The following is a 288,358-nucleotide window of genomic DNA, read 5'->3' as shown; positions in this document are numbered from 1 at the left end:
CAACGACAAGCTCGATGTTGTACCACGAAGGTCAATACTTCATTGCATATCCCAAAGACATAGCTTGAAACCAATAGGAATAACCAAACCGGAGGTAAAATAACCTATCAACCAAGGTAGCATAAATCCCAACCAAAAACGAAGTGTCCGCATCCAAATCAAGGCTCAATAGCTCTCAAATAGCATATCCGAGCATAAACCATGATGACCAAGCATCAATACATCCAACATGACACCTGTATGTCAACAAAGAGCATTATGCATAAGCCGTCCTTGATAAAACCTTGCTGTGCCCAAACAATGTACAATAGTAAATCCCTCTATAAATCGATCTATGGAAGCTGAAACCAAGTCCCAAAGCATCTCAAAACATTGAGCAAACATACCCAAAGCATCTAGGCATCAAATAGCAAGCCTCGGGAGCATCACATAAGCTAAGAGCATGGCATTTTCTTATTGTAAATCAACTCGGATCTATTGCAAAAAATGCTGCGAACAGAATTTGGCAGATCTAACATCGCCATTGCATTCGAAGCATGCCAAAACCCCAAGTTAGACTCTTACCCTGCCTAAATTGAGTTCCGGATGACCGAGATATGAGAAAAAATAGGAAATTTTAGCCAAATTTTGAAACAGACGCAACAAAAATGTGAGTTGCTATTGTGGGGCCTGCTGGTTATGTTGAGGATAAGGGGGCAAATGGGGGTATATAAGGTACCCAATGAAGCCAAGGAACACATGCAAAGAGCCTATGAGGATCGGGGAGAGGCAAGAGATGAAATCTTACATCGGGGGGAAGAAGCCATGGCTGGCATTGAAGCTCCAAGCTCTAGGTCTTCAATCCGTGCTGAAGTAATACCGGGCCAAGCTCCATGTTCAAGCTCTAATCCAAAGCTCTGATACTAGTTGAAAGGTGAGAAGGATCGAAGATTGCTTGGAAGTGAGCTATGATAGAGAGCAAGAGCAAGAGCAAGAGCAAGAAGAGAGAGAGACACAAATGGGAACTCCAACAGTCACAATGTGTGACCAGGCCTTCCTTTATTCAAATAGTCACTAAAAGAATAAAGAATGAAGTGATGGTGGTGACGGGCACCCACCACATGCAGTATGCTGTGGCGGGTATTGTCAGTGTAGTAATACATTGGAGGCTAGGCAGAGGCGCCTTTACCCCCAACAATTTCTTTAGATTTGACATGTTTAAAGACATAGACAAGTGTATATGGAAAGGGTACACTAAAGTTGTAGGGATTCAATGATTTGGACATGGCATGAGATCTTGACGTTTGAAAATCTACCAATGGGTATGTTTTTACTTTGGCTGGTGGGGCTATTTCTTGGTGTTCAAGGTTATAGAAAAGTGTAGCACTCAGTACTACAAAAGCTAAATATATTTCAACCATAGAAGCTTCTAAGGAAGCTATTTGGCTTGGTCGTTTGTTCAAGGATTTTGGTCTTTCTTCACCTACTCCAATGCTTGGTTGTGATAGCCATAGTGCAATATGTCTGGCTAAGAATGCCATATTTCATGCACGTACCAAACACATAGATGTTCCGTATCACTTCATTCACCAAGTCTTAGATGATGGTCTTGTCACATTGACTAAGGTCAAAACCCAAGATAACCCTATAGATGTTCTTACTAAAAGCCTTGCAAAGGCTCAACATGAGCATTGCATTCGACTAGTGGAATTTGGATAGCTTAAAGGTACTACTTTGGGTGTTTAAGTGGGAGGTTCTTGGGTGTAGAGTCCCTTCGGATGTAAACTCCCATTAACCCCTGTGTGTATAAACATATGAGTGTGAACACACCCTTTATTTGTACCCTTACATATAAAATACATTTTTATTATTTGTGTATCAGAACCTACTGGTACGCTCATCTTCGATTCCCTCACTCTCACTCTCAGCTCTGTCCTTGTTCATTCCTGCCTCGCACTCCATTGCACTCTGTCACAACAATGACCAAGTTCCAATCCCAACCCATCATCGAGAACTCTAAGCTCCATCAGTTTCAAGCCCTAGGTTCCACACAACAAAGACGAAGCTCTAAAGATAACTGCATTGTCTTGTCTAATCAAGCAACAATACTTGAAGGGAATTTGCACAATGAAGGAAGTGAAATGCAATCCTTTGGCAATAGAATATCAAAGATGTATGCTGAAGGTGAAGGACTTCTACTGAGGGAGCAGAACACAATCCTCTGATGCCGTCGGAGTTAACAAAGAAGGTCATCAGCTACTACAAACACATACTGTGGAGAATGAGGATCAATAAGACAGCCTCCCAAATAAGGAAATCCAACCACTAATGGAGCAAGGTCTGTAAAAACACAAGTGGATCATATGGCATGGGGTCATGTTTATACTCATAGTGACTAAAATGAGTCGTTTTAGCTCATCTATGGCTTTAAAATGATTAAAGTCCTCATAGAAAAGGGTATGCATTGTGAATTTTCATATTTCTACATGCAATTGCCTTGCATGCAAATTTTTGGCTCATTTGTATCTTAAACTTTGGCTCATGATACTATATTTTTTTCAAAGTACTTCTTACTGTCATATGTTTAAAATAAAGCTTGTATGTGAGCTGGAATAACTATTTTTTGTGCACTTTACGCACTTGTATGGGGTATCTAGGCAGGTGCTTGTGGATGTTGGAGTTAATGGCAACTCACACTATCTCACCATTTCTCCAAAGGACATAATTTTTCTTAAATGACCCAAAAATTCTAGTTCTTCTCAGATCCTTGATGCTCACATATGCGAGATCAATGTCACTTATGCTAAGACCTGCTCTCTCATAAAATAGTAATGAACCTCAATTTTATGTGCATGAAACATTGGGTTTCTCTCCAATTGCATGATGTTCAATTGTCCCAATAAATGACAAATCTCTTGTCTACATGTATCCCCAAATAATCAAAGTAGCTTTTGCAACCAAGCTACCTCACATATTTCCATAGTAGTACCCTTATACTCTACCTTTGTACTCAATAATGCAACAATATTCTAGTTCTTACCATGCCAAGTCATAACACCACTCCCAAAGGAAAACAAATCACCACTAGTAGACTTCCTATTAGACACACTAACAACTCAATTTGAATCAACATAACCAAATAGTGCAATATCAAATTAGCCTAATAGTATAATGTCCAATAACAAATATTTAAATTATGTCCCCATGCGCATACAAAATAATAAATATATATCAAGTGCTTTAATAAATAAGTGCGTCAAAATAAATATTGGTGCCACGCCTAAGATGCACACCCATCAAAAATGATAATTTTTTCTAAATAACTTGAATACACACTATCACCCAGTGCTTCCCAACGCCACCAGCACTTGCTCTACACATCAACTGAAGCATTCACAATTGTTAGAAATTAATAAAATTAAATCGACAAAAGTGAATCCCTATAGAAGTCTTCAACTACAAAATAAATAAATAGGTTAGAACTCGGTTCTAACCTTAATTTATTATGAGTGCGCACTCTAAACTCATAAATGTCCATTAATTTAAATATGTATTTTGTGAAATCACCCGCTATGAAATCACCCACTTGCACATTAAATTAATGAGATGCCCGAAAAGGATAGGCATCCCCATCGACTTTTCGCACAAAGAATCCACCTTGTGTATGAGCCCCAGAAATAAATATAATTTTACGGAATCCACGGCAAAACCTCACGGAATCCACTGTGGAATATGCCTATTGGCATCATACCCCGGGGTGGGATAGCAATTGACCTCAATTGCTATTAGTTCAATGTGGAGCAAGCAGTGAGGAGTAAGTACTTAGATCATGAGTGTGCATCCATTGGGCCTCTTTAACAGGATGATTTTTAAACTTCACCAAATATCTAGAATATCTACTGCCAGTTCTAGTGGTCATAAAGTCGGTATCTAGAATAGTCTTAGGTTCAAGGATTTCAATTTCTTCTTTACCAAAGGGGGATTTTCATAAGCGGGATAGATAGGTAATTCGCCTTTGAAAGGTCATAACAAACTAATATGAAAAGTATTGTGGATTTTCCAATTGTAACGTGCCGCTTGTCCACTTGTGGGACACGTCTTAGCAGCCGATAGGGAGGAGGGTCTAGAAGGCTCCGCCTCGTAGGGAATGACACATGGTTTGTGATCTAGGTCTTCCCGAGTCTGCCCTGAGCAGAAGTGTCTTGCTATTCCCACTTGGGATCGACCTGAGGTCAGGGTTCCTTTCCTATCAACAAAGTCTCTAGGGAGAAACTAGCATTGAGTTCTAGATGTACCACTTTGCGTAGGAACAAGAGAGTCGAAGCGCATTCATGCTGCACTTGGTTCATGGAGAATGGGAAACGAGAGGGATGCGAAGGTCAACCTCTCTGCCATATGGCATAGTCCCATTCCTTTTCCCTAAAATAGAATAAACCAGAAATTCTACATCTATTGACATAGGTCTTCATTGTCTTAATATCTCATCATTTAAGAAAAGTTCCCAACTAACCGAGACCACCCTTTCATAGGACGGACCTAAGTCATATCCACCGCACTTTCCTCAGTTTGCTTTAGTTATCTAATTACCTAACACATTACATTTTGACATGCAAAATTAGCTTCCTTAATTAAACAAATTAATCACGGGTTCCTTCACGTAACTTAGGCACTGACATAAAAATAATGCTAAGTAAGTTCATTTTTCTCCAGTAACTACTCTTTATTTATAAAAAACTTGGAGTACATCTAATATCACGGCCGAAGGCTATCCCAGCAATCTACAGGATTGCTGCTCCAAGTTGGAGGAGAGAGAGAAAGAGTAGGAGGATAAGAGGAGAGACGAGGACGAGAGAGAGAGAGAGAGAGAGAGAGAGAGAGAGAGAGAGAGAGAGAGAGAGAGAGAGAGAGAGAGAGAGAGAGAGAGAGAGAGAGAGAGAGAGAGAGAGAGAGAGAGAGAGAGAGAGAGAGAGAGAGAGAGAGAGAGAGAGAAAGAAGGAGAGGGAGTGAGAGTGGTGAGTAGCTGTAAGGAGCCACACCCAAACCACCCTCTTGGCAAAGGACCCTATCCAGTGGTCTTTCCTACGGAACTTGTCAACCCAAAACCCGTTAAGGTCCAGACTGCCCAATCTCCACGAGGCGAATGGCTCCCAAGAAGAAAGTCGCGGGAATCGTAGGCGTCCAAGCTATCGGTAATGCTGGAGGTGCGAGTAGAGCGACCAACGCAACACACACGAATCAAGCCCAGGTTCTAAGCTTTAAAAAATTAATTAGGTATTATTTCTCGTGGAAGAGATGAAAGGATTGGTGACGTGCATGGAATAAGAACAAGTCTTAGGGTTCTATTTACTCTAAGTACTAAGTTGCATGCACGAAACGGTAGAGTTTGGAATTCGCATAAGATTTTATGCATGAAATGATAGCTTTTACTCACATAAAATGATAAGTTTATCGCCTTACTTCACATAAAATGATAGCTTTTTAACTAGTTCAGTGCATGAATAGTCATTTAGAATTCACATTCGTAATCATGGTTAAAAGAAACACATAAAATGTCAATTTCTGTTCATGAGATACACTTGCATTGTTAGACAAAACCCTAGACTTTCATAGACGCAAATCACATGTGATCTGGTGCATTAGAAATAAATACTTACTGCCAGGAATAAAGAGAGATAAAAGTCGTTTAGGAGATACAACTATACTAAATGCACAATGTGCATGATAGTTAAGGTTGATTGGGAAATCCTACATAGAACCGCGCTAAGAGAATTGGAAGGATTGCATGCATCTAGACTGCATCTTGAAAGTCTAAATGAAGAATCATGTGTTGCCATGTGTGTTAACTGAGCTTGGTTGGAATTAGAGATTAAAGTACCCTTGGTTGGGTTGCGAATAAGGCATGTCTGTTGCCTTGACTGACTAGCTAATGGTTGAGTTAGGGACTAAGATACCCTAAGGTAAAACCCAAGGGAAAAGGGTAAGCATAAGTCAACGTACCAAGACCATTTTCTTCCTATCTTGTTTGAAATTATTGGGATCTCACCAAGTCGCAAAAATACCCAAGATCGGATGCTGGGAGCATCCGAGAGTCACATCTTAGCAGTCGGTCATACAAACGACCTCCGAAATGTTTGTGCTTGTACTTATGTACATTATTTGATCTCTTTGCTCAAGGAACTAATTCAAGGAAAACACTTAATGCTTCAAGTTGAAAGCCTGGAGGGAGAGGAAGGAACAGTCACCTCCGACCGTCTGCCTAGCCCTATCCAAGGGGATTGTTAGCCGCGCCGGGTATATGGACCTAACCCACCACGAGAGGTCTCTCTATGGGTGCTACTTGGAGCGGGAAGACGCTTGGGTGCCAGGGGAGGATCTGGCTGTAAATCCCTTGCCTCCGGATCCCGCACAAGAGGCCGACGTGACTCGAGATAGGATCTCGAGGCCTAGGTACTACTTCTTCTTCCTTTCTCTTATTCTCCTACTCTCCCTTTCTCTCTCCTTCACTTCTTCTCCTCTCCCTCTCCCACTTCCTTTCTCCTTCTTTCCCTTCCCTCTCTGTCTCTACTTCTTCGCTTCTTCTCTCCTTTTACTTCTCTCTCTCTCCTTCTCTTCCCTCATTCTCCTTCTCTCCCTCTTCTTCTCTTCTCTCTCCCACTCCTTCTCTTCTTCTCCTTCTCTCCTTCCCCTTCTCTTCTCTCTCTCCCTCCTTCTTTCTCTTCCCACTCCTCCTCCTTCTCTCTCCTCACTCCTTCTCCTTCACTCCTCCTTCTCTTCTCTCTCTCCCTCCTTCTTTCTCTTCCCACTCCTCCTTCTTCCCTCTCCTCACTCCTCCTTCTTTCTCTTCTCTCCTTCTCCTTCTCTCCCTCTTCTTCCCTTCTCTTCCCCACTCCTTCTTCTCTCTCCTCACTCCTTCTCTCCCACTAATTCCCTTCTCTCTCCCACTCCTTCTTCTTCTCTCCTTCTCCTTCTCTCTCCCTCTTCCTCCTCTTCTCTCTCTCCCTCTTTCATTCACTTCTCTCCTTCTCCTTCTCTCCTCACGGCCCAAACTGGATGGCAATCAAGGAGGTGGCAGCTTTGTTTGGAGGGCCCAAGGAGGGTCCCGCTGCGTCTAGTAAACAGGAGGGGGGTGAATACTATCTAGAGCCCCAAGGGTGGGGGGAACCCGTAGCGTACTGGCGATTAGGGGGTGGTTATGGTCAAAGCCCAGGGAGCCGTTTCAATAGGACGACCGGGGGGGGGGGGAGGGAACAAAGAAAATCCAATTTGGACGTCCCAAGGGAGGGGTATGCAGCGCCGCCAAGCGAGGAGGGGGGAGAAAGAGCCGACTGATGGTGGCTATGGTTGCGTTTGAGCAGGATGGTGGGGGGGTGGCGATGTATGGAAGGGGGGGTGTAGCCTTCTGTATCTCTTGTTGGGGGAGGGGAGAAGGCTCCCCTTATATAGGGGAGGCGAGGAGGTAGGTGGCATGGCCACCCCTCCCACCTGGAGGTTGCATGCCTCCCCCCCATCACCACCACTCCCACTCTCTCTCTCCCCCCCACATGCTATTGGCGGGGAGAGAGGGGGAGTAAAAAAATTTGTACTAAATGTAATAGATTTTTCTCTTTTTGAAATTACGGGGGGGGGGGGGTGGGTTTCCTATGGTACGTTACATTCTCTCCCTCTTAGAGGAATTGAGATGTCCTCATCTTGAGATGACCTGGGGATATTGTTGGTTGAGAGTATCTTCGAGTATCTTCATCCATCTAGGTGGCATCCTCTTTGGGATAATCTTTCCACTGGACGAGGTATTCTCTCAAGGTCCTTGACCTCAAATGCCTCTCCCTGACATCCAGGACTCTATTAGGCCATAGCTCAAGGACTCATTGGCTAGGCATTACAATTTGTTGATTATCAAGTATATGGTTTGGATTAGGTAGATACTTTTTCAATAAGCTAATGTGGAATACATTATGAACCTTTAGGGTTGCGGGCAGCTGTAATCTGTAAGCATTAGATCCTAGGCACTTAGTGATCTTATAAGCTCCACAATACCTTGGACTTAGCTTCTTGTAATCTCCCAAGGACAGTGAACTCTTTTTAGGGCATACGCGGATGAAGACCAAATCACCTTCAACGAAGGATTTGTCTTGCCGTTTCAAATCCGTGTAAGCCTTCTGTCTATCCTTGGTGGCTTGGATGTCTTGTCTTATTGATTTGATTTGGTCATCCATGTTTCTTCCAGCATCTACTTTGAAGCTTCTACACTCAAAGTTGGGTTCGAGAAGCTCAAAGGGGTACGACAATCATGCCCATACAATGCCTGAAAAGGGGTCATCTGAATACTTTGTTGGTAAGAAGCATTGTAAGCAAACTCAACGAGTGGCAAATATTGAATCCACTTTTTGGGTTCGCGACAACAGTATGCCCTAAGCATATCTTCAATGACTTGGTTGACTCATTCCATTTGACCATCAGTTTGAGGATGGTAAGTTGTACATAAACAAATTTGAGTCCCAATAGCCTCGAAGATAGCCCTCCAGAAGTGTGATGTGAAGAGAGAGTCTCAATCACTAATGATTCTTCTAGGTAACCCATGCAGTTTGAATATTTCCTTGATGAATAATCTTGTGATGTCTGAGGCTTTATAGTTTGTCTTGATAGGGATGACATGTGTAACCTTGGTGAGCATACCTACTACAACCATGATAGAGTTGTATCCTCCTTGAACTTGGGGTAGGCCAACAACAAAGTCCATACTAATAAATTTCCATTTCATTTGAGGAATGTCAAGTGGTTGCAATTTCCCCGACATTTTGACATGTTCTGCATTAATGCGTTGACAAGACAAACATTCCGTGACATATTTGAGAACGTCACCCTTGAGCCTATCCCAATAATAGCTCTTCCTGTGACCGCATTAAGGGTCTTCGCTTAGCCAGGATGTCCTGAGAAAGGGGAGTCATGGGCTTCCCAAAGTATCTTCTACTTGAGAGATTGGCTTGCGGGGATACATAATCTTGTCCTAAAGTAGACAAGTCCACTATTGACAGAGAATTCTTGATACTTTGTCTTTAGCTTCGGGTCTTGATCCTTGATGGGGATCTCCCTTAGCAATTTTTGATAGATTGGGTCATGACATGCCTCTTCTCTAGCTAGCTCAAGAATTGGGTTGTTTGGCATTGAAACCTTTGTGGCTAGCGATCTTGCTATTGATGGGTCTTGCAAAATAAGAGAATTTAGAAATGCCTTGCGAATGAGTGCATTGGCAACTACATTCTCTTTTCCAAGCTTGTATTTGATTTCAAAGTCATATTCTTCCAGCACTTCGATCCATCGATGTTGCCTTATGTTGAGCTCATTCTAGGTGAAGATCCATTTAAGACTCTTGTGGTCCGTCACTAAGGTAAATTTGTTACCCAGCAAGTAATGTCTCCAAAGTTTGAGAGTATGGATGACAACCAACAGCTCTAGATCGTGGGTAGCATAATTCCTTTCATGGCTCTTCAATTTCCTTGAAGAATATGCTACCGGATGACCTTCTTGCATAAGCACATATCCTAAGGCAAGTGTGTTAGCATTAGTTACCACTTCAAACTCCTTACTAAGATCAGGAAGTTTCAGGATGGGTGCTGATACTAAGCTTTACTTTAGTTTGTCAAAGCTGGTCTGTTCGGTAGGTGACCATCCAATTGCTACTTGCTTCTTTAGTAGGTCAGTCAGAGGTGCTGCAATCAAAGCATAATCTTTGATGAAAATCTTGTACCATCTTGTCAGTCTAGGAAAGCTACGTATTTCTTTGATAGAGGTTGGTGTTGCCCATTCTAGAACGTCTCCCTGACCTTGGTTGGATCTACTGAAATCCCTTAGGCTGATACAATGAATCCAAAATATTCAATTTGTCACTTGAAAAAGGTACACTTCTTCTTCTTGGCATAAAGCTTGTGTGCTCTCATTGAAAAAGGTACACTTCTTCTTCTTGGCATAAAGCTGAGGCTCATGATTTTTTTCCTGTTTAGAGTAGGCTAGGGTATTGTCAAAAAAGATGAGTACGAAGTCATCAAGATAGGGCCTAAAGATATCCTGCATTAACCTGTTGAAGGTAGCAGGGGAATTTATCAGCCCGAATGACATCACTAGGAATTCAAAGTGTCCATACCTTGTGCTGAATGCAGTCTTCGGGATATCTTCTTCCTTGATCCTTATCTGATAATATCCCGACCTGAGATCTATCTTAGAGAAGATCTTCGCTCCTTGAAGGCGGTCAAGTAATTCATCTATTCTTGGAATGGGGTATTTATTTTTGATGGTTGACTGATTTAACCCTCTGTAGTCACTGCATAGATGAAGCGTTCCATCTTTCATCTTTTGGAATAGCACTGGAGCTTCCCATGGTGAACTACTAGGATGAATGTAGCCTTGGTCTAACAGTTGCTTGAGTTGCTCTTTCAGTTCAATAGCTTTCGGGATGGACATCCTATATGGCCTCTTTGCGAGTGACTGGTGCAGCTCCTAGCGCCAGCTTGATTTCATGGTCGACTTCCCTTTGAGGAGGAAGTTCTGTCAGCTCTTCACGAAATACATCTGCATATTCCTTTAATGATGAAGGTTCTTCCCCAGATTCTTGATTCTGATCTAGCTTATTTAGTTTAATCAGATAGACAGGTAGGCCCTTCCTAACACCTTTTATTATCCATGTTGCTTTTGCCAGTTGTATTTTTGGCTTACCAGCCTCTCCTTGAGTTGTAACTAGTTCCCCTTCAGAATTTCGGAAGGAGACTTGGCCCTTTCCACAGTGGATGTGGGCATCATTGGGTATTAGCCAATTCATTCTGAGCAAACATTCGTGGACACCTAGGTTCATTACCCTGAACCACACTAAAGTCGGCTTCCCACTCACTAGTAGGAATTTCACCTTAGCAGTTTGCCTAGTACAAGAGACCTCATGACCATTTGCCAATTCCACAAGTAAAATAGGTGTGTCTATTGTGGCTATCCCTAGCCTTTTTGCACAGATTGGTGAAATGAAGGAATGTGTACTGCCACAATCGATTAGGGTTTTGAAGCTTTTACCTTCATAATCCGATGGAGTTTGGATCACTGAGAATTGGCGATTCGGACCCTTCTTGTGAAGAGCGGCGTGAACCGTTGCCCTCTCATTGTCAGCATCCATGGATTGATCTTCTTCATCGCCTAACCCCTTGTTGGCAACACTGGAGGTTCTCCCTCTAGGCATGGCGGTGGCTCCTTGGCCATGGGCGGCTCCTTGGAATGGCCCTTGACGATGTCCTCTGCTAAGCTTGGGACACTGCCTCTTGAAGTGTCTGCGCTTGTTGCAATGGAAGCAACATAGATTGCGGTCATTACCTTGTGTAGGGACAAATTTGTTGACAGCATTGGTCCTAGATTTCTTCCTTTGTCCCTGATTTTGACCCTGCGCTCTCTTAGTCTGAGCCCTATACATTACCTTGTTCTGATCCCTGTAAGGCCAAGTCCTATTGTTTCTTGGCTTGGTATGCACCTCCTGTATTATTGGTGCAGCTCGAATGAGTGCGTATTGTAGGTCTGTTGGGTGCATTGATTCTAAGCGGGTGTTTATGGGGGGATTTAACCTAGCACAAAACTTTGATACCTGTTGTGTCATATCCATTGGAGGTGCGTACTGTAGGAGAGAAATGAGCTTTGAATAATATGCATCAAGGGATAGTCCAAGTTGCTTAAATTCATATAATTTGTTCATCTTCTGTGTGCGATAGGCAGGTGGCAGATACCTCCCTTGCACAGCTTCCTTAAGCTTCTCCCAAGTGACTGTCCCTTCCGAGATCGCTTGATCTCTGCACCACTATTTCCACCAAAGTCTTGCTTCGCCTATAAGCTTAAGTTTGGCGAGCATGGCTTGGTTAATAGGTGCAGTTCTGACTACCTCAAAATAGTCCTCCATGGACTCGATCTAGATCTGAGTGTCAACTTGAACAGTCCTTCCCTTGCCATCGAACTTAGGTGGCTTAATTTGTTTGACAAGGAACTTCTTCTCTTGAATCACAGCTGTACTTAGTGCAGGGGTCAGACTTGGAATCTGCACTTGGGGTTGCACTTGGACAATAAGATTCTTTATGTTAAAGACTTATCAAATGTTTCCCATATTACGTTAATATGACCAGCATAGCTTTTAGCCAAGTGGCCTAATCACTTAACTCCTTTGCCAATATTTACAATCATGATAGACAATAGTAAAAAGTCTTATTCATTCATGAGGGCATAGCCCTTTGAGTATATTTATTTTGAGTAAGTAGAACAAGCTTATTGGTTACCGACCGCCAACATGCAAGGTTGCGTTTGCGTGAGCTTCGACAAAGATGAACAGTTTCACGATCTTTAAATCCTCCATCCAGTTGATTATCTTCAAGTTGGTTTGAAGGTACGCAAGTCGATGGGCTGCTATGTAGTATATTCTTGAGTCTCTCGTCCATCTCCGTTCCGCATATAGGGGTGAAGGATTATAGATGTGGTCCAGAATATTCATCATGCCTAGCCTCTAACGATAATCTGAAGCACGCATTGCAGTCATGAACATGACTTGGAACACCAAAAACTTGCTCCAAGCTTCGTGACTCTGCAACCCAACATCCATAAGTGAGTAAGGAAATATTTTCAACAGGAAACACTGCTCTATTCCACTCACCTTCCCCTGGTTGTCCCCTTATTCCCCCTTTTTTTTTCCTCCATTAAGTTCCCTTGTAAATCTTAGATCCTGTTGGTTCGTTCTCATACCAACTGTAATGTGCCGCTTGTCCACTTGCAGGACACGTCTTAGTAGCCCATTGAGAGGAGGGTCTAGAAGGCTTCGCCTGACACTCACCTATGTCATTCCCTGGCACTCGCAGGGAATGACATAGGGTTTGCGATCTAGGTCTTCCCAAGTCTGCCCCGAGCGGAAGTGTCCAGCCGTTCCCACTTGGGATCAACCTGAGGTCAGGGTTCCTTTCCTATCAGCAAAGTCTTTAGGGAGAAACTAGCGTCGAGTTCCAGATGTACCACTTTGCGTAGGAACAATAGAGTCGAAGTGGATTCATACTACACTTGGTTCATGGAGAATGGGAAACAAGAGGGATGCGAGGGACAACCTCTCTGCCATACAGCATAGTCCCATTCCTTTCCCCTAAAACAGAATAAACCAAAAATTCTCCATCTATTGACACTAGGTCTTCATTTTCTTAATATCTCATCATTTGAGAAAAGTTCCCAGCCAATCGGGACCACCCTTTCGTAGGACGGACCTAAGTCATGTCCACCGCACTTTCCTTAGTTTGCTTTAGTTATCTAATTACCTAACACATTACATTTTGACATGAAAAATCAGCTTTCTTAATTAAACAAATTAATCACGGGTTCCTTCACGTAACTTAGGCATTGACACAAAAACAATGCCAAGCAAGTTTCTTTTTCTCCAATAACTACTCTTTATTTATAAAAATCCTAGAGTACATCCAACAATCTACAGGATTGTTGCTCCAAGTTCCGCCCGTTGACTAGTACCCGAGCCTTGAGATCCCATCTCGAGCCACGTCAGCCTCTTGTGTGGGGTCCGGAGGCAAGGGATTTATAGCCAGAGCCTCCCTGGCACCCAAGCATCCTCCCGCTCCAAGTAGCACCCACAGAGAGACCTCTCATGGCAGGTTAGGTCCATAAACCCGGCGCAGCTAACAACCCCCTTGGATAGGGCCAAGCAGACAATCAGAGGTAACTATTCCTTCCTCTCCCTCCAGGCTTTCAACCGAAAGCATTAAGTGTTTTCCTTGAATTAGTTCCTTGAGTAGAGAGATCAAATAATGTACCTAAGTACAAGCACAAACATTTCGGAGGTCGTTTGTACGATCGATTGCTAAGATGTGATTCCTTTTTTCCCGGATGCTCCCAGCATCTGATCTTGGGTCTTTTCACGACTTGGTGAGATCCCAATAATTTCAAACAAGATATGCAAGAAAATGGTCTTTGTAAGTTGACTTATACTTACCCTTTTCCCTTGGGTTTTACCTTAGGGTATCTTAGTCCCTAACTCAAGCATTAGTTAGTCAGTCAAGGCAACGGACATGCCTTATTCGCAACCCAACCAAGGGTCTTTTAATCTCTAATTCCAACCAAGATCAGTTAACACACATGGCAACACATGATTCTTCATTTAGACTTTCAAGATGTAGTCTAGATGCATGCGATCCTTTCAATTCTCTTAGCGCGGTTCTATGCAGGATTTCCCAATCAACCTTAACCATCATGCACATTGTGCATTTAGTATAGTTGTATCTCCTAAACGACTTTTATCTCTCTTTATTCCTGGCAACAAGTACTTATTTCTAATGCACCGGATCACATGTGACTTGCAAGTGTATCTCATGAACAGAAATTAACATTTCATGTGTTTCTTTTAACCATGATTGCGAAACGTGAATTCTAAAACTATTCATACACTGAACTAGTTAAAAAGCTATCATTTTATGTGAAGTAAGGCGATAAGCTTATCTTTTTATGTGAGTAAAAGCTATCATTTCATGCATAAAATCTTATGCGAATTCCAAACTTTACTGTTTCGCGCATGCAACTTAGTACTTAGAGTAAATAGAACCCTAAGACTCATTCTTATTCCATGCACTTCACCAATCCTTTTATCTCTTTCACGAGAAATAATACCTAATTAATTTTTTAAAGCTTACAACCTGGGCTTGATTCGTGTGTGCTGCGTTGGTCGCTCCGCTCCCCCCTCCAGCATTACCGGTAGCTTGGGCACCTACGCTTCCCCCAAATTTCTTCTTGGGAGCCATTTGCCTCGCAGAGATTGGGCAGTCTGGACCTTAATGGGTATCGGGTTGATAGGTTTGGTAGGAAAGACCCCTGGATGGGGTCCATCACCAAGAGGGTGGTTTGGGTTTGGCTCCTTGCAACTACTCACCACTCTCACTCCCTCTCCTTCTTTCTCTCTCTCTCTCTTCCTCGTCTCTCCTCTTATCCTCCTACTCTTTCTCTCTCTCTTCCACTTCTTCTTCCTTTCTCTTATTCTCCTACTCTCCCTCTCTCTCTCCTTCTCTTCTTCTCCTCTCCCTCTCCCACTTCTTTTCTCCTTCTTTCCCTTCCCTCTCTGTCTCTACTTCTTCTCTTCTTCTCTCTTTTTACTTCTCTCTCTCTCTTTCTCTTCCCTCCTTCTCTTCCCTCCTTCTCCTTCTCTCCCTCTTCTTCTCTTCTCTCTCCCACTCTTCCTTCTCTCTCCCACTCCTTCTTCTCCTTCTCTCCTTCCTCTTCTCTTCTCTCTCTTCCTCCTTCTTTCTCTTCCTACTCCTCCTTCTTCCCTCTCCTCACTCCTTCCCCTTCACTCCTTCTCCTCCTTCTCTCTCTCCCTCCTTCTTTCTCTTCCCACTCCTCCTTCTTCCCTCTCATCACTCCTTCTGCTTCACTCCTCCTTCTCTCTCCCTCTTCCTCCTCTTCTCTCTCTCCCTCCTTTCTCTTCTCTCCTTCTCCTTCTCTCCCTCTTCTTCCCTTCTCTTCCCCACTCCTTCTTCTCTCTCCTCACTCCTCTCCCACTACTTCCCTTCTCTCTCCCATCATTTTTCTCTCCTTCTCCTTCTCTCTCCCTCTCCCTCTTCTCCCTCTCCCTCCTTCTTTCTCTTCTCTCCTTCTCCTTCTCTCCTCACGGCCCGAATTGGATGGCAATCAGGGAGGTGGCGGCTTTGTTTGGAGGGCCCAGGGAGGGTCCCGTTGCATCTAGTAAATAGGAGGGGGGCGAATATTGTCGAGAGCCCCAAGGGGTGGACCCGCAGTGTACTTGCGATCAGGGGGTGGTTATGGTTGAATCCCAGGGAGTTGTTTCAACAGGATGGTGGTGGGGGGGGGGGGGGAAGAAAAACTCCAATTCGGATGTCCCAGGGGAGGGGTATGCAGCGCCGCCAAGCGAGAAGAGGGGGGAGAAAGAGCCGACTGACGGTGGCTATGGTCGCATTTTAGCAGGACGGCGGGGGGTGGCGACGTATGGAAGGGGGGGTATAGCCTCATGCGTCTCTCGTCGGGGGAGGGGAGAAGCCTCCCCTTATATAGGGGAGGGGAGGAGATAGGTGGCATGGCCACCCCTTCCACCTGGAGGTTTCATGCCTCCTCCCCTCCCCTTATATAGGGGAGGGGAGGAGGTAGGTGGCATGGCCACCCCTCCCACCTGGAGGTTGCATGCCTGCCCCCCCATCGTGACCACTCCCACTCTCTCTCCCCCCCAACGTGCTGTCGGCGGGGAGAGGGGGGGAGTAAAAAAATTTGTACTAAAGGTAATAGATTTTTCTCTTTTTGAAATTACAGGGGGGGTTCCTATGGTACGTTACACCAATGTTGGGGTAGTTCTAGTTTAAAGGCATTATCATTGATTTTGTGAATGATTTTGAAAGGTCCATAAAATCTAGGAGCTAACTTTACAACAAGGTGTTTCTCAACACTTTGTAGTTTTCACTTTTCAATTCTTAACCAGACATAATCATCAACTGTAAAATTCATAGCTTTTCTTTTCTTGTTTGCTTGTTTAGTATATGATTGCTGGGCTTTTGCAATCATATCTTGATGCCAGGAGGCATATTCCACGGTGGATTCCGTGAGGTTTTACGGTGGATTCCGTAAACTTAGATGACTGGGGCTCATACACAAAGAGGATTCTTTGTGCGAGAAGTTGTTGAATATTAGAGTAGCACCATCCATCTCCATCTCTGATTTTGATTTTTGTTGCATTAGGTTAAGATTAGGATAGGAAAAAGAAGGAAAACAGAAAGGGTTTTGTTGATGTTGGAAACAGGAAAATAGGGATACAGATTCAGATTTTTGGCTGGAAGTGTGAGAGATTAGCTTCTGAGGTTACAACAGGCTGAGATGGGGCAATAAGAGGCCCAGGGAACCAGGAAAGACCACATTTGATGTTCTTCCTTGTGAGAAGAGAGTGAGCTTGAGAGCCAGGGAGAGAGAGAGAGAGAGAGAGAGAGAGAGAGAGAGAGAGAGAGAGAGAGAGAGAGAGAGAGAGAGAGAGAGAGAGAGAGAGAGAGAGAGAGAGAGAGAGAGAGAGAGAGAGAGAGAGAGAGAGAGAGAGAGAGAGAGAGAGAGAGAGAGAGAGAGAGAGAGAGAGAGAGAGAGAGAGAGAGAGAGAGAGAGAGAGAGCTAAAGGGAGATCTTTGGAGTGCCGATTGATTCGAGCACCACAGTGATTCCAAGTATTGTCTAGCATTTCCTTGTATTGTTTTGCACATATTTGGAAGGCACAGGATGATTCCATGGAGTAGGCATTGGGCTTGAGGCATCGCGCGCAATCCGCGGGCCGTTGTACGCACAGTCGAACTAGCCTGTTCGACTCCTAGAATCAGACCACCCAATTTCTGGAGTCGGACCGTCTGACTGCTAGAACCGGACCACCCTGTCTGATTCGATTCCTAGAATCAAACCACTACGAGAATCGGACCCAGTCTCAAAATCGAACCACGTGTCCTAGTCCCAGAATCAGATCCAGTGCCAAAATTGGACCACTCGACCCATCGTAGTAGTCGGACCCCCTCCCCGATTAAGGAAATCAGACCAAAGTAAAATCTGACCACCCTGTCCGAGTCTCAAATTCGGATCAACTAGATAATAGGACCACTTTACCAGAACTTAAAATAGGGGGTTTTGAACCTTCCTAACTATCTTGGCCACCCTATTCACATCTCTGATCCCCCTGGAAACCCAATTTAGCCCTTAGAAGCTAGAGACCAGACATGATAATCGAGGATTCACCACGAACAGCTAGACACTGTGAGCAGACCAAATTCAGAATTTGACTTGACTTTCGGTGACCAACTAACCAACCCTGAAGCAAAATAGAGAATGCAACATGGACTTTCAGTAAGACCTTAGATTAGCCAGAACCTAAGCTTAGAGCCATATCAGGCTATGAACGTGAGGGGAAGAGTAGAGTTTGCATTGAGCATTGCCTGCATCAGCACCTCACTTTTGATTTTATCACCAAAGGTGCACTACAAGAAAAGAAAAAGCATGTTCTCGCACTAAGCACTAGGATGCACGAAGCACAACTTGTGAATAAGATTGACAACTGCTTTCAATAACAAGGAACTCATCAGGAGATATAATAACATCAAGGAATCCACTATTAGGAGAAGGTCCCAAAACATAGTTGGGTGTTTGAGAGCCCCATCAGTAGGACCTTAAGGGGACACGAAGATTCAGAAGGCGACAACATAGAGGATCGGACAGTGCCAGAGCTACTCAAATTGATCGACGACCTTGTGGAGCTAGAAGTGGGATCAATGTCAGGATCACGAGGCGGACAAGGAGAGGAGTGACTAGACTTGGGAGAATTCCCAGTCTTAGTGCAGGACTTAGTCAATGAGTACGACTTGTTGACTAGGATGGTAGTTCAGGGCAGACCAGTAGAGGAAGTCGTAGCAAGCCTAGAAGAGAAAAGAAAGGCGATTAGAAAGGCTCTAGAGAGCATAATTGCCTATAACCACGAGCAGAAGGCTAGGAAACTCCAACAAGATGTAGACATGTACGAGGCCTGGCGTGTGCTAGCCTTGGCTCGTGCGGCCAAAGCAGGGTCAAATGCAAAGAGAGAATGAGCAGTAGAGGTTGACTTATCGTTGAGTGAACTCGTAGTATCCAAGCGGCTCATGGACAATACGTTTGCTGAGCAGAGTGCAACAGCCTTAGCCACTGCATTACTCTCGGGATTAGGGCTCACGCAAGGGGCAATCTAGGATCCCTATTGTAGCAAAACGGCTGGACAAGTATGAACCTAGCAATGACCTATATAGCTTTGTGGAGCAATTTGAACAAGTTTGCGAAGCAAACGGTCTCATGGATCTTGCACAACGCTCTCAAGCTTTCGGTCTGTGCTTAGGTGATAAGGGGAGAATTCGGTACACTAGTCTAGATGCAGCTGAGCGCACGAAATTTGCCCATCTTAAGGACCTCTTTATTAAGAGATTCTTTGAGGCAGGGTACTCTGACAATCTCATCGTCCAATTGATGAATGTCAGTCAGAGGGAAAAGGAAGACGTAAGGAACTATGTCACTCATGTGCGTGGCCTCTTCAAGAGGATCCCTGCAAATGAGTGACCTAACGAGAAGGCGATGTCTACCATATTTATAAATGGAATTCAAAGTGAGGAACTCTACAAGGATTTGGCTAGTAACTCCACTCTACACCAAGACGTGTTAGCTAGAGTCTTTGAAGAGGCAATAAGGGTGGACAATCAGCTTAGGGAGCGAAGCATAAGGAACACCAATCGGAACAGTGCAAGTCAGAGAGCTCTAGAGCAGTCAACAGTCTCAGGGGAGAGAGAGAACTCTAGCATATGGGATAAGGGAAAGAGTGTTGACCAAGGCCAGGAGTTGGTGAGGTGAGAATGGAGATTGCACGATTGCAAAACCAAATGAGGAAGCCTGTGCGTAGTGTACACACTGCGACAGTAACCACCTCCCAGCCGAGTGCCAAGATCCTAGATCTAGGCCGTGCTCAAACTGTGGTAGATTCGATCATGACACATTACATTGTAGATTGCCAAGGAGATTCCCATATGCACAGCAATACAACCCTCCATACTTAGGTAACAGGCCACCTAACCTCTTTGGCAGGGGAGCCTAGTTGGCGCTTCCAGCACCAAATGATGCAAGACTGACCATTCCTAGGCTAGAGATGAACCCAACAGGCATACCAAGACCACCAAGGCCCTATGTAACCCATCCACTGAGTGATGCTCCTGTTCACTATGTGGAAAAACCTAGTGAAGAGGAGACCTATGTGAACCCTTACATATCCTATGATGAGGAAGGCAATCCAGTCATGATGGACTACCGACTAGTACCTGTGATGACACTAGGTAGAGGAAGAGGCAGAGGCTTTGGAGGACCAAGCCAAGATCCAATCTCATGCTGGGCTTGCGGTCATCCAGAACATATTTCATCACATTGCCTAGAAAGGGAACATGCTAACAAGGACAAAGCTGACCTTCAATGCACCGAGTGTGGAATCACACACCTATTTCCTGATTGTCCTAGATGGAAGCCATCAACTAGTTCTGCCAACGTGCCCTCAGTACCCTTGGGGCTATTCGGTGTGGAGACCTTTGATAGTGAGGATACGCCCATCCCACTACATGTCATGATGCGAGCACGGACAAAACAAGCAGACATTTCATTGCCTGGGCCAAGTAACTTGGATGCAGCCTCGTCAAGGAAGAAAATCTGGAGGAGAAGGAGAAAGAGAACAGATGCAAGGATTACCCTTAAGACTAAGGAAGCTACAACACTAGTGATAGGAAAGAGAGTCACTGATGCAAAGGCAGAGACCTCAGCTCCTAAGACAGAAAAACTAGGGAGTGCCAAGGTAGGGGAATATCCCCACTCCAAACGGCAACTCGAGGCTATAGCCAAAGTCAAGGAGTGGGTCAAGGATGCCCAGGAACACCTTAAGGACGTAGAGCCCATACTAGAAGACCAAATTGAAGACCTCTCTAGTGTGAGTACACACGTTTCACCGTCGCGACCCCAATCGGGGAATGCACCCACACCGCATGAGATGCCACAGAGGCAAGACCACGAAGAAGCATGTCAGCAAGCTAACCAAGACATATGGCCAAAGAGTGCTAACCAAGGACGGAGGCAACCACCCAGCAACCTCCTCACCACTTTAGCAACCACTCTAGTAATCGTGAGTCTAGGAGATATGCTTCGACAACACCCTTTCTTATGGCAAGAATTAAAGCACTGGGTGGAGGGAAAAGAGCATAATGCCGCTGGCTTGCAAGAGCAGGACGCAGTCAAGCAGATTCCAAGCCTAATGCTACACTCAGTTCCAAGGTCACTTCACGTCAATGTTTTCTGGGAAGGCACTGAGATGCATGCAGTCTTACCTATCTTAGCCTTGGGGAATGTAACACAAAAAGGAATCGTAGACACAAGCACTGGTGTCAGTGTCTTGAGCCACGCAGTTCTACAGGCCTGGGGAAACCCACCTGTGGAAACGGATAGGTTCAATGTCACATTGGCCAACGGAATGAAGGTCAGACCATTCGGGGTCCTGAAACTGGCTAGTGAAGGTCACAGGGGTGCAATTTTCCGTGAACTTCATTGTCATGAAGGGAGTGGACTATGACATACTGCTAGGCCAACCTTGGATGAGGAATGCGGGAGTTATTGAAGATTGGGGTAGCAATCTCATCTTCTTGGGGAATAGAACAGAAGCAGTAAGGGTTGAGATGGATAACTGGAAGACTACCCCAGCTGACCTTGATGCTATCTCAACCATGCTAAAAGGTGATGCACAGGCAAACAGACCCTGTGGGTCATTGACTAAGTACATCCCTTGCCTTGAGGACGAGCGGGATTGGATGCACGTCTTGGCAACCGTTGACCTACCATTCTCAAATGAGGAAGAGCTATATAGGCAAGCTGCTAAATCCCCAAGCATGCCAACAAGGGAGCCCATCATGCCACTCTGCATGATGGCAGGAAGCTCACGTAACCCAGGGAAAACGGTCTCGTTCCATATCCCCACCAACAAGCTCAAGCTTCAGGAAATCATAGAGTACGTGACCGATAAATTGAAGGGCAACATGGCTGCCAATCTAAAACCCCTAAGTGATCTTTTGGCTAAGCCTGAGTGGAAATGGACCAAAATTCATGATCTGAACCTATTATACAATTGGGCTTTAGTCACTAATGAAAAGGAGATTGGAGAGGAAAACCTGGGGGATGATGAGCAGTCAGAGGGGCAAGACTCTGATCATGAGGAGTAGGAGGACTACCGCTCTATTGGAGACGAGAGTAAAGAAGAGTTAGACACGATAGAATATGGCGCTGAAGGGAGAACGATTGAACAGATCAGGGTAGACTCTCGACCTAGAAGGGAAAGGGTAGGCCGAAATGAAAGAGGAGTCATGCAGATGGAGTGCGATAAGTCCTGGTTGGAGCACATGGGAGCCACGGATTACGAGCAGGCAAGAGTGGCACAACCATTGGTAGTTCCAGTGCTTAAGACGGATACACCTATTGAATTACGACCCCTTGGCAAAACTCCTTCCTCAAGCGAGGGATGTGAGTTTGACTCGGAGTCAGAAGTCAGTACGGAGATTGACCCCGAAATACCCCAACCCTCTAAGGTCAAATGCACCAAAGGGGACTTGCCAGTCCACCTAAGGCGCAGATGGCTAAAGGAGGAGGCCAGGAGAAGCGAACTAAGAACTCAGAAGTAGAAAAGCAAAAGAAATTGCAGGATCTCCCCAAACGTTTCACAAAGTTTAAGAAGGGTGATAGAGTGGTGATTCTGCTAGAAGCAAAGAGATAAGGGCAAACTAGTGAGCCAATTGAGGGACCCGCCAAGATCAAGGAAGTCAACTTGGCAGGGGAAGGCGAGAAGCCTCGACCTGTGTTTATTGCTGACGACTTGACCAAGGATGAGGAGGCTAAACTTGTTGCTCTCCTACGAGAGTATGTCGACATGTTTGCATGGTCCTTGGAGGAACTTAAAGGAGTCGATTCTAGGGTTGTGACCCATAATATCCCAATGGTTCCAGATGCAGTGCCAAAAAAGCAATGACCTTACCCTAGAAATCCCAAACACGCCTATGCAGTGAAGGAGGAGATCGATAAGCTCATGAAGGCGGGATTTATATATGAGATTGAGCACACGGATCGGGTATCACCTATAGTGATCGTTATGAAAAATAATGGTAAAATTTGAGTGTGCATGAATTACAATAAAGTTAATGCCACTATGAAGAGTGACAACTACCCCTTACCGTATACCAAGCACATGCTGGAGAGGGTAGCAGGCAAAGAAGCCTACAGCTTCTTGGATGGCTTCTCTGGCTATAATCAAGTGCAAGTGCACCCTAACGACAGGCACAAGACTGTCTTCGCCATGGATTGGGATGTATTCACCTAGATCATCATGCCCTTTGGGCTAATGAATGTGCCTGCGACCTTTCAACTATTAATGTGCACCATCTTCAAGGATATGCTTAGACGCGAGCTAGAGGTGTTCATAGATGACTTATGCGTACACTCTAGTTGGGTCGCGAACACTTAGAAAAGTTGAGAGCTATCTTTGAACAGTGTTGGTTATACAACCTCTCGCTGAACCCCTTAAAGTGCCAGTTCTGGGTGAAGCACGGATGTATCCTAGGGCATGTAGTGTCAAGGAATGGCATTGCCACTGATTTCTCAAAAGTCAGGGTCATTGTCGACCTACCACCACCCATTAACTACAAGGACGTTCAGTGTTTCTTAGGCCATACGGGATACTATCGACGCTTTGTACTGAATTATGCACTGATTGCTAGACCATTGTACAAGCTACTGATCGTATCCTAGTGGACTGAGGAATGCCAGTGTGCATATGAAGGGTTGAAGAAGGCTCTCACCACTGCATCAATCTTATGAGCCCTAGACTTGAGCATAACATTCCATGTACACATAGATGCCTCTAAGTTTGCTATTGGAGTTGTTCTATGCCAACCTACTGAGCATAACCTAGATTACCCCATGAGTTTTGCCAGTAGGCAGCTCACTGAAACGGAGATGAACTATTCCACTACAGAAAGGGAAGGGTTAGCCATGGTGTTTGCTATAAAGAAATTTAGGCATTATCTGTTGGCCACCCCCTTCATCTTTTTCGTTGACCATCAAGCCTTGCTTTATCTCGTGAACAAGCCGTGCGCTACAAGTCACATAACTAGATGGTTACTTCTCTTGTTGGAATTTGATTTTTCTATGGTTGTACGTAAGGGAAAGCAGCACTACATGGCTGATCACATGTCCCGCATACCTAGAGGAGAAGTTGCTGGACAAGGCATACTTGACAACCTACCAGACGCTCATCTCTTTGGCTTGTCTAGCAAAAGAGACTTGTTTAGAGCCGATCTGACGCCATATTGGGCCAATGATGTAGTTTAACTGGTAGAGAATAGTCTACCTGAGAGACCTGTTGAGAAAGCTAGGCTAAGGAGAATTATCTTAAAGATCCAGCCATACCAAGTGATTGTTGGCCAACTCTATAAGCTAGGACAAGACATTTGTTGCGTAGATGTGTGTGTGAGCACGAGATGCACGATGTATTGAGAGAAGCATATGGTGGAATAGCTAGAGGACACTTTAGTGGGGATACAACAGCCCGTAAGGTGCTACAATCCCAACTATGGTGGCCCACCCTATTCCTAATGCTGCTAAATTTGTAAAACACTGCGACGAGTGCCAAAGGACTAAGGTACCAGTACGCAAGGATAAGATGGAGTTGACCCCCGTAATAGCACGGCAGCCCTTCGAAAAATGGGGCATTAATGGCCGGCCATGTAAAAAGTGGGGATGACCGCCCAAAAAGTAGGGCATGTATATAAAGTTCAAAAGTGAATGAGAAGCTCATTCTTGTGTATGGCCAAAGCTTTTTCTTCTTCTTCTCTTGTTTCTTGCCTTTTTTCTTGTGCTTGAGTGAGGGATTGAGGGAGTGTGAGGGAGTGAGGGAGAGTGTGTGAGAGTAAGGGATCGTAGAGAAGAAGCTCCCCATCTTCTCTCTTCATCTTCTCTTCTTCTCTTCTCTTCTCTTCTCTTTTATCGTGCCGCTATGGAGGATGGAGCTTGAAGGAGAGGGCTTGAGCTTGCCGCAAGGATCGTGGAGCTACCAGAGTGCAAGAGAGAGGAGGGAACTCGATCGAGCATCAAGGTAAGCTCACTACACCCATAAGGTAGGCATTGCACGTCGGCTATGTGAGAGGTAGCCATGGCCGCTCGGCTTGAAACGCTTGATCAATAGGCGGTCCGTAGGTCTCGGGATAGAGCTCCGTAGCTCCCCTCCATTTTGGTTTCGTTACCGGGACAGATGGAATCGAGCCTTGAGTGCCGCGCATATCGAATTGAGCATAGAAGGAGGGTTTGTAGCCCAAACCTGTGCTCGAGATAGTTAGGAGATTTAGGAGGTTTTAATCCTTGGAGCAAGTAAGTATTTTGATTTGTTGACTTCATTGGACCTATCAGTCCTGTGGCACAGTACTCCAACTGATTACCTGACGAAGTGGGCAGAGGCAAGAGCCATTAGGAAGAACGATGCTAGAACCACTACGAAGTTCTTGTGGGAGCAGGTCCTTTCACGTTTTGGTTGTCCAATTGAACTAGTAAGTGATCATCGCACACACTTCATTAATGAAGTGATATCCCACCTGCTCTCCACCTTCCTAATCATTCATAGAAGGTCCTCGTCCTACTACCCTCAAGCAAATGGCCAAGCAGAATCCACGAATAAAATCCTGGTCAACGTGCTTACGAAAACAGTATCCACATCACGAAGTGACTAGGATAACAAATTAATGGCGGCCTTTTGGGTCTATTGTATAGCTTATAAAATGGTTGTAGGACAGACACCCTTTAGGCTAACTTATGGAATGGAGGCCATTCTACCCTTAGAGTTCTTTGTCCCTAGCTTAAGGATAGTAGCCCAGGAGCATTGGGAGGGAAGAGAGGCTTGGACCAACTGCTTAGTGGAGTTAGAGCGTCTCACAGAGACTCGGCTCTTAGCCACCCACGCTCTGATTTGTGAGAAGGCACGAAGAAAGATGTGGTTTGACAAGCATGTCATAAAGTGCAACTTTGATCAGGGGAACTTGTTCTACTATACTCTATGAAGGGTCACAAATAGAAAATGAAATTTCGAGGACTAGGACCTTTTCGAGTACGTACAATTAGTAGAACATGCAATGTTGAATTGGAGACGCTCGAAGGTGAAGGAATAGGAATCTTCAATGGCGGTCGCATGAAAAAGTACTATCCTCCTTCCCATCTGTTGCATGAGCCACCTATGCTTGAAGCCCTGTCAACGTCTGCATGGCCACTATTACCAAACTGACAGATCAAGATAAAGAAGCAGTGGCACCCGCCTACCTACGAATCACGGTCACTGTAGAACAAATGTATTCTTTTGATGCCTTGATTGACGAAGGTGCCGACTATAATATCTTGACGCATGACCATTGGATACGCATTGGTCAACCTAAATTACAGCCTACAAACACTAAACTCAGCCCATTTGGGGGCAACACTTACTCACTCTTAGGAAAATGCAAGGTGGTTGTCTCTATCGGGTCTGAAAGTATACCAGTCTTCTTTTATGTGTTGCCAAACACTAAAGGGACTGGTAATAAGTCACTACTAGGTCGCACTTTTAAAAAGCAGACAAACTGCAATGTGGACTATAACCTAGATCACATCCATCTTGCTATAGGCAATGTGCGCATAGTGACTACTTTCAGCAAGGGTTACCTTGAGCCTTCTGCAATTGCAAAGCCACCGATAGAGACTATGACCAAGCCTAGGGAGAAGGGCTGTGATATCTCACCCCACTCTCAAACTGCTAGAACCAAGCCCACCAAGACCATTCACAAGGCCAAGGAGTCCACGCTCATATGGGCACCAAAACAACAAGGGCCACCTCTTTGTAAACCGCAGAAACGTGCTTCTAAACGCAAAAACTATCAATCACAGCCTAAGAGGCAGCTCAGATGCTATCGACATAGGCGCACTACCATGCCACGATGGATCCCCAAAGATCTCTTGCGAGCACAAGGATACTATGAGGGAAACCCTTGGATATGGGTGCCTAAGAGTGGCCATTCAAGAGGCTCAACTCTAAGCAACCCCACTCCAGCTAGAGAGGCTTGCATATATGGAGCACAGGCTGCAAAGCAAGCTGGACCAGCATTGATTGTGATTAATGAATCCCAACACATTTATCATCCAAAGCTAGATGTCCCAGCATTATCCAAGTCAAAGGAGTTGCACACCCCCATGTCGGCTCAGGTAGAATGCAGAACACCTCCTATGCCACTAAAGCCCCTGAGTGCAAAGTCCCATCTGTGATGCCATCAATGGAGTCACCACTGTCCAACCCAATTGCACCATCACCACCAACAGGTCTTAGGCCTTCGTATGAAAGATGATCTTTCCTTTTAGTTGCCAAGGATCTTGCTGAGACCTCGAGAGATGACGTAGTGACATGCATGAAGGAGTTAGATAATACCTTCATCACATTCGCTAGGAGCTATGAGAGGCTTGACCTAGGACTTCTCGATGAACCCCTTGCTTTTGATGTTCGTGTGTTGCCATGCACTTGGGAAGACTACGAATTTATGACCGTCAAATTTCCCAAAATTGCCGCCGAATTAATCGCTAATGGATAAATCTCAAAGGAGCAAGCCATTCTCAGAAGACTAATTACCTCGTACCGCAAGCCTGTTTGCTCTGCACACCTGAACAAGAACTGGAAGAGCTCACACAGCTTGCCAGCTGTGATTCTTCATTCTTACAATTGTGGTACGCCTTGTGACTCCAATGGGAGAAAAAAGGCTGCCATATCATGACCAATGCCGAGCAAAGAAGGGCAATCAAAACGATTGAATGCGACCCTACTTATGTGGCACCTCTTTTGTTTAGGGTTTTGGCCGTTACATGCAACATACACTTATATGACCATGTGTTAGCCACCCTTACATTGACCAACAGGAACTGCACGTTGCTAGCCACCTCAACTCCAGGGATATCTTTCATGATGTCTTGACCTATATCACCCAAGCTTCCATACAACCATGTGAACTTGATCGTCATGCCCAGCTTGAATATAACCCTAACCTTTATACTTGGCTGTTGGCCAAGTAACTCGCTCCACCAAGTCCATGTGAGTCCTCCTTCTTCCCTTGCTAATCCTAGGAAGGATTCCTTTAAAACTTAAGGAAGGGGGGGGGGGGGAGCAAAGTGATGTAGCAAGGTGTAGTGAGGGATGAAAATGATCAACTGAATTCAAATAGGAAAGAATGCAAGGAGGAAATAGATGTTGCTTTTGAATTATTTCCAAGTTTCATACCTCTGAAGCAGCACGACAAATTGTCACACGCATTCTTTCTTGGGTTTTTGTTAGTGATAAGTCAATCCATAACGCTAATATTGGCATGGTGTAATGATAGGCACCTACCTGGGGGGTAAACTTCCATTCACTGAAGAGGAGCTGACAAAGTATGGGATCAATGTTGAGACGCGTGGATTTAGCCAGTTCATGTTCAAACATACCATGAATTTAGATGATTCCATCTTGGAAGAGCCAGTAGTGAAGGAGTTGGTGGATGAATGCAACCTTCGAAAGTACATGGAAAAGGTCAGACAGGCTGTAGATTACAGCATGTGCACTAACTTCTTAAGGAGCTTTGATGAAGGTAGGAGGTGTGGCACGGTCACAGTAAGGACTAGTGACTAGGAAAGAAGTGTGCAAGTGCCCCTTAATGCAGCTATTGTCGAGAAAGCCCTGGGGCTTGTGTCCAAGAAGGAGCACATACATGTACTTGGACTGATTTGGGCTTTGCACTCCATGAGCATACACCTCTTTGTGTTTGCTAGTGTTATGTACACTTTGCCCTATCACGCACGGGGTGTGTCGGCTAACTGAGAATTTGTTTGACATGCTTGGGTGTTTGCTAGATGTCCATATGACTATCACATATTGATTTATGCCCGCTTGATGCTAGTTCAGAGTGGTTGACTTGGTGCATTGATTTTGCTTACAGTTTGCTCTCATTGTACCTGGCTGTAATTTATTGCAGCAAGTAGTTATATATGGATTGATGTGGAATTTTCATGCTAAATCATCCTAATTTTATGTAATTTTAATGGTACTTGGTGGGCAGCATCATTAGCTATCAGTTTGTGGTCATTTTGCCTTGGTTTTGGTGGTATTTTGGCTGTTTACAGAGTAGAAAATAGCAAGCAATTTTGAACTGTCTGCACTGTTTTGGACTGCATTATGGGTTCTTCTTCTAGTAACAGTGCTATCTTCAACATCACTAAGCTTGACGGTATGAATTATACCTATTGGAAGAGGCAAGTTGGTAGGTATTGGTGCAAAAATAACAGATAAAGCCACTAAGGATGCATGGCAAGTAGCCTGAAATTATGAGTAATGACGAATGGGATGAGCTTGATGAGTTATGCAAGTCCACCCTCATATTGTCTCTCAGTGAAGAGGTGCATTACAATGTGGTTGAAAAAGCACAGAGTACTTGGCAGCTTTGGGGTAAAATTAAGAACATCTATTACAAGAAAAGTCCAACAAGCTAGATGTATTGGCTAAAGCAGCTTATGGACCTGCACATGAAGGAGAATATGACAATGTCTGCTCATTTGAGCCAGTTCCATGCTATTCTCAAGAACTTGACTTTGCAGGGTATTACCTTTAATGATGAGGTTACTCCATTGTTTTTGCTTGGGACTCTAACCAAGTCATCGGATGTATTCCGCATTGCCTTATGTGCTTGTAATATACCCCCTTAAAAAAATAAATTACTTTTAATGCATTTTTAAAAAACTCCCTCCCTCTCTCTCCCTCTCCTTCTTGTTTTTAAAACATCACATCGGGGAGAGAGAGAGGGAGTAAAGTGAGTGATAGGGGGGCATACAACCCCCCAAGTGGGAGGGGTGGCAGCCACACCACCCTCCTCCCCTTCCTATAAAGGGGAGCCCTTCAACCCTCGGATGGACACAACGTCCCCCCCTTCTCCCTAGTGATCACACCGCCCTACCCTCCCTTGAGGCCTATTGCAGCATAGCCCCCCCTCCAGCTTCATGGCAGGTAGCAGCGCCCCCCCTGGGGCTTTCGTCAGAAACCTCCCCCCCTCCTCCTCATCAGGTGGAACCCCCCTCCAGCTTCATGGCAGGCAGCAGTGCCCCCCCTGGGGCTTTCGTCAGAAACCTCCCCCCCTCCTCCTCATCAGGTGGAACCCCCCCACCCCCCCGCGTGATTAGCACTAAGGAGAGAGAGGGAGAGAGAGAGAGAGAAGAGGGAGAGAGAGAGAGAGAGGAGAAGAAGATAAGAAAAAGGAGGAGAAGAAGGAGAGGTAGAGAGAGGAGGAGAAGAAGGGAAGAAGAAGAAGAAAAAGAAGGAGAAGAAGGAGAGGGAGAGAGAGGAAAAGAAGAAGAAGAACAAGAAGAGAGAAGAGAGAGAAGAGGGAGAGAGAGAAGGAGAAGAAGAAAAGAAGAAGAAGAGGGAGAGAGAAAGAGGAGAAGAAGAGAATAAAAAGGAGGAGAAGAAGAAGAGGGGGAGAGAGAGGAGGAGGAGAAGGGAAGAAGAAGAAGAAAAAGAAGGAGAAGAAGGAGAGGGAGAGAGAGGAGGAGAAGAAGGGAAGAAAAAGAAGAGGAAGAGAGAGAAGGAGAAGAAGAGAAGAAGAAGAAGAAGAGGGAGAGAGAGAGTAGGAGAAGGAGAGAATAAAAGAAGAAGAAGAGGGAGAGAGAGAGAAGGAGAAGAGCGGAAGAAGAAGAAGAGAGAGAGAAAGAGAGTTGGCAAGTAGAGAAGGTGTCGAGGGCCGTGTTTGAGGAGCTGTGTTCGAGAAGCCGCTTTTCAAGCCACCCCCTCATCGATGAAGGTCACCTTACTCACGGCCTTTCCTTTCCCAAGCCTATCATCTTGAAGGTCTGTTAAGGTCAGGACTATTCAAATTCCGCGTGGTAAATGGCTCCCAAAAGGAAAGTAGCGGGAAGTGTAAGTGCCAGAGCTACTAATGGTACCAATAATGCGGGAGAGGTGAGAGGAGCAACCAATGCAACAAATGCCCCTACGATCACGAATCAAACCCAGGTCCTTTTGATATCCTAGGCTTTATAAGTAATTTTGGTTAAGCATATTCTGTATTATTTTCAAGAAGAAGAAATAAAGGGGTAGTTATATGCATGGAACAAGAACGAGCCTTAGGATTTTTGTTTACTCCAAGTGATAGGTTGTATGCATGAAATGGTAGAGCATGGAGTTCGCATAAGCTTATATGCATAGAATGATAGTTTTCACACACATAGAATGATAAGGTTTTCACATTATTTTACATAAAATAATAGTTTTTAAACCAGTTCAGTGCATGAATAGTCATCTAGAATTCATGCTTTGCAATCGTGATTAAAATAAACACATGAAATGTTAGTTTACGTTCATAGGATGCAATTGCACCGATGGATAGAAACCTAGACTTTCATATATGCAAGTCACATGAGATCCGGTGCATTAGGAATAAGTATTCGTTGCCAGGTATGAAGAGAGTTAAAGGTTGTTTAGGATGTACTAATATATTAAATGCACAATGTGCATGATGGGTAAGTTTGATTGGAAAATTCTGTATAGTACCGCACTAAGAGAGATGGAAGGGATGCATGCATCTAGACTGTATCTTGATGGCCTAGATGAAAAGTCTTGCGTTGCCAAGTGTGTTAACTGAACTTGGTTAGAGGGAGATGAGTAAAGAATTGGAAGAATAAAAGACCCTTGGTTGGGTTGCGAATAAGGCATGTCCGTTACCTTGGTTGACTAGTTAATGCTTTGAGTTAGGGTTAAGATACCATAAGGTAAAACCCAAGGGGAAGAGCAAGTCAAAATAAGTTAACTTACCAAAAACATTTGCTTGCATGATCTTGTTTGAGATATCGCCAAGTCGCGAAAAATCCAGGATCGGATGCCGAGAGCATCCGGGAGAAAGGAATCACACCTTAGCAATTGGTCGTACAAACGGCCTCCGAAATGATCGTGATTGTACACTTAGGTACATTGTTTGAACTTCTTTGCTCAAGGAACTAATTCAAGGCAAAACACTTAATGCTTCAGGTTAAAAGCTTGGAGGGGGAGGCAGGATTAGTTACCTCCGACTGTTTGCCTGGCCCTATCCAAGGGGGTTGTTAGCCGCGCCGGGTATATGGACCCAACCCACCGTGAGAGGTCTCTCCGTGGGTGCTTTTTGGAGCGGGAGGACACTTGGGTGCTAGGGGAGGCTCTGGCTGTAAATTCCTTGCCTCCAGATCTCGCACAAGAGGCCGACGTGACTCGAGATGGGATCTCAAGGCCCGTATACTAGTCTACGGGCAGAACTTGGAGCAGCAATCCTGTAGATTGCTGGGATAGCCTTCGGGCATGATACTTGATGTACTTGTCTATTGTTTTTTCTTCTCTTCTATCTCCTATTCTCTACTTCCTTCTCTCTCTAGTCCTCAGTGGTTATGACCTTTTGACTAAAACCCCTCCAACAGCGCTCATGGAGATGTAGTCACTAGTGTTAGTTGATGGCCACTCTCATTATGAATGCTAGCTTTGACAGCCATTTGTAGGTGAGGTTGAAGAGGAATTGGAGGTGCTAGCACTTAGAATTGGCTCTATAGATTTCTTCTCTACTGCACCAAAATGCACTCCCTAGTGCCTTTGACTCCCATCTCTTATTTTTCTATCCTTGAGTTGCTATAGATGAGGATGATTATGGTTTTTGAGTTTTCTATGGCTTTGATGATTATTGTGTGGGTAGCTTCTTAGGATTTGACTTTGATGTACTCAAAGCTAGTGTTGAGTCTAGGAGCACACCCACTGTCATAGAGAAGTAGATGATTGAGAATATTGGTAGATTCACATTTGGTTTCTCTTTTTTTGGGGAGTTTTGTTTGGGAAATGAAAAGATATTTGAGGTGTCACAACCACTATTGATGTCATGGTTTCGACTATTTTATCAACATACACTCTTGGATGTTTTGAACCCCAAATTCATATGTTATGTGCATAGTACCCTATGTGTGCAATAAGGTCTTGGGCACCCACTAAGGCTAGTACTAGGCCATCCCCTGTAATTCTGGCTTCTAAATGCTTTATGGGAGGATGAGATTCCATATTTTGAGATCTGACATTGGGGATCCATTGTTTCCAAGTGGATTATGTTTTCTCCATATTACTCATTGACTCTTGTTTGTTCTTTTGTGCTTTTCATATTTCACTAAGAAATTTTTCACCCCCTCACTAGATGTGTCACATGTTGAGGACATCAATGGTGTTGTCAGCTTTGTGGAAGTTGGTTTGCCCTTGTTAGATCTATGATTATTCTTATGTTGGTTAGAGCTAAACATATATGTTGGGTGTTATAATCGACTTCACATAATGTTTGTCATTGAATGTTCTACCCAACACTGTTTCTTTTCCAACTCTCTCTACACTTGGAAGTACATTAAAATTTATGGGGAGACTCTCAATCTTTATGATCACCACAACTTGGGATTTCCTTCATAAGGTATGGGGCATAACCCCATATGGGTTGATCTTAGCCATTGTTGGAATCAATTGTGGTTGTCCTATCATCATCCAATCTTCATAGCTAAGAATGTTGTGGTCTGCCCCTTCATGATCAATGCATTGGGGGTATGTTTTTTCTTAGTAGCAATTCTAACCTTCCGATAGGCAAATGGTATTGGCTCCTCATCTTCAGGGTTTATCTTTGTGATGCTGACAATATGCATGGCAATGCGTAGTAGTAATATCAAAAGCTCATGCAGTGCAGATGAGTGGGTGGGTAATACTTCTTGATGTGGCTTTCATTGAAGAATCTAATCCTCTCCCTCTCCAATTTTTCTAACTCCACCTTACTAATTTTGCTAATTTGGCATACTCCAAAAGGCCTAAGTCATCTGAACTTCATTTTTTGCAATGGCCATTGATGGAATAGAGCAACACAAGGTTGCCTTTCTTGAAATCCCTCCATTTAACATGTTTGTCAGACCATGCTTTCCTTCATGCCTTTTCACAAATCAGTGTATGTGTGGCTACAAGCCACATTTCTAAGAGATGTTCCACTTCCACCACATGGTTAGTCAAGGCTTTTTCCCCTTCCCAATACTCTTGAATAACAATTTGCAAGGGAACATAGAATTTGACTTGTAGGATTGATTCCATCCCACACGTCATCTTGAAGGGAGTTTGCCTCGTAGTTGTCTTGTAAGCCATTTGATATGCCCACAAGGTTGCCATCAATTTGTTGTGTAGTCACTGTGAGAGGCTAAGACTATCTATGTTAGCACATCAAGCAAGACTTTGTTCATTGGTTCAACCTAACCATTGGCCTAAGGATAATATGGTGATGATTTGCAATGAATCACCAAAAAGGTGGATGCCAATTGAGCTATCACACTTTGTTGATATGGTGATGATTTGCAATGAATCACCAAAAAATGTGGGCACCAATTGAGCTATCAAACTTTGTTAATGAAATGTGTACCTTGGTCACTCATATTTTTGATGGGATAGCCAAATCTAGAGATTACTTACTCCCAAAGGATCTTTACTATCATCCTAGCATCATTCTTCCTAGTGGCTCTCACCTCAACCGTTGTTGAGATAGTTGATTGCTACAATAATGTACCTTGCTTGCGAATGTACTAGACTGCAGAGCTAATGGGACCAATGAAGTCAATGCCACATTCCTCATATGGTTGGCATGCTATTACCGATGGTGGCAGCTTTATTTCATATTTCAAAAATGTACTTTCATTTGTTAACACACATCACAATGTTTAACAAACTTTGTTGCATCACAAAAGAGCATAGGCCACCACAACTAAGATTGAAGAATTTTTCTTGCATGTGTCTTCATTGAAGTTTCCTCCTATAATTCTCCATCATGTGATTCTGTGAGATCATTATGCATTTTTTACTCACAAACATATCTTCTCAATAGACCATCGTATCCTAATTGATATAGCCAACTAGTAATCATTTGGTTGGGTTGGACTTTAAGAATGAGCCACCTAAGTCAAACCTTCTTGATCGGCCAATTTGGAATTACTTTTTCAAGGATTTGAATAGCATGATGTCTACTAAATAAAATTCTTCTTTGCTAGAGATTTTGAATAGGTGGACATTTGGTGCAAGTCACCCATGATGCCCTTTTGTACAACGGATCCCCAATGATCTACCATATGATATTGTTTTCCCTTGTACACTACCGCTTAGAAATCAAACTCTAGCAAAAGTAACAACCACCTAGCAATGCTTCCAATCGTACATGGTTTGTTGATAAGGTACAGCATAGCTTGATGATCTACAAAGATGGTGAATGGCATTGTAAGAAGGAAATGTTGAAATTTCTTAATTGCAAGCATCATTGCCAAACCCTTGCTTTTTGTAGCAAAATAATACATCTCCACATTCGTGGCTCCATTTCCTTGCCATTTTTGGCTATCCTCCTACTACACTCTATATCGTTGGGCTACTGCCTATTTTTTCCCTCTCTTGCCTCCTTAACAACTTTCATGGGGTGATGCCATGTGTAACCATTGTGGAGGACTTCCAAGTGGCAACTAATGCAATATCAAAGTACAAAAAGACTATGTACTCCCATGTCCTTCTCCCCCCTCCCAAGTTCTTCCACGCTCAATTGAAATGAATGGGTCACACTCTAGTGCATAAACAAAGGAGAGCTCCAATACCTTCAAATTAATTCCCTAAGGGTCCCCAAGAAGTACCAATGCAAGCCCAAGAAGGATGAGACCGATCGGAAGCTGCTCGAAGGTGTGGCTATGGCTACCAAGAGTGAAGACCAAGCTATAGGTATTCAAACGAATGTTGAATGCATGCCGGAACTTGTGAAGAAGAAGGATTTGATACCAATTGAAGGGAGATAAGCCATTAAGGAAAAGCACGAGTGGGAGCAAGAGTTATGGTGGAAGGAGCAAAAGCAAGAGAGAGATGCACACACAATGTGGAAACTCTAGCAGTCACAATGTGGAACCGACCTTCCCTTTATTCAAATGTCACTGAAAGAATAAAGAATGAAGTGACAGTGATGGGTGTCCCTTCATTATCCTCTGATTTCTCTATTACTACTTAAGATTTGTTTATTGCACACTCTTTTTCTGATTCCCTTGCATCTAGATAATGTTTGTCACTCTATGCACATTGTAAATGGAGAGAAGTGTGAGCAAAAAGTGCCTTTACGAGGAGAAAGCTCATTCTCACAAGATCAATCTTACAGGGTTTTCTACCACCAATGAGGAGCTTCACCAATCTCAATGCTTTATTTGATGGAGGTTTGTAGTCCAACTTGACAAGGGGGTGGATGTCAAGGGAAACAAGTGTTACATACTGCAACTCCCTTCCTTTCTACTAAATATGAGGCTCTACACGAGGCATTGGTTGCCAAAGTTCACAACTCTAGTTAGGGACTAGACATGATAGATAATGATATTAGCACAAGACACAATACCTTTGCCACAAGCACTAGTGATTACCCTTTGTTTCAAGAAGCCACTAGCTTATCAAGTGTGGGTGCTATTGTTATGATTGAATTTCAAAGGATACCATAGAGAATAGACATTCAAGAACTTGAACTATCATAGGAGAATTATGTTATTGTAGAAGTGCTATTGACATTATGCTTGAGAGCAAAACTAGTACCATTCTCAAAGCAAAGATACAAGCAATGAAGGACAATATCATAATGTGTTTGAGATTCCTAGAATGTACAATGGGAACTAAATATGTGAGCCACTATCCACTTATAAAAGATTCTCAAGAATGAATGGGATGGGAGCAAAAGTATAATGGTCACTTTTTGCACTAAACCTGTAACATCTAACATGTCAGTTGCTTCCACCACATGAGATAGTTATTGTGTAGGTACCATAAGATTTAATAATACTCTCTTCAATTATTTATTAATAATAAAAGTAAAACTCGGGTATTTCACCAAGGATGGAAACAATGCTACGTTATGCCATTACTGTTGTAACTCAACCATTTGCATGGATACTTGTAAATGTGTGGTGTACTATGTCATGCCACATAATGCCAATATAGCAAGAGCAATGTTTCATGTTGGTCAACACATCATGCAATGCATCCTAGCATGTCAAAATTAATGATTACAAAAACAAGCAAGATGGTGCTAAAGGGTTTAAAAACAAATAGGATCATAGGGTCATGAAAGGTATAAATGATTGTATAGCAAGGGAACTTCTTATGAGGTTATTTATGGTGTAAGGGCAAGTTTCCAATGGTAATGCTATGGGGGATTGTGAGTTGATAAATTTCTTAGATGAATTGGTATCTCTCGTCAAGAATTAGATATATATACAACTTGTTATTTTAGTCACCCATTTTGGTCATTCATTACTAACTTTTGGAGTGTTTCATAAATTATGGAGTATTGTATAATAAGAGAAGAAGAGTTCAATGCCTACATGGGAGTGCTATGATGCACTATTTCTTCTAAAAAAGAGATCAATGTATACCTTCTTCCACAAAATTCACTTCCTTGGATAGGGTCTACCAGAGAGAAATGCTTTATTTTTAAGATGTCTGAAACAATCCTGCTTTAGGTGTAGACATAGTGAATTGCATGACAAGTTCTGGAAATGGAAATCTTTGTAATGCATGGATGTATTTTTATCATTCCCATCAAGTAAATGACTAGATTTAATGGCCTGACACATCTATGTGCCAAGATAAGAGCATTCATTATGCAATCTCATATGGTGCGAGGCTTGGACTCACTCTTGGTTGAAATCTACGAGAGTGTGCAAGAACTAATGTAATGATAGCCATGTGCAAGATGAAAGAGAATGAAATTCTTAGTGGTTAATTTCCATGATGTAGCAATTGGATATCCATGTGCTGATCTTCATGGGTTCATGGTAGATGAGGCATGGTGAGGAAGTCATGTTTATTTCACTAGAAGCAAAGCTTATAGTAACTCACCAAGAAGTTTGTGAAGAAAGAAAAGTAATAGGAGCACCTCTGCATCTATGAGCAATTGGAGGTTGTCCAAAAAAAAAAGATGTCATGATATAAGCAATGTTGATAAGAAAGTGGTGTCAAAGGGCAACGTGCAAGACAATGATGTTCCCTCCATGGATTCGGCCTAGCTAGTGGGACAATCAAAGTGCTCATTGGGAAAAACTCATGTGTGATGTAAACACTCTTAATACATGTGATTTTGTTCTTTATAATTTACAAGTTCCATAATACTTGATTCACTACAATCCTTGACATTTGTAGGTTTTAAGGAGTGATACGAAAGTTACCCAAACACCAAGGACAATATCCTTAGAAATCATGCATAGCTCATGGCATGCTAGGGAGGGACTCAAGGACAAGTTTTCACAATAAGGATGCATGTTTTTCAAACATGGTTGTTAACCATCAGACGAATAAGGTGGAAAAGCTGAAAAATCTAAAGCAAAAGACAAGGCCAAGGCAAAAGTGAAACAGAAGACGAAGGCACACCAAGAAAAATATGGAAGCACAAGAAGTGTAGAAAAGTCCTAAATAGAGGAAAAAGGCGCACAAGAAAAAGCGCAAGTCAATACTTTTGTAAAAGAGCGCAAGCGCATCATGATTTGATTTAAAAAGCACCGAGCTCTCACCCATGCAATTTGTAAAGGTAGATAGGTGGTAGGAAGGAAGCTAGGAAGATAGGAGGACAATGGGAAAAAGGGCCTAGGCCATGGTCGGCCATGTCCGCCCAAAAGGGATTTAGGGTTTTGTATATAAAGTTGAAAAGTGAATGAGAAGCTCATTCTTGTGTGTGGTCAAAAGTGGATCTCCTCTTCTTCTTCATCATCATCTTCTTGCTTGCTTGAGCTTGTGCTTGAGAGAGGGAGTGTGAGAGTGTGAGGGAGTGAGTGTGCGAGGGTGAGGGACCGGGGAGGAGAAGCTCTCCAGCTTCTCCTCACTTCTTCTCTTCTCTTCTCTTCTCTTCTCTTCGCTTCTCATGGCAATGGAGCTTGGAGCGTGGAGCTTGAGGATGGAGCATGCTTGAAGCTTGCACTTGGATCCTGGAGCTACCAGAGTGCGCGGGAGAGGAGGTAACTCAATTGGCATGGAGGTAAGCTCACTACACCCGTAGATATGTATGGCACATCAGCTATGTGAGAGGCAGCCATTAGTGCTCAGCTTGGAACGCTTGAAACAATAAGCAGTCCATGGGTCTTGGCGATTGAGTGAAAGATCCCACAATGGTATGCTCCAAAGTATAAGACAATATGCATATACTCTTAGCATGCACCTTGGTGATATCCGGAGCATGGAAGCACTTTTGTAGCACATTATACTAAGGAATATCCCAAGCTTTCCCCAAGTTGCATGTATGGTACATGAAGTAGCAGTAGGAACTCTCATATTTGAGAAGCCAAAAAATTTGCAAGGGAACAACAAAGTTGTACAATGCAAGACGAGAAAATCAATAGACACAATAGGAACTTGCTCTCACAAGCCTAGATTTGTCATGCAAACTAGGGAGCAATGATAAAAATGGCCACCCTCAAATATATCATTTCATGAAGTGAAAGGAAATATCACATGTTGCATGTGAAGGCTCTAAGGATGGAGAAACTCTATACCACACAATAACGCCAAACCAAGATGTGTCAATTCAATTGACAAAGTGATTCATGCTCATTGAGTGTAGTATCAATCTGGCTTTGTGAGCAATACGCAACATGCCACAAGGTTGCAGTGTATGGGACTAATTCGAGGAAATACCAAAAGTGGTAAGATACTACAAAATTGTTCTTAGGATGTCATAGCTTCGAGTTTATTCTTAAAAAAACTACAAGATACATGCCTCATACCAACATTTAAAGCCATGCAAATGTTCATAAAAAAAATTACCCCTATCATCGCTAAAAGCATCAGCATAAATGTCTCTACAACATTGTCACAAAAACCATCGCTATTTGCATTGCATTTTGTCATTATTTGCAATGCAAATAGTAATGATTGCATGTAATGTGCATAGCAATGGCAATAGTGACGAATGTAGAGAAATTAGTGACACTAATAGTGATGGTTACAAAGAAAAAAAATTGTGGCAGCACCATGTGTTGTATAATATTCTACAAAGGAATTACATATTAGGTACGCAATGATCGTCAAGACGAGTGCAAAAACTACTTGAACCCACAAGACTGATCATTCATAGAATAAATACAAGATTAGTTATGTAAACTTATGACATTACATGGAACCATGGAGAGAAAGATGAGCCAAAACAAACACGAAATTCTATTTGCAATTATCACAAAATACAATTTTATACAAAGGATGATAAGTACATCTAAGGAATAGTACATGGAAGATTCCTACACAGATCACATGACCAAAAAAGGAGAGGATGTGCGCTCCACGAATCCAAGTGCGAGCTACAGATCCTCGCCATCAGAAAGCTTGTCCCAACACAAAGGAGCATCGAATGGACTTTGCAAAATGAATAACTACACATCAGTCCACCATATATAATGCATTTTTAAAAAATAGTGACTACGGACAAGAAATATGATTGACTTGCTGGGCCACCGCATGCATATACTCTATCGATGAGTGTAATAAGATCATGTCTCTCTACATATCAAGTCTCCAAACTTGTGGGATTGCGGTTTGTGATGGAGTGCTACAAAGAAAACAGAATACAATTGTTAGAAACACAATTGTTAGTACAAGTGATATTGCAAATAAGAAAGCAAGAAGAACAAAAGAAAAACTTGCAAAGTCCTCCAAATAAGTCCTGTGGTTGCCACTCCCTAGATGATGCACGGCCCTGGCCTCCAATCATGCCCTCACTACCTCCTACTAATGTCGCCAACATCCTGGAGAATCTATATCTCCTCCTGAGTCTCTGTGAATCATCTGTATCTAGTCATTCGGGCTTTCAGACGCCACTTTTGAGTGCCTTGCATGCGTCCCAATTGTCTATTGACATGTATGCATGCATACACTCCATAATCTACCTAGTGGGAAAACCTCTCTATTGCGGTAGGTATACCAAAAACTCCTTGTGCAAGGATGCCACTATATAGTCCTTTCTCCCCTTAAGTATATTCTTCCAATGGTCCAAGACATTGTGCCTAATAACTTGTTTGCACAACTCTCTCATGCGAGACATCACGCTCCTCCCCTCATCATTCATGATCACAACACCTATCCCATCACCTATGAGGTATCCATACCCCTGTAGGGTACATCTAAGGTGTATTCTCTCCCACCTATGACCACTCTCCTAGGCATAACCAAGATACCCTTGTATATCTGGTGTACCCACGGGGATAGTATCTCTCAAAGTAGCACCCATAGGGGTGCAACCTACGGGACGACTGAGCAAAACCCGAAGTCATTGGAGTAGATGTCCCCATAGGTATGACAAATCTTGGAGGTGACAAGTATCCACCAAAACAACAAGACAAAGGCACTGCATCGGTGCCTCCACAACACCCACATGAGCCACCCTCTCTAGAAAGTGTACGAGAGAGATGAGTAGCACCCCTATCTGGAACTAATCATCGACTCACAATATCAACATCTCCATAGCACCCCCTAGAACCACTCCCTCCATTCCGGCCCAATCTAGAGCATCGACCTCGTCTACTAGAAACCAAAGTATCAGAGCATGCTGAAGTAGATCTCACGAAATGGCCCGATGGTGTCCGAGATAGCTCCTCACCATATCTCTAAATTGGGCCATCTGATCTAGAGACATACATATAAATATCTCCTACAACTCCTTGTAGCTCATCCCTCGACTCATCCTGCTCTCCAAGTATTGTCAAAGGTAACCTGCACATACAGAAAATGATATTAGCATAATCAATATAAAGATTTAAGTAAAGCACGGTAATATAACTCTTTTAAAAAAAATCTAAAGTACCCTTAAAAGTGAATCATCAATAAATTGAGTAGATGAATGGAGCAAGTATGACCCATCCTATGGTCCCATGTCAATCTCCTGGCACAACTGTGCATACACTGGAATGTCTGTAGATAGGTCACCACTGAAGAGGAGTCCACCTTGTTCTCAAAGAATTCTTAGTCTCCTATCTTTCAGTATCATTACATGTGTCTACCTCCTCTACACGCTCCAAGTCCTCTTCAACCTTCACCCTCTGCAATATCGACCCCTCCACCTGCATACTCTCCTCCTCTATGTTGGGAACATTGCTTTCATCATACACTCTCGCACTCCAAGGAGCTAATGGCACAACATACCACCATCAAGGTTGTCAAGGATTTGGATAGAAAAGTACATGTTCAATATCAAATATAAGAGTGAATCAACATTGATATTGTTTTGTGTTGTGATTTTTTTTAAAAAAATAGGTCATACATATATTCACAATGGACCGACATGACAAATGTGTCGATCATATCTATCTATCTTTTCTAGGAATCTATTTTTTGAAATCTAGATGGACCTCACCGACCGATTGTCCCAACTCCTTCCAATACCATTTTGAACCACTGTACATAGAATATGATCATGGAGAAGCTATGGTAATCCACTGAGATAACACTTTGCAAGTTTCCAAAATACTCCATCTAATCTATAATGGCGTTTGGATCCATGGCCCGTCATTGGCTCTCTTACTTGAACTTTTCCATGACACCACAATTTATTATGGAGCCCATTTCGTCGATGCGCTCAATGCAAAAATATCGCCCACGCGACCATGCTACATTGTAGATTTTGTATTGTACATTGAAACGGTTAGATTAGTTGTCACATATAAAATCTAGATATGATAGCTTATAAAACATGTGGTCACCTTTGGACTACATCCCCTCAAGAATTTCCACTCCTCAGTAGAGATCTCTACCCCTTTGCGAGAAGCTATGATCAAAGCTCCACGTAACCACCGCATAGACCTAAACTGTAGCATCTCCCCTATGCCCTCAAGATATTGAATTGGTTGATGGCACGTATTGCATCAAAATTTTGATCGTGCTTCTTCTTGATCTTTCCTAGCATGCTCGTACCTAGCGAGCCACTTCTCCATGGATGCATGATGCAACATACAAAAACGATTCAATTTCTCCTCCATTGCAGCATCCATCCTTTTTTCTACCCCATATTCAACCACCACATCTCCGATCAATCTATTATTGTCCTTCAGTGACCATAACATAATTGTCTGAATCCACCATTGGTAGCCACTGTGAAATTGATGCCAGGAGGCATATTCCACGGTGGATCCCGTGAGGTTTTACGGTGGATTCCGTAAACTTAGATGACCGGGGCTCATACGCAAAGAGGATTCTTTGTGCGAGAAGTTGATGGGGACGCCTGTCCTTTTCGGGCGTTTCATTAATTTAGTGTGTACATGGGTGATTCCATAGCGGGTGATTCCGCAAAATGCATATTAAATTAATAAACGTTTATGAGTTTAGAGTGCGCACTCGTAATAAATTAAGGTTAGGATTTATTTCTAACCAGTTGATTTATTTATGTAGCTGAAGACTGCTAGGTATTCACTTTTGTCGGTTTAATTGTGTTATTTTACTAACGATTGTGAATGCTTCAGTTGATGTGTAGAGATAGTAGCAGTGGCGGAGGAAAGCATTGGAGTCTAGCGGGTTTTCGATCTTTGGACTATATTTTGATAGGCGCCACGCCTATATTTTGTTATGTCTATAGAGACATCGATTATTTATTATTATTTTGTATGCGCTTATGCGCCTGGATATGTTATTTTTATTTGGACATTGAGATTGGGCGTGCCAGACTCTATGGGCACCGTCCATTAGCTTTATTTTCTTATTTTTGGTAGAAAGCAAACTCAAAAGCTAAAAGCTTGTATATTTTTGTAATTAGGCTATTTTTGAGCATAAAGATTGGAAATATACATTAAATACATGCTTTGTGAAGCGCTCACACAAGGCATGGGGGAGATTCAACCCAATTTGTCTCTTGTCTCATGTCGTGCTTGCTTTTACATTGGTTTTTGTGCTAAAAAGTAGAGTACTTTGTTCTTGGGGACCTTTGGGAATTCACTACGTGAGCTACCTGCGTCCGATCTGCGCACCAGTGGTATCAGAGCGGAGCAGAGATCAAGGGCTTCCAATCGCTACTAATCTCGGGCGAAGGCGGAGCTCCAGGAACAAACGGCCTCTACAGTCAATCTTGTCGCGAACCGTCGATACAGGCAGACTTCTGGCGATCAAGAACCCCTATTTCTACTGTCAGATCGCGAAGGACCACTCTCTGTCGGCGGAGGACCACTCATCAATTCTCTTCATCAAGTCGTGATAAACAGTAAGAAGCCATATCTCTATTTTCAAAAAGCTTAGTGTAAAAGCTTAATACAAAGCTTAAGAAGCTTAAAAAGCTTCAAATCGTCAAATCGTTGCCAAGAGGAGGGTCCCGAAAAATCCGCGTGAAGAAAAACGGCCCCCCCCCTCACGAACAAAAACGGCGGACTTACTTAAGCTTATTAAGCTTAAGCTTAACTAATTAAGCTTAAGTTACTTCAAACTCTGCAAGTCAGTGAAGGCAGAGAAGTCTGTAAACTCCGGGTCCTGCGCATCAGAAGTCAAGTTTCGCAAGTCGACACTAATCAAGTACTGCAAGTCCTGCAAATCGGCTAAGTTCAGCAAGTCAACAACCCTGCAAGTCTGTTAAGTCTGCAACTCTGCAAGTCAGACTAAATCAGAACTGACTAACGCTCGAAACTCCTAGAAGACTTGTTCGTTTGCAAAAACTCAGAACTGGAAAGTTGTTCGCAGCAAGCTGTTTTACCTATCTGCAAGTTCGTTGAAGTAATTTCAGCAAACGGAGACAGAAATATTTCAGAATTTCTGAAAATTGAAGAAGAAAATACCCAAAAATACATAGCCTTGTAACCCCAAATTTGAGCTACGCTCATCCCGCTAACTGATTTTGAGTGAGAAAGGTTTGTTGAATTTTACAGGATGACTACCCCACATATGGATGATCCTATGGCTGAAGACGACCTACCCGAGCCTACCATGGAACAAAAGCTGGATCTTATCATGCTACAATTGGACGAAGAGCGAAGAGCTAGGCAAGCCTTGCAAGTGCAATTGACAAAGCTACAAGGAGCGTCCACTGATAAAGAAGAACCCCAAGCTGAAGATCTGATTCGCCGTACCATCGACGCCACTCTTGAAGCACAAACCATTCGCAAGGAATCTAAGATAAGTAAACGAAGTTTCAAGTTTCGCACTTTCAATGGCATAAGAGAAGGAAAGGCTGTTTTATCATTCATTAGCCAGTTTGATGACTATTTCCATGAGGAAACTTATCCTGAGAAAGATAAAATCAAGTGTGTTACTAATCATCTGATAGATAGAGCATCACTTTGGTGGACTGTAGTCCGCAAGAGCATAGAATGTCCTGCTACATGGGAAGATTTCAAGAAGAAGTTCATGCAAAATTTTCTACCACCGCAATTTCATGAGAAGGCAATCAAGCAATGGGATTTACTTCAACAACGCGACCGTGAGCCTATTCCACAGTATACAGGGCGTTTTTGGAATGCACTCCTACAGCTACGCATGCTTGAAGACGTACCAGAGATGACCCATAAGCGGAAGTACATGTCTGGACTTCTTGGACATTACTACGCTGAGGTGAATATGTTCAAGCCTGCTACCCTTGAAGATGCCATCTCCTTAGCTCACGACACTGAAGATAAGTTACGTGGAAGAGATCGACGACCACAGCCATTCCAAGCAAACGGTAATTATGGATCTAAACAATTCAATTCCAATTTCAGAAGGTTTAATCCAGGTCGTTTTTCATCACCAACTTTTCGCAAGAATTGGCCTAAACCACCTGCATTACCATCCACTGTCAATCCAAATCCTAAGCCTATCCAACAAGCAAATCCAAATATACCCAGACTTCCAGCCATTGCAAATAATGTGACCAAAGCCAAGCCCATCGTATGCTACAAGTGTCACCAGCCAGGCCATCTCGCAGCAAATTGTCATTCAAAGAAGCCGTCAGCACATATCAACTACCTTGGAGCTATGGACGAGGACGAGCATGAGGATATGCCAGACTTCACTGAAGAAGAAGAAGATGATCCTACTACTACTTCCGACACTTTACCAGGTATGCCTACTTTACATTCATTGTTGACTATGAAATGTATGGTGCATGGAAAAGAAAGAATTATATTGCATGATGATGGTAGTACGCATGATTTTATTTCAGCAAAATTGGTAAAGGAATTGAAATTGCATACAATACCTACGCACTATCGCATAAAAGCTGCATTTTTAGGCACTAGGTACAATGGCACACAAGAAGTTCAAAATTTAGAAATTCAAATTGGTCCATATATTGAAAGAAGAAATTTCTTAGTTGTCCCATTACAGTCTAGTGACATTATTCTAGGAATGCCATGGAGACACCAACATAATCCCAATATAGATTATTCCACACACACAATGAATATTAATTTTCAAGGAAAATCTATTACATTATTTGGTATGCATGCATCTCATATGTTTCCACTGCTTTCGCATACTCAAGCAAAACGTGCACTACGCAAGAACACTAAATCATATCTCATTTGGGTGAATGAATTGCATGCAAAAGAAACTCATATGCACCCTAGACATAAGGAATTTCTTGCATATTTTAAGGATTGTTTTGCAGAAGACCTACCACCAGGTTTACCTCCATCACGTCCAGAAGACCATAAGATTGACCTAATACCTGGCACACAACCACCTTGCAAAGCCCCATATAGGCACAATCAAATAGAGCAAAAAGAAATCCAGAGTCAAGTAGAAGAATTACTAAATAGAGGTTTAATTCGACCTAGCAGTTCTCCATTCGGTGCACCTGTGCTCTTAGTCAAGAAAAAGAATAATACTTATCGGATGTGTATTGACTACCGAGCATTAAACAAGATCACTGTAAAGAATAGGTATCCTATACCTAGAGTTGATGACCTTATGGACAAACTGCAAGGATCTTCTATATTTAGTAAAATTGACCTTAAATCTGGATATCATCAGGTGAGGTTAGATAGATCCGACATATTTAAGACTGCATTCAGGACACAGTTTGGTCATTACGAATTCTTAGTTATGCCATTCGGATTAACTAATGCACCTGCCACTTTCAGTAGAATGATGAATCGTATTTTTTTAAAATATCAGTATTGTGTGATTGTTTTCTTTGATGATATTTTAGTGTTCAGTCAAAGTGAAAAAGAGCATTATGAGCATTTATCATTAGTTTTTCAATTACTGAAAGAAAATCAATTGTTTGCAAATCCTGACAAGAGTGAATTCTTTAAGACAGAAATAGAATATCTAGGTCATATTGTATCAGAAGAAGGAATAAAAGTTGATCCTAAGAAAATTGACGCAATATTGCATTGGCCTATTCCTAAAAATGTACATGAATTACGCTCATTCCTTGGTCTTGCTAGTTTCTATAGGAAGTTTGTACGTAATTTCTCATTACTTGCTTTACCACTGACCAAACTTCTTAAGAAAGGCATTGTTTATCAATGGACTGAAAACCAGCAGAAATCCTTTGACTTACTTAAACGTGCATTAACCAATGCCCCTGTCCTACAATTGCCTGACTTTAATAGACCATTCTTTTTAGTTGTGACTAATGCTAGCGGATCAGGAATAGGAGCCGTGCTAATGCAAGACAACCATCCAATAGCATATTCTAGTTCTAAACTGAAACCCTCTGAGCTTAAATATTCCACTTATGACAAGGAACTCTTAGCAGTTGTACAAGCATTGAAACAATGGAAGCATTATTTAATGGGTTCAGAATTCATGATAAAGACTGACCAGCAAAGCATTAGACATCTACTTAGCCAACCCCAAATTTCTGACCGTCATATCAAATGGGCTTCATTCATTCAAAGTTTCCATCCTATCATTCAATACCAACCTGGAAAAGAAAATGTAGTTGCCGATGCATTGAGTAGAAGACCTGCAATTCATAACATTTCTATCATATCTTTTGATTCTTTGATTGCTATGAAAGACACATATCACCAGGATATTACTTTTCATTCTGATTGGCAAAAATTAGTTCAAAATAATTTCATTCCTGTTGATTCATTGTCATATAATGATGGATTTATGTTCTTTGAAAAGAGACTGTGTGTTACTATTCCATTCCGATCTTTTGTTTTGAATGAAATTCATTGTCCCCCATATCAAGGTCATAGAGGTATCATTTCTACATTACGCATGTTAACTGAAGATTTTTATTGGCCGCATATGGATGCAGATGTGTCTAATTTTGTTTCTGAATGTCTGATTTGTCAAAGAATAAAAAGACATCATGGTAAACAGTATGGGTTATTAATGCCTTTATCTATTCCATCTAAACCTTGGGAACATATATCTATGGATTTCATTACTGGCTTACCAAATACTAAATCTAACCATGACATGATTTGGACAATTGTAGATAGATTTAGTAAGCAAGCATATTTCATTGCATGTAAGAAAACTTTAACAGCATCACAAGCAGCACAGTTATTTTTGAAAACTGTTTTTACTAACCATGGATTGCCGAAAGTGATTATTTCAGATAGAGATTCTAGATTTTGTAATAATTTCTGGATTACACTGTTTGCAAATCTAGGCACAAAGATTGATTTTTCATCTGCATTTCATCCAGAAACAAATGGACAAACAGAAGCCACAAATAGCACTATTTTAGATCTTTTACGTGCATACACTATCTCTAAACCTCAGACATGGGATACTCATTTACATTTATTACAGTTTGCATATAACAATACACCGCACACATCTACAAAGAAAGCACCTTTTGAAGTTATTTATGGACATAGATTATCTACACCTGTTGCATCTTTGTCTAATAGAATACAAAGTGCCGATGATATTGCTGTTATGCATAACACTATTTTTGATGAGGTAAAGGATATGATTGCTAAAGCCCAACAATCATATACCAAACAAGCCAACAAGAAAAGACAAGCCATGAATTTCAAAGTTGATGATTATGTTTGGCTTAGAATAGAAAAGCGTAGACTGCAAAGTGTAGATAGACATCCAGTTGTTAAATTAGCCCCTAGATTCTACGGACCATTTAGAATCATTCATAAGATTAATGACAATGCATTCAAGTTAGAACTGCCATCTCATTGGAAAATTCATAATACCTTTCATATTAGTTTATTGAGACCATTTAGAGGACAATTACCTATCCACCCTGTCTATGAAAACCCACCTTTACTAGAAGAAGAGACTGAAATACTTGAACCAGAAGCCATTATAGACACTGATTACATGACCACTAGAATTGGCCGAAGGTACTCTAGATATCTCGTGAAATTTAAGAACCATCCTGTAGAGGAAGCACAATGGATGCACGCTAGAGACCTAAATGCTTTCCCCACTCTGTTAGCTCCACATTGAGCTAATAGCAATTGAGGTCAATTGCTATCCCACCCCGGGGGTATGATGCCAGGAGGCATATTCCACGGTGGATTCCGTGAGGTTTTACGGTGGATTCCGTAAACTTAGATGACCGGGGCTCATACGCAAAGAGGATTCTTTGTGCGAGAAGTTGATGGGGACGCCTGTCCTTTTCAGGCGTTTCATTAATTTAGTGTGTACATGGGTGATTCCATAGCGGGTGATTCCGCAAAATGCATATTAAATTAATAAACGTTTATGAGTTTAGAGTGCGCACTCGTAATAAATTAAGGTTAGGATTTATTTCTAACCAGTTGATTTATTTATGTAGCTGAAGACTGCTAGGTATTCACTTTTGTCGGTTTAATTGTGTTATTTTACTAACGATTGTGAATGCTTCAGTTGATGTGTAGAGATAGTAGCAGTGGCGGAGGAAAGCATTGGAGTCTAGCGGGTTTTCGATCTTTGGACTATATTTTGATAGGCGCCACGCCTATATTTTGTTATGTCTATAGAGACATCGATTATTTATTATTATTTTGTATGCGCTTATGCGCCTGGATATGTTATTTTTATTTGGACATTGAGATTGGGCGTGCCAGACTCTATGGGCACCGTCCATTAGCTTTATTTTCTTATTTTTGGTAGAAAGCAAACTCAAAAGCTAAAAGCTTGTATATTTTTGTAATTGGGCTATTTTTGAGCATAAAGATTGGAAATATACATTAAATACATGCTTTGTGAAGCGCTCACACAAGGCATGGGGGAGATTCAACCCAATTTGTCTCTTGTCTCATGTCGTGCTTGCTTTTACATTGGTTTTTGTGCTAAAAAGTAGAGTACTTTGTTCTTGGGGACCTTTGGGAATTCACTACGTGAGCTACCTGCGTCCGATCTGCGCACCAGAAATATGCATTAACGCCTCCGACACTAGTCAACCTTCAGCCATGCTATCTTTTGTCCGAGCTCGTTGTCACACAAAGCTCTTCAGGGTTTTCATGAAGCCCTCCAAGAAGAACATCCATCGCGTATGGACCGGTCTCACAATCTCCACTTCATTTTGTCTTCGTTGGAAAAATACAGTTTGCAACTATCATAATAGAGAGGGTATTTTGGATAGTTGGATGTTTCCCATTGAGGTCCTTATGGACTGATTTGGTACTGATATTGTTGACAAATGCGACATTGGGTGAACATGCTTTATGCCTCATTTTTAGGCAAAAAAAATTAGTATATGCTGGCATTTTGGTGTTGTTTACAATGAATAGCAAATCTTGCTAGTCAATTTGCATCTCTTCTTGGTCACTTGTTTTTTGACAAATTTGGCTTGTCTTTTTGTCATTTGAGCTGCAATTATGGTTGGCAACAGTGACTGTAGTCATCTTATGCACATCAAGAAGCTTGAAGAGGCACATAACTTTGCAATTTGGCAAAAGTAGTGTTATAATGTCTTAGTACAAAAGAAACAGGTGAAGCTTATCAAGTTGAAAGGAGCATGACCAGTGGACATAGAGTAAGAGGATTGGGATGAGCTGAATGAGTTTGCTTGTTTGACCATTGAGCTTTCAATTTCCGATGCTTTGTTATTCAACATAGAAGGGCTCGATTCTACCTATGCCATTTGGAAGCAACTGGAGGAATTATATGCATAGAAGAATGCTACAAGTCTATTGGTTGAAGAAATTGATGGATTTATGCTTGAAGGAGGAGACATCCATGTCTATATACTTCAGTGAGTTCAATTCCATTTTCATCTAGTTGGTTGCCTAGGATTTCAATATGGATGATGAGTTCAAGGCTACTTTTCTGTTATGTACTCTACTTGAAAGCTAGGATACTTTCAAGATAGCCATGAGCAACTCAAATGCTATGCTACTATACTCTGATGTAGAGAGTTCTCTACTTATGGAAGAGATGAATCGACAGAACAATGGATCTAACAAGTCATCCAATGCTTTGCATACTAGAGGTAGGTCTCAGTAGAGGGCAAAATCTAAAAGCAAAGGACGCAGTAAATCTTGTGGGAAAGATGCGGAGTGCCACCATTGTGGCAAGAAATGATGCTTTAAGTAAAAATGCTTTAAGTGGAAGAAAGAGAAAGGAAAGAGTAAGAAGATTGATGATAGTAAGGATGAGAAGAAGGATAGTCAACCAGCTAAAAAGAGCAGTGTCAAGACTGAAGAAGTGAATGTAGTCAATCATGAAAGTGACAATAGTCATTATGTGCTCCTTGTCTCTTCTTCCTTCGATGCACATGCCGTGGTAGCAGATTACAGATGATGACATGCATACCTTGATCTTGGATTCAGGTGTCTCATTTTTATATCACTCCTCATAGTGAGTGGTTCTCAGACTACACTAGGGGTAGACATGGTGTTGTCCACTTAGGGGATAACTATGCATGTGACATTGTAGACATTAGCAGTGTGCAATTATAGTTTTAGCATGGATCTGTCTTTACTCTTCAGAATGTATAGAATGTGCCCTAGCTCAAGAACTGCTTGATTAGTACTGGGCAGCTAGATGATGATGGTTTTCATACCATCTTTTGTGATGGGAAATGGAAGATTTATAAGGGATCTAGGATTATTACCAGAGGCTCAAAGAGTGATACTTTGTATCCAATACATGTATCTAGTGTGCGTGGCCATGTTGTTTCCTTGTGGCATGGCCAGTTGGGACACATGAGTCAGACTAGAATGAAAGTACTTACTTGTTTGGATTATTTGCCTTGTCTTTGATATGTTGATTTTGAGCATTGTGATAATTGTGTTTGTGGTAAACATGCACAGACTTCACATAAAAATTATCTTTCATTGAAATCTTTTCCTTTAGAGTTGATACATTCAGATGTATGTCAGATGCTTGGGTTATCTCTAATAAGGGAAAATAAATACTTTGTCACGTTTTTCAATGATGCTACACGAAAAGTCTAAGTGTACCCTATTGGTAGTAAGACTAAGGTTCTTGACAAATTTAAGAGATTCCTGCAATTGGTTGAGAACACGATTGATAATACACCTAAGTGTCTTTGCTCTAATTACAATGGTGGGGAATATGTGTATAGAGCCTTTCAGGACTTTTGTAACAACAAAGGGATAAACAGGGAGCTCATTGCCCCTCATAATCCACCCTAGAATGGAGTTGCAGAGCATATGAATCTGACCATTCAAGATAAGGTCCATACTATGTTTTCGCATGTTGCATTACCCTATGCTTTTTGGGCAGAAGCTGTTATGACAGCCATTCACTTGATTAATCAGTCACGAATAGGTCTTTGGGGGGGAGAGTCCCTCATGAAGAGTGGTCAGGCAAGCCATCTTCGTATTCTCATCTAAGAGTGTTTGGCTACAAGGCCTTTGTGCATGTCCATAAAAGGAACGTAACAAACTTTAGCCAAAGTCCTGTAAATGCATTTTCCAAGGATATGGTGACAAGGGTGAAATGGAGTATAGGTTATGGGATCTCGAGAAAAGGAAAATAGTACGCAACAATGATGTAATCTTCCATGAAGATTGCATGCATAAGCAGCCTGAAAAGACAGAGGAAAGAGAAGATGGTATGTAAACTCAAGAGGAGTTTGTATGGATTGAAACGCGTACCTCGAGAATGGTATCACAAGTTTGATACATTCATACAATCTCAGGGCTTTTATAGGAGTCAAGTGGATAATTGCTTATATACCAAGAAGGCAAGAGATGGCAACTTGATTATCTTAGTCTTGTATGTGGATGTTGATGCCTTGGACTCTCTGAAGCAAAGTCTACATGATGGCAGCTTTGACATGAAGGATCTTGGTGATGCAAATCATATTCTTGGGATGCGGATACTTAGGGATAGATCAAAGGGGCTTCTCTATTTGTCCCAGTAGGATTATGTATCCAAGGTTTTGCAGTGTTTCAATATGGAGGGGGAGGGGGAAAGCGATTGGGGTTCCATTGCCTCCATATGCAAAACTTAGTGTAGAGGACAACCCTACATCTGATGATGAGAAGGATGAAATGGCTAAGATTCTATATGCTTTAGCTGTTGGTAGTTTGATGTATGCTATGGTTGCTACATATCTTGACATTGCCTTTGTAGTGGGAGTGGTTAGAAGGTACATGGCAAACCCTGGCATGAAGCACTAGGAAGCAGTGAAAGGTATTATGAGATACCTCAAAGGCACAAAGGATTTGTGCATTTGCTTTGGTAAGCAAAAGGCATTTGTCGTTGGCTTTACGGATGCAGACTATGCTAGACATGCAGACTGCAGGAAGTCCACCTCAGGGTATGTATTTACCTTCAGGAGGGGATCAGTCTCTTTTGGATATCCAGGTTGTAGAAGTGTGTTGTGCTATCTACTACTACAGAGGCAGAGTATGTGGCCGCCACTCAGGCATGCAAAGAGGCCTTATGGCTGTCACATTTGATTGTTGAGCTTGATATTACCGATGTAGCATGGAATATGCGCAGGAGTTTGTGAAAGTCGCTCGTTGTAGGGATACTTTGCGAGATGGGAGAAAAAGATGATGAAGAGTACTCAATTCAAGGTAAATACATGGAGTAAGAAGATTGGTCAGGTTTCACATTCAATCGAATACATATGTAGTCAAGGTAAGGCAAAGTGGGGAACAATGCTCTCGGGGGTTTAAACATCCTTGTTTTCTAGTCCAACACTTTTTCCTTTGTCCAATACCTGCATATCCTCCTCCTTATCCCTAGCTTCTCTCACTTAGAACTTCCAAATAGAATAGCTTAAAACCTTGAGATACAATTCCTTTGCATGTGATTGAGTTTGCATGGTCATAGTTTTACATTCTTTATAAAATCTGTCCTTTGTGTATGGGTAGGAAGACCTAGAGATAACTAGAATAATACTCGAATAATAAGAGGGAAAACATATGGTAGAGGTTGATGACAAACCTGAACCACCACTTAAATATTTTGAAATCATAAATGCTTCTGAAAGACGAGTAACAAGCACTGAGAATGACAGCAACTTAAAAGTTCTCTCTTCATAGTCTCTAAGCTAAGGCGACTCCCATCGATAGACATAAACTGAAGATACACTGAGCGAAAAGTTATCTTCAAGCGCTATTCAAGCTCTAACTGCTTCAGCTTTAAGTTGCAGCGTGAAATTTGATGTTGATGGCTATTGCTCCTGCAAGTGAGTACGTAGATATGTAACAATTCTGATAATCATGCCAATACTTATGCAGTTGAACTACTAGCTTCTTCTGCACACCACCCTATAGATTTGTTAGCTTATAGTCCCGTTGATGCTGAGTATCATCTCTAGCCGCTTCGTTTCATGGCGAGAGTCAATCCTCCTTCCTGTAGTCATTAGAGTCGACGCCCTTTCCTGTGATTAAAGCTTCTTGCCTCTTGCACTCGTATGACCGCGGTGCTAGCACGATAAAGGTGAGCTTCAGTAGCCACGAAGCAAATGTGGCCTCGTGATAGATTTCGGGAATCCTGATGGCACCCTGGTCTTTTATGGTGCTGCAGGCTGCAGGCCGAAACTTGCAGACTTCACACTCGATGTGTCCTGCATGTCCTGGGCGGTACTACTAATTACACTGTGACGTGCTTGCATCGCCGACATCTCAGAAAGCTTAGATTTCAGTAATTCGTTCTCCTGAAGGAGTAGATGCTCCTTTTTACGTCGGTGCGCGACCTGTTCCACCAGTAGTTGCGTCTGCTTGTTACACAGCCAAACGTCACTCCAACCATCTGATATTAAGTCCAAAGTTGAGACAACTCGCCTCTTCGTGTAATCGCAGTAGCGACTGCTTCTGGCCAATATGAAGATAGCCCCATGTCTCCTTCTCGAACCATCCCGAGAGTACCCCAAGAGATTGCCGCTCCGGCCCTTTGCAACTCCATGGAGTTAGTCCCCCTCCACAGCCGAAGTGCCCCTTCTTCAATATCTCCAATCTTCTCTTCAATAAAATTATGACAAATAGAGATAATTCAATTTAATTCAAGAAAAATCATGATAAAATATTTGAAGCTACTTACATAGAAAATAAATTAATTTGAGCTTATAAGAGGGTACATGATTGGGAGAAAGTCATTCAAAGGCATGCAAGGAGGTGAGAATAAGGGTGGTCGCATGTAGTTGATTGAAAAAAGTTGGGTATGCTACAAATCCCAAGTGTAGATAAACAAATAGACATGGCTCTACTTATCAGTTGTAAACAACTTAAAGTATGTATGCAAGTAAACATGCAAAATTATTGATTCTTTGTTACATAGCTATGGGCTCAATAAAAACCTTATCCAATTCTAAGCATCTACATGTACTCTTAACGAAATGAATAATGTAGCTCAACTAATCTCTATAAAAATGAATAAATGTGTCTTCTTTAACAAAAAGATCAAGTACCTAGGGTTCATTATCTCAATCGAAGGTATCTTTGTTATCTTGACCAAAGTGAAGGATGTTCAAGATTCGCCACCATCAGAGTATCCGAGAGACCAAGGATTTTTAGGACTCATAGCATGAATGCATTTTTATCAATGATTATTTTCTCATCACTACTCCATTGACCAAGCTTCTTAAGAAGTAGACCAAGACAACCACTACAAGGATTTGAGCTAGTAGCGACGCCGATTAGCAACGGCGGGTAGCGGCGTCGCTATTTGCATCGTATTTGCGACGCAAATAGCGACACTCCACAGGGAAAAAAGCGGGCCGAAACCGAGCGCGGTTTCATTTCGCGTTTGCACATTGTGTATTTTGAGAGCGAGAGCGAGGGAGAGAGCGACCGTCATGAGAGAAGGAGAGAAAGAAGACTTGCCGCCGCCGCCACCACCGCCGTTGTTCGCGAAGGAGAGGAGGAGCCTTCATCGCAAAGAGGAGCCGCCCCACACTCGCCATATCTCATCGGTGAGTCTCCCCTCTCTTTCTTTTGCTTATTTAAAGTTTAAATTACTTTCTCTTTTGCTTGTTTAGGAGAGGAAATGAGAGAGAAAGAGAGGGAGAGGGAGAGGGAGGGAGAGAAAGAGAAAGAGAAAGAGAGGGAGAGGGAGAGGGAGTGCATTCTCTCTCTCCCTCTCCCTTTTGCTTGTTTAAGGTTTAAATCACTTTCTTTTTTGCTTGTTTAGAAGAGGAAATGTGAGAGAAAGAGAGGGAGAGGGAGATAAAGAGAAAGAGAAAGAGAGGGAGAGGGAGAGGGAGAGGGAGAGGGAGGGGGAGGAAATGAGAGAGGGAGAGAAAGAGAAAGAGAGGGGGAGGGAGAGGGAGAGGGAGGGAGAGTGCATTCTCTCTCTCCCTCTCCCTTTTGCTTGTTTAATGTTTAAATCACTTTCTTTTTTGCTTGTTTAGGAGAGGAAATGAGAGAGAAAGAGAGAAAGAGAGGAAAAGGGAGAGAGAGGGAGAGAAAGAGAGGGAGAGGGAGAGGGAGGGGAAAGAAATGAGAGAGAAAGAGAAAGAGAAAGAGAAAGAGAGGGAGAGGGAGAGGGAGGGAGAATGCATTCTCTCTCTCCCTCTCCCTCTCCCTTTTGCTTATTAAAGGTTTAAATCACTTTCTTTTTTGCTTGTTTAGGAGAGGAAATGAGAGAGAAGGAGAGAAAGAGAGGGAGAGGGAGAGGGAGAGAGAGGGAGAGAAAGAGAAAGAGAGGGAGAGGGAGAGGGAGAGGGAGAGGGAGGGAGAGTGCATTCTCTCTCTCCCTCTCCCTTTTGATTTTGGAGAGTGTTAAGATATATTGTGAGAGGGAGAGGAAATGCGAGAGAAAGAGAAAGAGAGGGAGGGAGAGGGAGAGAGAGGGAGAGAAAGAGAAAGATAACATATATTGGAATGATAGCATATCCATGATTATGGTAATGGTATCCACTTTGCTTTTTTTATGGGTACCATTACATCGACTTCTTAAGAGGGCTAAAAATTAGTCATACACTTTATAAAGTCTAATTAGGAGATTTAAGATGCACGATAATAGACTTATCGATAATGGTATGCAATGTGCTTTGCCATGGGCCACGTACATTGGTGACTCTTTAAGATGGCTTAAAATTGGTCATGTCCTTCATAATGTCCAAGTAGGGGATCTAATTGTGATATGCATAATTCATTGTTTTTGTATAAAATTTATAGGCATAACAAATTAGAAATCATGCCAACTAGTCAATGGAAGGACTAAAAGAAAATGATACCCTAGCTAATGGTCATTACGGTACTTCATCAAAATGAACCCAAAAGTATTACTATAGAAGAAGAATCCCTTAAATTGAGTATAGGATATTTTCTCTCAAGTCTTAATTTTAATACGCGATCCTAGGACAAAAAAACCACATTTCTAAGATGCTTTTTGTTGAGACTGATTTATTATTAGACTAAGAGATCCTCAATGATGCTCATAAATGGATTACTTATATTCAAAGCCCTCTAGTGCAGTTTTTTACAATAACGAATAATTATCTACCGGGACAAACAAATCCTTGAGCATGATATTGGGCCGAGATATAACATCAATAAATCTCTCAACTACTATGTACAATGCAAGATTTATGGTCAACTTGCAACTTGACATACATCTCCATAAAGCTATCCATTTGAGCCTCGTTTGCTGTAATGTAGATAAGATGGAAAAAGAAGAAGGTCTTATTGTTCAAGATCACAAGACGTATCTTAATCAGCGTGTCCCATGTCCTTGCTCTCAATGCAAGTTCGCAATTAGACGAAAACGCCGATTGTCTATAGAATACGTACGACGATTTGGCGAGTTTCAATCTGAGATCATTGATTAGGCGATTGCGGATTTTCAGCAAACGGTAATTTGAAGTTAATATTAATCATGCATTGTACTCGCAAGCTAATTGAAAACCATACACAATAAGATTGGGTCTTGTTGGTAAATTTTCTATCCAGGGGGGTGATGTCTCGACTGTCAGGTTTGTGAATAGAATGGATTGTAATTAGCATGGGCATTTTACAATTTGAAAAGTGGCCATTATTCATAATGCTTTCTCATTTGTGGCAGTTTGTCCTACCGATCGTGATCGCAGGATACCTTACTCCAGAAATTCGCGGGGCCATTTACAAGTTGTGGACTTTGGTGCAATGGATCTCACAGAAAGAGATTAAGACGTCCTCTATTGAATCCGTGAGGCGGGGAGCAGTAAAGACGGTCTATCTCTTTGAGAAATACTTGCCCACTAGCATGCTCACGATACAAGTCCACCTTCTTGTGCATCTTGTGGACGAAGTGGAGATTGCTGGACCTGTCCATACGCGATGGATGTTCTTCCTGGAGCGCTTCATGAAAACCATGAAAGGCTTTGTGCGACAACGAGCTCGGCCAGAAGGTAGCATGGCCGAAGGTTGGTTGGTGTCAGAGGCGTTAGTGCATATCTCATAATGGCTACCAACGATGGAACCAGACAATGAAATGCTATGGACGCTGAAGGACGATGATAGACTGACTGGAGGTGTGGTGGTTCGAAATGAAATAGAAAAAAGAATGGATGCCTCAATGGAAGAGAAGGTGAATCGCTTTTGTATGTTGCACCATGCCTCCATGGAGACGTGGCTCGCCAAGTACCAGATTGCAAGGCAAGATCGAGAGGAAGCGCGAGCTAAATTCCAACACAGTACGCGTCATCGATCGATTCGATATCCCGAAGGCATGGAGGAGATGCTGTGGTTTATGTCAACACGATGGTTGCATGGAGCCTTGACCACAACATCCAGCGAAGGGACAGAGGTCTCAATGGAGGAGTGGGAATTCTCGAGGGGATGTAGTCCAAAGGTGATGAGGGGTTTAGAATATGTCGTATCTAAATTTTATATACGACATCTAATTTGAGTTTTTCAATATACAATACAAAATATATAGTGCAGCATGGTCGCGCGCACGGCATTTTCGCGTGGAGCGTATTGACAAAATGCGCTCCACAATGGACTGTGGTGTCATGGCAAGGTTTGAGCAAGAGAGCCGGCGACGAGCAACGGATCCGAACACAGTTGTGGATGAGATGGAGTATTTTGGGAACTTGCAAAGTATTATTATGGTGGATTACCATAGCTTCTCCATGATACTATTCGATGTGCAGTGGTTCAAACTGGTACTTGGAGGGGCTGGAGCAACCGTTCGACGAGGTCCATCTAGATTTCTCGAAATAGATTCTGAAAAAAATTGGACGAATTTGCGCGGCACCTTTGTGTTACTGGCCCATTGTGTGTTACTGGCCCATTGTGAACAGGTGCATAGAGTCATTTGCTTGCTAATTGTAATATGACATGGTTTATGTCATAATGGTTTGAACTCGCTTTGTACGTGTTTGTGAACATGTAATCTTCTATCCAAACCCCCGACAACCTCGATGGTGGTATGTTATACCTTCAACTCCTCGAAGTGCAAGAGTATATGATCAAAGCGATGTTCCGGGCATAGATGAAGATAAAATGCAAATAGAGGGGTCTATATTACAAGGGGTGGAGGCCGCCACAAGCTTGGAGCCCGCATCGGCTAACAATGATGGAAATATAGGAGTCCAAGAATTTTTTGAGAACGAGATAGACTCATTCTTTTGTGGTGACATGTCTATCGACCTACTTGCGCTGTGTATGCAGAGTTGTGTCAGGAGATTAACATGGGACCATAGGATACTTTATTCTTGGAGCATCCACTTACTCAATTCGTTGTTTAGATCTCTTATAAAGGTACATAAGATATGCATTTTAAGAGGGATTTTTTAAAAATAATTTATATTACTGTGCTTTGTATAGTTTAAATTGATTATTTTAACACCATTTTTAATCTGTACAGACCAGGAGCTGTCTCGTTCTTCGTCAGGGCGCTCTGCTAGATCTGCTTCAGCGCGATCAGATGCTTCAGCTTCAAGCAGACGATCTTGACGCTTACGACTTGGGCCAGAGGAAGGGACTGCATCGGGATCAGGGGGATGCTACTGTGGAGACACGGATGTGGTGTCTCCGTCTCGTCGTTCAGTTGGAGCTGCGTCACCTCTAGGATTTGTCACACCTATGGGGACGTCTACTCCAGTTACTCCGGCTTTTGCGCAGCCGTCAGCAGGTGGCACCCCTTTTGGTGGCACCTCTTTGAGTGCCACTCCAAGAGAGGTTATCCCCGTCGGTACATCGGATGTAGAGGGGTCTCCTGGATATGCCCAGGAGCGTGGACAAAGATGGGACAGGACCCATCTTAGGCAGACTCCTAGGAGTTATGGATATCTGGTTGATAGTAGGTCAGGAGCCATCATCATAAATGATGAGGGGAGGAGGGTGATGGCTCGCATGAGAGAGTTGTGCCAACAAGTTTTTTGGCACAACGTCCTGGATCATTGGAAGAACATACCGGAGGGGAGCAAGAACTACATAGTAGCATCCTTGCACGAGGAGTTTCCGGTGCCAGCCGCAGTAGATATATTCTCTACGGGTTGGATGATGGATTGCATGCGTGCATACATGTCACATAGACGATCTGATGCACGCAAGGCAATCAAGAGTGGGGCTGCAAAGCCCGAGTGATTAGATACAGACGACTAGCGCCGACTGAGGGAGGAGACTACAGATTCGCCAGGACGTTGGAGTCAACAGCGTGAGGCGGTGAGGGCACGACTCGAGACCGGGGTGGTCCATCATCTTGGGAGTGGCGGCCACAAGACATATTTGGAGGACTTTGTAAGTTTCTCTTTTGTTTTTCTTGTTTGTTTTTCTGAAATATTCTTTGTACTGACAATCATGTTTCTAACAGTTAGCATTTTGTTTTCTTTGCAGCACTCCATTACAAATCGCGATCCACAAGGCCTTGAGACTCGATATGCAGAGAGGCACGGTCTCAATGCATTGATCGACCGATTGTATAGATGCGGCGGCCCTGTAAGTCACTCATCTTTCTTGTCCGTAGTTACCATGAGATATTTGAATGCATTATTGTATGGTGGATTGATGTGTTGTTTCTTTTTCTGCAGAATCCGTTCGATGCTCCTTTGCGGCGGGACGAGCTTTCGGGGGACGAGGATTTGTAGCTCGCCCTTGGATCCTTGGAGCTCACACACCTTTATTTTTTAGTCGCCTGATCTATGTAGACATTTTCTATGTATTAGTGATATCCTGTCATGATTGTACCAATCACTTTTTATGCGATCATGTATTTATTTCATGTATCAGTTTTATGATTTCAGTATACGTTCTTTTTGTTTGCAAGCGCTTTGTATACAGTAGTGCAGAAACTATTTTGTATGGCTCTCATACAGCACACAATGACAAAAAAAATTTTTCCTGTTACCGTCGCTATTTGCATCGCAAATTTACTGCTTGCGTCGCTATATGCGTCGCTATGTGCATCGCAAATTTACTGGTTGCGTCGCTATTGGCGTCACTATAAATGCGACGCATATAGCGACGCCAATAGCGACGTTTCTATGGCGTCGTCAATAATGATGCTTTTTGCGACGACGGGGGCAAATTTTGTTGTTTGTATTTTCGTCGCTTTAAACATCGGTATAAGGTCTATATCTTGTAGTGAGCATGGCATTCTACAATGCAAGAGAGCTTTTGTAAGCTAAAGACGTGTCTCACCACAACTTCAGCACTAAAGCTCTTTAAATTCTCTTAAGAATTCAAAGTAATTATAGATGCCATGATTGTAACATTGACATGTGTTCTTTTGTAAGCAAGAGGTCAACCCATAGCTTTCTCTTCTCAGAAACTCAAACGATATGAGAAAATTTATGCTACACATGACTTGGGGCTACAAGCACTCATTCATACTCTCAAAATTTGGTGCCGTTATGTACTTGGTCAGAGGTTCACTCTCATTACTAATCATAAGAGCCTCAAGTGGATTTTCACTCAACCAGAACTCAACATGAGGCAAAGAAGATGGATTGATGTCCTATAAGATTTGATTTTGCGATCCAGCACTAGTAAAGAAAAATGTTGTTGTTGATGCTCTCGTCATGAAGCATTTCTAAATGCCCTAATAATGGAAGGCCCTTCAATGCACAGAAACCTTGCAAGTTGTGTTTCCATGCCCCAATAACTCCATTCTTGACACTATGGCCAACAAACCTCCTAATGATCTAGAGTACCTTGAGATCAAGTTTGACTAGAGAAGAAGGCCCCAAAAGGATGAAGCCAAATTTAGGGTTATCCCCTTTAAGATGAGCTTTTTTACTATTAGTAGAGGCTATATCTACTCAAAAATTGGGAGCTTAAAAAACAAAATTCTAATGAGAAGTACATGACAACCCAGTGGGTTGAACATCCCAACTATGAGAAGACCCTCGATACAATAAGAAAAAAATATTTTTGGTCAGGAATGAAAGATGATGCTCTTAAATATGTGACCAAATGCTTGAGCTACCAAAGGGTCAAGGTTGAAAGGGTCAAACTACCTAGGTAATTATGCACTCTTGATATTCCCCAAATGAAATGTAAGTATAACAACATGGATTTTATTATGGGTCTACCCACACAATGTAAGGAGGGTATGATTCCATCGTAATGATTATGGATATGCTAACAAAAAAAGTAGCTCGTGCTATCTCTATCAAAACAATTCATAAGGTTTTAGATATCACCAAGATATTTATCAAGGGGATAATTTGATTACGTAAGCTTCTAAAAAGAATTGTCAGTGATTGTGAGACCCTTATCATCTCCAAACTTTGGGCTAGTATATTTCAAGCCATCGCAACCCAACTATGTTTCAGTACAACCTATCATCCACAAACCAATGGGCAAACAAAAAGATCCAATGAAGTCTTGGAGGATATTTTGGGAGCCTATTATAGTAGGGAACCAAAAAGGTGGATTGAATATCTTCCATTGGTAGAATATGCTTATTATACTTCATTCTAGCAAAGCATTGAGATAACACCATTCCAAGCACTATATGGGTAAGAATGTCTATTATCTCTCAAATTATTTGATACTAATATTAAGGTTGAAGCCTTGAAAATGATAATAGATGACATGTAGGAGAAAGTCAATGCAATCTTTCAATACATAAAGATAGCCCAAGATGGCAAAAGGCCTATATGGAACCCAAGAGGACAAATCAAATCTTCAAGGAAGGAGACATAATCTTCTTAAGGGTTCATTTCAAGAAGTGTTCGTTATCTCTTGGAAAATTCAAAAAGCTCAGTTTGAGATATTGTTGACCATATAAAATCATGAAATGCCTTAGTACACATGCTTATACTTTAGCTCTACCTTCCCATCTCAAGATACTTGATGTATTTCATGTAAGCCTACTAAAATCTTATGTCTCCAACCTTGGCCATGTCCTTGACGATGACCAAATTATAATGCCAAATCAAGGAATATTTGAGGTCTAACTTGAGAAAATCTTAAAAGTCAAAGAAGTTACATTTTATAAGAATATCTAATCAAACGGAAGGATTTTCTGGAAGGAAATGTGACGTAGATAGAGGAATCCATCCTCCAAAGGGATCACCCCAAGTTTCTCTCAATGTGGACATCTCGATTTCTCCAAGGGAAAGGGAATATAACATATTCAAAAAAATTTACATAAGCTTATATAAATGTTTGAATACTCACTCCTATAATTAATTTACTTTAGTTTGCTATCAAATTTATGTATTTAATTTAAAATATTTTAGTACAACTTAATTTTAAGTTTTTTCTAACTAATTCAATTGATCTTATTTATCTCAATTTCATTTGGATTTATTCTAATTTATTTCAATTTCATCCCAATTATAATGATTTATCTTAAATTTATGTCAATGTATTTTAATTTTAAATCTATTTTCTTAATTTATTTTAGTTATTAACTAAAATGTCTAATCTATCTAACTTTATAGTTGATGTTTTAAGTGTTCTAATTTGTTATTACTTTTCTTAACATATCTTGAATTACTATCAACTTTTTAAGATCATGTTACTCTTTTGATTATTTTTATTTTAATAAATTCATTTATTTTAATGAATTTTATTATTTTAAATTAAATTAAAATTTTTACTTTATTTTATTTTTAACTTAATTTTTACTTACTTATTTATGTAATTTTTATTTATTTTTGAATAACAACAACAACAACAATAATAATATTGATCGAATGCCCCAAATAGAGTTGTGTGTAATTTCAACTAGCTAACCAATTTAGGAAAAACTACCTTGAGTTAATGTGGAATTGTATAGACTTAGAATTGGTTAATTAGGTGAAATTGGTTAGCTCGGTGGCTTTTCACAATAATTTAGGAAAAAGAACCATGAATGGTGAACATCCTAGGATCATGTCTTGGAACCGACTTAGTACTATTTTAAGAGTTTGGTGTGAGACTATGCCTTATGGATAGAGGGCTCAATGCTTAGCTCCCCTTTATTTTTCACTCTCATTGAGCTAAGTTTGGTACTTGCCCATGTGGAATTTTTAACAGATCACACAATAGTGACCATCTTAACTCGATGCTAGTATGTCACTAGAGACTGTAGATGTCTAATTAGGAACTTGTAGGTCAATCCTCATGGGATGAGATCATATGCTTTGATTGTGAGGTAGACCTGGAGAATACCTAGGTGCCTAAGTCTGCAAGCTCATCACAGTAGTATGAATGATGACGAATAGGATCAAATACCTAGAAAACCAAACTACCCTCCCTATGTTTTAGGGTCAAGTATGATTCACAACAACATCTAACAACCCTTTCCCCTCTTGCATGAGAAGTTTTTGTCAAGTGGTAACCTTCTAATAGTATTTTTCACTAACTTTTAGCTTACCTAAATCAATGTTCATACTATTAATTCTCAAAATTAATATAATTATGAACTCACTTTTAAAAAATAATGGTGTCATCCAAAAATTGAATTGGCCATGCCAATTTGTTATCCAAGTAATCCTAAGCATATATTAGCCCTTCAACTTGCATTAATTAATTAATTAATGCTTAGTCCTTAATATCACTATTAACATTAATGGCTAATAAACAATTATAAGCTAAAATCTATCACTAAGCACCACCTCATTCCTAACTAATATAGCATGTTACAACTTTTACCTTTGATATCTCGCGTTGACTTCTCGAGGTTCTTAGACAATCATTATGAAATAACTAACTTGCACATCACATGTGCACGTCACACTTACAAATTTGATTAACAATTAATCAAATGCTAAGAAAAGCATCAAAATTTAGTGTCTGCATAACAATTGACTGGGATTAACATTAGTACGACCCCCACACCACCATAAGAGAGAACCTTCCTCATGTATTTGTTGACCTCATCATATCACACTCAAGTTGATAATATCCGATCAAATGGAGAGTAGTCCTTGGGAAGACTTGAAGGGCTTTTCAATCACATCCACAACCAACCAATTGAGACACAAACATCTCTACCAAACAATAATACCATCTTAGTAACCTTCTCTCATGCCCAAGCAAGAATAACATCCAATATTTGCTAGATCCCTATTTTTCACAACAACATATCCATACACACGCAAGGTCAATATCTATAGCTGGATACCATTGTGCCATTCCTATCTTAGATGACAACCCATCCATACACACGCAAGGTCGATATCTGCAACCTGATACCATTCCATGATCCCTATCTTAGATAACATCATACATATACAAGCATGAGGTGCAATTTGAGGAAAACTTTGTACTTTAACACCTCAACCAACCTCTTTGATATTATTGCATGGTCTTATCTTCAACAAATGATGCTTTTCTACAATCAAAAGTATGGTTCAAGACACATTACTTATTTTATACATCTAACAACTTCCCCCATCATCCCGACTCTTTACTCTTCCTATCAAATATATATGCTATCCTTTTCTATCCAACATCAATATATCAAGCTAGTTGTGGTCCCCTAGAGTACGAGGTTTATGTATCTTTCATTTGTAATTATCCTATTAGAGAGTCCCTATGTGTTGCCTTATGATGAATCAAGGGAGTGGCTTCTACCTCTTATGGCATTATAACTAACCCCTGCGCATTAGCAAAGTGGCATTATAACTAACCCCTGCGCATCGACCCGGCCCTTAATTCCTTCTATTTTATTAAGGTTAAAGTCCTCATAATCAATTTACATTTGTACACGACTCTTCCATTCAACTAGTTTAATTGTTATTTCTCACTTTTCTTACTTCTTTTTCTACTCAACATCTAACCTTACATTCTCTTATCTACTCTTATATCAATATGGCTATGCAAGGCAATTACATTGTTAATTGAACTCCTCCATGAGTTATACAATTTACTAAGGTTCTTAAGATTAGTGTCTTTTAGAAATGTTATACTATATTTATTCATATGCATCATTATTTTCCTTACTCCATGTTTTAACCTATTTGTTCATGAATCTATTTTTAAAAATAAATAACCAATTTAAAATAATTGGTTAGTTTAGAGCTAGTCAAGTGCTTCTTGGGTTCCATGGAACCACAAGAATGGAAGATAGATAAAAGAAGAAAAGAAAGGGTGGGGTTGTTGTAGTCCTTCAATATATAATTGCACAAATTAACTCAAAATTGGAGGGAACACAAATCACAAGAGAGAAAATAAATAGAGAAGATAAGCATGACACAAGATTTGGGTACAAACTTGCCCGATGCATAGAACAGTACCTTCTCTTTGCATGCATTTATAAATTATATTAAGCTTTTGTGCTAAAAAGTATCCTAGAAAAGAATCCCCTTTTTGGGCCTTGCTTTATTTTCTTGAATGCCTTGCTTTTGCTCTCATATTTTCTAACTCTTCGTTTACTAAACTTATTCTAAGGTATACAAAAATAATAATAAAGCCTTCTCGTCCTTTTAAAAAAAGTATATCAATGTATGGAAATTTTTATTATTTGGAAACATCGCCCAACACCATCCCAAAGGATAGGCAAATGCCTCAAAGCAGCATGCAAGATGTCAGGAGGAATTGATCTATTGACTAGTAGAGACACATGCACCCACCTCTACCAATTGCAATGCACCTCCTTGACAACCTTCTAGTCCTTGCACGATAACTATGTCCAAATAAATAAATTGTGTCTATACACCTATAATATCCTTGCACTAAGTCTACCATCCCAAAGTGCACAATGGATGAAATTAAGCTCCACCGATTTCTTGGATCACTAGGTGTGGATTTTTGTGAATATGTGGTTTTATTTCATCATGTGGGCAAGGCCAAGGAATATTTAGTTAAGGGATGAGATGTGTTTCATGGGTCTATGGCATCATTCTCGTTGTTAGATGAAATGGATAAAACTTGGAGGTCTTCAACAAAACATGAAAACCCTTGGTAATATAATGATTGCCTCATGATATTGGTTTTGGTTGTGCAACTCCTTTTTGAGTTAGTGGATCCACATGCCATGTTTAATTAGAGACATTACTGCAATTTTAGTCTCATGAGGTGGGGTAAGGCTAAGGATATTGAGTAGGGATGAGATCTAATAGGAAAAGTTCACTCAAAACATCATGCATGAGGCATTATGTAAATTGTCCCCTTAAATAGTATTTACACACAAGAACCATCACACATGAACATTGAATTTATTACATGTGATTGTCGCATTAATTGTGCGCGTGAATCATCGCTACCGCATCCATCTATCTTCATGTATTTAAAAATAAGTTTGTAGTATTAGTTAATGGTGATTGAAGATTAGTTACTTAATAGGTAAGTATTAATTTGAAATAAATTAATTAATTTATGTGAAAAGGAGAGTTAGTATTAAGGTTAAGACAAGGGGGAGACGATCGTGATAGGCCATCGTTGTACCTCCCAAAGGTCATGTATGTCTTCTCTATTTCTTTTCACTCTTGCAATTTGTATTCTCTCCAATTTTGAGTTAATTTATGCAATTGTATATTGAAGGACTACAATCTTGGTATCAAAGCATCATTGGCTTGTTTGATCATTCGTTCTACCCCAACGTTCACATCGATTGGTTGACAACTGCCCGGATGTTGTGCAAAGAGTTGGGTGTTCCTGACTATCTTGTTCGATGTTTAGTCATTTCTAAAAGCATAAAGCTTTGAGCTTTAAAATCTCATTAAAAATCTTCTTTCAAGCGACCATACTTTATAAGAGAGGGAGGGGAGTCTCAGTTGATTTCCTTTCCTTTAGTTGTAATGATGTTTCAGTTCGCTACGTTATTTAGATTCAAAACGAAGGGGGAGGTTTTTGTTTTCACTAACCATATCCCCACCATAATCTAAACCATCCTAAAAGTTCAAAACCACAAAGCCAAAGAAACCTTATAAAGTGTGTTCTTGTGCAAATGATGGAAAAGAATGTCAAGTTTCTAGTTCGTATGTAGGAAATCAGAGGACATTAAAGAAGTATTAATTTCATCTGCAAAAATTTCACTCAGCAAAATCTCTTAAAGGCATATTCCTATGTACAAATCCTCTAATACGGACAAAGTGAATATACAATTGTCTCTTCCCCAATAAAGCTTTGCAACAATAAGTTGATATCTATGTCACTTACAACGAATTTCATTCACTCAAGATGAAGATGATCACATTGCTTGTATTTTGAAAGGCATATTTAAAGCATAACAAACCAAGAAGGACCAAGAAGTTATCCCATCTTTTTGGTTGTCTAAATTTGATGGTAAAAAGGAGGGAAAATTTTACCTTATCTTGGTCAAGCTAGTTCAATGATTATTTTGATGAGAAAGCTTTTTTGAAAAAAGATAAAACCAAGTGTGCTACAAATTATTTGACAAATAAAGCATTGCTTTGGTGAAATATTCTTCGCCGCCATAGCATTAATCAATCAAAGATGTGGGATGAATTTCAAGAAAAAGTCAAAGAATCTTTTCAATCACCTCAATTCTATCTTCATGCAAGGCGAAATTTGATAAATTTATCATGATAAGAAGGTGATGATGGGTTTACTTATATGGAAAGATTTTGCCATAGACTTTTGTTGTTGTGTATGCTTGAGGAACTTCCTGAGAGCACCTTGCAACACAAATTTCAATATGGTCTTCAATAAAGTATCCAAGCTAAGTTGAATTCTCTTAAACAACCTACTTCACTTTATGATGCTATCTCTTATGCCCATGATGGTGAGAAAGAATCCCATGCCATCATTCAAAACCTTTGTGGGCAATGATCTAATTAATTACGGTCTTTCAACAATAACCACAACCCAAAGAAAACTTTTATTCCTTATTGCCCTCATTCTTTCCTTGCCAACCCAAATTCTACCATCCAACCAAAAAGGGGCAATGAACAAAATTATACAAACAATAAACTAAAACCTCAAATGGCAAACCTTCATGCTCAATGTAAAAACTTCAAGTTTACTTGTCATCAATGCAAACAACTAGGTTAGTTTCAAGTAGAGTGTCGAGTTTAACTTACATCCAACAATGATAAGACCACCACTGAGTTGCAAAACATTAAGAAAGTACCTGATTATGCTCTTGATTAGACTATAGATAAATTACAACAAGAGATATCAAATGAAGAAAAACAAGGTACATCTATTTTGTTGCATACTTCGCTTAAAATAAAAGATTTTGTTCAAGACTATGATGTTACTATTCTACATTATGATAGTAGTTCTCATGATTTTATTTCAAGAAATTTGGCTAAGAGGTTCCAATTAGAGGCCAACCCTTCATTGGACAAGGATAAGTCTGCATTTCAAGGTATCAGATGTAATGGAATATAAAAAATTAAAGAGCTAAAATTTTCTATTGACACATATAAAGAGAAACATGATTTTCTAGTTGCACCTCTCCAATCATCCCATGTCATTCTAGGTATGTTGCTTAGATATTACTATAATCTTGACATTCACTATCATACCTATGCAATCAACATTGAATTTCAAGGCCATACTATCGCTTTGACCAGTGATCCTCAAATTGAATTGTTTTCACTAATAAGTCATACACAAGCTAAACATGTATTAAAAGAAAGGCAAAACACATGCTTGATCTTTGTGACTAAAGTAGAATCCCTTTAATCTATTGCGTTGATCCATACATATAAAAAGTTCTTAGATTCTCATGACAACTATTTTGCTGATGATTATCCACTTGAATTGCCACCATCCCAAGAGACCTAGATCACAAGATAGAACTTTTCCTTGGGATAAATCCATAGTACAAAGCGCCATATACACACAATTCTTTGCATTAAAATAAAATACAAGTAACTAGATTGTTAAATAAGACTTTGAAACTCCGTTTGGTGCACTTGTTCTTTTCGTTGAAAAGAAAAATAGAACTTATAGGATGTGTATCTATTATCAAGCATTAAACAAAGTGGTTGTGAAAAATTGGCACCCTATTACGAGAGTGGATGATTTATAAGATAGACTTAGACAAGCCAAAACTTTCAATAAGATGGATCTCAAATTAGTATATCATCAAATTTATATGGATCCAATTGATGTGTTTAAAACTGAATTTAGGATATAATTTTGGTTTGATCCCTGCACCAACTACATTTGTACCTTTAGGATATAATTCGATCACTATGAATTCATGGTGATAACTTTTGGTTTGATTGCCCCACAAACTACATTTGGATAGATAATGAATGCAGTTTTCTAAATTATCAAAACTTTGTGATTGATTTCTTTGATGATATACTTATTTTCAGTAAATCAAAAAAACATAAGAAACATCTTTGACTTCTGTTTGTTTTATTGCATAAAAATCACTTGTATGTGAATCCAAGATAATATTTTATTTTTTTCCAAATCAAATTGAGTATTTGAGACACATTATTTCTACATAAGGTATAACTATAGACCTTAAGAAAAATCGATCTATCAAAGATTAGTCTATTCCTAAGAGTGTGTATGAAGTTAGATCTTTCCTTGGATTAGCAAGTTTCTACCATAAATTTTTTCATAAAATTTTCTTCATTGCTTACCTTTAATCATAGTGTTGGGTAAAAATAAAGTATTTCTAATGGTATCCTAGAAAAAAAAACATTTTGAAACCCTAAAATATCTTTTGATCCATGTTCTTATCTTTCATTTGCCAGATTTTTCTCAACCTTTCTTTTTAGTAATCGTTGATGCTAATGGTTCAGACATATGCACAATTTTAATGTAGATGATCACCTTATGGCCTATGAAAGCCGCAAACTCAAACCATTTGAACAAAATTATAATACATACAATTAAAAAATCATGGATATAGTACATACATTAGATGAACTTATGAAATCCAAAGCACTTATCAAAACAAATCAATAAGCAATTAAATATTTATTGAATCAATCCCTTTTCTTTGACCGTCATATCAAATGAGCTTCTTTCATTCAAAACTTTCATCCAATTATTCAATACCAATCTAGTCATGTGAATGTGGTTAGAGAAGTATTAAGTTGTAGACTAAAATACAATTTTGCATCTTATCATTTTATTTGTTTTTATAAAATTAAAGATATGTATTTGAACCATATGTCTACTATTAAGGTTCAAACTCTTGATGCCATGATTTATACCTATCTATATGCTATAGATTCTAAATTTTCTATAATTTGGCGAGCATTTCAAAACACGAACTCTATACTTATATGGGACATATAAGAATTCAGTCTACTCTAGTGGCATGTAAAGAATATTTTTGTTGGCCCACAATGAAGTATGATATTTCAAATTTTTATTTGAACACATTGTATATCAATGCATTAAATGCAATCATGAAAGATTTTATGGATTACTCATGCCTTTATCCATACCTTATGAACCATGGAAACAAATCCCTATCGATTTTATTGTTTATCATCTCAACATTCGCACACCACGACATAATATAAACCATTATGGATAGATTTTCTTCCTTGTAAAAAGATTATTGTTTATAAGATCAATAGAAATACATTTAAATAAGGCATTCCTTCTCATTGGCAAATTCATAATTCTATTTATATTAGTTTATTTCAACCTATAAAGAAAATCCTACCAATTACTCTAACTGTGGAGGATCATCCATTGTTGGAGGAAGTTACGTAAATTTTGATATCCAAGGTTAATTCTTGACCATGATTAGACCACAACTAGAACCAAAAACCAATATCAAAGGTATTTGGTTTAGCATCGAAACTATTATGTTGAAGAATTCTAATGGAATCAAAAGTCAACATTAATTGCACAACTTATGGCTATCTAATAAATGCCTACTACTCAATATAACATTAATATCGTATAGGCACATATTTATTGCATAAGGTAGTGTTTGATGAAAATCCATGATTACCTAATTTTCATAGGAAATGTGTAAATTCACCACATGAGATAGCACTAGCACATGTGATTTTTCTTGTTTGATCAATTCAGGACACAAGTTTTAACCCCAAGACAATGTTATGAAATTTATCAAAATTAACCAAGAAAATAATATGATTTTTACATTATTCATTTTTGTTGATGTCTATTTATGCATGATCTCTGACTTCTTGCATATGTGCGCACACGTGACACTTTTGGCATTATGCTTGTTTAGGGTTTAGGTTTTAGGGTTTAGATAGAAAGATACTAATGTGCTTTATATTGTGGTGAGTAAATTATTAGAGAGTTATGCTGAATATAACTATTTTACGAAAGTGTATTTTAATGTGTGAGAATTAATCGTGATTGAACACTTTAGAATGTGGAATTATTGTATTTATGCAATAGCTCTAAACAATGATACTATCAACATTTGGAAGACTTCTTTTCCCATAGCTCCAACAAATGAATGAATGTATTACCATCATTAGAAGGGAGTTGCCATGTGGCTAGTCTCCTCCATGCAGGTCCTCCAAACAAATGAACGAGGATGGCAAACCACAGGGTACTATTATGAAGGTAAGCAAAAATGGAGAGGCTATGGAGCTAGACTACCTTGTTTCTACTAAAAATCATTCGATAAATATAGAAAATATTGAGGAGATACACAATGAGCTTAAGGCATCTTCAAAGAGCAAGAAGATTCTATAATAAAATGTATTAAAAATTTACATCACATTTTCTTTGTGTAAGTTTATGCAAAAATATGCAGATTTCAATACCTATGGAGTCATCTTCCTCTTGATAGAAAAGATCCGAAGAGGATGAGTTTGGTCACTAGTTTCTCTTAACCTATTCAACAAGGTCGCTAGTGTCCATATGGATCTCTTTTGTAGGTCTTCTAGACTGGATGGATGATGAAATATCTATATTGTTTGTGAGGCTCAAAGTCATGTCTTATGTGTGCTGAGTTTGGTCACTAGTTTCTCTTAACCTATTCAACAAGGTCGCTAGTGTCCATATGGATCTCTTTTGTAGGTCTTCTAGACTAGATGGATGATGAAATATCTATATCGGGTGTGAGGCTCAAAGTCATGTCTTATGTGTGCTTGTACCTTCCCACAACATTCTATGAGCTAAGAAGCACACTTGTATTCTATGTGACTGTTGCAATGGCATCCCTAGCTTCTTGGAAGTGTTTGACTCACATGAGTTTCAAATCACTATCGAAGTCAAATTTGCCTTCTTAGATGCTTCTTATCATTGTTATGAGACAAGTCATCATAACGAAGATTGCCCACAACTTTCAAAATCTAAAAAGAGCAAAGAGATATCTATTTCGATTGAAACCAAGAAACCATCTAAAGTGATGGCACATCCATGACAAGTTGAGAATAAGAAGGTTCCACCCATTGGTGAGAGAATGGAGAAACCTATAGCAAGAAGGCAACAAGAAGGTGAGTCAAAGAGGCTTCATAAGGGGAAAATAAAGCACAACCAAAAGAAAGATCTAATGATGGTTGTGGAAGACAATATATTACATCCCCTAGTAGACACAATGGTGGAGTAAATGGGAAAAAGAAGCCATCCCTCAAACAAATGGGGTATCTCCCACGGTTTTGGATGCAAATCAATGTTTTAATAATGGTGTTGATCTTTACTATGAATGCCACTATTAAGCTCTCCCTTATCTCATGGAACATAAGGGAAGTATGTTTTGTTGCCAAAAAAGCACCATGCATGCACTTCTAAAGTGTTGGAAACTAGATGCACTGGCTTTGCAAGAGATTAAATTGGATGATGGTGAGTGGTCTAAGCATATGGTCCCAAACCTACCACTGCTACAAACTATATGCAAGGCCGGGAAGGATAGAACACTACTAATTATAAAAGAAAAGTGGAGATCGGTTTTCAAAACTAAAGTTACTTAATTTGTTCCTTAATGTGCGCTAAGGAATCATTGATCTCATCACAATTTATGCACCTAACTCATCCTCCTCCAGGGCTACTAAATGGAAGGGATTATATGGTCTAATGTCTACTAGTCCAAGATTGATGTTTGGGGACTTCAACTCGATTGAAAATACCACTCACAATTCACACACTTCATGTACTATGTTGGAGAAAGAAAGCAATACTTGCCATGCACTCTACGTCACATGGATTGGTTGTCATTCATCTCACAAGCCTTAGACCATTCCATCCTCACATGGCATAATCATCAAAAGGATGGGGTTGGGAGGACTACAAGGCTCGATCTTGTGAATGCCACAATTGAGATTCTTGTGAATGCCACAATGATTGTAGACCCCACCCATTAAACTTAACACTTCTTTTTCCAAAAAGAAAGAATATATAGGTCGTGTGGTAGGATACAAACATTAAGCACAAGGACCCATTCGTAAGAATAGTGAATTGCATTGATGATGTCACCTCATCAACCAAGACATATGGTAGGAATAGAGGTAAGGCTAGGCCACTTTTCATGGCTACTATTCATCCCTATCACACTTCTAAATGTAATGCTCTTGCTAATGATCATTTTCTTATTTGGATCCTATAGGATGTTGAAGATTACACTACAATTGAAGAAATGCACAGAGTTGATGGCATTAAAAAACCACTAAAAGCTAAGTTTAAGGTGCAGGGGAAAACTAATCCTGCCAATACAAGATGCAAAGGGGGTTCTCCCTCAAGATGACCTCTCTATTTCAAAGGTTGTCATTACCTATGTGTTGACTATAGTTGGGTGACAACTAATTAATTATGATGGCTACACAAGTCTAATGGATCCACTAACATCATGTAGTCGAAATGTCACCCCTAAGGTGGATAGCTTGATATCAACTTCCTCTATGGAACAGTTGCAATTTGCCCTTCAACTATGAAGTTGGGCAAATCACCAAACCCTACAAACATTCATGTGGAACTTTTGCAAAAAACATAATATGTGAGGTTGCTAATGAGTTTTTAAAAAAAGGGTATCTTCCAACAACCATCTATCATGGTTTGATCAAACTCATCCCCAAATCAATTGATTGCCTTACCATCACCCAATGGAGGCAATTAACTATGCTTCATGTGAGGTATACAACTGTTGCAAAAGCTCTTGATTTAAGGATAAAGTTTCTATTACCAAATACCTTACATCAAGATCAATACGAAACATTCACAAATAAGATGGGACTTCATTTTACCCACACCCTACAATGGACTCCAGCCCTGCAAGATGATAGTTGGGCTATTTACAAATGCCACTAAAACTTGTATTAATGGGATTGAATCAAAACACTTTCAACTAAGGAGATTTGTACAATAGGGATACCCCATTGCTCGTCTATTATTTGCAATAATAATGAATCCTTAGCTTATGATGATTGAGCAAAAGATTCATAGTGGAGCCCTCAAAGGCCTACCTTAGCCTAATGGTCCCCAACTCTACACTCAACTTCTTACTGACAATAACTCTAATATTGTGGAAGTTAATAAGCAAAATATCAACACCTTGCTCAAGGTCCATAATGTGTTCTACCATGTTTCAAGCTCCGTGATTAGCATTCCAAAAATTGAGATGCTACCTCTCTTTCTATTAGAAGTGAAGGATTGAATGTAGTAGTATGGATTCAAGATTTTCAAACCAAGTATTTTGTTACCTTGGCTATGCAATGGAGATTGCTCTTACAAGAAAATAAAAACTTTATTGAGTGTTTGCAAATGTTGCCCAAGATTTCTCACTATCACAATTTGCCCATGAGTCTCCATGGTAAGAGAGTAATCCTCATCTCTATCATCAATCCAATTATGACATAAGTAGCCATGGCTTATTCCTTCTCCAAAGCCTATTGGAAATCACTTAAAAGGGAAGCATGTCACTTCATCTAAAGGCATGCAAACTTGATACCTTGGCATGCAATGGCTTGGCCCATGATATGTGATTTTAAGGCAAATACAAGCACAAAAGGTATGGCTGGTAAGGCAACCAAGCTTGTTTCAACCTCATACTTGATTGGAGATGGACCTTTCTTGGGTTCGCTTAATCATACATTGGATGAAGGCCATACTAGGTTCGCATAATCATACTAGGTAAAGACAAGTGGTCTAACCTCCAACAATGGGACATTCTTATTGCAAAGATGGACTATAAGCTCCAATCATCACATGTTGCTAATGCATTATTGAAGAATTGAAAACCCACCATCAAGACTCAATTGCCTAATAACACTAGGGTAGGGATAATGCTCACTTAGAGTAAAATATGTGAAGATGGTTTGATCTCTCACAACCTATGACAACTTCATGGGACTTGACTCTCCCACACTCTAGCTAGCGAAGGCCATTGCCAATAAGAGGGATAATTGGCCCACTACTCGTGTTCTAACTAGAAAACCTCTCCCAAGGACATTGGTGACAACTCAAGGCAAAGTGGCAATGACCACCAAAAACAAAAAGGATTTTAATAGAAGAAAGAATAACATCTTCCTCAAACTTCATGACATTTAGAAAGCTTAAATCCATTACAATCATTGAAAGTCCTACATGTGTGGAGTAAGAAAACTGAGGACATACACTAAGAAGCTAAACACCAAGGATCCCATTGAGAAGGTTGTGAAGGTCTCACCATGGTGCCCTTTTGTGTGAGGATCAAAGAGTTCATCACATGTGATGTGGCACTACCCAAGTTCCCAACTGCTATAGCACAAAACTAAGAGATGGGACCACTCTATAGGGTTAAATGGTACTGTCAAAATGAAGACTTCTAGTTTACCTAATTGGGATCATAATTATTAGAGACATTTGACCTAACAAGAACAAAGTAGCCAAGGTAAAACAAGCTGGAATGAATTCTAAGGTTCTTTATGCTAGTGTTGTAAGGGGTGTACTTGGCCCTTTGAGGAAAGTTAGAAAGAAAGAACACATCTTCAAGATTGGTTACGATCTGTTGAAGAAGGCTAAAGTCAAATGGACTTGCGACGGCCTTTCTATCCGGTCTGCCCCGTAGACTCTCTTACAATGTAAATATTTCCGATAGAAGCTATTTATCTACATTTGCTAGACTTTTCAAGCCTATATATGGCAAACGATTAATCGTTGGCTCTCACCAATGAACAAGATACTGTTATTACAACGTTCCCATTGCCAAGGCTATCTTACAATGTCCTATTGCTTTGAATTAGCGTGGCCAATCACGAATGTATTAGCGATGGGGACCTTTCACCTTGGTAAAGTTCTCTCTCTCTCTCTCTCTCTCTCTCACGCAGACGTGAACAATAGAAGCTGACGATCACAGGAACTACGTCAAACGTTCCGTAGAGGCTATGAAAAAGAAAAAAAAAAACAGACAATTTATTGAAAATCGTTGTCGAAAGTTAAACCACAACAAAGCTAGGTGTTATATGAGAGAGAGAGAGAGAGAGAGAGAGAGAGGCTTAATTTCTGGCCCGATACATAGCATCATCCAAGTACTTCCAGAGACAACATTGGAAACGAAAAACTATTTACCAATATCAGCCTTCGTCACCTCGAAGTAGCTTCAGATAATGATGATCCTTCTCACTGCCATCCTACCCGCAAAATTACGAATCAAGATAAAAAACATGGATGCCTGGAGTCCTCGTCAAGTATCTAATGGAGTTGGGTGAGTGTTTATCTGATTCGGAAACTTGTCCCGCCAGCAGCAGCAGAGAGGGAACGATCCTGAAGCGTTTCAAATCCATGAGTCATTATTCCAGAAAGCTATTGCTAACCACACACGTTCCTTGTCGAATGAACCATTTTATTTCCAAAAAGGACCAGCTCTTCATTGAGGATAGCTCCTCCCAATTTGTAAAGCTTGCTGTACCGAGTGTGGCCGACTCTAAGAAAAAACTCCTACCTCAAATTGAGACAGCCAAAATGCTACTCGGTTCTGATACGTTTGAAGTCTGTGTCCGGAACACTTGCATCCTCCCTGAAGCCCTCATTGGCAAGTCCTTGTATCTGGCTACCCACCTGCGAGGACAGATATTATAGAACTATAGCCACCACTCTTCAAAAAACATGAAGGTTAACTGCAATCATCTAATTACAAACACAGATCCATTGCTCTAAAAATATATTGTATATAATAAAAGCACGAGAAGATTAGGCAACAAGTAGTCATGCAAAATGACCAAGTCATCACCCAGGTTCACAAATGCTCATGCAATCTTCGTGACATTCTTAATCAATCCCTTCGATATGTAATCCAATTTGACCAACAAGATGTAGATCCTATGTTTATACAAGCCCGCTAATCTCTATGTTTATTCTGGCTTTCATGATAGGCTCTCAATTTTCTACAATCAGATCCTACCTCAAAAGGTTTGCATTCACTGGGTATTGCTCTTATTGGCTCTCCTTACTATCTAGTATGATATAATGGGATGGGTTGTGGCAGAAGCATTATTGCTATCCTTGTACAAGCATAGCAACCCATTCTGACAATTACTTAACGCCCCCCTAATTCTCACAAGAAAGCCTTTTGCATAATCTCATGAACTGGATAATTTAGTATTTATATGGTTTGGAAATCTGGAGCAACATCTTACACAGAAGTAACTCTGATCACAAGAAAGGCAGGACTTTTGAGTTGTGCTTTCTCCTGTGAAAGAAGGCATGTCTTGTCTTTACCCTGCATGCAGGGAAAAAGATGAACAGATGTTGCTGGGCCTGAGGTAGTCCCTATCAAAAAAGCACTGATGATATACTGATGGGCTTGCAAACATATGCAGCTCATGTGGATCCCGCAGATCCAGCACTGCCGCTCAAGGCATAACAACAGACCTTTAGATTAATGCGGCTAAACAAGAACAGCTTCAAGGAACTAGTAAGAAGATGCAGGAGGCTATGGTGTCTCTTCAACTGAAGACGCATCATATTGATTTCACTTCATCCATGATTTTTCATGTTTTTCATGGGTTTCATGGGTCGAGTACCAACAAAAGAGCAGTTTCTTAGATGGTTTACTAAAACATTTCAGGCCATGTCTTCTCTTAACTCGCTATAAATTGATTGGGAAAAGAGATTAACGGGAGGTCGTCGTTTCACAGGCAGAAAGGAATTGATTTTTGGGGGCCCTCTGTTGATTATAAGGATATTCTGTGTTCCATGAAGTGCAGAATTTTTGTAATATTGATGTACTCTCTCTCCTCTGTCTCTCTCTCTGTTCCACAGTACTAGTTTTCATTCTCTGCTTGACACGAAGATTAAAACTATTGCTGGTGCACTCGGCAAAGTTCTTCATGTGCCTCTCTTGCTAATCCATCCTTCAAGGTGCAAAATGCTCAGTCGAGTTCACCCCAACCATTTGAGGGCAAGTCCAGTGTCAGCACCTATGGTAATTCTAGCTCCAATAGCATATATTCAAGCTGATGCAGTTGAAAAGCTCATAGTTGGGATCTCGGGGCATACCTTAGGAAAGAAGAGAGGAGCATCCAGCGATGCTTGAACTTCAGGACACTAGGGGTCTTGAAGTGGTGTACGACTTGAGATTTGCCCGTTTTCCTAATGCACGAAGAAACTGGACATTTTGCAGGGATTGTCTCAAGGGCTTGGAGAAGATGGAAATCCAAAAAATATCTCCAAATGACAGAGCAGTTCAGTTTGCTGAGAAGCAACAGGTTGGAAGTGGTTCTATCTCATAAAGCTAAAGAATTTCATGACCACGTGTTCTCTTCACAACCATGTCATGATCATTTATGATTTGTTACTTGTGACAATAGATTGTATTTGTGAAGACCCTTTGTGTGATACCCATATTACTTAGGCATTATGTATGTTGGTGAAATCACTCAACAGGTGAATAACCTTAAGGCGATTAAAGGGATATTATTTTGATAATTAAAAGGTAAAGAGCATGCCATGAACAAGCACGTCTAACATAACTTCCATGATTGGTAAAATATGAATCAAGATCGGAGATAAAGATTGCTGACTATCTAGCTCTTTGTCCACTCTTTCTACTATTAATCTCTCAATAATTTACTAATTTATCAACATTGATGGTGTTAGATTTAATCTCATATTTCTGAGAATTCCAAATGTGCTGTTAGAGCCTTTGTTGAGCTAAAACACGCTTTACAACTGATTGTATCTTTAGACAGCCCTAAAACACACTTAATTAATGAAAAACACAAGTGTAGTGCATGGTTCAAAACAGTTTCAATGGTACCCCCCAAATCCTAGTTTTTGGGGGCACCCTTCAAAATCTATAAATAGACAGAATGTCCAGCATTCAACCTTGTACTTTTGTGTAAGTTTCTCACTCTACCGTGCAGATTTCAGCCATCAGCCACCTATCATCTCTTGTCCAGCCATCACCGATTGCGACCCATCGCTATCCAATTGTAGGCAGCTTGTCTCCAGCCATTGCCCTACTGTTTGGAGGTCTCCATCTAGTGTGTCATCATAGCACCTGATCAGCCTGCATTTTCAGCATCTGATGCCAAGCGATACGCTACTACCATCTCTCCCACTAGGTGACTGATGCAGTACCTACAGTTTTGTTGTGCAGCAGGCCCTCTACATCAGCAAACACCTCTCATGTTGTCACTTGACAATTCTTTGCCTCAGGTAACCAGTTCTCAGCCTTCTCTCCTGGTACATTACTGCATTTACCAAATTTTAGCCTCTGACTGTAGTGTTTTGGTGACCAGCCTATTGCCCTTCATTATTCAGCACTCTCTCATCTCCGACTAGTTGTTACAACACTCGAGATCCGTCTTCGGTGGATGTCAGTCTCTGATACTCCATTAATCTGCCCTTGGCCATTCTATACACTCTTACATTCATTTACAACAACACTTCAGAGTTTCTTTTCTTTGTGTTTCTCTGTATCTTTTGAGTTTTGCATTTTGCGTCTAGGATTTCAGTTCTGATTGTTACTGTTCGAGTCTTTCTGTTTCAATCTTGATCGTACATACTATGTTTCCTTGTTGCAAAACCTAGCATGTCTTCACATGGTATCAGAGCCGGTACTCTTTTAAAGACTATCCTGCAGCGATTGTGGAGGCTAGTCTTTATGCAAGACTCAATACACAACTCAATTGTAACTCATTATATCTTAGGCACTTTCTTCTATGAATCTTATGATGCCCTATCAAGCATCTTTATCATTGGAGACTCTGAGAAGGTCTTATGGTCTCGAGGAGGAGGCAAATACACCTTCACCTTTACCATCTTTTTCTCCTATTTTCACTCTTATAGATGAAGAGTTTGAGAAGTACTTGTGCATCACATACAGTCATGTCTGTACACCTTCAACAAGTGCTACTACTCCATTTGCACCAATTGGAGAGAGTGGCCACCTCTCTAATCTTGGAGGAACCATGACATTCGACAAGTCTGGGGATCCATCTCCTTCATCTCAACTAGGCCCTATGCTAGGTTCGTATAACGCTTTTGAGTCGTATGAGTCAAAAGCCTCTTCTGTTTCTCCTTTTGGTGCGCAAGATCCGGATTATTTTTAGTATGTTAACTTTAATAGAGGAGGCTCCCATCAAGTATATCTCTACAATCAGTTTCATTTGAACAAGTAAACAACACTTCTGAACTCTCTTCCATGCCACCACTATCTTCTCCACATTCTAATCTCTTTACATCTTCATTCCACAATCTTGGATTGCACTCCACCTTTGGATCCGAATGGTTTTCATTATATTAATTTTAATAAAGGAGACTCTTGAAGCAACCCTTCATCACATATATGTTTACCATCTGTTTCATTTAGCACACTTCTCAACCCCCTTCCATCCCACCACTATCTTCTCCACATTCTGATCTCCTTACATCTTCATTCCAAAATTTTGGATTACATTTCACTTCCGCTCAAAGCACACTAGGGGGTTGGATCTTCCATCTCCATTTCTACCACTTTCCCATTTCCCATCCTTTAGAGAGAATACCACCCTTTAACATTTTACCTTCCACATACCCCCACTTTACCAAACCCTTACACATTGGGACAACTATGATGAGCACCTTGATGAGCACCTCCCTCACTACCCTCAAACACTCACAAACTATAATGACCTTTCCAACACAAGATATCCATCCTCTACTTATGGCCTATCATTACACATTCCTTGGGTCACTCCTATGCAAGGATTTTCATCTTTTGTTGCACATGTTCCTATCTCTCCACCATGGGCTTCTCAATCGGTTACGTTCCCCCATGGACGCATTTGGATCCGTTGTGCACAATTCTCAAAAGCATGCTGGGCACTCTAGGGTTTGTTCCCAAGTGCACTCTCCTCCTTTTCTCTATCCCCAATATCCACCCTATCCCCGTTACACACCTCAATATCCTAGCACTACCACTCTTGTTGCAAGAGCCAAGAATACCTTTACAGATAAGACTTGTTTTAAACAAGTTGAATTGACCACTTGATGGAACCTCATGCAACAAGTGCTTGAATCCCCAGAACTTTGGAACCTCGTCATTGGTACCGAGCCTATGCTGAGACCCTTGATTAGCTCACCCTAATCACATACATCAATGGAGAGCCCGCAATGCCACGCCAATGTTGAGTTAATGCAAGGGTTGTTTCATAAGTTCCACTCTCAATTACAACATTTTCTCCTCACATTTGACTATTGGAGTCATCTCATTGACCACTATGCTGCAGGAAATCACACTCGACATATCAATCTCGATTTTGAGCTTCAGAAGTTTTTCATTAAGGGGATGATTTGAAAGTTAAGTTGGCTGAATATCAATAGTTACTTGTCGAGTTTACCAGTATTCGATTCCCTAAGTCAGATGGCGATCAAGTCAATTTCGTCTTGAACAAGTTGCTTAACAAATATTTCCATTTTATCCAGCACAATATCTCACTACCTAGATTGCTAACCTTCTACGAGCTTGAGTGCCAGTTCTTGCATTATGTGAAAACACATAATCAAGTCCACAAGAAGAGCTCCACACAAATCCATTTAGAGGAGCAAGGGCTGGTTGCCTCTTCTTCAAGAGAGAAAACCAACAATGGCAAGAACGCGCAAGATGCGAAGGCAAGCCAAAACAAGGGTGATACCCCTTTCCTTCGACGAAACCAAAGAAACACAATCCCTTTGGCAACAAATTCCTAAGAAAAATAGGTTTTGCACACACTACCAGAGGTTGGGCCATGTGGATTAGGAGTGTCATATCAACGCCCCAAGTCTTCCACCTAGAAAACCTCAGTTGTCTGCTGCAATTGTCTCTACTTCAACTGACCAATCCAGTGGGGCTACACCTCTCGCTACTGCACCATCTACTTCATCTGCCACAATGGCTACTCAACGTGGCATGCAAACAGCTTGAATAGCCTATCTCCTTCACTACTGTCAAAAGATTAGTTGATTGGTCTGCTATTGGCTCACCTATTACACGTTATGCATGCATTCCTAGGATATCCACTTCACCACCTTGTCAAGCATTTCATTGCCATAGCCCTACTAGCGAGCGTTTGCGACGGTGACCCCACACTTAGCCTTCCCTTTTTTTAGACTTGTACCGCATACTTACATATTGCATTGCACTTAGCTTGCTTTTTCTAATTTTCAGCTTTGTTCTTTGGAGCATCTCACTTCTCACCTTTGTGTTTGCAAAGTTTAACCTCTTTTGTAGGGTTTTGTATTTTAGTGTAAGGTTAACATGCAAGTTTGCACCAATCCTTCCTCGGCTCGAGATAGGAGTTGCATGTCATTTCTTTCATGGTTCCATCTACTTGCAATTTTGCTCCTTTGCTAGCATAGAGGCTTTCCGTCCCACACTTGATTATGCAGCATCTCTCTTGATGCTATCATGGCGATGACTACTATCCTTGCACTCGAGATGCTTCATCATCTTTATCCGCATGGTTCTCAACACCACACGAAGACAGACATCCTCAAGCTCCCCTTTCTCCTTAGGCATCAACATCCCGGTTCAAAGGGAATTTCTACCCTTCTTGGTATTCTACAAGTTTTAGCACTTGTCTTCGATATCCGCCTTCCCCCCTCTTACACATTCCCCTATGCATTGCATGATTTCATAATCTTTGTACTAGGATGCTTAGGCAAGTGAACAATTTTCCCACAAGGGGCACCATCCAAGTGACACATGCTACATTAGCATTCTTCACCATGTAGCATATTATGCATTTCATTGTGCAGAGCACCAATAGACAGATCTTAAGCTATTTCCACTGACAAATTATACCACCATTCTTCTTAACATGATTTTGTGGTTCCATCCCTACTCATATCCTTTTGCTCACTGCTACTTAATCGGTTGCCGCCCATAAAATTAACTTTCCACCCCAAAACAAGAAACAAGAAACAAAAAACAAAAACAAAAGTTCAATGTGGTTCCATCCCCCTTTGTAGGGCTTGGTAGGCCATTGGGCAGCCGATGAGCACCCTTTCTTCAATGTCCTATTCTCTCTAGGGTCACTACTACGACGTCCTTGGTGAGATAACTATCCCCTCTCTAGTCTTGGTAGGCCATCGACCAGCCACCATGGACCCTTTATGCGATGCATTGGTTGTTTTGAGGTGAAACACCTTGGGATAAATATTACTGGCCTTCCCTTTGTGGCTCAGTTTTGGGCCTGGAAGTGGGGTGTTGAGCTAGAACATGCCTTACAGCTTATTAGCATGTTTAAACAACCCCAACACACGCTTAGTTATTGAGTTTGAAGTGGTGCACCGTTCAAGAGAGTTTTCGTGGTTCCCCCAAAACCCTAATTTTTAGGGCACCCTTTAACCTCTATAAAAAGACAGGCTGCATACCATTCAGCCTTATCCTTTTGTGCAGGTTTCTCACTCTATCGTGTAAATTTCAGTCATCAACCACCTACCATCTAATGTCCAACCATCACTGACTGCAGCCCATCACTATCCAACCCTAGGCAGCATGTTTTCAGCCATCGCCCTACTGTTTGGAAGTATCCATTTGCTGTATCATTGTAGCACTTGATCAGCCTGCATTTTTAGCATTTGGCGTCAGGCGATAGGCTATGGCCATCTGTCCCATGAGGCAACTACTGCACTACTTGTGCTTTTGCTGTCCAACAAATGGTCTACATCAACAAACACCTCTCCTATTGTCGCTCCACAATTCTTTGCCTTGTGTGACCAGTTTTCAGCCTTCTCTAGTGGTACACTACTACATTTACCATATTTCAATTTCTGGCTGCTACATTTTGGTGACCAACCTGTTGCCCTTCATTATTCAACACTCTCTTATCTCCGACTAGTGGTTACAACACTAGAGATTTATCTCCGATCGACGTCACTCTCCGACAATCCATTGCTCTGCCCTTAGACATTTTGCACACTGTTACATTCATTCACAGCATTCATTTACTTCGAAGTTTCTTCTCTCTATGTTTGAGTTTTGCGTCTTGCGCTTCGGACTTGAGTTTTGCTTGCTATTGTCTGAGTCTTGGTGTTATACATGCTATGTTTCCTCAATGTAAACCCTAGCATATCTTCACAACCTGCATTTTTTGTGATTCTAGGAAGAGAAGGGTGTTGTGACATGAAAAGGAAGAAGAATATATCAACAAAAGAATGAAGAAGTGAATTTAGCATATGGATGTAGGCAAACCAAGGCCTTTATTGATAACATATAAAAGAATTAATTTTCGCTTTTATGAAAGGTCTTGATTTAAAGGGGGGATCCCTTTTTTACTAGAAAAGATTGTGATTGAAACAATAGATTCAATTTCACCTGGTTAACACATAAAACGGTATATTTATGGCCTAAATTTGATTATATTATCTAATAAGGCACAAACATTCAAATTTTTACCACAAAGGTTGTATCTCCTTTCATGCAAACTTTCCCTGTCGTCCTAAAACATTTTTTGAGACGATTGGAACATTTCTCGAACGTTGAAACACAACGTGCTTTCAAGATTGACGAAACTTTTTCAATCTAGAAATGCATTTCAATATATTTTGACCACTATTTAACATTTTCTCCCTTCCTGAGAGTCATTGCAAGCTATCTCACGTCACTATGCTCTACATATGGTGGTGCATGGGTATAACATTTGCTCTCAATTGCTTTAAGGCACATAAATGACTCCGCATCATACATGACCAAGCATGTAAATGACCATGCATCATAAGAAAATTATCCATTAAAATATAGTGCTCCTGATACTAATCAATTGATAATAAATCTTAGGACCTAGGAAAGTGATCACCCTATGCATATTGATCTTCATATCATCTAGCTCATGATGATAAGATATAGATATTGTTGAAACATGTGCTAGCATGCAAGAGTAGAGGTTTATAGGGTAGAAGTGTTTGCAAGACAATGAGAGAGTTGTTGGTTGTAATTCATGCTCTTTCTACTTGGAAACATCATTTGCATGGGCATAAAGATCATCAAGACTTTGTGATACTTCCTCAATGAGCTTGAGTTGCCTTAGAAGGATATGAGATGGTGCATTTCCATCTATGTTCCTCTTTTAGATAGTGCATGTCTAGGGTAGAAAGCATGTTGTGGTTTAGGCCCATGATGAACAACAAAAACTTTTTCAAGGTCTAGCAAATTCAACACTAGATCTGAAGTAAGCTTTTCTTTCAACTTATTGAATGCTGCCATTTTCTTATCAACTCATGAAAACAAAAGCCTTCCATAGTAACAACACAACCCTAGAATGCTATGCTATGAACATCATGCAAGGTTCCCAAATCAAGCCAACTATGAATTCCTTCAACTATTGCACAATCATACGCACACCGTCTTTAGATACAATGTGTCGAAAGAAGTGAAACTCTAATATAAGCATAAGCAATTGACTCTTTTTTGTATTAATGGACAATCCACATCTTTGAGGTTCTAGAAACACAATGGCCAAATCCTTCTAATACTTAGCCTCATTTGAATCTACTATCATGTCATCAAAGATGGTACCATAAAAGACCTATGCTTCCCAAAGATTTTATCCATTATTCCATCAAAAGTAGTAGGACATTGTTGTAAACGTCAATGGTGTAACCAAGAACTCATATAGACCAAAGGTAGTCCTAGTTGCTGTCTTGTGTACATCTTCAAGCCTCACATTAAAAGATCGTTCTTGCCTTTAAGGTCTATATGACCGAAATTTGCACTTCCCTCTAGCCCATCAAGGAGCAAACCATTATTTCTCTAGCATTTCCTTAGCTTGACCCTCGATTTCTTCTTGTTGCGCAGCACTCACTCTATATGCTGGCAGCATACTTATAGGCACTAAATCAATGGAATGGTCTTCTAGCCTCTCAAGTAAAAGTTCACCAAGCAAAGATTCAAAAACACCACTCATATCCTTTTAGAAATCTATCCACCCTTTACTCAAAATAGAAATGTTAGACTTGATTGCACATTAGTAACACCCTTTGCAAAAACCAAGTATGAAGAAAGATGATATCTAACTACTAAAAAGCACAAGCTAATACAACTACTAAACTAGCATTCAAAAATAATGCTTTCCTCTGCATGTAAGAGCAATTTTCCTGTTGTACATAACTACGAACCCTATAACACCGCGGAATGCCAAACATCAGTTCACAAGATGCTAACATGAAAGTCCCTTTATCCCCACATAATTGTGCAAGTGAATATGGATACGCCCTATGACACCATGCAATGCCCAACATCACAGCCCACAAGATGCTAACATGAAAGTCCTCCCTCCCCACATAATTGTGCAAGTGAATATAGAGCCTTTGAATAATAAGAGGTCACTAGCTCTATATGACCAGGACACACCATACTAGCCTCACCTATAGAACCCATCTCATAATATCTTGAACTCCCAACTTGGTTGCCAACATACACAAATGCATGCGCACATAGGGCAAGTTAGCACGGGCACTAAAATCAAAGAATACCGGTCCCATTTGATCTCTTCTTTGCCCCAAGCACATAACGTTTAAGCATCCACGTTTGGCTACTCATTGAGTCAAGTATATATCCAATTGATGGCTCAGGCCTTTTGCCCTTTGCTCCTATTTTCCATTAAAATCATCCTCAAACTTGGATTGTGAGCATTCACAGGTTCTATGCCCCCCTTGTTCACAAATGAGGCATTTCTTTGCAGCAAACAATGCCTTTGTTTTAGCAAGAGTTTTTACAATGCAAAAGGTCTTTTTCAATGTGGGGAATATTAGGGCTTCCTTCCTTTATGTGTCTTGTATCCAAAATCAGGCCTGTTGCTCTCACAATAGAAGCTCATCCTTTCAACAATGCACTTGCTGTATTTGCATTCAATACCATGTAGTCATGATTGTTTACGGGATATAGTTGGGCAGATTTAGCCTTCACTAACAGAAGTTCTAGAGATTTTGACTTGCCAGCACTTAATCTTGAAGACTCAAATTCACCACTAAAACAGAAAAATAAAATTATGGTGTTATAATGCTCCTACACCATGATACAAAGAAAGATTGATCCCAAACCATGGCACCCCATGTGGTAGTAGTTGTTTATTATTGAATTGCTGATACAAATGATTCGTCGCTAGGTCACAAACTCAACCTTCAATAGGCCAAGCCAAAACTTCTATTGCTCATTCCAAACCTCATCCTGGCTCTGTTTTCTAGAACATGGGAGAGATCTTTCACAGCAAATCATGCCAGGGGACGAAAGCCTTAAGTGCTCAAAGGTATGTGTGTGGTAGTGAAGATCTTTCTAGTTTAAGCTTTTCTACCAATGCATGGACAGAATTTGACAAGATCCACAGCTCTAGAAGATGGTCTTCTTGGGAATCACTATTTATTTGTCCATCAATGTTTCTTTCTCAACAGCAAGCTAAATATGATATTTTACAACCCCAAAAAGAAGAAAAAAGACCAAAATCCTGCAGCTATTAGTCAGAGAGAGAGAGAGAGAGAGATAGGGAGGATTGCAACCCGTACTACAACCAATCCCACTGTTCCTACGATCCCACGCTCACGACCGCCATCCTCCACCAAGCTAGCTCCTAGCTCCACATCTTCATCGACTGCCTCTCTCACCTGCCTCATCACACTCTTAGCTTCTTTTAACCATCATCCCGTCATCTCCTTCGCCGCTTTCCTTGCTCCCATCATTTATACCCAGCACCATCCTCCACCAAACTACATCAACATCACTATCCAACTTTTTCTCACTAGTGTTATCACCACCTCGCCTTCTCTTCACCATCATCTCACCATCTCCCTAGTCATTTTCACCCGCAATCACCATTTATGGCCCTATCCTTATATTCCCTTTTGTCTATCACTAATTTATTTCTAAGGTCACATGACCTTCTTACCCCCTTTACTCTCAATTTAACTTACCCCCTTTCTCTATTGACAATCTAAGCCTTAACTCAATCTAAGGTGAAATGACCTTGCATTCTCTTCACCATCATCTCGCCATCTCCCTAGTCATTTTCACCATCAATCACCATTTATGGCCCTGGCCCTATCCTTATATTCCTTTTTTTCTATCACTAATTTATTTCTCAGGTCACATTACCTTCTTACCCCCTTTACTCTCAATTCAACTTACCCCCTTTCTCTATTAACAATCTAAGCCTTAACTCAATCTAAGGTGAAATGACCTCGCATTCTCTTCACCATCATCTCGCCATCTCCCTAGTCATTTTCACCATCAGTCACCATTTATGGCCCTATCCTTATCTTCCTTTTTTTGTCTCTCACTAATTTACTTCTAAGATCACATTACCTTCTTACCCCCTTTACTCTCAATTCAACTTACCCCCTTTCTCAATCGAAGGTGAAATGACCATGAAGAGTCAAGCAAAGAGAAAAGTGAACCCCCAAAAAAACTTATATCATTGAAAAGCCCTTTAAAAATGATGCTAAGCTTAAGTATATCTGCTAGAGATTAACTTATCAAGTTTGTAAGGAAGGTTAAGGTGAGGGGGCTCTACAAAAAGTACCTTAGCAATCCTCCAAAAAACAGACAAATATTAATGTTAAGTGCAATGTTAGCTAATCTCATCTGTAATCTGTTGTGATGTGACCATCTTAGATGGGTGTTACATAGTTTTTGGGAAGACCTTAGGAGTACGGAGAACCTCAAGTCAATCCTTTTGGGTTGAGGTCTTGATGTTTCACTACAAGGGAGACTCAAAGACTATCAGACTAGCTAAGTCCATGTATCCTACAACTTCCAGATGCAGCTGCTTGAGGAGAGGTGTCCAAGGTTTACGAATTAAAAAGTTGCAGGCAAATTTACGCCATCGACTTTTGTTTGTTGTGAGATGATTCTCAGTATGGCTAATGAAGTTTGCATTGACACAAGCTAAACTCATTGAAAAAGTTTCTGCCAAAACAATAAAAAGAGCCCTAAAAGCAATATGTCTGCCCTTTCTTACCATCCTCACATGTTGAGAGATCAACATTTACTGCTAGCTTGTAAGCATGATGAGGACCAGTGGTTTCTACTACATTCAATTTAAAGCCTGCCATAAAATAGTCTTTACAGACAAAGAACTAGAGGTATGTTGCAAATCTAAGCTGAAGTTATGATTTTGACTACAAGTAACACTGCTGAGCTTTCAAAAAAGAAATTTCTCTTAAAACAAGTTAAGCCACTTGTATTCAATGGCAAAGGATCCAAGGTTGGGGTCACCACTGAGGTCTCCATTCTCTTTTGTCTGACCACATGGAAACTCAGTACCACATCACTAACCTTGCTGACACAGAAGGATGCCTGCCCTGTTTGTATATTTGTCCCTCTGACTGCATGTCTTTATATCTGCCTGTCTACTACCTGCCTGTGCAAACTTCTGTCTGTGCATCTCTGCTCTGTCTGTCTGCCTGTGTTTCTCTACCCATTCATATGGCTGTCTACGTATATATACACACATGGACACAGCACAAGAAATAATATTCAGTGCTCACTATTTTACCATCCTTCCTTCAGTATCTTCATAATTTTATTGCAACACCACGCTTAGATTGCAATGGATGGCATCATAGCAACAGAGCTTCAGTACTAAAATGATAATAGGCAAACAATACAATACGACAATTGTGAATCATACATTGGCTGTTTGGTGGAGACGACTGGCAAGCGTTCTTACAGTTTCATCTGGCACAATGGCATATCTTTCAGATGGCGCAATCCAATTTGCAGCAGCTGCAAACATAACACAGCATTTGAGTTGCCTGAAAGGAAATATTCATAAAGCTTGATGATGCATTCACAAGTTACTTTTTATAATAGATTGGCATAGGAACACTAGCCAAGATACCTGTAAACTCTACATTCATACATGCTCTGTTAGACTTTACAAAATTCAGCCAGCTGTCATGTTTCTTCCAAAGGACAAAAATACTACAGAAACATCTTATTGCACTATTACAAAATCAAGCGCTCAGGAAAAACAATGCACAAATATGCGTAGAGATGCTACAGCTGCAACACTATCCATCCCTCGCCTTCTCCTTTCAAAAGGAGTTTAATTTTAGCTTCCACACACTCAACACAGATTCTCCCTCTTTTAAAATATGCCATGAAAATAAAGGACATAACTTTATTTGCACATCATACAAGATCGCTGATACATGAATCAAGCAAAGCTACAAGGTGATTGTGAATTGAGATGATCAGATAGGGTACTGCACAGGAGTCTCATGAGGTGGGCATGACTTGTACAAGAGACCTACCGACAGACACTAAGGTCTCCTGCAGAGCATACCGAGAGATTCATCCCCCAAAAATTAAGTACTTTCCTTGCAACTTTTATGAAGGAGAAGCTGCCAAGAATACTGTAGGAATTCTACTTTTTTAAGACTTTGGTCTTTAAATTGCCTCATTGCAAAGATTCTAAAAGCCTTTGCATGTCATTCAGGTAGCCCAACACTCACTGTATTCTCACAGATAGCCTACAAAGTCCCACGGATTCAGCACCCTATGTCACTTCATGAGATTTAAGACATAGAATTTCCAATTGAAATTGTTCTTCACCTTCATGGACATCAGCTGTGGAGATTTACCACACCTATGGAGATAACTGGATTAAGCAGAGAGCACATTGTCATCTTAGAGTTAAAAACTCTTTGTAGCAAATAGACTGGTCGCAAATCATGATAGTCTACATACTATGCAGTACAATACTCCTGCTTTCTCCAGACCTTCCACAAGCTGGCTAAAAACTTTCATTACAAACTACATTAGTAAAGACAAATCAAGCCTTAGCTAGGGCCAAAGCTTGACTACCTCAGCAGTATGTAGCCTTCTTTCCAAGCAAAGCATTGCTTTGTAAAGAAGAAGTCGGGGCTAGTATCAAGCAGTGAAAGAAGATACTACTTGCACCTTCCTCCTAAGAAAGATATTAAAGAATTGTGGCCATCATCCAGTATGAAAACCTGGAATGATAGTCTGCTATCAAGTGTGGTATGGGTCCCTCCCAATGCCACACTGAACCACTACCAACGCAATCAGTGCTTGCTCCCTCAGCTATCCAATTTCCAACATTACTGCAACGGCCAGCCCCTCCATTCAGCTATCAGGGTTGCCCTCCACCTGACTCCCCTAGTAAACCAAAAAAATGCTCTCCAATCTTACGGTAGCCCATACGCCCAAATATCATGCTTACCCTCCACCAGCCTCCCTTGCCACCCAACCACTCTTCAAAACCACCCCCCCAAAAAAAGTCATTTTTCCTTTAAAGATGACCCACTAGCCTCTTCACACAACTTGCCATCCCTACACTTCCTCCCTTCACATTCTCATCATCACTCTCTACTGCCTTGCCTTCCTTCCCCATTGCCCAACCACTTAGTCTGCCCAAAAAACCGCCCTCCATTTTTATGACATGCCGCATCCCAAAAGCTCCCTTTTGTTCAAAGGCTTGAGGCATCCTCCACCCCTCTCCCCCAATGTCTGCCATCCATGCACAGGTTTACTTTCCTCGCAAGCACCAAATTCAGCCCAGTATGGATGTGTATGAAGTCCAAGACAATGAGATATACAAAACTAAAGGATCAATAATGAATCACAAAATACTAGTCACTCCTCTACCACCAAGGACTCCAATGGAGCCCTATACACATCCTCAATGGATGTTTTTCTTCTCCCTATCTACTTCACCCTAGAGTCTAGACACATAGAGCTGGCCTAGGGGACAGAGTGAGCCCTTGAGGTATCATCATTGGCCTATCAATTGTTGGAGCTTACCCTCCCTTTCACAACTTAAAACACTCATTCAGGTGGGTCTTACTAGCACTTCGATCAAGTCTCCGTTCAACAACTTAAAGCTTTCAGATTTGTAAGAGTATTCAACTCTGTAGTATGAGTGTTTTATAGAAGCTCCATTGCAGTAAAAATTGATCATCCTCACTTCTAATGAGGTGGATTTCTCATCACAGCAATCTTTCGTACATGCTCGATCAATTGTTAGGCATAGCTTCTGGAACATGAGTACTAGTGGCTCATGCATGCCGAGGCTCAACAAGATTTTGTGAATCTCCACAAAATATACCATTTTTCCAATTTTATTACAAAGGAGTCTTCTTGTCACTATTTCATGCACAAATTGAGATGTTTCATGCATGTTGAGGTTAGACCAACAAGATTTTGCAAATGTCCCCAGAATATACAATGTTTTCAATTTAATACGATTGGCTCTTCTTGTCACTGATTCATGCATAGATTTGCCTGCCCCATAAATCAACCTCTAAATGCAAAGGCATTAGGAAGCTTGGCGTATGATATGAACTCATAAGTATCTGTCTTGGCCCTGATCAAACAAAGCTCTAACATTCGCCCATCAGAAGCATGATCCTTGAGGTAAACCCTCAAATTTTTACATCAAGGATATCAGCTTATGACAAGCAGCCACTGCAAAACCTTGAAACATGATGGACATTGCTAGAACTTATCAAGCATTGTAGCAATGTACCCTAGCACATAAGAAAGATTGCATAGACTGCATTTTGGTGGTTCCTAGTATGGACATAAGCCATAATAAATGATTGCACTATTCAGATTCTAAGGGCCAAGTCAATAGCTTTTAGTACTAGATTTCAGCAACAATCAATCTGTTCATTGCTAATCATGCTGCAGCAAAATCCATCTCAGCTAAATCAAAGTGCATCAATCATAAAAATTCGTAGTTAAAAGCATTTATTTCTCAAAATTGATTTGCAGCCCAGCTGCCAATTCAAATGCAGGTAAGGCATCAAGAGTGTCATTACTAGGTATGACAAGAGACATTGTAGCCACTAAGAGCATACTAGCATCAAGTAATTGCAGCCCATCTAACAATCATGCATCTAAGAGCCTAGCCATGTACAATAGTAGCATACAAGAAAATGCTCAAGGGACAGTCCTCAAGGGGCATCCTTGCTTATAGATTCACCCAACATTTGGGACATTGACAAGTTCTTGCCATGATGCATTGAGAAGCTGCATCTGAGTACAACCAATACATCACAAACACCAATCTCTACAAGACACGTAATTTCATCATATTCTGAGAGATGAAATCCCACTGTGCTGTGTTTTGCATACTCAATAATGGTAAGGGCGTTTATTAAATTGTCCTTTTTTTTTTTGCAAATAAAGTGTGGCTAATTATATTACTTCAGAAAAAAACCCGGATACATAAAAGTGCTCATGCTCAAACAGACTAGCTAGAGCTGATGCAGAGTCACACGTCTATCAGATGTACAAGCCTCTCAAGACGGTCTAGTGGGGATGGGAGCAAGAAGCCATGGAGGGTATATCGCCATCTGGGGCTGCCTGCCTGCATCATGAAAAACAAGTCCTGGTCGCCCATTGCGTAAGAAATGACCACGGGGCTCCTGCTGAGCCTTGGATATGCCCTGCACCTGGTCCCATCTACTTTGAAAGTCTCTCTCTACGCCTTCCAAATATGCCATCCAGTATGTTTCCCTATGATCTCCCATAACTCAGAGCGGTCTGTTGTGGGCTCCAGTACCTTGCGGATGGGTAGAGCCTCCAAGCCGATCACTGCGCACGACCCTACCTCAATAATGAAAATCGTGTCCTGCATCCCGGCCTCATACAATAGGTGAAGGCACTGGCTGACTACCTGCCAGCAGAAAGCTCCGCATGAGATACATCCAACGCTGGGTGCTATACGGTGAAGGATGCGGCATGCTTCTCTCCACACTATTTGCACCGCCTTGTAGACCAAAGGCAGTGCTTCGGGGTTTTCATAGGCTGTTGTGTGCAGCGCTTACAAACTCCCTCTTGTATCTGGGCAAGCCTCTGTGTCCCACCAACCATAAAAAATATGATACCCTCCTCGGCCTCCAACTATCCCATAGGCAATGCCAGAAGGTCCATCGGAAAGGCTCCGTGATACTGTTCTCTGCCTAATGCCTCCTACGTGACGATGCCCAATCCATGTCGTCTTGCACCAGTACGTGTCTACCAATCCTGACAGTGTACTCCATGAACCTTAGTGGCTTCTTGGCAAATGGTGGCTGGCCATAGCCCCTCTCCCGGGTCCCACTCCAGCTCATCATATGGCCTGCCCTACCAGATCCAGAGGCGCCACTCCTTGAGTTCCTCCCAAAGGACATAAGGGTCCAACCACCATCTCTTCCCCTGAAGGCGAATCACCCGCACCCTTCTCCATGAAAGGCCAGTTATCCCCTCATCCTACTACCCTCTGTCAAGGGCCAGACGCCCCCCCTCCTGCATGGTGAAGAAGGTCCCAGGTGGGGCGCCGCCTACTCTACCTACCACCTATAGGGGGATACCTACCAGTGAGAACCTAGTAGCCCATACCTCCCTAGGCTTTATCGGCTCTCGAATTAGGGGGGGCTAGCCAATCCTGAGGTATTGTTGCATCTATCTCGCTTCTCCTCAACTCCACTCCTCTCTGGCAGCATGCTACTCGCTACAGCACCTCCTCGTCCACCATCTTGTACACCTCTTGCCATGTCCTAATGGTACGAGCTGGGGTAGCCTCCCAACTAGGCCACTGGATGTGGGGCCGCTCGTTGATCTGTGCCCCTTTCTGATCTCTGACTTGGGGGTTCCAGATCACTAGGTGACGATCTATTTCCTCCTGGCAGCCTGGAGGGCTCTGGATTAGGGCCTTACGGAAGCCATGCCACACATGAAGCAAGTTGCGCAGGAAGGGGGATCTTTGGGGGGGGGGGGGGGTGTTGGTGATCTGGGATGTCGTGAAGACCCATCTCAGGGACAGTCTCCACTCACTGCCAAGCCTCGCTCTACAATCCTAAAGACCCTCCTACAATAGGACCTCCCAGGTCTACCCACCTGGAGAGAGGCCTCGGACTACTAGCTTCCCCAAGAGAACCATACTCTGATACTCTAAGACTATGATCCCAAGCCCTCCCTCCGACCAATGCCAGATGATGGTTGCCCACGCCACCTTGGCCCAGGAATCCCTGGAACCATCTGACCCGGACCAAAGGAAGTTCTGCACTAGGCGACAAAGCTGTACTACACAGGATGAGAAGCACCAACATGAGGCGATGTACCAACTTGGTTAACCACCAGGGCTCGGCCTGCTAGGGATAGGCGAGCACTACTCCAATAGGTCAACTTCCTCCGAATAGAGTCGAGGACTCGAAGAAACTGTTGGGCGATCGTGATGTCAAGTCCCACTTGGAACCCTAGGTAACGGACAGTCTGCCCTTTGCTCACCCATCTAAATCCCAAGTGGACGCCCCTCTCCGTACTAGAGTCCAGGTCTGTAACTAAACCAACCAACTTTCACCAGTTGATTTTCGCTCTTGCTGCAGGACAGAACACATCAAGAGCCAGTCTCACTCTCTCCACCATCAACTCATCGTCCTCTATGTAGAGTGTTGTGTCATCTGCATACTCTGAGTCTAACAACTCCATCTCCTCTCTCACGGGAAGTCGAAGGGCGCGTAAACTGCTCACGCGTGACCTTAGAAAGTGAGACATCACCTCTGCAAAGAGTAAGAATAGGTACGAGGCCAGGGGGCAGCCGTGCCGGACGGACCTCTCCAACCGGAACTCCTCTCCTCGCGCCTGCCACCTATGAGAACCCTGTTGATAGCCAATTTGTAAAGTGCAGAGACCCCACGGATCCATCTGTGGGGAAAGCCCAACCTTACCATGGTGCCCTCTAGGAAACCCCAGTCCACCCCACGGATCCATGCTTGGCAGAAGCCCAACCTCACCATGGTGCCCTCTAGGAAATCCCAATCCACCCTGTCGTAGGCTTTCTCAACATCCAAGAGTAGTACGGCCAGTCCCTACCCACCGTGCTGAGCCCACTCTGTCGCCTCAAAGAAGGTGAATACAGTGTCTAGGATGCTCATGTCCTGAACAAAGCATGTCTATGTGTCATGAATGATGTATGGAAGCACAAGGCGTAGTCACCTACTCATCATCTTTACAAGGGCCTTATAAGCCATTGACAATAAAGTGATCAGTCCCCACTGGGAAAGCTCCAGCCGGTCTCCCCCTCTAGGGAGAAGACTGATGAGGCCTGCCAAAAGACTCCCTGGCATCTGTCCTGAAGTTAAAATCTCGTGGAAGGCCATCAATAAGGGGTCCTTCACCACCTCCCAATAGGTAGTGACGAAGGCCTTAGAAAGGCCATCATCTCCTGGGCATTTCTGCCCATCCTATGTATGGAAAGCCTCCTCTAGTTCCTTCTTTGTGAAGGGCGCTAGGAGGGAGCGTCCCATCTCCTCTAGGACAAGGGATGCGATGTGATCCCAAACCTACTGCCTGGATTGCTATCCTCTAGCTAAGGCTGTCTCCTCCTGAAAAGGACGTCTGTAGTAGTCGGTGGCAATCTTCATCATCTCGTCTGGGCTAGAACGTGTCCTCGCATACTGATCCCGAAGGCAACGTATTTGCTCTCCTGAGATACGGTGCTAGTACACCTGCAAAAACTCCTGCACATCGTGTCTCCCTTCCGCACCCAGAAGGCTGCTGAGATACGGAATGAGAACTCCAAGCGTATGTCTTGACTCCTCAAGGTCGGCGACGGCTGCTCATGCGCACACCTCCTGTGCGTGAACGGTGGGATCCCCTCGTTCCTCCTATAATAATCTTTGCGTGGCTGCAAGGTCCTGCATCTGTAGTAGTCCGTGGCAATCTCCATCACCTCATCTGGGCTAGAACGAGTGCTCCCATAGTGATCCTGAAGGCTACGTATTTCCTCTCTTGAGATGCGGCGATAGTGCACCTAAAAGAACTCCCAGCACATCGTGTCCCCCTTACGAGCCCAAAAGGCTGCTGAGATACGGAATGAGAACTCCGAGCGCCTGTCTTGACTCCTCAAGGTCGGCGATGGTTGCTCGCATGCGCACCTCCTATGCGTGAAGGGTGGGATCCCCTGGTACCTCCTGTAATAATCTATGCCTGGCTGCAAGGTCCCGCCGGAGTGCTCTCTCCTCCTCTCATCTCTGCTGCCTAGCCTAAAGGATTGCCTCCTAGCAGATACGGCTCGACTCGACTAGGACCTCTCCAACCGCCTCTATGATCGGGTCCCTCCTGTCCCACTCCATGGTCCAAATCTTCTCAATCTGACTCTTCACCTCCTCCCTCTTATAGATCACGTCAAGGATCCAACAGGATCATGTGTCTAAGGCAGATGCTAGGGGATAAAGTGTCAGGAAAACAGGGCAGCAATGATCGGACAACATGGTGCCTGCCAACTACCCAATCTGGCCTCCACGAGAGCATCCCCACTCTCCTACATAGAAACTGTCCAACCGCTCTAACACGACTTCACCTAGCCCCCTATATCCCCAAGAGAAGTCCAACGACCTCTCCCTACTGTAAAAGGCTGGGTCTCTCCAAGCATCGCGTGCTCCTACTGCTAGTAGAAAGACCTCCCATGCCTCCTACTCTTCCCCAGCCATGCCCTAGTAGTTTCTACCTCTGCCCTGCTGGTCCTCTAAAGCCTCCAGATTGTTGAAGTCTCCTCCAACAATCCAGGAGTCCACCATTGGAAGTCCGTCCGCGATCTCCACCCAAAACCTGCTACATGCCCTAACCGCAATAGGGGCATAGTCATTGAGCACTCCCAGGCACGAATCCCCAATATCCAATCTGATCCATAGAACCCTCCTTGTCACTATTGTCCTGTGGTCTCGTACACAAGCCGTGAGACTCGAGCCAATAGAGGTGCAAACACTCCCACTCCTACTATGGACACAGATGCCGTGCTCCCAGTAAGTATATGAGCTGCCCGGGAGTAGCTTCTCTACCCGTGGGGCTCGGGCAAAAGTGAGTTTGTGCTCCTGTAGAAGTAGGATGTTGATTCATTCGGCAAGGGCAGACTATATCTCCTACTGGACAATCAACTTCCTAGAACCACGTACCCCAGTGTAGTGGAGGCTATTCACATTCCAAGACACAAGGTGTAAACTCATAGGGAAACGTGTGGCTGACCGAACAAGCATCTGTTCGGTGTGGAAGCAACCGACAAAGACACGGAACTATGAGGCATGTGTATACGCTTCACTGCCGGCCTGGGAGGTGAACTCCATTCCCCCATGGTGGCCCTCGAATGGGAACCATGGGGGTGATGGATGCGCTTGGTGGAACCACCAAGGCATCTATCAACCATGCTGAGAGTCGAGACTCCATACACTGCTAGAAACGGGCCACCTATACCAAGGGCCACTCAATCACATCCATCGGCGCTCTCCACTCAATCACATCCATTGTCAATTATTCACCTTCTACGAACAAGCCTGGTTTTGGCCTGATATATGAATGAAAAACTGAAGCAAAAGCATAAGGAAATGAAGAAACCAAACATCGAAAGAAGCAAGAAAGGAGGTCGAATAAGCAGGTGAGAAGAGTAATGCCATGCATAAGCAAGATGCCACATCAGTCAAATCTGGAGCTTGCTAGAGATGTTCACTACATTATGGAGGAGGTATGGACTAAACTGGTATACAGAATCGTGAATCACTTGGAATGCATCTCGTTAAGGAAACATTCAAGCCCTGTATGGAGGCTTGTCAATGTATGAAAGAGCTGCACAAAATTTGACAAAATAGAGAAAAGGTCTTTATGCCTGTACAATTTTTGAGGACACATATATAAAACAAAAATGAGTAGGCCCCTGGAACATCAACAGAGTACATTAATGCATTAGATACTTTGTGCATGCATATAACGCACCAAGGTTATCCTACCTGTGCTTGCGACCAATTGAGAACTTCCAATATTCATTCCTGATTCCCCATCTGCACTTAAAGCATCAATCATCTTGGGTAGATTCCTGCATCAATGATTAGAGACAACCATCAACCAGCTCTTGATAAAAATATTTACTTTAGTTAATGTATGCTACACTGTCTACCTGCGAAACAATACAATGCTAATGAAAATCTAGGTTTGAGTTCAGTCCTCCTTACAGACTAGCAAGCCCAAACAACACATTTACATGTTCAAGCCTGAATGGTAAACCTTAACTAATGTTACACTCTTCAAGACAAAGATCTACGAACTAAATTTTCAGCAGACAGAGTATGCAGACTTAAGTGAGTTACCTATCCAGGACATCTCCATGTCCTAACTGGCCACTCATCCCCCTCCCCCATGAGTACACATTAAACTTTGCAGTTGTTGCCAAAGTGTGCCTCCATCCACAAGCAACTTGAACTACCTTCTGTTATTGCATAGGTGACTGTTAAATTCTCTCTCTCTCTCTCTCTCTCTCTCTCTCTCTCTCTCTCTCATATGAACATTTGTATATTAATGTTGGAAGATTTACATCAGGCCTACTGGCCAGCCATAAAAATCCTGTCAAGAACAAGTCAAAGCCAGAAGGCTACTATAAAATAGCACACGAAAATCATGACGGCTGCAGAACTCAAGTATAGAGAACAATATCCAGCCAAGGAGCAGCCACGTCAGGGAGGACCACATCTGCTGAAATCATAGAACAAATCTGCCATAACATCAATTTGCAAACATGGGCAACATGACATGAATAGCTGAGGTCGAGTCAAAAATAAAGGCACTACGAGTAAAGGCAAAGGCAAGCATAATCCAAGTGCAAAGATGACAATGATGGCATCTTGCCCAAGTCCCAAGAACGGATGGGCATCCACTGCTAATGAGTTGCCTAGGTCCGTAAATGAGAAACAAACCTCTAAATCTATCCCACCAAAGGCCAAAAGATCAAGAGATGAATTGGTGTCTCATCACAAGCAATGCAAAAGACACAATGGTCTTGTTAGATATTGCAGGCACGTAGGACATTCCTAGTACGAAGACAAGAAATAAGCAACCTCCATACAAAAATTTTCCGCTGAAAATGCATCTCAGGCATCCTCAATTGAAGAAATCTATCCTGCCACTTCTCTTTGCTATCCTGAGAACACCAGACTTTATTTGCTTTCTTAGTGACCAATCGCTTGTCCTCTACCATCTTGTGGTAGATCTGATTAGCCAACCTTTTCTGGAAATAATCCGGTTTCACAAACATTTAATCCTACCACAATGAAGCAGGCTGAAAAGCAGGCAATGGATTGTACTGCTAAACCTGGTCCTACAGGGTCGACCAAATCTGTCTATAGCCTCTAGGCACTCGAAAGTGCTTGCATATGCACCAAAAGGAACAAAGATGGGACTGCTCAAGAATGACAGCATCATGTACAGATTGCAACGCCATTCAAGCCATCCAATTGAATGTATCTCACCGCAAATCTTTATCTAGCCAATGAAGCACGCTTGGTGTAACCAGCACTTCTACCTGCAATGAATTAGCCTCCATGCAAAGATCAGAAGGATGCCGACCTGTAAAGCAACGTATCTCTTGCGGAGATGCAGTCAAATAAGTCAAAAGAAATGACTGTAACAATTTAAGAGCCCTCATAGAATTCAGCACATGCCACCAAGATGCCCAGATAACCGTGTGACCATGGGAAATACCAATATCCTTGATGAAAATTTTGACAATATGAGTCCAAGGATGGCTTTGGAGACAACAACTCCCTACCATCCCAATTCTTGCAAAATCTGACTCAATACAAGACATCAATATAAATTTTTGAGCATTAGCATGAAAGCCTAAGGCTAGACCAAACTGACTTCAAACTACCATTGCTCGATCTGTAAGATCAAGGTACCACAATGGAGCACAAAGAAATGAACATGATTGATAGAGAGGAGTGGTCACAGCATGACAGCTGTCATAATAGAATGTGAAGTACAAAGTACAACCCTTAGACTTTAGGATTGCAAACGTGACTTAAAGTCCATTCATACACATATGTGTATTGTGTGGTAAGTGACCATAACGTGTAACATAAATACACAGATGAAAATAAAAAGATTGGGGGAAAAAACCTCTGTTACGAAGAGTACAAAATGCCCCAGTGTCCTACATGCAGATCACTAACACTTCTATGTGAGCATAGGTGTGAGTAAAACCCAACAAACCCCCTTGGAGTGGTAGGTGATCAACATTCAAGGGTCATCCACCAAAGGAGATTAAATTTAAAGCATTGGACAATGCTTCAAATTTCTCGCCAAGAAGACCTTGGGTCAAGATGTCTGCACATTCTTGTTGGTAGGATAGTCAAGGCTGAAACTGCAAGCTGAATATCCAGCCTTGTGTTGCATAAATAAATGAGGCAACCAACTACAGAAGCATATGTATGGATGCCAATCATATCACTGTCATCATGCAAAGACAACTTAAGTCCAATCTCCATTGGTGTGCTTATTGGCTTGCAATCTTGGAAGCCAAATCTCTCATGGAGTTTACCAATATATCTAGACTATGACAATCCAATGCCCTTGCATCATCAATAAACTAAATGCCCAAATAGTAATGCAAAGGCTCCAAATCTGACATATCAAAAGTTTGCTGCAAACTTTTCTTAAATGCTGAAATTTGATCAGCATACGTCCTTGTGAGCAAAAGATTGCCACATAAAGATAGATGACTAGCAGGGATCCCCCCCCTCCCCCTACATACATAAAGAGTAGACTTTGATGGGTTGTTTATGAACCCTTGGTTGAGTAAGAAGACATCAATTTTTGTGTACCAGGCATTCAGATCCTTTAACTGCAAAACCAATGGCATGTTGCACATACACTTCTTCCTGTAGTTCCCTATGTAGAAATGCAGTTTTAATGTCAAGCTAGTGCACAATCTAACCATTATGGGCAACCAATGCAACCATACACTTAATAGTGGTCATACGGGATGTATGAGCAAATGTCTCCTCATAATCAATGCCTTTCCTTTGCGCATCTGCTTTTGCCACACAAGCCTAGCTTTGTACTTATCCATGGATCTATCTGCCTTTCATTTCAACTTATAAACCCATTTAGTACTAATGCCTCTTTTCACAACAGACAATGTAACTAAATCCCATAATTAATTCTTCATGATAGAATCATATTCAACTTGCATCGCTGCCATCCAATGTACACTCTGTTGTGCATCCTCAAAAGAATCAGGCTCGTCATCATCATGTGTGTTTGCTGCCATAACAAACTCCATAGCATTAGCATAATCATGCAAACGTGTTTGCCTTCGAGTACCGCCAACAAGAGGAGCATTCAAATGACTATCCTGCATAGTTTGCAAATACCATCTAGGTATGTGCCTAGCTTCCTAATTATGTATATGCTCTTGTTGAACCTGTTGCTCAACATCTTACTGAATATTTTGATTAGTCATAGACTGAATTTCTGCATTATCTAATGGAGCAGCTGGCTGAACATTTTGTTTATTTGATGAGGCTCCAACAGTATCATCAAAAGAAATGGGCAATAGCCCTTCAAACACGACTTTTGCAGCCTGATATGTGTTATAACCAGCAAGAGATAATTTTGATTTTTCATAAATAATCGCATCTCTATTGACAAAACCTTCTTGGAAACAAGATCATACAATCTCTATCCTTTTTTCTCAACGCTTTGGAAATATGAGCATATGCAAGACACCCAAAGGTACGAAAGTCACCAAATGAAGGTTCACTATTGTTCCAAGCCTTAAAAGGCATAATATTTATCAATGCTTTAGTTGAGCACCTATTCAAAACGTGACAATCACACATAATTGATTCCATCCGAAAAACACATGGCAATTTCTTAGCTTTCAACATACATATGGCTATCCCCATGGGTGACTGATTCTTCCTTTCTAAAACCCCATTCTGCCATGGAGTATATGCAATAGTAAACTAATGTACACTACCTCTTTGCTTTATAAAGGAATTCAGCAATGAAGACATATATTCTCCCTCTTAGGCTGAACGGAGTGTCTACAGTTGGTGCATTCAAATGTCTAGGGTCTCATGCATATTGTATCCTTCAGTGGTGCAAGATATTAAGTGTCATTTATTGATGCTTTCAATGGTTATACTTCGTTGTATAGCTTAAAGCACAAGGATGAAGTGCTAGATATTTTTAAGGCTTTTAATTCGAGAGGAGCGAAGAGAATGAAGGGAGAGAGAGAGGAGAGAGAAATGACGGGCGAGGTAAAGAGAGGAAGAAGAGCCAAATTGATTTTCTACAAGTACAATAAAAGCCCAAAATGCATCATACACTTCTCACATTTTAATCAATGACCAACAAAAACGTGTAAAGTCATCAATGAAGGTAACAAAGTAAAACCATCACCCAATGACTTTGTTTGTATGGGTCCACATATCTCTGAATGCACAATCTGCAACATGGCCTTAGCTCTAAAAGCAACATCAGGAGGGAAAGAAAACCGATGCATTTTTTCCAAGATGCATCCTTGACAAATGTGCATCCTTGACAAATGTGCTCAAGAGGTCTCTTCAAGAGAGGTAAGCCTTTCAGCATCCTTGACAAATGTGCTCAAGAGGTCTCTTCAAGAGAGGTAAGCCTTTCAACATCCAAGTATGCTACATAAACATCAAACAACCATAATTCACATGCCCCATACAAGCATGCCATAGCTCTCTGTGACAAAGCAAGAGTAAGAGTAAATACCAAACAAATTGACCAATTAATAGAATGAGCATCTAACTCATAAAGTACATGACATAATGTGCTTGTGAGCACCAAAAGTCAAGAATTCCTTATCCCTGACCATGCATTTGCCTTCATTAAAAGTGACATGCATTCCACACTTTGCTAAAGAAGAAATGGACAACAAATTCTTCTTTATCCTTGGCATATATAAAGCATTGTGCAAACGGAGAGTAGAACCATCAATGGCTTTCAAAACAATCTCTCCGATGCCTCTAACAAGATAAGATGCATTGCTGACATATTGTACTAATTTGCCAATAGGAACTGCAATAAAAGAACTAAACAAATCCCTGTAAGATGTAATGTGCTTAGATCCACCGCCATAGCAAAACCAAGTACTAGCATCCTTGGTAGAGCTGAATGCACAATTTTCCCAACAAGAATCATAACTGCAAGTATAAAAATAATAGTGACAAACGACACGAACTCTATGGCAGTAGAAGCAGAAAGTGCATCTGAAACTAACATCTCAAACTCCTCCTTTTTCTCCTTGGCAATGCACTTTTTGGATTTTGTGATATAATGACCTAGCTTTTTACAATAATGGTACTTGCCTTTCTTAGCTTATGCACCCCTCTACTTCTTGTTGTTCTGTGAAGTTCCAAGTTTTCCAAAATTCTAGAATGCATTATTGGGCTTATTGCCCGTACATTTCTACTTTGCCACAAAAGCTTGTTTAGAAGCTACTACATCCGTAAAACTATTCTTCTTTGTTTTTACTCTTCTTATAGCAATAAGCTAACCATCTAAAGAAAAGTAAGTGGTTGTGGAGAAATCCACATTGTAAGATTCAATGCAGTGTGAAAGGCCAAACAAGGCAGTCGCAAAGAGTTTAAAGTAGCAGAAATCATTTGAATATCAAAATAATACTCATCTACATTGATCGACTACTTGCACAAATCCTGAATTTTATTAAGGCGATCTTGCATAGCATCACCTTCTTCCATCTTCACATTTTCAAGCTCCTTTTTCAAAAAAGAAATGCATGCCTCATTTTTACCAACAAACATGTGCTCAAGTGTAAGGCATCCTACTCCTGAAGTAGTAGCAAAATGAATATGCATGATTATCGATCGCTAAACTGCCAATGAAATAAGTGATAATGTTTCGGCATCCCTAGTGTCCCAAGCCCCTACAAGCAATTGTTCATTGGGGTGGTGGCTCTGCAGCATCCTCTTGCCTTTGTCCACGTCCTGCTACTTCTTGCCTTTGTCGACTACCTCCTGCTGTGGATCACTTGCAAGAGCCAAATCACCAAGATGTACGTTTTCCCCACTAACATAATCCCAAAGACCTTTTGCAATAAGCACGTTTTCCATCACAAAGGACCACAGAGAATAACTCTTACCATCCAATCTATCCTCTTTCAAAACATAAAAGAAAACATCATTCTGTCCATGACCTGCCATGATAAATGTCACTTAATCAAATGCAGAAAGAGCAATTACAAAAGCTTGCTGACCTAGAAATCTTCAAATTCCCAGATATTACAACAAATCCCAAGCTATAATCGACCAAATTTAGTCAAAAGAACTACCAAATCATGTCACACTATACCAATACTGCCTCGATGTACTAAAATATTCCAGATTCAGCAAACAGCACACTGTCCAAGGCACTAAGAGTACTCAGCAGCACTATAAACACAGAAGTCCCAAAATTTTGATTATCCAATGTGCGTAGTTTTAATCAATCTCAGACTAATAACACATTACATGTACCAATGTCTGCCAAAAATACAAAAACCCCCTAAAATTTTTGACCCAAATATCTTGAAATTTCTTCAATTCCATCACTAAAGCACTTGCTGAAGCAAAAATTCAGCTGTTCTTGCAAAAGCCCTTTGCTTTGGCTCTGAAATTCTGATTAAAATAATAAAATATACATGTAGCAGCTGCACAGTTCTAAAAATATGCTGACATGGCAACTCAAGAGCAAGCAGAACCAGTTCTGAACGGCATGGCTGCTGACATGGCACATTGGAACAGATCTAGAGCGATTCTGGACTGCTCAGGTGCTGACATGGCAGTTTTAGACTGTGCCTACAAAATTAGCGTTTTCTGGACTGCCCTTGTAAAATTAGGGTTTTCTGGACTATGCCTGTGCTGACGTGGCAGTTCTGGACCACGCCTGTGAATTAGGCTTTCTGACTGCTCTGAACAGTCATGACAGGTTGCAGAGATCAAGGAGAACAAAGAAGGCGCATCAAAAACACAGGTTGCCAGAGGTAAGAGAAGCACGTGGGCTCAGCTGAGAGTGAAGAGAGCAGAGAGAGAGTTGACTGAGCAGCTCTGATACCAAATGTAAGATCAAAGTACAGGGACCAGAAAGAAATGTACACGACTAACAGAGAGAGGGAGTGGTCACTGCATGACAATTTTCATAATAGAATGTGAAGCACAAAGTACAAAGTACAACCCTTGAGACTTTAGAATTGCAAAAGTGGTTTGAAGTGTGTTCACACACAAATGTGTGTATTGTGCCGTAAGTGAGCAAAATGTGTAACGTAACCACACAAATGAAAATAAAAGTGAGTTGGGGGAAAAACCTATCTTACGAAGAGTAAAGGGTGCCCCAATGTCCTGCATTCCGATCACTGACACTCCTGTGTGAGCGTAGGCATGAGCAAAACCCAACACGATTGACATTAGTTCAATCAGCCTTGAGAAACATAGAGGAATCATCTGTCAAAGATTGACCCCAAAGTTGAGAACCCCTGGGAACAATCTCCCCATCCTTCGCCAACCAATCCAGCAAACAAAGGATGGCATACGAGACCAATGCAAATAATAAAGGACTAAGGGGACATCCTTGATGTAGAGAACGAAAAAAAGCAATCTCTTCTATGACTCCCCCATTAAGCGCAACATGTGCCACTGCACCCTAGTTGACTGTGTTAATAAGAGAACTCAACCAAGGACCGAAGCCCGTAGTAAACATCAATTGCCACATAAAGGACCAGCTGACATGATCAAAAGCCTTTTCAATATCGAACTAGATCATAATGACATGTTGGCCAGAAGCTTTGGCATAATCAATCCCCGCTTGAACATTCAAAATATTGCACATCATATTCTATCCCTTAATAAACCCATATTGGCAGGAATGAATCAACAGTGGAAACACTTTCTTAATCTATTGGCATACAACTCGAATTCCTGTAGTATTATACCTCAGGAGGTGTGTCAACATGGAGGAGTAGTTGAAATTTGCCTCCGGCTGCAAGCCAAAGCTTCTTTTCAGCTAAAATATGCATTACTTTGCTGATTAGCCTCTTTAACAGTCCCAAAACACACTAAAAATGCTCTTTTAGAGTAAAACCCTAAAATGGGGAGCGGCTCGAGAGAGTTAAGTGGAAACCCTAAAACCGGGAGCGGTTCGAGAGAGTTTAGTGAAAACCCTAATTCTTGGGGCGCCCTTCCATATCTATAAATAGACAGGCTGCCCCCATTCAGCTATCATCCTTGTTTGCAGGTTACACCAGCCCACACACCCTCTGCTACTTTTGGCGCCCAGTTTTCAACCTACAGCTTCGCCTCCATCTGTTCTCTAGCCATCATCGACTGCAACCACATTATCTTCAGCCTGTCCATTGCTGTAGGCGAGAACTCTCAGCTACTGGCGAATGCTCCAGACTATTCCAAACTGACACTTCAATAAGTGTTCACACCACACGAACTACATAAGACACCGCCCAAACTCTAGTTCGGTTTATGTGGTTTCTCTTGATCCAAGTTACAACATGGCTGCCCACTCCAATGCATTGCAAGGATTCCAAGATACACAACAAACAGCATGCTCCCAAAACGATCTATCTCAAACCATTGTTGGTGTCAATTTATCTATGTCTACAGTCTGCAAAAACGAGATGCGGCAAGAGGTCAACACTACGAGTCCCAACTCTGTGTGACAGCCTACACAAGAGCACTAACAAACACTCAGTGGAGCGAACCAACAAGCACGTTGTGAGGCTAGGAAAACAATGGACAATGCTCTCTCTATCTCTTTCACTGGCTCCCACAAGTCCTACCTCTCCATCATGCTAAAGCAAGGAAACATACACATGTCACAATACGCACGCGGCATGTAGCTGCTATGAGGGTAGGAAAACAATGGGCAATACTCTCTCTGTCTCTTTCACTAGCTCCCACAAGTCCTACCTCTCCATGATGCTAAAGCAAGGAAACAAACACATGTCACAATACGCATGCAGCTTGTAGGTCCACAAGATGGCAAGAAAGGTCGCATACAAAATCCTCTCTTTGTGAGGACAATTAAATTAAGTGGCAATATCTACATCTGACCATCAGGTTAGCTAAGAAAAACAGAATAGCCCCAAATCAAGGTGAAAGCCTACCAAGACTCTAACACACAAATATCACATAGAATGGACAACTGGTTTGGAGCGAACAATATCCAGCCAGGGAGCAGCAATGTCAGGAAGAACTAGATAAGCTAAAACCAAAGAGGAGATCTATCATAACATTAAACCACGAACACAGGCCACATGACCATGGATGCCCAAGGCTAAATCAAAAATAAAGGCATTCCGAGTACGCCAAATATACCATAGAGCTGTCCATCTGAGGGAATTGAAGAGACAAGAATAATGTTATTGCAAAGCAAACATAGAAATCATCCTTCCCAAAATCCAAGAACGAGCTGATATCCACTCTTGAGTCGCCGACAACCACACATGGGAAACAAAACTCCAAATCTCTTGAGCAACAAGACAAGAGACAAAGACATGAAGCAATGTCTCATCACATGTAGTGCAAAAAATACGACAACTACGGAAGATCTTGTGAGCGTGCAACACATCCCTAATTGGAAGACCCCCAAAAAGCAACGTCCACATGAACACTTTACCCTCATAAAGAACCTTAGACTCCCAAGTTGGAGAAATCTTTCCTACTACTTCTCTTTGCTATTCTGAATATGCCATCTCTCTCTTTTTTTTCATAAAGATAATTGTATTAAGAAGTAAATATTTACAATAGATCATCAGGTCACTATATAGCTCACAAACATAAACTCTCTCACCGTAAATATTTACATGAGGCGTGTAGGCTCTCAGAACAACCTATTACATGAACAGTACTAATAAATCACACAAAAGGAACAGCTGGAGTAGAGCAAAGAATCGCCGGCCAAGGAGCAACAATATCCCGAAGAACCAGGTCGGTTGATATTATCAAAAAGATTTGCCATAACACTAATCCACGCACATGGCCCACATGCCCATGGATGCCTGATGCTAAATCAAAAATAAAGGCATTACGAGTGCGCCATATATGCGATAGGGCTGTCTATCTAAGGAAATGGAATAGGCTGGAATAGTCTAAATGCAAAGAAGGCATAGAGGACATATTTCCCATAATCCACGAACGAACTGATATGTGGTGCTGAGTTACCAAGGACCACACTTGGGAGATGAAATTCCAAATCTAGCGTGCAACAGGGCAAGAGACAAAGAGGTTAAGCAATGTCTCATCACATATAGTGCAGAAAACACAATGACCTACAAAGCTCTTTCGGGCACGGAGCACTACTCCCGTTTGAAGACCCCCCAATGAGCAGTCTCCACATAAACACTTTACCCTAATACGAACCCTTAGACTTCCAAAGCTGGATAAATCTTTCCTACCACTTCTTTTTGCTATCCCTAAGATTCCATAACTTATTAACTTTCCCCGCGACCCATCTCTTAGCTTCCACCATCTAATGATATATCTATTTGGCTGACCTTTTCTCAAAATCATCAGAAAGCACAAACATCTAGTCACACCATGGATCCAGTGGCTGTAACACAAGCGCCATCTCTTTTTTTTTCATGAAAATAATTGAATTAAGTAGTAAATATTTACATCAAACCATCAGGTCATCATTCTCTCTATATCTCCTACTTTCTGTTACATCGGACCATCACGTCATCAGAGAAACTCTCTCTCTTTCTCTCATTACATTCCGTTACATCAAACCATCAGGTCCTCAAAGAAAATGACGAAAGCCTATCAAGACTTTATCACGAAGAGAGAATCACACTGCTGGTGTAGAGCAAACAATGGCCAACCAGGGGGCAGCAATATCAAGAAGAACCAGGTCTGCTGATATCATAGAAGACATCTGCCATAGCACTAAACCTCGAATACGAGCCACATGACCATGGATGCCCGAGACCGAATCAAAAATAAAGGCATTCCGAGTACGCCAAATATGCCACAAGGCAATCCATCTAAGGAACTGGAATAGGCAGGAATAATAGGAATGCAAAGAAGGCGCGGAGGGCATCTTTCCCATAATCCTTGACCGTGCTGTTATCCAGAGCTGAGTCACCGAGAGCCACATGCTAGAAATAAAACACTAGATCTGTCGCGCAACTCAACAACAGGCAAAAAGATGAAGCAATGTTTCATCACATGTAGTGCAGAATACAAAACAACCAGCATAGATCTTTTGAGTACACACCACCTCTCCAGTTGGAAAACCACCAATCAACAGTCTCCACAAGAAGACTCTTCCCTGATAGAAAACCTTAGACTTCCAAAGCTGAAGGAATCTTTCTTGCAACTTCTTTTTGCCATCCCTACTATGCCATAATTTATTCACCTTAGTAATGACCCATCTCTTGGGCTCCACCATCTGATGGTATATCTGGTTAACAGACCTCTTCTCGAAAACATCCGGAATCACAAACTTCCAATCACGCCAAGGATACAATGGTTGTAGCCCTAGTAAAGGAGAGAACCTCTGAAGTTTGACTTGTATGGATGACCAAATGTCACAATATCCACGAGGTACCCGAACGTATTGAGGAATACACCGAAAAGAGTAAAGACGGACTGCCCAGGAATAACCCCATCAAAAACTGTCCGTAGCCCCAAACAAGCCATCCGATTAAACTTGAGTCTCTACAAATCTTTGCTCAGCCAATCCAACAACCTGGAGGAGGCCAAGACCTCTCCTTGCAGTGAATTCACCTCCTTGCGAATCTCGGGAGGGCCGCCAAACTGAAAAACATAAGATCTCTTGCCAGGATGCAATCAAATGAGAAAGAAGAAAAGATTGGGTGGTCTTAATTGGCCTCCAGGAGTTGAGCACATGCCACCAAGAGGCACGAGTAACCGTATTACCATGAGAGATGCCAGTCTTTTCAATGAAAAACTTTGCAATGTCTGACCAAGGATGACTCTGTACACACAAGGCCTGCAAAAGGGCCAACCTCAAGGCTTTCATATGCAAAATTCACATCCAACAAAGCTGCTCCCCCCATTCGTTTAGGCATAGTTACATGTTGCCACAAAATCCAAACCTGACCCAACCGGTTCCCCTTCTTTTTCCACAACATAAACCTGATAGGCTGAACAAGTTCTAAAAGGGACTGCTTAGTCCAAGGAAGCAGTGGCAAAAAAAACGATATCATACCGATCATAATACTTTGAGCATCTTTCAGTCTAACATGTAAAGGCCAGCCCTGAGATTTCCAGTACCCGAGAGGCCATCCAATCTAGCAAGGCAGGGGGTGCTACCTCCACACCAATAGGATATCCCAAGTGTTTGGTTATGTTTCCCTTTGGGATCACAATTCCATGCCAGCCCAAGGCTTGTAGATCAGTCTCCATAGAGGAGAGAAGTGTAGATTTCTGCGTGTTAATATGAAGACCAGATGCCAAAGCAAAAAGTTTCCATGCCACCATTGCCGGATTAATATTAGTGCGATCAGCCTTAAGGAACATAAAAGAATCATCTTCCAAAGATTCACCCACAAGTTGAGTCCAACTCGGAAGAGTCAAGCCAACTATCTCGCCTTGATACGCCAACGTATCCAACAACGAGAGCATCCAGTGAGTGCCCAAAGCAAACAGCAAAGGGCTGAGAGGGCAGCCTTGCCTTAGAGATCGAGATAAGGCAATTTCTTCCGTGATCCCTCCATTAAGAGGGATATGAGCCATAGCTCTCTGACCTATAGTGTCAATAAGAGAAACCATGCGAGAGCCAAATCCCATTGTAGACAATAATTGTTGCAAGAAAGGCCAACTAACATGATCAAATGCCTTCTCAATATCGAGCTGAAGCATAACTACTTGTTGTGCTAAAGCTTTAGTATAGTCAATTTCCAATTCAGCATTCAGGATGTTATGCATGATATTCCAACCTTTAATGAAACCATATTGATGTGGATGAACGAGGTGCGTCGTTTGGACCTGCGGGAGTCACTATCATCACCTGGACCTGCGCATCCCTGCCGGCGTCTGGACCTATACACGCCTTGTCTCGAAACTAACTTGCGACTCCTTGAGACAGTCTCCTACCTCGTTGCTTTGGGCCATGCAACAAACGCCCACTGAGTTCGAACACCCTGCTAGCCTGCGGTTTTCGTGATTGTCCTCGTTCTGATCTACACAGGTGCCACGCTAAAAGAAACTCTAATCTTGACTATCATCGTCAACGAAAGGAAGAGTCATGTCAAGTATTTTGCATCTGCTGCTCCGCTAGACACCAGCCCTGAGTCTTGCTGCTCCTGGGCGCCATGCTATGTACGCTGATGTGCCGAGAAGTGAGAGAGAAACGTCATTTCGCAGAGCGGGGCTGCGTCTCTGCTCAGATTAGAGTGCTCACTGCCTGCACAGAGAAAGAGAGAAAGAGTAAGAGAGAGACACTTGTGGTCTTCAAGTCTGCAACAAGGAAGACAAAGCAGTTCTTGTTCAGCATCTAGTTTAGTGATGGAAAATCTACAGGAGACAAATGGTATCGATGTGGCCTTGCTTGACCAGCATTTAGGGACTCCGAATGACCAACTTCTACCAGATTCCGACAGTGATTCATTGGCAGAGGATTCCGGGCAGTTGATAGAAGGGGATGAGACAGGTAAACATCAGAAGATGTCGGTTGAAGATCCGCTATTATGCCCCCCAAATTTGCCTCAGCCAGAGGTCCAAGCTTTTGGTCCACAACCTAATGGGTCTCTTGAATTCATGTTGGCCACTGCCAATCATCTTATGTCTAATTATGTCCATGTTAATGAGAGTAAAGCTAACTCTTTTCTGGAAGGGGGTCAGGTAGATGCAATCATGGAATGGAACTGGTACTACAGCAGATTGCTGCCCTCCATGAGAGGGCAGCCATCTTTTACTTTATAGAAAGGACTCCCCTGATCACAAGGATACGTACCTGGCTGCAATCTATGCTAGTAAATGTTCAACAGTGCCAAGAAGATGCTCCAGGGCATGTGCAGGCCCCTCTTGTTGAAGAGATTTATGATGGTCCCAAGGGGTTTTTTGAGGTGCTTTTTCGCTCCTCAGAAGTGCGGTCTTTCATCATACAGCGCATCCCTTTGTTTTTGGATGGGCAGCTGGTTCACATGGTCCATTGAAGGCCCATGGCCGAGTTTTAGGAGGTCTTGAGGTAGGCATGCCCTATTTGGGTACACGTGGTTGATTTTCCTACGCATCTTTGGAAACTCCTCCCTTTCATCTTGAGAACCTTAGGCGACATGTTGGTGGAGCCTCGGCTGCCTTCCCACAACCGGAACAGGGCATGCATGCTATGGGACACAGGAAAACCTCATCTGACCTTCAGGTTCCAAGACTGCAAACCTTGGTTTATGAGTTGAAATGGGGTATTTTTGCAGGACACTGTTTCCGATGCAGCCAATTGGGCCATTTTATTTCAGAATGTGACAAAAATCTGAAGGTATTGCAGCAACCTATGGTTTCAGACATGGATATGCAAGACCACCATCCTCCCCACATACATCAGTAGCCTCAAGCTGATTCTGAGATGCCCACCCAACATGGTCGTGATGAAGGTAAGAAGGAGTTTCCTCAAGTGGGTCCTGAGCGTACTTCCATTCCGATTGATTGGAATCAGTCTTCCCGAGAAGATTCTTGGGTATTAGTGTTTAGACATAATGCAAGACAAGCTTCTCGTTCAGCTCCTGCCCACCCATCTTCACACCCCATCACTCAGACCTTTCAACGCAAAGGTAGGGGGTTTTACATGAACCCTCAATCTTCACGTCCTCCGGCTGGGGATGATAAAATAAATTCGAATTCTACTTTGCACTTCAATGTGCAAGGAAGGCTTCTACCTCCTAGGGATGTTTTTCGTTCACAGCAGCAACAGTTTCCTTCACGGGCTTCGATTACTAGTTTGCAAAGGGCAGACCTTGTAGATGTAATCCGAAGCGAGATTGAAAGATTCCATGCAGCGAAAGCTATAAATGTAAAAGGGAAAGGAAAAGCGGTGGTTCAGTAGTTTTCTCATTTCCGATTTTGGGGTTATGTTGGCTGTCAAATCCTGCCTGCAACAATCGCTAGTTTCTCAAGACCCTTCAGGTTGATTTGTGATTCTAGAGATACTTTATAAGGGAGAGGTTTTGTGGTTGGTAGGCGTGTATGCTCCTTTCACCGCTAGGGAATGTTATCTACTTTGGAATCACTTGCACGGCCTGTCCATGGCCCGTCAAGGTTTTGTCATGGGAGATTTTAATGCATGTCTATCTGGGGATCAAGCTACTTCTCTGCACTCAGTTATGGATGGTCCTGAGAGATAACCTTGAGATGCCCTTGCAGCTGGATCTTTGAAGCAAGACATGTGGTCCTGGATGTATCCATCACAATCTGGTTATACCTATCAATCTCTGCAACATCTTAACACCTGGACCAGATTGGATCTGAAATATATTTGTCAGAGTGATTCCTTTCTTCTAGCAGTTATTGACACGAGGGTGGAACGACAACATGTGTTATCAGATCATTACCCTTTGGTCTTGGAAATGACCCATAGACCTATTCATGTATTTAAGGCTCTTCTTACTCGGTTGCTACTTCATTTTAATCAATCTTTTCTACAGCATGATCACTTTTTGGAATATGTTTAGCAACTGATCATCAGTATGGTATTCAGCATGGTTCCTCTTTACGAGCTGAATTGCAGAATGCCCAATCTTTATTGGCCCACTCCCTATCTCTAAGTCAATCAGGAGATTCTAATGATAACTTGATCACATGCATTGAATGGTTGAAAGGCAGGGTTCATTCTCTTCAAGAACAGGAATATGCAAAATACAAACTGCTGGCCACAGTTGAGCTTTACATGATAATAACTATCAATCCCATCAATTCTTTGCTTGCCTGCACCAGCAATATGCTTGAGAACATATTGTGTGCCTAAGGGATGAACAGAGTGTTATGGTGACTAATCCGACCTCCATCATTTGTATGTGTGTGGATTTTTATAATTCCTTGCTAGGTCCGCAAGGGAATTTCTCCGATGTTGTCCTCTCTGCTCGTCGATATATTTGTGACTTGGCAAGCAACTAGATCAAACCAGAATGGGTGGACTTAATGGAGGCGGATATTTTTGAAGATGAAGTGGAAGAAGTGCTATCCCATCTACCCCGAAGGAAAAGCCCTAGCTGGGATGGGCTTCCTTATGAGCTATTTTCAGCTAATGTGCAGCAACTTAAAGACCCATTGACTCGCCTATGTAAGCAAGTGTGCAACTCTGGTATCATGTCATTCGATTGGATGATTGTTATCATTCGGTTGTTGCCCAAGGTTCCCTCTCCAACCTCTTTGAAACAATGGAGACCTATTTCGGTTATGGGTTCATTATATAAAATTTTCTCCAAAATCATCGCCAACAAATTGCAGAAAGCTCTCTCTCTCTCTCTCTCTCTCTCTCTCTCTCTCTCTCTCTCTCTCTCTCTCTCTCTCTCTGTGCAAATCCAGCTCTGATACCATGTCAAAAGATGACGTACTAGCAAGACAATAGGGTTTGTGGGGAGGAACACGGAGTGAACTCAGAAAACATGGAGAAGAGAAGAGAAGAGAGAAAAAACTTTGATGAATGGAATGATGAAGTTCTGAATCATGGAGTGAATGTGATACAAGGGAACAAGGGTGTCGTAGCACAAGGAAGATGATGAAGACAGCGACGAACCACAAACCGCAATGTCCTCCTAAAGGGGTGTGAAGGTAATGGAGAGGTTGGAGAGAAGAGGTGATGAACACAATGAATCATCCGTGAGGAATGAATGAGAGAGTTGCCTATAAATAGGCACAGTCGGTCTAGGATGGCGCCCCTTTTTAGGGCTGCAAACCCTAAACACAAAACGCAAAAACCCAAACTGTGGGTGAAGGGTGAAGGGTTTCTCAACACCCCTGTATACGGAGCTTGCATTTAAGACATTAGAATATTGCAAAGTTCACAATTTTTTTTCCAATTTTTCTTGTCAAGTGCGGATCAAAGTGAAGAAACTCGCATGTGTCTAGAGCTCATTATTCAATCATTGTAACCCTCCTAGGCAAAGATGGAAAAAAACCTTTTGGTACTTGCTTATTACTGTTAGCAGTCATGTTTGTCATGCCTTGTCATCTCCTGCCTGTGAGCCTCAATCTGAGTCAGACGAGGACTTTAGGAGCTCTGACTTGTCTATCACTTGTTTTGACGGAGGAGGTAGCTCATTCTAGAGCACTCAATTTATTGCATTTCAGTGCATTTTCTCCTCCAGTCGGGATTTTATGTGCATTTCCCGGGGCAGTTTCTGCATTCTTCAGCCTGCCTCACCTGCCGGACATTGTCCACCCTTTCCAGGATTTTTCTGAGCATTCCTGGCATTTTTACCAGCATTAAATGCTGGTCGGACATATTTATGGCCTCAAATTTCAGGTCGGCCAGTTTTTGGGTTTTTTGGCTATTTATAGCCATTTCCCACTTGGCAGTCAGTTGTATTATCATCTTCCCTCCTTCTTTGGCAAGTGCACACTCCGACTCCGTCATCTTCCTCCATCTTCGGTGCTGCCATCATCATCAGCCTGATCTGGTGCCCTCACTGACGCTTCGGGCTGCGTGCAGGGACTGATTAGTCCACAGTTTTGTATTCAACATTCATTTTCAGTCATTGCAGATTTTCTTCCTTCATTTTCTGCTCTCTCTCTCTCCTCCTCTGTGTTCGTGTTCTTCTTCCGTTGCGCACTCTCACATGGTATCAGAGCCTGACTGAGAGCACGGAGGACCTAACCTTGTGGAGAGATACCTCACCCCTCTTCTGCTGCTGTCGCCTCATCTCCAACTGCCCAGGCGGCCCCTCCAGGTGGCCATTCTTCTTGCGTTTGCTGCAAACGACTACTCTCGAGGCTGCCACGTCATCAAACGACTTCTCCTGCTTGCGTTTTCTATCAGGCGGCCCCTCTTTTAGCTGGGCGACACATCATCAGGCTGCGTTTTGCAGATCTGGTGGTCGTTTCCACTCCTGGTGGCTCATCTCCTGCTCGCGACCCACTCCCTGGCTGCATTTTGGTGCTGGTGGCTTCTGTTCTCGTGATCTTCATCAGATGTCCTTGCGTTTTGCAGCTCCAGGTGTTTGTAGGCTATCACAACCTGTGTTTTGGTGGTTGTTGACCAGACTGCTGGTCCTACTTCGGCTTCGGCACAGTTTTCTTTGGTGTTTGGTGTTTTGCAGATTGGAAGATGTCTTCTCATCAGTTTACGGGCTTTGATAACTCAGATGACGAACTTTTGTCTCGACGCTCATCTGAACGGAAGCGTGATTTCTATCACGAGGACCGTCGTCCGGAGTCTATTCCTCTTTCCCGTCCCCCTTCTATTCATGTATCTCGACGAGCCCCTTCCAGTGGGCCGAAGATGCAGCCTTTGGTACCCCCTGTACAGGTACCCGTACTTCCTCAGCTGCCCAAAGAGGACCGGTTGGATGGCTCCAACTTTTCTCTATGGTCCTACAAGGTGGAGTGTATCTTCGACTCCTTCGATCTTTGGGAGCTTGTTTCTGTTCCTATTCCCCGGCCTAAGGTGGATCCCACAGATGGGACATCTATGGATCGTGCAGCCTTATGGGATCGGCTTAATTCTAGAGCCAGATCTTTCCTCTTTCTGAGTTTGCAGGATTCTGTCCTTGTTCATGTTCACAGGTTGGAGACTGCAGCAGATGCGTGGAGAAAGCTTGCGTCTCTCTATCAACAAAAGACGTTTGCCCACCGGATATCTCTTGAAAAGAAGTTGCGGATGCTCGCTATTGATGATAGCCCTTCCATGAAGGACCAAATTAACAAATTGCATCCCTCGGTCGGACGATATCTTCTGAAGACATGGCTATGATTCTTTTGACTCAGCTGCCATCGCCTCGATTTGATGTCTTCTACACCAGCCTTCTTACATCCAGGACCCGTGAGAAGCTTCTATGGGAGGAGCTATCCCCACTTGTCTTGGAGCATGACGAGCGACTCAGAGAGCTCAGTGCTAGTGGATCCGACTCCACTCAAGCCTTTGTTGCAGGTTCGGGAGGACAGAAGCAGAAGAAGACAAAGTCAAAGGCTAAGACGAAGGACAGTTCTTCAGGCTCTGACTCAGATTCAGAGAGACCGAAGTGCCCACACTGTGGGAAAGGGACACATCCAGAGGAGAAATGCTGGAAGAAGTACCCTCACCTTCGTCCGGGAGCAAAGGGTAGATCTACATCGGAACCTTCTTCTACCTCTACACCAGCTGTTACCCATGAGTCAATGTTCCTTCATATCCATGCTTTGGAGGAGGATCCTTCTTCCGTGGCTGCAGTGTCTTCTGCGCAGCCTTGGTTAGTGGACAATGGTGCTTCGAGTCATATGACTCCCCGAGGTGATTTGTTACAAGATCTCCGTCCATCAGACGGTTCAGTCACTGTTGGTGACATTTTATCGATGCCTATTAGTGGTGTTGGCACATTGCCTTTGTTTACCAACCGACCTTCGAGCTCCTTTTCCCAGGGCCCTACATGTTCCGGATTTGGGCCTTCCCCTCCTCTCAGTTTATGGCCTTACGAGGCTTGGCACACGAGTGATCTTCACCGAGCATGCCGTTTTTATTGAGGATTCTTTTACAAGAGTTGTCTTATCTACATGTTGGCAGGAGAGCGGGCTTTACAGGCTCCATTCCCCTTCTTTGATGCAGAGTCCTCCGAGGCAGTCTATTGCTACACCCGTTCCCGCTTGTGCACCTTCTATTCCACAGGTTCCTTCCCATCCCCCACCCTCTCCTCCGGTGGTTCCCTCGTACCTCCCATCCCTTTCAGAGGGGGACGATCTCGGTGATGCGGCTGTGGATTTCCTGGCCCCTACTGTTTTAGGGGAGGCTTCCCAGGATCGCGAGGAGTTTCTTCAGTAGCAGTCTACATCGACGGACTTTATCGACCTTGGCATTCCTCTTGCCACCCCAGGATCCGTTTCTCCCTTGGCCTTCTACCACATCCAGGATCTGAGAGGGGGTGTTAGCAGTCATGTTTGTCATGCCTTGTCATCTCCTGCCTGTGAGCCTCAATCTGAGTCAGACGAGGACTTTAGGAGCTCTGACTTGTCTATCACTTGTTTTGACGGAGGAGGTAGCTCATTCTAGAGCACTCAGTTTATTGCATTTCAGTGCATTTTCTCCTCCGGTCGGGATTTTATGTGCATTTCCCAAGGCAGTTTCTGCATTCTTCAGCCTGCCTCGCCTGCCGGACATTGTCCACCCTTTCCAAGATTTTTCTGAGCATTCCTGGCATTTTTACCAGCATTAAATGCTGGTCGGACATATTTATGGCCTCAAATTTCAGATCGGCCAGTTTTTGGGTTTTTTGGCTATTTATAGCCATTTCCCACTTAGCAGTCAGTTGTATTATCATCTTCCCTCCTTCTTTGGCAGGTGCACACTCCGACTCCGTCAACTTCCTCCGTCTTCGGTGCTGCCATCATCATCAGCCTCATCTGGTGCCCTCACTGACGCTTCGGGCTGCGTGCAAGGACTGATTAGTCAACAGTTTTGTATTCAGCATTCATTTTCAGTCAGTGCAGATTTTCTTCCTTCATTTTCTGCTCTCTCTCTCTCCTCTGTGTTCGTGTTCTTCTTCCGTTGCGCATTCTCACAATTACGTGCACTATAGGCCATCCCAATGCACCTTTTGGGACTTCTTGAGGGAGAATCATCTTCCTCTAGGTAGATCCTCAGAAGACTTGTGTCCCAGATAAAGGAGTAGACCAAGGACCACATCGCCCTGATGGGAAACTAGGTACTATAGGAATTTCACCCACAAAAAATCCCCTCCTGATAGATTTCCACCGAGGGAATGCCATATATATCTTGGGTATCAGCTCCCAAGTGGTGTCCGTCCCTGCAAGTTACCCACTAGATCCCTGGCTACGGGTAACTCATTTGGTAAACCTAACCCGTGAGTGGTATCACAAGGCCTTAGTTGTTTGGCACACATTGATCATGCCTTAGGGGCAATTTCGCCCTTTCTAGAGGCAACGAAAATTATGAGCTATGTAGGTTTCGCAAATATCGCGGAACAGCGTCACCAAGGAATGCAACCACTAGAACATATCCAGCCGTTACATTCCTCAAGTGCGGTTTCAAGGCTACCCAATCAGTTTCAAGTGCGGTTATTGTCGCTTCCTCATCGAACCCTTGCGATGGCGATGATCTCCTGGCTTTAGGAGGTCCACAACGAGTGGCCATTCATAATGGCCTCACCAGATGGCCAACATTGCATGTCACCACATGCTTTCCACATAAGCATGTGTCTAGATAGCCAAGAGCAAGCCCCTCTACAAGACCTATACAAAAGCTTAGAGTAACCACAAAGGTTCCGTGCTTGCTAGGACCCTCACTTCTCATATCAAGTATCAAGATCATCTCTTACCTTTAGGAGATGCACAACAATTGGCCATTCTTAATGGCCAAGATAGTATGTTTCTACATACTTTCCACATAAGCATGCATCTAGATAGTTCAATATTTGCTTAGAACCCTTACCTCTCATATCAAATATACAAGCATTTACCATCTCCCCCTGCCCCATTAATATTTCTACATATTATGTCTACCTCTCCTTTAGCATCTGTGATAACATAATAGAAAAAAATAATATATCTTTTCTATTATTTTGTATATTTAATTGTTTTTCAAATTTGTCTCCTTTGCACTTACCAGATAAAAAGAAAAGTACATTCGAGCTGGCCATTGATGAGGGGTCACAAGTTATGGTGGACCCAAGCATGGGATTAAAGAAAATATAGTACACACTTCTGTCTATATGACCCAACTGGACGCCTCTAACCGAAATCCTAGCATATCAAGGTCAAGCTTACACACAAAAAGAATTCATGCAAAGAAGTGTGGGCATGTAAAGAAATACCGTAATGCAAAAACACAATACAATCATACAACAAAGCACACATTGAATAGAACATGCTTAGGGTTAGGGTTATGGTAACTCAAAGACAATAGACATAGTAAAGATCATAAATAAATGAATCTCACTAATACAGTGTTCATACAACAAACACACTATGCATTGTGCGCAGTGAATGAAAACTATACCCTGAACTCTTGTGTCTCGAGGACTGAGGCAAAGGTAATGAGCTAGAGAGTGTATCGTACTCCTAACGGATCCCAAAGCATAGCAAGGCAGTCACCTAGATGTTTGGCAACAGCAAATGCAACAATAGATGTTGGTTCTGAGAACGTAGCCTACAAATGATGGTGACAACATGGACTGCAGCTAGAAGGACCAAATGCAACAAACTATAAGATGTGGAGTGCAAGGCAACACCTGGAGTGGCCAAACGCAGCAATGGAAACGGTTGCTAGGCTGTACCAACAGCAAACATAGCCTGCAGACTAGTCGCCAAGCTGAATGCAACCTTCTAGGAGGAGATAAGAGCTACTGGCAGCAAACTAGGGTAGAAAACTGTGTGGGAAGGCCGGAAACACGTGCCCGACAGATGAAGACAATATTAGGCAGCCTCAACTCAGATGTTCTCCACGAATGGGGTGTGAGCAACAAAGCTAAATCACCTAAAACCTGCAAAAACGAGATTTTCTAAATGGCAAGGCAATCTATCTATTATAGAAAGTTTGGGACCTCCAAATTAGGGTTTACATGTGGGACACTAAAACTCTCTCAAACCAATCCAAGTTTCAAAGAATGGCTAAAATTTATTAATTAAGTTGACTTTTGAGATTGTTTAATGACGGCTAATGGTAACCTAGCTCAACACATCTAGATCCTCGCGCTCAAGTCAAAAGTAAGGGAGCACTTCCTTACAAACTTGCATTTAGCAAAAATACATTCCTTCAGTGGAAGAGGGGTGTTGGTGGGATTAGTTAACCATCTTTAATCCTCAATCTCATCTCCATTACATTTACCTTTCCATGGCTGTAATTTTCTGAGTAATTGTCATATTCAACTTTAAGTATTTGTTTTCTTTATTTCTTCAAATATTAGGTTTCAAAAGTAAACAAATATTATAATTGTTAAGCATAATGCGTTGTTCAAGGAGTTTACAGCATCACTTGTCCTTAGAACTTGAATCCACCATGCAGATGGCTGCAATGACATCCTACATAACTTTTTGCCAAAGAGACTGCATCTGCTTATTCGAACCACTTAGATGGTTCCCAACAAGATATGGTCCCATACATACCCTTGAGGGAGCTCAAACGACAAAGTTTGCCTCCACACTCTATACCTCAACGACCATGTATTTCCCTCACACCTAACCTCTGATCCCCTCAGCCAAAATGCCCCACAAAAGAGCTTATAAGATTATGAATGTGAAGAAACTCTTGCTCACCTCTAGTGTGAGGAGGCACCAAGGTTCCATACACATGGTGGGGCAGGCGTGATCTTTTTCCGCTTGGTGCCATGGAAGAAGAGAGCAAACTTAGCCTCATCACAATATGAGTTTTAAAAGAACATGTTACAAAAGCCTCCGTTTGAAACCCGTACTTCCCCACCTCCACCACCCTCCTCACCATGGGTATGCTTCAAGATGCCATCATCAAACCCCTAAATGGTTGAGCACATAGCCATGATGAGAAATCTATCATTTGCTCCAGGTACAATATACCACATCCCATCTTAAGCATAGGGGGGGAATAACAGTAAACTATTTACCAGGACTGCATACCTTGCTAGATTTGATTAGAACAAGTTTAAATTTTCAATCTTATTCTCATTTTATTTGGAAGATGGGGATTTTGTTGAACATTGATTTGTTTCATATGTCCAGTTTGCCAATATGAAACCGTTTCAAGGAAATTATGATTGAATTGTACCTCAATTCTTAATTATGTTACTCGTTCAGCTGCCAACAGCCTCTGCCCAAAACTGCATAACCTGATGATGTCCATTTGGCCAATATGAAGCCTTTTGGTTACCATCATTGAACAGTACTTAGCTTCTTAGATTCATCGTTTTCTAATATGGCAATCACACGTCAAACACATACAAGCATGAAAGTATGAAAGTATGATCCAGACCTCCGAGCTAAATCATACGTTGCCCTAAATTTTACTAGAATTCATTATTCAACCATGTGAAGTCTTGTACACAAATTGACTCCAGAGTCAAGAGTCAATCATTCATTTCCCAACATAGAAAATTCACATGTCAATGGTCCAACTTTAAGACTGAAGACTCAAGAGTTTGGACTTGCAACTACAATTGACATAATCATAAACTCCCATATCCATTTCCATGAAGGCTACAAGGTAGATGATAAAGAGCAGATACTAAAAAAGACTAACCAAAGTTCAAACCACAAAGATAAAAAGGCTTGTGTGCACTTCGTTTTGTGCAAAACAGCAGTTTGGAGGAGAGAGAAAAAGTAAAAAACTTTCTTTTTTGCGCCAAATATGGTCAAGAAGGATTGCCCCAGATCAAACTTGTATGGAATCCATAAATGGAAACATATGGAATCTGAATCTTACACATTGGAATGCAACTATGGATATGTTAGTAGTTCAGCTGCCACTACCCTCTACCCAGAACCACATGACCTGATGATGTACATCCTGGATTGCAGATTTGAGCTGTAGATACCAGATCTTGAACCATAAGTGCCATGAAAATTTTGTTCTCAGTTAGCTTATGTTCTGCTTTTCTTTCTCCAGCACATACTTTTCTTTTCCATTACCTGATAACCCATATAAACATTGTATCTACTTTCATGACCTCACATGCAAACCTGCAGTAAATCTTATAAAACTCACTCCCTCCCACCAACAATAAATTGTAGCCATAGTAAACAACCCCTTCCTCATGCCCATGAAAATAATGTGTTTCTTCACATCACAATGCTTGGCTTGATTTTCAATAGAGATAACAAAGGAGGTGGAAGGTGGAAGGTGAAAGGAGGACATGTATGCTCCTGCTTAGAAAAATAGCTCAGCAAATTATGAAAATACAATTCAGCTCCATTTGACACACTATTGTATCCCCCTCATACATGCTCTGAAGCATTTACCTGATTCTTCCAGGGAAAATACCAAAATTTAAATATGGCAATTGAACATTTAAATATTACCTCCTCAGCAGGAACTTTAACCAATCGTGGACTGTTCTGGTCATCATTTGTACCATTTCCAACCTGTCCAAACTGTGGCCCACCCCCAAAAAAAACTCAAATTGATAAAGAAATATATTGACATTGAAAATAGATGACAAGGCACCTAAGTATGGATGAGAAACAAGAGCATCCAAACATTCTTAAGTTAGTACTCAATGCAACCAGCTCTTTCCTTATACATGATGACATTTGATATCTTATAAACATAAACTCCTGGCTCACCTTGTTCCACCCCCATCCATATAGTTTTCCTTCGTCATCAAGTGCCATTGTATGCCTCCAGCCCCCAGACACCTGAGCAGGACATCCACTTTTGAATAATCCTGCCGATGTTTCAATAATTAAATGCAAAAAGCTCTCACTTCAAACCAACACCTAATCACTGCATAGAAAAAGAAGAGACAACTGAACTTCTAAATATGTCCTTTAATATGAAACTGTAACTTGCTTTTCAAAGGCTAACATCAAAATAAGCATATAGACTTGAAAGTGTTGGAGCGCGCGGGTAGCGGAAGCGTGAAGATTTGCAGCAGAGGAAGTGAACAGGTGAGTGAGAGTGAGAGTAAGAGTGACGAACAGATATGGGTGTACCAACAATGTGTTGGTACACAAAGAATAAAATGTATTTATACTTAGGGCCCGTAAGGGTGCATTCACATGTACAACATAACAATACACGTGTAAAATACACGGAGGTGAATAAAGGACCATTACATCCCAACAACCTCCCACTTAAAGGTCCAGAGTGAACCTTTAACCAACTCTCACTAGTCGTATGCACTGCTCATGCAGAGCCTTGCCTAGACTTTTAGTGAGAACATCTGCAGGGTTGTCCTGTGTTTTGATCTTGGTCAATGTGATTAGACCATCCTCCAGAATCTGTCTAATAAAGTGATATCGCACATCAATATGCTTTGTGCGTGAATGATACATGGCATTTTTAGCCAGATATACAGCACTCTGGCTATCACATCCCAACACTGGAGTACTCACAGACATGCCGAGATCCTCTGCGAGTCTGCTCAACCATATACCTTCCTTAGAAGCTTCAGTAGCTGATATGTATTCAGCTTCAGTACTACTCAGTGCAACAATGTTCTGCAACCTGGAGCACCAAGAGATGGCCCCTCCAGCAACTGTAAAGACATACCCGCTAGTGGACCTGCGAGTGTCTAAGTCACCTGCCATGTCTGCATCACAATAACCCTGCAAATTAAGTGCACCCTGCCCATAGCAAATACACTTTCTTTGTGTACACTTCAGATATCTAAAAATACTCTTGACAGCCTCCCAAAGTGGTTTGCCAGGATTTGACATAAACCTGCTAACAACTCCCACTGCATGAGCAATGTCTGGAGGAGTAGCCACCATAGCATACATAAGAGAGCCACAAGCTGATGCATAAGGGACTCCCTTCATAGCATTGGCTTCCATGTCATCTTTTGGGCTGTTGGCTTTACTAAGCTTAAGGTATGGAGGTAAGGGTACTCCGAGAGGCTTAGCTTCAGCCATGTTCAATCTGTCCAGCACCTTTTCAATGTACTTTTATTGAGATAAGAATAGCAATTTCTGCGTTCTATCCCTACGAATCCTGATGCCCAATATATGCTCTACATTCCCCAAATCTTTCATGGAAAAAACTGATTTCAGCTGATCTTTGAGAGCATCCAAGCTAGTCTTTCTCTTCCCAGCTAACAACATATCATCCACATACAAAACAAGTATGATAGGGCTGCCATCTGTATCATTTTTCATATACAAACAATGATCTGCATGGCTGCGTGTAAACCCATGTGAGAGCATAAAAGTGTCAAACTTTTTGTACCACTGCTGTGGTGCTTCTTTCAGCCCATATAAGCTGCGTTTTAGTTTACACACCAACTGCTCTTTTCCAGGAACCACAAAACCCTCGGGTTGTTTCATGTAGATCTCCTCATCAATGTCACCATGCAGAAAAGCTGTTTTCACATCCATTTGGTACGGCTCTAAATCCAATACAGCAGTGAGAGTAAAAAGCACACGTAGTGTGGTCATCTTCGCGACAGGTGAGAAGACCTCCTGGAAGTCAATACCTTCCTTCTGTGCATACCCTTTGGCAACCAATCTTGCCTTGTACTTGGGTTTTCCATCAACTGTCTTTACTTTGTAAACCCATTTGTTTGGAAGAGGCTTTCTTCCTTTGGGCAACGACACAAGATCCCAAGTATCATTAGCATACAGAGATTTAATCTCTTCCTGCATAGCTAGCTCCCACTTATTGCTGAATTTGCATGACTTAGCCTCTTTATATATCAGAGGCTCACCCTCATCAGTAAGCATCACATAATGCAAAGAGGGGTCATACCTATGTGGCTGCCTTCTTAGGCGTGTAGACCTGCGTACCCAATGATCTACATTCTCAGGAATCGGATCTACATCTGGAGGCATGTTATTTTCAGCATTTCTTGGCTGTTGTAAGCCATTTTCAGCATGCTGTTCATGATGTACAGCACCTTCATTTTCATTTCCAGCACCTGCATTTTCATAATCAGCAAGTCTATCTTGCTGTCCATGACCTCCCTATGGTTCTATTTGCTGTTCATCATCATCTGGCTCAAAGATAACCAGCCGATCATCAGTTTCAGGCTGTGGTACAGCACCATGAGGCTCATCATTTGAAGTAATAGGTGGCTGTGTATTCTGAAATTTGACCTTTTTCATGTCTTCATCAGAGGCTAAAGTACTTTTCAGCAACTTTGCCTCATTAAACACAACATTACGGCTGCGAAAAATTTTATTGGATTGAGGTAGCCACACTCTATAGCCAAATTCACCCTCATCACCATAGCCCATGAAAATGCCTTTGGTGGATTTCGGGTCAAGTTTATTCCTTAGCTCATTTCTGACATGCACAAAAGCATCACAGCCAAATATTCGTAAATGGTCATGTGAGGCCGGTTTGCCAGACCAAACCTCCTCAGGAATGCCATTATTTAGGGACCTGTTTGCAGAGCGGTTGCAAATTTGAACCGCGGTTTTAAGTGCCTCTCCCCAAAATTCATGAGGGAGATTAGCAGTGGACAGCATGCACCGCACTCTCTCACATAGAGTCCTATTGTATCTTTCAGCCACACCATTTGAAGAAGGGCTGTAAGGGGCTGTAAGCTACCTCTTGATCCCATGCAAGTCACAACAGGACTTAAATTCATTAGACGTGAACTCACCCCCATTATCAGTTCTCAAGCATTTCAACTTTCTACCTGTCTGAGTGGTCACGAATGCATGAAAAGTTTTAAAAACAGCAAACACTTCACTTTTCTTTTTCAACAAATAAACCCAAATCTTCCTGGAACAATCATCAATAAAAGAGGCGAAGTATGCAGCACCACCCAAGGATTTCAAAGGCATGCTACATACATCAGAATGCACTAAGTCCAATACATTTGACTTACGGGAGACACCAGAGTAAAAGGAATTTTTCATTTGCTTTCCAAACTGACAGTCATTACAAAAATCAAGTTTAGAGCCTTTTCCATCAACCCTCTTCAAAGAGGTAAGAACATCAAGACCTTTCTGGCTCATATGGCCTAATCTCTTATGCCATAACTCCAAATGACAGCCAATTTCAGCAACTGCAAGAAACTTGCCATTCAAAGCTTTACAGTGCAAACAATACAGAGTGCCCTTCTTGGTTCCTTTAGCAATCAGCATGGAACCCCTTTTTAATTTCCACAAACCACCACCAAACAATGTGGTGTAACCATGCAAGTCAAGCTGTCCAACAGATAGTAAACTCTTCTTGATGCCAGGCACATATCTAACATCTTTCAACACAAGTTCTTGCCCATTATCCAAAGACAAGTGTATGGTGCCAATCCCATCAATGCTGCAAGCATGATTATTTCCAAGGTAAACCTTGCCATAACAGCCTGCATCAAAAGTAGCAAAACACTCCAAGCATGGAGTCACATGGAAAGAGACACATGAGTCTACAATCCAAGTCTGAGTGACACAATCATCAACTGACAAAAGTGCATCAATCACATCAGCCTTGGTGATCTACATATCCTGCATGTGACATACAAGGGCATCATAATCCATTGCACATAATACATCAGCCTTTGCATCTGAGAGCTCCTCCATGACAACACTAGAGGCCACATTGGCCTTTTCCTTGCCTTTACCTGCCTCAGATGCATCTGTCTTTTCCTCTTTCTTCTTTTTGTCTCCTGCATTCTTCTTTCTCTCTTGTTCCTTCTTGTAATACCTGCAATCAAGCTTCTTCTGGCCCTTCCGACCACACTGATAGCATGTAACATCACTCTTTTCTTTTCCTTTGCTCTTGCTCCTGCTTCTCTGTCCAGCATTTGCATTTTTCTTTTCAGCCCTGCCTCTAACATTATAAGCTGAGTTGTTACCTTCTCCACTAGACTTACGTCTAATTTCTTCATTCAAGATCGAACCCTCACACCATCATATGTGAGATTGGGTTTATTGCTGAGAGAAACAACCAAAGTCTCCCAAGAGTTAGACAATGTCATGATCAAAAAGATCGCCCTCAACTTATCATCAAAATCCAAACTTGCATCCTTGAGCTGATTTAAAATGCCAGTAAATGCACTCAAGTGCTCAGCTGCAGGCTTGGACTCATCCAGCCGCATATTCACCAACTTGCGCATTAAATGCACCTGATTAACAGGTGTGGTGATCTCATACGTAGTCTTCAACTTCCCCCATATTGCATGACCAGTGTCTAAACCCTTAATGTCTGTCAAAATGTCATCAGTGACACCCATCTTTATATAAGCCACAACCCTTTTATTGACTTTGGCCCAATCCGCCTCAGACATTTGTGCGGGTTTATCCATTTGCAAAGCATCCTCACAATCCTTTAGGAACAATATGCCCTGCATACGATCTTTCCAAATATCAAAGCCCTGACCATCAAATCGCTTGATTTCCATCAATCTTTTAATGTCAGAACTGCAAGAAGTTGCAGCCATTTTTCACAAGTACAAGTGTAAAAGCACTGAACTGCAAGAGCACAAGCTAAATCAGCAAATACACTGCTGTTCTTGCATAACCAGCAATAATCCTCTGCTGTTTTGACATAAACCAGCCACTCCACAGGCAAATAATGCAGAAATTTATCAAATTCTGCACAAAATCCCAAATTTCCAGGTCCAAATGTGCGCAAATGTCAGCCAAACTGACTCAGCTTGGCAAAATTACATCAATACATGAAAAGCCCCAATTTTTCTTGGTCCAATGCCAAGAAATTTTACTCGGATCAGCAAAATTCCAACAAATTTTGAAAAATCCCCAAATTAATTGAGGTCAATGCGCACAATGTCTGCAATTTCTGACACAGATGTCACTGTCAAGCATAAACAGCATCAAATCTAGGAAAAGCCCCAAATTTCCAAGTTCAAATTTGACCAAATCTGAGAACTATGCTTGCGCGTGCGAACTCCTGTCAGTGGCAAAGGGGTTGCTTGCAGTAAACCTTAGAAAAATTTTAAAAATTTTCTGGAAGGAAAAATGTGTCGAACTGCAGCCGTTGACCTGCGCTGCCCGTCAGATGCCACGCAGCCTTGCGTGAGCTGTCGCCTGCTCAAAAAACGTGAAGAAACTGCATCGCGTGACTGTGCAGCCTACGCTTGATGCCACGCAGCCTGTCGCTGCAGTTTTGTGACCAGCGTTGACCTGTGCAGCCTGCGCTTGGCTGCTCGTGACCTGTTTGACTGCCGCCTGATCAAAAAACGACCTGTCCCTGCCTGCCAGGTCAAAAACGACCTGTCGCATGTCTATCAGGCTGTCGCTTGCACAAAACGTGACCTGCAACACTGTCGCCTGACTGTCCAGCACATACACGTACCTGGAAACAGTGACGACCTGACCTGTATGAGTGACGACTTACTGATTTCTCGCGAGCGAAGAGCTGGTGATGTCTCACGCGGACTTCGAGGAGCGCGAGCACCTTAAACTCAGCTCTGATACCAGTTGTTGGAGCGCGCGGGTAGTGGAAGCGTGAAGATTTGCAGCAGAGCAAGTGAACAGGTGAGTGAGAGTGAGAGTAAGAGTGACGAACAGATTTGGGTGTACCAACAATGTGTTGGTACACAAAGAATAAAATGTATTTCACATGTACAACATAACAATACACGTGTAAAATACACGGAGGTGAATAAAGGACCTTTACATCCCAACAGAAAGTAAGCAATTGAGCCATCTATGCATTCTTGAGCCATGTGGAGAGCAGGAATCTATGGTAAACACGTTTCAGATACATTTTCTTCCTCTCAAACAGTAATACTCATTGCAAACCCTACTCGATAGAACGGTCAAATCATTTTCCCAAGGTTTTTGTCATGAGGATGTGAATTAACTTCCACAGATTTGGGCACGGGCACAAAGAACCGTGCATGGTAGTGTCAGATGTGGACTAGGCCATTAGCAGGACAAAAGAAACAGCTTATTTCCTAAGGAAAACGTAGTGTTAAATGTGAGACTTGAAAATGCACATTGACAATTTCAATGACTAGGGCTAAATAACACTTTTTGATTAAGGAGATTATGTCACAAGAATGTGAATTTACTCCTACAGATTTGGGCACATTGAACCATGCACAATTGCATGGGCAATGTCCAATGTGGGCTAGGCCATTAGCAGAACAAAGGAAATGATTTATTTCCTAAGATCAATGAAAATGCCAAGCATGAGACTTACAAATGCACATTGAATATTTCATCGTGTACGGTTAAGCGAAACTTTTAAATTAAGGCCAAAGTTAAGGTGATACGGCGTAATCTTTAAGAACATCAACCCATACATTCCTCTGGAGACTTCATAACACAACTCACTTCCACACTCTATACCTCAGCTCCAATGTAATTTCCTCGCAGACCTCTCACACACCCTGTTCCACACACCCTCCCTCCCCCCCCCCCCAAAAAAAGCAAGAATGTCTTACAAAATAGCCGAAATGTTCACTACCTAGTGTGAATTAAGAAGACAGCGTACTTGGGCAAGTTAGAGCATGAATATATTATCTATTACTCGGGCACAACAACAATGTGACATGCAAAGCATTCCAAGAGCCGAGAGTCCATAACCCTATTACCTTTCCAAAGGTAAGACATGGCACACGAATGATATCTCACTCTACCAAGTGTATGGAAAACCTCCTCTCCCTCAACCACTGAAAAGCAAACCCACCTCCTTCAAAACAATTTAGTTGGAGACACCATCAACTAACTAGAAAATGGTCAAGCAAAAGACCATTGTGGATGGTACCAAAGCAATTCTCACATCCCATGAACATGTTGTCGCAGCTCCTAGCCCATCCATTCAATAAAGCCCTTTGTAAAGGCTTCACTATACCGCCTGCCCCCCCGTAAGAAGTATGTATATTAGTCACAAAAGAAGTACAAAAGCCAAGATAGGGTCACTGAAGAGACTCTCCAATGCCAAGAAGCCAAATCATCTCTAGTCAAGATATCATAATGCTGAATAAGATCAAGCTGCCACTAAAGAAATCACTTAAGCTTCACAACATGACACTCGATGCTCGAAGCGGTATCAAAAATGAATGCATTATGAGTGACCCAAATATACTAACAACCCCAAAATCTGGGAAAGTGAAACAAAATCTTTATATGAGGTTGTGCTGGACCATGATATTCAACCTTGCCAAAGACCCAATCAAAAGGACGCATCCTAGTCCCCACCATAGCATACCAACTATCAAAAAGGAGGCCCCAAATCTTTTGAGCAAAAGGACACAAGATTTGTGCAATGCCCAAAGCACAATGGGTTTGTTGATCCTGAGATGATAACTAATTAAACGAAGAAGACTCAAGACTCAAATGCTCTGCAAAATCTCAATCCTACCAAGGACAATTAGAATCTAGAACAAGAAACGGTTGCCCGTCCTACAAAAGTCTAAAGACCATGCCCCAAAGATCATAATTCTATCTCTCCTTTTTCATAATGAGTTGTTATATTATGTCATGTCATAGCACAAAAGAAAAAATATTACAATACAAAAGAAAAAAACAAAGGTCAGGACAAGGTCACCAAAGAGACCACATGACACCAAGAAACAAAATCATCTCTCGTCAAGATATCAGCATGCTGCATAAGTTCAAGCTACCACTAAAGAAGCTCCTTAAGCTTCCCCACACAACATTGGATGTCCGAAGCGGTATGAAAAATGCACCCATTGCGAGTAACCCAACTATGCCTAGTAACCCCAAAATCAAAGAAAGTGAAATAGAATCTTCATATGAGATTGTGTAAACCATGATATTTAGCCTTACCAAAGACCCAATCAAAAGGATGCATCCTAGTCCCCACCACAACATGCCAAATGTCAAAAAGGAGAGCCCAAATCTTCTATCACAAGGACACTCAACTCAACAGTTATAGTGTGACAGAAGAAACAATTCCCATTGGAGATACTTACATCTCTCTCTCTCTCTCTCTCTCTCTCTCTCTCTCTCTCTCTCTCTCTCTCTCTCTCTCTCTCCACACACACACACACACACATATATATAGTAGGATAGGAATCTCAGAGTAAACCTTGGCAAAACCAAGGTTACTGTGTTTAGCACCTCCTGCCAGTGGCTTCCTTGGATGTCTTGCATGATCCGCTGTGCGGAATAATGGCTCTCTTCACGGATAAAGCAATTAGGACATGCGCTTGGGCGTCACCGCCATCCCATTGAATTTGATCTTGGGTGGAAAAGTGTTGTCAAAGAAGAAGATGATTCAACATCATGAGAGCCACCTCGCGATGTGGAAGTGGGAAGTGGTGCCGGTGTTGGAGAGGCCAGCCTTTGCTCGGTGCCATTACCAATATGCCATTGATTCTTTGCAACAAGAACATGTCGCATCATGTAAGCCCATGTTAGGTAATTAAGCAAGATGGCCCCTTTTATAGATATGGGGAAGCCCATCAGCATTATCCCAAAAGGCACACAAGTAAAGATCCACTACATGGATATAACAGAGAAGATAGCGGTAATGAAACAAACTAAATCCCTACAAGGAATCAAACAGTGAATGTTGGATGAGTTGACCCCATTTCGCCTCAAAAATCAACCAACAAAATTAGCCAACGTTAGAGAAGCACAGAGAAATGGTGAGTGGGCAGCATATCAAGGAGAAAAAGCAGTCATCAAGGAGTTCCACATCCCACTTTCCCAACAGAAGTAAATATACCTTCTAGTGAAATTCAGCTCCCCTCTATATTGTAATTAAAGCTCTTATGAGCCATAAGAGCTCGAACTTTATACCATTCAATTATTTTTACTTACTTTCTTTCATTTTATGTGCCTTCTAGCACTGATACCCAAAGTGGAATGTAATGAATTATCTGATTTGTCCTATAGGTCAATTTTCGCCTGCAAAGGACGTTAATACATCTTTCTTTCTGCATGTGTGTATGTGTGCATGAGAGTAGTGTGTGTCTTTGTTTGTTTGTGTAAAGAGTCAAAGAAGGGGGGAAAAAGGGAAAACATAATGCTGACCAAACCTGGGAAATAAAAGTGCCTTTCAGATCCAAAACTTGGTGAGGCACCAGATGGTCCTCATGATCACCATGCCCAAGCTGTCCATATTTACTCCACCCATAAGTGTATAAAGAACCTTTTTCTGAAACAGCTATTGTGTGTCGCCAACCACAGGCCACCAAGTTCATTTTTTCACACTGTAAACACATATCATCACAAACATAAAGTTCAAAATCATCAAAACCTCTCCAGACCATTTGAAAGGAGAACACTGTCATAGTATAAGGCTGGGTTAACAAGGTTAGAAGGATCACTAACAGGAATAGGAGCAACTTCTCCAGGAACTAACCGATCACTCCGATCACCCAGGCCCAGATTCCCATAACGGCCCCAACCCCAACCATACAATTTACCACTCTCTGTCACCGCAGCAGTATGCTCGGCCCCAGCTGCCACCATTTTTACTGCAATACCCTGCATGGCGCAAGCACACCAGTTGTTTGAGCACAAAGTACAAAAAACTAAAATATCTCTATTTGAGCTACTACAGTACATTTGAGTCTCTCTTTAAGCACAAAATAAGCAGCATAACAAGCTGATAAATAGAATACAATCCTTCTGCTATAAATCTGAGACCCCACAAAACAAAAACAAGAGTCCCAAAACTGAAACTCGCTAGCATAATTATCCTTCGTTACACTTTCATCTAACCACAAATGCACAGAGCAGAAACCATAGAGCAGTTAATTGTAAAGGCATAATCTTCTTAAGGCTATGGAGTCTCGACTGTCAAGTTTCATCACAACCAGATTATCTAGACACTATTTTTGCCAGCTCACACACAGGTTGCCAACTGAAGAATCTGTTCCTGCTCATATTTGTCTTAACTGGTGCAGAAAAAAAGCATTTGAACTAAATAAGTCATCGCTCCAGCTCCCGTAGCAAAAAACACCCCCTGCTTGTATATGTCCTAACAGGTCCCCAAAAAGGCATTCAAACTTAAGTCACTCCAGCTGTCATACCAAGAAAAGTAAATAACACCCCACCCTCCTCACCCCCCAAAACAAAAGAACACTTGGGGTAACCATTGAAAAAGAAAAACAAAATAAAGAACACTCAGGGTAATCATTGAAACCAAGTTCCATGCAACACACCTAAATAAGCTGAAGAGATGTCCAGGAACATCATATACTGCAGTGACTCTATGCTTAATAGTCACTTTGCACAAATAGCTCTGACACCTTTCAAAGGAGTAATCAATCCCCATCTTCCTCAGTTATCATTGATTATGCATGCACTTTCAACCATTATATTGAAAGCATTTACTACTTCCACCCTTCCTTCCAACATTGCAGACCTTTTTATCCACCACATGCATGTGGAGGTTCAGATCATGATGATGCAGAAACAGTCTTAGACTTTGCTGAGCTGCTATCATTAAGGCATAGCTTAATCTGAGATTAACATGCATTAATGCCTATTTATTCTCCTTAAGTTGGCCCCAAAAAGCAATAGAAAACAAATACCAAAATAAAAGGCTTTATTTTTTAACAGTAAATCATTCCTATCAGCCAGCTTCATCTTCATGCTGCCCGCACTTACTAGATGTCACACACCAGCCCACAGCCTGAAACCAGCCTGTAGATCTGATCTATAGGTCAGTGAATACAAACTTACAGCACACACTATTCAGTTCACAACAAAAATAAACGACACAAAGAACTCGAGAGCTAGAGCACTCTTGCACAATACATGACACCACATTAGCCCTCAAGATAAGCACCCGTTATGGGTATTCTTTGACATTGAAGATGAACCCTTACACAAACCATTTCAAGCCACCTATGCAATCAACACGGCTCACAGACCAACACCCTCTTTGCTGATGATCATAGCAGCCAGAAACATAAAAAATGTTTAGAAATGAAATGTTAGAAATGTGTTTCGTAAGTTTCATTCAAGAGGTGGTAAAATAAGAAACGCGGGTTTTTTAACATAGGGATTTTTAATAGTTTTGACTAGGGAAAGAAGCTCTAAACGTCTATGGAACTCTCTGTTAAACAAGGAATGGCCAATTAAGCTTGAGTGATAATAGAGTCGATTGAGTACAATACGTTACATATCCATGATCCATTATTGACTTGTCACTCATGTCGAAGTTAGTCTTTGGACAAGCTATACTATGGTTTAGAACTCAACCATTATGATTCATATATATCATACAAAGAAAATGGAAAGAAACATGTTAATAGCCTATCTACAACACGGATTAAGTCAATTTGCAACATCACGATTCTCATTTCAAAACAAACTAACAAAATGTCAAAATCGAGAATGAATCATGACATATACTAAATAACTTATAAATGAGACTAAAGTCCTATAACAATCAACTCTCAAGACAACAATAGATAGTAGATTGGCAAAGTACAATAACTGAACTAAATCACAAAAAAAATCAGTCTCTCATCCAAAATCTTGAGCCCTCACGAGTCATTACACATCATCATCATCATCATGTTTATCATTTCCCGATAGTTTTTGTCAAAAAAACCGTGTCTTGGGTTTCAACTCACCAAAAAAAAAAAACACCCATGTCTTTTACTCTCAAAAACGTTTTGTACTTTAAGAAGCATTTCGTAAGTTTCAAACTGAAAGAAACGCGTTTCTGAGCTACTATGCTGATGATTCACCATGTGCTTGGCTTCAATGGACCAATTATGCTCCAATTGATGTATTCTCAATTGCTCTCACCGGCCTTGACTAACGAGCTTTGAATCTATCTCTATTACACACTCCAACCACCGTGTCTTCAAGCATACAAAGTTGCATCAATCTAATGTTCACCAACATTACATTGAAAAATGCAACCATAGTCTCTTATTGCTGCCACACTACAATCAATGAGGAATTCGCATGAATCTCAGTCCCAAACCAATTCGATTGTTAAATATACCTTGTATTTCACTCTGAATCATTCTGGTATGAATGCACCCTATCCACGGGACCTTTTTACCCTCATGTGGAAGAGGATTTTTCCCCCGTGTGAACACACTTCAATGTATAGGTCTATATAACCTTACAGATGTACCTTATCCATTCTTGTGCTTCCTTTTAGTAAAGATACTCCTATACGCTTCTTTATGTCTACTCCTACTCTCATTCTCTGCTTCACTTCTTGTCTATTGAGTTGTCCATTCAATCCAACAATGGTATTAAGAGCCATTGTGCCATTAGCCTCATCGCCATCGCTATATCAGCCCCATTGCTAGCTCCGACACACAGAGATCCTCAAGGCATTGCTTCCCCCAGCCGTCCCCTCAGCCACAACATTTCCTATTGCACCCTCTCTATCCATGTGTGGGCTGAAAGCTTAAATGCACATATCTTTGCATAGAAAACTCATATGAAGATACCAACGTTGTTTTTATAACACTCCACATCTATGGTCCCATCCAACAACTTCTCATGAATGTATTCATACTAGATCTCTATATGATTTATCCTGGCATGGAAAACGAGATTCCATACCAAACCTATGTAGCTCTTATTGTCACACAAAAGCATAGTAGCTCCTACCTACGAACAAACAAACTCCTCCACCAACCTCCCAAGCCAAACGGTCTCACAACTAGTAGTACAATCCACTCAATACTCAGTCTCTATAAACGATAGGGCAACTCTGGACTGCTTCTTACAACTCCACAAGATTGCACATGTACCCAAAATGAAGCAATAACCTAACATTGTCCTTGTGTGGTCAACATCTCCAACCCAATCTAAGTCTATCCAACCTTGCAACACCAAAGATGAACGATTTGTAATTGCCAGATAAAATCAGCCAAGATCAAAGATCCCGTCTAAGAGCCAAAATATCCTCAATACAACATGCCAATGAACCTACTTACATTCACTTGTAAGGCCTAAAAGCAAACCAACTAAAACCACAAATCCATCAAATTATTCAAAAGCCATATCAACGACCCAACCAGCAGTCTAAAGTGCGAAGCATCCGCCCATGGGGAATTTACAAAAGCCATAGCCTCCCAATTTGGATCCAAAGTAGAAATGGTTTAACCCTCTTGCATCTCAACAATCATCAAGGGCTCTTGCACATACCACTACTAATAGAGAAACACCCCTGCCTCAATGTGCCATATCTCATGACCTAGGAAGGATCGAAGAAGTCCAAAAATTCACCATCTCAAACTTCTCATGGAGTGCTTCCTTAGTCTGCTTGACCACCTGGGCATGGTCATCTGTCAAGACGAAATCATCCACATAATGCACAAGCATTGTATGCCCTCTATTGAGCTTCAAAATGCATTACAAACTCATTAGCTCTTTAGAACAGCCCCAAAACATGCAAATTACCCAAATTTTCATTCAATGGTGCATGGCCATACAAAGTTTCTGTGTCCCATAACCAAAACCCTAATTTCAAAGAATCCTTCTACATCTATAAATAGATAGGATACCTACCATTCATCCCATCCTTCTCCTATAAGTTGGGCCGTCAACCCTCTTCCACTAGTTGGCTAGTTTCTCTTGATTGTTCCTACGCGGTATACAGTTGTCGCCAAATCTCCCACTACCATTGGTGATTAGATGCCATCCTCTTCAAGCAATTACATTGCTGCATTTACAGTTCCAACCCCAAAGACTATTGCATTCTGGTTTCCAACCTCTTGCCCTTCCATTTCCAATATCCGCCAAATTTACATTTGCATTTTCTTCATCAACCTCTACTCCAATTGGTCATTACTGCACCAGGGATCCCTCTATCATAGCCAATTCACATCTATCAGAGTGCAGTGAATGCGAAAGCATATGGACAAGTCTAAAAGACAATGAACACTCCAGGTTGCAAATGGCCTAGCCAATTTAATTATGGACACACACATTTAATTTTGGGCAAGGTCAAAAGGACTGAAATTAATTTTCAAGAATATTAGATTCTGAAAATTAACTAAATGGCTGGACGATGCTGAAAAATGGGTTTAGAAAGTTTCTACTTGGCAAAAATGCCCATGCAAACTAAGAAAACGTTTTCACGGGCTGGGGCAGGAGCTGGGTCTCAACCATTCAGTTCACTACAGCTTGAAAGAGAGAAAGGGAGAGCTGTTGGTCCATTTTCTGATCAGAGAACAGCAATTTTCTGCAGAATACACTCATTTGGGAGCCTCAACAAGAAAGAAACAACAAAGATTCACCTCCAAGACTGGCAACAGCATTACTCATCAGGTGTCAGCATTTTGGAGGTGCCTGGCAAAAAGTGACTGCATTAAATGCAGGCTGGAGCAGGCAGCACACAGAATTTAGGATTTTCTCCTTAAGAAAATCAAATCTCTCTCTCATCTTGGCTTCCTCTCACCTTCTCCAACCCATTCTCAGGAGAGCTTAGCATTTCTCAGACATTTTGAGCAAATCTCAAGCCAAATTTGGTCAACAATAGAGACATCTCTATTGTAAACACTAAATGCATCATACACTAAATTCAACACCTGCAATTTGTGTAATCGTCAAGGAATTCAAATGCCAACCCATTCATTCTCATTTGGGGCAGCATTTGGCTAGTTAGTGGTTCCATTTGCGTAAGTCCTGGGTCAAAAATTAAGGGACAATTAGCGCGAATTGATTGCTAATTGTTGCTACAACGAAGGGGCTCTTGGAACAACAAACCAGATTGTGAATCTCAGCTTGTACACATTCCATTAGCACTCAAGTTAAAGAAATACCCAAAGGTGTGGCAATTTTGGGGCCAACAGCCTGTTTATTGTATCAGAGATTATTGAGGTGATTTGTGCAAGTTAAGTTATGTTCATTTGTTGATTGCCGTAACTAAGTGCTTAATCAAGGAATTGTCAAGATTGTGGGAGAGAAAGAAGGAGTCTCACTTGTAGCTTTCTTGCTTGCACAATGGGGGAATACACACAAGGGTGGAGGCTAAAAACAGTTTTCCTCTTCTTAGTTGTGTAAGCCAAAAGAACTCACATACAAAGAAATAGAAGAACCCTATATATGGGTCTCAAACCAAACTCAACTAACTAAGGTGGCATACTAACTGAGCCACGAACTAGAGTAGATAAGGATAGCTGTCATATAGCTATTATTCATGGGGGGTGTACCAACCGCATCTGCAACTGACAAGTCGGTGACATAAATGCACAACGGTCACCCTGGCATATCACGAGTGGAGCTCGATATCTCAACACTCCCCCTCGAGCTCAATCCCAATTCCTACACACCAAGCAGGTCTCTGAACTTGCGCAGCTTCTCTGCGCCCAATGCCTTCGTGAATATATCAGCTATCTGATCCTCTGTGCTGACATAAACTAGATCAATAAGACCTAGTAAAACTCTCTCTCGCACATAGTGATAATGCACCTCAATGTGCTTTGTTCTAGCATGATAGACTGGGTTATTTGCCAAGTGTATACTACTCATGTTGTCACAATAAATGACAACTGGCCCACCTGTAGGCTGATGCATATCATAAAGTAGCTTACGCAACCAAGCTACCTCACATGCAGCCATTGCTGCACCCCTGTACTCAGCCTCTATGCTCGACAAGGCAACTGTAGGCTGTTTCTTGCTGCTCCAAGTAACTGCAGCACTCCCAAAAGAGAACACATATCCACTGGTAGATCGTCTATCAGAAATACTACCAGCCCAATCAGCATCAGTATATCCATGCAACTGTATCTGAAACCCAGTCTCATAAAATAGTCCATACTGCAATGTGGACTTCACATATCTGAGTATGCGTCTAGCCGCATCCAAATGCGGTTTCCTTGGAGCCTGCATAAACTGACTTACCAGTCCAACAGCATAGCTCAAATCTGGCCTGGTAATAGTCATATAAATCAAGCTTCCTACTATGCGTCTGTACATAGTAGGGTCTTCCAGAAGCTCACCTGCATCTGCGCTCAGCTTCACATTCTGCTCCAAAGGAACTGAAATAGGCTTACAGCCTGTCATCCCATATTTGGACAGCATGTCCAATCCATACTACCTCTGCAAGAGCTGTATCCCACTTGGTGACCTAATCACCTCAATGCCCAAGAAATAACACAGCTCTCCCAAATCCTTCATCTCAAACTTTTGCTTCAATAGCATTTTCACATGAAAGATATCTTCATCACTGTCACTTGTCATAATCAAATCATCAACATAAATGACAAGTAGCATAATACATTTCTCTGTTTTTCTCACATAAAGTGAGAAATCTGCCTTGGATATCTGAAAGCCAATAGTGACAAGATACTGTCCTATCTTGTCAGACCATGCTCTAGGTGCTTGCTTTAAGCCATACAATGCTTTCTTCAACCTACAAACAAACTCAAGATGAACAGCATGCACATAACCTGGTGGCTGCTCCATATAGACCTCTTCTTGCAAATCACCATGCAATAAGGCATTCTTTATATCCATCTGATGTAAAGACCATTCCTTTGATGCAGCCATAGTAATGACTGCTCTTACGGTTGCCATCCTTGCAACCCGACTGAATGTTTCTTCATAATCAATGCCATATGTTTGTGCATACCCTTTGACTACTAATCTTGCCTTGTATCTGTTCACAGAACCATCTGCATTGTGCTTCACCTTATAAACCCACTTACAACCAATTGCATTCTTACCTTTAGGCAAAGCTACCAATTTCCATGTAGCATTTGCTTCCAAGGCATCCATTTCTTCATCCATGGCTTTCTCTCATTTTTCTTTTCCCATGGCTTGCTTAAAAGAAGTGGGTTCCGGTTCCTGTATCACTTTGACCATATAGGCATAGTGAATGGCTGTAAATCCATCATATTTCAGCCTATCCACAGGATACCTAGCTCTGGTAGACCTGCGCAAAGTAGGTTCACTCCCACGTGCTCTCAAATTACTCCAGGTGTAACAATAGAAGGAATACCCAACTCATCATCAATGCTCTGTTCTGAGCCACTGGATTCACCATCCACATAAGAGTGACCTGCATTCACATCAAACATGGACTGATCTACCTTCTCTTTTCCTTTTCGTGATACCTGCATACCACTATCTACATTGCTTTGAGAAGATTCTCCTAGTCTCAATCTGCCTGTCCATGGCGAAGAATGTGAACCACTGCTAGAGGACGCTCCAGGTCCACTAATATTTTGTGACTGCTGCTGTGAATTCTGTGCAGCATTACCACTTTGTGCATCTACATCATCAATCACATTTACTGGTTTATACCAGCTACTCATCTCATCAAAAACATCTCTGCTCACTGTAAACTTACGAGTAGAAGCGTTATAGCATCTATACCCTTTCTGCTGCAAAGAGTAACCAATAAAGATGCACTTCTCAGCTTTTGGATCCAACTTGGATCTCAACTCATCTGGCACATGAACATAGGCAATGCAGCCAAAAATCTTCAAATGAGAAATATCTAGTTTCCTACCAGTATACCTTTCCTCTGGAGTCATCCCATGTATTGCAGCAGTGGGAGTCCTGTTCATTATGTAGACTGTTGTAGCAACTACCTCAGCCCAGTAAAAATCTGACAAGTCTTTTTCGTTGAGCATGGCACGAGATACCTCTCCAATATGCCTGTTTTTCCATTTTGCAATTCCATTTTGTTGTGGGGTATAACTGCATGAATATTGCTGCTTTATGCCATCTTGCAGGAACCTTGCAAACTCATTTGAGAGGTACTCTCCCCCTCCATCTGACCTTAGGCATTTTATTTGCAGATCTGTTTCTTTCTCAACCATAGCTTTAAGAGTTTTGAAATGCCCAAAAACTTCACTTTTCTTTTTCATAAAATACACCCAAACTTTTCTGCTATAGTCATAAATAAAAGTGACAAAATAATGACAGCCTCCAAGAGATGCAGCTTTAGTAGTCCATACATCAGAGTGGATTAATTCCAATGGCTTCTTACTCTCTTGAACATGTCTAGGAAATGGTTTCCTTGCCTGTTTTCCAAATTGACAGGCTTCACATACCTTATACATTTCTGCAACCTTGAATTTAGGCAATCCTGCAACAATATTTTGGGCCTGCATTGATTTAAGTCGCTGTACATTAACATGACCAATGCGTTTATGCCAGATATCAATATCTGCAACTACACCGGTCCCATGTGCAAACATTACTGCACTCAATTCAGACATGTCTGCATCCAACGTAAACATTCTGCTCTTCTTTCCTTTTGCTATCAAGTGACCTTTATTTTTCATATCCTCAACAAAGCATCCATGAGGATTAAATTTGACCTGCAAGCCCTGCTCAACCATTTGACCAACGGAAACCAGATTCTTGGTGATATTTGGGACATGAAATACATCGGACAGGTATTTCTTTTTCCCATCCTGCATAGACAAATGAATTTTTCCAATCTACACAATAGGATGTGCAGTATCATCACCAGTTTCCACAAATCCTGGTTTTTCCATTTTTCTTGCATCCTCCATCCATTCTATATGACCTGTCATGTGGTTTGATGCACCTGAGTCAACATACCATACATCGTTGCTTTCTTCTGCACTTGTCACAGAATTGTTCATGTGCTGCACCATAAACAAATGCTCATTTCTGTCATCACCCTATCTACTAGAAGATGCATAATTCCATTGTTGCAATTTTCAATTCATGATGTCATTCTGCTTTTTATAGCAGTCTTTAGCCATATGACCCATTTTACCACAGTAGTAGCATTCAACATTACTGTTTGCATTTTGGCCTCTTTGCTATCCACCACGACCTCTTTGGCTCCCCCTGCCTCTAGAGTTACCACGTCCTCCTCCATAGGACTGGTTTTCTTGAGTTTGCTGCATATTCTGATTTCTACCACGGCCTCCAGCTCGGCCTCCTCTACCTCTGCCTCTACCTCTTTCAGCATTTGAGTAGAAGACAGCTTCTTTTGAAGTTCCTCCTGAAGAAGATGTACCACCATTTCTCTGCTCCTCAGAAATTAGAAGAGCAATCAACTCCTCAAAATCAGAAAATCTTTCACGGACGGAAATGGATGTTCGAAACTGTGCATAATCATTTCCTAGACCATTCAAGGTCACAGAAACTAAATCATCATCTTTCACTGGTAACCCAATGGAAGCAAGTGCATCTGCAATCTTCTTCACCTTCATGTGGTAGTCATTGATGCTCATATTTTCCCTTTGCACATTGTGCAACTCTTGCTTGAGCTGCATTTTCCTGGCTTGCGTATTTGTACTATACATTTTTGACAAAGTATCCCATGCCTCCTTTGGCGTACTTGCATCTTGAATATGCACAATCATAGAGTCTGAAATAGCGATAGACAGCCAATACATAACTTTTCTGGCTCTCTCATGCCATACTTTAAATGCTTGCATTTGCTGTTGATTGGGAACATCAAGAAAAACTGGTTCTTCTTCATTTCCTGCAACGAATTCTCAATATCCTTTTTCCATAAGAAAATTCGTCATTCTAAACTTCCATGCTTGGAAGTTGTTCTTGTCAAGCTTTTCAATGACAATCTGTGAGAGAGAATCACACGCCATTATAGAACACTACAAAAAATTCTGTCACTGCAAAGAACACAGGTTCAGCCTCACAAAGGCAAATCTGCAAAACTGACGAAAGTGGTATTTGACCACACAGTCACTTCCTAGTGACGATTTTGTATCAACAGGCAACAAGGATGATTCTGTAACTTCCAATGTCTCTACGCACAGGTATACGATGCAATTTCTACAGTAACTTTTCACCAACCTGTAAAACAGTGGTTACACAGCATAAAACTGGGCCTTTTCCTGAGTGCGTGCAGAAAACTTTTGCCTCCAAAACAGGCCCCGAAATGGCCTCAATTCAAAAAAACAAGGTCGCAATGGGCTAAAGCCCTCTCCCGCAGCATATACTGCCCTCTTGCTTCACCGCGAAGGGCATCTCAAGCTGAGACAATGCACTCTCGTAATTTCCGGCTGTGCTACCTGCAGAGATCTGCTCCCAAAACAGAAAAAATGAAAGCAACACTGCTCCTCTTACCAGAACACCGCGAGCTTGGCTTGCTTTCTTGAGCTCCTTATCACGAACAAGGCTCTGATACCAAGTCAAGATTGTGGGAGAGAAGGAAGGAGTCTCACTTGTAGCTTTCTTGCTTGCACAATGGGGGAATACACACAAGGGTGGAGGCTAAAAACAGTTTTCCTCTTCTTAGTTGTGTAAGCCAAAAGAACTCACATACAAAGAAATAGAAGAACCCTATATATGGGTCTCAAACCAAACTCAACTAACTAAGATGGCATACTAACTGAGCCACGAACTAGAGTAGATAAGGATAGCTGTCATGTAGCTATTATTCATGGGCGGTGTACCAACCGCATCTGCAACTGACAAGTCGGTGACATAAATGCACAACGGTCACCCTGGGATATCAGGAGTGGAGCTCATATCTCAACAGGAATTGTCACCCTTTCCAAGAAGGAAGGCTGGTTTCAAAAAGAGAGAATTAACAAAAGAATACATACATCTACAACAATCAATGAATGCTAAAATGAAAACGGCACATGTACAAGGGCTATCGGTGTATCTCCTCAAGCCGAATCTCTCCCACCAACCTGAAATGAACAAGTGAAAAGGGCAGGCTAAAATGACCAACAAATAATGGGAGAAATATCACAGCTCGTGATTTAGCCAACCTCCCAAATCTGGCCAAATGTCACTGAAACCGGCCAACCCAAGGGCTGCAATAAATGCGATCAAACCAGCCTGCCGGCATGGCATTGTCATCTTGCCCAAGAGACCTACCAGGATACTAGCGACTGCTAGAAACAATGCCCAAAAAACTAATAAGAAATCTACAAGTCCCTCAAAGAGAACTAACTGCACCAACTATATCCTGAGAAATGCTAGTCCAAGGAATGACTAATCTAGAACCCCCTCTTAGATTCTACACGTGGTATAACACTCAAGGATCTGGAGTGCTATCCAAGAACCTAAAGAATCATCTTCGTATACAAATCTATGAGACTATCCCATGTCTTGCAAGAAACCACATCAATAGTCCCATCCAGATCTTTTCTCAAATGAAATGGTATTGTATCTCAATGTGCTTTGACCTAGCATTAACCACTGGGTTCCATGCCAAAGCAATGTAACTCTTGTTGTCACACTTAAGGGTCATAGGAACTATCTAAGGGCAACCAAGCTCTCCAAGCAACCTCCGAAAGCCACACTAACTCACATGTAGTAGAAGATGCCACTCTACACTCCGCCTTGATGGAAAAAAGGAAAATAGTGGGTTGTTTCTTGCTACTCCCCAAGATAATACTTGCACCCAAAGTAAAGCAATATTTTGTCATTAACCTCTCTTGTACAACGTCTCCGACTCAATCAAAATCCGCCCAGACTATAAGAACCAAAGGCGAATCTCTAGTACCTACTGGATAATATATACCAAGATCAACGATCCCCTCAAGAACCGCGAAATCCTCAAAGAAACATGCCAATAAACCATCTTAGGTCCACTCATGAACCCAACCAACAAACCTGCATGAAAGCACAAATCAACCAAAGTATTAATAAGCCAAATCAATGACCCAATCAACTGCCTGTAGTGAAAAGCATCCATTGTTGGAGAATCTGCATGAGCCGTAGCCTTCTAGTTCAAATTCATAGAAGTAGAAATGGCCTTACATCCCTCTATCTCAAACATGGCCAAAAGCTCCCACACATACCACTCCTAGGATATAAAAATCCCCCTTGGATTCTAGTAAATCTCATGGCCTAAAAAGAAATGAAGAAGTGTCATATCTATCATCTCAAACACCTCAGGTAGCGCCACCTTAGTCTGCTTGACCTTTTAGGCATGATCACCTGTCAAAATAAGATCGTCCACATAAATCACGAACAACAGGTGCCCTCCAATTGAGGCATGGACATACAACTGGGGATCGAAAGAAAGGTCCATACCCCAACTTCCCTTGAAGGAATGAGCCTAACTTCTCATTCCAAGCTGGTGGAGTCTATTTGAGGCCATAAATGGTCTTCATCAACCTATACACCCATCCTCTAATGAGGAAAAGCCAGGAGGATGCTCAACATAGATCTCTTCCTTCAAATCATCATTTAGGAAGGCAAACTTCACATCAAAAATGACTAGCTAAAAGCAAGAACGACCCTAGTGTTAGCCATCTGAGTTGTAGCTGCAAAGGTGTCATGAAAATCCACCCCTAGTCGCTGAGCAAAGCCCTTTGCGACGAGCCGCACCTTGAGCTTATCCAAAGTACCATCAATGTAACATTTGGTCTTGAAGACCCATTTTACATCAATCACCTTTCTATGAATGGGTTGAGGCGCAAGATTCCAAGTGTCATTCCGCTCAATACCATCCAACTCCTGCTCCATAGCCTTCTTTCAATGCTATGACTATAAACCCTCCTTTGCAGAGGTGGGCTCCCTATCCCATCTGGTACAACTCATCAAACAATAGTTAGTACAAACAACATGTTATGTGCTTGGTTCCGCTAAGACCATCGAAAACAATCCTACAACTACCACTCCTCAAAGACACCCTGATCCCACCAGGGGCCAACGCAACGGGTGAATATGGTCATGAAGCAATCTCCTCCTCCCACTGAAGGTGGAGCCTATATAGGCAAAGGCTCCAAAGGCACCAGAGCAGCTACCGAACTATTACCTAGATCTACAAGAACGCGATGCTCAACACAACCCTCTATACTTAGAAACTCCACAAACCAAACATCTCGCCTCATGTACACCTCCCGAGAAATGGGATCATAAAGCCTCTATACTTGGAACTACAAGCTATATCTTGCAAACACCTATCTCTTGGAAGTCCGCTTAAACTTGTCTCTCTTCTTCTTCGAGATATGAGCATAGACATCACACCTAAACACCTTGAAATAAGAGACATCTGGCTTTTGTCCAAAATAAGCATCAAAAGGGGTCATGCCAACTATAGCAGAAGAAGGGGATCAATTAAGGATATGGAAAACCGTAGCCATTGCTTCGGCCCAAAGACACTAAGGTGTCTACAGATACTCCATCATAGTCCACCCCATCTCAATCACATCGCGATTCTTCCACTCCAATATGACATTCTCTTGAGGGAAATTTGTGTTGGTAAACTCCTAGTGAATGCCACGATTTGCGCCAAAACAAGTTAGCCCATGGGAGATAAACTTTCCTCCCTTGTTGAGGCCTCTTCAAAGAGCAAGCAATCCTTGGAATGTGAGAATGCTTCACACTTCAAGGCCAAGATATACCCCCATGTCATCCTACTATAATCACCAATAATTAGCACAAAATACAAACTCTCCTTAAGGGAGTCCGTCCTCATGGGTCAACATAAGTCCATTGAAACAAGCTCCAAGCGCTCCTTAGCCAATCGTGAAGCCTTGTTGGGAATAGCCTTCCTATGTTGTTTGCCACAAATACAAGATAGATGTAGCAAGTAGCTCACCCCAATCTCCCCAATCCACGTGTCACTTGACCACAAGCAACCTTCCAAAGGTACTCATAGTTGAGATGGCCAAACCAAGCATGCCAAAGCTTGGTAAGAGCCTCCGAAGAAAAAAGAAGAGATGAAAAGACATAAGATGACTGCATCTTGTAAACTTCTTTATCCTCATGTCCATCACAAAGAACCTATCAAGAAACACCATCAACAACTCATAAGGAATCCTTATCAAACTCAATTGTCAAGCCAAGAGAAAAGATCTTGTGCATTGAAAGGAGATGATACCCTAGACCCGACACATAGAGCACCTCTACTATGTAGGCACCCACTTTCCCATATGGAATCTGCTGCATATCACCCTTGCCTTTAACGGGAATCAAAGAAGAATCATCTATAAAGATTTTTCCATGCATCGAGTACATACGAGCAATCACTTCTAAAGAATAAAGCGAGAAACACTACTGTCCAAAATCCACTCACGAGACTGTGGAGCCATCATCGTTGCCTCAATGGCCGTCGGAGAAACATTTAATGGCAAATGTGCAAGGATTGAGATAGAGTGTGGATTAGGTTTAGTGCAGAGTTCAGAGTTGAGAGACTCAGCAAAAAGAGTGAGAGCATGATACTCAAAACTCTTGGTACAACCACAAGACATACCCCTTTAGGTTTTGATAAAATATATAAAGCAAAAGTCTAAGGATGCGTGCATAACCGAACACTATAAAAAGGCACGGTGAGCCGTTATTCCCAACAACCTCCTACCTAAAGGCAAAGTGCTTGAAGTTAGAGGAGAGAATCACCTAAGTCTCTATATGTTCAAAGCTGAAATACACATATATTATCCAACCTCCATCATTTGACGGCAATAAGCAAACCACTCTGCTGAAAGACCTTTCGTAAAAATATCTACAAAGTTAACTGATAACTCCTTATTTTGTGTCATTTTTACACTATTTTTTGGCAAAACTATAGAGTTTTGAGTCTATATTATGTATTATTGTTCATAAATTTTAATTAAAAATAGGGATGTAAAGTTGTATTTGAGCAGTGCCGTGGGAGGATTTGAAAGTTGAGAGATAGGATATTTTTTAGAGGAAAATTTAGGAAGCGAAAAATATTAAGTGGTAGAAGGCGGATGCGGGAAATTTTTAAGTGAAAAGCGTAGACAAATTGGAGACGGATAGAAACAGGGATATAATTCAGCATGCATACACAAATTTCGGGTTAAGAAGCTATGGGCGGGGAACAAATTAGATTCAGAGATGTGAAGAGATGCAAAAAGAAACCGATCCAAGTGGGAAATGGTCAATTTTAGAAATAAGGTTCATCAAGAAGTTATATGGAGAGGGTCTTGTGAAGAGAGAGATTGAAGGAAAAAGAAGAAGATACAAAAAAATAGACGTCATCATACAAGAGTATGTTGATGATTTCTCTATCTCATTTCCAGCAATAGAAGGATGCATTTGATCCCCTCTTGCATCTCCTTCAACCTCATTCCATTCTTGGCAACTATTCTTGAGTATTGAGAGAGAGAATTTCTACAAGATTTAGAGAGGATTAGTGAATATTGATGAGAGGAGTGGAAGATTAAGAACTTTACTGATTTTTGAAATGCAAGAGTATATTGATGATTTCTCTGATTTCTCTATCTCATTTCCAGCAATGGAAGGCTGCATTTGATCCCCTCTTGCATCTCCTTCAACCTCATTTCATTCTTGGCAACCATTCTTGGATATTGAGAGAGAGAACTTCTGCAAGATTTAGAGAGGACTAGTAAATATTGATGAGAGGAGTGGAAGATTAAAAAGTTGGCTGATTTCTAAAAGTGAAGGGAGTGGAGAAGCAAGCACCAGTACTCTCGAATACGGTGGAACAACTAATTACTCGGTTAATCGAGTATGTTGATTTTCATTAAAATTTGATCAAAAAATAAAAGAATTGATATTTTATAATCATATGCATTCAACTTCTGATTTCTAAAGGTGAAATGAAACAAAAGAAACAAAGTTCTTGCATTAGATGCATTAAATTGATAAAGAAATGCCTGAAATTAGGATAAATTTTACTTTTTTTTACCATCATTAGTGAAAATTAAAAATTTTGCATGGTGTTAATGAGAGATGAGTAAAAACAAAGTTTAAAAACATTAAGAATGACCTAAAGTGAAAATCTCTTAACCTAGAAAGTTAATGAGAGATATATGCATTTCAGTGCTAAAAATAGTTGTTTTGGTCTTAATTAGCGATAATTAAGAGTATTAATGAAAGATTAGAGATAAAAGCAAAAAAAAAGAGTTGAATTATGTGATAATGCATTCACTCATAAAATCTTAGGTGAAATGAATGTCTCGCATTTAAGTTGTTGAATTTTTATGTGTAAAAATAGCAATTTTTGGGTATTTTTTAGTGATGATTAGTGAATATTAAGCGAAAATATGTGAATTTATGGTTATAAATTGGTATATCAACTATATATATCATGATGGTAGTATGGTTAAATTGGTTTGATGATTTATGGTCATATGTAATTTTTAACAATATTTTTATTTTTTCTTGACTGTAATAATAGAAAATTATTAACTCTTGATAATAAAGAAATTAAGGGATGAACGAAAAAGAGACTGTAGTTTATTTTCTGTGTAAAACATACTCTTAGACTTTTATTAAGAATGGATTCCGTTTGTAGATACTTCTATTATAAAATGATATTCGGGACAGAAATGATAATTAGTGGATATTAGGGTTTATATTAAAGAATTAACAAAGATTATGGATGAAATAAGAGTTTTAAAATAATGTATTTCTCTGATTTGATTCTTGACTTTATTGAAGTTTATAATCTATAAGTTGTAGTTCAAATTGAGAGGTTAGAGGATAATGATAACATAATAGTAAATAAGTAAAAAAAGTTATCGGTAGATAGTTGAACTACACAGATAAATGAAATGATATTTTTATATGGATAATTTGCAAATGTAAAGAAAACATAATTTTCCATCCTAAAACCTTAATTAATACAATGGCCTCACACATTTTGCCACGTATCTGAGAGCTTGTTAAAGGGCTAACATTTTTTGTCTCTTTACTAGGAGAGACAAGAGTATTAATTAAGGAGAAGAGACGGTGGTTGTTGGTTAATCTGAAATATAAGCAAAAAGGAAATAAATTGTAAGTCGAAGATGAGGCATTAAAAAGACCAAAAATGGAAGGGAAGATCTAGAAGATTATTTAATCATTTGAAACCACACTCTCTTTAAAGTTCAACATCTCGAAAGGAGCAGGTAACAAACCGCCATAAGATTGGCAGGAGCAACATATAAAAAGTCTCCTCTGAGAGATGTGGAGAAGCTATAAAGCCTAGGATTTATGATTGTAAACTGCTATATCAATTTCATGTATCATGATGGATATATAGTTAATTGGGTTTGATGATTTATGGTCAAATATAACTTTTATGAATATTTTTATTTTTTTGAAACTGTAATAATAAAAAATTAATAACTCTTACTAATGAAGGAATTAAGAGACTGTAGTTTATTTTTTGTGTAGAACATACTCCTAGAGTTTTATTAAAAATGGATTCCGTACAAATTATAATTATATGGATAATCAAAATGTGACTTATCCAATAGGACCTTCTAATAGGTCATTCATTTATGCCGAGAGGTATGCCTACTCAAAGAGCACCCCCAGTGCCAAGGAATCAGGGACAAGGAGGACATTCTGAAAATAAGAGGCGACCATCACCCTATAGAGATCCTACTTTTGAAAGGAGCAATAACAATCAATGCAAGAACAAGCATGGTTTGTTGGAGACGTGAATAACCTGGATATGTAGCTAGGTTTTGCCCAAATGAGCAGAAATGAAAAGACTACGTTGCCTTATGTACCAAGTGCAATCATGAGGATCATTATGAAAAGAATTGCTCATGAAAAGACACTTCCTCGAAGAATCCAAATAAGGGTAAAGGCATTACTAATTCGTCTGCAAATTTGATAGAAATTATGGAAGAATTAGAGGATAAACCAATTAAGAAAAAACATGTTACCTTTAACTCAAATGTTATGATTGAAGCAATCACTTGTTCAAAATCAAACCCAACAATTATCTTAGATCAAGAAAATGATTCGGGTTTGACAGAGTCTAATAACGCTATGATGGAAACTTTAAAGCAAGAAACATCGTTACTAAGACATGCAAAAGATCATAATGTAGAAAAAGATACGACTGATTCGCCACCCAATTTGGAGGATTAGCCAATTTTACCCATTCCTTTAAATTCTCCAACAATAAAGGAGAGAGTGGCTCCGTTTCCTCAAAGATTGAGAGCTTCAAAGGCAATTAAAGAAGACAATAAGGAATCAAGGAAATCCTTTGATGTGTGGGATGAGTTGGAAAGTTTACATTTGTCGATTAATCTAAGAATCAAGAAAATCCTTTGATGTGTGGGATGAGTTGGAAAGTTTACATTTGTCGATTAATCTAAGACAATTACTAGAAATTGCCCCTACTTGTAGAAGGGAGATCTATCGTAGACTAGTACCGAGAAGGGCAAAAAGGAGTAATTTTGTGACTATTTCATCTAACGCAAAAACTACTAAAGCGGTTAAAAGTATTCGACCCGTAAGGATTGTGGATTTGTTCTTGGATCCAGAGGCTCCAGTTGTAGACATGGAAGTGATGAAGCATATGATATTCAGAGCTCACTTGGATGGTGAGGTTGCAGTGAATCTCATAACAAAGAAAACAATGCTTAAGTCAGGGTTAACTGATAATAAGAAGAGTACCAGTATTGTTTTACGTTTAGCTGATCAACAAAGGGTCACACCTTTAGGTCTTTTACGTCCAATTCCAATTGTTATTGCTGGTGTGGATTTTAGTATTAATTTCTTAGTAATGTGACCTATTCAAGGAGCTACTTCTTATCCGATTCTTTTGGGCAAACCTTGGTTGTTGCAGTCTCACTGTGACCAAAGCTAGCATAGAGGTATTATAACAATAAGACCTAAGCATGATCGAGTGCAATTGCGAGTTGTAGCTAGGGAATTTTTGCATGAACCAATGGAGGAAAGCACAAATACAAATATATCTGATACCTCCATGACTGAGGAGGAGTTGAATGAGAGCTCAGAGACTGAGCAAAATTATGTGTGGTTATATAGAGATCTACGTCATCGAGCCTCATTAGATGGGAACAAGACTATAATTAATATGGTGCATCAAAAGAATGTTGCGAAATCTTTAGGAATGGGGGAATATTCTTCGGAAGACAACTCTAATAGTGATATCACCAATTGGTTGACTACTTCCGATAGTGCTTTATTCCCATTGTGTGAAATGAGATTCCATTTGGGTTTGCTCAATTACCTTTGTCCATACACTAACTTTACTTCTATCACTGGAGACAGAAAGTTCATGTTGAATGATAAAATTTTATATTACGAGAATGAAATTGCAGATGATAGTGCCCTTGTTCAACCATTGTTGAATAAAATTACTTAACTGCAAAAAGATAAAGCTGCTACAGAACGCGAGGCATTAAAAAAAAATAAGTTGATTCAATCCTTACAATCTTATTATGATGAAGAAATGAATCATTTAGAAGATATTGTGTTTCAAACCGAGAATTTTACTGAGTAAATATTGCAAGAAAAGTAAAGCCTGGGGCAAGTACAATCCCAATTAATGGATGAACTAACTATGCACACTGTCGTGATTAGTGCCTTGCAAGGGGAAATGAATTCAATATTACAACATGAAAGAGTTGTGATACCCACTAATAGGGGACAAGGGGTTACTAATGTCCCTTGGCTTTATCATCAACTCCGTCGAGTAAATTACTTTGATAGAAGCATGTCCTTACGATCGACGGTGGGACATTCCTCTGCGCATATAAATGGTATGTGTAGTATAAAAAGGGTTTTACCTCATCCTGGTGAAAAGGTTATGGATTTCACAATTTATGGCGATGGGATCGAACCGCCTCTTTTAGGGTATGAACCAGTGGCTCCAACTAATTTTATTGAGCTTAAGAGGATTATTCATTATTTAGGTTGTCGTATACAAGGTGAAGTAAATGAAAATCTTCATGTGTTGATACTCAAGTTGAAACAGAAGAAATGGAGATGAACTTATCAAGATCAACAATGTCTTGAACATCATAATCAGATTTTACGATGTTATCGTCAGAAGTTGCATGGTAAAAATAAAAATAAGCATACAAGTATACAATATGGATCTAAGGATCAGCAGTTATCCATGGGGGACTACGATGTGTTAGACCATTATATGGTTGAGATTATTGAGTTTTCACAATGGGAAGAGTCTTCCAAAGCACTAGTTATATATCAAACATCTTTTAAACTTCCATCTCAGAACTTATCATCTGATATTAATGATGGACAACCTATGGGAGTGAGTAATCGATTAGGTCATGTATCTATAAAGAAATCCGTTGAGATACTACTCATTAAACCTAACAAGGTTCAAACAGCTTATGTTCGCAATTCTAAAATTGAAACAACCCGTTCTAAAGTGGCACCAAATAAGTTTCTCTTATTTGGTAGTCAATTGCAAGGTGCTACTTTGGAGAAATTACAGAATGTTCTTAAGAAATATGCACATGTGTTTGCTTGGAGCTACACGGATTTGAAAGGTATGAAACCTGAATTGTGTCAACATTATATTGATATTGAACTAGGTGTCACGGCACAAAAATCCTAACTATGCAAAAAAGGTGCATGCTCAAAATTTCCAAATTATTAGATGTGGGTTTTATCTATCATGTTGCGTACAGTGACTGGGTCTCACCTATAGTCATTGTTCCCAAAAAGAATTCTAATAAAATTCGCATATGTGTGGATTATCGTGCATTGAATAAGCACACTCGTAAGGATCGTTTTCCTTTACCTTTCTCCAATCAATTATTAGATAAAGTTGCAAGACATCAACTATACTCTTTTATGGATGGGTTTAGTGGTTATAATCAAATTTTGATTAACCCTGAAGATTAGCCCAACACTACTTTTACTACTGAAAGGGGGACTTTTGCCTATAAAGTGATGCCATTTGGTTTGTGTAATACACCTGCTACTTTTCAAAGAGCAATGATGGCAATTTTTCAAGATTTTCTAATTAAGTGGATGGAAGTCTTTTTGGATGACTTCTGTGTGCATGGCAATGATGAAAATATGGCTGATCGATTGGAAGAGATATTTTCAACATTGTGAAAGTACAAGAGTTTCCTTAAATCCTGAAAAGTATGTTTTCGGAGTACCACGAGGTATATTATTAGGTCATATAGTTTCAATTGATGGTATTGCAATGAATATGGCTAAAGTACAAAAAATTGCTGATTTCCCTGCACCCCAAAATTTGAAACAATTATGTGGGTTTCTGGGTCATTTAAATTTTTATCGGTCCTTTATTGAATCATTTGCAGTGGTAGCTTCTCCCTTGACCGCTTTACTTAAGAAAAATCAACCTTATGATTGGGATTCAATATGCCAAGCCAACGTACTACGCGACCGACTCAGCGCTCTGCCATGCTATTGACTCCTGTATTAGCCTTGGCACCTTTTGGAAAATGGGATATAGATTTTGTTGGTCCCATTGATCCGCCTACACAATATCGCTCTAATCGTTATATTTTGGTGTGTACGGACTATGTCACCCAATGGGTGGAGGCGAGAGCACTCAAAACTGATCGAGGCAAGGATGTTGCTCTCTTTCTTTATAATAGCATTATTACTCGTTTTGGCTACCCACTAGAATTAGTCAATGATCGTGGATCTTTTTTTTGAATAATTTAATTTCAGAATTGATGGATCGTAAGTCTACCCCGTATTATCCACGTGCTAATGGTACTGTAGAGGTTACCAATCATGTTGTGATGGCAATTTTAACCGAAATAGTCGCCGAGATAGACGGGATTGAGATGAGCGCTTACCAGAAGCACTCTGGGTGTATCGGATTGCTTATAAAGTCACAATTAATGACACACCTTTTAGTTTAGTTTACGGGATTAAAGTTGTATTTCCTATCCAATTGGAGGTTCCTACTTTATGCATAGCATTGTCTAATCGTCTTGGTGAGCGAGAAACTCTTACTAACCGTCTCTACAAGTTAGTTAAATTGGATAAGGATCGTATGTTCGCTTTGAAACGTATTGAAGCTCGTTATAAATGAAGGAGAGCCTGGCATGATAGACGTTTAAAGCTTAAGGATTTTGAGCAGAATGATTTAGTTATATTTTATGATAGTCGTTATTATAAATTTCCAAGGAAACTTCATATACGATGGTTACGTTCCTTTCAACTCAGAGAAGTGTATGATAATGGTTCAATGGATATTCAGGATTTAAAGGGAGTTCATACACATTTTCGTGTTAATAATCTTCGTTTGAAACCTTTTTTGACTTAGCTGAATCGTTTGAGTATAAGTAGATGGTTTCTTAAATTACTTTCTTGCTTATTTTGTTTTGTTTTGTTTTGTTTGGGTGGGAAAAATAATTATTTTATAGCATACAGGTATGGAGATTTTATGGATGGATGCTCTGTGTCCTCATCTTAATGATGATAGTCCTGACCCTGCTCATGCAGACCCTTATAGTACTCCACGAATTCAAATGCATCACAGGCTCTTATATGCTCCGCGAGGTGAGGCCTGTTGTGATATATCTTTTGTAATCGTCTTTTGCTTGCAAAATCATCCACCATTTGGTTGTAGGTCTTGTCAAAGGCATCTGTTTCTGCGATCTCAGCTTTCGTGTTGGCAGTGTCGCATATATTTTCGACGTTATGGCACCACTGTCGTACAGAATATGATAGATTACACTTACCAGCGTCATGATTTTACTAGTGTCTTTTCTTCTGAGAGTGGTGCTGGTCAGTCCAGGGTGGGTAGAGACCTACAGGAATTTCATCAATATTTATCTACTGTCTACCACCTTACTCCATCTTATCATGATCTGCACACTAGTGTTCCATGTCCATGTTGGGATTATATTTCTTGATATACAGATGCCGCCAAGGGGCATTCGTTGGATGCTTTACCAGTGGCACTTATGTCTTACTATGATGATGATGCCTCAATTTCACTCCATGACATATTGGAGACTTCTAGTGATGCGCCTGATAGTGATTCTATGATCTCTAATGTTCCTATATTAGAAGCCATTCAGGAGCATCCTATCGATGGTAGTTTAGTTGATTTGTTTGATTTTGATAGTATTACTGATTTTGGATTAGGATTACTGTTTGCATTAGAGGATCTTAGGGAGTTTGAGGATTTCGGATTCGGATAATTGTTTTCTTAGAGTTTTTTTTGTTTTAATCTTCTTTTTCCTTTTGACAAAAAAATAATAATAATTTTAAAAAAAAACAAATAAAAATATCCACATTTGAAAAAATCAGACTTTTTGACGTTTTTGGGATTTTAATACTTAGCACACTTTAGGTTAGTTAGTCTTCACAACGTTAGGTAGTTGGTTACATCCACGCTTCGGAACATTCCTTCAATGCTTCAAGTTTCCGTTTCGGCGGTTATTTAGCTAAGTGCTTGGTCTAAAATACACGTGTTTTATTTATTTTTTAATTGAGCTAATTTAATAACAGGTTAGTAGTTAGGGCTAGATTTTTGTGCAACTTCAGTATGTATTTCACTTTGAAAACCACGACCTACTTATGTCAGCTCTCTTTTGACGCTTCATTGTTCGATTGTTATGCCAGGTGGTTTCGTTACTTTTTCTTTATTTATCTTCTTCTGTAACGCAGTGCTTTATGGAGTTATCTCTTTTGATTGCCATGATTTTTTGTTTTGAACTAATTAATTTAAGACTAGGAAAATTAAAAACTAGGGTATTTCTATTCAGAGTGTTTTAATAAAGGGAGTGATGTTTATGCATAACTTAGTGAATTTCATAATATATAGTAGACTGATTAAGAATCTACTAGAGTATATTCCCTTTCTTTATCGCTCTGTAGCGATGTGGGGTAGTTTTCACCTTCAAAAATCAGAAACTCAATGCATATGATCACAAAACATCAATTCTTTTATTTCTTGATCAAATTTTAATGAAAATATACATACTCAATTAACAAAGTAATTAGTCGTTCCACCATATTCGACACTACTGGTGCTTGCTCCTCCACTCCCTTCACTTCAAAAATCAGCAAACTTCTTAACCTTCCACTTCTCTCATCAATATTCACTAATCCTCTCTAAATCTTGCAAAAATTCTCTCTCAATACCCAAGAATGGTTGCCAAGAATGGAATGAGGTTGAAGGAGATGCAAGAGGGGATCAAAAGCAGGCTTCCATTGCTGGAAATGAGACATAGAAATCAAAGAAATCATCAAAATACTCTTGTATGATGATGCCTATTTTTTTTCTGGCTTCTTCTCCCTTCCTTCAATCTCTCTCTTCACAAGACACTCTTTGTTGGGAAACCCTTCACCCAGAGTTTGCATTTTTACATTTCTGTGTTTTGCGTTTAGGGTTTGCAGCCCCAAAAAGGGACACCATCTTAGACTGATTGTGTCTATTTATAGACCACTCTCTCATTCATTCCTCACGGTTGATTCATTTAATCCGTCACCTCTTCTCTCTATTCTCTCCACTACCCTGACCCCTTCAGGACGACATTGTGGTTCGTGGTTCGTGGCTGTCTTCATCATCTTCCTTCTACTATGGCACCCTTATTCCATTGTATCACATTCACTCCATGATTCAGAACTTCATCATTCCATTTATCAAAGGTTCTTCTCTCTTCTCTTCTCTTCTCCATGTTTGCCGAGTTCACTCCGTGTTCCTCCCCGCAAACCCTACTGTCTCGCCGGTACGTCATCTTTTGACACTCTCCACATAACTTCTTGATCAACCTTATTTCTAAAATTGACAATTTCCCACTTGAACCGGTTTCTTTTTATATCTCTTCACATCTTTGGACCTAATTTGTGCCCCGCCCAGAACTTCTTAACCTGAAATTTGTGTATGCATGCTAAATTATGCCTGTCTTTCTACATGTCTCCAATTTGTCTGCGCTTTCCACTTAAAAATTTCCCGTATCCGCCTTCTACCACTTAATATTTTTCCGTTCCCTAAATTTTCCACTAAAAAATATCCTAACTCTCAACTTCTAAATCCTCCCCCAGCACTGCTCAAATACGACTTTACATCCCTATTTTTAATTAAAATTTATAAAAAATAATACGTAATAAAGACCTAAAACTCTTCAGTTTTGCAAAAAATTAGTGTAAAAATAGCACAAAATAAGGAGTTATCATTAACATCTATACGTACCTTGAGAAGCTTAATGCTCTTGTTGTCAAGTACATCCCTCATAAAATGATATTTTACCTATATATGCTTTGTCTATGCATAAAAGACAAGATTCCGTGCTAGCATGATAGCACTCATACTATTACAATGAAGGATAGCAACCTCTCTAATACCAAGCTCTCCCATGAGATATAAAAGCCACAAAGCCTCTTTGCATACCTCAGTGGTGGCAACTACATACTCTACCTCTATAGTAGACAATGCAACACTTTTTTTGCAACCTGGATATCCAAGAGATTGTTTCCCTTGTAAACGTGAACACATATCTTGAAGTAGACTTTCTACAATCAGTATGACCAACATAGTCTACATCCGTGAAGCCAAAAAAAGATGACTTGTGCTTTCCAAAGTAGATACACAAATCCTTTATTGGTCATCTCACCTTTCCATCATCAAATGTAGAGTTGTCGACCAGTAGAGGGAGAAAGTGAGCACAACACAATTAGTATACGGTACAATGAGGAGTGTACCACATTTTAGGTTTTGAATATATATAAAGTACAAAGTATAAGGGTGCGTTCACACCCAAACACACTAAAGGACACGATGACCTTTTATTCCCAACAACCTCCCACCTAAACATAGCGTGCTTGAAGGTGGAGGAAAAAATCAACTAAGTGTATGTATATACAAAGCTAAAATACCATACACTATCTAACCCCCATCATCAAGAGGCAATGAGCAAACTGCTTGGCTAGGAGACCTTTTGTAAGAAGATCTACAGAATGATCATCTGTATTTACCTTCACAAGCTCCATGCCTTTATTGTAAAGAACATTCCTGATAAAGTAATACTTTACATGTATGTGCTTTGTCTTTGTATGAAAGACAAGATTCCGTGCTAGCATGATAGCACTCTGTTTGTCACAATGGAGGATAGGAACCTCTGTAATCCCAAGCTCTCTCACCAGACGTGAAAACCATAAAGCCTCTTTGCATGCCTCTGGACCACCCACATATTCTACCTCTTTAGTAGACAATGCCACACATTTTTACAGCGTAGATATCCAACAGACTACTCCTGTGAACATAAACACATATCCTAAAGTGAACTTCCTGCCATCACGATGGCCAGCATAGTCTGCATCCATGAAACCAACAATAGATGACTTCTGCTTGCCAAAGCAAATACACACATTCTTTGTGCCCTTAAGGTCTCTCATGATAACCTTCACTACTTTCCAATGCTCTTTGTCGAGATATGCCATGTATCTGCTAACCTTTCCCACCGCAAATGCAATGTTAGGACGTGTGGCAACCATAGTATACAAGGATGTGTGGCAACCATAGTATACATCAAGCAACCAACAGCTGAAGCATAGGGTATCTTGGCCATTCAAACCTTCCCATCATCTGATATAGGGCTTTCATCTGCACTGAGTTTCACATATCGAGGCAATGGTACACTGATAGCTTTCTCTCCCCTCCATATTGAAATGTTGCAGAACTTTTATAATATACTCCTGCTGTGACAGATAAAGAATACCCTTTGCACTGTCTTTGAGTATACACATGCCAAGAATGAGATTTGCCTCACCGAGATCTTTCATATCAAAGCTATTATGTAGACTCTCCTTCAAGAAGTCCAAGGCATGAATATCCTTGCCTGCAATTAGCATGTCATCCACATACAATACCAAGAGAATATGGCTGCCATCTGTTGCCTTCTTGTAATATAAACAGTAATCAACTTCAGAACGATGCAATCCCTAAGATTGCATGAATGTATCAAATTTGTCATACCATTCTCGTGGTGCCTGCTTCAGCCCATACAGACTTTTGTTGAGTTTACATACCATGTGCTCTTTTTCCTTTGCAACAAAACCCTCAGGCTGCTACATATAGTTTTCCTTATGCAAATCACTATGTAAGAAGGCGATTTTTACATCTATCTGTATGAGTTCCATGTCCTCAAGCCCAAGATGGTTCGCAAACTAGTCATTTTGACTACAAGAAAGAAGATTTCATCAAAATCAATTCCATGTTCTTGCTTATACCCTTTAGCAACCAAGTGTGCCTTGTACTTGGGCAAAGAACCAGAACTGACCTTCATTTTGTAAACCCATTTGCAAGGTAGCACTTTTTGTTCTTTTGGCAAAAGTACCAAATCCCAAGTGTCATTCTTCATGAGAGATTTCATCTCCGATAGCATTGCTTTTTGTCATTTCTTACCATCCTGAGTCAACTATGTGGTTAATTATGCCATGTGAACAGATTGTGATTAACCATCATGCTTCCAGCAACAAATCTATTTGGATGTTTTTGCACTCTGTTCGACCTACGGACCTAGTGGTCTATATTAGCTAGTTGTTCAACCTGTACATATGCATTAACAGCTTGTTGTTCTCCAGGTATAGCTTGTTGTCTAACTAGTTCAAGTTGTTCCAAGTGCACATGTTCTTGCTGAATTTGTGGGACATTATGGGCAAGATCTTCCTGATTATTTACAGAATGATTCCCTGCATTTTCAGGGACATTTTCAGTAGGTATTTGCTGCTATCTAACCGGCATTCTTTGTTGTCCAATTGGTACATCCTCTCGGAATACAACCCTTCTAATATGCTCCATTCTTTCGGGCTATGTGTGCGTCCGATCTTCCCACAAGATGACATCATTGCTGCGTACTACTTTTCTTTTCTCGGGATCCCATAATGTATACCCCATTTCACCTTCATCACCATATCGTAGAAAAATACATGAACAAGACTTCGGATCCAATTTGTTGCATTCTTCCTTGCGTATGTGCACAAATGTCTCGCAGCCAAACACTTTCCAATGTAAATACGAAAGTGGCTTGCCCAACCGAGCTTCTTGGGAAACTCCCCTCCCCTCCCAAAAAAGACTTGTTTGGTGACCGATTAATCAAGTGTATGGCTATCATAACAGCCTCTGCATAAAAACCATGGGGCAAAGCAACATGTGACAGAATTGTACGTACCTTGTCTTCAATGCTCCGATTCATACGCTTTGCAACACCATTTCAAACCGGATTATGAGGAGCAATAAGCTCCCTCTTAATTCCTTTGCTATCAAAAAAGTCTTGAAAGTGTTTGGATACATATTCCCCGAAGACATTTCAATGTCTTGCTGGTCTGATTTTCAGCAAGTGCCATGAATTTTTTTAATTTATCCAAGGCCTCCTCTTTGCGACGGATTGGATAAACCCAAACTTTGTTTGTGGCATCATCAACAAAGATAATAAAATACTTCTCCCTCCCAAAAAATAACCTTGGCATTTGACATACATCTAAATGTACTAACTTTGAGGATGAAGCCTTTACAAAAAGAGATTTTTTATGTGATGTTTGAGCATGTTTACCATAAATGCAATGATTACACTGTTCAAAGTCACAATATCTCAAACACAGTAAATAACCCAAATGAGAGAGCAATTTCATTCCAGATTGACTCATGTGTCCCAACCGGCTATGCCAGTAAGAAACACTTGGCTGCTCAGTTATGGCAACAACATAGTCACGCACACTAGATACATGTAAAGGATACAAAGTATCACCTTTGGACCCCTTGGCAACAATCCGGGAGCCCTTACATATTTTCCATTTGCTATCTCCAAAGGTGGTGTGATAACCTTCATCATCTAATTGCCCTGTGCTTATCAAAACTCTTCTTGAGCTGAGGTACATATCTCACATTATGCAGAATAAACACGTAGCTTTCTGAAATTCTAGTTTCACATTGCCAATGCTTGCAATTTTACATGCATAGTTATCCCCCAAGTGGACAACACTACGTACACTCATGATGGGGTGTGACATGAGAAGATGCACCTGAATCAACTATCCAAGTGTAAATATCATCCTCAGAATTTGCAACCAACGCATGTGTATCCAAAGAAGAAGCTAAAAATACATCACCATCACAGTCATTATCATGAGTGACTTCATTACCCTCTTCTATTTTCACGTTGCTCTATTTGGCATGTTGGCTATCCTTCTTTTCAGCCTTGTTGGCTTCATTAATTTCGTTTTTACCCTTCTCTTTCTTTAGCTGAAAGCAATCCCTTTTGTAGTGCCCCTTTGTGCCACAATGATGACACTCCACATTCTTTCCACAAGATTTGTTGCATGCTCGATTTTAAGAACTGCTCTTATGCTGAAATCTACCTCTAGTGTGTAATGCATTTGAAGACTTGTTTGCTGAGTTGCTCTGCCTATCGAGTTCTTCCATCAGCAATGAACTCTCTCATCAAGAAGGTAGCTTTGAACTCTTCATCGATATAAAAATCCTAAGCAATCAGCTGGCTGAAAATTGAGTTAAACTCATTCAAATGTACAAACATGGTTGTACCCTCTTTCATGCGAAAATCCATCATCTTTTTCAGCCAATAAACCTTGCTAGCTGCACTTTTCTGAGCATACAATTCTTCAAGCCTTTGCCACATTGCATATGCTGAATTCAGCTTCTCAATGTTGAAGAGCAAGTTGTTTGACACTGAGAACTCAATAGTAGAGCGGGCAAGCTCATCCAAGTCATCCCACTCGTCCTATTCCATGTCTGCTGGTTTGATTCCCTTTGTTTGGATGGGCTTTACATGTTTCTTCTGCACCAAGACATTATAGCATTGTTTTTGCCAGATTGCAAAATTATGGGCACCCTCAAGCTTCTTAACGTGCAAAAGATTACTACTGTCACTGTTTCCAGCCATAATTTGCAGCCCCAAATTGACTAACGAGTCACCAAAGGCAACCCCAAATATGACACAAGGGACCACAATGCACAAGAGTACCAACCAGCAATGAAAATCCCAAGATTGCAGAAATTTTCAGATCTGCAAATCAATTTTCAGAATTAAAAAATGTTGCTTGCTGCACTGCACTCCTCAAGCAATTTCTGACACAATTATAAACCAAGCAAACAGTTACATGCAAAATCCCCAAATTTTCACAGCAATTTCTGCTCCAAAGGCATTCCCGACCATAAATTTGACAATTTGGGTCAAAAGCCCCAAATTTTAAGAGGATAATCCTCTCAAATTGCATCAATTCAAGTACCCAAGTGCATATACAAAACATTTGTTGCACAAATTGAAGGGATTCTCCAAAATCCCCAATTTTCTTGGGTTCAAGGTCATCAACTTCAGTGAAATTGAAGTAATTCCACTAAAATGTAAGAAGCCCTCAAAATTCTCGAGCAAATGTGCACAAAATGTGCAATTACTAAGTCGGATTGTCCTAAACTTCGCTGAAATCCCCAAATCAGAGAAAAGTCCCAAATTCTTGGGCGAGTTGTGCCTGTGCGTGTGAATGCTTGGGAAACTAATGGCAGAAATTAAGGAGAAATTTTGGAGAGTGAAAGAAAAAACTTGACGAGCCTATCTTGGCATTGACCAAGACCCACCATCAAGTCTACCGCCTAGCCTGCGAATTGTCGCCGGACTATCCGCTGCCTGCCAACGTATTTGCGACCTCTCGTCTACCCGTCGAACGTGCCCGCCTAGCCTGCGAACTCTCGCCGAAATGTGCACTGCCTGCTGCCAATGTGCCCACGACCTACCTATCCGCCTTCCTGTCATGCCCACCTACAACATGGTGTCTCCTCCTCAATTCCCCCTAACTGTCGCACGCCCTGACTATCGCATATCACCTTAGGCGTCTCACCTCACGCCAATTACGTCACGCCCGTCACCCGCTCTGATACCAATTTGTTGTCTTTGAGTCTATGCATGAGCTGAGAGTTAAGGGGACAGAGTTGAGAACACTAGAGAGTGAGAGCGATAGCACAACACAATTAGTATACGGTACAATGACAAGTGTACCATATTTTAGGTTTTGAATATATATAAAGTACAATGTGTAAGGGTCTGTTCACACCTAAATACACTAAAAGGCACGATGACCCTTTATTCCTAACAATCTGCACTAAGTTTCACATCACCAATGCTTCCCCCTCCCCTCCTCCTCCATATTAAAACACTACAAAAACTTAGTAACATACTCGTGCTATGACAGATAGAGAAGATCCTTCGATTTGTCCCTATGTATATACATATCAAGAATATGATTGGCCTCACCAAGATCCTTCATATCAAAGCTACTGTGTAAGCTCTGCTTCAATGAGTCCAAGGCAAGAACATCCATACTTGCAATCAACGTGTCATTCACATACAAAACCAAGAGAATAATGATGTTATCTACTGCTTTCTTGGTGTATAAGCAATAAACAACTTAAGAGCGATGGAATCCCTGAGATTGCAGAAATGTATCAAATTTATAATACCATTCTCGTGGTGCCTGCTTCAACACATACAAACTTTGTTTGAGTTTACATACCATGTGCTCCCCTTGCAACAAAATCCTTAGGCTATTGCATATAGATCTTCTCATGCAAATCACCAAATAAGAACGCTATATTGACATCCATCTGTATGAGTTCCATACCTTTTGATGCAACCAAGCCCAAAATGGTTCACGAAGTAGTGATTTTGACTATGGAAAAAAGATTTCATTGAAATCAATTCCATATTCTTGCTTGTACCCTTTAGCAACCAGTTGTGCCTTGTACTTTGGCAAAGAACCAAAAGTGACTTTCATTTTGTAAACCCATTTGCATGGTAGCACTTTCTGCCCTTTAGACAAAGGCTCCAAATCCCAAGTGTCATTTTTCATGAGAGATTTCATCTCTGACAACATGGATTTGTACCATTTCTTGCTGCCTTTTCTGTCCATTGCTTCCTAGCAACATGACAACTCACCACAATCTATCAACATGACATAATCAGCAACATAATTGATACCAAGAACAAATCAATATGGCTGTCTTTGCACTCTAGTTGACCAGCAAACCCAACGGTCAAGATTTGTTGGCTACTCAACCTGCAAACCTGCATTAACATCTTCCTGTTCTACAGGTTCAGCATGTTGTACAGCTAATTTTGATTGTTCCAAAGCCATCGGTTCGTGTTGAATTTGTGGTATTGCATGGGCAATATCTTGCTTATCATTTTCAGCATTATTCCCTACATTTTCAAGGACGTTTATAGCAAGTATTTGCTTCTGTCTAGCAGTCATTCTTTGTTGTCCTATCGATGCATCCTCCCAGAATACAACCCTTTGCAGCTCCTCTGTCTCTTTGGGTTGTTTGTGCGCACGATCCTCTCGGAAGATAACAGCATTGCTGCATACAAGTTCTTTTCTTGGGATCCCATAATCGATATCCCATTTCACCTTCGTCACCATATCCTATGAAAATACATTTACAAAACTTTGGCTTAAGTTTGCTGCGTTCTTCCTTGCAAATGTGCACAAATACCTCGTAGCCTCCCTTAAGTGAGCATACAAAGGGGCTTGCACAACTACGCATCTTAAGGTTCTCCCCTCCCCCCAAAAGACCTATTTGGTGATTGATTGATCAAGTGTACAGCTCTCATAATAGCCCCACCCAAAATCCATGAAGTAAAGCAACATGTGACAGCATTTTACGAACCCTGTCTTGAATGGTCCGCTTTTCATACGCTTTGCAATACCATTTTGGGGTGGATTGTGAAACGTAGTAAGCTCCCTTTTAATCCCTTTGTTGTCACAAAAGTCTTGAAAAGCTTTGGACACATATTCCCCACCATTGTTAAAGCAAATACACTTTAATGTCTTACTGGCCTGATTTTCAGCAAGTGCTAGGCATTTTTTAAATTTATCCAAGGCCTCGTCTTTACGACAGAATGAAATAAACCCATACTTTGCAGGTGGCATTATCAACAAAGGTAATGAAATATATTTTTCCCCCTAGAGATAACCCTAGCATCTAACATACATCTAAATGTACCAACTCTAAGGGTAAAGACTTTAGAGAAAGAGATTTTTTATGTGACGTTTGAGCATGCTTACCATAAATACAATGATCACACTGTTCAAAATCAGCATACCTCAAAGACAATCAGATAATAACCCAAGCTAGAAAGCGCTTTCATGCCAATTTCACTCGTGTCCCAACCAACTATGCTACAAAGAAACACTTGGCTACTTGGTTATGGCGACTACATGGTCACGCATGCTAGATACATGCAAAGGATACAAAGTATCACTTTTGAAACCCTTGCCAACAATGCAAGAGCCCATACAAATTTTCCATTTACAATGCCCAAAGGTGGTGTGATAGCCTTCATCATCTAGCTACCATGTGCTTATCAAGCTCTTCTTGAGCTGAGATACATGCCTCACATTATGCAAAACAAACTCGGAGCCATACTAAAATTCCAATTTCACACTGTCAATGCCTGCAATTTCGCATAGTAGTTATTCCCCGAGCAAACAACCACATGCACCACCATTGTAGTCACAAAATCACTCATGATGTAGTGTACCATGAAAAGGCGCACCTGAAACAAGTATCCAAGTGTGCATATCATCCTCAGAATCTGTAATCAATGCATGTGTATTCAAAGAAGAAGCAAGAGGTACATTAATGTCACTATCATTCTCACGAGTGACTATATTTACCTCTTCTATCTTCACACTACTCTTCTTTGCAAGCTAGTTGTCCTTTTTTGCAACCTTGTTGTCTTCAATGTTTTTGTTTTTGCCTTTCTCTTCCTTCAATTGAAAACGGTCTCGTTTATAGTGCCATTTCTTGCCAAAATGATGACACTCCACATTTCTACCACGAAACTTGTTGCATGCTCTATTTTCAAAACTGCTCTTTTGCTGAAATCTGCCCCTAGTGTGCACTGCATTAGAAGACTTGTTTGCTGAATTATTTTGCCTATTGAGTTTTTCTATGGGCAATCAACTCTCCACATCAAAATATAACAACTGAGCATTTGAGTTACTCAAGGTTGTCCTGAAACTATCCCAACCTTCAAGCAAGGTGCATAGCAAGAAAGTAGCTTTGAACTCATCATCAATATGGATATCCAAAGTAATCAACTCATTGAAAATGGAGTTGAACTCCTTCAAATGTACAGACATGGCTGTACCTTCCTTCATGCTAAAGTCCATTAACTTTCTCAGCGAATAAACCTTGCTAGCTACACTTTTCTAAGCATACAATTCTTCAAGTCTTTGCCACATTGCATATGCTAAATTCAGCTTCTCAATGTTAAAGAGCAAGTTGTCTAACACTGAGAGCTCAATGGTACAGCGTGCAAGCTCATCCAAATCATCCCACTCTTCTGGTTCCGTACCTACTGGTTTTATTCCCTTCGCTTTGATAGGCTTCACCTATTTCTTCTGCACTAAGGCATTGTAGCATTGTTTTGTCAGAGTGCAGCGGTGCGGAAGCGTAGGACTGAGAGAGAGAGAACGCAAAGAGAGAAGGGAGAGAAAGAGACAGTATACACTGAAGATCTGCTGTATAAAGAATGCTGAATACAAAGATATACACGGGCGCAGTGCGCTGGACTGCGTGTCTCCACCTCGGCGATGCGACCTGCTGTCCACCTCGAAGTCTGCTGCAGTCTGCACTGTCTGCTGTCTGAAATCTGCGAACAGAGACAGAGATCTGCACGGCACCGGTCTGTAATCTGCGACAGAGAATAATCGGGAGACTGCTGAAAAACGTCAGCAATAAATAGGCGAAAAAACTGCCTGGAATGGGGCTCAAAACTGGGGCGCAGCCTGGTAAAAGTGGCTGCAGGCAGTCGGACTGCCACGTGGCAGTCCGACTGCACAGTCCGACTGTGCAGCAGTGCTGCTGGTCCGACTGCTGCAACTGGACAGGCTATGATCTCTGACACCCCCTCTCAGAGCCTGGACAGGGCAGAAGCCCGAGGGATCTAGAATGTTGCCGAAGTAGAGCCTGAGGAAGCGCCTTCGTAAACAAATCCGCAAGATTATCCTCCGTCTTGCAATACTCCACAGTGATGGTCTCATCCAAAAGCTTTTCTCGGATGAAGTGGTACTGGATCTCAATGTGCTTCGTCCGGGCATGAAAAACAGGGTTCCTTGCCAAGGCAATGCAACTCTCATTGTCACATCGCAGCAATGTAGGACGAGTCTGGGGGCACCCAAGCTCCTCCAACAGTCTCCGAAGCCACACAACCTCGCATGTGGTGGAAGACGCGGCCCGATACTCCGCCTCAGTAGACGAAAGGGCTACCGTGGGCTGCTTCTTGCTACTCCAAGAAATAACACCTGCACCCAAAGTAAAACAGTAACCTGTTGTAGACCGCCTGTGGTCCACGTCACCGGCCCAATCCGAGTCGCTCCAACCTGCAAGTACAAGATCTGACCCATCTGTCCCTGCGGGGTAATGAATCCCCAAATCAGACGTCCCCCTCAGATACCGAAGTATCCTCTGAGCAGCCTGCCAATGCACCGTCTTAGGTTCACTCATGAACCCTGCCAAGAGCCCAACAGCAAAACATAGATCAACCCTGGTGTTGAGAAGCCAAATCAAAGACCCTATCAACTGTCGATAGCGGGAAGCATCCGCCAAAGGAGAAGCTGAGTGGGAAGTGGCCTTCCAGTTCGGATCCATAGGAGTAGAGAGGGCCCGACAATCTTCCATCTCAAAAGACACCAAGAGCTCCTGTACATATCTCTGTTGGGAGAGAAAGATCCCCCTCTGAGACTGAAAAATCTCATGTCCTAAAAAGAAATGGAGTAGCCCCAAATCCGTCATCTCGAACGTCCGATGTAAAGCTGACTTTGTCTCCTGGACCTGCTGTGCATCATCACCTGTAACAATCAAATCATCAACATATAATACAAACAGCACACAACCATCCTCGGAAGTGTGAACATACAGCTGCGGATCGGCCTTGGACCGTCGATATTCCAACTGAGTCTGGAGGAACGAATCAATCTTCTCGTTCCAAGCTCGCGGGGCCTGCTTGAGACCATACAGGGCCTTCTTCAACCTGTAGACTTTCCCGTCCGAAGAACCAAAGCCAGGAGGCTGCTCAACGTAGATCTCCTCCTTCAAATCACCATTCAGGAAGGCCGACTTCACATCCAGCTGATAAACAGGCCATCTCCTATGGCCAGCCAAAGCAAGAACAGCTCTAATGGTTGCCATACGAGCTGTAGGGGCAAAGGTGTCATGACAGTCAATCCCTGGGCGCTGGGCAAAACCCTTAGCAACAAGGCGAGCCTTGTGTTTATCCAAAGTACCATCACTGAGATATTTGGTCTCAAAGACCCACTTGACTCCAATCACCTTCTTCTTCGGGGGGCGTGGCACAAGTAACCAAGTGTCATTCCTCTCAATAGCCTCCAACTCAGCTTCCATAGCTTTCTTCCATGGGGCGGACTGTAAAGCCTCCTTCACGGAGGTGGGCTCTCGATCCTGCATAACTCGAGACATCAAACAATAATTGGAGCACACAAGCTCCGAAGAATGCGCCTGGTGCCTCCATGACCGCCGCGGACCATCCTGCGGTCCCCACTCCTCAGGAAACCCCTCGATCCCTGAATCATGGAGTGTGTCACGGGCCCAGCGAGGAGGAGGCCGAACCTCCCCTCGTCGTTCTCCATCAGTAGAAGACTCTGGAATGTCCACCGGTGGTAACTCCTCAGAAGGATCCGGTGGAACAGTAGACTCTGTGTCAGAAACAGACTCATAATCAAACGGCACAGGCTCCAGTGGAACTGTAGAAGGAGCCAAACTCTCCCCTGGATCTCCAAGAACGGGATGCTCCTCACCCGTTGAAGAAGCCGGAACCTCCACAAACCGCACATCACGGCTAGTATATACATCCCGCTTGACGGGATCATAGAGTCGGTAGCCTTGGGATTGGGAGCTGTAGCCAACAAATACCTGTTTGCGGGAAGCCGCTTCGAATTTGTCACGGTGAGCTTTGGGAATGTGAACATAGGTATCACACCCAAAGGCCCGAAAGTAAGAAACATCTGGCTTCGACCCAAAATACGCCTCAAATGGAGTCATCCCTTCCACGGCCGAAGTAGGAGATCGATTAAGAATGTGGACTGCAGTAGCCACAGCCTCGGCCCACAGAACCTGGGGGGTCTGTCGGTGCTCCATCATGGTGCGCGCCATCTCGATCACACTGCGGTTCTTCCGTTCGAGAATACCATTTTCTTGTGGAGTATTCGTATTGGCAAACTCCTGGTGAATTCCTCTATCTGCACAAAACCGAGCAAATTCATTAGAGACAAATTCACCTCCCTTGTCGGATCGCAAGGTCTTCAACTTCCGGCCTGATCGGTTCTCCTCAAAGAGAAGCCAATCCTTGAAGTGCGAGAAAGCTTCTGATTTTAGTGCCAAAAAGTAGGCCCATGTCATCCTGCTATAGTCATCCACGATCAGCATGAAGTACGAGATCCCACGCAGGGACTCATTCCTCATAGGGCCACATAGATCCGTAGATACTAACTCCATCGGTGAAGTAGACCGCCGCGAAGCGGTGTGGGGAATGGCATCCCTATGCTGCTTCCCCCTTATGCAGGAGACACATGGCTGCTGGCTCACCACTATATCCGGCAACCCTCGAACAACCTGTCCCCGTGACGCCTTCCGAAGATAGTCATAGTTCAGGTGACCAAACCTAGCATGCCATAATTCAGACTGTGACTGTGAGGTAAGAAGAAGAGTAGAGAGGGCAGTGGAAGACTTCACTTTGTAAATGCCGTTCTCCTCATATCCAGATGATAGAACCTTCCTCGATTCACGATCAAGGACTCGCACTGTAGAACTGTCAAACTCCACCAGAAGACCAAGAGAGCAAATCTTATGGACTGAAAGGAGATGGTACCCCAATCCTGGTACATGCAAAACCTCTAAAGTATGGGTGCCACCTCGTCCATCCGGAATAAGCTGCATCTTACCCCGACCTGCAATAGAAACTGAAGAGCTGTCTCCAATGAGAACCTGCCCACTCGAAGGTCGCAGCTGGGCAACACCATCTGATGAAGGAGTCATGTGCCGTGAGGCACCACTATCAATAATCCACTCTCGAGATTGGGAAGCCGCCATCGCAGCATCAGAAGCATTCGGTGAAGCGTCCTCAATGACAACTAGATGTAAAAATGCAGCTGATGAGGGTGCAGCCACTGCTCCAGAATCCTTGGTTTCCTTCTTCTTGGTGTCCTTCGAGTCTTTGTCAGGGCAATCCTTCTTCCAATGGCCAGTCTTTCCACAAATATGGCATGTGGAGTCTTTGTCCTTCTCCTTCTCCTTGTCCTTCTTGGACTTGTTATCCCCCTTCTTCTTCTTTTGGTCCTTCCCCTTCTTCTGAGAGGCTTGACCTGTCAACGCCTCCGTCTTGGAAGCATTATGTCCCTTTAACTGTTCCTCTTGGTCCAAGACCATAGGAACCAACTCCTCCCACCGAAGAGTAGACTCTCGCCCCGAAGCAATAAGGGCAGAGTAAAATGTACCGAATCGTGGCGGCAACTGGGACAAGAGTGTAATCGCCATGTCTTCGGAGGAGATCGGCTTCCCCGCATTCTGAACCTGCATCTGTAGCTGCCTTAGCTTGTTAATGTGTTCCCTTAGCGAAGAAGACTTATTGACGGACAAGGTCCGCATCTGTACCTCCAAAGAAACCCTCTTCATCAGGGTCATCTGATTGTACATTTGATCAAGCTCCAGCCATATCTCACGAGCCACCGTCAAGTGCTCGATGTGAGCGATCACGGCTGTAGTGCATGATAGAAAGAGAAAGGATCGAATCCTGGCATTCAGTTTGTCCCAATGAGACTGGGCCCTGGCCAACTCCGCACGAGCATCGGAAGAGAGTTTGGACTCATCTCTTACCGAAGGCCGGTCAATATCTTCCTGTACCAACTCCGCCAAATCATAGGACTCCAGAATGGCCAACATCATAACGCGCCAAATGCGGTAGTTGTCGCCGTCGAGCTTCTGATCTGTAGGAAGAGCCGGTAGGACAGGCACCTTCCGGTCCATAATCGCCTGGAACTCCAAGTCCATCTCTGTAGACATCTTCACCTGCAATGCCTTCTCAAACGCAAAAGCAGCCCCCTCTGATTGGGTAAACTCAGCCTGCTAAGGCTCTTCTGCGTCCCGAAGCTTCTTCACCCGCCGGAGGCGATGAAAAAGCAAAACCTGCACTTTTAGGTTGAAAACTCAAACTTTCTCCGCGTCCAACAGCAGCAAATCCACCACCTGTACTCCTTTCCTGTGCGCCCACACTCGTTTCAGCCTTGTTCCAAGGCGCAGCCCTTCTGTCTGCCCTTAAACGCAAAAAAACGCAAATTTGTGTCGCGATGGAAACTCCTCTTCAGGTTGATTCTGCGCTCAGTCAGCCCTCAAACACTGCTCTAATACCATGTCAGAGTGCAGCGGTGCGGAAGCGTAGGACTGAGAGAGAGAGAACGCAGAGAGAGAAGGGAGAGAAAGAGACAGTGTACACTGACGATCTGCTGTATAAAGAATGTTGAATACAAAGATATACACGGGCGCAGTGCGCTGGACTGCGTGTCTCCACCTCGACAATGCGACCTGCTGTCCACCTCGAAGTCTGCTGCAGTCTGCACTATCTGCTGTCTGAAATCTGCGAACAGAGACAGAGATCTGCACGGCACCGGTCTGTAATCTGCGACAGAGAATAATCGGGAGACTGCTGAAAAACGTTAGCAATAAATAGGCGAAAAAACTGCCTGGAATGGGGCTCAAAACTGGGGCGCAGCCTGGTAAAAGTGGCTGCAGGCAGTCGGACTGCCACGTGGCAATCCGACTGCACAGTCCGACTGTGCAGCAGTGCTGCTGGTCCGACTGCTGCAGCTGGACAGGCTATGATCTCTGACATGTTTCTGCTATATTGCAAAATTATGTGCACCCTCAAGCTTCTTGATGTGCAAAAGATTGCTGCTGCCACTGTTTCCAGCCATAATTTGCAGCACTCAATTCACTCAAAAGTCACAAATGCAAGCCCAAATGTCACACAAGTGACCACAATACACTAAAGTACCAACCAGCAATGAAAAATCAAAAAAAAACTGCAAAAATTTCAGCTCCGCAAATTGATTTTCAGAATTAGAGAGTGTATGCTACTGCACTCCACAAGCAATTACAACCACATTTGGAGGCCAAGGCACCATTACATGTGAAATCCCGAAAATTTGATTGCAATTTCTGCTCCAAAAGCATCACAGGACAAATTTGACAATTTTGGTTAAAGGCCCCAAGTTTTCAAAGGAAAATCCGTCCAAATTGCATCAATACATGTACCCAAGTGCATATACCACACAATTCTTGCATAAATTTATGAAATTCTGCAAAAGCCCCAATTTTCTCAGATTTTAGTGTGCACAAATTTCAGGTAAATTGAAGAAATTTCAGTAAAATGTAAAAATCCCCAAAATTTTCCATGCAAATCTGCATTTATTTTGCAAATTCCAAGTGTCCTATTTTGCATCACAACCCCCAAATCTAAGAAGAGCTCCAATTTTTCGGGCCAAGATTGCACACTGCTTGTGCACGCTAACACCTGCTAGTGGGAGAGGAAAATTTGTAGGAATTTTTTGTTGACCTGCAACGTGCTGCCTAGTCAGCCCGTCGTAGCCTGTCTTCGCACAGTCATGTCGTGCCTAACGGCGCCACCTTCCTGTCGCCTACCTCGTCAGGTGTTGCCAAGCCCCTACTCATTGCCCCTCTTGATTGCACAATCCATGCCCGCTGGTCTGACTCCCCCTATCAGGCAAACCTAAGCCATCTCTTGCCCGCTCTAATACCGATTTGATGGCAAATGTGAATGCAAATCAGGTTTAGTACAGAGTTCAAAGTAGAGGAGTGAGCAGAAAGAGTGAGAGCACAACACTCCAAGTTTTTATTACAATGACAAGATGTACCACTTTAGGTTTTGATAATATATAAAAAGTACAAGTGTAAGGGTGCGTGCACACCCAAACACCATAAAAGGCATGATGAGTCTTTATTCCCAACAACATCCTCTACCACATCCAAATGGATGAAGGCGGCCAATGAAGGAGCAACCACCCCTCCTGAGTCCTTTGTAGTCTTATGCTTCTTGGTGTCACTTCTCATCCTTCTCTTTCTTGTTGTTATTCTTACCCTTTTGTTGGAAAGACTATCCGATCGATGCCTCTGACTTGGAAGCGTTCTTACCTTTGAGTTGTTCCTCTTGGTCCAAGAGAATAGAAACCAACTCCTCCCGCCAAAGGGCCTCTGTCCACCTTGAAGCAATCAAGGTGGAGAAGAATACACTGAAACGAGGCGGTACCTAAGAAAGAAGAGTTATCACCATGTCCTCTGAGGTAATCACCTTTCCTGCATTTAGATTTGCATCTACAATTACCGAAGCTTATTGACATACTCTCACATAGAAGAAGACTTGTTAGGACTTAAAATCCTCATCTAAGCCTCCAAAGACACCCACTTCAACACGGTCATCCGATTGTACATTTAATCAAGCTTCAACCATGTTTTCCAAGCCATGATCAAGTACTCAATGTAAGCACTAACGACTGGAGTGCAAGAGAAAAAGAGGAAAGAATGAATATGGCCATTCAATTTGTGCCAATGTGTATGGCCATTCAATTTGTGCCAATGTGCATGTACCCTCAGCAACTCGACTTTCTCGCCTACACAAAGCTTAGAGGCGTCACGAGTTGTACAACGGTCTATAACCTCCACCTCACAAGCTCTGCCAAATCATCAAACTCCAAGAATGGGCAATTCTCATCAAGTTTTTGATTCGAAGCAAGAGCCGGCAACAAAAGAATCTTATGATCCATAATAGCCTAAAACTCCACCTCAATTTCAGTCAACATTGTAAACAAAATCACATGCACAAAAACAAGGGCAGCCCTCTCTAACTCCGAGCATAGTGCTGATGCCTCCTAGGGCATTCTTTGTTTGTCCTCGAAGACTTTCAATAGCCAAAGGCAATGAAAACTCAAAATCTGCAAAACAAAAGGCTGAAGATGCAGCCTTTCCTCCTTCAAAAACAGCAAGGACTTGCAAAAAACAGCAACTTCGCTTCTTTATGCACAAATTGTTCATTGCAGCCTCCAAAGGCTGAAAACTCAAACTTTTGTCGCAAAGAATCCTTCCCATCGAGTCTGCCCAAGATCAATCAACCCTTCTACACTGCTCCAATACAATGTCCAAATGAAATGAATGCGAAAGTGTATGGACAAGACTAAAAGACAATGAACACAATAGCAAAGGAGAGAAAAGAGATAGAAAAACACAGAAATTTGCAGCCAATGAATGCTGAAATGAAAAGGACAGATGTACAAGAGTTGTTGGTGTGTTTCCTCAAGCCAAATCTCTCCTACCAACCTGAAACGAACAAGTGAAGAGAGCAGGCTGAAATGGCCTATAAATAGCCAGCAAGTAATAAGAGATATATGGCAGGCTGACCAGCCAAACTTGGCCAACTGCTGCCAAATTTAGCTCACCTGCCAAATCTGGCCAAATGCCACTAAAACTGGCCGACTCAATAGCTGCAATAAATGTGATAAAACCAGCCTGCCTGTGTGGCACTATCCTGCCCACAAAATCTGCCCAAATACTGGCGTCTGCTGGAAATAATGCCTGAACAACCAATGGGAATTGTGCAAGTCCCTTTGAGAGAGCCAAATGCACCAATTATATCCTAAGAAATGCTAGTCCAACGGATGACCAATCTCTAACAACATTGACACGCCCCTCAGCCCGCTTCCATGAGAGCCAACGGCTGTTCGACAGCTCTGCCCTTGAGCATGTTGTACATTATTTCCTTCATTAACAGCATTCATTCATTCACTTCAGAGTTCTCTCTCTTCTCTGTTTGTGTTTGTGTTTTGCATTTTGTGTTTATTGCATTACTTTCTTACCACGTTCGTACATTTTGTGTTTTCCTTCCACAAACCCTAGCATATCTTCACATGGTATCGGAGCTGGTGCTCTTTCAAAAGAGTATCCTATGGTTGTCGTGGAGAGCTTGGTTTTGTGGGAGATACACAAATGACATGCAATTGATTCATGATCACTCAAACAACTCCATCTTTGGATCCTTTGATGCTTTCTCCAACTACTCCTTTGATGGAGGCCTTGAGGAGGCATTATTATCATGATTTGGAGCACAACACTCCTACTACTAACCTTTCTTGTAGAGATCACTCACAGATGCCCAACCCTTCTTCGTCTCATACTCCTTCACAAGGTGCATCTTAGTTGGAGCACTCTACTAATGAGATTCATCACCTCTCAATTGAGGAAAGACTATCCACTCAAGATACAGTCAAAAATTCAAACTCTTCACACTCAATCCCAATGGCAAGTTCGTTCAATCAATTTTTGTGCTTTTGTCAATATTGCTCCTTCTGTTAAACAAGAACCAACTGTAAGTCACCATGGAGACCAAAATTCGTATCGTTATGGTCTTGAAGAAAACTGTATATTGAGAGAGATCCACAAGGTAATCCTTCATCCTCTGTTTCATTTTAGTATGAATTTGGTGATTCCCATTCACCTTCACATTTTCCACCCTTCCCTCTCATGTTTACTTCACATTTAGATTCCTCTTCTTTCAATCTAGAACCTTACTTTAGACATACAATAGGTTATCCAATCTTAGCACACATTGTCTTTGATGCACATCAAGGTTTAAAGGCATCGCTAACACTAAGAGATAAACCACTCTACATCCCGGTACATCATTAGCGAATATGCCATCCTTTAACATTGTGCCTTACACACACCCATAAGTGCCTTACTCTCGCCTATGGTCCTGTTGTGTGGGGAATCCCCCTCTTGCACCTTGTACCACCTTCCTCGATTACTCAAAACGCATGAATCCCCATCTTGTGCTAAAAAGTCACCTCCTTGTATGAAGGAAACAAGTGGAAAGGAATCACCCCCACATTTAGACCCAATTCCATATTTCCCAATTCACCATAAACTGTAACCACATTTTGATGCCAATGGTCAGTCTCCTTTTAAGGAAAAAGCAAGCAATACACTCACAGCTCACAAAGACCCTCCTAGATTCTCTAGCCTAAAAAGAATTGCCTCATCCCGACAGCTAAGGGTCTTCTATCCATACCAAAGCTGAATCCAATTCCCATTCCTCAACAAACCTCAACTCCTTCCAACAATGGTAGTGCCACTCCAAGGAGGTTGAGAGAGAGTCTTCCCCAATGAGATAGCACAATTTCTCCACCCCCTACTGTCCATATTCATCAATGGCTCGCCACTAGTGCAATATATCTTGAATCTCTCCCTCAATCAGTGCCTCATAGCATCTCTTAGTAATTCGAGTATTACCTTGCCATCGCCTAGTCGGAGTCCTAGGTCATCCTTAGGTTGCTTCAGCTAGTTTTCTTCAAGCTTACTCGTACATTTTCAAGTCTTCCACTGCATCTCACTCTCACAACATCTAAAGCATCTCAATATGAAATATCCAGTATGCTGATTTCTTTGTTGATCTTTTCATGCTAGGTTTTGTATTTCAATAAGGACTAATACTAGTTCGGGCATTACCTTGCTCTCAACTAGTCACTTAGGAGTCCTAGGTCATCCTTAGGTCTCTTCAACTAGTTTTCTTCAAGCTTAGTCATACATTTTCAAGTCCGGTGCATCTCACTCTCACAACATCTAAAGCATCTCAATATGAAACATCCAGTATGTTGATTTCTTTGTTGATCTTTTTATGCTAGGTTTTGTATTTCAATAAGGACTAACTTCGTGATTCCTACCTAGGCTTTTGAAAGATTGTTTTTTGGGTTCTACAATGGCAAGTATTGCCTCGAAAGTTTATTTTTTGGGTTCTGCCATGGCAAGTATTGCCTCCATCATGCATTCTCATGTAATCAACTTATCTTGCAATCAAGTCCTAATTCAATTTCTCTTTCAAGTTGTTCTCTTGTAAGTTGTAAGAGCAATCTCCTCGCTCTTGAAGAGCACTTGTCGTACCCGTAATAATTCAGCAAGACTCTGCTACCAAGATCTTGCCTAGTCATGATGGAGTACATGATGGAAGGTATTGTTGCTTCTTTATAAAGCATTAAGCAACAAATCCAAGAGCTTTAAGAAGGTACTGCAAGGCTATAAGTAGAGCAACCACAAGCTTTGGGCTTAGCTGTGCAAGATCTACAATGACACCTTCAAGAAATGTAAGAGACAAGCCTACCTCAAGCCAAAGGTCCATCAACTACAAGCAACCTTCATGACCAACATAAGAAAAAACCAAAGGCCAATCTTCCAAGTAATTCGATGGCACAAGGCCAAAATTCAAAGGTTTCCTCCAACAAGTAAGTGCTATTGCCATAAAGCCAACCAACAATGGGAAAAGTATTTGCCTTTGGAAGAATATGCCTATAACAACACAGTTCATACTTCTACACGTAAAGCATCATTTCAAATCATATATGAAAAATCACTTCTATTACATATTCTCAAATCCAAGAAGAAGATATTTCGTGCCAATCAGTTCATGCATAATATGAATACAGCTTTCATCCAAGTTAAACAAGCTATCCAAAGATCTTAAGAAAAACAAAAGAAAGCAGTTGATAAGCATCGAAGACAATTGATTTTACAAAAAGGAGATTTGGTGTGACTGAAATTCGACAAAGCTCATCTAAGAAACTCTAACAAGCCTTCATCCCAAGTCACTAAGCTCGTAGCAAGAAATTATGGGCCATTTCAAGTCACTAAAAATATTAACAATGTTTGTTACATATTACAACTTCGAGAGCATTGAAGAATTCGCAATGATTTTCATATCCATCTTCTAAAGCCTTATGAAGGGCCTTCAGCATTGGAACTTTCAATACAAGATCTACCTAAAGTAGATAAATAAGATAGAATACTTCAACTAGAGCAAATAGTCTTTTATATGATCAAAAAACAAGCAAGAGACATTTCTAAAAAAATTCTTTTGAAATTTAAAAATTTACTCTCATTTAGATTCTAAATGGATGCTAAAAGAGTATTTTAATGACTATCCACAAATACTTGCAGCTTCTGAAAAAGCTATAGTATCAAACATACTTCAAGAAACATCTTGAAAACAAGACGGATTTCAAGAGCAAGACATGTAACAAACCTTTTGTATATCAATTGTTACCAAGATATATTGGCTCAATGATTTCAAACTAATTTGATGCTTATGTATTTTAAAAGATAATTGGTATTCTTCATGTATTTTAAAATATAACTAAATGTTCATCTTTTTATTTAAGGGTCACCAATGGTCAAAACGCCCTATAATTATACTTGGATCCTCATTGACGAGATGCCCAAGAGAAATTAAAAGTTTAGTTAGGCAATCAATTTGATCAAAAAGCTCTGATGACTAACACTTTTACACTCATATAGTCACATTGACTGAAAGCATATATAATGGTAGTTTCAAAAAGTGAAACCAAATGCTCATGACCAAAGAAACAAACTATGAACCGATGCACCTACCTAATAAAGCTCTTCAAAAGCTAAATTTGGTTCAGAAAGTAAAACCAAATACTCATGACCAAGAAAACAAACCATGAACCGGTAAACCTACATAATGAAACTCTCCAAAAGCTAAATTTGGTAAATCCTAAAATTTAGGAGATTACTATTTTTGCAAGTTACTCAAATGGAAATTCTCTTCGTGTTAAAGGCTTCGGAATTTCACAAAAAAGAATTTCGTCTTCGGTAACTATCTCGAATTATTAACAGTTTGAGAGATTTTTAAAGTAGAAGGTTTGAAAGCTTCTATCTCTTAAAAAGTGACATGTCACATCTAAAAGAGAACATGCATCAATTTAAAGAGACAAGAGTCTCTACACTTGTCATTTCCAATAAACACTTATCATTTGCCATCTCTACTTTCCACTTTAAAGCATCCAAGTCCCCACACCTATATATTGGAGATCTCTCTTTTCATTTGAAATAAGCTCTCATATTAAAATTTAAACCGTATGCTTTGTATTCTTCTATGTATCTCTAATCCAAGAAACACTTTCTACTTAGCTTCATCTAATGCAAGTACTAAAGAAAAAAATCAACTTGCTACCCAAAGATTGCAAAAATTAGGTTTTCAAAATCCTAATTTTTAAAGCTGCAACAAATAAGCCCTTTTGAATATGGTTTGAGCACTTGGTGCCCATGATTTTGTTTCAATAAATTCTTGAAAAGAGAGAGGCATCAATTCCCCTCTCAATGTAATATAGACTCTCTTTTTTTTCTCTCTCTATCTTCTAATTTTCATAGTGATAACTTACATCATCAACCTTATAGCCTTCTTCAGCCATTACCTATTCCAAGTAAGATACGGTCATCCTTATCCATGGACTTCATTATTGAACTACCTTCTTCCAAGGGATATGATTCTATCTTAGTGGTGCTTGATCGATTCACAAAAATTTGACATTTTATTCTAACAACTAAGAGTATCAATGGAGAAGGTAGAACAAGACTCTTCCTGGAATAGGTATATCAACACCACAAGTTACCTGATGATATTGTCTGTGATCACGGCCCCCAATTTATACCTTCGTTTTGGAGAAGCCTCTTTGAACTTCTAGAGATACAAGTGACTATTTCTTCAGTCAATCACCCACAGAGTGTTGCACAAACAAAAAGATTCAATCAAGTTTTGGAGCAATACCTTAGATCCACAATCGACTATTATCAACACAATTGCGTGGATCTATTACTCGTTGCTGAGTTTGCATACAATAATTCTTCCCATGCCTCCACTCAATTTACATCATTCTTTAATAATTATGATCAATACCCAAGGATAGACAATCATGTAAGATTACAAGAGAAGAAACCAACTGCTACAGATTTAGCTCAACACCTCTAAGATATTCATAAAGAGTTGCAAGCATAGATCAAACAAGCTCAAGAAAGATATAAGAGAGATATAAATAAGCTTTGCATGCAAGATCCATCATACAAAATTGAAGATCAAGTTTGGCTTCTTCGGCGTTATCTACATTTTTCTCACTTCTTCCAAAAACTGAATTATCAACAACTTGGGCCCCTTCAAGATTCTTGGCCAAGTAAATCTAGTCACCTACCATCTCCAACTTGTTCCCCAATCCATGAAAATCCATCCTGTAATTCATGTTTCAGTCTTGGAGTCATGTTATACATCCAATATCCCTAGAAGAATACCAAAGTCATTGCCTCCATTTATAATTAAAGATCACCAAGAATATGAAGTAGACAAAATCCTAAATTTATAGAATTTCAAGACACTAATTACAATATCTTGCCCATTAGAAAGGCTATGATACAAGTGAACAAACATGCGAACCATCTCCACATCTTCGAAGAGCTCCTATTAAGATTCATAAATTTCATCTTTAACACCCAACCAAGCCAAGGCCTATTCAAAATTACATGACCATTCATTGTGAAACTCCGTCCTAGAAAAGGGAATAATGAAGATTGCATAAACTCTCAACTACCAAACAAACCTAGAAAAACACAGTTAGAGTTTCTATATCTCGGTCACACTCTAATGGCGCTCACAACCAAGAGATGACAAACAGACTAACTAAAATAAGCAAGGTAACAACCAAATGCCCCAAGATAGACAATGTGCTTACTTGTGTATGTGTGTAAGACACAACATTATTAGGTGGGATTCTCGCTAACAATGTATCAAAGTGCAAAGTAGCATTCACCTATGGGTAGCTAACATGTGGTACTAAAACAAAAAAAATACTAAGAACAAAACAAATAATCCTAATCCTAGCGTGCTAGATACAAGTGTAGAATATAGTCCTAAGCTATTGAAAGCAAATGAAAGAGAACTTGCAAAAGAGGGCTGAATAGGAGGGAATTGTGAACCAGCAATACCATGTCCATGCTCAAATGAAACAAACGATACAATACCACGTATACCTATGAATGAATGTATGCATCTAGAGCCTCCTTGATTGAAGTTAACATAACTAAATCTCTCATGTTCTAGATCCTGCACAACAAAAGAGACAAGGAGGGGTTTTGTTTCATATGACTCAAAAGGGTTATATGAATGTGACATCGAGCTTGGCTATGATGAAGAAGATGGGTTGCTAGTCATCCCGAATGAAATATGTCCTCCTTGAGTGGAGAACCAGCTAGCCTCACCAACTGATCCTAACTTATACATAAGGCTACCAAGAGTATCTCAAGAGGCATGAATATTTGATACACAAGAATTCATTGAACTCAATTTCCTTCATGACCCCTACACTTGACCAAGAAGAAGAAAGAGACGATGTGTTGTCCTCCTCGCTGAGGCCATAATGCCACCTCAAGGCCTCCAGTGATTAAAAAGTCTAAAATGACATTGTGGAATCCAACGGGAAGAAGTCTTAGACATTGTAAATTGGCTACATGTCACCGGTGTATCTCGCACAAACCAAGCCTCCACAATAACTGCAAGATACTTTTTAGAAGGGCATCAGCTCTAATACCACGTGAAGTGCTGTTAGGGTTTGCGCAAAGAAAACACGAAATATATAAACACGACTAAAACACAATAACTCAACTAAGAATGCAAAAACACAAAAATACAAACAAAGAATAAAGTAGACTCTGAAGTGAACAAGTGAATGCTATAAATAAATGAAAGAGTGTACAAGATGCTCAAAGGCAAAGCTGTCCAACAGCAGATGACCCTTGTGGGAGTGGGCCAAGGGAGTAGTCAGAGAGTGTTGTCCATCAAAGATAAATCCTAAGGACTGTAACCACTAGTAGGAGCTGAGATGATACTAAAGGTGGAAGGCCAGCAGGCTGGAAACCAAAACACAACAACGTAGAGGGTTGGAACTGGTAAACGCAACAATGTACCATTTGAAGGACAACGGAGCCAATCACATGCAGCTGTAGAAAACTAGGCAACAGCTGAACAAGGTGTGTCTAATGCTGAATGGGGATGCACTGTAGAAAACACAAGCTGTATGATGCTCAGGAAGAGGCTAAACAGCAGAGTGGCCTGCTCCAACTATAAGCGTAGATGTCAGGAGCCGCCAAAACAAGTCGTCAGCTGCTGGAGGAAGTATGGACAGCAACAGCAAACAAGGTGCCATGGGTTGGTTATGATGTGGCAGCAATCCTGGAGGGCTGGACAGCCATTGAGAGTAGTGTTGATGGCTTAAACCAGGAGAAGAGGGATGAACCGAGTGGCCAAGTAACCTCCTATTTATAGACATGGATCCTCCAAAAGTTTGCATGCTTATTATGGGACACAAACACTTTGGTAATCTTTCAATTTTGGGCTGTTTTAGTTAGCTAATGAAGATGTAATGTGTAATGCAATTTTTTTTGGCTTAACAAACCCCACCCCCCTTTTTTCCTATCCATACATTGCGCAAGTAAAATTGCATGCCTCAATTAAAAGAGAATTATCATGCATTCTAGCCTAATTCAACTCCACAAAGACAGTCCCCCTTGCTAGTATCATCATGAAGAGGAGTAGATCTGTATTTTCCTGCTCCCTTGCTGTCATCATCAGCTGTGCATCATCACCTCCTCAATTGGCTGCGCTTTCAGCCTGCTGCCTGAATCTTTTTCTGCCCAAGAGTCTTCACGGACAACTTGCTGCCTTGAGGACTTCATTTTGCTCCCTCGCTCCTGACCACATCATCATCATTCAGAGTGGATTACTGCTGCTGTGTTCTAGGATCCATCTCAAGTACAACACACTTTCAGAGCTGTTCATGGCCACTCTCAGCTCAGCTTTGCCCTAGTCCTCGAGACGCAGACGTTCAAGGCCCTTTGTATCATTCATCACTTCTATGCACCCTCATCTTCATTAAGCATTCAACATATTCGTGTTTATCATGTGTCATTGCACTTTTGTGTGTTTTCCCTAGCATTTCCTTACACCCTCCCTCCCTTATTTCGAAGCAAAATGTGCTCATGTACCAGCACCAAAAAGGCAAACATTGTTAAATGCTATGCTTCACTTGCACCTTATTCTTTAGTATGTCCTGCCCTCAGAAAACCCCCTATTCCTTTTTTAAGAATCTTTGCATTTAAACAACTTAGTTCAGCAGCTATGCAAAAGTTTAATGATGGCATGGCATGCTCTATTTGTGAAAAAACCTTCTTAACAGGGTAGCTCTCCCCACTTCAATACCACTATGATCTATCAGAGATTTGAAGTTCTAAAATCTACCATACAGGGCTGTAACCTTTTCACATCTACTCAGGAGATGCTCTTTATAATTTCCACTGCCCAGTATGCAAACTGTAGATTGTACAGACATATGCTGCATTGTCTTTAGGGCATCTATCAAAGTATATACAACAGGCTCTAGTCTCTTAACCACCACTTAAAAGATGCACATTTCAGAAACTCTCTTTAGGCTCCATGCAACAACAATGTATTTGTCAGCCATCATAATGCAGAGTCAAGTTCTTTTAAGAACGCTTTATGCTCCGTGCAACAAGGATGTACTTGTCAAGCTTGTTAGCATAGATACTTCCTGCTTAAAAACTGGCAATAGTAAAATAAACTCTCCTCAACTCATGTGCAAACACAGAGAGAGAGAGAGAGAGAGAGAGAGAGAGAGAGAGAGAGACCAATTAGACAAAATTTTACTTTTTGGAACACCTGACTTTCAAAAGCTTGATCTATAAAACAGCACAAAAGAAAACTAGCCTCAAAAGCTTGAATAGTGCGAGGAACAAGCGAATCCTCTGTATTCCCGAGTCCAAGCTGGCCATTTTGGTTTCGACCCCAGCTGCCAAAAATCCGTATGATCAGTACACTAAAAGATTGCAAAGATAAATAAACCCTGCATCGAATAGATCCAGCAATGGCTAAATGTAACTACTGTTCGACCAAGACTATGAGACCATATTTAGACAAGACTATGTCACACAGTCACATAGTCATGTGACAATGATCAGCCAAGACTATGTATGCAAGCCACTCTTGGAATGTTCAGCTACAGAAATGAATGATGTCTAAAATTAACTGTGGTCCTGAATTTGGCCTATTACAGGGCCTTCTTATATAGTCATTGAACTCGCTTTGAAAGCAAGCTAAATTAAACACTCCATCCTTTAATCACACAGCAGTTTTAGAGACTAAGTTGGTAGTATTTGTGTTGAGGGCTATGCATCGATGAAAGGAAATAAGAACTTTCATTCTTTATTGCATTCACTCAAAACAAAACATCCTTCAAAAAAATACCCATTATTGAAAGCATTTGGCCGCTCTGCCTACCTAATCATGATACTTGTAATCAGTTGTTTGAATGAGTTATCATCATCAAGCAGCTTTAAATCAAGTTGAAGAAGCTATCCAGCAATCTTAAGAAATATGCAGCTAATAAGAATTAAACCCTACATTGAAAAAAGAGTTTGGATTATTCTAAAACTAAGGCCGGAAAGATTGAAGAAGAGCATGAGTAAGCTTGTAAGGCCTAGATATTAAGTTTCCTGTAAGCTATCATCAATTGCAGCTTTAAGAGGTCATCAGAGATCTCCTTTAGGCCTATGGGCTGACCAAGGCACTTAGAAGTTTGTACAGTGAATCTATGCCCAGGTGAACAATCATGTTTGCTAAACTAGTGTTGTCATGATAATCAAGAACAAACGCTAATGCAATCCCCAAACCACAATTGCTTCACCAACCCTCTCTACATGAACATCGGTAATAGGAAAATTTAGCCCACAAAATTAAGTAGTACCCCGAAAAACAGTTTCCAGCTAAGCTGAACTTGATCCAATCAATTCACCAAATGAAGGGAAGAGTTTTACCTCTTCACCTCTCCCTCCCTTGTAATTGCAAGACAATGGCTATCACCACAAGCAATCTGCTTGATTTCGATGCCCTGGAGACCTTTTATAGGTTGAGGAATAAACAGATCACTTGAATTTCCATGTCCAAGGCGCCCAAAGTCACCCCTGCAGAGTTATTTTAACTTATAAATGTCAATAAATTGAAATGCACAGCTTTCACACACAATTAGAAGAGCACAAGTCATGAAAACCCCCAAGGGGCAGTAAGATCCAGCATGGTGTTCAGAGGAGTCTGACCACAAAAGCATGCACACACAAAGCATCCTGCCGACGATGCATGACTGAAAAGATTAATCCATTGCAACAGTTGTATGATGTTCAACAAAGGACAGCAAAAGTCAAGCTATGGCAATATTCCCCATTGGATATGTTAGAGATTGTGATCCCCTGGACAAGCATTCTTCAGAGATAGGCTGTGTATATATGCATTTCCTGTCAGTCACGCATTCGAGAGCAGTTTCATCAGTTGTGTGTGCTCTGGGTGACACATGGCAATTCTGTACAGTCCATACAGTCAGTCGCATTTATTGCAGGTATGCCACGTGGCAGCGCTGGGACAGGTCACACGCGTGATGCCACATCAGCAGTTTCATACGCCACCTATGCAGTCAGACAGGCTGTCTGTACAGTCGGACAACAGGCTGGTACAATCAGCCAACAGCATATTTTTTGTCATTTCTTTTCAGGCTACATTGGCAATTGCATGTCTTCGGCACACATATAGATACATTCTGATCACAGAATTCCAGATTTCTGATCGTGGAGATTGCTGCGCATACTTCGAGGTGGAGACATACACAGGCATACGCTCTACGCCCATGTACGTATCTACTTCCTTACTCAGCACTCTTCATTGCAGTTACTCTACTCTCTTACTCTCTCTCTCTCTCTCTCTCTCTCTCTCTCTCTCTCTCTCTCTCTCAGTCATACGCTTCCGCACCACTACGCTATGACATGGTATCGAAGCATTGAAGGACTGACTAAGGGTGCACCTACCTGAAGAGGAGATTTCAGCACAACACATGGTATCAGAGTATTGAAGGACTGACTAAAGGTGGACCTACTTGAAGAGGAGATTTCAACGCAACACAAGGTTGTGTTTTCAACATTCGAGGGCAAGCAGGAGGGTTGTGCATCTGGACAAGGCTGAGGCAAGCGCGGGCGTGCAAGAAAGGAGTAAAGTTGCTGAAGCTGCTGCTGATTTTTGCTGTTTGAGAATAAAGAAGGCTGCGTTTTGGGCCTTCAAGTGCAAATTTTACCTTCTCATTGCCTAGAAGCTATGTTTACACAGTCAGAGGGGGCTGCTTTTTGTGTTTTTTGCAAGCATTATAGGTGAAGATGTCTTTTGAGTCCGAGATAGAGTTTCGAGCGATCATGGATTGGAAGGTGCCCATTTTACCGGCTCTTCCATCGCATCAAAACCTTGATGGCGAGAACTACTGCATCTAACGTGTTATAATGCTTGCCATTCATGAGTCCTATGATTTAGTGGACTTGTTACAAAGGCTATCCATTGTCCTTCATCAAAGGACGAGTCCAAACTCTCTTCTAGTGATAAGTTGGAGTTGGCAAAGGCTCATGTGCGTTGGGACAAAATAAATGCTCACATCCGCTTGTTTTTATTTCTCTCATGCACTACAACTGTGATCTCCCTTATAGAGCATTTGACAGTGGCTCAAGAGATATGGATGGAGCTTGATCAAATGTATAACAAAATAACCATCATGAAACGAGTTTCTTTGGAAGTGCAAATAAGGACCACGAGTCTCAACAAGTCATCTTCTATGTGGGAGCATATCAACAAGTTGAGGCAACTTCAAATGCAAGTGCAAAACGCAACGAAGTTGATTACTTCTGAAGACATGGCAATAACTCTCCTTTCACAGTTACCGCCTCGTTTCAATGGCTTTTATTTGGCCTTGATTGCGTCAAGGCGAACGAAGACTCTTCATTGGGAGAAGTTGGTTCTTATGGTCTTAGACCAAGAGGAGCAGTTGAAAGGGACCAATGCTTCTAAATCAGCAGCATTGATAGGTCAGTCCTCTCCAAAGAAGGGGAAGGACCAAAAGAAGGAGGAGGAGGACAAATCAAATAAGGACAAGGAAAAGGAGTCCACTTGTCACATTTGTGGCAAGACAAGTCATTGGAAAAAGGACTGCCTCAACAAGGAGAAGAAGGAAAAGGAAAAGAATAAGAAGTCTTCAAAGGATTCTAGCGCAGTGGTTGTTCCCTCATCAGCTACTTTCCTCCACTTGAAGGTGGTTGAGGCATCGACCCCACACACTCAGGAGTGAATTGTCAACAATGGTACATCTACGCACATGACTCCTTCTATAGCAAGTGTTGCTCATTTGCGGCCTTTACATGGGAAAATTCTCATTGGAGATTGTTCTTCTATCCCTATTCAAGGATGGAGTAACATGCAGCTTATTCTAGATGGGCCGCCCTTGGGATACCATCTGCTATCAATGGACAAGATTTGTGCCCTTGGCCTCTTGGTCGAGTTTGATGTGGATTCCTTTCAAATTCTTGATCGTGGATCAAGACAAGTAAACACAGTCCGAGCTATAGCATGCTCATTTTGGCCACCTCAACTATGGATTACCTCGAAAGGTGTCTAGGGGACAAATTGTTCAAGGTTTGCCGGATATTGTGGTGAGCCAACAACCGTGTGTATCTTGCATCTGTGAGAAGCGTACTCGTGAAGCTATTCCCAGCAAGGCTTTGAGGCGGTCTTCAACACCCTTGGAGCTTGTTTCTGTTGGGAATAAAGGCTCACCGTTCCCTTTACTATGTTCGGATGTGGACGCACCCTTTATTTATGTACTTCATATATCTTCAAAACCTAAAACATGGTACACAAGTCTTTGTACCAAAAACATCAAGTGTCGTGCTCACTCTCTCATTCTACTGCCCTCAACTCTCTGCACCTTCACTCTCAGCTCACAAACAACCTTCAAAACAACTTGATATCATAGCATACAGATGGTGCACGCTTCATTTAGCCAGTGACGATCGTTAGGCCACGTGATAGGTGAGCAAGAGCTTAAGGCACCAGTAGCAAGTGTTCGGCGGGTGCAAGAGAGGCAATCAACAAGTGATAGATTGGTGCGAGCACCCTTAGCACAACCAACATACAACCTATACAAACGTGACCACGCTCGCATGACCTGCACGCAACCAGACAGGACGGGTTGCAGGCACACAACGGACGGGATGGGTCGCAAGCACACAATGAATGGGACGGGCTGCAACCAAACGAGATGGGCGTGAAATCCATGACCAACAAGTCATGAATCAAATATGCTCCAAAGTCAACGTTTCTTTTTTAAATCTGAAATTTCCTTTTTCTTTCAATTTTCTCTCCCTTCTCTACCAGACGTTCGCGCGTACAAGCACAAAATACAAATCTATGCACATATGCTCCTGGAAAATTGAGGCATTTCCCAGATTTGGGGACTTTAATGCACAAGTGGACAATTTGACTCAAAAAATGTGAAATTAGTGTACAATTTCCGGTGAAATTTTGGAGCTTTTCACATTTTAGTGAAAATTTGGGGCTTTGCACATTTTAGTAAAGTTTCTTCAATTTCAGTGAAATTTGTGTACACCAAATCCGCGAAATTTGGGGCTTTTGCAAAATTTCATCAATTTGTGCAAGAATTGCCTTGTATATGCACTTGGGTACTTGAATTGATGCAATTTGAGAGGATTATCCTCTTAAAATTTGGGGCTTTTGAACCAAATTGTCAAATTGAAATAGCTGTGAAATTTCGGGGATTTCACATGTAACTGTTAGCTTGGTCTCTAATTGTGTCAGAAATTGCTTGAGGAGTGCAGCAAACGACATTTTTTAATTCTGAAAATTCGTTCGCAGATCTGAAAATTTCTGCAATCTCGGGATTTTCATTGCTGGTTGGTACTCTTGTGCATTGTGATCCCCTGCGTCATATTTGGGGTTGCCTTTGGCGACTAGTTAGTCAATTTGGGGCTGCAAATTATGGCTGGAAACAGTGACAGTAGTAATCTTTTGCACATTAAGAAGCTTGACGGTGCCCATAATTTTGCAATCTGGCAAAAACAATGCTATAATATCTTGGTGCAGAAGAAACATGTAAAGCCCATCAAAACAAAAGGGAATCAAAGCAACAAACATGGAACAGGACGAGTGGGATGACTTGGACGAGCTTGCTCACTCTACTATTTAGCTCTGAGTGTCAGACAACTTGCTCTTCAACATTGCAAATTCTGAGAATGATATTCACACTTGCATACTTGATTCAGGTGCATCTTCTCATGTCACACCCCATCATGAGTGGTTCTCTGACTACAATGGTGTTGTACGTGGTGTTGTCCACTTAGGGAATAACTATGCATGTAAAATTGCAAGCATTGGCAATGTGAAACTAGAATTTCAGACGGCTACGTGTTTGTTTTGCATAATGTGAGACATGTACCTCAGCTCAAGAAGAATTTGATAAGTACCGGGCATCTTCTCATGTCACGCCCCATCATGAATGGTTCTCTGACTACAATGGTGTTATACGTGGTATTGTCCACTTGGGGGATAACTATGCATGTAAAATTGCAAGAATTGGCAATGTGAAACTAAAATTTCAGACGGCTGCGTGTTTGTTTTGCATAATGTGAGACATGTACCTCAGCTCAAGAAGAGTTTAATAAGCACAGGGCAACTAGATAATGAAGGTTATCACACCACCTTTGGAGATAGCAAATGGAAAATATGTAAGGGCTCCCGCATTGTTGCCAAGGGGTCCAAAAGTGATACTTTGTATCCTTTACATGTATCTAGTGTACGTGACTATGTTGTCGCCATAACTGAGCAGCCAAGTGTTTCTTTGTAGCATAGCCAGCTGGGACACATGAGTCAATCTGGAATGAAAGTGCTCTCTCGTTTGGGTTATTTACTGTGTTTGAGATATTGTGATTTTGAACAGTGTGATCATTGCATTTATGGTAAACATGCTCAAACATCACACAAAAAATCTCTCTCTAAAGTCTTAGTACATTCAAATGTATGTCAAATGCCAAGATTATCTTTAGGGAGGAAGAAGTATTTTATTACCTTTGTTGATGATGCCACACACAAAGTTTAGGTTTATCCAATCCATCGCAAAGACGAGGCCTTGGATAAATTTAAAAAATTCCTGGCACTTGCTGAAAATCAGGCCAACAAGACGTTAAAATGCCTTCGCTATGACAATGGTGGGGAATATGTGTCCAAAGCCTTCCAAGACTTTTGTGGCAGCAAAGGGATTCAAAGGAAGCTTGCTGCTCCTCATAATCGGCCCCAAAATGGTGTTGCATAGCGTATGAATAGGACCATTCAATACAAGATCCTTACAATGCTGCCACATGCTGCTTTACCCCATGGTTTTTGGGCAGAGGCTATCATGACAGTCATACACTTAATTAATCAATTACCAAACAAATCTTTGTGTGTGTGTGTGTGTGTGTGTGTGTTGGGGGGGGGGGGGGGGGGGAGGGGGGGGAGGAGCGGGGGCCGCGGGAGGGGAGATTAGCACATATGTCAGCTCATGTGTGAGTCAGAGCTGCAGAGGCTTGGGCATATTATTTAGGCTATTTAGATATTTTTTATTGTGTCATTTTATGGTCATATTAGGCATTTATTGCTGACCGGCCTAGCATATTTCATGGCATTATTCATGCCTATTTATTTTAGGCTCCTACTCCTCAATTGGTCAGTTCACCACCTGGAGGTCTCGTGGAGAGAGAAGCCAGTGCCGGTACCAATGCCCACACAGCCAATGACTCGTTGTTGTATGCGACAGTCTTATGTCTGATATATGGATTCCATTTCTCGAGCATATATCTTAGCTCTCATCTGTATTGTATTCTTTCTTTCCCGTTCTCTTTTGTCTTGTGTTTCAGCAGTTTATTACAGCTTCTGTTTACGCTTCCACTACTGCACCACTTCTAACATGGTATCAGATTTCTGGATTTGTGTTCCTGCTGTGTTTTCTTGCTGATTTCAAGATTTTTCACCTTTGTTGATCAAGTGACTGCTCTTCCATACAAGCAACCTGTTTTACCTGCGTTTTCTACAACTTTGCCATCGCCTGTTGTCTACAACCCCTCTGCTGCCTATGTTTTCCATTTTCAGGCTACTGCGACAGTTTTTCAGTCTATTTGTGGCAATAATCAGTCTGCATTTTGGTATTCTTAACTCCTTCCTCGTTGGACAACTGTACCTTCAGACTGTTTTTTGCTATTTTTGGCAGTTGTTTATTTTTTGCAACAGCTTTTGTCTTCTTTTGGTCAAATTTTGGGGTTATACTATATGTGAACTCTTGCTTTTTGCAATTTGTGCTCGTGTTTTGCCTATGTTCCCTCTCCAAATACCTTCTTTTATCTACTTCTCTTCTCACACCTCTAAAGATGGCTCCTCCATGCACATCCACTGATGATACGCCTCATGGAGATTCCTATGAGGCTTTTGCAACTTCAAGGAGGGGTTCAAAGATGAAGAGGTCTAAGGCCCAATGTTACCACTGTGGCAAGAAGGGCCACTTGCAGAAGGACTGCAAAGAGTTAGCGGCTTCCAAGAAGAAAAATGAACAAAAGACGAAGCGGGATGCGGACTCCTCTGACGAGTCATCATCTACCTTGGATTCCGACTCAAATCCTCTGACCAAGACGACGTCCAAGGCGCGGAAGGGATCCTCTTCTTCAGATCATGGGAAAGGTCTGGTGGCCCCTTCCTCAGCTGCTTTCTACTGGTGGTAATGAGATCATCCCTCACAACTCTCCAGTGCCAGAGAGGGAGTGTGAGAGGGTGGTGAGATAGGGCAACCGTGCCTTGTCTATATTTCTATATAGATGCAAAGGATCCAGAGAGGGACATCCCTGATGCATCGATCAAAGTCTAGCAGGTACAAGTCCTGGAGCTAGGATCGACATCCAGGGTCATGATGGGCTGGTTATTTGACAGAGAGCGGGTGGCTTTTGTCTAGAGTTCACATGAGGGGACACTTCAGCAATTTGGCCAAAGAAGGGGAATCCATGTTCATTCATGTGTTGCGGCATTGGTGACAGTGTTGGGAATAAAGGGCCATCGTGTCAAAAATGGTGCAACAATGAAAGAATAAACATGTTCTGAAATAAAATATTGAACACAAGACAAAAGAAAAGAAAGAGATAACATAATACAGATGAGAACTCAAATGTATACTCGGGAAATGGAATCCATATACCAAGACATGAGACACTACAGATACAATGTGAGTCACCGACTGTGAAGGTACTGGCGTCTGCTCGCTCTCTCTACGAACTGACAAGTAATGAATGGATATGGAGAAGGTAAGCCAACAATAAATAGGCCAAAATAAATGCCTAAAATATGACAGGTCAGCCAGCATTGAATGTTGGCCGACTGGCTGCAAATAATGCCAATCCACAATAAACAATGGCAAATGAAATGCCTAAATAATCTCTGATGCCAGCCTACTGAACCACAAGTCCAGACTCAACCATGAGCTAACTAATGACTAATCTGCTAACACCCTCTCTCAGATCATGGGTGATCTGATACAATACAAGATACAATGATAATGTCGCATCATAGTACACACAACAATGTCCATCATAGTAGAACCATGGATACCCAAGTAGAGGGTGCGCAAGCCACCATCAAGGTACCTCGGAGAGAACCTAATGTCGATGTCAATCATACCAGCTTCTAAAGATAGAGAAGATCATAGTAGCTCTCAATGTCTGTCAACAATGCCTCTAATGTAGCATACGTGACCATCCTGTCACCAATGCTGCAGTGCAAAAATGACCATGGATTTCCCTTCTTTGGCCAAACCGCCAAAGGGTCCCCTCATGTGAGCTCCAAACGAAAGCCACCCGCTCTCGATCAAGTAACCAGTCCATCATGAATCTAGATGTCAATCCCAGCTCCAGGATTTATACATGCCAGACTTCGGTTGATGCGTCAAGGATGTTCCTCTCTGGATCCTGTGCATCTATATAGAAATATAGATGATTGCTCCATCTCACCACCCTCTCACTCTCGCTCTCTGGCACTGGAGAGTCGTGAGGGATGACCTCATCACAACCAGTAGAAAGCAGCTGAGGAAGGGGCTACCAAACCCTTCCCACGATCCGAAGAAGAGGATCCCTTCCGCGTCTTGGACATCGCCTTGACCAAAGGATTCGACTCGGAATCTAAGACAAATGATGACTCGTCAGAGGAACCCGCATCCCGCTTCAAATTCTGCTCCTTTTTCTTCCTAGAAGCCGCTAACGCATTGTAGTCCTTCCTTAAATGACCTTTCTTGCCAGAGTGGTAACACTAGGCCTTCAACTTCTTCGTCTTCAAACCCCTCTCTGAAGCTGCAAAAGCATCACTGGAATCTCCATGTAGCATATCATCCGGAGGTGCACGAAGGAGCCATCATAGAGGAGGTAGAAAAGAAGTAGAGAAAATAAGGGATTAGGAGAGGGAACACAACCAAACCACAAGCACAAACTGCAAAAAAAACAAGAGTTCACATATAGTATAACCCAAAATCTGACCAAAATAAGACAAAAGCTATTATAAGAAGTCAAAAAATCAGTCAAAAACTGCCAAAAACAGCAAAAACGGCTTGATGATGTAAGCACCCAGCCCAGAGGAGATGCAGAGGCACCAAAACGCAGGCTGAAACACATGCACAGGCTGTACGGATGCTGATGTCAGCAAAAAACGTAGGTAAAACAGGTCGCCTGGTTGAAGCAGCAGTCGCCTGATCAACAAGAGGAAAAACAATCCTGAAATCAGCCAGAAAACACAGTAGAAACACAAATCCTGAAATCTAATACCATGTCAGAAGTGGTGCAGCAATGGAAGCATAAGCATGTGCTGAAATAAATTGCTGAACACAAGACAAAAGAAAAGAAAGATATAACATAATACAGATGAGAACTCAAATGTATGCTCAGGAAATGGAATCCATATACCAAGACATGAGACAGTACAGATACAATGTGAGTCATCGGCTGTGGAGGTACTGGCGCCTGCTCCCTCTCTCTACGAACTAACAAGTAATGAATGGATGTGGAGGAGGGAGGCCAACAATAAATAGGCCAAAATAAATGCCTAAAATATGACAGGTCGGCCAGCATTAAACATCGGCCGACTGGCTGCAAATAATGCCAATCCACAATAAACAATGGCAAATAAAATGCCTAAATAATCTCTAATGCTAGCCTATTGAACCACAAGTCCAGACTCAACCATGAGCTTGACTAATCTGCTAACACATCGTGCCTTTTATATGTGCACGGCTATGAACACACCCTTAACACATTTGTACTTTCATATATATCTATCTAAAACCTAAAGAGGTACGCTAGTCATTGTACCGAATATCAAAGGTGTCGTGCTCACTCTCCTTTCAACGGCTTTCTACTCTCTATGTGTGGTATCCGTCGCGTTCACTCTCAGCTCAGTCACACTCCAAATTGGTATCAAAGCTCATAGGTTGTGCACGTTTTCTGAAGTCAGTAACAATCATCAGGCTGAGTGACAAACGAGTAGGAGCTCAGGTGTTGAATGCTCCAGCAGTCGTGTAGGAGTCGAATGACAAAGCTGGAGGTGCAACAGCCTGCAAAACGTGTGGCACCAGGCATCACATTGACGAACGTCCGCAGGTCACGCAACAACTAGTTGTGCAGGTGACTCAGAGGGCAGCAATCGGAGTCGCAATCAACGGGCAACCAGCGCCCCATGCGGGAGCGACAAGGCGGGCAGGCGGAGGCGTGCCAGGTATGCGCCTGACGACGGGACTACATGCACCGGCATGTGTGACAGCCGTCATGCGACAGGTTAGGGTCAATGGACCCCCCTCCCTGTCATTTTTTTCCTCTAAAAATCAGGTTTTTTCTTTAAAAATCCCTTTTACCCCCTTTCCTGTGATGGGCATTCGTGCGTGTAAGCATAGTTCAGAATTTTGGGCGGATTTGTGCCAAAAATTTGGGGATTTGTCCAGATTTGATGCGACAAGACACGACATTGATATTTATCTCAGAAATTGCAAGAATTTGTGACATTTTGCCTCCGACATTTGGGGCTTTTCATGTACATGCAAGAATTGGGCTGAAATTTACCCAGTTTCTTGGCATTGATGCACATTGGACCCCGTGCAATTTGGGGCTTTTGCTGTTTGGGCGATATTTGTGCGCCATTTGGTCATTTTATGTGGCATACAAGGAGGCTTTATGGCTTTCACGACTTGTGGGAGAGCTTGGCAATACAGAGTTACATGTTCTCCATTGTGATAGTCATAGTGCTATCATGCTAGCACGGAATCCCGTCTTTCATGCAAAGACAAAGCACATACAAGTGAAGTATCACTTCATTAGAGATGTACTTGACAACAAGAGCATGGGCTTGTCAAAGTGCATACGGATAATAATCCTGCAAATCTTCTCATGAAGGGTCTTCTGGCAGACCATTGGCCTCACTGCCGACAAATTGTATTTCAGCTTTATACATACCTAGACTTAGCTGATTCTTTTCTCCTCTTGAGGCACATTGCCTTCAGGTGGCAAGTGGTTGGGAATAAGGGCTATCGTGCCTTTTATATGTGCATGGGTGTGAACACACCCTTAGCACATTTTTACTTTTATATATATCTATCTAAAACCTAAAGAGGTACACTAGTCATTGTACCGAATATCAAAGGTGCCTTAGCACATTTGTACTTTCATATATATCTATCTAAAACCTAAAGAGGTACACTAGTCATTGTACTAAATATCAAAGGTTTCATGCTCACTCTCATTTCAACTACTCTCAACTCTGTGGGTGTGTTATCTATCGCGTTCACTCTCGGCTCAGTCAGGCTCCATCAAGCAAGATGGTCATATGTGCTACTTCAAAGGCATTGTTGGCAGATATTTAGCGTTGCTATTGGCTACGAGGCATTTGTGCACATACACAACGAAGAACACAGCAAACTTGAGCCAAAGTCCTATAAATGTATTTTCCTACGATATGGTGATGAAGGTGAAATGAGGTGTAAATTATGGGATCCCGAGAAAAAAAAAGTAGTACGCAACAATGATGTCATCTTCCGGGAAGATCGCATGCACAAACAGCCCAAAACAACAGAGGAGGTCCAAAGGGTTGTATTCCGCGAGGATATACCAATAGGACAGCAAAGAATGCCCGTTAGACAGTAGGAAATACCTGCTGAAAATGTCCCTGAAAATGCAAGGAATGATGCTGTAAATGATCAGCAAGATCTTTCCCATAATGTCCTACAAATTCAGTAAGAACATGTGCACCTGGAACAACCTGAACCAGTTATACAGCAAGCTGTACCTGCAGAACAGCAAGTTGTTAATGCAAATTTGCAGCTGAGCAGCCAGCAAATATTGACCACTGGGTCTGTAGGTCAAACAGAGTGCAAAAACAGCCAAATAGATTTTTTCCTAGAGTAAACTATGTGGCTGATTATGCCATGTTAAGAGATTGTGAAGAACTGACATGCTTCCTGGAAGCAATGGACATACAGGATAATAAGAAATGGCAAAAATCAATGCTATCAGAGATGGAATCTCTCATGAAGAATGGCACTTGGGATTTGGTACATTTGCCAAAAGGACAAAAAGTGCAACCATGCAAATGGGTTTACAAAATGAAAGTCACCTCTGGTTCTTTGCCAAAGTACAAGGCACGCTTGGTACCATCTTGGGCTTGGTTGCATCTGAGGACATGGAACTCATACAGATGGATGTAAAAACCATGTTCTTACATGGTGATCTGCACGAGGAAATCTATATGCAACAACTTCACGGTTTTGTTGCAATGGGAAAAGAACACATGGTATGTAAACTCAACAAAAGTTTGTATGGGCTGAAGCAAGCACCACGAGAATGGTATCACAAATCTGATACATTTATGTAATCTCAGGGATTTCATCGTCCTCAAGTTGATCACTACTTATACACTAAGAAGGCGGGAGATGGCAGCCTTTTTCTCTTGGCTTTATATGTGGATGGCATGCTAATTGCAAGCAAGGATGTTCATGCCTTGGACTCCTTAAAGCAAAGTCTGCACAATAGCTTTGATATGAAAGATCTTGGTGAGGCAAATCACATTCTTGGCGTGTGTATACTCAGAGACAGATCAAAGGGTCTTCTTTATCTATCACAGTAGGAGTATATTACCAAAGTTCTGCAACATTTTAATATGGAGAGGAGGAAAGCTATCAATGTACCATTGCCTCCATATGTGAAACTTAGTGGAAATGACAACCCTACATCAGATGATGGAAAGGCTGAAATGGCCAAGATACCCTATGCTTTAGTTGTTGGTAGCTTGATGTATAATATGGTTGCTACGCGTCTTGACATTGCATTTGCGGTGGCAGTGGTTAACAAATACATAGCATATCCTGGCAAAAAGCATTGAAAAACAGTAAAGGGTATCATGAGATACCTTAAGGGCACAAAGAATTTGCGTATTTGCTTTGTTAATCAGAAGTCATCTATTATTGGTTTCACAGAAACAACTATGCTAGCCATCCTGACTGCAGGAAGTATATTTCAAGCTATGTGTTTATGTTCACAGGAGGAGCAAACTCTTGGATATCTAGGGTGCAAAAGAGTGTTGCATTGTCTACTACAGAGGCAGAATATGTGGCTGCCACAAAGGCATGCAAAGACGCTTTATGCCTTTCACGTCTGGTGAAAGAGCTTGGGATTACAAAGATTCCTATCCTCCACTATGACAATCAGAGTGCTATCATGCTAGCATGGAATCCTGTCTTTCACGCAAAGACAAAGCTCATACAAATAAAGTATCACTTTATCAAGGATGTACTTGACAGCAAAGGCATTGAGCTTGTCAAGGTACATACAGATGATAATCCTACAAACCTTCTTACGAAGATCTTTCAACCGAGCGGTTTGCTCATTGCCGCTAAATGATGGGGGTTGGATAGTATATGTGTCTTTCAGCTTTGTACATACATAGACTTAGTTGATTCTTTCCTCTACCTTTAGGCATATTGTCTTTAGGTGAGAGGCTGTTGGGAATAAAGGCTCACCGTGCCTTTTACCATGTTGGGGTGTGAACGCACCCTTTATTTTTGTACTTTATATATATCCAAAACCTAAAATGTGGTACACAAGTCTTTGTACCAAAAACATCAAGTGTCGTGCACAGATCATAGTATCCACCAGGAGTTTGCCAACACACACACCCCTCAGGAGAATGGCATATTGGAAAAGAAAAATCACAATGTGATCGAGATGGCTCGTACCATGATGGACCATAGACAAACACCTCAGTGTCTATGGGCTAAGGCTATGGCTATTGCAACCCACATCCTTAATCGATCTCCTACTGTTTACCGCAACACTAGCAACAAGAAAAAGCGGGAAAATAGAAAAATATAAGAAGCAAGAAAAGGCGTAGGACAGGCATGGAGAAGGCGCCCAGAAGAATAATAAATCCGGAAAAAATCCAAAAGCATGGAAACAACCGCCAAAAGTCCAAGGCACAGCCGCCGAAGTCTGGACGAGTTAAAAGCAAGAAAGCGCACCTTTAAATGCAAAGGCGTTCTCAAATCCTTGTAAAAGAGCGCCAGGCTCCCTCCTGTGCAAATTGTGAATTTAGAAGGACAGTAGGACTAGCTAGGAAGTAAAAGAATGGAGAAAAAGGGCCTAGGCCATGGCCGGCCATGTAAAAATTGAGGATGACCACCCTTGAGAAATAAGGCATGTATATAAACTTGAAAAGTGAATGAGAAGCTCATTCTTGTGTGTGGCAAAAAGCTTCTTCTTCTTCTCTTCTTCTTCTTGCCTTCTTGCTTATGCTTCAGAGAGGGAGTGAGTGAGTGTGAGGGAGTGAGGAAGTGAGTGTGTGAGAGTTAGAGATCGAGCAGAAGAAGCTCCCCATCTCCTCTCTTCATCTTCTTCTCTTCTCTTGTCTCGCGCGCCTATGGAGCATGGAGCTTATTGGAGAGGGATTGAGGTTACTTGAGCTTGCCTCAAGGATCATGGAGCTACCGGCATGCACGGGAGAGGAGGGTACTCGATCAAGCATCAAGGTAAGCTCACTACACCCCATAAGTAGGGAGGGCGCGTTGGCTATGTGAGAGGTAGCCATGGCCGCTTGTCTTGAAACGCTTAACCAATAAGCGGTCCGTAGGTCTCGGGGATTGAGCTTGCAGCTCCCTTCATTTTGGTTCCGTTGCCGGGACTGACGGGATCGAGCCTTGAGCGCCGCACGCTTCGAATCAGGCATAGAAGTAGGGTTTTCAGCCCGAACCAGTGCTCGAGATAGATAGGAGATTTAGGTGGTTTGATCTTCGGAACAAGTAAGTATTTTGGTTTGTTGTTGAGTAGGCAAGAAGGTAAATCAACCTCAGCCATTGTTTTTTATTTTTGTTACGCTAGGATAGGATTAGGACCAAGGAAACAGGGAAAACATAAGGGTTTTTTGCTGTAGAAAACTGGCTGAAAACTGGGAAAAAGGGGCATAAAATCTAAATCTTGAGTAGATGGGTGCAAAAGGGGCAACCATAAGGTTGAAGGAGACTTAAGCAGGGCAATAAGAGACTCAAAAGGTCAGGGGGAAGCCTCATTTTGTAGTCAGACATTGAGAGAGAGAGCTAGAGAGAGAGAGACTGTGAGTGCAAGTACAAAAGGAATTCGATCCGGTCATTTTGTTGTCGCCCAGTCATTCCAAGTATTCCTTGACCTTCTCTAAGTTATGCTTGTTTGATCTAGAAAGTTGGAGCTTGTACCAGGACCCCCACGCGTAGCATTCGTCGTTCGCGCCCTCGCGACTGCGCCATGGCAAACGCAGTTGGACCAGGCTGCAGGTGTTTGAGTCTCAGAATTAGACACTCGAACTGTCCAACTCTCGGAATTGGACCGTCTACCACTCGAACCAATTCCAGTCGGACCGTCCAACTCGGACGCATCACCTTAGAGTCGGACCACCTAGTCCGATCAGACCAACTACGCGATCGGACCGTCCGACTCTGCCAGTCAGACCCTGCCACGTGGCAATAGGATCCATTTTGAGTAGGACCCATTTTGAGACTCAAACCACCCGGTCCGATCAGACAATCCGACTCTACCAATCAGACCAATTCCAATTGGACCACCCAGACTCGAACGTCCGACTCCCAAAATCGGACCACCTCCTCCTCAGGCCAAGGCCACTCCGAACACATCCCCAAACATCCCTAAGTACCTGACCCGGCTCTCAGAAGCCAGAAATTGGAGAAACCACACCTAGGCAACCTAGAGTCAACTTCTACTAGCAGGCCATAGAACAGACAAGACTTAGAGCTGAAATTGACCCTCAAATTTCCGGCCTTGACGGAGTATAGAATGTACAACATAGACCCTAGATAATACAAGAGGACAGCAAAAAATGCGCTTAGAGCCATATTAGGCTATGAACAAAAGGGGGAAAAGCAGGAACTGCATTGTTCATTTTGAATTCGCACCCCACGCTGATTTCATCATTTAAAGTGCACTAAAAGTGGGAAAACCTAATTTGGCATTGTGCACTAGAAAGCACTAAGCACGAGTGTAAATAAAATTGACAGCTTCTTTCAATAACAAGGAACTCACATAGAATCATAGTAATTCAAAGAACTCACTAGTAGGAGCAGACCTTGAGACGTAGCTGGGTGCCACAGAGCCCCGTTAATAGGACCTTGAAGACCCCAAAGAGTTCGAAGACGACACGATTGAGAGCACGTCGCTACCCGAGCTGATTGGACCGATCGACAACCTAGAGGAGCGAGAGGCTGCAGAATTGTCAAGACTAGACACGGACCGAGAGGATGACCAGCTGGACTTGGGCGAGTTCCCAATCGAATTGCAACGTATGGTCGACCAATATGACCGGCTAACAAGGATCGTGATCCACGGCAGACCGATCGAGAAAGTAGTTACGAGCCTTGAGGAAGAGAGGAAGGCAGCTAAGAAAGCGTTGCAGAGCATCACAACGTATAACCGCAAGGAAAGGACGAGGAAATTGCGGCAAGACTTAGAGGTGCACGAGACATGACGCATTCTAGCCTTAGGTGCAGGGATCTTGTTGTGGCTCCTTACCCCCTGCGTGACTCCTAAGCCTGTGAGCAAAGAGGTGGCTAGCGCAGTTGCACTCTGTTTTGCAGCTGTGTTGTCTATGAGCCGCTTGGTGACAAGCTCGCTCAGCATTAGGTCTTCCTCTAGCTCCCTCTCCCTCTCTGCGTTCAGCCCTATCATGGCCAAGCAGCTCAACAAATACCAACCCAGCAACGACCCCTATAGCTTCGTGGAGCAATTCGAGCAGGTTTGCGAAGCCAACGGTCTCACAAACCTCACCCAACACTCCTAGACTTTCGGGCGTTGCTTGGGTGATAAAGGAAGAACATGGTACACCAGCCTAGATGCAACAGAGCAAACAGACTTCAATCGCCTGAAGGATCTCTCATAGTCCGACTGATGAATGTCACAGTCAGAAGGACAAAGAGGACATTAGAGACTACGTCACTCATGTACGTAGCCTGTTTACGAGAATCCCTAAAAACGAACAACCAAACAAGAGAGCGGTCTCTACCGTTTTTACAAACGGAATCCGCAACAAGAAACTCTTCAAGGCACTACCAAGCAACTTGAGCTTGCAGAGAGATGTGCCCGCTAGGGTTTTCGATGAGGTAATAAGGGTAGATGACTAGCTTACGGAGAGAAGTGCTAGAAGCTCGAATCGAGATGGCTCTAGCCAAAGAACCACAAAGAAAGCCACAACCTATAGCGAGAGATCAGCCCCTGACATGCAGGATAAGGGCAAGAGCATGGCACAAGACCAAGAGCTAGCAGAAGTCAAGATGGAGCTAGCACGGTTGCAGGAGTTGGTAAAGAGACCCACTAGACCGCATGTCCAGTGTGTGCACTATGGAGGCAACCACATCCCTGCCGAGTGTGTCCAGGAGTTGGTAAAGAGACCCACTAGACCGCATGTCCAGTGTGTGCACTATGGAGGCAATCACATCCCTGCCGAGTGCTAGGATCCAAGATCCAGGCCTTGTGCAAATTGAGGAAGGTTTGGCCACAACACAATGCATTGTCAATCACCAAGAAGGTTTCCTTACGCAAAGCAGTACAACTCACCATACTACGGGGATAGGCCACCTAACTTCTTCGGAAGAGGAGCCCCATTGGCCCTTCTAGCACCTAATGATGCAAAACCGGCCGTTCCTAGATTAGAGATCAATCCCACTGGCATACCCAAACCGCCTGGACCCTTCATGACACATCCACTGAGTAACGCTCCCATCCACTACATGGAAGAGCCCAATGACGAGGGGTCATATGTAAACCCTTACATCTCGTATGATGAAGAGGATAATCTGGTCCTCATGGACTATCGACTAGTGTGGGTGATGGCGTTAGGAAGGAGAAGGGGCAGAGGTTTTCCAAGGCCAACCCAAGACCCAATCACGTGCTGGACTTGTGGTCACCCTGGTCACATATAGACACGATGCCCAGAAAAAGAGCAGGCTAATAGGGAGAGAGCTGATCTCAGGTGTGCCAAGTGCAGCATTACCCTTCTCTTAAGGAAATGCCCTAGACAAAAGCCGTCCTCGAGCTCAAGCAATGTACCATTAGTACCTTTGGGGCTGTTTAACGCAGAGACATTCGACAACGAGGATACACCCATCCCACTGCATGTCATGACACGTGTATAAACACGGCAGGCCGGCATATCACTGCCTAGCCCTAGCAACCTAGAGGCTGCCTTAATAGGGAAGAAGTGTCGAAGGCGAAGAAAGAAGAAAACCGACGCTAAGATCACTCTCAAAACTGACGAAGAGACGACGCTAGTGAGTAGCAAGAAGGTAACTGATATTGAGGCTAAAACCACCGCTCCGAAAACAGCAGAGAAGGGAAGTGCTAAGGTAAGGGAGTGCCTCCGCCCGAAGCGCCAATTAGAAGCGATTGAAAAGGTCAAGGAGTGAGTAAAGGAAGCCCAAGAGAACTTGAAGGATGTTGAGGCCATCATAGAAGACGGAATTGAGGACTTCTCTAGTGTAAGCACCCCAGTCTCACCCTCTCGACCAAGGTCAAGAGATGCGCCTATGCCACAAGCAACACAACCCAGGAGAAGCTTAGGAGCCACGGGCCAGCAAAACACCCAAGGCCAATGGCCTAGAGGTGTGGGAATGGAGGAGAGACAAATGACAAGTAACCTCCTCACGACATTAGTAACCACCCTAGTAACCCTGACCATAGGAAACCTGCTTACGCAGCATCTGACGCTTTGGCTGTCACTGGGTGGAGGAACCAACTTAGCAAATTGCTGCTAGCCTGCAAGAGCATGATGCAGTCACACAGATACCGAGCTTGACGATGCACTCAGTGGCTAAATCCCTGCATGTAAATGCTTTTTGGGAGGGCAACGAGATGCACGTTGTGCTACCTATCCTGGCCCTAGGAGACATGACGAAGAAAGGTGTCGTAGACATGGGCGCAGGGGTTAGTGTCTTGAGCCACACAGTCTTGCAAGCCTGGGGAAAACCTCCCGTCGAGACCCTTGCCCTAAGGATGAGCGAGATTGGATGCATATCCTTGCAACCATCGATCTCCCATTCTCAAACGATGAGGAGGAGTATAAGCAAGCCGCACAAGCCATATGCACGCCAGATGAGGAACACTCAATGCCACTCTCCATGATGGTAAGAAGTGCGTGTGGTCGGCCCAAACCTGTCACTTTCCATGTCCCAAATAATAAGCTAGAACTCCAAGAAACCCTAGAGTATTTGACAAGCAGATTGGAGGGTAATCCTTCTGCTAATCTCTTGCCCCTCAGAGACCTCCTAGGAGAGCACAAGTGGAAGTGGACCGAAGTTCACGACCTGAACTTGCTAAATGGATACCGTGGAGTACGATACTGATGGAAGGGTGATAGAGCAGATAAGAGCAGACTCCTGGCCCCGAGAAAGAAATGCATATGAGATCAAGAGAGGAGTTGATCACTCTTGGTTGGAATGCATAGGGCTGCATAGGGACAGTGGATTATGAGCAAGCTGGAATTGCCCAACCACCAGTGGTACCCGTGTTTAGGACAGACGCACCTACTGAACTACGACCACCCGGGGAGACTCCTTCCTCCAACGAGGACTATCAGTATGGAGAGCGACCCTGAAATACCCATGCCATCCAAAACCAAACGCACCAAGGGGGACTTTCCGGTCCACCTAAGGCGCAATCGGCTAAAGGAGGAAAGAAAAAAACAAACAAAAGAGTCAAATGCAAAACGACAAAAGAAACCGTAGGACCTAGCCAAGCACTTCACTAAGTTCAAGAAGGGTAACAGAATAGTGGTCCTGCTAGGAGCAAAGAGGCAGGGCCAAACCAACGAGCTTGTTGAAGGACCCGCCAAGGTCAAGGAAGTCAACCTGGCAGGGGAAGGTGAGAAGCCTTGATCTGTATTCATAGCAGACGACTTGACCAAGGATGAGGAGGCTAGCCTTGTTGCTCTCCTACGAGAGTACGTGGATGTGTTTGCTTGGTCTCTGGATGAACTTAAGGGAGTCGACCCCAGGGTTGTGACCCACAATATCCCTTTGGTCCCTAACGCTGTCCCTGTAAAATAACACTCTTACCCCATGAATCCAAAGCATGCCCACGCAATAAAAGAGGAGATTGATAAACTCATGAGAGCAGGATTCATCTACGAAATAGAGCACACGGACTGGGTATCACCAATAGTGATCATTATGAAGAAAAACGGAAAGATCGGAGTGTGTGTCAACTACAAGAAAGTCAACGCTGCTACAAAAAGAGATAACTACCCATTGCTATACACCGAGCACATGCTTGAGAGGGTGGCAGGTAAAGAAGCCTAAAGTTTCCTGGACAACTTCTCGGGCTACAATCAAGTGCAAGTACACCCCGACGACAAGCACAAGACTGCCTTCGCTACAAAGTGGAGGGCATTCGCACACATCGTTATGCCCTTTGGGCTAATGAACGCGTCCGCAACCTTCCAACGCCTGATGTGCACGATCTTCAAAGACATGCTCAAACGCGAGCTAGAGGTGTTGTGTGGACCATCTATGCATGCACTCTAGCTAGACAGAACACTTAGAGAAACTACAGGCAGTCTTTGAGCGGTGTCGACTTTCTAACCTCTCGTTGAACCCCCTGACGTGTCAATTTTGGGTGAAACACGGATGTATCCTCGAGCACGTGGTGTCCGAGAACGGCATCGCCACTGATTTCTCGAAGATCAGGGCTATTGTCGACTTGCCACCATCCAACAATTATAAGGGTGTTTAGTGCTTCTTAGGTCACACAGGGTACAATCGGCACTTTATATTGAATTATGCATTAATCGCAAGACCATTGTACACGCTGCTAATTGTATTCGAGTGGACCGAAGAATACCAACGTGCTTACGAAGAATTGAAAAAGGCTCTTACCACCGCACCCATCTTACGAGCCCCAGATTGGACTAGAACATTCCATGTGCATATAGATGCATCTAAGTTTGCCATTGCAGTTGTTCTGTGCCAACCTGGCAACACAACCTTGATTACCCAGTGAGCTTTGCTAGCAGGCAGCTCACTGACACGGAGATGAACTATTCCACTACGGAAAGGGAGGGACTAGCCATGGTGTTTGCCATTAAGAAATTTAGACATTATCTTTTGGCAACACCCTTCACCTTTCTTGTTGACCATCAAGCATTGCTCTATCTAGTGAACAAGCCTTGCGCTACAGGACGCATTGCACAATGGTTATTGCTTCTGCTAGAGTTTGACTTCTTTGTGGTTGTACGCAAAGTAAAACACCATTACATGGCAGATCACGTCCTGCATAACCACAAGTGAAGCCGCAGAACAAGACATAACAGACGACCTTCCAAATGCACATCTCTTTGGCCTGTCGAGTGACAAGGAACTATTCAAGGCTGATTTAACGCCATACTGGGCTGACGATGTCATCCGCGTGCTCGAACGCAGTCTACCCAAGAGACCTATCAAGAAGGCCAAGCTTAGAGTGCTTATTGTGAAGATCCAACCCTATCAATTGATTGCCGGCCAACTCTATAGGTTAGGGCAAGACCGGTTGCTACGCAGGTGTGTGTGCGAACATGAGATGCACGACACGTTGAGAGAGACACATGTCGGAATCACTAGGGGGCATTTCAATGGAGACACGACAGCCCGCAAGGTGCTGCAGTCTCAACTATGGTGGCCCACGCCACGCTATTCCATGACGCAGCTAAATTTGTCAAGCACAGTGATGAGTGCCAAAGGACCAAGGTCCCCGCGCAGAAGGACAAAATGGAATTGACCCCTGTAATAGCACGATAACTTTCGAGAAATGGAGCATTGACTTCATCAAACCCATTAGTCCTACGGCCCAATATTCACATGCTTGATATATCATCGTAGCAACTGACTATTTGACGAAATGGACAGAAGCAAGAGCCACAAGGAAGAATGACGCAAGGACCACAACAGCGATGTTATTATGGGAGCAAGTCATCTCGAGATTTGGTTGCCCTATTGAGATAGCGAGCGACCAGGGCACCCACTTTATCAATGAGGTGATTGCCCACCTGCTCTCAACCTTCTTGATCATCCATAGGAAGTCTTCACCGTACTATCCCCAAGCCAATGGCCAAGCAGAATCAACGAATAAGATCCTAGTCAACGTGCTCACAAAGGTGGTTTCCACTTCTCAAAGCAACTCGGATAACAAAGCTCATGGCAGCTTTATGGGCCTATTGAACAGCCTATAAAAGAGCTATGGAACAAACGCCCTTCAGGCTAGCATACGAAACTGAGGCTATCCTGCCTTTAGAATTTTTTATCCCTAGCTTAAGGATAGCGGTACAGGAGCGTTGGGAAGGGAAATAGGCTTGGACTAACCGTCTTATTGAGTTGGAAGCCTCACTGAAACTAGACTCATCGCCACCCACGCTCTAATTTGTAAAAAGGCGCGAAGAAAGATGTGGTTTGACAAACATGTCAAACAACGTGATTTTGACCAGGGCAACCTTGTGTTGTTGTACTCCGTGAAGGGCCATAAGCAGAAAATGAAGTTTTGAGGGTTAGAACCTTTTAGAGTGCGTGCCATCAGTAGGACAGGCAATGTCGAACTTGAAACACTGGAAGGCGAGGGCATAGGCTTTTTCAATGGCAATCGCATGAAGAAGTACTACCCTCCCACACATCCTTTACATGAGCCCCCTATAATAGAGACCCCTGTCAATGTTTGCATCACAACCATCACCGAGATAGAGAATGATGAGAAAGATGTTGCTCCAACTTATTTATGAATCACGGCCACAACCCAAAAGACACATTCTTTTGATGCTTTGATCGATGAGGGAGCTAACTTCAATATCCTAAGCCATGCTCATTGGACCCTCATTGGTCAACCCCATTTGCAACCAATTAACACTAAAGTTAGCCCATTTGGGGGCGAATCCTATGTACTCCTTGGAAAGTGCCAAGTTGTTGTCTCTATTGAGTCTGAAAATTTACCAATCATCTTCTATGTGTTGCCCAACACGAAGGAGACAGGCAAGGCGTCGCTGCTAGGGCGCACTTTCAAAAAACAAACCATTGTTACGTCAATTACGACCTGCAGTGTATCCACCTCGCCATAGAAAATATGCACGTCGTGACAACTTTCAAGAAGGGCAGTGCGGGTCTCTCCAAGACCGCCACTCCACCAATAGAGAAGACCATGCCTAAGGCTAAGGAGGGAGGGTCGTGATGTGTCACACCCCACTCAGCCCACAAAACACAACCCCACTAAACCCACTCCTAAGGTTAAGCAACCTACATTTCAATGGGTACCTAAACATCAAGGCAAGCCTTCCCACAATAAGCAAACACGACCCCGCAAACCTAGGAACTCTCATGCAAAGCCTAGAAAGCAGCCTAGACGCCAAAGCCATAAACGCACCCTTAAGCCGCGATGGGTCCCCATAACCCTATTACATGCTCAAGGATACTATGAGGGCAACAACTGGATCTGGGTGCCCAAGACATCAATCCTTAAGAACAAACCCCTTACACAGCTTGCGGCCACACCTACTTCAAGCAGCGTATTCACTAAACACCAGCCATACCTAAGACCCAAGCTGTCAAATCTATGACAACCACAAAGGCTGAAGCCCCAAAACCTAAGCCCATCTATCGGCCAAAGCCGCAACCCGCTTGCTCTAAACCAACCACTATTGATGCCAGAGCAAAGTCTCTAGAGACTCGACCAATCAGGCCCGTGCAACCTAAACCCATTATGTCTCTCGAGATCTCACAAACCTATCAACTTACGCAACACCTAGATGTCCCGCAATCATCTAATGCGACCGACTCTTGCATGCTCAAAGCAACTCACGATGAAGGTTGCACGTCTTCCAAGCCGCAAGACACACAACTAACCTTCCAAGCGGATGCTCATCCCAAGGAGCAATCTAGCGGAACATCATCGCTAATGCATCCATCTAGTTATGTTCCACCGCAGCCACCAACAAGTCTTAGGCCTTCATATGAGCGACCCTCATTTCTTGCTATTGCCAAGGACCTTGCTGCCAATTCAGGTGATAACTTGGTTACTTGCATTAAAATGCTGGACAACACATTCACAACCTTCGCCCGAACTTATGAGCCGAGCCACTTGCTTCTAAAGTCCGTGCTTTACCATGCACCTCGGAAGAGTACGAGCTCGTGACCATCAAATTCCCCAAGGTTGCAGTTGAGCTTATCGCTAGCGGTGGTCTCAAAGGAGCAAGCAATCATCGGCAGGATGCTGACCTCATACTGAAAGCCTACCAGCTCTGAACCAATCCAAGAGCTTGAAGAGCTCCTAAGTCTTGCCAACTCTACCTCTTCATTTTTACAGCAATGGTACGCCTTACGCCTCCAATGGGAGCGAAAAGGTTGCCAAATTATGACGAATGCCGAGCAGAGACGCGCAATCAAGCCTGCGGAATATGACTCCACATGCGTAGCTCCTACTTTTTTTAGGGTTATGGCCATCCTGCGTAACAATGCTTGGCGACCATTTATTGGCCCATCGACCAAGTCCTTACAAAAGAAGAGCTACACGTTGCTAGCCGCCTCAAATCTAGCGATGTGCTACACACTGTCCTAACGTATATTATGCAAGCATCATTCATTAGACCGCATGAACTTGACCATCATGCCCAATTGGAATACAACCCAAATTTCTACCTGTGGCTATTGTCAAATTAAACACGCCATGCTGTGCTTTAACGCCCTTGCCTCGTCCTATTCAATCCTAGGAAGGATTTTCATCTTTCCACGAGGGGGAGGGGGTAAGATGATCAAGAAAACATAACATAAAGGAAAAACATAATGAAGAGTTGAACTACGCATAAAAACCTAAAAGCAAAGCACACTTGGAAAATTCATGTCTATTCTTTTAGTTTGTTATTTCTCAAATTTCACGTTCTTGTGTAGCTTTTCTAATTGTTCAATTCTTTCATAATGCCATAATTCAGTCTTGCCTAACCCATCAATACTAATTATGGGTATTGTTGCATGGCAGGTACCCACAATGGCAGGACAGGAAAAAGGCGGTAAGCTTCAGTTCACAGAAGAAGAACAAGCTAAGTACAGGATAGGTGTGGAGACACGAGGATTTAATCAGTTCACCTTCCAGCACACTCTAAACCTGGACGAAGCCATCCTAGAGGAGCTAGCAGTAAAGCAGCAAGTGGATAAAAGTACTCTCCGGAAGTATGTGGAGAAAGTGGGACAAGCAGTGGATTACAGTGCTTGCGCAGAGTTCCTGAGGAGTTTTGATGCTCGTAGGAACAATGGCACAGTGACAATAAGAAGAGGGAATATTGCCCACCAGGTGGAGGTACCGCTTAATGCTGAAGTGGTGGAAAAGGCCCTTAACTTGGCCCCCAAGGCTGTAAAGCATCATAGAAGAGACGTATATGCCATGCTGGGGATGAACAGAAGTGAGGTGCGCACAGTGAATGAAGTAAGTTTGGCAGACATCCCAAACCCGGAAATAAAGATGCAAGCAAAGATGGTCCACGCCCTCTTCTCAGGACAGAGATACGATGCTTTGATGAATAGGATCAATGTCCGAAGTTGGAAAGCATAGCGGCAGGGTCCCCTGAGAAAGTGGATTGGAACGGGTTCGTCATAAAGACCATTGAGACAGCAGCAAAGGCCCTTGCTATGGGTACAACAGCAGCTAGAGGAGAGTCCCCAACCTCTACAGCGAGATCAGCCCGCAACAAGTCCTCTACCAAGGCTTCTACCATTAGATAAGGTGGTGTACTGATGGCCATTATTCACGAGGCCACCAAGGAAGTAGGGGGTGTTGGAAAGCATAGCGGCAGGGTACCCTGAGAAAGTGGATTGGAACAGGTTCGTCATAAAGACCATCGAGACAGCAGCAAAGGCCCTTGCTATGGGTACAGCAGCAGCTAGAGGAGAGTCCCCAACCTCTACAGCGAGATCAGCCCGCAAGAAATCCTCTACCAAGGCTTCTACCATCAGATAAGGTGGTGTACTGACGCCATTATTCACGAGGCCACCAAGGAAGCAGGGGGTGTTGGAAAGCATAGCGGCAGGGTCCCCTGAGCAAGTGGACTGGAACGGGTTCATCATAAAGACCATCGAGACAGCAGCAAAGGCCCTTGCTATGGGTACAGCAGCAGCTAGAGGAGAGTCCCCAACCTCTACAGCGAGATCAGCCCGCAAGAAGCCCTCTACCAAGGCTTCTACCATCAGATAAGGTTGTGTACTAACGGCCATTATTCAGAGGCCACCAAGGAAGCAGGGGGGAATTGAAGAGATAGTAGCACCCTCCTAGCCACTGCACCATGAGGAAGGCAGATCCAGTGAACGCACCATGAGTGATAGAGAAGAGCCTCAAGCACCATCCACTCAAGCCGAAGCTAGGGCACAAGGAAAGGCGAAGACTGCTAAGATCCAAGAATAGAAGAAGGAAAGATTAAGCAAGGAAGAGAAAGCTGAGTTGAAAAGAGCACAAAAAGAGTCCAAGAGAATGGAGGAGGAACGAAGGAGAAAATAAGAGGAAGAATTTGAAAGGATCAGAGAAGAGTCAACAAGAGCCGAGGAGGAGAGGAAGAGAAGAGCTGAAGATGAAGCTGAAGAAATGAGGAGAAAGGAAGCTGCGGATTTGGCAGAAGCAACTCACAGGTCCGTGGAAGAGACCCACGGAGAGGGAGAGATAAGCCCACTGAGCCTGCATCATGAGATTCGAGTTCGTGAGAGTGTAAAAACAGCCCCGGTGGTTGCAGGAAAGGACAAGGCTCCACTGCACCCCCTCCCCTCTTCCTTTGTGCCACTCCCAACTGAAACCACACCCACCACGACACAGGAGTTGGTGCCAGCTCTAGACATGGCTCAATTAATGACAATGATACAGCTCCCGGCTAACAAAGTGGCGGAGATTGCTCTCGAAGCAGGAACAAAGAGGCCAGCCATAGCAGATGTAGAATCACGGCAAGAACCCAAGTGGCAGAAGCTAGAAGCATCAACCACTACGGCCCCTCTCACAGTGTCACCAGCAGCAGACTACAACGCATATGTAGCTGAACTCCTCACTCAATTGAGCAAGGCCAGAGAGAAAAAGAAAGCAGTCTTGGAAGCTGGATGTTCAAAAGGAAACCTCGACAGCTTTGAGGCTCAACGTGTCCAAGCAAGCCGCAGATCATCAAAAAGAGCTTAAGGCCCTAAAAGAGCGATTGGATGCCAAGACCAAGGAAGCTCAAAGAGAGTAAGAGAGTGAGGATCATTTGAGGCGAAGATTGGAGGAGGAAAAACAGGATGCACTAGCTCTTCTAAAGAGTCAGCAAATGTTAATTCGGCAGTATAATGAGATAACGGAAGGACCGCTCGCTTGGAGAAGCACTGCCAAGAAGAAAGCCAGGAGTCGGAAGAGCAACGTCAAGAGCAAGAGGACGCCCTAGCGTTCCGGCTGTGGTATGAAATAGAGGAGCAAGGAAGACTAGAAAGAGAGATCCAAGTCCTAGAGCAAGAAAGGCAAGATGCCACAAGACGAAGCACACAGGAGCTAAAAGATGACTTGGAAAACACAAAAAGCGATGTGGAAGCTCTCATGGCTATGGCAATAACAAAAAGAAGACTGCACTTGGCAGAGTTAGAAAGCCGTGAGCAGATCCGAGAAGAACTCTCAGAGAGATTCACAAAGGCAAAACTGCAATTTACCATTGCAGAACAAGGAAGGAAAATAGCAGAAGAGCAGCTGAACCGCCGCAATAAGGAGAAGACGCAAATGCTAGACTTAGTGAATGAGCAGCAACAGGTGATAGTGATGTTGTTTCGAAAAATGGAGGAGGGAAGGCAAAAGATGGAAAAAAAGGCACGGCAATGGGAGCAGCACAGCTTCGAAAGAGTGCGTGGACTAACAGAACGCCTGGCGACGAGTGAATGCGAAAAATGTTCGCGGAATCAAGAGCAGAGGCTGCTGAAGTGTGCTCAAACACTCAGAGACAAGTCTTCTTGAGCACGGTGCTGAATGTCACCCAAGTTGAAGGCGAGGACTCAATGGAAAGGATGAAGAGAAAGTTAGAATTGACATCTCATGCCTTGAGATACGGCCTTCAAGAACACAGCCTTCCAACCGGCACAGGTATTACTGCGGCACAACAATACAGTTACCTATGGAAAGCCGGCCTTTCCATTGACGAGCTCAAGGAACTAGGGTTTGGAGGACAAGTGTAACAGCCACCACCTGAAGACCAGCCAACGATAGAGCAAGCCATGTAAGAGGGACCGGACTTTGAGCAAGAATTCGAGGAAGAACAGCACAGAGAGCGCAGTCCGCCCCTGCCTGAATTGCCACCCGAAGAGCCAGAAGGGACACAAATTCCTAAACACTTAGTAGTAGCCCAAAAAAGAAGGCAAGAGCTTGCGGAGCAAGCCTAAAGGAGAGCGAGAGTACGGTCACAGCAACTCCCTGAAGAGCCCATGCCGATACACGAGGAACCCCATCTCGTCAACTAGTCTTAGGAGTTGGCTATATGGCAACAGCGGGAGTTCCAGACACGACCATTTGAGCTGTCCTTTCTTATCCACGAGCTTTGGATCGTATTCTACCCTTGGAGACGGTGGCAAGAATCAACAAAATGGCTAATGACCTTGCCAACAGATGGATAGAGGAGAGAAACATTTCGATTACCAGATGGAGACAGGAACCAACAGATTATTGGCAAGACAAGGTGAACCGGGTTCCCAAGACTGTCCAAGGCTACGATGCGCAGCCGAAGTCAAGGAGGAGGATTTGGGATGCCAACTCTGATGCTTGGACTACTTTCTGCAGCTCATTGCCTGAAGAGCGGAACGACCCCATCTACATGCCTTACCCCCGCAAACATGGAGTCGACCATGACACGAGCCTGCATGGGCCCCTAGACTTTCCAACAATCTCAAATGTCGATGCACGGACTCCCGAGGGATGCTTGGTTTTTAGATTGGAGGATATCCTCCCATCCATCAACCGCTTCCTCGAGGATTTCTCCTCATGTCCAAACCCGACATTTATAGTAACCTGTAATTACCTTAGGCTCATTGAGTTCTTGCTTAAGCAAAAGCCTGCACTTGAGGAAGCCCACCTTCGCCCGCTCTTTTTTTACATCAACTTAGGCATCGATAGTCCCGCCATGGCTAGGCTCATGATCAGGGCAACCTTACTCCCCTCCTGCACAAAAATCCTAGAAGACATGAGCAATACCCGCTTCACGAGGTGTAACCATCTCTTTTTGTCATCAACACCTCTGAAGGTAAGAGCTAGCATCAAAGAATATTTGCAAAGCCGCGCATTTTTGACCAAGTGCCTGAAGCCACCTCGTGGACCATCCGAGGATGATAGGAATATAGAATAAGAACTCTTTTTGTATTCCAGTCGCAGCCATTATCAATAAGTCATCCAAAAAAAAAAACCAAAAAAGAGAGAGAGAGAGAAAGAAAGAGAAAAAAAAAGACCAGTACCAGGAATGAAAAGAAAGAGGACACTAGAGGGCAAAAAGGTGCAAGAAAGAGAAAAGTAAAGGTTTGAGCTCCCCATGAAATATCTTGAGTGCCACATTCATTGCACCTAGGGTTTCCACCTAGCCCCTTCCCCACCTCACACTTAGGGCACATCACGGACAAGAGTACCAGACCTGTCACCCTAAGCTCTGCATCGTATCCATGATGATGCACGAACTGGGTCCTCAAGTGTGGGACAACACCGTGGCTTGCCCAAGGTTCGAGGTTCGACCCAACTTCCAGCTCCACCGCCATGTGCACTGCATACACCACAGAGAGGCAGACACACCCCTTAGAAAGTGCACAACTTTGCCTTGCAAGTTAAGATCGGGCCGTATCAAGGAGAAAGCACATCAACCAATGGATTCGCCCCAACACTATTTTCAATTTCAAGGGCAAATCTTTGTCTAGACAAAGCAGATCTTTGTCAAGACACCTTTCCAGAGGGACCCAATTCAACACCATTTTCAATTTTAAGAATGAATCCCTCCAACACCATCCTTGACAAGGACATGTATACAAACTCAAAAGGCCATCCGGCCACCAACCCTACCACCTTCCAAGCTACCACCCATCAGTGCCATGGGACTAGCACTCGGCTAGGAGGGGGGTAATGTTTACTGCAACACTATGTGAGGGAGTGAGAGAGTGAGTGTGTGACAGTGAGAAATCGAGGAGGAGAGGCTCCCCATCTCCTCTCTTCATTTTCTTCTCTTCTCTACTCTTCTCGTCTCGCGCGGATATGGAGGATAGAGCTTGTTGGAGAGGGATTGAGGTTGCTTGAGCTTGCCTCAAGGATCGTGGAGCTACCGGCGTGCACGGGAGAGGAGGGTACTCGATCGGGTATCAAGGTAAGCTCACTACACCCCATAAGTAGGGAGGGCGTGTCGGCTATGTGAGATAGCCATGGCCGCTCGTCTTGAAACGCTTGACCAATTAGCGGTCCGTAGGTCTCGGGGGTTGAGCTTGTAGCTCCCTTTACCTACTTCCATTGTTGTTATGACATCTTATGAGGGTCAAAATGTCAAAAGACGCATGATCTAGAGCATGGCAGAAGTTATGGTGGATAGAAAATGAAGATTAAGCTCATGATGACATAGACAAAGACTTGACCTATTACACAAGTAAATTAGGTTCCAAGATGAAGACTTGGACTCATAAACACAATTTTGTGTCAGTCCACTAACTGAAAGAGGAAAGCATTACGATATTGCATTCATTATATATAAAAAAGTAATAGTCAAGTACAATGGTTTATAGTTGTTGAATAGTTAGCAATCTCCCTTTTTGTGCCTATGGGATTGAGTTTGTCTGCATATCCTAATCCCAAAATTGCCTCATACAAAGAGGCTGAGTTAGGTGTGATTGCAAACGTCTGAACAATGAAGCATATTTTGGATCTAAGCCACATGTTTCTTATTTCGGGGTTTTAGGTGTGACGCCTATCTTCACATCTCGAAAACACAATGTAACAAATTTGAAGCGACTTCTTAAAAACAGGTGTTTGTGGGCTATAGCTTGCAATCCCAAGATTACTGATTGTATGATCTCGTTAAGCAAGATGTCTATACGAGCCGTAATGTTCAGTTTGTGAAAGTTCCAACCTCAAAAGGTAGTGAGAAGCACCCCGTTCTTGGAGATCCAAGAGATAGTTAGGTGCCAACGTCTATACCTCTAGAGCCCATGCCTCTTGCGGATTCTTCTTGGGGATGAGGAGCTTGTTTCTCCACAACCGAACTCTCTGATTGAGCCCTAGCAGTCAGTGGACAGAACAGACGGAGAACGACAAGGAGAGATCTGGACTCCTCCTCGTTGGGCACATGACACTCTTCGTGATACAAGAATTGAGTAGGTCCTTGAGGAGCGGCAACCGCAAAACAGCCCATAGCATTCTCAAAGGAACCAAGCACATTTCACCGAGCTTGTGTATACTAATTATTGTTTGATGACTCATACCATACAGGACAGAAAGCCTAACTCCATGAAGGAGACTTTCCAACATGATCATTAGCGGAAAGCGATGGAGTAGGAGCTGGAGTCAATTGAGAGAAACATCACTCGATATCTTGTGCCTAAGCCTTCTCATAAAAAGGTAATTGGAGTCAAATAGGTCTTCAAGACCAAGTGTCGCAGTAATGGCACGTTGGACGAGCACAAGGCCCGCCTTGTTGCTAAAGATTTGGCATATCATCCAAAACATTGATTTCCATGATACTTTTGCCCCTACAACTTGGATAGCTACTATTTGTACATTTCTTGCCTTGCCTAGCCATAGGAGCTCACTAATCTATAAGCTAGATGTGAATTCTGCCTTCTTGAATGGGGAGTTGAAGAAGAAGATCTATGTTGAGCAACCTCCCGACTTCGGTTCTTCTGATGGTAGCGTGTACAGGTTGAGGAAAGCCCTCTATGGCCTTAAGCAAGCTTCCCATGCTTGGAGAAAAAAGATTGACTTGTTCCTCCAAGAGAGATTGGAATATCAACATTACAAGGCCAACGCACAGCTTTATCTACACATCTCGGATGGAGGTCGTGTGTTGACTATCCTTTATGTGGACAATGTGATTGTGACAGGTGACCATGCCCGGATGGTCGAGTTGACGAAGAGAGCACTTCATGAGAAGTTCAAGATGACAAATATGAAACTTCTTCACTTTTTTCTAGGTTATAAGATCTATGAAACTCCAAGGGGGATCTTTCTCTCCAGCAACAGTATGTCCAGGAGCTCTTGACTATGTATCAAATGGAGGGATGCAAGTCTATTATCACCCCTATGGATCCAAACTGAAAAGCCTCATACCAATTCTCCTTTGGCGGATGCTACCCATTATTGGCAGTTGGTTGGATCCTTGATATGGCTCCTCAACACTCAAGTTGACTTACGTTATGTTGTAGGTGTGCCGGTCGAGTCCATGAGTGAGCCCAACATGGTGCATTGGTAAGCTACTCAACAGATTTTGTGGTTCCTTAGGGAGAATCCCCCCCCCCCATTTCGGGATCTATTATCCAGCAGGTACAGGTGATACAAGCTTGGTACTTACAGGTTGGAGTGATTCAAATTGGGTTGGCAATGTGGATCATCGGAGATCCACGGCACGCTATTGCTTTACCTTGGGTGTTGGTGTTGTTTCATGGAGTAGCAAGAAGCAACCCACGGTTGCCCTATCTTTGACTGAGACGTAGTATCGAGCGGCGTCTTCTACCACATGTGAGAGAGTGTGGTTTCACAGGTTATTGGAGGAGCTTGGCTGCCCACAAATAGATCCTATTGTTCTTCAATGTGACAATGAGACTTGCATTGCCTTGGCCCGAAACCCTGGTTTCATGCTACATCGAAGCACATCAAGATTCAATACCATTTCATTCATGAGAAGCTTCTAGATGAGACTATTGATGTAGTATACTGCAAGACAAAGGACAATCTTGCAGACTTGTTTACAAAGGTGCTTCCACAAGCTTTACTTCGGCAGCATTCCAAATCCCTCAGCCTCATGCCCCGTCCAAGAACTAAGAGGGGGTGTTAGAGATTGTCATCCCCAAGACAGCCATTCTTCAGAGATAGGCTATGTATATATGCATTTCCTATCAATCAAGCATTTAAGAGCAATTTCATCAGTTGTGTGCACTATGGGTGACATGTGGCAGTTTTGTACAATTCATCAATCACATTTATTACAGGTATGCCACATGGCAACGTTGGGACAGGTCACACGTGTGATGCCACATCAACAGCTTCATACGCCACGTGTGCAATCGAACAGGCTTTCCATACAATCGAACAGCAGGCTGGTATTGTCGACTGTGTTAAATGTAGCCGACAACATTTTTTTAATATTTCTTTTTAGGCTATTTACTGTTTGCCTTCAGCACACAAATAGATACATTCTAATCATGGGATTCCAGATTTCTAGTCATGGAGATTGCTGCACATACTTGGAGATTCACAGCTCATGAGATCTTCGAGGTGGAGACATACGCTTTGCACGCGTGTTCATATCCACTTCCTTACTCAGCATTCTTCATTGCAAATTTTCTGTATTTTACTATGTCTTTCTCTCTCTCTCTTCTCTCTCTGTTTTGAAGACAAGTGGGAGGAGGAGCTACAGAGGTATGATAGTGTCAAGAACCACAGCCAAATGCTGGTTGCAAAAGTTGAGGGCTGTTTTGGTGTGGCTAGAATACAATAGTGGACAGTATCAAAGCAAAATCTGGCTTATGGTTATCAACAAAGATCAGAGTGCTACTTGAGTGCATTGGAAGAGCAGTTCGCCTCTTATATACACCTCCATGGAGACCTCCAAGGATGTTGGGGATAGAGGTAGTAAGAAGAGCTAGAGAGGGGATGAGAGTGTCAGGGACCAAAGGCAAGTACTAGTAGTCAAAGGCCGTCTTAGAGGCTCAACATAATAATGGAAAGAAACAAAGAATGAAAAATGTGGTCCATGGCTATCAAAGACTCTCTTTTGCTAGATTGTCTCCAGCTCCTGCCCCTCCTGCTAGTTGTCTACTTTTCTGAGCAGGTCAACAAGCTACTTACTAATGAAAATATAAGATAAACTTGCCTGCTGCCGATCATTTCCAGCTGAGAGTATGATACTTGCTCTTTGCTAGCTGAAAAACACCCCCAGCTACATTGCTACTGAAAAAGACAAATGTTGGGAGTACTTGCGTGGTAAACACTCGTGCTATGCCCACCAAGCCCTGGAGAGAAGGAAATGACCCACGTCGAGATGTCAAGCCAAAAAGTCGAAGGATTTGGATGATGCCTATAGATAGATTATACATGTAAAAGACAAGAACATCCAGAGGCCTGAAGTGGATGATGCCTATATATAGGTTATACATGTAAAAGGCAAGAACATCGATAGGCCTGAAGTGGCTGCCCTAACAATGCTAAAAACCTACATAGCCTGAAAAGATAGAGAGTGACTAATGTACACCACCAAGTCATAATAGAGCTTATGGTTGGGAAATGACATAATGCTAATGTACCGAACCGGTAGGTTGAGGGTATTGCTGGTTGACATCCAAGCTTATAGAACAAAATTCACTTCTAGAGAGATGATGAGAGCTCGTCCCTAAGATCTAGGAAGAAGAAGAAGAAGAAGAAAACCTATAACCCTGTTGGTGATCAGGTACAGCTCAGTGTGCAGACACACAGGTCTATGGTGCAATGCATAAACCACCACTCAAGGTATGTGGAGAACAAAGCAATCACACAACACAACAGACAGCTCTCAAAGCTTACGTAGCAATTAAACACTGTGAACACTTGCATTCATGAAGCACATTGATGCCACATAAAGCCCACCTCAATATGTGCATGAAATTGAAGTGGTATTATTGATGCTCTCACCATTAGAGTACATGTCATACTGCAAAAAATCCAACGTCCTCACAACTCCCTTGCACTGTGATTACTCTTTAAATGTTAGAGATCTCAGTCAGGTTAAGACAAAAACTGTGGGAGACACACACACACACACAAAAGAACAGAATATCTAAACTCTGAATGTTGCGCAATTGGATCAGCCGGATTCTGATTTCTCTTATGCCTTAAAACCTTCAAAATGGATACAAAAATCCTCTAAAATATGCAATCCATGTAAGTCAGCTTTCTAGGGACATTGTTTTTATTATCGCTACCATCGACTATGCAGGGATATATGATGTTTGACACAAAATAGTTGGGATTTATCAAAGATGCAGCCGGGATATAGACTTCCTATCCCTTCTAATTGTTACAAAGGGGGGAAAGCATAGGAAAAGCATATCAAAAGCACCTCATGAAACACGCAAGCAGACAAACATATATCTTATGTGTAGAAAATACAGCACATACCAACCCCAACTATAGACCCTTAATCTTGTATCTGAAATGGCAGTTGTATGATCTGCACCACATGTAACAGAAGTAATATCAGAGTCTTCAAGAGAACTGATGATTGTTGGGGAGTGCCTTTCGTCAGGGTCACCATGACCTAGCTGTCCATCCTCCCCTCGACCCCATGAGCAAACAATGTCTCCAGCTGCCAAAAACAAGCACAAAAAAGAATTGTTTTTTTGAGAAGAGAATTCTTTAAATAAAAACCTCAGCCTAACTACAACTCAGGGAAAATATACAATACAGGCCTTGTAAATGGAAAAACCCAAATGGGCATAAGGAAAGACAACCCCCAAGCATGAGAGTGTGGGATGTAAAAAAGAGCCAAAAGAGGCAGTCGTATCACATCAGGATACCAAGTGACCTGCTTTGAGCACAAAGTCTTCAACTCGATGCATGTAAAAGGAACAGTTAAACGACAGTTGTTTATAAAAGTAAAACCCAAAAGTCCTTTCCTAGCACAATTTCATCCATGCACATATGTGCCTGGGAAATCAAAGAGTTACAGACATCAACTAAATAAAGTACAATATGGCCCAACCCCACAACCTGTAATGGCCTGTGAAACAAGAACCCAGCTTCTAATTCTTTTATTTACACAGTAAGTCTTGCTAGAATCCATCAGTAACTTTATAGTTAAAATGCTAATATGAACAAGAAATTAAATTAGAATAGAAGATGAAAAGCAAGCTCAGCTATAATGCATGTTAGTGACCACATTGCAATGACAATGAACAGTATCCAAGCACTTATTAGAAGGCCCAAATCTCAAAGATGAGTGGGATACTAGGAGAGCTCACTTATATGTTTTTCTCATCAACTGTCAGCAAAAGTTAAGATTGCAGACCAGTTTACATCTTGTGAGAACTCACATGCATGTGGGAGGCTAACAATCCTCCATATGAGTGCACCTCCAATCAAAGCCAACTGCTACTGAAGCTTCCCTTCAAAGAAACTGAGATTGAAAACAAAGTTGGATCCTAACAAGATGGAAGAGGTCATATCTCTTGCACACAAGAGAGTTGCCATTGGTAAGGTCTACTAAGTTAAGGAAATATGTTTAAAGATAAAACCCATCGCTAAATGTTTGATGAGGTTAAAAATATTTATCTTTGATCTCATCATCATGCTTCAAACTATGACTTGTGCTTTGAAAGGAAAAATCATCCTACACTAGAGCTAAGATGCCAAAATACCATAGTTGTTCAAGATGGCAAGCGGCATGTAGCTAGGTGTTTCAAAAACGCCAAGTTTCCTGCAGGTTTTGTACAAAGGTTGCTTATAAGTTTAGAAATGGCAAGAAATAAGTTTTGTACAAAATAGAAAAATAGAATAAACAAATAGAAGTTTGCATGCAATATAACTTGGAACATGGTCATAAATAATTATCCATATTAGAAAAAAATTCTACCATAGTATATAACTAAGAGAAAAGCTAGCCTCTTCCTAAGTTTTGAAAATTCCTTTGCCTCTGAGAAGGTAGGTCTCTTTTCCTTTTTAAGAAATCCAACTTATGTTTCGACTGGGTTTCATAACCATAAAAATCTCACATACAAAACATCACATATTTTTGAAATTGCCCCTTCTAGGAAAACCACTCCCATTCAAATTGGAAGTTGGCATTAAGCAATGGCTAGCATACCAACATGTATCACATATTAGGCATTGCATCAATAGTTGCTAAGGCATCTGCAATGCTTCTCACTTTCAAAATATGCTCATTTATAAACATATTCCCTTTCTTTAAAGTATTTTACTCTTGCTTGAGTTAAATGTTCCGTGTATTTGTATTACTAAAAATAAATTTTCAAGATTGTCCAAGTTGCATGTGAAGTTTTTGCATTTCTAATGTGCCCCAACATAATGTTGTCAATGACTGTAGATAGCCAATGCATCACCTTTTTGTCCTTTGCATTCCATTCTTTCTACACCTTTAATTCAAAGCAATCTAGACTCTCCTAGTCTCAAAGTTGTTGTTGTGACAAAGTGCAATGGAGTGTGAGACAAGAATGGAGTAGGAATAGAGCTGAGAGTGAGAGAGAGAGAATCTGAAGGTGAGTGCACTCGTAATTGTTCCAGTACAAAAAGAATAAAAATATATATATATATTAGGGTACAAATAAGGTATGTTTATATATATTAGGGTACAAATAAGGTATGTTCACACCTGTAAGTTTATACACACGGAGATTAATGATACTTTACACTTGAAGGGACTTTACACCCAACAACCTCCCACTTAAAGGCCCGAAGTGGTACCTTTAAGCTAGCCAACTCCCACTAATCAAATGCAATCCTCATGCTGAGCCTTTGCAAAACTTTTAGTGAGAACATCTGCAGGGTCATCTTGGGTTTTGACCTTAGTCAGTGTGACAAGACCATCATCCAAGACCTGTCGAATGAAGTGATACTGAACATCTATGTGTTTGGTATGTGCATGGAACACGGCATTCTCAACTAGACATACTGCACTCTGGTTATCACAACCAAGCATAGGAGTACGTGAAGAAAGACCAAAATCCTTGACAAATCACCAAGCCAAATAGCTTACTGAGAAGCTTCTGTGGCTGAAATATATTCAACCTCTGTAGTACTCAATAGTACAATTTTCAGCAACCTTGAACACCAAGAAATAGCCCCACCAGCCAAAGTAAAAACATACCCACTCGTATGCATGGCGCATGGCATTCTTAGCCAGACATAGTATCCTCTCACTATCACAACCAAGCACTGGAGTGTGTGAAGAAAGACCAAAATCCTTGACCAAATGGCCAAGTCAAATAGCTTCCTTAGAAGCTTCTGTGGCTAAAATATATTCAACCTCTGTGGTACTCAGTGCTACAATTTTTTGCAACCTTAAACACCAAGAAATAGCCCCACCAATCAAAGTAAAACATACCCACTGTTATGTATGGAACATGGCATTCTTAGCCAAACATACTGCCCTCTGGCTATCACAACCAAGCACTAGAGTACGTGAAGAAAGGATTTTGAGCTATCACAACTAAGCACTGGAGTATGTGAAGAAAAACCAAAATCCTTGACCAAATGGCCGAGCCAAATAGCTTTCTTAGAAGCTTCTATGGCTGAAATATATTCAACATCTGTAGTAGTACTTAGTGCTACAATTTTCCACAACCTTGAACACCAAGAAATAGCCCCACTAGCCAAAGTAAAAGCATACCCACTAGTATGCATGGAACATGGTATTCTTAGCCGAACATACTACCCTCTGGCTATCACAACCAAGCACTAGAGTACATGAAGAAAGACCAAAATCCTTGACCAAATAGCCAAGCCAAATAGCTTCCTTAGAAGCTTCTATGGCTGAAATATATTCAGCCTTTGTAGTACTCACTGCTACAATTTTCTACAACCTTGAACACCAAGAAATAGCCCCACCAGTCAAAGTAAAAACATACCCACTAGTAGATGTTACTAGAGTACATGAAGAAAGACCAAAATCCTTGACCAAATAGCCAAGCCAAATAGCTTCCTTAGAAGCTTCTATGGCTGAAATATATTCAGCCTTTGTAATACTCACTGCTACAATTTTCTGCAACCTTGAACACCAAGAAATAGCCCCACCAGCCAAAGTAGATGTTCTAGTGTCAAGATCTCCTGCCATGTCTGAATCACAAAATCCTTGTAACTATAGTGTACCCTTTGCATAGCATATACACTTGACTTGTGTACCTTTTAAGTATCTAAAGATACATTTCACTACTTCCCAATGTGGTTTGCTAGGGTTAGACATGAATCTACTAACAACTTCCACTGCATGACCAATGTCAGGATGAGTTGCAACCATGGCATACATTAAAAAACCACAAGCTGATGCATAAGGTATGCCCTTCATAGCAATAGTAGCTGCATCATCTTTTGGGCAATCAGCTTTGCTAAGCTTCGTATATGGAGGTAGAGGCACACCAAGAGGCTTAACATCAGCCCTATTAAATCTGTCAAGTACTTTGTTGATGTACTTGTCTTGAGAGAGAAACAACAAGTGCTGCCCTCTATCTCTTTTAATGCGCATACTAAAAATGAGTTCAACTGCTCCCAAATCTTTCGTTGAGAAGGCTGAACTCAGCTGCCTTTTAAGAGCATGTAGAGTACTCTTATGCTTTCCTACAATCAGCATGTTATCCACATATAAGACCAGCACAATAAGGCTTCCATCATCAGCCTCTTTAGTGTATAAGCAGTGATCTGTATGACTGCTTTTGAATCCATAGCTGAGCATAAAAGTATCAAACTTGTCTTGTCTCAGCCCATATAAGCTGCGTTTTAGCTTAAAAACTAAATGCTCTTTCCTTGGAATAGCAAAACCTTCGAGCTATTTCATGTACAACTCTTCGTCCACGTCACCATGAAGAAAAGAAGTCTTCACATCCATCTGATCCAACTCTAAATCCAAGGATGCAATGAGAGCAAACAAAACACGAAGTGTAGTCATCTTCACCACCGGTGAAAAAACCTCCTGAAAGTCTATGCCTTCCTTCTGGGTATAGCCCTTAGCAACCAAACGTGCCTTGTATTTGGGCTTCCCATCAATACATTTCACCTTAAAAACCCATTTATTAGGAAGGCTTTCCTATCCGTGGGCAAAGGTACAAGCTCCCATGTGTCATTTGCATACAAAGACTTCATCTCTTCCTACATAGCAAGCTACCACTTTCTCTTGTTTTCACATGATTGTGCCTCTCTAAATGTCAGAGGCTCACCTTCAGCACTCAATAAAATGCAATCCAAAGATGGCTGAAACCTTAGTGGTTGCATTCTGACACGTGTAGACCTTCTTACCCAATGATTTGTATTGATAGACAATGGGCCTCATAGTTGAAAGAAGCGTCGCAATGGAAACGGGAGCGTCAATTTCCAAACAGGGTGAAACGGAAACAGGAATGCCACATCATCAAGGTGATACAAGGATACATGTTGCATAATATCCTTCTTAAGAACATTTTAAGATGTGCATACTAGAAAGCTTTATTTATCAATATTTCAAGTTGAAACTTGAAAGATAGAGATTTAAGAATCAAAATACCATTTTGAATTAATAATGGAGGCAAGATCAAACTTATAAAATATCAAATATCTAAAGGTTGCACTCAAATTTGAAGAACAAATGGAAAATACAAACTCTACAACAAGTAGAAGTGTCAAGAAGATAAAAACATCGAATATCTATCTCATCTAGAATTTCTTCCTCTTCATCATCTTCATTGATCTCATTGTCTTGAATCTATGTGTTAGCATCCTCCTCTTCCTTTACAGCTTCTTGTATAGAAGTTGGATGTTGTTCATCTTATGAAAGCCAATGTACAAGTCACGAGTTTACTCGGTCTTCATTTTTGTTAGCAAACACAAGTTTCCATTAACAAAGACTAAATCATCAGCCTTATGTGTGCCTAACCTATTCCTCTTCTTTGTGTGGATATGGCTGAATGTGCTCCAAAGTCTTTCTAGTGCAAAAGATGCACAAACTTGGCTTAGGATTCTCATAGCCAAGTTTTGCAACTCTGGAGAATCGGCCCCATAGTCCTCCCACCATGTAGCTCCACCTACATGGAATCTACAGCATTCCAACAAAAAATAATAATAATAATAAAAGTTGTATTGAAAATCAAAACCTTATATAAGGTAGAAAAAATAAGACAATTGTAAATTACCTATCACGCTTGGACATCGGGCCAGCCAAACATGCCTTCTTTCTTACAGTAACTTGTGATTTGATCCTTGATTCACCGCCATTCCTCAAGACTTTCCACCAACTTTTGAAGTGTGGGGTTCCAACCCTGCATAACCTCAGCATCAGCTTGGAGTTGCCTTTCCTTATGTTGAAACTCTAGATCAAGCATATAAGCAACACAATGAAGTGTTGAGTAGTACTACTTCCATCTGCTTACAACAAGCTCCTCAATTTCTTGTTTTTTGGATGAAGGTCAAGAGCACGAATGTTCTCAATGAGACGATCCATTGCTTCATACACCTTACCAATGTATGGCACATCGCTATCACTTTCCGTAAGAGATTAACAATAGGCAAGCATAGAAGAAGCAATTGTTTAGCTTCTTTCCAATATGCATCTTGGGTCACAGTTGTGTGGCACAACTGACCCAATGTTGTTCTTGAAGTAGGCCAAGTTGCCCAAGATGGAGCGGCAACCATTTGCTTCAAAGCTGGCCTCATGTTATAAAGGCGACAAAGCATAAGAAAATTGTAAGCAAACCTGGTTTCAAAATACTTTAGCAACTCCTTTTTAGCGTATTCTATGTACAAGGCTAGAGAGAAGTGATGGTGGGTGACAAAAGAGATTATTTCTTTGCTTGTAATGATAGTGCTCTTGATCCATGCCAGTGCTCCAATGTCCTTCAATAAAATGGGCCATACATAGACTTCATGTAATACGAGGATATTGTTGCCCCAATAAAGCACCTACACACCTATTTGTTGCCTCCCCATCTAAGAAAAACTGAATTACATTTTTCGGCTCCACATATTCAACTGAATTACATTTTTCGGCTCCACATATTCAACTTGATTACATTTTTTGGCTCTATATACAAGACTAGAGAGAAGTGATGGCGGGCGACAAAAGAGATTATTTCCTTGCCTGTAATGATAGTGCTCTTGATCCATGCTAGTGCTCCAATGTCCTTCAATAAGTTATTAAGACAATGAAACAAACATGGACTTCATGTAATACGGGGATATTGTTGCCCCAATAAAGCACTTACAGCCCTATTTGTTGCCTCCCCATTTGAGACAAACTGAATTACATTTTTCGGCTCCACATATTCAACTGCTTCTACCCATATCTCGCTTAAGACAAGAGCTGTATTTTACCGAGCACCGCATTTTGTGGATTTTATGTAGAGAGCATTGCCACAACATGCAACAAGGACACCTTCCAAGGAGTGGCTACGCATGTCAAACCAACCATCACCAATGAGACTTACCCCATAGTTATCCCATTATTTGATTGTTGTGATGGCGGCCTTTATGCTAGTCACTTCCTCCTCCAAAAGTTTCTCACATAAAGCATCATAGGTGGGAGGTTGATAAGATGGGCCAAATTGTGCAATTTCGGAAACCATCTCCTTGCAGGCAAGAGTTCATGCAACATTGAAGGGAATTCCATGAGTAAAAAAAGCGTGCTACAGCTACATCTACTTGACCTTTCCTTTGTGGGTGCCATGCAATGAACAAATTACTTTGTTTTGCTCAAGGGTTGGATGATGTACCTTGTGTACCACTACTTGTGCCGATTGCAGGAAAAGTGATCGTCTGATTGGCTCCACTCTCACGGGCGCGACTTCCAGTGGTAGTAGTTGTAGCTGAAGGCATTGATACTTGGATGACATGAGTGTCCTTTGAAGGTCTACTTTCTGAATACATCTTCACATCCCTCCCCATGCGAGCACAATCCTCTAGGGTATCTTGTCACAACCTTTGATACCATGGCCAGGAACATTAAGAAGATGCGCCATCACTTGATCAGTGCCTCCACCTCGTTTAATGCCACAAAAGCAACACTCAAAACACCTTGCTCCACCCGCCTTACTATTGTATAAGTAACAAATTGGTTTGGGTCATTTCTTTCTCTCGAGGGGTTTCATTAAGTTGGTCTTCCATGGTTTGAGGTCTCATTGTGAGGTAAGAAGAAGGGGAGAAACTGTGTGTATAAGTGTGCTTGAGGCTTCAAATTAAAATGCAAGATGTGAGAGTGAGAAGAGTGCTTGAGGCTTAAGCTGGCTGCTGAATTGGAAGTGGCTAGAAGTTGGAATTGAAACTTGAAAGGCTAATGGCTTGAAGTTGAAACTTAAAGGCTTGAATTGGAAGTGTACTTAAGGCTGAAGTTGAGGGTGACTAAGCATGCTTGAGGCTTCAGATTAAAATGCAAGATGTGAGAGTGAGAAGTCTACTTGAGGCTTAAGCTGGCTGCTGAATTGGAAGTGGCTTGAAGTTGGAATTGAAACTTGAAAGGCTAGTGGCTTGAACTAAAAGGCTTGAGGCTTGAGGCTTGAGGTGAGTTGGATTGATGCTTCATGCACATATTTATAGGATTAGGATAAGATTTAAGGTTAAGGTTTGATGTTGTATTTTACTTTTCCAAAATATTTTGTTTTACACATTCTAGAGAGAGAGAGAGAGAGAGAGAGAGAGAGAGAATCTAGGTGATCTGCTCTATAAGAGTAAACTTGAGCACTCTGTAAGCTAATATGTTATTGTGTTACGTGAATAATGAGAGAGAATAATTGTGAGAGAGAGAGAGAGAGAGCGAGTTTGTTGTGATGTTAAATTTGGCATTATTCATGAAACAAAGAGAGATTTTCTATTGTAACGTGTGGTCAATGGTCACTTATAGACTGTACTCCTACAGTCATTTGCTGCAACTTAATGGAAATGATTTTCTGTGCGTACCACTTTTTGGGGGGGGAGAGATGGGATTTCATTTGAATCTCTACAACACAGAGAGAGAGAGAGAGAGAGAGAGAGAGAGAGATTTTTATGATTTGAATCTCTATAACATTCCGATTGAGAGGAAACGAAAGAGAAAGTGGGTATTAGTGATACCCTCATGGCATCGTGGCGGTCACTGATTTTCTATTGGAACGTCTTCGATTCGTTCAACTAGCAGTCTTTAAGGAAAGAGTTTTAAAAGTAACGTGTAACATTTTATTTAACTTTTTATCTTATTCAAAAGAAATGTTTAACGCTTTGTTTTATTATAACATTGTAGATAAAACGTTTTATACAAAAGAAATGTTTGACGATTTGTTTTATTAAAACAATTCGTTTTATGTAAAACCTTGGAGTTAAAACATAAAACTTCACGTGTTTTCCAACAGCCGTTTTGTCTTTCATCATTGTGCCTCAAAACACCAGCCAAAACGTTTTGCTAGGGGGCTGCTACACCACGTGTCACTTCACCGAAACGCTTAAAACGTTTTGCCTCCAAAACACATTTCGTCTGTCCATCTCCTGTTTCCATGGTTTTGACCTATCTAGGAGCAGTTTTGGCCCATTTCGCATAAGTATGATGAGCCTACATCCTCAAGTATGTAACACCATCACTTAGTGGCTGATTTTCAGCATTTTCTTGTTGCTGTAACCTGTTTTCAGCATGTTCTTCTTACTCTTCTATTCCATCATGTGCATCTATTTGCTATCCATTATCTTCAGGCTGTAGCACAATAGGTTGCTGCTCATTTTCAGTATCAAAAGGGACAGAATCTTCAACTAACGGTTGTTGAATGGTTGGTTATTCATGCTGAAATTTGACTTTCTTTCTGTCAAGATCACCATGTGTAGCATTTTTTAGCAACTTTGCCTCATTAAATACTATGTCTCGGTTGCGTACTATCTTCCTGTTGTTGGAGCGCGCAGGTAGCGGAAGCGTGAAGATTTGCAGCAGAGGAAGTAAACAGGTGAGTGAGAGTGAGAGTGAGAGTAAGAGTGACAAATAGATTTTGGGTGTACCAACAATGTGTTGGTACACAAAGAATAAAATGTATTTATACTTAGGGCCCGTAAGGGTGCATTCTCATGTACAACATAACAATACACGTGTAAAATACACGGAGGTGAATAAAGGACCTTTACATCCCAACAACCTCCCACTTAAAGGTCCGGAGTGAACCTTTAACCAACTCCCACTAGTCGTATGCAATGCTCATGCTGAGCCTTGCCTAGACTTTTAGTGAGAACATCTGCAGGGTTGTCCTGTGTTTTGATCTTGGTCAATGTGATTAGACCATCCTCCAGAATCTGTCTGATAAAGTGATATCGCACATCAATATGCTTTGTGCGTGAATGATACATGGCATTTTTAGCCAGATACACAACACTCTGGCTATCACATCCCAACACTGGAGTACTCATAGACATGCCGAGATCCTCTGCGAGTCTGCTCAACCATATAGCTTCCTTAGAAGCTTCAGTAGCTGATATGTATTCAGCTTCAGTAGTACTCAGTGCTACGATGTTCTGCAACCTGGAGCACCAAGAGACGGCCCCTCCAGCGACTGTAAAGACATACTCCCTAGTGGACCTGCGAGTGTCTAAGTCACCTGCCATGTCTGCATCACAATAACCCTGCAAATTAAGTGCACCCTGCCCATAGCAAATACACTTTCTTTGTGTACCCTTCAGGTATCTAAGAATACTCTTGACAGCCTCCCAATGTGGTTTGCCAGGATTTGACATAAACCTGCTAACAACTCCCACTGCATGAGCAATGTCTGGACGAGTAGTCACCATAGCATACATAAGAGAGCCACAAGCTGATGCATAAGGGACTCCCTTCATAGCATTGGCTTCCATGTCATCTTTTGGGTTGTTGGCTTTACTAAGCTTAAGGTATGGAGGTAAGGGTACTCCGAGAGGCTTAGCTTCAGCCATGTTAAATCTGTCCAGTATTTTTTCAATGTACTTTTCTTGAGATAAGAACAGCAATTTCTGTGTTTTATCCCTACGAATCCTCATGCCCAATATATGCTCTGCATTCCCCAAATCTTTCATGGAAAAGGCTGATTTCAGCTGATCTTTGAGAGCATCCAAGCTAGTCTTTCTCTTCCCAGCTAACAACATATCATCCACATACAAAACAAGTATGATAGGGCTGCCATCGGTATCCTTTTTCATATACAAACAATGATCTGCATGGCTGCGCGTAAACCCATGAGAGAGCATAAAAGTGTCAAACTTTTTGTACCACTGCCGTGGTGCTTGTTTCAGCCCATATAAGCTGCGTTTTAGTTTACACACCAACTGCTCTTTTCCAGGAACTACAAAACCCTCGGGCTGTTTCATGTAGATCTCCTCATCAATGTCACCATGCAGAAAAGCTGTTTTCACATCCATTTGGTACAGCTCTAAATCCAATACAGCAGTGAGAGCAAAAAGCACACATAGTGCGGTCATCTTCACGACAGGTGAGAAGACCTCCTGGAAGTGAATCCCTTCCTTCTGTGCATAACCTTTGGCAACCAATCTTGCCTTGTACTTGGGTTTCCCATCAACTGTCTTTACTTTGTAAACCCATTTGTTTGGAAGAGGCTTTCTTCCTTTGGGCAACGACACAAGATCCCAAGTATCATTAGCATACAGAGATTTAATCTCTTCCTGCATAGCTAGCTCCCACTTATTGCTGAATTTGCATGACTTAGCCTCTTTATATATCAGAGGCTCACCCTCATCAGTAAGCATCACATAATGCAAAGAGGGGTCATACCTATGTGGCTGCCTTCTTAGACGTGTAGACCTGCGTACCCAATGATCTACATTCTCAGGAATCGAATCTACATCTGGAGGCATGTTATTTTCAGCATTTATTGGCTGCTGTAAGCCATTTTCAGCATGCTGTTCATGCTGTACAGCACCTTCATTTTCATTTCCAGCACCTGCATTTTCATAATCAGCAAGTCTATCTTGCTGTCCATAACCTCCCTGTGCTTCTATTTGCTGTCCATCATCATCTGGCTCAAACATAACCGGCTGATCATCAGTTTCAGCCTGTGGTACAGCACCATGAGGCTCATCATTTGAAGTAATAAGTGGCTGCAAATTCTGAAATTTGACTTTTTTCATGTCTTCATCACAGGCTAAAGTACCTTTCAGCAACTTTGCCTCATTAAACACAACATTACGGCTGCGAACAATTTTCTTGGACTGAGGTAGCCACACTCTATAGCCAAATTCACCCTCATCACCATAGCCCATGAAAATGCCTTTGGTGGATTTCGGGTCAAGTTTATTCCTCAGCTCATTTCTTCTAACATGCACAAAAGCATCACAGCCAAATATTCGTAAATGGTCATATGAGGCCGGTTTGCCAGACCAAACCTCCTCAGGAATGCCATTATTTGGGGACCTGTTTGGAGAGCGGTTGCAAATGTGAACCGCGGTTTTAAGTGCCTCTCCCCAAAATTCATGAGGGAGATTAGCAGTGGACAGCATGCACCGCACTCTCTCACATAGAGTCCTATTGTATCTTTCAGCCACACCATTTGAAGAAGGGCTGTAAGGGGCTGTAAGCTCCCTCTTGATCCCATGCAAGTCACAAAAGGACTTAAATTCATTAGACGTGAACTCACCCCCATTATCAATTCTCAAGCATTTCAACTTTCTACCTGTCTGAGTGGTCACGAATGCATGAAATGTTTTAAAAACAGCAAACACTTCACTTTTCTTTTTCAACAAATAAACCCAAATCTTCCTGGAACAATCATCAATAAAAGAGGCGAAGTATGCAGCACCACCCAACGATTTCAAAGGCATGCTATATACATCAGAATGCACCAAGTCCAATACATTTGACTTACGGGAGACACCAAAGTAAAAGGAATTTTTCATTTGCTTTCCAAACTGACAGTCATTACAAAAATCAAGTTTAGAGCCTTTTCCATCAACCCTCTTCAAAGAGGTAAGAACATCAAGACCTTTCTGGCTCATATGGCCTAATCTCTTATGCCATAACTCCAAATGACAGCCAATTTCAGCAACTGCAAGAAACTTGCCATTCAAGGCTTTACAATGCAGACAATACAAAGTGCCCTTCTTAGTTCCTTTAGCAATCAGCATGGAACCCCTTTTTAATTTCCATAAACCACCACCAAACAGTGTGGTGTAACCATGCAAGTCAAGCTATCCAACAGATAGTAAACTCTTCTTGATGCCAGGCACATACCTGACATCTTTGAACACAAGTTCTTGCCCATTATCCAAAGACAAGTGTATAGTGCCAATCCCATCAATGCTGCAAGCATGATTATTTCCAAGGTAAACCTTGCCATAACAGCCTGCATCAAAAGTAGCAAAACACTCCAAGCATGGAGTCACATGGAAAGAGGCACCAGAGTCTACAATCCAAGTCTGAGTGACACAATCATCAACTGACAAAAGTGCATCAATCACATCAGCCTTGGTGATCTGCATATCCTGCATGTGACATACAAGGGCATCATAATCCACTGCACATAATACATCAGCCTCTGCATCTGAGAGCTTCTCTATGACAACACTAGAGGCCACATTGGCCTTTTCCTTGCCTTTACCTACCTCAGATGCATCTGTCTTTTCCTCTTTCTTCTTTTTGTCTCCTGCATTCTTCTTTCTCTCTTGTTCCTTCTTGTAATACCTGTGATCAGGCTTCTTGTGGCCCTTCCGACCACACTAATAGCATGTAACATCACTCTTTTCTTTTCCTTTGCTCTTACTCCTGCTTCTCTGTCCAGCATTTGCATTTTTCTTTTCAGCCCTGCCTCTAACATTATAAGCTGAGTTGCTGCCTTCTCCACTAGACTTACATCTAATTTCTTCATTCAAGATGGAACCCCTCACACCACCATATGTGAGATTGGGGTTATTGCTGAGAGACAACCAAAGTCTCCCAAGAGTCAGACAATGTCATGATCAAAAAGATCGCCCTCAACTTATCATCAAAATCCAAACTTGCATCCTTGAGCTGATTTAAAATGTCCGTAAATGCACTCAAGTACTCAGCTCTGCAGGCTTGGACTCATCCAGCCGCATATTCACCAACTTACGCATTAAATGCAGCTGATTAATAGGTGTGGTGATCTCATAGGTAGTCTTCAACTTCTCCCATATTGCATGACGAGTGTCTAAACCCTTAATGTCTGTCAAAATGTCATCAGTGACACCCATCTTTATATAAGCCACAGCCCTTTTATTGACTTTGGCCCAATCCGCCTCAGACATTTGTGCGGGTGTATACATTTGCAAAGCATCCTCACAATCCTTTAAGAACAGTATGCCCTGCATACGATCTTTCCAAATATCAAAGCCCTGACCATCAAATCGCTTGATTTCCATCAAATTTTTAATGTCAGAACTGGAAGAAGTTGCAGCCATTTTTCACAAGTACAAGTGTAAAAGCACTGAACTGCAAGAGCACAAGCTAAATCAGCAAATACACTGCTGTTCCTGCATAACCAGCAATAATCCTCTGCTGTTTTGACATAAACCAGCCACCGTACAAGCAAATAATGCAGAAATTTATCAAATTCTGCACAAAATCCCAAATTTCCAGGTCCAAATGTGCGCAAATGTCAGCCAAACTGACTCAGCTGAGCAAAATTGCATCAATACATGAAAAGCCCCAATTTTCCTTGGTCCAATGCCAAGAAATTTTACTCGGATCAGCAAAATTCCAACAAATTTTGAAAAATCCCCAAATTAATTGAGGTCAATGCGCACAATGTCTGCAATTTCTGACACAGATGTCACTGTCAAGCATAAACAGCATCAAATCTAGGAAAAGCCCCAAATTTCCAGGTTCAAATTTGACCAAATCTGAGAACTATGCTTGCGCGCGCGAACTCCCGTCAGTGGCAAAAGGGTTGCTTGCAGTAAACCTTAGAGAAATTTAAAAATTTTCTAGAAGAAAAAAAATGTGTCGAATCACCCCGTCACCAGCCGTTGACTGTTGCGCTGCCCGTCAGATGCCACGCAGCCTGTCGCCTGCCCGTCAGATGCCACGCAGTCTGCGTGAGCTGTCGCCTGCAGTCGTTGACTTGCGCCTGATGCCACACAGCCTGTCGCTGCAATTTCGTGACCTGTGCAGCCTGTGCCTGGCTGCTCGTGACCTGTTTGACTGCCTGCCTGGTCAAAAAACGACCTGTCCTGGCTGCTCGTGACCTGTTTGACTGCCGCCTGATCAAAAAACGACCTGTCCCTGCCTGCCAGGTCAAAAACGACCTGTCCCTGTCTATCAGGCTGTCGCTTGCACAAAACGTGACCTGCAACACTGTCGCCTGACTATCCAGCACATACACGTGTCTGGAAACAGTGACGACCTGACCTGTATGAGTGACGACTTACTGATTTCTCGCAAGCGAAGAGCTGGTGATGTCTCACGCAGACTTCGAGGAGCGCGAGCACCTTAACCTCAGCTCTAATACCAGTTGTTGGAGCACGCGGGTAGCGGAAGCGTGAAGATTTGCAACAGAGGAAGTAAACAGGTGAGTGAGAGTGAGAGTGAGAGTAAGAGTGACAAACAGATTTTGGGTGTACCAACAATGTATTGGTACACAAAGAATAAAATGTATTTATACTTAGGGCCCGTAAGGGTGCATTCACATGTACAACATAACAATACACGTGTAAAATACACGGAGGTGAATAAAGGACCTTTACATCCCAACACCTGTCCTGAGGAAGCCAAACTCTATAACCCATCTCTCCCTCATCTCCATATCCCAAGAAGATGCCCTTGATGGATTTCATGTCTAGTTTAGTCCTCTAATTTACAAGAATATGTACAAAAGCATCACAACCTCATGATTGTCTTCATCAAAAGCTTTGAAAAGTGGAAAAGGACACTGAGGGCGTGGAATAGCTCCACAAACAATGTACCATAACCACTTCTACACAAAACAAGCTTGCATAACACCACTCCATGTTAGATAGTCAAGTCCATGTAACTTATCATCAGTAGAAATGCACAGCGGAGCCATATGGAGAGGATAAGAAGAGAAGATAGAGGAGTGAAGGTATGGAGAGAGAGAGAGAGAGAGAGAGAGAGAGTTCAGCCAACCAAATAGCAAAGACTACACAAAATGAGAGTTCACACCTACTGATAACCAAAATCAAATCATAAAAGAGGAATGATTGCTATTTAAGGTGAAACACACGGCCAAAAAATGCAAAACAACCTCTATATATAGTCTCCTAGCCATTAATCAAGAGAAAAACACAAAAACATAAGCTGAATGGAGCATTAAATGCAGCTGATTGATATGGACATGTGAAACAACTTTCGCAGGTGGAAAATGTAGACAATAGAGAACCACAGACAAACTGAAAAAAACCCAACAGCAAGTCGCCTAATCAAAAGGGGTAAACAAGCATGTAATCGACAAAAAAACACAGCAACAAGAGCACAAATCCTAAAATCTGATACCATGTCAGGAGTGGATGCAACAATGGAATGTTAGAAGTGGATGCAGCAATGGAAGCATAAACAAGTGCTACAATACACTACTAAACACAAGACAGAGAGAGAGAAAGAGAGAACACTGCAAATGAGAGAGCTCAGAAGAATGCTTGGGAAACAGAATCCTCGTACCAAAAATGAGACAGTCACACACAACAGTGAGTCACTAGCTGTGTGGGCACTAGCACCGGCTCCTCTCTCCAATAGGAAGTCCATGTGGTGAATGATGATGTGACAGAGGAGGAGGAGGAGCCCCCATATATATAGACATAAAATAGGCCTAAAATAAATGTTGGTTGGCTAGCATGCTGGCCAACTGGCATCATAAATGCCAAAATTGACATGAAATGACCACAACAAAAATGCCTAGAAGAAGTATAATTTGCCCAGCCCTAAATGGCATGCACACACCCACACATGAGCTAACAATACTGCTAACACTTATTGCCTTATCACTCAAAGATTAAAGAACGTGTGTACATATATGCTAAGGGTTAGTAAGTAAGATGGATGACCAACCACATTGGCCTTTATCCCAATAGATAAAGGTGCTACTAAAGAGTCAGCCTAAACAATCGTTTAGAGATCTCAAAGAGAATCTAAACCTCCTAATAGACTTACTATCACGAAAATAGGTATGCTCTGATACCATATCAAGAAATCATTGAGCAACTAGAGAGACGATAGGGTTTGCAAGGAGGAACACTGTGTATAGGGCAAACACTAAGAAGAGAAGAAGAGAAACTCAAATGAATGAAATGAAATAACGAAGTGAATTTGATACAAGGGTGTCGTAGCACAAAGGATGCCTTGGAGCAAGGAGATTGCCAAAGAAGCCTTTGAGTCTACAAATCCAAGGATGATGAGGTGTCGCCTAGAGCAAGGAGATTGTTGTCAAAGAGGAGCCTTTGAATCCACAAGTCACAGATAATGATTGGTGATGCCCAGAGCAGGAAGACTGTCATCGAAGGATGAGGAGCCTTTGAGTCTACAAACGCATGCCTCATGAGCTGATGCCAATAACAGGATGTAACGCCAAGTAGAGAAAAAGGATCCAAGTTGCAAAATGTAGATGGTTAAAGGGTGTAAGTTGCCAAACGCAAGAGAGAACATCCCAAATGTTGATGCTTGGTGGAGATGAAGGTCGCCAGCCATGGTGGAGATACCAAATGCAGCACAGCAAATGCAAGTGAATAGAGCCTCCTAACTAGCAAACGCAAAGTACAGGGGCTGCAAATCTGACGCCTGAATTACAATGGTAGACACCAGATGAAGGAAGAGGGCAAAAGAGGTCAAACACAAGAAATCCACCCTGAGGATGTTGTCACCTTGATAAAGAGATAGTCGCCAACTGGAGAGGAGAGGCCATTGCCACCATAAACGCAACCCAAGGAAGCTGGAGACTAGCGTTTGGCAACAAGGATGGAGACAATGAAAGGAGAGGAAACAGAAATGATGGTCTCACAAAGTGAGTGAAAGAGGTGGGTGAAGAATGAATGGGAGGTGCCATATATATAGACACGAACGATCTCGAGTCTCGCCCGCTCAAATCTCTCGTACAACACTCCAACACCCTCAAAAGACCCTTGGAAAGCCTTTTTGGGACTAGAAACTGAAACCAAAAAAGGAAAAGAAGAAAGGGAAAATGTACGAAATGATGTGGTTTCTCCACACTTACATATATCAAGAATGAAGACGATGGATTTTAGCAATCTAACTTTGTCTTGATAACCTCTATCATGTAGAAAGAGGGACATAGGACAATGGATTTTAGCAATCTAGCTTCTTGATAACCTCTATCATGTAGAAAGAGGGACCTATGCTCTACGAAGATGCAATCAACAAGACACAATGGTCTAATGCAATGGATGAAAAGTATGCAGCTCTCATGAAAAATAGTACTTGGAAACTTATGGATTTACCTAAGAAAAAGAATGCAAATATATTTATAAACTCAAGTATAATCTAGATGGTACCATTGATTGGTATAAAGCAAGGCTAGTAGCCAAACACTATTCCTAGTAATAAGGAATAGATTATAAGATAACTTTTGCTCCTAACCACTTTCTTTGAAACTCTCATATCTCTAACTACCATATCAAATTAAAACATTTATCAAATGGATATTAAAAATGCATTTACAAATAGCTTCCTAAATGAGAAAGTATACATGCAATAGCTTGAAGTTTTCATTATTGTTGAATATGCAATCGCAAGAGAAAACAAGTATATAGCTTGGAGGAGAAGAAGATTAAGAGAGCATAAGTCAAAGTGTATTTAGGACTATGAATAGAGAAGATTCACAAGACTAAGTATATCCTAAAAGTAAAAAGGTATATATATATATATATATATATATATATATATATATATATATATATATATATATATATCGTGTGTGTGTGTGTGTGTGTGTGTGTGTGTGTGTGTACACATATATGTATATGTATAAGTATATGTACATATATATGTGTATGTATATATATACATGTATATATATGTATATATGTATACATATATACATATATATACATGTATATATATGTATATATGTGTACACATATATACATGTATATATATGTATATATGTGTGTATACATATATATACTACACACATATATACATATATATACATGTATATATGTGTACACATATATACATATATATACATGTATATATATGTATATATGTATACATATATACATAATATCCCGATGGTCCTAAATATGTTGATTGTTCACACATGATTATTAATATATGGTAACAAATTCCCCCTAGGAGTGATGGGTTGAACAGGAGCTAGCACTCATGCATAGAGAAGTGACATGCTTGGTAGACTAGATCGATTCACTAAGGGAGTAATAGAGTGAAACAACTTTTCTTTTTTCGTTGCTTCTTAATAGATCAAGTAAAAATATTTCCAGATCATACTACTACAAAAACACGTTAAATTCAAAAAAAACACATGCTTATATTTGAAATCTCTATGTAATAACTACTAAAACCTCCTAAAATATGGGAGGATCGCATGAAGTTGGCTTTATTTGAAGCATTATGCTTCACTAAATGATCCAACATTTTTAAAAAATTTGAATAAACCTCAGCATTTAATACCATGCAATGAAAGCAACATGACACAAATATGATGATCCAAGAATGCAAGGAACACGAGAGATCAAATGACAAAGGTAAAGAATCCACTAATAATTATCAATAACATACTACTAAACCACGACAAGATGCCATGCTAAATGTATTCAAGTCTCCTTTCACAGAATGATCTATGCAATGTGTCTCATGCCTCATTACTCTGTGTATAGACACACATTATTATAAGGCATACAGTGCAATCATAGACTACCATACAACTAGGACAAAAGTAAGGATATATGATACATCCCAATAATAACCACTAATACCTAGCCACCATTCTAGAGTCACCATGTTATTTTTATGTAAAGTAACATGTCATCATGGCCACCAAAATTCATTTCACACTTCAACAAACCATCCTTCTAACCCTAAACCTTAGTGCCTCGTTCTCAATGCATATTCCCATCATCACTTATGTGTTCAAAATTTGTCATCACTTTTGTTGTCTTCTCATCCTCACCGTCTCTTTGTATGTTTTTTAGCAATCAATTTACTTAATCCAACTTTTGTATACATTGAGGAACCTCTCTCTAAAACTCAACCAATCCACCTTCATTGATCCAGCTAATAAAATCCAAGTCACTATTTCAATACCCCATGTCTAAAGTCTATTCTCAGCTAGGTGAGTAAGCAACCATCTCAAATGGCACCTAAACCTACCAAACACCCGAACCATAAGCTTGTCTACCACAGAGAAAGTCACCCAAAATCGTCCACTTGAGGGCAATGCTAAAACATGTGTTGAAGTGTGCATGTTTGATTGCCTATGCACATGACATGTGAAAGATTATAGATAGCATATTATTGCCTTGAAACAAGTAGGCAAGGTTAGAAGGAGTGTTTAAAGAGTGGATATACAGCATCTCCACTTTAAACCCTTGAGTGTAAAATGCAAATGTAAATTTCATGTGTATGGTCCAAAAGACTGAACATTATGTCTCAAGGAGTCTAGAGGCTTGGATACTATTATAGATCCTACAAAGTCTCCAGCCCACTTGGTACAAGTGGCACAACCATTTGTGCCATACCTTGGCAGACTTATGCTTAGGTGGTCCAAATAAAAGATCTACAAGATAAAGCATAGCCCTTCATTTTTTCTTGTTAATAATTTATCCACTATTTTTTAATCGAATAGCAAACTACAATGGCAACTTCAACTTAAATAAAGAAGTCATAGTGTCTAAAATTTTGAAATATAATCCCCGCAAGACATGGCAATGATGGCATAACATTACAAGCTATAATAACAAACATTTCCAAAGACATGGCATACGTTACTCGAGCTTTGGAACAATCAAAGCTTTTTCCGGGTTTTGAGAGATGCCCCTTGTAAAACAGGGAGCATCGAAGTAGACGCTAGAAAAATTAGAGCCAGGCGAATTACAGTATTATAACTTGAAAATTCCCTTCCGTTCTCTTTACCAGGCACCTGCTACCACGTAGCATTCATCGTGCTTTGCTCAGAGAGAGAGCTTTCAATTTAAAAGTTTCTTTACTATGATCCAGATCCCAAGCTTCCTGGCTACTAGCTACAGTTAGCCATAAGGTCGCACCTAAGTGATGTTGATCATGTGCCGAGGGCAACTGTAGCATGTAGTGGCGAACAACTATAGGAAACAGCACAGTGCAGACGTATTTGAGGACGAACAACTGTAGCACAGGAAACTATGAGATTCCATCATTCTTGCGGAACGAAAGCCAGATACTTTCAGCCATTCAGAGTGGCCAATGACCGTGACAGAACGCTGATTAAAGATTTGGCACTAAGAGGGAAAACACGGTTATTGAACCACATCAGAGCGACGAAGAAAGTGGAAGGGGAGAAGGAAAACGGCCCGGGGGTCCTGGAGAGAGAGAGAGCATACACAGAAGAGCAACCGAATGGCTCGCGCCAGCTGAAACGAGCTGCACCCTCCGCGCCGCCCTGTGACTGCTCTCGGACGCGAGACCGTCCATTGATCCTGTACACCGGTCAGCTTAGTCCGCCATCATCAACGAGCCTTACGCGCATCCACTCATCCCTGATTCCCTGGTTCTTCCTGTCTCCAAAAGTGATGAAAACGCGCGTCTCTTATAGCTGCAACATAAAGCTGCGCAAGCACCTTCCGGCAGATTTCGATCAGAGATGCGAAATGGCGAAGGAGGAGCCTGGAAACGGGAGGGGAGGAAGCACGCAAACGGCACGCGAGGAGGCCGGCAGGCGAGGTTCTCACGAGATGCGTCTGTTGCAGGAGGGTTGCTGTGAGCTGTTGCGAGCGTGCGAGGGAGATTTTACTTCTTAAAAAAAGCGTAAATGCAGTTCTCCTCGTCCTCCTCCTGAGTCCTACAGCTTCTTCTTCTTCCTCTTCGTCCTTTTCTTCCGCTTCAATCCCCCGCTCACCGGGACCGAGCTCGCCTTCACACCCCTGGTACACCCGATTTATATAAATATGTTTACCTTGGAAAAAAAGAGGTTCAAATAAAGTAGGGTCTAGATTCTAGAAACTCTTCTGACACACCCGAACCGCTCTTATTCGAGATCAAAAAACCGAAAAATGAAAATGCCGATATTTCTCCACACGCTACGAACTCACGAACTTCAAAAAGAACGCCAGATGCAATCAACAATACCCCTTTGCTTTTCGCATTCTTTTTGGGGAAAACTGTATTTCAAGTAGGGCCGACTGGCTGGCGACCGTCAACTGTTCAGTGTTGATGCTGTGTCTCCCATCTCATTTTCTCCATAGATGATAGCCCCATGTGCCTGTCGCATGAAGTACTTACTAGTCTCCACCCAAACGGCTACATTTTCCCGAGCTATGTTTGTCAATCAGCCGGACAACCATTCTTTCGCTCAAGCGGTCAATGTTATATTATAAAAGTAAGATAGTTACGTCATAGGAGTCAGGACTACTAAACATTGGGAACGTTGGTAGGAGCCGGGTCGCACCCATGGTTAATAGGGGACGGGAATCTCCTTGCCCAATTGTAAGTGCTAACTCATACATCATGCACATGAGAGATGAGTGATAGCTATTTCCTCTCACGTGTGGTTGAAGAGTGCCGTGGCAAATAAAATTTCATGGCCTCCTTTGATTCGGCTTTACTAACAAAAATTGATTCGTTCGAACGTGAGGAACAACATTGTTGAGCTGCATTCGGCTAATTCTCCACAGTGATTGTAGTAGAAGAATATATCCATGTCATTCACAATTTTTATTGATCATTTTTAAATCTGTTTTTTAGCTCGTGTCCACCTAATCTTATGCGCAATTGAATTTCTTAAAGACAAGTGTTTGACCATGCACATGACTTGTTTGTCATATGTGTGGTGTATCAATGCTTGTAGCATTAATGATTCATTTTTCATCCTCGTTGAATGTCAATTTGTCCCAACCAATCAACAATTTTTCCCATTCTTGAAAATCCCACACTTCACATTGTATTCTCTTCCCTCACCCCACAGTGCGACCTCAATGTTTGTGGGCAGAGGAAAGCCTTCCTACTAACCCTGGAAGATCGGGTGCAACCTGGCTCTAAGGGTAGTTACAACAGCTTTAACATGATTTTCTCTGCTCATTCCCCAAACATGAAAGTACTTAACAACTTTACCAAACTGGTCGGTCAAGTTAATGCAAGAACCCAAGCAACACCTTTCAGCACCTTGTTTCTAGCTTCCCATATGACATAAGAACTAACCCCCTACAACATTCCAAAAGAGGATAAACCTTGGTGACATTCTACCCTTTGATCCCAAAAACACACTTGTTTCCATCCATCTAATCACATCACAAAACATAGCTGAAGCAACCCACTTCGAGGTCTTCTATTGAGTGGGCTTTACACACTTTACATTCCCACAATAGGTGATAAATAGGCTCTTCTTCCAAATGGCAAAAGGGACAGAACAGAGGGACAATAACCCATTTTTAGAGCCTATCTCACATGGGGAGCCTTCTCATAACTACCTTCCATAAAAAGGGGTCATTGCCCAAGCCTTTTTTGCTGTCTTAATCATCACCTACAATGCCCAATGAGGTCTTTCCACTTCCAAAATTCTTCATCAAAAAATAGCCACATGTCATCATCCCTCTTCATTTTGAAATTTACCTTGGGCAACTATATCTCTTTGTATCTATAAAACTTCATTTTGAAATCAATAGTAGCAAATCTCAAGGAAGAAGGCCAATCATCCTAAAGTAATTCAAATTTTCTTTTCAACCAAGAGCCCTTGTCTAGACTAAATTTCTTAGCAATAACCTCCAACAAGAGCCAATCCATCTCCCCTAGGTCCTATACGTCTTTGCAAACTTTAATTCATTTCCTCAACATGGATTTGCAATGCTCAGGGTTAATGTGGATCAATGAAATGCCCTTGTCAAGAGGTAGATGATTACACCAAATAGAGAGAGAAAGACTCACATTAGCCTTACATTGCTACCCCCTCCCTAATTCTAAACCACTTAACATTGATGATGCTATTGGCAACATTAGAATGTTCAATCTTCAAGGAAAGAAGCTTACAAAGTGATGTATCCCACAAAGAAAAGCACACTCCCTCAACATGCACCTCTTTGATCCATGCTCAATAATACTAGTCATCACTAGGGCAATTTCAAGTTGCTAAGCCACTTATAAGTAAAGGATTGGACCCTCTCAACCAATTGAGGAATCCCTAGACCCCCAACTTCATGTTGTGATACCACTTGTTCTCAACTAATGCTATTCTACGTTTTTTCTCGTCTCTTGACCAAACAAAATCTCTCAAAACCTCTTCAATTTTCTCTCAAGTTGACTTACAAAATGAAAACATTATAAAAGCCACAAGGAATCTCATAGATTGTAGCACATGCTCTAGCATAGTAATCTTCCTGAGGAAAGAAAGAGGCTGGGAGCTCCAAGAGGTAAATTTTCCTTAAATTTAATCTGGTAGCCAATTAAACCATTGCTTACTTATGGTTCCTAACCCCACCAAGCTAAGCATTTGAGGACTCTCCAAACCCAATTCTTTTGATTGAGAATTATCAAAATAGTACAATTTGAGGACCTCAATCTTAGCTATGCTAACTTTTGAACCAGAGGCTTCACAAAATTCATTGTAGATATTGAATAGAGTTGAAATGTTGGTTGTGTCTTCCCTAATAATATTAACATTGTCATTTGCAAACTCTTAAGCACCCAATACCAAACCATCAAGAAGAGGAAGACCTTTGTTGTCTTCCTTTACGTAACTAAATTCATATTTAGCAACAATGGGTTGGATACCAAAGCAAAAAGTTGGGGTATCAAGGGACACCCTTAACAAAGAGAGCATCTCAAAGGGTAGGCTACTTGCAAGTAACCATTAATGCAAAGCCATGCTAAGGCATTAGAAAACATAGCTCCAAGAACTCTACAAAAACTAGAGCCACTATCAACTTTGGCTAGCACAAATAGTATGAAGTCAGTTATTGCAAGTAGTCCATCATGTCCAAAAAACCAATCCCAGAAAATTCAGCTGAGCAAGAGCAAACAAAACTACTACATTCTATTGTAGGCCTTGTCTAATTAAATAATTATGAGCACAAACTTTTCATTCAACAATCTGGCATGATCAATGGACAAGGCCAAGTTAAGGATAACTTCTTAAATCTTGTGACCATGCACAAGTTGAATTGCTTTGGGTGCCAAAAGGAGAGCTCATGGCTACAGGACTACAACATTGAAGGGCATTGTAGTTTGCATTCTATTGTCAAGCTTTATTTTTATAATGTGAAAATTTATATATATTTTTAAATGAGAGATAGAATAGTTTTCAAATGTGGTGCCTTTGCAATAATTGTATCAATTTCATGCTAGATTGATTATCAAAGCTCATACGTCAACTAAATACCCTCCCCCCCAAAAAAAAAAGGTCACTCAACTAGATTCGAACTTATGAGCACACACAACCCACCTAGTATTTCCACCAATTCAACTACTCCTCAAGGGTAAGATAAAATAGCAACGACATTCATAAACTACACTTAGGTTTAAGCCTAGGACTTAGACATGCACTTATACAAAAGCGTGAAAAGGTTGTGGCCTTAAACCCTTGGATAGCCAAAAAGTATCATTTAAGCTTTAGATCTTACAAATATGTTGTATTAACAAAAAAGAAGTAAATATTTACACCGTCATATGCAAGATAATATTGCTTCTTCAAAAGCTTCGATATAACCTTATAGATATCATTGATTTAGATCATCGAGGTAAAAAGATACCAACTGACTTGGGTTTAAAGTTTTCCTTTATAAATAACACACATGCAATTCATGTTTATGTTTGTGAAGAGTTGTTAATACCTATCATAACTTGAGCCATGCTTTTGGATGTTGTGATCAAACACAAAAAGAGCCTACCAAGGCTTGTCTCAATAGTCTATACATGTTGATCTTTTATGTACAACATTATTGTTGCTTAAGGTTGTGATTGCAATGGGTTGTTCACAAATGACTCTAGGTGCTTCCAACACTTAAGCAATGTATAGTGATTCTAATGGTAATGACAATGGCTACGTCAGTCAAGATATTAATCCCCACAAGCTATGCTTCACATTTCATCAAATGTGCAAAGACATCTCACCTCCATAGCCACTTTGCCAAAATTGAAGCAATAACTTAGCCTATGAAATATGGCTTTGAAACCATTCAAAAACATGAGAAATATGGATTTGTGGCATTTTGAATTATGCTATTTTGAAGCATGCAATGCAGAATGAATGTTACAAATAAGAAATTCATCAAATAACAATAACTTTGGGGCCATTTCCAAAGTTACAAAAGGATTATACATGGAATAGTGTTTACTAGCATTACCTCGATATAGGACAACAATACTACAATGGTTAGTGTGTCGTGATAAATCTTCTATTTAAAATTTGTTTCAAGTACGTTGAAGTTTAATGAGACACGTGGCACAAACTAAAAAAAGGAAATCGAGCAATGCTTAAGTGCTTGCGTACCCTTGTTTTAAATATGTATTCCATCAGCCAAGCAATGTTGTTGGAGTAACGAACATGCACAAACCATGAATCAAGCTATTTATACTAGGAGTGAGAATAATCACTTTAGCATAGCTATAGTCATGTTATTAAGTTTTACACAAGGGATGAACTTAATAACAATGGCAATCCTCTAAGATATGTGTCAACACCCTCCATAATTACTTTTTGCTTAGGAGGGTTGGTCATTGCAAAGTCCTTGAGATGCAAAGATTCAAATCACATTACTAGCACTATTGAATTGTGCCTTTCAAGTCAAACAACATGTAATCTCACAATACCTTTGAACATACTTTCTATAGACATTCAAGCATTAGTGAGAAGAAATGAAGTCCATATAAATGTACATGACTTGGCATCAAAAGATTCTTAATAGATTTTAATTGTATACATTACAATTGCATGCATTCCAATTACATGCCACACAGTGAATGATCTAACATCTCTTCCCTAGTTGATCAATGATTTTTCACCCAATATTGATACCCACAAGCACTATCACATTGGGTGAAACATTCGTTGCAAACATTTATCAAGGTGATTGTTGCAACAAGCCCTAGATCTCATTGCATCAAAGTGTAGTTATGGCCTCTTGCTACTGTGAGCATGTTTGCCTTAGAAAACTAAGCATCAAACAAATAATCGGTTTCTTACAAACCCTCATGAGCTTTGATTGGCATGCCTAGTTTGATTATCCTCTCACACATTTCTGTACATGATATTGAAGTTTGCCTCCAATGCTATGCTATAATGAGGAAGACCTTTGGAGGACCACATATAAATCCTCTCTCTCTCTCTCTCTCTCTCTCTCTCTCTCTCTCTCTCTCTCTCTCTCTCTCTCTCTCTCTCTCTCTCTCTCTCTCTCTCTCTCTCTCTCTCTCTCTCTCTCTCTCTCTCTCTCTCTCTCTCTCTCTCTCTCTCTCTCTCTCTCTCTCTCTCTCATATCAACCCATAAATCTAGGCTCATACCTTGTTTTTTTATTCCTATTACTAGATGAAGAAACAAAGCCTAAGGATTAGGATGCTACTTATAATATTATCAATATTGACTCTATGGCATATGAAGTGTTCATCAAAGTACTGTGCCTTGTAAGTAATTATTTTGTTCCTTTGCTCCACTATTGGATTGAAATGTAAAGATGTTCCACATAGCCTAATTATGCCACACTCCTAGTATCAAAGGATGTAAAAGAGCAGCCTAAAGCATGATGCAATCAATAGAAGGTGTCCCAAAGACCCATCTCTAAGGGATAGCTATCTTACTAGCTATGATCCAGCTGTCCTTCCCTAATAGTTGAAATATAGGGCCAAACATGATGTCTTGTGCACATGCACATTTATAATAAAAAATCATGTTGTTGTGTAACACTATCAATACATTCTGATATATTGGATCTAAGTACTTTTTGTTCATTGAACAAAAAACTATAACAATAAATTGTATCTTTGAGTATGTGCACTTTTGAGAATCATAAAACTAGTCAAATTACGTGCACTATGAGCAACATCTTCAAATTCTTTATAACAAGTATATTCATATCTACTTCAAGTCTACTACCTAATAGGAGTTCTCCCTTCAACCATACAATTCTATGCATTTATAATTAATAAGTCTATTGAAATGTTTGCACAAAGAAACCCAATATCTAGACTAAGTTGAACTATCATGTTCAATGATTCAATGTGTTGCAATCCAAGAAAGCAACCCTTGTGGTTTGATGAAGACTAAATATGCTTGTTCAAAGTTTCTAAAAGTACGTTCAAGTAACAAAATTGAATTTTGTATCTTCATTTTTGAAAGTTAAACATTGACTTGTAAACCTCTCCTCTTTATTGCACATGATTTTAGCTTTCTTGTTGCGAAACTATGTGTTCCATGAATCTAAATTTCAATATATGGGCCTCAAAGTATGTGATTGTGATGCTTTACTTAATTACACTTGAGGTAAAACATCTCATCTCATTTGAGGTGAGAGGTACTTCTTTAGAGTAAGCCCTCTCCATGAGAAATACCATTTATAAATTGCTTACCATGCATCATGGTTTACATAGAGGTAATTGTAAGGTAAGGTTTCCCTACAAAACGATGTGCTCCTTTGAATCTAACTTTTAGTACATTGGGCTTAAAGTTTGTGGTTGTAATGCTTCACTTATTGCACGTGATTTGCAACATCTCACATCACTTGAGAGATGTAAGCAACTCCTTTAGCTTCATCCTTTTCCATGGAATATATTATTTAATAAACCTCTAATCATGCATAATGTATTATACAAAGAGGTAATTGTAAGGTCAAGTTGCCCTATAGTTATTGTGCACAAAACCCTACATGCTTTGAGTATCCTATTGCTCAAAACCAAAGCATGTCAACATGAAGGGTATAAGTTGCCTCACTCACTAACCTTAACATGTCGAGTCTCTCCATGAAAGCTTGTGTAATGAGTCAATATGCTAACTTATGTTGTACATTTAGTTTGTAGAAAGTTAAGTAGTTTGCCTCATTATAAAGAATGTGGAATTTATTCATCCATGAATTTAATTCATTGGTGACAAATTGCTTATAGAAAAACTCTTAGTACTAAACTTTCTATATTCTTTGTTGAAAACCAAATGCATATTGATGATGACAAAGTGTCATCCATTTTTGCTTTCACCACCTATGTTGTGTATAATGTCATTTACTGAGCCTTTCTTATATGCTCAAAGTATGTCTAAGATGTGAATTGTAAACACACTATTGTTTATATAGATTGTTTTCCTTTATGTGAAACAACCCTTGAGTTTGTATCACTTGCATATTTCAATGCTTTACTTTTAGATGTCATTGTCATACTAGAATGATTACCATCTTTGGATGCACTTTGCCATGATGTAATGATTCAATGCACAACAAAAGGTGTGTACAATGACAGATGAAGGGTGAAGGGTGAATGTACTCTCAATTTCAGAATTTTTGGTCAGATGTATTGAGATGGATGGAAAGGCGAGTAATGTCATTTTAGATATGATGTAGTGTAAACACCATGCACAATGGTCATATAAGAAGTTAATAAAAGGTAGTGGGGTATGTGGCACAAGATGTCATGTTGTGTACATATGAAATGGCACTCATCATGCCGAAAGCCTAGTGTACAACCATGTCTTTCGAGGCTTGACATTAGTGTCATAATTCCATCAAGGCACACGTACCACATTTGTATAAAATCATACTCATCATGCTTAAGACCTAGTGTTCAACCATGCCCTCAAGGACACGTGCTATGCATCATGACTCCATTGAGGCAATAGGTTCACACAATATAGTCATAATAGGATTTCAAATTCTAAAGAAGGAAGGAAGAACTTTTGATCATTCATCCACCTTTGGTATTGAAAAGTAGTAATTTGTGCATGAAACTTCTAGTATTTGTTGAAAAGTACGAATCACAATAAGGCATATGGAATAATGACTTTTTAAGTATTAACTCATGCAATGTGGCTTATGTTAATCCAGAAACAAGTAAACACATATAACTCTTATAGCTTGATTGTTATCAATTGAAGGGAGAAAGCATGTATAGGTGGCCTAGAAAGTAATGCCCAAGTCATTATTTTTTGGCACTTAAAAGTAGGCATTTAAAAGTACTTGTAATCTCAAAGAGAATCTCGATCATAAAATCTAAGTAAAAAATAAACTTAGTAATTAAATCTATAAAAATAGTTGTTTCTCCATTAATTGAAATGGAGAAAGAGATTGGCAATTAAAAGCTTATAGCCAATAAATTTTGACAACTTGAAATCACACACACACACACACACACACACACTCTCTCTCTCTCTCTCTCTCTCTCTCTCTCTCTCTCTCTCTCTCTCTCTCTCTCATTTCGAGATGCCATGGTTGCTCTCTCTGAGAGTTGTCCTTGCATATGCACACACATAGTCTCTCTCTCGCATTCTTCATTTGTTACTTTTTTCTATCTCTCTCTATGTTCATAAGCTCTTGTAGATGTTGGAAGCACTCTCCTCTCTCTTTGAGCTTTCTCTTTGAAAGCATTCTATCTAAGATATCTTTGAGTTCTCTCTCTATTACCACATTTCAATAGTGATGTGTGTAAACACACTTAGGATTATCATGGCACTATTTTCCCTCTCTAGGAGATTGAGGTACATTGTTCTCTCTCTAGAATGTTTTTCCCCCCTTATATGCCAATTCACTTTAGGGGATACTTCTTGTAAATCTTCTTCTTCCATACCTCTCAATACACTTATGAGTTGTGCTCTGTCAAGCTTCCTCTTCTCTTAGATGTGTACTTGCATTCCTACAACCCTAAACCCAATAACTGGTATTAGAATAGGCTTCATCCCCTTGGGGAAAGTCATCAACACCTTGTGTTTGATTTCTTGAGATTGGGACAAGATTTGACAAGCATTTTCAGGTTGATATATATCATCATGTTTTTTATTTGGGTTTGTTTTGTCCTCCATTTGCACTATTGTCAGTACGACGCATGTTATTTATTCCTTTTGCACAAAATTTTAACATCAGTCACTTCTACATGTAAGAGCCCTTATAGTCTCCTTCATATCATGCTACATAGCACAAGTTGGTTTTGTGAATATTTTCCTCTATACACACAACTTTTGCATCAAGTACAGTCAATGACCATGGCTAACAACAATGATGTATTCTGTATGTTGGTTGTTGAGGACCAATTGGATGGAACCAAGTCATGGGCTTATGCAATGCATCATGTATTAGTTGCAAAGGGGCTTTGAAACATCATGCATGGAATTGAAGATGTCCTATTGCTATTTTGAAAGCTGCAAGGTGTAGAAGAAATAGTAGAAATAGATGTTGTTCAGAATATTGCATGTTTTGCTGGACTTTTAGAGCACTGCCACCACCACCTACTCCTAAGCATATTCTTTGGGATGGCAGAGATGTAGAGGCTTATGCTTTGATTTCCTTGTTTGTTGAACATATCATGATCTCACATATTCATTTATGTAAGGCAACCAAGAATACTTGGGATATACTTGCATGTTTGTATAAAGGAAGAAATGAGGCTCATATTTCTTACTTGTGTAAGCAATTAAAGAGTGAACATATGGATGAAGATGGCTCCATGAATGAATTTTAAGCAATGTCAATGACCTTAAGGAGTAGTTGATTACTGCAAATGAGATTTTGCTAGAGAGCTCACTTGTGTTGATTGTTCTCAACAGTCTTCTTGATTTTTGTTAGAGTTTTACACGTACGCTTTGTTTGATGATGAAAGGTAATCCAAATTCTTAATCATTTAATGAATTGGTCTCTATTTTATTGCAAGAACAACAATCTAAACAAAATAAGTCCATTATGTGTATTGCTAATCAAACTTTTGTGGCTAGCTAGAAAGGTAAAGGAAAAGCTTCCTTTTCTACTAGTAACCTTAAATCTACAATTGTTCTTACGAAGAAAGTTGATAAGGATGATAAGAAAAAAGAGAGCCAGATGCTTTGCAGATAGTACTGTAAGGCAAAATATCATGTCATTAAGGACAATCTTAAATTGGTTGTAAAAGAGGCTAAGAAGAAAGAGGCTAGTATGGTTATTGCAGATGACTTTTCTATTAATTCAAAATTTACAAATATTATGTAAGATATAGAGTGGCCATTTAGTGCACAATGCAGTCTCATCACGACCCTTTTTCATATAAGTCTTGCATGTCCATTGTAGATTCCAATATATGGTACTTTGATAGTTGTGCGATAAGACATATTACTTATTTATGTAGTCTGTTCACTTCTCTTGAGCTTGGTCCTAAGGGAAATACCATGAAATGTGCCAATAACTCCTCTTATCATATTAAAGGAGTTGGAAAATTTCTGCTAACTATTCTAAATGGTAGTACTTTCACACTTGTGGATGCTTTATATGTACCAATGATAAAAAAGAATTTGCTATCCATTACTCTCCATTTAGATCAAGGGGGTTTATGAATTTTAATGCATATTTGGTTGCATGTGGGATAAAACACCAATATACAATGCCATATACACCACAATAAAAATATCGAAAAGTAAATCACTTATGGAGATGGCATGATGTATGATTAAGAGTCAAGCTTTGCCACATAGTTTTTGGCTTGAGATTGCTTTATGTGTAGCCTTTGCACTTAATAGGTATCCTATTAAGCCTTTGTGGTCTATCACTCCATGTGAGGCTTGGCATGGAAAAAAGGCATATGTAGTGCACTTGTGTATTTTTGGTTGCTTAGTTTATGCTTTGGTTCTAGTGAAACAATGCACGAAGTTGGATGACAAGGCTATAAAATGTATTTTTATTGGTTATAATAATGAAAGCAAAGGTTATAAGTTATACCATCCACAAATGAAGCGTACCTTGGTTAGCGAGTGATGTTATCTTTGTGGAAGATGTAATGCAACCTTTACCTTCATGTGTGAAAGAGACAAGTACACACTCAGAGGATATCTATGACAGTTTGTTACTTGCTTTTAGTGGTATGTAGTCACATCAATACCAAACGAGGCACTTTTTTAGTCTATGAAGGTTTGTCATGCCAACACAAATCAACCTATTTTTTATGCATATGTGAATGATGCACTTCTTGATGAGAGAGTAGAGATTGAGCATAGGACTTTACCAAGTGGCTAGTGCAAACACTGTGTGATAACTAGCCACATTGTGTGATAGTAGGTTGGATGCACAGTTGTCTAGTCGTACTCATTCAAGTTCTCATAGTGTCACTTATGTATTGGATTTTTATACATTGGTTGTTTCTAGTATGTGTGATGAGGATGAGCCCATGCCTTTTGAAGAAGCACAAAGCTTGAAAAATTGATTGGCTGCTATAAACTCTAAGTATTGTTAAAAATGGTACTTGGTTCTTATGTGATTTTCCCCCTACCAAAAAGGTCACTGGAACTAAGTGGGTTTACAAGTTAAAGCATAAACTAAATGGTAGTATTAATTGATACAAATCTAGACTTGTGGCAAGGGTTACGCTCAACACAAGGGCATTAATTTTGATGAGACCTTTGCTTCGACTTGTTGTATAATAGCTATTCGTAGAATCTGTACATTAAAAACTCACAACGATTGGAATTTACATTAGTTGGACATCAAATTTGCATTTATAAATGGTGATTTACATGAGAAAGTGTGTTTTTCAGTTTTGTGACTTTGTGCAAAAGGGGCAAGAAAACAAAGTGTGCAGATTGAAAAGGGCATTGTATGTTTGAAGCAAGCACCTCAAGCCTAATATGGAATGATACTTGCATACTTGATTGCACTTGGTTTTAGGAATAGTCTAACTGAGAGCCCCTTATATCTCAAACATGAAGGTGATGTGCCTATGATCATTGTGGTTTATATCAATGACATGCTGCTCATTGATCCAAACAAGATACATATTATTGATTTTAAGGCTAAGTTGAATTCATGTTTTAGCATGTTAGATTTGGGCCTTTTGCATCATTATTTGGGCATTCAATTCAAGAAATGTGATGGGGATGTTGCTTTGTGTCGAATAAAATATGTTGAGATACTATTGTAGAGATTTGGTCTTGAAGACTGCAAGCGTATTGCTACTCCTATGGAGATAGGTTTGAAGTTGAGCCTTCATAATGCCAAGATAGTTTTGATGTCTTTCTCTATTGAGACAAGTTGTTGGATGCTTGATTAAGTATGCGTCACATGGCTTGACATTCGATTGTGGTCTCACAAATGAGAAGGTTTATGCATAGCCCAGGTACTAAGTTTTGGCAGGTAATAAAGTGGATCTATTGGTTCTTGAGAGGTACTCAGCATCTTGGGTTGTTTTATCCCAAGGGAGAATCATTTATGCTAGATTTACATGCTTTTTAGGATTTTAACTAGGATAGATGTTACAACACTAATGTATCCACAAGTTGTTTTTACTTCATGCTTGGCAGCAACAAGTAGCCCACTGTGCCCACTTCTAGTTGTGAAGTTGAGTACAAGGCAACTTTCATAGCTATGGTTGAACATGTTTGGCTTAGATGACTTTTGGCTGATTTGGGTATTGGATAGTCATTTGCCACCACCATCTACACTAATAGTCAGAGCACATTGGCAGTTCCATGGAATTCAATGTTCCATGCATGTATTAAGTACATTGAGGTTTACTATCATTATGTCAGGGAGAGACTCTCTACAGGAGAGATTAGCTTGAGCTATGTGCCAACATAAGACAACCTTGTAGAACTTTTCACAAAGGCTTGGGCTATGTGCCAACATAGGAGAGACTCTTTGTAGGAGAGATTAGCTTGGGCTATGTGCCAACATAGGACAACCTTGTAGATCTTTTCACAAAGGTTTTGCCCTCTTATGACAATTTTGGAGCTGTCTGCAAAGCTTTGGGCTTACTCCCCTTTGTGGATTGATTGAGTCCACTAGGCTTAGCACTTTCCTATACATTAGTGTTATCTCTTGTTCAACACATCACTCTTAGGGGGATTTCTTACCATATTTTAGTAGTGATATGAGTGAACCCACTTAGGCTCATCAAGGCACCTTTTTCCCTCTTTAGGAGGCGTTTTTGCCATGAGCCTTGTATGCATGCCTATTCACTTTGGGGCATACTTAGTCTTGTTAATCTTTTTCTTCCACACCTCTCAATACACTTGGAGTTGTGCTCTCCCAAGCTTCCTCTTCTCCTAGTTGTATACTATTCTTGTAACCCTAAATCCAACACACACGCGTGTGCACACGAACACACACACACACACTGTGTGTGTGTGTGTGTGTGTGTGTGTGTGTGTGTGTGTGTGTGTGTGTGTGTGTGTGTGTGTGTGTGTGTGTGTGTGTGTGTGTGTGTGTGTGTGTGTGTGTGTGTGTGTGTGTGTGTGTGTGTGTGTGTGTGTGTGTGGAAACTTGATATGTGAGAAGAGAGTGGAAGCACCTCAAGTAAGACATACATGCACACACACTCTCTCTCCAATGTAGTCATGGGACATGGCCTCTTCTCTTCTATGTCCTCCTTGGGGTACAACTGTCTCTTATATGCATAGTTAGTATTATTGCCAATAAGTGTAAGAAGTTTTCATGTTTAAATGAAAAGTGAGCACCTACTAATGATTTTTCTCATTGGTCTTACAGCAACATACCTCACAAAACCAATGGAACCCTCCACAAGCTCTTCATCCAATCAATGCAAAAAAGAGAGAGGAAATATGGGGTTCTCAAAAGCAAAAGCAAAGAATGGCAATGGTGGTCAATTTTGGGAGGATAGAATACAATAATGGGGTGTTGGATAAATGAAAGAAATGAAGAATATGCCAACCTATGGTAGAACACTTCAAGAAATCAACCATTGGGATGGATGTATGTGTTAGGAAGAATATGTTTAATGAGGTTCTTGAGCATTTGTGCTTTCGTATTATGAAGTGTAAGTCAAAAGAGTTGGAAGAAATTATGTTCCAAAACATCAACAACACTTTAAATCACGTGACAAACCCAAGATCTTCAAATGAGTTTTATATAAAGAAATCAACAATGGTAATGTGAATGAATGGAGAAAGTGCAGAGTAAAATATTGATATAATCATATTATAAGGTGCCAAGCCTGTGGGAATCCACAAGAGAAACCTATATGCAACTAAATATCATTTAGCAATGGCAAGTGAAGCCAAGATTCAATGCAAAGTATACATATATCCTAATTTCTCGACATTATTCTAATTCTCTAAAACTATTATTTCTTTGAAATTTTAGGGTCACCATAGTGTTGCTATATTGTGCATGCATTGATAATTTTCCTTATAGAGCTTGTAAATCACATGCAAAATCAAAGTTTTGATCTTCATGGTTCTTATTGCACATGAAACTACTTTTTATGCAATTCTCATAAAGGAGTTGTCAACAATGGATGTTTTGCATTCAAGAATACAAGTAATAGCATCACTTCACTTTGCAAGTTTATCCTCTCCCATATTCCATTGAATCATAGTTTCCATCACAAAAAATGCTTAATAGGAACATGTAATACATGTAGTGTAAGGAGAATTTAGTTCTATTCAAGACAAGGTCTCAAGCAGAGTAAGCAAGCACTTGTTAAGGTCTTTTAAGATACAATGGATATTAGTGGATTAGAATATGAAGGTAGTAAGAGCAATGTGAAAGAAATTTTCTAGAATAAAATGTTGCTAGCAAAACTTTTGCAATGTAGACCACTTGAAGAAGTATGTCCTTCACAATTTTGTATTTAGATGGCGAACACAACGAATCAAGGGCTACAACTTTGTCAATTATCCTAAGAAGCACAATGGCTTTTATCCTTCAACAAGTAATTAGGTGTGAAATGTTTTTCTTACAATAAGCTTTCATGATCAATGGGGTTAAGAGATACTAGGATAGGACCTATCTATGCCCTGCTTCTTATGTCAAATTGAATATAGTTAACTACCAATATTATTTTATGCTTAGCTATATATGTAAGTGCATAGTATTTAAGATGAGGACATGTTGATTTCCTAATTTGTGGAATCAATTAATTAGTAATAATCATCAAAGAGATAATGAGGAAACATTAGAGACCCCCTAACGTATGTAAAAAGATATCATAAATTTTAAATAATTAAACCTTAGGTTGGTTCTTGTTACTACTTGTTTGAGTAAATACGATTGTCTCTTATGTGATTTAAAAGTTACGGTCGTAACACTGGGGCCTACATGCATGTAGCCACCCACTATTGGTTTTAGAATTTGCATATTATGACATTCACTGTTTAGCCCCAATTTTTGATGACTAATTCATGAGAGCTATAGCACAAAAATGTTGTAGCTATTTAATAGCATGTTGGTGCATAAGATTAAAAATACTAAAGTTGCATAACTTGCAAGGCCTTAATCTGTAACTTTGATATGGGTATTTAGCAAGGAATTCTTATTGCTGTGACAACAAGGTCCCTTAGTTACCTTGAATGATGCAAATTTGCACCTCAATATGATGGGACAAGTATCACATGGACCACTAGGGTGTGTATGCTTAGTTTAGATAGAAAAGCCCCAAGTGATGTGACTATGAATTTAGACATGCCCTTCAACCTGATATGTTCAACTCATAGTAGAATATTATAATGAATTTGAAAAATAGGGTGGGCTAAATGGAGACATTGTAGTTTATCTACAAGGTTGTAACTATGTACTACAAATGAAGTCGGACTATCTGGATGAACTTTGCATATTATGACATTCATTGCTTAGCATAGTTTTTGATGACTAATCCATAAAAAATGCAACATAGAAATGTTGTAGCTATCTAATAGCATGTTGGGGCCTAGGATTACGAATATCAAAATTGCATAACTTGCTAGGCCTTAATTTATAACTCTGTTATGGGTTTTAAGTAGGTAATCTTTATTATGCGACTCATGTTTTTGTAGTATGCAAAACCATATCTAATAGTGGGGCTCCCTACTTACCTTGAATAATGCATATTTTCACCTCAGCTTCATGGGACAAGTACTCCACAGACCATTGTGGTGTTATGTTTAGATTAGATAGAGAGACCCTTAGTGATATCAGTATGAAATTAGACATGCCCTTAAACCATATATACCAAAATCGTAGCAAAATATGATATTGAATATGAAAAATAGGGTAAATTGAATAGAGATATTATAGTTTATTTACAATGATGTAAGTTTGCACTACAAATGAGATTGGATTGTTAGGATGAACTTAGGTTTGAAGTACAATACTTACTACCTTGTGATGATACTTAAAATGCACTATTTAAATAAATTTAAAATACATTGAAAAACTATATACTAATGAGCCCCCTAAATTTGTGACATTCGACAAAAGTAGGACTGAATTAGACATTTAAAGAGTGGTATGCATGCATGGATCTTATTTGGACAAGGGGGGGGGGGGGGGGGGGGGGGGGGCAACTAACCCTAAGTAATGTAGTACCACAAATGCACGTGAATATTAGAATGTCTTGATTGAAATCAAGCATATACTAGTTGCAAGGTTAGTTTATGATGAAAAATTAGTATTCTGGCTAATTGTAGCCTCTATTAAGCAATGCTTTCCTAGATTCTAATTACTCAACAATGAAGGACTATATTTGAAGGACTGTAGACTGCATATATAAGCTTGCTAGTAAGGTGATACGGTAAAGCCTTTGGCTAGTTCATTAAACTCCCTACTAGCATAAGGACTTCTAAGAAAATTTCACACATATGGGAATAACTAGAATGCATAAAGGGATTATGGTGCACGGTATACCTTCATTTTATGACTTTCTATAATATTTTTGCTATAAATGATTGTCTTCGGCTCCCATTTGCTATTTACTACAAATGGGATCAGAATCTAATTTGTTGCTTGCACTAACTATAAGTTGATGTATGATAATCAATTGTTGCAGTAAACAAGGTCTTTTAAAATAATGTAGATATTAGTGGATTAGAATATGAAGGTAGGAAGAGCAAAGTGAAAGGCATTGTTTAGAAGAAAATGTTGCTAGCAAAACTTTTGCAATGTAGACCACTTGAAGAAGTATGTTCTTCACAATTTTGTGTTTAGAGGGCAAGCACAACAATTCAAGGGATTAGGAGAAATATGGACACTCTTTTTTGCCCATTAAGGAGTGAATAAACAAATATAGGCCTAATCAATGAGAGAGATGGGATTCCAGATTCATGTAAAATGAATCTTCTAGCCATATCTTGGCCCAAATCTTCCCTCAACAATAAAATAAAGGGAAATGTGGGGAATACAATGCTGTCACTTCCTAGAAGTTTGTGACTTGAATTTTCTTTTTCTTTTAAATTTTTTTTTGAATTTTTGTTTCTTCCCTTTTCAGTTTTCCCCTCTTTCTTAGGCGAAACTCAAATTTATCATATCTCTTTCCTCGCTTCTTCATTCTTGATGAAATTTTAGGGCCTCATTATTGCTTGCCCTATCCGTAACCCTGTGAAATTTCATTTCGTCTACACAAACACAGAGTGAGTTTCACATGTTTTATGAGAGCAGAATGTTCTACCAAAGCCCTAAGATTTTCTTCACAAAACTTTACATGTATATTGTTCTCTTCCATGGATGTTCTATGGTAAAGTCTTGTCTTGTTTGGACAAAACTTGTGCAAGTTATGTGCTTCTCTAACATGTAATTTCCTTTGTTTTGGTACTCTAGGAGACTCTTACAGTCAAGAACAATGATCTTTTGAACACTCAACTTCTTCTTCAACATCTTATGTTTTCTCTATAAACAAAGTTACATGTATGTTGTCTTTTTTTTTTGCTGCTTCATAGTTAAATTTCATGTGTTTGGACAAAATGTATGCAAGTTATATGCATTCTAAGCTTTCCTTTGTTTTTTTACTCCAAGAATATCCGAGGGTGAAGAACAATGATTTTTTAAAAATTCAACTTCTTCAACATCTTTGGGCTTCTTTGCAAAGAGAGCCACATGTATATTGTAAATTCTTAATGTTGCTCCATGGTTAAGTTTCAACTCATTTGGACAAAGCCTATGTAAGTTATATGTATGCTTTGACTTGAGACTTCTTTTGTTTTTGTACTCTAGCAATTTGTCAGTGAAGGAACAATGGTCTTGTTATAAGTCAACTTCTTGTTTAGTATCTTTGGGCTTCTTTGTGAAAAGAATTACACGTACAATGTTTTTTAAAATAATTTTTCTTTAGTTAAATTTCATTTCATTTGGAGAGAAAATTTGCAAATTATACACATACTAATAGGTAACTTTTCTATTTGGTTATTATAGATGTCTTCACAGGGAAAAACATCAGTAACATACTTGCAGTGGAGGTATTCAATATGAAAGATAGTGGTGGTAATTGTATTTGTCATAAGTACTATAAGTTGGATTGGATTTTGATGCACCCAAGTAGTCAAGGGACTTTCAAGGTCAGGCATAAGGGTATTGCAAATCCTAGCAAACATTGAAAATGTAGAATTTTAGAGTTTAGAAAAGTATTTAATGGAACAAGTACAGTAACAGAAGTGTTGATTCAACATATTTATATGCACAAACAAATCTCTATACACGATGAGAACTACATTCCAAATTATAAACAAAAAGTAAGTTTTTAAATTGTATCATGGTTTATTCTTTTGCATCAGAGTTATCTTTAAAAATATTTGCTATGTTCTAATTCAATCTTGTTTTACTGATAGCTTTATATCCATCAACTTTGCATGAATGGCAGAATGTGGAATGTTTGAGCGGCAAGATACATGTTTGGGCATGAAGACATAGGTTCTTTGATATATGATAATAACTTTGCAAGTCAACTTGCAACTCAAAATATATATTTTTATAATTCATTGTATGTATTAGAAAGCCAGAGATTGTAGCATATCCCATTGTCGCCACTATCTAGTGGTGAATGGTTGATTGGTAGCTTGGAGTTGTCAGGAGCATGAAGTTCAAGATAAAATCTAACATCAATAGTGCTATGAAACCCACCATAGGCTCCAAAGATGTGTATCTTAGTTGGTTTATTCCATTCTCATTGTTTGCACATTTATTTGGTTCATGTGATGTTTTGAAGAAAATAAAGATTACTTATCAATGCAAGTGTCCATTCGAGAAATGGATGAGTAAGATACTATTGGGTGAGTCTTGGCAAGCCGAAATAACACATTTTGATGAGACGATTGAGTGCATCGTCAATCAATCTAATCTCACATTTAGGTAAACCTTTTTTACTACTTTGCATGCCTTGAATTAATTGACATAGGTCTTGCTAGATAAACTTTCTGCATTTGCTTTCGATATAGAAGATGGTGACTTTTGCGAGGGGAGTGGATAATCTTGGATCAAGATACTTGAGATGAGACACATACAACTCTCATAGATGTGGTTATCTCATGGAATGGTCATAATCCTTTTGTGGTCAGCATAGAGAGTCATTGGCCCATTTCTTTTCTGAGACAAGAAATCCAATTAATGTCCAATGAGCTCCGTTGGAACTTCTATTTTAAGTTAGATAATAGAAAAGTCAGGATTCCTAGTGAGCAATCCATGTTATGTAAACAATGTGCTTCTCCACATATCCTTGAGACAGTGGAATATTTGTATTTAAAAAAAATAAAGAATGAATATAATTTTTTAAAAAACTTCTAAGTACTTTCAATTTTGAGAATCTTAGTTTACTGTGATCCAAGCATGTGATAATATATATTGTAATTAGTCAATCGTGCTGGTTAAAATCGTAATTAAATTGTAGGATAGAGTTCTATAATCTATGCAATATTGTCTGTGCATAATGATATATTGTAGCTCATCTCTTCTACTCATTTTTAAAATTTAAATATATAATTGGATCGAAAGGGATTTTGAAGGTCTTTTAGATTTATTTTCTTAAAAAACTTTTATATTTTCTCTAGTTGGACTTGAATATATTTAGCGATCCAAGCATATTCGAGGATATAATAATGGAGAACGAAGCCTTTGTTTGTACGAGCAATTTTAACGGTGACTTTAGGGTTAAAAAAGAACATTTATTTAAAACCTTAGATACATAAAAGCTATAACTCCAAACTCATTTTCACTTTCATTCTCTGCTTTCCTACACTTGTGCTCTCCTTCCTTGTTTCTTTGTGTGCCATGGCTACCACTCCCGCCTTCACCGCATGGATTACCTCCACACGCTACACATGCATAAGAGGCCAGGTATATCCTAGGTTTTGCACGACCTTGAGTCTAGAGAGATCTCTTTTCATCATAGACCCTAACTCTAGTATAGTGGCATCATTTTGTGATGCGGCAAACCCTCTCACTTGCTCTATTCCAAACTCTACTCTCAGGTGGGTCCCCATAGATTTCTTGTATAGTTTATGTGCCTGATCGAGCCATGTAAAGGTGATAAATTGAGCCCTCATGCATGTGGGGAAGCATCCCCATGCCAGAGCAATGCCCACCTCATTCTAGGACAATGCCACAATGGATCTCATCGAGTGTGATGCATCATTTGCCATATATGCTTTGTGCACTGAGGTGCAGGAGGATAGTGACAAAGACATCAATGTACCCTCTTGACCACATCTAGAGTATTTTGAGAGGGAGCTTGAGGAGATCGCACTCGATCCGAGCGTAGAGGTAGCATAGAGCTTAGCCATTGTGCACCCACCTACCTGCCCTGATGAGATGCCGACAAGCGATGAGCCACCCCTCACTTCTATCCATGTTGTCACCATTGAGGGGGTGAAATATTTACTCATGCAGGATATATTAGAAATTTTGGAGGTAAGAGAAGAAGAGCTATATTGTATCATGGTGCGCGATACACCTGATGATTTTATAGATTTTGATATACAGGATGCCCCAGCACATGTTGATGAGGTTGCTCGATATGATGGCATGAGTGTCGATGACATCTCTGCCATTGTGAGTATCCAAGAGCAGATTGAGGATGCGACGCAATAGTATGAGATCTCAGATGAGGAGTTCGAGTGGTTGCAAGAAAAACTTTTTGGTCCTCGACCTGACAACACAGTACCTTTCCAGGAGAGAGACGAGGGTGGCCCAATTGCAAGAGTAGACCTGGATGCTCCATTATAGTAGCAGATAGATGATGCAGAGAAGGTAATGTTATTGGATTCGAGTGCAACTTTGCTAATAGGGCCTGTAGGGCATCGACGGGACCCCTGGGGTAAATTTTTATTAGGATTGAGCCCCTAGAGCAACCCTGGCCAAAGGCTCACGTATGAGGACTTGAACCTAGAGGGTAAATTTTTGTCGCGATTGGGCCCCTAGAGCAGCCCTGGTCAAAGGCTTGCGTTTGGGGGACCTGAATATGCCCCAAGGATCCTGATGCCCTAGAGGCCCTACTAGTGAAGTTGCATGCCAATCCAATGTATATATCTTTGGCATACTCCATGCATAGTGAGTCTGACACTGAACTTGTGTGATATAGGACATTGTCTATATAGATGAGTTTTCATATAGGCAAGGTGGTTGATCTAGTAGCCAAGGAAGGGTGCAGTACTCGGCATTGAAGGAGTACATCGATGAGCTTATGAGTGACATTATTGTATTTCATAAGACATGCTCTCTAACTTTTATTGAGAACTTTCTGAAGTTGAGGGCACTAACGAAGGCTGGGCCCTTCAAGACCATCTCGAGTAACTCCAGCTTAGAGAAAGTAGTGTTGCTTCGACGTTCGAAGCTCCTCTACTTATTCTCTAGTACTAGGTTTGGGCCACTTTTTTCCATGGTGGCCCGTAGCATGGTTACTAGTGTTTAAGACCCCAATGTCATTAGGCAGGAACTATTAGGGAAAAATGTATTGCTGCCTATGATCAATAATACCTCTAACCATGGGGAGTGTAGCTCAAAGAAGACTAGGAGAGAGTAGATGTACTTATTGCCAAATGGTATCTCATCACCAATGTAATACACTTTGTAATATTCTCTTGAAGTAATGAAAATCGATGTTTGTTGGATTTGCTTGCAATGTAGTTTATCATACGTGTCGTTTATTATTGTTTTTTACTTGAATGTTATATTTATTTGTCGGATTTATACATAACATGATTTGTATCCTAAATTTAATATGCAGTGCTTTATCAAAATCGTGCGCAACATGTATTCGTTTGAACGCATGTAACGATAACTCAAAGACATAAATAAAACAAATAACAAGCAAATAAACAAAAATAAGAAGCACCAAAACATTTGTATTCATATTCATAGAATTTTACATGGGATCCATTACAACCAAGGTTTTACAAAATCTATTTGAAAGCTACATTCCGTATATATTTAACTAGTGCACCCCTATGTTAATCTCTGCGAGGACTATCCTTCCATCGCCGAAAAAACCTCACTATCCATAGATCCTCATCGGTGATGGTGACACTCCTTGCATGCACTGTTGCATAGACCATGAACAAGTCGATGAGGTAAGCTTTGGCAGCTTCTTGTAGTGCAAGTAGGACTTTGGGCAGTCCAACGATCGGGTTGTTGCAATCATGATCCATCTGGGAAGTGCCTCTTGCTGTTCTTAATTAGTATATCGTCCATAATCTCATGCATCAGCTTCTAGAATGGAGCCATTGGTATTAGAAGATGCGTGGTTTGTTGGTAATGGTGGATCTTGCACAGTGCTAATGTGCCTAGCCTCCATTGATATTGGCGTGGTGGTGGTGGTGGAGCTGGGGGAGGTAGCCTGTGCATGGGATTTCTAGGGGGTGTCTCAGGGTCACTTACTTCATGTGTGGCATGTCTTCTAGGAGAGAAAACTCAAAACTCAAAAGTGAAATGTGTAAAATGAGATTAAACTTTAAACTTAAAGCCATAATTTTTAAAACCCTTAAACTTGAATTAATGTATCCAAGCTTTGAAAAAATATGACCAGTGATTTGATCGACATGAAATTTTACTTGTGGACTCCTTTGGGACACATTAACCACCCAAATTTTTTTAATCCCCATCAGAAGCCTCGGCTGGGATACCTGTCCAGAGGCTCGTGTGTTTGGGGCCTTAAATCCCCACTAGACATGAGCCTCTGGACAGGTGTCCCGGAGACTTTTGATGAGGACAAATTTTAAATATTGGTGAGTTTTTATGGTGCTTGACATGTGGGTGAAGTTTCACCAGATTCTGGTTTATAAAATTGATGGTTCAATCATTTTTTGAAAATGCATTAACTGGATTATACTTCACTGATAACAAAAAACTCACCACCGAGTGTGCACAACTGCATATTAAATGTGTTGTCAACCAAACTACGTGACACATCAATAACTTAAAAATTTATAAAAATAAGTAATGGGTCAAATGGAATATCACTTATCGGATATAGTGTTGCCAAAATACTAAATACAATAAAAATATAATGCGTTGGCCCATATATGACTGATCACTAACGTGTGCATGATTGTATATTGAATTTATCCTCAATGAAACTAATTAAAATATTGAAAACTTGAAAATACGCAAAATGCAAATCATGGTCAAAATAGAATATCACATATCGGATTTGGCATTATGAAACCATGAAATATATAGTAAATAGTGCATCACACCAACTACAACTAGAGCTAGGAAAAATTTAGCTCCATTTTGCACGCCATCACTGCTATCAAATACTTGAAGGTCTATTGAAAAGATAACCCAAAACTAAGCTCCTTACAATCTATAACCAAACCTGAGCTAAAAACATAGATCCAATTACAAGGTAGCTTCTCAAAGCATATTGTTGACATTAAGTTTAAATGCATCCTTGTCGTTGTGGATCCAATGAACAAAAACCATATCTATGGGCTTACGTCGGGCATGAATGGCTAAAAGTTATTAATTACTTGTTAGATCAATCAAGTAACTTTCAGCTGCTTCTTGGAGAGCAAGCTTGACCATCACCCCACATTCCTTGTTGCTTGGTTCCTTGAAGAGAACTTGTGATGATGGCATGACTACAAATCTTAGAGTATTTCTTGCACCAATGTAGAGAATGGTACCTTAGGAATAATCAAGTTGGCACTCTTCTGGAATCTCCTTATCTCACACAGCGTAGTTGTGCCCAGTCTCCATCTTTGCTTCTTATGTGTTGAAGGACATGTATTACCAGCTGGAGCAGCAGTGGGAGGTGGAGCAACTGGAGCATGTGGACCACCATTTTTGGACAATGGCGAACCATCATTATTGACCACACTAGGGCTACCATTGTTGGCCATAGTAGCACCACCATTATTAGCTGCAGTAGGGCCACCGTTTTCAACCAGGGGACCTTTGTCACTCATAGTATGCTCACTAGATTCGAAAGAGTGTTGAGCTATTGCTCTTGTAGACACCTTCTTGATAGGAAGCTTGGAACGTGCCATGGTTGTGATGATGAAGGATGGAAAGGTGGAGAGTAGAGTGAAGAGTTATGGGAAAAAATGAAAGGAGAGGCTTGACTTAAATATGAAACTTTTAAACTTACTGTGATGTACATGAACTTTAAAATAATTATTACATTTCATTTCTCCACCCTATCCCTGCCTCTCTTTGTCTCTTGCCGCCCCCCTCATGCCCCTCTCTCTCTAGGCTAGTGAATGTTCTTAGGTTTGGAATTTTCATATCTTTGGCTTAGGATTTCCAAATCGACTTTTCATAATTCAAAAACATAGTTCAAAATCGACTTTGAAAAACATAGTGACAAACCTTCAAAATTTTAAACAAAATTTGCAAGACATCTCATATTAAAGATAGGAGTATTGATGTGTCATATGCTTATCACATTTGCTCTCTCGTGGACTCTAAATGCATCAAAATTATTATCTTTAGCTAGGTCTCCATTTCTTGCCATCTCTCTCTTTGGTTGCCAACCATTCTACGTGGCATTGTCTAGCTGTGCTGTTTTCATATATTGCTTTTTTCACTTCATATATTGCCTTACTTATAAATTCTAATTGAGAGGTTTTGGACTTCTTTTCTTTTTCCTTGTATCGTATCTCTAATCTTCTATACTACCATTGTAATAATTGCCTCATAGACTTGGTATCATTGATGTCACTTCCATGATCAGTTTCCTTTTGAAAAGCACAATGAGCTTGCCAATGAGATCGTTCCATGCCTTGAGTTAACTATACTGCCAAACTTCCTTGATATGTAAAGTATGGACCATGTGCTTCAAGTATATATTGCACAAGAAGAGAGATTAGAAACACCAATTAATTCAAAATGCTGATATATTTTTGTAGTGGTGTCAATACTGACCATGTAGTGTTATGATGTTTGTAGTCTATGTCTGCACCATGGACTTATGGAATTTAGCAACTGTCTCTTTAAATGTATTGGGATCACCATCCCTAAAGCTCAACTTTTGTAAGAGAGCTGCTAATCTATCTAGGTGTATCCACACTTTTACCTTTGCAATCCTTGTCCATCCCCCATTACTCCAATCCAGAACAATAAGGTGCAACTTTTTCCATGCTTCATACTTCTCTGGTGGTTTTACAAGTATATTGCCTTCTTCATCTCGAGGTGGAGATATAAACTTCCTAGCCTTGGGTCCACCAAAGCATGGTTTACAAGGGATATTTCCACTCTTGTCTGTTTTTTTCTCATCCTTTTTTATCTCTACTTGGCCTCCGTGCAATCCAACTTTAGAGAGGACTTGTTCTACCTTCTTGCATGTGGCATTAGGTTTTGACATGGGTTGTATCTTGTATGCAAAGCATATATATTCATATACTAGCTTCTCAATTATTTTAACCAAACAATGCAATGTGCAAAAGTGAATCATTGTTAGTGGTATTTCCAAAATAGGGCACCAGTTTGGATCCACTGGAACCAACATTCCATTTCTCATGACTTTTTGATCATGTGTTGGAGCACCTTGTTGTTGGCAAGCCATTCTTTCTTTCTATCTTTCCCTTTATTCCTAGTTTGTATGTAGTATATGCATGGAAATTTTGCATTCGTTACATTTGATAAACCAAATATACACTTCAATGCTTTTAAATCACTTATAAGATGCCATTCAACTTGATAGTCCCCAAACCCCTTGATGTGTAAAGTTGCTCCATTATTTTGCTGTTAAATAATATTGGGTATATTAGTGAGGTTAAAAAAACTTTAAGTACTTCAAGGTCCTCCTTTGATGTACTTCAAATGTTGCAAGCCACCATATTTCATTCTCTGAGTGCACATTGAAGTATAAAGGATGGTTTTCATTGATGTTGAGATCCAATGCTTGATTCATAAGTATTATACTCACACGTTCAAGTTTTTGCCCCTTAATAATCTCACTCTCATCAAGTTTGAGGACCTTTACATTCTTCCATAGACATATTGTAGAACTTGACCATAGCAATCTAAACCCTACATATATCCAATACGTTGGATGCATTCAATACAAAGGCAACTTCTTTGGAACCATACTTCAATATGTTTGTGTTTTCTAGATGTGTCGACTCACCAATTAGTTCAAAAACTTTCTCATTTAGTTATTTTCAAGCCTTTTTCACATGAAATTGTTTTGGCAGAGGCATTACTCGCTTAGTTTTGAAGACTTGCTTAAAACATATATCCAATTGTTGATAGAGTATACTGTATGACTCAGAACTCATTCCCACCTTGTCACATAATCCCTGAGCATCTATAGTAGTAAACAAATTGCTCACATCCCTAAGATGTTCACTTGCAACAACATCTACAGTGTCCTTGAATTTACGATTTTCTAATGCATTTTTGACCATATCCTTGCTTAAGACATTGGCAATAGTATCATTCTCTGCATGAGGGAACATATTTTTTATCCTAGGAGATTGAGTATATATCCATGTATGATATTGTCCACTCCTTTAGTTAATAGGTGAATTGATTTAAATAATTGGATGCGCTGACGTGCTTTTTGGTCTTTAAAGTGGGCCCGATCTCCAAAGTTTTTGTGAGCTTTCTCTTTATGTTTCGATTCTCCTTCACCAAGTCCATAACTTTAGATTGTAACTCCATATTTTGCACGTGTAGCATGCATAACATCTTCAATGACATACATTGCTTGTTGTAGGCTCTAGTTCTCCCTGTCCTTCTCAGCCAATAATCTATCATTTTCCATCAAAGATTACATATTCCCTCGTAATCTTGTCTGCATATTTGTCAAGGCTTGAGGAATTCTTTCTAATCCTTGTGTAACAAATCTGCATGTGTATCCATACAATCTTTCATTACCTTCACAAACAAACTTTACAAATGATGTAAGCCCTTCAAATTGTGGTGGCCTTTGAGTGATTGGATTGGGTGGATAAATGCAACCATCAATCCAAAGGTCCACATTTTTTTCATCGCATTTCTTTCTTGTTGCATCCTATATCTCATTGTATCATCCCTTTCCATAGTTCTTTTGAACATTGGTGCATATTCATCCCCCAATTGAAAGTGAATATCTCTCTTGCTCTTGGTACATCCTACACCTGCATTTTACAAAGAAAAATATATGCCAATTTTAACTTGGATTAACATTCAAATCACACAATTACACCCCTTTGATTCACTATATATGTGTTCTTTTTTACCCAGTTGGATCTCATCTCTTTCTCTTGATTTCAATTATGATAAACCCTAATCAACCCCTAATTAACTTGTAATCTACCTCTAATTAGCATCAAATCTTATCTTCTGTTCTATCCAAAACACACACACACACACACACACACACACACACACACACACATTCTCTCTCTCTCTCTCTCTCTCTCTCTCTCTCTCTCTCTCTCTCTCTCTCTCTCTCTCTCTCTCAACCAGAATTGATCAAAGATATTTAAACACATTTATACAGAAGCTTGGCTAGTGGAGAACAATAAGACAGTTCTCTCTCTTTCCCCCCCTTCTCCCTCTCCCTCTCCCTCCCTCCCTCCCTCTCTCTCTCTCTCTCTCTCTCTCTCTCTCTCTCTCTCTCTATAAATTGATGCTTAAGGATTAAACAACAACTGTGAAGAATAATAACATGACATATATTTTTTAAAAAAGATACCTCTATTATCACTTGATTGCTTGTAGTATAGACTATTGAAGAGGAAGAATTTTATAGCATTGTACTGAAGAGGGAGATTACTTGTAGTAGGGTAGAGAGTGTTGTAGATAGAGATTATTTGATTTTAACAAATGGTATCAAAACCACTCATGATATTGCTTGTAGTAGGGTAGACAGTGTTGTAGATAGTACTGAGTGTTGCTTCAGAAAAATTCATATGCAAGAAACCATATTTTGGAGGGAAGGAGAAGAATACACAAAATTTGGGCTAAAAATAGAGCTTTGAGAGGGGATCAAAAAATGCCCAAAGTAGACATATACTTGTCCAAAAAAAAGATAAAAATTTACAAGGAAAATCTCAAGCCAAAAAGGTGTCTCTAGGTAAAAAATAATCTTAAAATATGATGTGTACGTCATTTTATCTTGCTTTTTAATTTTTACCCTTTTAAAAAGGGTGAATGACACCGATTCTAATATATTTTAATGCTGAAAAGTCATGGGGGCATTAAAGATTCGTATAACAATGATTGGCTCTCTTTTTAGAGAAAATAGAATTGTATTTTTTTAGTTATGAGGATTTTGAGAAAAAGTGACATTGTCATATAGTTTGGGAATAAAATAATAGGTGAAATCTATATATAGAGAGAGAGGCGAGAGAAACCCCTTAAGGGAAAAAAAAATAGAGTCCATATTTCTCCTAATAAGAGCTACAACTTTGACAATTATCATAAGAAGCAGAATGGATCTTATCCCTCAATAAGTAAATAGGTATGACATATTTTTCTTACAATAAGCTTTCATGATCAATGGGACCAAGAGATACTAGGATATGACCTGTCTATGCCTTGCTCCTTATGTCAAATTGAGTATAGCTAACTACCAATATTATTTTATGCTTAGCTATATACATAAGTGTATAGTTATAAGATGAGTACATGCTGATTTCCTAGTTTGTGGAATCAATTAATTGGTAATAATCATCAAAGAGATAACTTGGAAACATTAGAGACCCCCTAACATATGTAAAAGGACTTTGTAAATTTTAAACAATGAAACCTTAGGTTGGTTCTTGGTACTACTTGTTTTAGTACATACGATTGTTTATTATGTGATTTAAAAGTTAGGGTCGTTCCACTAGGACATACATGCATGTAGCCACCCACTATTGGCTCTGGAATTTGCATATTATGACATTCACTATTTAGCCCAAATTTTTATGACTAATTCATGAGATCTATAACACAAAAATGTTGTAGCCATTTAATAGCATGTTGGTGCATAAGATTAAAAATACTAAAGTGGCATAACTTGCAAGGCCTTAATTTGTAACTTTGCTATGGGTATTTAGTAGGGAATTCTTATTGTTGTGACAATAGGGTTCTCTACTTACCTTGAATGATGTAGATCTGCACCTCAATATGATGGGACAAGTATCACATGGACCACTAGGGTGTGTATGCTTAGATTAGATAGAAAAGCCCCAAGTGATGTGACTATGAATTCAGGGATGCCCTTCAACCTTATATGTTCAACTCATAGTAGAATATTATAATGAATTTGAAAAATAGGGTGAACTGAATGGAGACATTGTAGTTTACCTACAAGGTTGTAACTATGTACTACAAATGAGGTTGGTATCGAGACGAACTTTGCATATTATGACATTCATTGTTGCTGAGCATAGTTTTTGATGACTAATCCACATAAAATCCAACATAGAAATGTTGTAGTTATGTAATAGCATTTTGGGGCATGGGATTAAAAATATCAAAGTTGCATAACCTGCTAAGCCTTAATTTATAACTTTGTTATGGGTTTTAAGCAGGTATCTTTATTATGCGACTCATGTTTTTGTAGTATGCAAAACCATATCTAATAGTGGGGCTTCCTCCTTACCCTGAATGATGCATATTTGCACCTTAGCTTTATGGGACAAGTACTCCATATATGCTTGGGGTTGTAGAGGTGAGCTCAAGCTCAACCGCCAAGATCCACAGACCGCTTATTGTTTCAAGCATTCCAAGCTGAGCACTAATGGCTACCTCTCACATAGCCGATGCACTATCTCTTTCTACGAGTATAGTGAGCTTACCTCCATGCCCGATCGAGTTGCCTTCTCTCCTAAGCACTCTGATAGCTCCATGATCCAAGTGCAAGCTTCAAGCGAGCTTGAGACTCTAGCTCCACGCTCCGAGCTCCATTGCTGTGAGCAAGAGAAGAGAAGAGAAGATAAGAGAAGAGAAGAGAAGAAGATGGAGAGCTTCTCCACCATGGTCCCTCACCCCACACACTCACTCCCTCACACTCTCACACTCCCTCTCTCAAGCACAAGCTCAAGCAAGCAAGCAAGAAGAAGAAGAAGAAGAAGAAGAAGAAGAAGAAGAAGAAGAAGAAGAGGAGGAGGAGGAGGAGGAGAGGTACTTTTGGCCACACAACTAAATGAGCTTCTCATTCAGTTTTCAACTTTATATACAAAACCCTAAATTCCTTTTGGATGGTCATCTCCTTATCCCCTTTTTTATTTTCCTCCTAACTTTCTAGCTTCCTTCTTACCGCCCATCTACCTTTACAATTTGCACGGGTGAGAGCTCGGCGCTCTTAAAATAAATCATGGTGCGTCTTGCGCTCTTTTACAAAAGCATGTTGCACGTTTTCTTGTGTGCCTCTCTCCTTGATTTAGGACTTTTTCACGCTTCTTGTGTTTCCAGATTTTTCTTGGCGTGCCTTCATCTTCCGTTCCACTTTGGCCTTGGCCTTGTCTTTTGCTTTAGATTTTTTACCTTGTTTGTCTGAGGGTTAACATTAACCCCCTCGTAGATGAGTGCTAGTCTCATGGCATTCACCATCGTAGGTAGCAAGCTTTGGCATGCATTGAAGACATGGGTGAAAGGTACTTTTGTAGTTTGCCATGGAGGAGTTTTGGTGGTGGTGCAGATGAAGGTGGTTGGTGGCACTTTGTTGGCTTGATTGGCTAGTGATAGGGTTGGTTTTTGTTGGGAGTTGCACTCATGGGGTTGTCACAGGTGTTGATGTTCTAGGGATTCTGCGGGTGACGATTCTTTGGTGGGCTTGTAGGATGATAAATGATAAGAATTTAGAGTTGAGTGTTGATGAAGAGCTGATGATACTTTCGCTGGAGTCTTCAATACCTGCAATTGAAAACCTCTCATATGTGGTTTCTCCCTGGGGGTAGTGTTAGTCTTCTTATCGTGCACAAGATGTAGTTTGATTAGTTTGGGGTAGGTCGAGCCGAGAGTGATGTCCTGCACTTGAGGACCCAAATCATGTATAGATTGTGATGTAGATATTATGTGAGACATGCATACTTGGATGTTACGTAGTTAGAAGACTGCTAGTCTGGTTCCTCATAGCAATGTGTGAATGAAACAAGGGTCATTAGGGAGGGAAAATTGTCGATGTTGAGGAGAAGTACACTTGAAGGCCTCTTGAGACATCATTTGTGATTTTGACAATATGACTTAGCATACTTGAGCTCATTGACGCCTTAGCTTTTGGTACCTGGTGGCTATTTGTAGTGGTTGAAGAGTACAATGTACTTTCCATGGTCTTCCATGCCTTGCTTACCACTGTTGATTGCAATGGCACTGAGATGGAGTGCAAAAAAGAATCGTGCAAATGGTTCACCCTAGGTATGTCCTGCCCTTGATGTGCCCTAAACAATTGTGGGGATATGTAAAGGGCTAGGGAACTAGGGCTGGAGCCTGTCGACCAAGGTCACTGGACACACCTAATTTGAGGATCCCTAGGTGTTTTGTTGTGATCATGGGTGCCGTTTGTTTTTTTGTTCTTGTTTTTTTCTTTTTCTTTTCTCCCCCTCTTTTTTTTTCGGACAATCAATGCAATACATTGAGGCTATCAGTCTTTCATTTGGATTGAGAAACGTCGAGATTCAAAGGCTGTGAAAAATTGATATTACAAAGATGATTGTGCTACTGGCCTTGATTCTAGAGGAACAATTGTTGAGATGAAGAGATACACTTGAGATTTTTTAAACCTCTTTGTAATATATGAAACATCAGGCCATGCTCAAATGCAACGTGTGCTTTCTGTAGGGGTAATTTTCTCTTCCAGCAGCAGGGCTTTTTTCATGGCTCTTTGTTCTTGTATTTTTGTTGCTTTTTTTGTAATGGCTCTTTGTGGGGTTGGTGGCCTTGTGGTGACTTGGACATTGAATGCTTTCATACAGAGACATGTGTCATCTTGTATCCACTTTACAACTCGTGAGAGTACAGGCAAGCCATATGCTTCAATCATAATGAACAGGTGCAGCTCAAAAAGACATCACTTATATGAATCCCATAGTATTGCTTCTATGCATATCACCTACACTTGATTACCATTGCTTGTGTGTACACTGGCTTTGCTTTTTTGGTATTATATACACACACTCATAAAATACATTGTTTATTTATGTACACGTTTATGAATCCATGTCACTTTGTGAGGATAAAAGCCAATTGCAGAACTCGGGATTGTATTGGAGTGTGGTATACACATCTAGTAATCGTGGTAGCCTACTCAATAACAACAGATGTTTTGTAACATCGAGTAGGATGGTACCTTGTTCGAGTCTATTCGCAACATATAGCTCCTCCTTAGTAAGAATTTTATCAATCAAAGAGTTTTCTTAGCTAGTTTCGGCTAAGTCCATACCTCGAATGACAGTCAATACTCGAAAGAAAGTTGGCGCCACATAGATCAAGTCTCTTTGAGACTGCCATTTGGCCAATCACTCCTTTGCGACTGTCATAATTTGGGCTCCAAGTTCGGCCATTGTAGCACGGTTTTCAAGCCAACATTTTTCAAATTGGCTTGATCCTCTGACTGTCACTTTAGTTGCTCTATTTCTAAAAGGTTTGGTTGGCAAAACGCTTCGTTGAATGTCATAGTTAAGCGTAGCTCGTCGCCGACTTTCTTGTCAGAGATGAGTTGTATGCATTCATGTAGGAGTTTGTCATAGTGATTGTTAAGATATTCTTGCTCTTCCTAGGATAGCATATATGAAAAATATTCATCAAGCTACTCCCTAGGGAATGTGCCCATGTCCGCAAGGATGTAGGCATGTGCGAATAATTTGAGTTTAGCATCCAAATCAGTCAAGCACTCTGTGACAGTTCTATGTTTGATGAGGGCTTGCTCGGTTGCTATCTCATGTAAGGTTATGGGAGTTTTCCTAGGCTTTAGCATAGCTGGGGGTTCACTCCTAGATGAGCAAGATTGGTAATGCTAGGATTGCTCATGTCCTTTGGGTTTTCATGTTTCTCCTAAGGCTTTGCTGCTATTGTGTCATGGTTCTCCTCGGATGTGACTGGTATAGTTTCATCAATCTATTGTGATAGTGCTATATCCACTCTTGATTGGTCAATGTAAGTTCTGTTGTCGGTGGATTGAGTGTTGCAAGCAACCGTTGATGGTAATGGTTGCTTTGACTTATCAGAACACATGGATGTGTTTGAGGTTTCACCGCTATTAGAAGAGATGGAAATGGGTTCATTTGTGGGTGGACTTGATGCGTTATTCCTCAGCTCTTCAACACTCTTTGTCTCAATATTCTTGGCATCTAAAGACACTTGCAACTGCCGTTGTTTTTGTTGTTTTCTCCTCTTTCTCTTGGGCAATTGAGGTGTAACGTTTAAAGACTCAGGACCCTGAACTAGGTCAGCCGTTGATGTGCTTGCTTGCACCTGAACCTTTTCTTTCTCTAGTGTGTCCTCATGGGGCCTAGCCGTGGCCTATTGAACAGCCTCACGAGGTTGTGAGGGTACAACTGCCTCTCTTCTTGGAGAGTCTAGCTCTTTAGCTAATTCCCCTTCGTTTAGCCCCTCATCCAATCTCATTAGTAGTGATTCCTGATTGGAAGTAGTAGCGGCTAGTTCAGTGGACTGGCTACTATTGGTAGACTACGGTGTCAAGTCCTTAAACAGATTAGAAGTGATTGTATCTTTTGTTGCCCTTTGCGCCTTCACTTGTGCAAATTGAGTATTGGTTGAGCTAGTTACGGTGGATTGTATAGGCATATCCTTAGGTTGAGAAACTAAGGGGGTATCATGTCCTGCATCTTGGACATTGGAAAACTTAGATGGAGATAGAGATTGGGATTGAGTAGCTGCACTTGATTACTACTGTTGTGCTTCCTGTGTTTGTTTGGGGAAAGAGGGTGTAGGAGATTTGGGACTCCTAGGTGGACTTGACGTTGGTTGAAAGATTTGATTGTGGCTGTCAGATGATTCTGCCATATGCTTTGTTGAGTAATCAGCCGTATCATGAGTAGCGTTGTGCCTGTGGTGCTCATTATCCTCTTGGGAAGTCAAAGGATCCTTGGACACTAGGGGTCTTTGTGCACACTCGACGGTTACATATGATATCTGCTTGTTAAACATGCTAGGCTGAGGATCTACCCTTCGAATAGTCCTGTTTGGTTTCTTGATTTCAATCGTGAGGGGCTCAACCACTCCAATGTTGTTGTCCCGAGGCTTGGATTTTCGATTAGATTTCCATCTACACTTCTTCGCTTTTGATATGGTCTAGCCTTCAGCTGCTCTGCTGATGGAGGTGGTTTAGCAAGGGGTTTTGGTACCCAAATCCATTGGTTACTTGTGTAATACCCTTGGGCATGTAGCAACGGTTTGGATATCCATCGCGGCGTTGTATTGGCTCTCCATCGATACCTTCATCTATAAGGCTTGGGCTTTTTTGGTGGTTTTCTACGATATTTGTAAGTCCAAAGCCTATCCTTGGCATTGCCTCCTAACCATTTTGTTTCAAGCATGGCCTTGCTCACTAGTTTTGTTTGTTCAACATGTGCTTGTATCAACTCTTCCAACAAGTCCTTGCTCTCATTAGTAGGCTTGCCTGGTATGTCAGCACATTCCTTGTCTTTTCCTCGAGGTTCCATGAGGTCACCCTTGCTAAAGGTTGTGATTATCCTCACACCGGATAGTGTCAAGTGTATCCTTTGTGCTACATAATCGGCCTCATACTTCATCGCCCTTTTGAAGGGTCGTCCTAGGAGGGGTTTCTTTCCACAATTAGCACTATTTGGAGGAACGTGGAATAGGATAGGCAAGCTTTCCATTTTAATAGCTACAAGGATTTTGCACTTCCCTATAAGTGCTTGTGGGTGTCCTCCGTAAGGACTAAGGGTTGCATTAGTCGGTGTGAGCTTTGGTTGGCCTAGTAGGGTCCATGCTTCATAGGTCAAGATATTAAAATCTACTCCTTCATCGATGGGAGCATTGACACTAGGCTCTCTTTTTGTGGCGAGTTTGACCCTAAGATAAGCAAGTGGTACTATGTCTTCATCTTCCGGGTCTTGGCTTATAAATTCAAGCCTTTTGATACATGCCTTTGACTCAACTGCACAACCAAATGTGGATTCTCCACTGATGTCTTGGGTTGTCTATGCAATGCGATTCAAGGTGCATCTATTGTTAGAGGTGTCATGTCTAGTCATCCTCGCAATTGTAGCTTGATGTTGTTGCATTATACTTTGACTAGATGCAATCCGAACACAACCTACATATGTTTTTGTGGTATAGCCTTTTTGCCCTTGTTGGCTAGATTGGCCCATTGAGGTTCTAGGGTCTCTGTTTGTCTTTGTTCGGGTATGGCCTTTTGGTTAATGTTTTGGAAGTGAGAATTTATGTTTGTGCAGAGCCATTACTACACTAGGATCTAATTTGGAGGACCTGTTACATCGCGCATTTTCTCTCTAGCATACTTGGCAGAGGTGTGGAGGGGGCAGTCCCCCCTAGCCTGTAGGGCCGTTATGCTAAACATTATGGCAATTTGAAGGATTGTTCGTAGCCAAGTTTTGAACTACTTACTCTAGATTTCAGCCTAGTGATAGATCTATGATGTGCTTTTGGCTCTATATGGTATTTGGGTCGGTTTCAGTGGTTAGATATGTTAAATTTGTACTCTGTTCACGTGTCTGATTTTGATAGTTTTCTGTACGATTCTCAGAGGTCCAATTCACAGGAGTTCGATTATCATAATTGGACGTTTGATTTTGTTTTAGTTGCGTCCGATTGATCGATTGGACGTGAGTGGTCCGACTATGAGTTGGTCAAATTCTGGTGGTCCGATTCTGGTGCGTTCAATTTTCGTGTGTTCGATCTTCGTGTGTTCAATTTTGGGAGTCAGACATTTGATTTGACAGGTATCCGATTTGAAGTGTTCACGGATTCTGGATGGTTCGATTTTTGTGTCCAATTCTGGGATGTTTGATTTTCAAAATCGAATAGGATATGCTCGATTAGATAGGATGGGTTTGTCCGAGTTTGAAAATCGGACCGTTTGAGTCCGATTCTGGGAGTCCGACTATGGTAAAAGTATTCGATTCCTATAGATAAGTTTCCATGGATGACAAAAATCAACTCAATTCTAATGATTTTGGTTATGAGGGGTTGCATAAACTTCTAGAATGTAAGAACAGACACTACTGAAGGATTGTATATACTTGGAATAGCAAATAAACTCCAAAATACAAATCGGCAAGCAGATCAAACCCTCTTGCCTTGTTATGACAGCAGAAACCCTAATACTTGTTTTTCCTCTTTTTTTTCTTTGTTTTTCCCTACCCTAATGAATCCAAATAACAAAGCAAACATCTACACCACTCCAACCTACCTTTCCAAATCCCAAAAACCAAAAAGTTACTTGCTAAGGAGATCAAATACCTCTTCAAACTCCCTCACTTCCTACCTATCTAGCTCAAGCACTGGTTCAGGAAAAAACCTACTTTAATGCTCGATTCGGAGTGTGCAAGCACTCAAGGCTTGAATCCGTCGTCCTGGCAATGGAACCAAAATGTAGAGGCGAGCTCAAGCTCAACCGCCAAGACCCAGGAACCGCTTATTGTTTCAAGTGTTCCAAGCCGAGCACTAATGGTTACCTCTCACATAGCTGACACACTGTCTCTCTCTATGAGTGTAGTGAGCTTACCTCCATGCCCGATTGAGTTGCCTTCTTTCTCGAGCACTCTGGTAGCTCCACAATCCAAGTGCAAACTTCAATTGAGTTCGATCCTCAAGCTCCACGCTCCAAGCTCCATTGCCGTGAGCAAGAAAAGAGAAGAGAAGAGAAGAAGAGAGGAGAAGATGGAGAGCTTCTCCACCATACAAAATTCTAAATCCCTTTTGGGCGGTCATCCCCTTATCCCCTTTTTTACATGGCCGACCGTGGCCTAGGCCCTTTTTCCCATTGTCCATCTATCTTTCTAGCCTCCTTTGTATTGTCTATTTACGTTTACAATTTACACGGGTGAGAGCTCGTGCGGTGCCCTTAAAATAAATCATGGTACGCCTTGTGCTCTTTTACAGAAGTATTGTCTTGCACATTTTCTTGTGCGCCTCTCTCTTTGATCTAGGACTTTTTCACACTTCTTGTGTTTCCACTTTTGCCTTGGCCTTGTCTTTTGCTTTAGATTTTTTTGGATTTTTCAACTTGTTCGTCTGAGGGTTAACTGGGGTGTTATGTTTAGATTAGACAAAGAGACCCTCAATGATATCAGTATGAAATTAGACATGCCCTTCAACCATATATACCAAAATCCTAGCAAAATATGATATTGAATATGAAAAATAGGCTAAATTGAATAGAGATATTATAGTTTACTTACAATTATGTAAGTTTGCACTACAAATGAGATTGGATTGTCAGGATGAAATTAGGTTTGAAATACAATACTTACTGCATTATGATGATACTTAAAATGCATTATTTCAATAATTTAAAATACATTGAAAAACTATATACTAATGATCCTCCTAATTTTGCGACATTCGAGAAAAGTAGGACTGAATTAGACATTTAAAGAGTAGTATGCATGCATGGACCTTATTGGACAAGAGGGGGGCCCAACTAACCCTAAGTAATGTAGTACCACAAATGAACATGAAGATTAGAATGTCTTGATTGAACTCAAGCATATAGTAGTTGCAAGGTTAGTTTATGATGAAAAATTAGTATTTTGGCTAATTCTAGCCTCTATTAAGCAATATTTTCCTGGATTCTAATTAGTCAACAATGAAAGACTATATTTGAAGGATTGTAGATTGTGTATATAGTCCTACTAGTAAGGCGATACAATAAAGCCTTTGGCTTGTTCATTAAGCTTCCTACTAGCATAAGGACTTCCAAGAAAAAATTCACTCATATGGGAATAACTAGAATGCATAAAGGGATAATGATATATGGTATACATTCATTTTATGACTTGCTACAATATTTCTACTATAAATGATTGTCCTTGGTTCCATTTGCTGTTTATTGCAAAGGGGAATCAGAATTCGAGTTGTTGCTTGCACTAGCTAGAAGTTGATGTATGATAGACAATTGTTGCAATGAAAAAATTCTTTTAAAATATAGTAGATATTAGTGGATTAGAATATAAAGGCAGGAAGAGCAATGTGAAAGACATTGTCTAGAAGAAAATGTTGCACCCAAAACTTTTGCAATGTAGACCACTTGAAGGAGTATGTCCTTCACAATTTTGTATTTAGATGGAAAGCACAACGATCCAAGGGCTAAAATGTTGTCAATTATCCTAAGAAGCACAATGGCTATTTATGGCAAATGGGAATTAGAATCAGATTTGTTGTTTGCACTAGCTAGAAGTTGATGTATGATAAAAAATTGCTAATGAATAGAATTCATGGGATTAACATTCTTGGAAAAAGCTACAATGTATCCTGAAATAATCCTATTGGTCATACTTAGAAGGTTGACTTGTTGATATGAGCATTGACATAATGTGTTTTGACTTGCCTTATAAGGATGATAAGAGTTGCTCTATAAATTTAGGAAATACATGGTAGCTAACATACTACCACATGTGTGCTTAGTAGCGTCCGTCATGCTTAGATAAGCTAGCTCTATTGGTTCCTTATCCTCATTGTCCATCTCAATGAGAGTGGCTACTCGTACATGGATAAGAGGTGCTAGCATTGGGGGCTCATGCAATGGGTGGATAGGAGGGAAATACTTCTTTATGCGGTTACCATTGAAAAAGCCTATGCCCTCACCTTCTAGGGTTTCGAGCTCTACGTTGCCAATTCGATTGATGGTTTGAACCCTAAAGGGGCCTAGCCCTCAAAATTTTAGTTTTTGCTTATGTCCTTTGATTGACTATAGCAGCACTAAGTTTTCCCGTTCAAAGTTGCACTACTTGACATGCTTGTCAGACTTGCGTTTGCGTCTTGCTTTTTCGCATATTAGTGCACGGGTTGCTAGAAGTCGGGTTTCCAATAAGCATTTGAGTTGAATCAAGTGTTTTGTCTATGCTTCCTTTCCATCCCATCTCTCTTAAAGGGCTATCTCGAGGCTTGGTATGAAGAATTCCAAGGGAAGGATCACCTTTGTACCATATGTCAATCTAAAGGGAGTCGTCTTGTAAGCTGTGCGGTAGGCCCACTAGGCCGCCATTAGCTTGTTATCCCAATCATTGCGTGAAGTAGAGATGACTTTGGTCAGGACGTTTATTAAGATTTTATTTGTGGATTCGGCTTGACAATTTGGTTGAGGGTAATAAGGCAAGGATTTTCGATGGATGATTAGAAAGGAGGATAGGAGGTAAGCTATCACTTCATTGATGAAGTGTGTGCCTTGGTCGCTAACTAGTTCGATGGGGTAGTTGATCATGAGATCACTTGCTCCGAGAGGAACTTAGCGGTGGTTCTAGCATCATTTTTTCTTGTAGCTTGTGCTTCTGTCCGTTTTGTTAGATAATTGGTGGCCAAAATGATGTATTTGACTTTTGAATACTGTGCCACAAGACTAATGGGTCCGATGAAGTCAATCCCCCCATTTCTTGAAGGGTTGTCGTGCGATAATTGGGGTTAGCTCTATGTGATCCTTACGAATCAGAACTTTAGTCATTGGCATCAATCTCATAATGCTTCACAAATCGTGTCGCATCTCGAAAGAGGGTAGGCCACCATAGCTAGGACTGTAGTACCTTATGGGCTGTCACGTCTCCGTTGAAATGTCATCTTGCAATTCTGGCATGTGCCTCTATCAGTATGTCATGCATCTCATGCTTGCACACGCATCTACGTAGTAACCCGTCTTGCCCCAGTCCGTAAAGTTGGCATACTATCCAATTGATAGGGTTGGATCTTCAGGATGAGCCGCCTAAGTCGGGCCTTTTCTATCTGTCATTTTGGTAGTCCATGCTCAAGCACCTGAACTATGTCATCTACCCAATACGACGTCATGTCAGCTCTAAACAAATCAGTCGCTTCTCCCGTGGGATATGAGACAGATGGTCAGCCATGTTATGTTGCTTCCCTTTACGTACCAGCATGGAGAAGTCAAACTCCTAAAGTAAAAGAAGCCATCTAGCGATGCGTCATGTAGCACATGGTTTATTAACAAGATACAACAAGGCTTGATGGTAAATAAAGAAAGTAAAAGGCGTAGCCAAAAGATAACGTCAAAATTTCTTTACGGAAAATACCATGGCCAAGCCCTTTGTCTTCATTGTCGAGTAATTTATTTTGGTCTCAGTGAGTTGTCTACTAGCAAAGCTCACTGGGTAATCCATGTTGTGTTCACCAGGTAAACATAGCTCCTATGGCAAATTTCAAAGTGTTGATGTGCATATGAAAGGTGAGTATCCAATTTGGGGCTTGTAGAATTGGTGCTATGGTAAGAGTCTTTTGCAGTTCCTCATACACATGTTGGCATTCCTTGGTCCATTCGAATATGATCAACAACTTATATAGAGGTCCATCAAACACTGCATAGTTCAACACAAACTGTTGATAATACCTAATGTGTCCTAAGAAGCACTAAACACCCTTGAAATCAGTTGGGGGTGGAAGATCGACAATGGCCTTGATCTTCGAGAAATTTGTGGCAATGGCATTCTTTGATACCATGTGTTCTAGGATACATCCATACTTCACCCAAAACTGACACTTCAAGGGGTTCATGGAGAGATAGTATAGTTGACATCGTTCAAAGACTGCTTGAAGTCTGTCTAAGTGTTCTTGCCAAGTAGAATGAACACACAAGTTGTCCATGAAGATCTCTAACTCCTTCCTCAACATGTCTTTGAATATCGTACACATCAGTCTCGCTAGAAGGTGTGGCTGGCGTGTTAGTCAATCCAAAAGGCACGACTATGTAGGCAAAGATGTCCCATTCCGTGGTGAATGTGGTCTAATGCCTATTGTTAGGATGTAATTGCACCTAATTGTATCTAGAGAAGTCGACTAGGAAACTGTGGATCTCTTTGCTAGTCACTCTCTTGAGCATGTGCTTGGTGTATGTCAAGGGGTAGTCATCTCTCTTTGTAGTTGTGTTTACCTTCTTGTAATTGACACACAATCTAATCTTTCCATTCTTCTTTAATACGATGACTATGGGGGAAACCTAGTCTGTGTGTTCAATTTTTTAGATGAATCTTGCTCTCATTATCTTGCTAATTTCTTCCTTGATAGCATGGGTGTGCTTTGGATTCATGGGATATGGTCGATGCTGGACTGGTGTTGCATCAAGTGTCATGGGTATGTTGTGAGTCACCACACTCGGGTCTACCCCTTTGAGCTCCTCTAGGGACCAAGCAAAGACATCTATATACTCCCACAAGAGAGCAATGAGACCTATTTCCTCTTTCTTAGTCAAGTCATCAGCTATAAAGATAGGCCATGGGGTCTCCCCTTCCATGGCTACATTGACCTCCTTGATCTTGGCGGGTCTCTCAATTGGTTCACTTGCTGGCCCCTGTTGTTTGGCTCCCAACAAGATTACCACCCTATCGCCCTTTTTGAACTTCGTGAATTGTTTCGGTAAGTCTTGCAGTTTTCGTTGTTCTTCTATTTGCATTTCTTTAGGTAGCTTCCATCGTTCCTCCCTTAATCGTCATTGTCTTAGGTGGATGTGTAGGTCCCCCTTGGTGCATCTAGTCTTGGGGGGTCGAGAGGTATTTCAGAATCACTATTTGAGTTGACTTTTTATTTAGAATCGAACTCTCCATCCTCGCTAGAAGAGGGGCCCTCTCCTAGTGGTCATAGCTCAGAAGGTGAGTTTGTTTGCAACAATGGTGCGTCACTTGGTGGGGCTAGGCCTACTTGCTCGTAGTCGATTGCACTTGTGTGCTCCAACCAAGTTTGATCGCAGTCCTTGTGTCGAAATCCTTTCGCTACTCTAAGGGCACTTTGCTTGCGTGCTCTGGGGTCTACTTATATTTGTTCAATCATACGTCCCACAATGTCGTATTTAGGGTATCTATTTTCCTTTTTCTCTCAGCATTGAAGGAACAACAATCCTCATATTCATCATCTGGTTTCTCATCATTCTCCAGGTTCTGACACATCTCTTCTTGTTGGTCGAGGATTAAGGCCCAATTGTATCTCAAGTTTAAATCGTGCACTTTGGACTATCACCATTTAGGCTCTCATCTAAGAGATCTCGGAGTGGCTTATGATTCATTGCTGGATTGCCAACCAACTTGTCAATCAAGTACCTCGGGACCTCCAGGAGCTCTCGTCTATTGTTCGGGACTTGGAACGCAACATGGTTGGTTCTTCCATGTAGGCTTCTGGTCATCATGCAGACTAGCACTAAGGGTGTGTCCTTGGGTTTGCCAGTTTTCTTGATGGTTTGTTCATACTCCTCAGTGTTTGAGAACGGTAGGTTAATGGTAGCAAGAACATGCATCCAGTCTTGCTCATCCTCAGGGCACGTGATATACTTGGTAAGGGCCCCATAGGATCCCCTAGTCTGTTCCCACCCTTCAGCATGGTGGAGATGGCATCCAGGTCGACATACATAGTCTTCCATGTGTCCATCTCCACTCTTATGGCCTCCGTTTGATTGCTCAGGAAGATAAGACCGTTGCCCCATTCCTGTATGACTCTTGCGTTGTGCATCCAGGGTCGAGCTAGTAGGATGTCGTAATCCACTCCCTTCATGACTATGAAGTCAACAAAGAATTGGATTCTTGTGATCTTCACTAGCCAAATTTTCAACACCCCAAACGGTTTCACCTTCATTCCGTTAGCCAGTGTGACATTGAATTCAACAGTCTCGACCGGTGAGTTACCCCAAGTTTGGAGTACCGCATGGCTTAGCACACTCACTCCTTCCCTCGTGTCCACGATTCCCTTTCTGCTGACATCCCCTAGTGCTAAGACTGGCAGGACTGCATGCATTTCCATGTCTTTCCAAAAGGCACTAACATGCAAGGATCTAGGTATGGAGTGCAGTGTCAGACTCGGTATTTGAGTTTCTACATCGTGCTCAGGCAAGTCTGTGGTAATTGGTCCATTTGGTTCTTCAACCCACTGTTTCAGCTCTAGCCATAGCGTTGGATGCTGCCTAAGCAGGTCACCTAAGCTTAGAGTTATAGGGGTGGTCACCAATATATTGAGGAGGTTGCTAGTCACTTGCCTTTCTCCTAAGTTAGCGG

General features: G+C 41.3%; 1 protein-coding gene and 1 pseudogene across 10 annotated transcripts; both read right to left on the bottom strand.

Moving 5' to 3' along the window:
* Window positions 1-77,607: 77,607 nt before the first annotated feature.
* Window positions 77,608-245,125, bottom strand: UVR8 (Regulator of chromosome condensation (RCC1) family protein). 10 transcript variants are annotated; one of them, XR_015690568.1, is made up of 14 exons: window positions 244,349-244,908; window positions 223,325-223,511; window positions 188,372-188,518; window positions 187,266-187,347; window positions 135,334-135,489; window positions 135,039-135,212; window positions 125,743-125,814; window positions 125,479-125,550; window positions 100,660-100,778; window positions 100,303-100,388; window positions 91,203-91,297; window positions 90,848-91,001; window positions 78,059-78,174; window positions 77,608-77,880 (listed from the first exon to the last, which is right to left on the bottom strand). XR_015690568.1 is itself a non-coding variant. In XM_087675982.1 (14 exons), exons 1-14 carry the CDS (start codon window positions 245,108-245,110, stop codon window positions 78,167-78,169), a joined length of 1,428 nt encoding a protein of 475 aa, XP_087532108.1. In that variant the 5' UTR covers window positions 245,111-245,125; the 3' UTR covers window positions 77,608-78,166. The 10 variants fall into 10 exon arrangements, 9 of the variants coding, with proteins under 9 accessions (XP_087532108.1, XP_087532110.1, XP_087532109.1 ...); XM_087675982.1 differs by lacking the exon at window positions 244,349-244,908 and adding exons at window positions 224,563-224,621; window positions 245,094-245,125 and having other exon boundaries at window positions 77,608-78,174; XM_087675984.1 differs by adding an exon at window positions 224,563-224,621 and having other exon boundaries at window positions 77,608-78,174; window positions 244,349-244,910.
* LOC148037043 (uncharacterized) lies at window positions 228,638-231,585 on the bottom strand (annotated as a pseudogene).
* Window positions 245,126-288,358: the final 43,233 nt, after the last annotated feature.

Source organism: Lygodium microphyllum, chromosome 4, assembly GCF_053477565.2.
Source record: "Lygodium microphyllum isolate KBCC chromosome 4, Lygodium_microphyllum_v1.1.10, whole genome shotgun sequence".
Classification (NCBI taxonomy): domain Eukaryota; kingdom Viridiplantae; phylum Streptophyta; class Polypodiopsida; order Schizaeales; family Lygodiaceae; genus Lygodium; species Lygodium microphyllum.
The sequence above is the reverse complement of the archived record's forward strand: the minus strand, read 5'-3'. Positions and strand labels throughout refer to the sequence as shown.

Excerpts from the sequence above, each read along its gene's own strand:
- UVR8 (XM_087675981.1), bottom strand. The coding sequence starts at position 244,439 with ATGGACGGTCTCGCGTCCGAGAGCAGTCACAGGGCGGCGCGGAGGGTG. Across the intron at positions 100,389-100,659 it reads CATGGAGATGTCCTGGATAG|GAATCTACCCAAGATGATTG; the intron begins GTAACTCACTTA and ends TCATTGATGCAG. Across the intron at positions 91,002-91,202 it reads GTCTCCACCAAACAGCCAAT|CCATATGAATGGGTAGAGAA; the intron begins GTATGATTCACA and ends ATACGTAGACAG.